General features: G+C 40.6%; 4 protein-coding genes, 1 long non-coding RNA gene and 3 pseudogenes across 9 annotated transcripts; 3 read left to right on the top strand and 5 right to left on the bottom strand.

Moving 5' to 3' along the window:
• Nucleotides 1-32,346: 32,346 nt before the first annotated feature.
• LOC117310431 (U3 small nucleolar RNA-associated protein 25 homolog pseudogene) lies at nt 32,347-34,860 on the bottom strand (annotated as a pseudogene).
• Nucleotides 34,861-58,335: 23,475 nt separating this feature from the next.
• LOC117310432 (U3 small nucleolar RNA-associated protein 25 homolog pseudogene) lies at nt 58,336-62,738 on the bottom strand (annotated as a pseudogene).
• Nucleotides 62,739-81,736: 18,998 nt separating this feature from the next.
• LOC141277571 (CXXC-type zinc finger protein 1-like) lies at nt 81,737-84,176 on the top strand. Its single transcript, XM_073798894.1, has 5 exons — nt 81,737-82,708; nt 82,835-82,998; nt 83,379-83,586; nt 83,688-83,798; nt 84,123-84,176. The coding sequence occupies exons 1-5, from the start codon at nt 82,517-82,519 to the stop codon at nt 84,174-84,176; spliced, it is 729 nt and encodes a 242-aa protein (XP_073654995.1). The 5' UTR covers nt 81,737-82,516.
• Nucleotides 84,177-90,925: 6,749 nt separating this feature from the next.
• Nucleotides 90,926-108,306, bottom strand: LOC109551271 (uncharacterized). Its single transcript, XR_002177985.3, has 3 exons — nt 108,230-108,306; nt 100,267-100,512; nt 90,926-97,247 (listed from the first exon to the last, which is right to left on the bottom strand). It is a non-coding gene; the product is annotated as an uncharacterized lncRNA (long non-coding RNA).
• Nucleotides 108,307-114,084: 5,778 nt separating this feature from the next.
• ZNF81 (zinc finger protein 81) lies at nt 114,085-179,569 on the top strand. Of its 4 annotated transcripts, none has more exons than XM_019943453.3 (5): nt 114,085-114,210; nt 119,797-120,042; nt 150,102-150,228; nt 157,390-157,485; nt 176,681-179,569. In XM_019943453.3, exons 2-5 carry the CDS (start codon nt 119,971-119,973, stop codon nt 178,387-178,389), a joined length of 2,004 nt encoding a protein of 667 aa, XP_019799012.1. In that variant the 5' UTR covers nt 114,085-114,210; nt 119,797-119,970; the 3' UTR covers nt 178,390-179,569. The 4 variants fall into 4 exon arrangements, with proteins under 4 accessions (XP_019799012.1, XP_073655036.1, XP_019799013.1 ...); XM_019943454.3 differs by lacking the exon at nt 114,085-114,210 and adding an exon at nt 153,814-153,877 and having other exon boundaries at nt 120,030-120,042; XM_073798935.1 differs by lacking the exon at nt 119,797-120,042 and having other exon boundaries at nt 114,129-114,210.
• Nucleotides 179,570-201,242: 21,673 nt separating this feature from the next.
• On the bottom strand, nt 201,243-229,825 carry ZNF182 (zinc finger protein 182). 2 transcript variants are annotated; one of them, XM_073799487.1, is made up of 5 exons: nt 229,215-229,825; nt 228,267-228,323; nt 208,608-208,734; nt 208,201-208,293; nt 201,243-204,156 (listed from the first exon to the last, which is right to left on the bottom strand). In XM_073799487.1, exons 2-5 carry the CDS (start codon nt 228,279-228,281, stop codon nt 202,529-202,531), a joined length of 1,863 nt encoding a protein of 620 aa, XP_073655588.1. In that variant the 5' UTR covers nt 228,282-228,323; nt 229,215-229,825; the 3' UTR covers nt 201,243-202,528. The 2 variants fall into 2 exon arrangements, with proteins under 2 accessions (XP_073655588.1, XP_019799014.1); XM_019943455.2 differs by having other exon boundaries at nt 201,243-204,159; nt 208,201-208,296; nt 229,215-229,824.
• A 4,862-nt stretch (nt 229,826-234,687) lies between these two features.
• On the top strand, nt 234,688-237,287 carry LOC101327661 (sperm acrosome-associated protein 5-like). The gene is made up of 4 exons (XM_033849307.1): nt 234,688-234,941; nt 235,599-235,757; nt 237,005-237,082; nt 237,187-237,287. The coding sequence occupies exons 1-4, from the start codon at nt 234,764-234,766 to the stop codon at nt 237,285-237,287; spliced, it is 516 nt and encodes a 171-aa protein (XP_033705198.1). The 5' UTR covers nt 234,688-234,763.
• A 1,986-nt stretch (nt 237,288-239,273) lies between these two features.
• LOC109551260 (uncharacterized) lies at nt 239,274-242,765 on the bottom strand (annotated as a pseudogene).
• Nucleotides 242,766-282,559: the final 39,794 nt, after the last annotated feature.

Raw genomic sequence — 282,559 nt, 5'->3', positions numbered from 1 at the left:
AATTATCTTTCTTCATGGATATTCTTTTTTTTTTTTTTTTTTTTTTGCGGTATGCAGGTCTCTCACTGTTGTGGCCTCTCCCGTTGTGGAGCACAGGCTCCGGATGCGCAGGCTCAGCGGCCATGGCTCATGGGCCCAGCCACTCCATGGCATGTGGGGTCTTCCCGGACCGGGACATGAACCCGTGTCCCCTGCATCGGCAGGCGGACTCTCAACCACTGCACCACCAGGGAAGCCCTAAACATGATTTTTGTATGCACTGGGAAACCAAAAATTCAGGTGACTCGCTTTATTGCGATATTCATTTTATTGTGGTGGTCTGGAACTGAACTCAAGATATATCGAAGATATGACTTTAGACCTAACCACTGATTTACCAGAAATATAGGGAACAGAGGAACATGTAAAATAACACCCTGGAGTGCAATTGGAAATTCATTCCAAATACATTCATTTGGAACTTCTTCAAGACTATCTCTTTTAATCAACAAATACATGCAAGAAGGGATAAAAGAGGTAAATGAAGAGCATATAGATGAAGAAATTTAAGAAATATATCAACCAATTATAATCTATGAGCCATATGTACTTTCTGATTCAAACAATTCATTAAAATATATATGAGACAACTGGGAAAATTTGAACACTGGATACTTGCCATTAATCTGGAATTGTCAGATTTTTAGATGTGGTAATGATATTACAATAATTATTTTCAAAGGCATTCTTATTTGGGAAAGTAACATTAAAAATATTTAAGAAGAAATAATAGTATGTCTGCAATTTTCTTCAAAATAATCCGGAGTGAATAAGGCAGGGGTATAGAAGAAGGTTCACACCTTGTATTTGGCTGTTATGTCTCAAGTCATAGCAGTCCTCTCACTTCTTTAATGAAATCGATTTGGTGGAGAATTATTATTTGCCCTGTACAACGGTTCACAACCTGGATTCAGCTGACTATTTTCATCGTAATGCGTTTTAAATTTTCTCCCATTCTTTGTAGTATTTCTTGTAAACATGAGCTAGATCTAGATGCTGGATTAGATTTAGCTTGAATTTTTTTTTTTGTCTTGCTTCATAGGGGTGTTGTGTACTTTCTTTTTCTATTTATTTTTTTATACAGCAGGTTCTTATTAGTTATCCATTTTATACTTATTGATGTATATATGTCAATCCCAATCTCCCAATTCATCACACCCCCCCCGCCACTTCCCCCCTTGGTGTCTATACATTTGTTCGCTACATCTGTGTCTCTATTTCTGCCCAGCAAACTGGTTCATCTGTACCATTTTTCTAGGTTCCACATATATGCATTAATATATGATATTTATCTTTCTCTTTCTGACTTATTTCCCTCTGTATGATATGCTCTAGATTCATCCACATCTCTACAAATGACCCAATTTCATTCTTTTTTTATGGCTGAGTAATATACCGTTGTATATACGTACCACATCTTTTTTTTTTTTTCCACATCTTCTTTATCCATTTGTCTATCAATGGGCATTTAGGTTGCTTCCATGACCTGGCTATTGTAAATAGTGCTGCAATGAACATCGGGGTGCATGTATCTTTTTGAATTATGCTTTTCTCTGGGTATGCCCAGTAGTGGGATTGCTGGGTCATATGGTAATTTTATTTTTAGTTTTTTAAGGAACCTCCATACTCTTCCCCATAGTGACTGTATCAATATACATTCCCACCAACAGTGCAAGAGGGTTCCCTTTTCTCCACACCCTCTCCAGCATTTGTTGTTTGTAGATTTTCTGATGATGCCCATTCTAACTGGTGTGGGGTGATACCTCATTGTAGTTTTGATTTGCATTTCTCTAATAATTAGTGATGTTGAGCAGCTTTTCATGTGCTTCTTGGCCATCTGTATGTCTTCTTTGGAGAAATGTCTATTTAGGTCTTCTGCCCATTTTTGGATTGGGTTGTTTGTTTCTTTAATATTGAGCTGCATGAGCTGTTTATATATTTTGGAGATTCATCCTTTCTCCATTGATTCATTTGCAAATATTTTCTCCCATTCTGAGGGTTGTCTTTTTGTCTTGTTTATGGTTTCCTTTGCTGTGTAAAAGCTTTTAAGTTTCATTAAGTCATATCTGTTTATTTTTGTTTTTATTTCCATTACTCTAGGAGGTGGATCAAAAAAGATCTTGCTGTGATTTATGTCAAAGAGTGTTCTTCTTCCTACGTTTTCCTCTAAGAGTTTTATAGTGTCCAGTCTTACATTTAGGTCTCTAATCTATTTTGACTTTATTTTTGTGTATGGTGTTAGAGAGTGTTCTAATTTTATTCTTTTACATGCAGCTGTCCAGTTTTCCCACCACCATTTATTGAAGAGACTGTCTTTTCTCCATTGTATATCCTTGCCTCCTTTGTCATAGATTAGTTGACCATAGGTGTGTGGGTTTATCTCTAAGCTCTCTATCCTTTTCCATTGATCTATATTTCTGTTTTTGTGCCAGTACCATATTATCTTGATTACTGTAACTTTGTAGCATAATATGAAGTCAGGGAGTCTGATTCCTCCAGCTCCATTTTTTCCTGTCAAGACTGCTTTGGCTATTCGGGGTCTTTTGTGTCTCCATACAAATTTTAAGATTTTTTGTTCTAGTTCTGTAAAACTGCCATTGGTAATTTTATAGGGATTGCATTGGACCTGTAGATTGCTTTGAGTAGTATAGTCATTTTCACAATATTGATTCTTCCAATCCAAGAACATGGTATATCTCTCCATCTGTTGGTATCATCTTTAATTTCTTTCATCAGTGTCTTATAGTTTTCTGCATACAGGTCTTTTGTCTCTCTAGGTAGGTTTATTCCTAGGTATTTAATTTTTTTTGTTGCAATGGTAAATGGGAGTGTTTCCTTAATTTCTCTTTCAGATTTTTCATCATAGTGTATAGGAATGCAAGAGATTTCTGTGCATTGATTTTGTATCCTGCAACTTTACCAAATTCATTGTTTAGCTCTAGTAGTCTTCTGGTAGCATCTTTAGGATTCTTTATGTATAGTATCATGTCATCTGCAAACAGTGACAGTTTTACTTCTTCTTTTCCAATTTATATTCCTGTTATTTCTTTTTCTCTCTGATCACCATGGCTAAGACTTCCAAAACTGTTTTGAATAATAGTAGTGAGAGTGGACATCCTTGTCTTGTTCCTGATCTTAGAGGAAATGCTTTCAGTTTTTCACCATTGAGAGTGATGTTTGCTGTGGGTTTGTCATGTATGGACTTTATTATGTTGAGGTAGGTTCCCTCTATGCCCATTTTCTGGAGGGTTTTTATCATAAATGGGTGTTGAATTTTGTCAAAAGCTTTTTCTGCATCTATTGAGATGATCATATGGATTTTCTCCTTCAATTTTTAATATGGTGTATCCTATTGATTGATTTGTGTATACTGAAGAATCCTTGCATCCCTGGGATAAATCCCACTTGATCATGGTGTATGATCCTTTTAATGTGTTGTTGGATTCTGATTGCTAGTATTTTCTTGAGGACTTTTGCATCTATATTAATCAGTGATATTGGTCTATAATTTTCTTTTTTTGTAGTGTCTTTGTCTGTTTTTGGTATCAGCGTGATTGTGGCCTCATAGAATGAGTTTGGGAGTCTTCCTTCCTCTGCAATTATTTGGAAGAGTTTGAGAAGGATGGGTGTTAGCTCTTCTCTAAATGTTTGGTAGAATTCGCCTGTGAAGCCATCTGGTCCTGGACTTTTGTTTGTTGGAAGATTTTTAATCCAGTTTCAATTTCATTACTTGTGATTGGTCTGTTCATATTTTCTATTTCTTCCGGGTTCAGTCTTGGAAGGTTATACCTTTCTAAGAATTTGTCCATTTCTTCGTGGTTGTCCATTTTATTGGCATATAGTCGTTTGTAGTAGTCTCTTAAGATGCTTTGTATTTCTGCAGTGTCAGTTGTAACTTCTCCTTTTTCATTTCTAATTTTATTGATTTATATCCTCTCCCTTTTTTTCTTGATGAGTCTGGCTAATGGTTTATCTATTTTTGTTTATCTTCTCAAAGAGCCAGATTTTACTTTTATTGATCTTTGCTATTGTTTTCTTTGTTTCTATTTCATTTATTTCTGCTCTGAACTTTATGATTTCTTTCCTTCTACTAACTTCGGGTTTTGTTTGTTCTTCTTTCTCTAGTTCTTTTAGGTGTAAGGTTAGATTGTTTGTTTGAGATTTTTCTTGTTTCTTGACGTAGGATTGTATTGCTATAAACTTCCCTCTTAGAACTGATTTTGCTGCATCCCATAGGTTTTGGACTGTTGTGTTTTCATTGGAATTTGTCTCTAGGTATTTTTTTATTTCCTCTTTGATTTCTTCAGTGATCTCTTGGTTATTTAGCAACGTATTGTTTAGCCTCCATGTGTTTGTGTTTTTTACGTTTTTTTCCCCTGTAATGGATTTCTAATCTCATAGCGTTGTGGTTAGAAAAGATGCTTGATACAATTTCAATTTTCTTAAATTTACCAAGGCTTGATTTGTGACCCAAGATGTGATCAATCCTGGAGAATGTTCCATGCGCACTTGAGAAGAAAGTGTAATCTGTTGTTTTTGGACGGAATGTCCTATAAATATCAATTTAATCTATCTGGTCTATTGTGTCATTTAAAACTTGTGTTTCCTTATTGATTTTCTCTTTGGATGATCTGTCCATTGGTGTAAGTGAGGTGTTAAATTCCCCCACTGTTATTGTGTTACTGTCGATTTCCTCTTTCATAGATGTTAGCAGTTGCCTTATATATTCAGGTGCTCCTATGTTGGGTGCATATATATTTATAATTGTTATATCTTCTTCTTGGATTGATCCCTTGATCATTATGTAGTGTCCTTCCTCGTCTCTTGTAACATTTTTTATTTTAAAGTCTATTTTATCTGATATGAGTATTGCTACTCCAACTTTCTTTTGATTTCCATTTGTATGGAATATCTTTTTCCATCCCCTCACTTTCAGTCTGTATGTGTCCCTAGGTCTGAAGTGGGTCTCTTGTTGACAGTATATACATGGGTCTTGTTTTTGTGTCCATTCAATGAGCCTGTGTCTTTTGGTTGGAGCATTTAATCCATTCATGTTTAAGGTAATTATCGATATGTATGTTCCTATTGCCATTTTCTTAATTGTTATGGGTTTGTTTTTGTAGGTCCTTTTCTTCTCTTGTGTTTCCCACTTAGAGAAGTTCCTTTAGCATTTGTTGTGGAGCTGGTTTGGTGGTGCTGAATTCTCTTAGCTTTTGCTTGTCTGTAAAGCTTTTGATTTCTCCATTGAATCTGAATGAGATCTTTGCCAGGTAGAGTAATCTTTGTTGTAGGTTCTTCCCTTTCATCACTTTAAGTATATCATGCCACTCCCTTCTGTCTTGTAGAGTTTCTGCTGAGAAATCAGCTGTTAACCTTATGGGAGTTCCCTTGTATGTTGTCATTTTTCCCTTGTTGGTTTCAATAATTTTTCTTTGTCTTTAATTTTTGTCAATTTGATTACTATGTGTCTCTGCATGTTTCTCCTTGGGTTTATCCTGCCTGGGACTCTCTGTGATTCCTGGACTTGGGTGGCTATTTCCTTTCCCATGTTAGGTAAGTTTTCGACTATAATCTCTTCAAATATATTCTCGGGTCCTTTCTCTCTCTCTTCTCCTTCTGAGACCCCTATAATGCGAATGCATTTAATATTGTCTCAGAGGTCTCTTAGGCTGTCTTCATTTCTTTTCATTCTTTTTTCTTTATTCTGTTCTGCAGCAGTGAATTCCACCATTCTGTCTTCCAGGTCACTTATCCATCCTTCTGCCTCAGTTATTCTGCTACTGATTCCTTCTAGTGTATTTTTCATTTCAGTTATTGTATTGTCCATCTCTGTTTGTTTGTTCTTTAATTCTTCTAGGTCTTTTTAAACATTTCTTGCATCTTCTCGATCTTTGCCACCATTCTTTTTCTGACGTCCTGGATCATCTTCACTATCATTATTCTGAATTTTTTTTCTGGAAGGTTGAGTATCTTCACTTCATTTAGTTGTTTTTCTGGGGTTTTATCTTGTTCCTTCATCTGGTACAAAGCCCTCTGCCTTTTCATCTTGTCTATCTTTCTGTGAATGTGGTTTTTGTTCCACAGGCTGCAGGATTGTAGTTTTTGCTTTTGCTGTGTGCTCTCTGGTGGATGAGGCTATCTACGTTGTGTACTTTGTATTGCCATATACTCCTGTTGACTGACAATGTCTGTCATCCTGCCTTTAATAATGCTAAGATTGGTGTGCAGATTCAGGTAGTATCAACTACGTTTTGAATTAATGCATAATTGTTTACAATATTCTGTAAGTCTTTTAAAGTGACTGTTGTCTATATTTGGGATGCCTTTTCTCTCCTTTCTTTATTAAATCATTTTGTGATGTGTTTGCTTTATGGAATATTTCAAAGCATCAGAATGAGCTTTTTTCTCTAAAATAGTTTTGTTATGGATATTCTCATACATACTTTAAAGTGAAGAAAAGAATAAAATGACTTCACCTTGTACTTACCACCCAGCTTCAACAAGTATCAACCTTTTGCCAGTATTTGAACTGAGGGTTTTTTTTTTATTTAACTTTTAATTCAGAATAATTTTAGATTTACAGAAAGGTTGTAAAGATAGTGTGAAGAGTTTCTGTATAACTCTCGCCCAATTTTCCCCATTATTAAGATTTTACATTTCCATGGTTTATTTGTCAAAAACAGATAAACCAACAGTGATACATTGCTGTTAAGTAAAACTCCAAACTTTTTTTTGGATTTCAGCAGTCTTTTCCATTAATGTTCTTTTTCTGATCTAAAATCCAATCTAGGCACCACGTTGCATTTAATTGTCATGTTTCTCCAATCTCTTCTAGTCTATGACAGTTTCTCACTCCCTCCTTGTTTTTCATGACCTTGACAGTCTTGAGGACTATTGGCCAGGTATTCTATAGAATGTCCCCCAATCTGGATATGTCTGATGTTTTTATCTTGATTAGATTTTAGTATGGATATAGAGAGTGATGACAATAGAACGTATTTTTGGCTTGGGGACTCTTTAGACCCTCATTGCCCTGCCTCTTTACATCTCAGGCGGAGACCTAAGTTCTGCTCTCTACAGATGAAGGGGGCCAAGAACTATTTGATTACAGCATCTCCTGGTTAGGGTAAGTTGAAGTAGACCAACATCAGAAATCTCTCCTGAGATTTTGAAAAACCATGACATTCTAGTTCTTTCTAATGCTTTGGGTGTTTCAGTAACAGTTTTAAAAAAATTTTGGGCTGCGTTGGGTCTTCATTGCTGCACGTGGGCTTTCTCTAGTTGCAGTGAGTGGGGGCTACTCTTTGTTGTGGTGCTCGGACTTCTCATTGCAATGGCTTCTCTAATTGTGCAACACAGCTCTAGGCGTGCGGGCTTCACTAGTTGCAGCACGTGGGCTCAGTAGCTGTGGCTCGTGGGCTCTGGAGTGCAGGCTCAGTAGCTGTGGTGCACGGGCTTAGTTGCTCCGCGCAGCATGTGGGATCTTCCCGGACCAGGGATCAAACGTGTCCCCTGCGTTAGCAGGCAGCTCCTTAACCACTGCGCCACCAGGGAAGTCCCCAATAACATTTTTCTGAGCAAACCAGGTCTCAATTTATAGTGCTCTATGAAATAGTTATTTACCTTTCTGCTCAGAAAGATAATTATTTATCTTATCTGGCTCAAAATCAGTCGTGCTTCTCAATACAAATACTTTTGGCTGTGTGCATGTCTTTGGCATGTTTTTCCAACAGAACTTAATATCATCCAATATATAATTTATTATTAGTTTAATCTCTGCCTTCCACCAGTAGATTGTAAATTCTCCATGTGTGCTGTGATTTGTGATTGTTCACTGATGAATCCTCAGTGCCTCAGTGTAGCAAGTTCTGAATTTAATAAATGAGCTAGTAGAGGTAAAGGCCTGAATGCAGGCAGTGGGGCCTGAAACACAGGTATTTTGCCAGCAGGAGGAGCTCCAGAACATCAGAATGGAATAGACCATTTCATTTGCTAGTAATTTATGGTGACCAGCAGAGTTCTACCCTAGTGTTTCTCCAATTCAACCATGCACCGGAAACCCCTGAGCATCTTGTTCAGGATAATGCTCATTTTTACATAGGAGGTCTGAGTTGGGGCTCAAGATTCTTCACTTATATAACAGGTTCCCAGGTCATGCTGCTAGTCCACACACCACACATGAATTAGCAACATTGTATAACCATCTCCTAGTTATGTTAAGGAATCATAACATTCCCAATAATTCCAAAACTTTATGGTTCTTTTTATAGAAATGTAGTGGTTAGGAGAGTTTAGCCTTTGGAGACAGACAGACCTGCATTCAAATCCTAATTCAGCCACTTTCCCATTGGGCATGTTAATAACCCTGTCTGTCTTAGGTTAATATTCATCTTTGTGCCCAAATTTCCTCAGCTATTAAATGGGAGGAATAATATGTACTTGGCAGAATTATGAGTTAAATGGACAAATGCAGGTAAAGTTCTCAGGACAATCTCCAGCACACAGTGAGTCCTCAGTAAATGGCACTTAACAATTAATATGAATATAGTAGAGCACTTTACATTTTAAAAGACTTTCCCATGTGTGGTCTGGTCCACTGCCATGAGATAGCTAATGATTTAGGTCGCATTACTGTTGGTTGATGATTGGTGATAATACAGGACTCCAGGTTCCACTGGATCAAGGGGGAATGAAGTTGACCTGGCCAGCTATATTCTCAAGCTGGAACTGTTAATCTCTTCCTCATGGGCAGCAAGGCCCAGAGTCCTCTTTTCTTTTTTTACTCCAGTTTTTTTTTTTATAAAGTTATTTATTTATTTTTGGCTGTGTTGGGTCTTCGTTGCTGCACGTGGACTCTCCCCAGTTGCGGCAAGTGGGCGTCCCACTGCAGCGGCCCCTCTCGTTTTGGAGCACTGGCTCTAGGCGCGCAGGCTTCAGTAGTTGTAGCACATGGGCTCAGTAGTTGTGCCTCACGGGCTCTAGAGCGGAGGCTCAGCAGTTGTGGCACACGGGCCTAGCCACTCCGCGGCATGTGGGATCTTCCAGGACCAGGGCTCAAACCCATGTCCCCTGCATTGGCAGGCGGATTCCCAACCACTGTGCCACCAGGGAAGTCCCACTCCAGTTTTATTGATATATAGTTGACATACAGCACTATACAAGTTTAAAGTGTACAGTATAATGATTTGGCTTACACACATCATGAAATAATTACCACAATAAGTTTTTAAATTTTTTTATTGAATATAGTTGATGTACATATATATATTCTTTTTCAGATTCTTTTCCATTATAGGTTATTATAAGATATTGAATATAGTTCCCTGTGCTATACAGTAGGTCCTTGTTGTTTATCTATTTTATATATAGTAGTGTGCATATGTTAATTCCAAACTCCTAATTTATCCCTCCCTCCCTTTCACCTTGGCAACCATAAGTTTGTTTTCTATGTCTGTGAGTCTATAAATACGTTCATTTGTATCATTTTTTTTAGATTCCACATATAAGTAATATCATATGATATTTGTCTTTCTCTTTCTGATTTACTTCACTTAGTATGATAATCTCTAGATCCATCCATGTCACTGCAAATGGCATTATTTCATTCTTTTTTTATGACTGAGTAGTATTCCATTGTATATATATATACCACATCTTCTTTATCCATTCATCTGTTGATGGACATTTAAGTTGTTTCCATGTCTTGGCTATTGTGAATACTGCTGCTATGAACATTGGGGTGCATGTATCTTTTTGTATTATAGTTTTGTCCGGGTATATGCCCAGGAGTGGGATTGCTGGATCATATGGCAACTCCATTTTTAGTTTCTTGAGGAACCTCCATACTGTTCTCCATAGTGGCTGTACCAATTTACATTCCCATCAACAGTGTAGGAGGGTTCCCTTTTCTCCACACCCTCTCTGGCATTTATTATTTGTAGACTTTTTAATTACAGCCATTCTGACTGGTGTGAAGTGATACCTCATTGTAGTTTTGATTTTCACTTCTCTAATAATTAAAGATTTTGTGCATTTTTTCATGTGCCGATTGGCCGTCTGTATGTCTTCTTTGGAGAAATGTCTATTTAGGTCTTCTGCCCAGTTTTTGATTTTGGGGTGTATTTTTTGTTGTTGTTATTGAGTTCTATGAGCTGTTTGTGTATTTTGGAATTTAATCCCTTGTCAGTCGCATTGTTTGCAAATATTTTCTCCCAGTCTGTAGGTTCTTTTCACTTTGTTTATGGTTTCATTTACTGTGCAAAAGCTCTTAAGTTTTATTAGGTCCCATTTGTTTACTTTTGCTTTTATTTCCATTACTCTAACAGATGGATCCAAAAACATGTTGCTGTGATTGATTACCACAATAAGCTTAGTGAATATCTATCATTTCATATAGATACAAAATAAAAGAAAAAGAAAAAAGTTTTTTCCTTGTGATAAGAATTCAGGATTTACTCTCTTACAACTTTTTTTTTTGGCCATGTCATGTGGCTTGTAGGATCTTAGTTCCCCAACCAGTGATTGAACCTGGGCTTTTGGCAGTGAAAGCACAGAGTCCTAACCACTGGACTGCCAGGGAATTCCCAACAATTTTCATATATAACATACAGCATTGTTAATTATCTTAATCATGTTGTACATTACATCCCTAGTATTTATCATACAACTGGAAATTTGTACCTTTTGACACATTCATCCAATTCCCTCTCCCCCTGCCTGCCATCCAGAGTCCTCTTTTCTGGTGCTGGGTGAGACATGACTACCCTGAATTCTTATACCCTGACAGCAGTGTGTAACTGTGTAAGGAGAGAGGAGGAGCTCAAAATTAGTGTATGTGGAAGCATCCAGGCTTGTGACTATGAAATGTAAGAAGCCTGTATTCTCTTGATTCCACTGTCTCATTAGCCTGCCTGTCTCCTGAAGAGACACAAGGGGAGAAAATAATGGCTCTGGGTTGATGACAAATTTTTCACAGGTGAGTAGGAATTTCATTCGTTTTCAAAAAGCAGACACCAGGTAGACATTTCTCCTTTGCCTGGCTAGGAGTTTCCTAAAACAGACTGCAGCAATAACTGCCTGGGTTCCTGATCATGTTTTGTCAGGTCTCTGGGCTGCTTGTGGGTAGGGGGGACTACACAGAAATGCTCCCATTCAACTCTTCGCCTGGGCTGACATGCCCTCCCCTGGGCATCACATTCTGCTGAGTGCTACGGTGGACACTACAGAATGAGATAAAATGTCTTTGCCTCAAGAGATCCATGTTCTCAGTGGGGAAATAATTTTTCAGTTACTGAGTGTTTTGCTCATGCCTACATTGTTCTTGGGACTCTGCTCAGTGTTGGAGAAAGAGAGGAATCAGTTTGGAGGAACTCTAGTATTAGAAATATAAGCTAAGGCATGTGTTAGAGGTGCTATTAGAGTCATGAGACTGGATATGGTTGCTTTGGGAGTGAGTGTGGACACTGAGCCTTAAGGGGAGAAGACCCATCTCAATTTCCTGTGAATGTGGTCTTCATACCACAGGGCTATCACCTCATTCGTCCTCATATGAACATTAAAGGATATAGTATCTCACTAAGACAGAATCTGTATGATTTTACTAAAATCAGCAGTCTTCAGGTATATGGCTATGGACTTCCCCTGGGGAGGAGTGGAATCTGTTGGACCTCATTCAGCGTGACTTATACAGAGATGTGATGCTGAGGAACTACAGCAATCTGGTGACAATATGCACAGATGGCATCATTCCTTCGCTTAGTCATTTATGAGGCAAGTATTTCTTAAGCATGTATTCTGTTCCAGGATGTGGGCTTGGGACTGGGAAAACACCAGTACATGAGACAAAAATGATCCTTGCCATCATGAGGCTTATTGTCTAATGACTTCCCAACGAAAATGAAGACCTGTACTTTTTTACTGACTTTTTATTTCCTCCATGGTTAAAATGCTTGGGATTCCTTAAATATGTATCTAAGCTTGGGCATGAGTTTCAGATCAGAGATCCTCAGTATATTAGAAGCACAGAATGGATATTTGAGTTTGGGATCCTTTTTAAAGACTTTTATTTGATTGATGAGAGATTTGGTATGCTCATTTGCTGCTCTCACATTCACACTTGCCTATCTTTATAATCCCTGAGGGTGAAAATGTTGGCAGCTGTTTCATGGAAGGTCTTATTTTCTATACAGTCATCCCACTTCATGTACTCTTTCCCATGAATAGGACATTAACCATGCAAACTCAGCACAGAAATCCCAGAGAAAGACCTATTTATCTTCTTTAATTTTAATATTTTAGCAAATTCCCTGGCGGTTCAGTGGTTAGGGCTCTGCACTTAATATGGGCTTTTAATTTCTCTCCACTGGAGATTTCTTTCTTTCTTTTTAATTTTAAAAATAAATTTATTTATTTATTTTTGGCTTCATTGGGTCTTCATTTCTGCACGTGAGCTTTCTCTAGTGTGGCGAGCAGGGTCTACTCTTTGTTGTGTTGTGCTGGTTTCTCATTGCGGTGGCTTGTCTTGTTGACAACCACAGGCTCTAGGCACTCGGGCTTCAGTAGTTGTGGCGCACAGGCTGACTTGCTCTGTGGCATGTGGGATCTTCCCGGACCAGGGATTGAACCCGTGTCCCCTGCATTGGCAGGCGGATTCCTAACCACTGCGCCACCAGGGAAGTCCCTCCACTGGGGATTTCTGATAATAACTTCTTTTTGTCAACATCAGTCTCAATTGTCATAGAATTATTGTTAGCAAATTAACTAAACGTCTACACCTTATCCCTGTAATTGCCAACACGTTCATATAGCCAAAGTTCTCAAAGTATGTCTTTGCTCATGATTGCATTCTTTTCCAATTAAGGGTCTGTATTTTGAATTTGGAAGAAAGCTGTATTGGCTGTACTGACTTTTTTGGACATTACATCCCCATGACTTATTTATTTTATAAGTAGAAGTTTATACCTTTTGACCCCCCATGTTGACTTTCTAAACCTTTATTCTGGTGTTTCTTTCTCCACATTTTAAATATTTGTCAAATTTGTTTCTGATTGGGAGTTTACTTAAACACCCAGGGTCAACTTTTCAGTGGGAGATGTTTGGGGGAACAGCCATGCAATGACCTGAACTGTCATGGTAAGAGTCACAAGGGATGATTCTTTGTCCTTTACATTAAGAGAATATTGAAAAGGCCCTGAATTAGAAAAGCCATGTGTGGAAGGCTAAATAATAGCACCCCCAAAGATATCAAGGTCCTAATCCCTGGAGCCTGTGAATGTTACCTTACATGGCAAAAAAGACTTTGCAGATGTGATTAAGCTAAGGATCTTGAGACAGAGAGACTATGCTGGACTATCCAGGTGGGCCCTAAATATAATCACAAGTGTCCTTATACAAGGGAAGCTGAGAGAGTTTTGACTACAGAAGAGAAGGCAATGTGATGAGAGAATCAGGTTTTGAAGATGGAGGAAAGACCCATACTCAAGGAATACAGGTGGCCACTACAAGCTGAAAAAGGTAAGGAAACAGATTCTTTCCTCAGAGCTTCCAGAAAGAACCAGCCCTGCCAACACCTTGACATTAGCCCAGTGAAACTGATTTCAGATTTTGACCTCCAGATCTGTGAGATTAAAAATTTGTGTTGTTTTAAGCCACTAAATTTGTAGTAACTTCTTAAAGAGGCAACAGGAAACTAATATGCAATCTAAGAACTGGGAAATTCATTTAGGCAAGTGGAATTCACACAGGAGAAAGCAGTATCTCAGGAAAGATACTATAAATATTATTAACTTAGCTCAAAACATGTTTTTCACTGGGAATTCATACATACATATTTCCATTAATTTGACTCAGATATTGAGTGTTTATAAAATAATTCAGCCTTAAACAATTATCAGAAAATCTCCATATGAAGATAATGAGCATGATAGAGCCTTATTGCAGAAGAGTTACCCTTTCAACCTGAAAAAGAAAAAAACTTAAGGCAGGAACCATATACACCCACAGGAAATCATTAAAAAATATAATGTCCACTGTATATATAACAGAAGGGGAGAATTCCAATGAAGGTAATGAATAGAAGAATTTCTTCAGTCATAGCTCATCTCTTCATTAACAGGAGAGTGTATTCTGGAGAGAAACCCAATTAATATAATATTTCTTTTGAAATTCCAACATGAGGACTAACCTTACTCAGCACAGGAGAATACATACCAGGGTAAAGATCTATGAATGCAATGACTTTGGGAAAGCCTTCAGGGATCTCCCTTCTCTTAGGAAGCATGTGAAAACTTACACTGGAGAGGGACTTCCCTGGTGTCGCAGTGGTTAAGAATCCACCTGCCAGTGCAGGGGACGCGGGTTTGATCCCTGGTCCAGAAAGATCCCATATGCCTTGGAGCAACTAAGCCCGTGTGCCACAACTACTGAGCCTGCACTCTAGAGCCTGCGAGTCACAACTACTGAGCCCACACACCACAACTACTGAAGCCCACACCTAGAGTCCATGCTCTGCAACAAGAGAAGCCACTGCAATGAGAAGCCCACACATTGCAATGAAGAGTGGCCCCCACTTGCCGCAACTAGAGAAAGCCCATGCACAGCAACAAAGACCCAACACAGCCAAAAATAAATAAATTTTTAATATTTATTAAAAAAAAACCCTTACACTGGAGAGAAATCCTTTGGATAAATTCTGTGTGGAAAGACCTTTGGTGTAAGTATATCCATTAAGGCATACATGAGAATTCACAGAAGAGCAAATGGTATGAGTGAAATCAATGTGGGAAAGCCTCCAGCACAAACTCTTACCTTAAACAGCAGAAGAGAATATATAATGAGGAGAAACTCTATGAAAGTTATCCTGAAAATGTCTCTAGTTGTTCTACTTCCCTTAGGAGTCACATGAAGATTGCACTGGAGAAAAATCTTATGAGTATAATCAATGTAGAAAAGACTTCGTCTGAGAGCTCAGGATAATACATACTGGGGAGAAACCTCTATGAATGCAAGTGATGGAAGAAATTTTCACATATTGAGGTATGTGGAAGTCGTTCTAGCTTATACATGATTTAACTTAAATTTATATTAATTATTACAGCCTGTTTTGTGGCCTGTCAAACATACATTGTATATCTGTTTTAACCATTAAAGAAAAGAATGCATTTAAAAATCAAAATGGAGTAACTGTGGTTCAGGAATCCAAAATGAAGCTAAGTGGCCACTGTGGATGTGGTTTCAGACACATTCCTGCATCACTGAGAACTTGAATTTTCTGAACTGTGTCAGACTCAAGGACACCACCAGCCGTCCTCAAAATAATATCCTGCTAGCAGCTGCCAGCTGCAACCTTATGGTTTCAAGGTCTCTTGTAACTATGCAACCATTTCAGACCCCAACAAATCCTTACTTAACAAGCACACTTAGTTCTTGCTAGCTCCAATCCTAATTCTTAACAAACAACTTATGAAATTTTGTGTTTTTTGCCATTATAACACCCCCTTCTCCCATTCTGTAGTCCTGTAGAACACAGTTCAGTGCTTCTTTTTTTTTTTTTTTTTTTTTTTTTTTTTTTTTAACATCTTTATTGGGGTATAATTGCTTTACAATGGTGTGTTAGTTTCTGCTTTATAACAAAGTGAATCAGTCATACATAAACATATGTTCCCATATGTCTTCCCTGTTGCGTCTCCCTCCCTCCCACCCTCCCCATCCCACCCCTCCAGGCTGTCACAAAGCACCGAGCCAATATCCCTGTGCCATGCGGCTGCTTCCCACTAGCTATCTACCTTACTGCGTTTGTTACTATGTATATGCCCATGACTCTCTCTTGCCCTGTCACAGCTCACCCTTCCCCCTCCCCATAACCTCAAGTCCGTTCTCTAAGAGGTCTGCGTCTTTATTCCTGCTTTACCCCTAGGTTCTTCATGACATTTTTTTCTTAAATTCCATATATATGTGTTAGCATACGGTATTTGTCTTTTTCTTTCTGACTTACTTCACTCTGTATGACAGACTCTAGGTCTATCCACCTCATTACAAATAGCTCAATTTCGTTTCTTTTTATGGCTGAGTAATATTCCATTGTATATATGTGCCACATCTTCTTTATCCATTCATCCGATGACAGGCACTTAGGTTGTTTCCATCTCCGGGCTATTGTAAATAGAGCTGCAATGAACATTTTGGTACATGACTCTTTTTGAATTTTGGTTTTCTCAGGGTATATGCCCAGTAGTGGGATTGCTGGGTCATATGGTAGTTCTATTTGTAGTTTTTTAAGGAACCTCCATACTGTTCTCCATAGTGGCTGAACCAATTCACATTCCCACCAGCAGTGCAAGAGTGTTCCCTTTTCTCCACACCCTCTCCAGCATTTATTGTTTCTAGATTTTTTGATGATGGCCATTCTGACTGGTGTGAGATGATATCTCATTGTAGTTTTGATTTGCATTTCTCTAATGATTAATGATGTTGAGCATTCTTTCATGTGTTTGTTGGCAGTCTGTATATCTTCTTTGGAGAAATGTCTATTTAGGTCTTCTGCCCATTTTTGGATTGGGTTGTTTGTTTTCTTGTTATTGAGCTGCATGAGCTGCTTGTAAATTTTGGAGATTAATCCTTTGTCGGTTGCTTCATTTGCAAAAATTTTCTCCCATTCTGAGGGTTGTCTTTTGGTCTTGTTTATGGTTTCCTTTGCTGTGCAAAAGCTTTGAAGTTTCATTAGGTCCCATTTGTTTATTTTTGTTTTTATTTCCATTACTCTAGGAGGTGGGTCAGAAAGGATCTTGCTTTGATTTATGTCATAGAGTGTTCTGCCTATGTTTTCCTCTAAGAGTTTGATAGTTTCTGGCCTTACATTTAGGTCTTTAATCCATTTTGAGCTTATTTTTGTGTATGGTGTTAGGGAGTGATCTAATCTCATACTTTTACATGTACCTGTCCAGTTTTCCCAGCACCACTTATTGAAGAGGCTGTCCTTTCTCCATTGTACATTACTGCCACCTTTATCAAAGATAAGGTGTCCATATGTGCATGGGTTTATCTCTGGGCTTTCTATCCTGTTCCATTGATCTATCTTTCTGTTTTTGTGCCAGTACCATACCGTCTTGATGACTGTAGCTTTGTAGTATAGTCTGAAGTCAGGGAGCCTGATTCCTCCAGTTCCTTCTTTCGTTCTCAAGATTGCTTTGGCTATTCGGGGTCTTTTGTGTTTCCATACAAATTGTGAAATTTTTTGTTCTAGTTCTGTGAAAAATGCCAGTGGTAGTTTGATAGGGATTGCATTGAATCTATAGATTGCTTTGGGTAGTAGAGTCATTTTCACAATGTTGATTCTTCCAATCCAAGAACATGGTATATCTCTCCATCGATTTATATCATCTTTAATTTCTTTCATCAGTGTCTTATAATTTTCTGCATACAGGTCTTTTGTCTCCTTAGGTAGGTTTATTCCTAGATATTTTATTCTTTTTGTTGCAATGGTAAATGGGAGTGTTTTCTTGATTTCACTTTCAGATTTTTCATCATTAGTATATAGGAATGCCAGAGATTTCTGTGCATTAATTTTGTATCCTGCCACTTTACCAAATTCATTGATTAGCTCTAGTAGTTTTCTGGTAGCATCTTTAGGGTTCTCTATGTATAGGATCATGTCATCTGCAAACAGTGACAGCTTTACTTCTTCTTTTCCAATTTGGATTCCTTTTATTTCCTTTTCTTCTCTGATTGCTGTGGCTAAAACTTCCAAAACAATGTTGAATAATAGTGGTGAGAGTGGGCAACCTTGTCTTGTTCCTGATCTTAGTGGAAATGCTTTCAGTTTTTCACCATTGAGGATGATGTTTGCTGTCTGTGTCTCCCAGGCTATTGTTCTCAGTTTGGCTCAAATGAAACTCTTTTCTATTCCTATTACAGATTGTTTATTGATTCTTTCCATCCACACAAGTTCTGTGGGAAAGCCTTTGGTGATTATTCTTCCTTTAGGAAACATGTGAGGACTCATGCTGGAGGGAAACTGTGGATGTTTTCACTTACTGTGCATAAAAGGAGTTAAAATGGGAGCAAGACTTTATAAATATTATGGATATGTAATTGCCTTTGTCAGTGTCTCATCTTCAGAGTGGACCACTAAAGTCATTAATTTTTGTTCTTTTGCAATGTAAACTTTTAAGACTATAAGTGTCCCTTTAACTAAGTCCTTCATTACATCACACAAGGCTTATATAGCATTTGCATTAAGGGTTCATTATAAATATCATCAAATCTCCACAATGGCAATTTAAGTGATCCGTGGATTATTTACCGGTATTTTATGTAATATTAGTATGTGGATATTTCAATAACATTTTTGTTTTGTAACATCAAATTTTGTACAAAGAACACTGCCTTTATTAAATTGATTCTTTGATATTTGTTGGGACTTGTTTTCTGTCATAGCTGAAAGTAGCAAATACTTCTAACTACTTATTATCCATTCTCCCCTTCTTCTGTGCTTAGGAAACCCTGATTTTTCTTAGCTTAGTAACATGTACTATAAAATATAATTTCTATCCCAGCCATTTCTTTGCAGCCTAAAATCCATAGTCCTGGCCAGTGGAAAGTTGGCATAATCACTGGGTGGTAAAAGAATCTAAAAAAAAAAAGTGGATATATGTATATGTATAACTGATTCACTTTGCTGTACACCTGAAACTAACACAACATTGTAAATGAACTATACTCCAATAAAAATTTTTTAAAAAAATCACTGGGTGGTGCTTCAAAGAAACTCCTGAAAAGGGAAGTGTGTCATCAGGCTTACTCTCTTCACAATTTTCTCTTTGCCTCTTCCCACTGTTCCTGTCAGGAAAGTAGGCACAATGCCTAGGGTTGGAGGAGCCCTTTTATAGCCACAAGGATTATCTTAGTCTGCTCAGGCTGTTATAACAAAATACCATAAACTGGGTGGCTTATAAACAACAGATATTTATTTCTCACAGTTCTGGAGGCTAAAAGTCTGAGATCAGGGTGCCAGCACATTGGGTTCTGGTGAGACCCCTCTTCTGGGTTGCAGACTGTCAACCTCTAGTTGTATCCCCACATGGTTGAGAGCGGACCAGAAGAAGCAAACTCTCTTGTGACACTTATAAGGCCACTAATCCCATTCATGAGTGCTCCACCCTATGACTTCATCTAATCCTAGTTACCTCCCAAAGGCCCCACTTCCTAATACCATCACATTGGGAGGTAGGGTTTCAATATACAACTTTTGGGAGGACACAAATATTTGGTCCATGACAAGGATTAAAACTACAGGCTAAGGATGGAGTTACAAAAAACACATCTTGGCTCCACAATGCCATCTTTGAGTGGTTGCATCAATCCTAGACTGCCTATTTCTGCACTTCTTGTGACATGATAAAAGTAAACTTGCTTTCGGTTTAAGTCACCATTTTGTGTGTAGGATGGTGTCTATCACAGCTGAATAAAACCCCGGAATAGGTTAAAAAAAGTATCCATGTGTAGTTGAAAAAATGTATATTCTATAATTTTATTACAAAACTTCTTATATATGTCTATTAGATTGTGCTTGTGTTAAACGCACTTAAATGTGTTTTCAAGTATGATATGTACTATTGAATTTTTTTTTTTGTGGTATGCGGGCCTCTCACTGTTGTGGCCTCTCCCGTTGTGGAGCACAGGCTCCGGACGTGCAGGCTCAGTGGCCATGGCTCACGGGCCCAGCCACTCCACGGCATGTGGGATCTTCCCAGACAGGGGCATGAACCCGTGTCCCCTGCATCGGCAGGCGGACTCTCAACTACTGCACCACCAGGGAAGCCCTGTACTATTGAATTTTTATTTCTACCTGTCACTTGCTGCTAGACATGTGTTGCAAATCTTCTTTTATGATTATGGATTGTTAAATTCTCCTTGTAATCTTGATATCTTTTTCTCTTTTCTTTTTCCTGAGGCCGTGTTACTAAGTACAAAGAAGTTTGAACATTTCATTTCTTTCTGGTTAATTGTTCCTTTTATTCTTATGTAGCAATCATCTTTTTGCACTAACAGTGAATTTTCATTCATTCATCTTGCCCTCATGGTGCTTACATTATAGTGCCGGGGGTGGGGTGGGGTGGGAGTAGTTGGATGATAAACCAGTAAATGCAGTGAAAGAGGATGCAGAGGGAGATAGAGAGTGGGGAGGTTGAGGTTAATATTCTGTAGAGGATGGGCAAGGAAAACCTCCCAGTTAAGGGATTTGAAAAGAGACCAAAGTGAATTGAGAAAGCAAAGTTTCTGAAGCTGGGCTGGGGTGTTCCAGCAATTGCAAGGAGGACAGTGAGCCTGAATTTGAGCAAATAAAGGCAAGGGTGGAAGGAAGTAAAATCAGAGATGTAGCGGGTCCTGACCATATAAGGCCTTATAAGTTGCCATAAGAACTTTGCCTTTTAACTCTCAGTGAGGTGGGGATCCATTAGACGGTTCTGAGCAGAGATATCAATGATATCACATATGGTTTTAAAGGATCATTATGGCTATTATGTTTAGAATCAACTATAGAGGGATGAAGGCAGAAGCAGGAAGACCAGTTAGAAGGCTTTTATGAAATCCAGGTGAGAGATAATAGTGGTTTGGACTAGGGTGGCAGCAGTTGTCAGATTCTGGATGTATTTTTAAGATAGAACTGACAATATTTTCTGATGGGTTGGATGTGGTATGTGAGAGGAAAAAAGAAGTAAAAAATGACACAAAAGTAGCAGCTAAGTATTTCTGACATGAGCAAATCAGAATATCATAGTTTCTAGTTCCTCAAGGGGAAAGGCTGTGAGAACAGTAGGCATGGGTGGCAGCGGTGAGGAGAAAGGAGTTTGGTTCTTAACATGTTAAATTAGACATGCCTAGATGGCATCTAAGTGGAGAATGTCTGTGTGCAGTTTTCCATGAGTCTGGATGTAGAGGTAAAGCTATAGATATAAATTTGAATGTCTTGGGCCTATAAGTGGTACTCAAAGCCATGAGACTAGATGTTATCACCTAGAGAGTGAGTATAGATAGGAAAGAGACGAGATCTGGGGACTGATCCCAGGGGTACTTCAACTTTTACAGCTTGGGGAGATGAGGAGTAACATGTAAAGGAGACTGGGAGAGTGGAGAAATAAGAAAATCATATCTAGGAAATTAGTGATTAACATGTTTCAAGAAGAGAGGGATCAACTTTATCAAATACTGATAGGGTCAGGTAAGATGAGGAATTAGTTTTGGACTGAAAATTGTGAAGGTCATTGGTGACTTTGTCTAAGTAGTGATAGGGGCAAAATCTTGATTGGAGTGGATTAGAGAGAAAGTGGAAGGACAGGAATTGGAGACAGTCAGGAAAGACAGCATTTCTTTTTGCCCTTAATGTCTGTTTTGTCTAGTATCAATATACTATATCAGCTTTTTTGTTATTGTTTATTTGGTACATCTCCATTCTTTTTTATTGTGGTAAAATATATATAACATAAAATGTGCCATTTTAACCATGTTTACTTTTTCCATTCTTTTACTTTCAATCTTTCTGGAAATTTAGGTTTTTATTGTGCCTTTTGTAAACAGGTGAAAAGTCAGGCTGGATTTAAAATTTTCTAGTCCTTTGTACTATTTTGATATAGGTAAAAATACTCACAGACATTTATGTAGTTATGGATGCTTAATAGTTCAAATAGCCTTTAGAAGAATAGACATGAACAACTTACAAGTCAGAGCAGGAAAAATGGAATGATAGAAAATTGAGAACAAAAAAACTTTGGTCTTAAAAAAGAGCTAGAAAGCAAGAAAAATAAACAAACAAAAATAGAAAAGGGACTTCCCTGGTGGTGCAGTGGTTAAGAATCCACCTGCCAAGGCAGGGGTCACTGGTTTTATCCCTGGTCCGGGAAGATCCCATATGCCATGGAGCAACTAAGCCCTTGCGCCACAACTACTGAGCCTGTGCTCTAGAGCCCACGAGCCACAACTACTGAGCCCTTGTGCCACAGCTACTGAAGCCCACGCGCCCTAGAGCACAAGCACCGCAGCTGCTGAGCCCACGCACTCTAAGGGCCCACATGCTGCAACTACTGAGCCCGTGTGCTGCAACTACTGGAACCCACATGCCTAGAGCCCATGCTCTGCAACAAGAGAAGGTGCCACAATGAGAAGCCCATGCACTGCAACGAAGAGTAGCCCCCGCTCGCCACAACTAGAGAAAGCCCACGTGCAGCAATGAAGACTGAACGCAACCAAAAATAAAATTTTAAAAACTATAGAAAAAATAAGACAAATAGAAAGCATGCAATAAGATGGTAGAAATAAATGCAAATATGTTAATAATCACAATAAATATAATAGAAGAAATTCGCCAGCTAAAAGATTAAATTTTGTCACTGGGATAAAAAATGCAAGTTACCATCTGTTTATGGGAGACATCTAAAACATAAGGACAGAAAAGGTGGAAAGTCAAAGGATGGTGTGGTTATATTAATAGCAGACAATACAGACTTTAAGGCAAAAAATACTAAAAATAAAGAGAATAACTGCATAATGATAAAAAGTTCAATTCACTAAGAAGTTTTAATTCTAAAATCATACGCATTAATATGTAATAGTCTCTTGTGGTTGCCAAGGGGAAGGTGGTGGGGAAGGGAAGTATTGGGAGTTTGGGATTAGCAGATGCAAGCTATTATATATAGGATGAATAAACAACAAGGTCCTACTGCATAACACAGGGAACTATATTCAATATCCTGTGATAAATCATAATAGAAAAAAATATGAAAAAGAATATATATATGTATAACCGAGTTACTTTGCTGTACAGCAGAAATTAACACATTGTAAATCAACTGTACTTCAATAAAATTTTTTAAAAATGAAAAAAATAGTCTCAAGACATACAAGACAGAAGTTGATAGTACTAGTAGGGAAAAAGAAAAGAAATCTAATGTATATCATACATTACTGCTCTCAACTATCACTTGTACTTGGCTAGGATGTCGGGGGACAACTCAGACGAGATGTCTCTACTGAGCACCTTCAGATATCACTCCTGCGCTGAGAGATATTTGACTCTACCACAGAATTTATGTGAATTCAGACATGTTAATCTAATCTCTCTAAGCTATAGTTTCCTTTTCTTTTTTTAACTTTTAATTTTATTTATTTGTTTATTTCAGTTTCCTTATCTTTTATTATTTATTTAAACATCTTTATTGCAGTATAATTGCTTGACAATGTTTTGTTAGTTTCTGCTTTATAACAAAGTGAATCAGCTATACATATACATATATCCCCATATCTCCTCCCTTTTGCGTCTCCCTCCCACCCTTCCTATCTCACCCCTTTAGGTAGTCACAAAGCACCGAGCTGATCTCCCTGTGCTATGCAGCTGCTTCCCACTCGCTATCTATTTTACATTTGGTAGTATATATTACTCCATGCCACTCTCTCACTTCGTCCCAGCTTACCCTTCCCCCTCCCTGTGTCCTCAAGTCCATTCTCTACATCTGCATCATTACATTATTCCTGTCCTGCCCCTAGGTTCTTCATAACCATTTATTTTTTTTAGATTCCATATATATGTGTTAGCATATGATATTTGTTTTCCTCTTTCTGACTTACTTCACTCTGTATGACAGACTCTAGGTCCATCCACCTCACTACAAATAACTCAATTTCGTTTCTTTTTATGGCTGAGTAAGATTCCATTGTATATATGTGCCACATCTTCTTTATCCATTCATCTGTCAATGGGCACTTAGATTGCTTCCATGTCCTGGCTATTGTAAACAGTGCTGCAATGAACACTGTGGTACAAGACTCTTTTTGAATTATGGTTTTCTCAGGGTATATGCCCAGTAGTGGGATTGCTGGGTCATATGGTAGTCCTATTTTTATAAACTTTTAATTTTATATTGGAGTACAGTTGATTAACAATGTTATGCTAGTTTCAGGTGTACAGAAAAGTGGTTCAGTTATAAGCTATAGTTTTCTCATTAGTAAAACGGCAATAAAAATCTTTATCCCTTGGGGATATAGTTGGGAATAAACTATATAGTGCATGTGTTGGAAAGTTTTTTCTGCCCATCACTTCCATCACTGGTTCTGCCTAGATGAAATGCCAAGGTTCAGCGGGATCTCCCTTCCCAAATCCCATTACCTTTCTAGGCTCTCAGCAGGTCACTGTTATTCTGTGAGGGGCTTATGAGTGCCCTGGGCCATGGAAAACAGAGCTGTCACATGAAGTTTTCATAATATGTGCAACAGGAATGACATATTTATCATAGCAGAATGTGGACACTACGTTCACTTGTGGCCAATTATGTAGGATGAGGTACTCCAAGTGTTTTCTCTCTTCCTCATTGCCACCCCAAGAGTTATGTCCCATAAGCTCTGGGAAAGACTGAACATAATTATGCCCTAATTGGGATCTGGAATGCTCATGCCTAGGTCCTCTGCCTCTTTGTCTTCTCCTAACATTTTCTATTCTCATCAGCTGAACATGTAACTGGACCTAGGATCTCTCCCTGTCCAACCTACCCATAATATATCACAGAAAAGCCCTGTTTTGTGGTGTGCAGAAATCCCTTCACTTTGACACCTTGTTGGGGGGACTTGTTCTGGAAAGCTCTCACTCTCCTTTCCTGAAGTTGGTAAAAAAATTTTTTTAAAACCCTGTCGAAACTTTTTTATTAGTTTATCTTTCTAGCTACCCTGTATTAGCCATGAGGACCATGGCCAGCTTCACAACCACATTCCTTTCCAAGTTGCATTTTCTTTCTCTTTCAGTGACTTTGGGCTTCCTGTTTTTCCTCCCGACCATCTATAATGCAAGAAATAAGTCAAGGATGGAGTTATAATGCATCTGGTAAGTCTTAGAATTCATTCGTAATAGGGCAAAACAGGAAACAGTCCAAATATCCATCAGCTGGTGAATGGATAAACAAATTGTGATACATCCATACAGTGGCTAATTACTCAGCAATAAAAAGAAGCAAAAGTGCTGACATACAATACAAATGAGTTTCAAAAGTGTTATGCTGAGTGAAAGAAGCCAGACGCAAAAGACCATACTGTGTGACCCCATATATCTAAACTCCATATCACTCTATAACTCCATATGCATGCCTCTGTACTGTATGTTTACCTGAAACTCCAGAACAGGCAAATCTAGTCCATGGTGACATAAAGAAGGTCAGTGGTTACCTCAGGTTGGAGGCGGTGTATAGACCAGAAGTATCATGAGGGAGACTTCTGGGGACTATTCTATATTCTGATTTGAATGAGTTGTCAAAACTCATCAAATTGTACACTTAATATGTGAGCACATTATATACCTTACTGTGTATATTATCCCTCAATAAAAGAAAAGTTTTTTAAAAAACAACAAAACTTAGAACACAGGATTTACCTCAGAATAATACTAACCCACATCTTTTCCAAGAGGCATAGGTCTGTTTTTCCCAAGCATATTGATGCTTTGACAGATTCTAATTTTCTAACGTTTGCACCCATGGGATCTTCCTCTGTGGTCCTCTCCCTGCCTGAAGTCTCACCTGAAGGCGTTGGGGACTGAGTGATAGCTGCCTGAGTAGAGGGGATGGATCCATTTTGTTTTTTTTGTTTTTTGTATATATATATATTTTTTTTTGCGATACGCGGGCCTCTCACTGCTGTGGCCTCTCTTGTTGCGGAGCACAGGCTCCGGACGCGTAGGCTCAGCGGCCATGGCTCACGGGCCCAGCTGCTTCGCCGCACGTGGGATCCCCGCGGACCGGGGCACGAACCCGCGTCCCCTGCATCGGCAGGCGGACCCTCAACCACTGCGCCGCCACTAGGGAAGCCCTCCATTTTGTTTGATGCTGTCTTCCTCACACCTCAACAATGCCTGGACCAGGGTTAGTGCCATAAATATGTGCTGAATGAATGACACTGGAAAGCCTCCTACAGTAACTGAGAGGACATTTCATCTCGTGAACTTTTTGAGGTGCATGGTTCCCCACAACTTACTTGGTTTGTGTGCAAGAAAAATCCTCACTCAAGGAGAGAGGGCTGCAGTAAGGTGGAACAGTGGGAGCTGTTTGTCAGTCTCTTCCCATGATCTCCATTTCCGTTGGTTCCCAGCAGATCTTTTCCCAAGAGTCAGTATCCAGCAGATTTTACATAGACGTGCATACAAGTAACTATCTTGCTGGTACAAACAGATCCAAAATAAACATTCCCACAGTATTTCTGATTATTTTCTTTATTGGGGTATAATTTACATACAATAAAATGCTACCATCTTAGGGTATGTAGGGTGTTGAGTTTTCACAAATATATAGACCCATGTAACCTCAACCCGTACCAAGATATTTCTATCACTCCAGAAAGTTTCATCATGATCTCTACCCAGTCAATCCTCCCCACCCATTAGTAACCATTATTCTGACTTCTATCACAATAGATTAGTTTTGCTTTTCTAAAACTTCAAGTAAATGGAATCATACAGATTGTACTCTTTTCTTTGTGGCTTCTTTTACACAGCATATTGCTTTTGAGATTCCTCCATGCTGTTGCATGTATCAGTTTTTTTGTTCCTTTTTATTGCTGAATAGTATTTCATTGTATGGATGTACCAGGGTTGTTAACCTAGTCACCTGTTGTTGGATAGTTTGGAGCTATTATGAATAATGTTGCTATGCACATCCATGAAGGGCAATGAGTTGGTTTCTGAAATGAAAGTCATAACATCCTTCAGGAAAGCTCAGTGTTTGGCTGCTCCATAGTTTCGGTTTTAGAAACTATGCGGGTCAGTAACTGGCAGTCTGGGAAGATGGATGATTGGAAACCTGCTGGGAGTGTGGAACTGGTGTGCCTGTGTTGGGCATTATTCAGGGTTCCTGTGGTCATCACTGTGGATTAGTGATATGAAGAGCCTGGCCATGCCAGTGATTGGGGGACTTTGAAGTGTCCACTGGCAGTCCCTGTAGTTCAGCCATGGGTGGCTTCTGCTGGTCAGTGAATGATTGGCAGCCAGAGGAATCAGGGGCATGGTCCCAGGGATTTGGGACCTCACATGACCAGAGATCAACTTTCCTGAGTTCGTCAATCACTGGAGGACCTGGTGCACACCTGGTTTTCAGTGTCTAAGAAGTGGGTGGGGAGGGTGAGTTTGAGTTTTCATCTCTGTCAGAAGAGGGAGGACCAGGTAGGTTGCCCTGGACGTGCACTGAAACATGCAGAAGCTCAGTTTATGCACACAAGATGTTGTCTCCCCTCAGCCTGAGCACTTTGAAGACAATGGAAAATAGGAATATTGTTTATTGGGAGCCAACCCTGCATGGGGTTCAGAATCGCAGAGTGACAGGGACTTCCCTGGTGGTCCAGTGGTTAAGACTCCACGCTCCCAATGTAGGGGGCATGGGTTTGATCCCTGGTTGGGGAAGATCCCACATGCCGCGTGGCACGGCCAAAAAAAAAAAAAAAAAAAAAAAGAATCGCAGAGTGACTGAGTATGGGCACTTTGGAGTCAGCTGAACTTGGCTTAAGTATTTCCTGGTCCTTCTACTTGCTAGCAGTGTGACCTTGGGCAACCGACTTCACCTCACTGTGCTTCCGCTGCTTCTACTGTCAAATGGTCCAAATGATGATCATTGTCAGGTAGCTGACAAGGTTGCAGTGAAAATTAAATGAGGTACCTGATATTGATCACCAGGGCCTCAGGGCAGAGGCAAATTCCAGACTTGGTGTCCCTGAGACAGGTCACCATCTTCCTGCTGCATGAGCACTACGTGGCTGGTGTCCCACATCCAGAGCCCTTCCTGTTTCAGTGGAAAATGTGGTGCAGCCGATGGAAGAAAGGTGAGATGGGAGGGTCAGCCCCACAGCCTAGAGGAGGGGGAGGCAGCTCCCTGCAGGGTGTCTGCGAGCGAGGTCTGGGTCGGGGTGACCACCGGCCCCAGTCAGGGAGACGCTACCCCCTGATGCCCCGCACAGGCCCTTCAGTCCTCACTGGCTCTGTGCACATGCTCAGTTGATCCCCACCAGAGCTGCTTTCCCCCAGCACAATACTGTTAAATAAGCTATAGACCTAATTCAAATTTCACCATTTTTCCCACTAGTGTTCTTTTTGTTTCAAGATCTTCTCCAAACTTTGACTGTTCCTCCGTCTATCCTTGTCTTTAATGACCTTGACACTTTTGAAAAGTACAGTTCAGGTATTTTGTAGAATGTCTCTCAACTTAGGTTTGTCTGTTATTTTCTCATGATTAGATTGTGGTTTTGCATTTTAGCAAGAATGCCACAGAAATGTCCTCAGTGCACTTCTTGAGGAGGTACGTGATGTCGATGTTAAACTTGATTATTTGGTTAAGGTAATATCTGCTGGTTTCTCCATTGTAAAGTTTCTATTTTTCGCATTGTACTTAATAAATACCTTGGGGAAGATACTTTGAGACTATGCGAATATTCTGTTGCTATTCAATCTTTTGCCCACTAATTTTAGCATTTATCAGTGGATCTTGCCTACAACAATTATTACCGTGGTGTTTGCCCAATAGTGGTTTTGTATTTCCTTCATTCCTTCTACATTTATTAATTGGGATTATTCTCTAAGAAAGAGCTGTCCCTCCCCTCTCACTTATTTATTGTTTTTTTATTCACTTTTTAATTTATATCAGTATGGACTCATGGATATTTATTTTATTCTCTGGGTTATCCTCCAATACAGTAGCCCCTCCTTATCTGCAGTTTAGTTTTCCACAGTTTCAGTTACCCATGGTCAAATGTGGTCCAAAAATATTAAATGGAAAATTCCAGATACCAACAATTTATAAGTTTTAAAATTGTGTGCCATTCTGAGTGGTGTGATTAAATCTCCCGCCATCCCGCTTCGTCCTGCCTGGGGCTGTGAATCATCCCTTCATCCAGTGTATCCCACCCGTTTGTTGCAATATAGCAGTGATTGTGTTCAAGTAACCATTATTTTACTTAATAATGGCCCCAAAGTGCAGGAGTAGTGATGCTGGCAGTTTGGCTATTCTCTACTGTGCCTAACTTATAAATTAAACTTTATCATAGGTATGTATGTGTATAGGGAAAAATAGTATGTATAAGGTTCGGTACAATATGTGGTTTCAGGCATCCATTGGGGATCTTGGAACATATCCCCCATGGATAAGGGGGGAGCTACTGAACTAGCATTATTTATTGTGTTGCTCACATTGTCCCAGCTGTGGCTATTGGGAGCTCCTTCTGGTTGGCTCCTGTGTCCTTTTTTTTATTGTTTAAATAAACTTTAAAAAACTACAATAGCTTTCGATTTATAGAAAAGTCTCAAAGATAGTTTTCCCTATCGTTAACATCCTACATTGCTATGGTATGTTTGTCACAACTAAGGAACCAACATTGGTACATTACTGTTAACTAAACTACACACTTTATTTGCATTTCTTTGGTTTTTAAACTAATGTTTTTTTTTTTTCTGTTGCAGGATCTCATCCAGGACACCACATTACATTTATTCATCATGTCTCTTTGGCTTCCCCTAGACTGTGAGTTTCTCAAACTTTCCTTGTTTGTGATGACCTTGACAGTTTCTAGGAGTACTGGTCAAGTGATTGATACAACATTCTTCAGTTGGTCTTATCTGACATTTTTCTCATTACCAGACTAGGGTTTGAGATTTTGGGAAGAATACCACAGAAGTGAAGTACCATTCTCATCACTTCATATCAGGGGTACATGCTATCAACCTGACTTATCCCCAATAATGTTAACCTTGATCACTCCCTTGGCAGAGGTTTGCCAGCTTTCTCCACTATAAAGTTACTCCCCACCCCCTTTCTATACTCCAGTCTTAGGAAGCAAGTCACTAAGCACACCCAGGGATGGGGAGAGGATGTTAACCACTACCTCCTGGACGGGGAAATATCTACACACATTATTTGAAATTCTCCAAGTTATCTGTCTCATCTCTCCCATTTATTAGTTTATTCAATCATGTATTTATATCAGTATGGACTTATGGATATTCATTTTTATTTCATGGGTTATAATCCAATACTATTGTTTATGTTTTGTTGCTCAGATCTCTAGCTTTGGCCATTAGGAGCTCCTCTGGGTTGGCTTCTGTATCTTTTTGACATGCCCTGCCTTTTTTGAGTACGTTCTTACTTTTTGGCACCACAAGATGTTTCAGGTTCATCTTGTAGTTTCCCTGCTCCAGCCCTGGACTCAAGCACTTCTCCAAGAAGCCCTAACTCCTTTTATTGGAGAATGGTATTGAGAAACAGGATCTGGGCACTAAATGTGCTCACTGACTAGGCAGAACACTCCAGTGTTACCTAGTATATTCTTAGAGCCCAATCAAGAGACAGAAATCACACAGGAGTTTGAAGAGAGCATGTTTAATATAAGTAATTAACTATAACAGGGAATTGGAGGAATGGGAGATTGGCTACTAAGAGGTAAAGAGCACTCCAAAGAATAGCAAATATAGGGAGTAGCCTTTATCCCTAGTGCTGAGATAAAGCACCTGAGAAAGAGACCACTCCCCATCTCTCCACCCCGGCTTAGAATTTGATCTAATTGGAAAGGGCACGACCAAGACCCATTGGATGGCAGAGAAGTTTGCTGAGCTGGTTGGCAGGGCTTGATGGAAGTCTGCCCTCTGGGATGATGGGGGAAGACGTTTATGGGATGTGCCACATGCTTATGGCCGCTGGGTGCTACTGTCCACCTAGGGATGCACTGCAGAAGCCATGGGTGCTGCAGGAACTTGGTGAGAGCAGCACACCAGAGCTAGGAAGAGAAGTCTCTTCCTCCTCCAGTGTCTTTCTATGCCCTCTACTGATAACTGAAATACTTAGGCTAATTTCTTTCCTTTCCCATCCTCTTCAGTGCCGTTATACTATTCATTTTTAATATAGGTATGTTCATTTGTTAGTGTATATGTCATTTAGGGTTCACCCCACATTGTAGTTAATTTTAATTTTTTTGGAGAATGTGAAACAGTATGGTTTCATGAATCAAAGCTACACAAAAAGGTATATTCAGAGAAGCGTCACTTATCTCCTTGTCCCTACTATCCTGTCCCTTTCCCACCTATCCCATGTAGGTAAGTGAGCTCTTTAGTTTCAAGTGTATCCTCCTGTATTTCTTTTGCAAGGACATGTATGTCTTCTTATATCCCCTTCTTTCTAGACACTCTTTAAAGCTTCACTTTTTTCATTTAACAGTATGAAATCATTCCATATCCATTCATAGTCTTCCTTTTGTTGGAGATCTTTAAGGTGGATTTCTAGATGTAGGATTGCTGACTCAAGAGGTAAGAACAAATGTAGTCTAGTTAGATATTACCCAATTCCTCGCCAGAAGGATTGAAGCAGTTTGTGTTCCCAACAGAAATATACTAGAGTGCTTTTTTCCCCACAGCCTCACCAACATAACATATTGTCACACTTTTAATTTTTACCAGTCTGATAGATGAGACATGGCATCTTGGTGTTATTTTAATGTGCATTTTGCTAATTGTAAGTAAGTTTGAGCTTTAAAAATATATTTGGTGGCCATCGTACATCTGTTTTTCTTTTTGTGAATTACCTGTTCATGTCTTCCCATTTTTTAAATTTGTTTTGTATTAAAGTATAGTTGATTCACAATGTTGTGTTAATTTCTGCTGTTCAGCAGTGATTCAGTTATACATATACATATTCTTTTTTAAATATTTTTTCCCTTGTTTATCCATTCCATATATAATAGCTTGCATATGCTAACCCCAGCGTCCCACTCCATCCCTCCCCCACCCACCATCCCCCTTGGAAACCACAAGTCTGTTTTCTACGTCTGTGAGTCTGTTTCTGTTTCGTAGATGCATTTGTGTCAGGTTTTAGATTTCATATATAAGTGATATCATATGGTGTTTGTCTTTCTCTTTCTGACTTACTGCACTTAGTATGATAATCTCTAGTTGCATCCCTGTTGCTGAAAATGGCATTATCTCATTCTTTTTGATGGCTGAGTAGTATTCCATTGTATATATGTACCACATCTTCTTTATCCATTCATCTGTCAATGGACATTTAGGTTGCTCCCACATTTTTAAAATGAGGTTTTTAGGCCCATGTTTCTCAATTTTTAAGAGTTCTTTATATCAGGGATCAGCATACTAGAACCCATAGGCCAAATCTGGCCCACCACCAGTTTTTATAAATAAAGTTTTATTGAAACAGCCACACTCATTTGTTTACATATTGTCTATGCTGCTTTCACACTACCCCTGCAGAGCTGGTAGTGTAGATTGAGTCAATTCTTTCGTTCTTTTTTTTTAAGAATTTACCAAGTGTAATAAATTAGAGGTGAAGTCACAACAAAAGAATTTATGGCGTCCAAAAAAATTCACAAGTAGAAGTTTCCTTCTATCAACTTCTCAGAGTCCCATGAGCTCTCCCCTGACCTCTGAAAGATGGGTTTTACCAAAATCTGGTTTACACTGAACTTTTCAGGTATATATGATCTGAAAAGAAAGAAGTATCTGATAAGAACCTGCCTGGTGCTCCTTCCTTGTTGCAGCCCTTCTTTGTGTAAGTGATCAGAATCAGGTCCAAGTGACACAGAACCAAGCATGACATATCACACCAAACACCATTTCCTGTCCAACCAATTCTCATCTCTCTCCAGTAATGAAGAGGTGGACGTTCTTCTTGGACTGCAGCATCTGTGCAGCCCGCTCGACCCCGACCACAGCAGCCAACCTCTGGGCATCGTACTTGGAGTAGAGGACAGTGCAGGTCCAGGCAGCTTCCTCTCCTCTGGTGGTGGCTTGCAGCATGTTACAGACTTCACTGTAGAAGTGGGGATATGTTGGCAGTTCATAGAAAATCAGGTTCCTGATGCCTTTTATTGTGTATCTTTTGTAGAAATGGAAGCGCTCTGTGAGGAGCAGGAACTGCTTCTCTCCTTGAAGGAAGAAGTGTCTGGCCCTGGAGACACCAGACTTCTGGGCACACTCGCAGATATGAGTGAAGTTCAGTTCCTCCTTCTTGAAGTAATTTCGGAGACGCACAAAGTCCAAGTAGGAGGGGACATAGATAAGCGTGTGAGACATGACTGCATCACGATACTGAGGCAAAATCTTGTTGACGAAAAAGTTAAACCTGGCATCAATCACTGAAGCTAGGTTTTCAGCTTCCATCCTCTGGAAGACACGTGGGAGCTGCACCAGGACATGACTGATGCAGCCTGTCATCGGGACGTTCCTCACAGCCACCTGGCCTTGCCCATGGACGCAGTATTTGATGAACACAGAGTTGATCTGGGCATCCTGCAGGGCCCCAGACAGCAGCGTCTGACGATAGTACTTGGACCAATTATTGAGGCTCCACATGCGCACTCGAGAAAAGTCCACCCCATGTGAGTCCAAGGGCAGTAGGTCCATGTGGTTCATCAAATGCAAGACATGCTCCCAGTTCTGCATCAGGTAAATGTCAGCTTGATCAATGATGAGAAGCTCAATAGAAGACAGAAAGTCAAAATCTCTCTTCTTCTCTCCTTCTCCACCAATGATGGTCCTCAAGCCCAGAGGGGAGGCAATGAGGATGTCTGACGAATAGAAGGGGGCATAAAGTCGGATGCTTCTCTGCAGTATTGCCACTCCAGTCCTGAACTGGTCATCGATGTTGCCGACAAATACAGCTTCATAATCCTCAGGCCTCTTCAGGTTGGGTGGTCTCTCCTTGGGATCTGAGCCATACTCTCCATTAAACCTTTTTGTTGCCTACAATTATTTTCTTCTTGCTGTCGCCCTCAAGAAGACTGATGAAGAGCTGTACCACCCGCAAAGCAGCTTCCCGGAATGGCACCACTATCAGCACCTTGGGCCTCGTTAGCCCTTGGTCCCTGAAGTCATCATCATCACCCACCCCAAGTTTCTGGCTTCGGCACCTGCTGTTGTTGGTAAGCACCTGGGCATTGGCTTTGAGGACGTGATTTATCACATGCAGGCAGTACACGTGGCGGATCTCTTCCCCATTCTTCAGGGCAGTCCTTTCTGGGTAGAACAGGTCCTGGTAAGAATTCATAATTAAGAAGAGCTCTTTCTGGAGGGGTGTGAAGGGGCTACTTGAATTTGGGGGACCAGAGAGGAACTGGCTGTTGGTCTTGATCCAGGTGGATTCCAGAGGCTTCTGGAGATGAAGTGACTTTAAGTCAATGTCCTTTGGGGGTTTAAAGGTTTCCGGTTTCCAACTGTTGAAACCTGGATGAAAAGACAAGCTGGCCCAGGATGGGCCATTTTAGCTGGTGGGTAGTTTTGGGATTTGTGGCAACAGCCTGGATTTCTTTTTCTTTCAGTTCTTTGTTTACATGTTGTGCAAATGGATCTTGTAATGCTTTCAGAGAACAGTTGCCTTCTCTTTCCTCTTCGAGAAAGTTGGTTTCTAGGCTGAAGAGTGACTCATGTTTTGCATCTGTAAACTCCTCTGGGGATTCCTCTGATGTGCCAGGTGGCCCGTGCCCATCTTTTCCCTTAGGGTCAGCAGGTAAGGCCGCATTCTTCTGCATGTCTGTAGACGCTACTGCCGTCTCTTCCTCCACACTGATGTCACTATCGCCATCTTCAAGATTCATTTCTGTCTCATCTATAACACTGTCTTCTTCTTCCTCTTCCTCCTCCTCATCTTCCTTGGAAACATCCTTTAATGTGGCAAGTAGTCTGTTGTAACCAGAAACTTGTTCTGGTTCACTCTCTGCTTCACTTTCAGAACTTGAAGTATCTAAACTCTCTGACAGTTGACAAGTCTGTGGTTTTGCTTCCTTTCTGGAAACCCTTGGAAGGTGGAAAACAGAAGTTCAATGTTTTGAAATAAAAGATTTGGTAAAGCTGTCTTCTCTTGTAACTTAGAAAGAAGATCAGTGGACGAAAGCAGTTCAGGAGCTTGTAGTTCTAAAGAAGTCATGATCCACACCATTGTAAAGAAATCATACCCCAATAAAGATGTTAAAAAAAAAAAGTCATGATCAAGTGGGGTTTATTCCAGAGACACAAGGATAGTTCAACATCAGCCCGAGAGGCTTGTCTGCTCACCTGCCGGGGTGGACGGGGCTGGGAGCTCAATTCTTTTCATTCTTGTTTCTTTATTCTGCTCTGTGGTAGTTATTTCCACTATTTTATCTTCCAGGTCACTTATCCGTTCTTCTGCCTCAGTTATTCTGCTATTGATTCCTTCTAGAGAATTTTGTATTTCATTTATTGTGTTGTTCATCATTGTTTCTTTGCGCTTTAATTCTTCTAGGTCCTTGTTAAACGTTTCTTGCATTTTCTCCATTCTATTTCCAAGATTTTGGATCATCTTTACTATCATTACTCTGAATTCTTTTTCAGGTAGACTGCCTATTTCCTCATCATTTGTTTGGTCTGGTGGGTTTTTACCTTGCTCCTTCATCTGCTGTGTGTTTCTCTGTCTTCTCATTTTGCTTAACTTACTGTGTTTGGTGTCTCCTTTTTGCAGGCTGCAGGTTCATAGTTCTTGTTGTTTTTGATGTCTGCCCCCAGTGGCTAAGGTTGGTTCAGTGGGTTGTGCGGGCTTCCTGGTGGGGGGGACTGGTGCCTGTGTTCTTGTGGATGAGGCTGGATCTTGTCTTTCTGGTGGGCAGAACCATGTCCGGTGGTGTTTTGCGGTGTCTGGGACCTTATTATGATTTTAGGCAGCCTCTCTGCTAATGGGTGGGGTTGTGTTCCTGCCTTGCTAGTTGTAGGGTGTCCAGCACTGTAGCTTGCTGGTTGTTGAATGGAGCTGGCTCTTAGCTTTGAGATGGAGATCTCTGGGAGAGCTTTCACTGTTTGATATTACGTGGAGCTGGGAGGTCTCTGGTGGTCCAATGTCCTGATCTCGGCTTTCCCACCTCAGAGGCACAGGCCTGACACTTGGCTGGAGCACCAAGACCCTGTCAGACACACGGCTCAGAATTAAAGGGAGAAAGAAAGAAAGAAAGAAAGAAAGAGAGAGAGAGAGAGGGAGGGAGGCAGGGAAGGAGGGTGGGAGGGAGGAAGAGAGAGAGAGAGAGCGAGAGAGAAAGAAGGAAAGAAAGAAAGAAAGAGAGAAAGGAAGGAAGGAAGGAGAAAAGAAAGAAAAAATAAAGTTATTAAAATAAAAAAATATTAAAAATTTTTAAAAAAAGAAAGAAAGAAAGAAGAGAGTAGCCGAACCAAAAAAACAAATCCACCAGTGATATCAAGCCCTAAAACTATACTAAAAAAAAAAACCAAAAGCAAAAAAAAAAACGGACAGACAGGACCCTAGGACAAATGGTTAAAGGAAAGCTATACAAACAAAATCACACAAAGGATACACATACACACTCACAAAAGGAGAAAAAGGAAAAAAAATATATATAAAGGAAGAGTAACGAAATCAATAAAGATATCTACCAATGATAATAAACTCTAAATACTAAACTAAGATAAACATAAAACCAGAAACAAATTAGATGCAGAAAGCAAACTCCAAGTCTACAGTTGTTCCCAAAGTCCACTGCCTCAATTTTGGCATGATTCGTTGTCTATTCAGGTATTCCAGAGATGCAAGTTGATTGTGAAGATTTAATCCACTGCTCCTGAGGCTGCTGGGAGAAATTTCCCTTTCTCTTATTTTTTGCACGGCTCCTGGGGTTCGGCTTTGGATTTGGCCCCACGTCTGCGTGTAGGTTGCCTGAGGGTGTCTGTTCTTCGCTCAGACAGGATGGGGTTAAAGTAGCAGCTGATTAGGGGGCTCTGGCTCACTCGGGCCGGGGGAGGGAGGGGTACAGAATGCGGGGCAAACCTGTGGTGGCAGAGGCCGGCGTGACATTGCAACAGCCTGAGGTGCGCTGTGTGTTCTCCCGGGGAAGTTGTCCCTGGATCATGGGACCCTGGCAGTGGCGGGCTGCACAGGCTCCCGGAGAGGAGGTGTGGATAGTGACCTGTGCTCGCACACAGGCTTCTTGGTGGCTGCAGCAGCAGCCTTAGCGTCTCATGCCCATCTCTCATGTCCGCACTGATAGCTGCGGCTCACGCTCGTCTCTGGAGCTCGTTTAGGCGGTGCTCTGAATCCCCTCTCCTTGCGCACCCCCAAACAATGGTCCTCCAATACTTCTAGGTAGGTCTCTGGACCTGCTGTGGCACTGTGGGGCCAGCTCAGACTCTGATCTGGCCTTACTCCTGCATGTACTTGTCTCCAAAGTCCACAGTTGCCCCCAAAGTCCACAGCCTCGATTGTGGAACACTCGTTTTCTCTTCAGATATTTCACAGATTCAGGTTTTACCAAGCCAATTGCAGGGGTTTAATCCGCTGCTCCTGTGGCTGCACGGAGAGATTTCCCTTTCTCTTCTTTGGTCGCACAGCCCCTGGAGTTCACCTTTGGTTTTGGCCCTTCCTCTGCCTGTCAGCCACCCTCAGGCATCTGTTCCTGCCCAGCCAGAGGGGTGAAAGCAGAGGCTGATTAGGGCTCACTTGCTCACTCAGGCCGGGGAGAGGGAGGGATACAGCTGTCACAGTTGGGGTGTGGGGGGAGTGCCTGCAGTGGCAGAGGCCAGCAGGAAGTTGCTACAGCCTGAGGCATGCCATGCATTCTCCCAGGGAAGTTGGCCCCAGATAATGGGACCCTTGGCAGTGGTGGGCAGCACAGGCTCCCAGGAAGGTGTGAGCAGTGACCTGCACTTGCTCCCGGGACCCTCGGCAGCAGCAGCGGCAGCCGTCGCGCCCGCCTCTGGGATCCTAGGTAGCAGCTGCGGCTCGCATGGGTGATGCCCTGCCGTCTGTGAGTGCATGTAGGTAGAAGCTCCTATGGTGGGATTGCCCCTCTCCTTGAGCACCCTGCAACAATGGTCTCTTGCCTCTCAGGAAGGCCTAGGCTTTTCCCCAGACTCCCTCAGTTGTGGTGCACTAGCCCCCTTCAGGCTGTGTTCACGCAGCCAACCCCAGTCCTCTCCCTGGGGTCTGACCTCCGAAGCCTGAGCCTCAGTGCCCAGCCCCCACCTGCCCTGAACAGACAAGCATCTCAGGCTGGGGAGTGGTGGTTGGCACCAATCCTCTGTGCGGGATTCTCTCTGCTTTGCCCTCCGCACCCCGTTGCTGCGCTCTCTTGCATAGCTCCGAAGCTTCCGCCCCGCCACCCCCCATCTCTGCCAGTGAATGGGCTTCCTAGTGTGTGGAAACTTTTCCTCCTTCACGGCTCCCTCCAGAGGGGCAAGTCCTGTCCCTACTCTTTTGTCTCTGTTTTTTTCTTTTTCTTTTGCCCTACCCAGCTACGTGGAGATGTTCTTGCCTTTTTGTAAGTCTGAGGTCTTCTGCCAGCGTTCAGTAGGTGTTCATTAGCAGTTGTTCCATGTGTAGATGTATTTAGATGTATTTGTGGGGAGGAAGGTGATCTCCATGTCCTACTCCCCTGCCATCTTGAAGGTCCCTCCTGGAAGTTTTATATTTTTTAATTACAGATTCAATTTCACTTCTAGTGATCAGTCTGTTCAAACTGTGTTTCTGCTTGACTCTGTCTTGGCAGGCTGTATGTTTCTAGAAATTTGTCCATTTCTTCTAGGTTGTCCAATTTGTTGGCATATAACTGTTCACAGTATTCTCTTATGATTTTTTTTTTTTTTTCAGTACGGGATTCTCTCACTGTTGTGGCCTCTCCCGTTGTGGAGCACAGGCTCCGGACGCGCAGGCTCAGCGGCCATGGCTCACGGGCCCAGCTGCTCCATGGCATGTGGGATCTTCCCGGACCGGGGCACGAACCTGTGTCCCCTGCATCGGCAGGCAGACTCTCAACCGCTGCGCCACCAGGAAGCCCTCTCTTATGATTTTTTAATCTCTGTGATATCATTATTATCTCTCTTCTTTCATTTCTTATTTTGTTTATTTGGGTCCTCTCTCTTTTCTTCTTTGTGAGCCTGGCTAAAAGTTTATCAGTTTCATTATCCTTTTGAAAACCCAGCTCTTGGTTTCATTTACCTTTTTGGTTTTTTTATCTCTATTTTTTTTACTTCCTCTCTGATCTTTATTATTTCCTTCCTACTTCTGACTTTGGGCTTTGTTTGTTCTTCTTTTTCTAATTCTTTCATGTGGTAAGCTAGGTTGTTTAGTTGAGATTTTTCTTATTTCTCGAGAATGGTCTGTACTGCTATGAACTGATTTTGCTGCATCCCACAGATTTTGGAAAATTGTGTTTCATTTTCATTTGTCTTGAGGTATTTTCTGATTTCCTCTTTGATTTCATTGTTGACTTTTTTTTAATAGCATGTTGTTTAGTCTCCACGTGTTTGTTCTTTCCCCCTTTTTCTTTCTGTAGTTATTTTCTAGCTTTGTGCCTTTGTGGTCAGAAAAGATACCTGAAATAATTTCTATCCTCGTAAATTTGTTGAGGCTTGTTTTGTGACTTAGTATGTGATCTATCCTGGAGAGCGTTCCATTTGCACCTGAAAAGAATGTGTATTCTGCTTTCTTTGCACGTAGTGCCCTGTAGATATCAATTAAGTCCAACTGGTCTATTGTGTCATTTAGGACCTCTATTGCTTTATTGATTTTCTGTCTCAGTGATCTGCCCGTTGATGTCAGTGGGGCGTTAAAGTCTCCTACTCTTATTGTACTATTGTCAATTTCTTCCTTTATGTCTGTCAGTATTTGCTTTACATATTTAGGTGCTCCTGTATTGGGCACATATATGTTAACGAGTGTAGTATCCTCTTCTTCTATTGATCCCTTTATCATTATATAATGCCCTTCTTTGTCTTTCATTATAGCCTTTGTTTTAAAGTGTATTTTGATACGAGTATTGCTAGCCCTGCTTTCTTGTCATTTCCATTTGCACAAAATAACTTTTTCCATCCCCTCACTTTCATTCTGTGTGTGTTTTCTCACCCTGAAGTCTCTTGTAGGCAGCATGTTGAAGGGTCTTGTTTCTTTATCCAGTCAGCCACCCTGTTTTGTTTGGAGTATTTAGTCCATTGAGATTTAAAGTAATTATTGATAGGTATGTATTTATTACCATTTAATTCCTTGTTTTCTCATTTTTTTGTAGTTTTTTGTTCATTTCTTTTTCTTTTTGTGGTTTGGTGATTTTCTTTTGTAGTATGCCTGAGTTCCTTTCTTTTTGTTTTTTTGTGTATCTATTGTTGATTTTTGATTTGTGGTTACCGTGGGATTCATATATGTTGACCCATAATTGTATCTACTTGCTATAAACTGATAATCATTTAAGGTCACACACATTCTAAAAGATGTACTTTTTTACTTCCCTCCCCCACATTTTGTGATTTTGATGTTCTATTTTACATGTTCATGCTTATCCTTTTGCTGTTAATTGTAGTTACAATTGCTTTTACAAATTTTTTTGATGTTTTTTAATCTATGTACTGGCTTATTTAAGTGATCATCAATCCTTTTATATATCTGCCTTTCCAATAGATTCTTGCTTCTTTTCTTTTTAGAGAAAACCCTTCAATATTTCTTTTAGGGAGGTTAATATTGCTGAATTCCTTTAGCTTTTGCTTGTCTGAGAAATTCTTTATCTTTCTTTCTATTCTAAATGGTAATCTTGCTGGTAGGGTATCCTAAGTTGCAGGTTTTTCCCTTCAGGACTTTGAATATATCATGCCACTCCCTCTGGCCTGCAAAGTTTCTGAAGAGAAATCAGCTGAGAGCCTTATGGGGGTTCCCTTGTAACTGACTCCATGTTTCTTTGCCGCCTTTAGAGTCCTCTCTTTATCTTTAACTTTTTCCATTTTAATTATGATATATCTTGGTGTGAGTCTGTATGGGTTCATCTTGCTTGGGACCCTCTGTGCTTCCTGTACCTGGATATCTGTTTCTTTCTTTAGGTTTCAGAAGTTTTCAACCATAATTTCTTCAAATACATTTCAATTCCCTTTCCTCTCTTTTCTCCTTCTGGAAGCCCTATAATGCGGATGTTGGCATGTTTTATATTATCCCGTAGATCTCGTATGTTGCTTTCGTTTTCTTTTTCATTGTCTTTCTGTCTGCTGTTCTAATTGGGTGATTTCCATTTTTCTATCTTCCAGATCAGTTATGTGTTCTTCTGTATCACCTAGTCTGCTGTTAATTCCTCCTAGTGTATTTGTCATTTCAGTTATTTTATTCTTCAGTTCTGCCTGTTTCTTTTAATATTTTCTTGTTCCTTGTTAAAATTCTCACTGTGTTCATATATCTGTTTCCTTAATTCGGTTAGCATTTTATTGCTAATGCTTTGAACTCTTTAATAATAATAAATAATTTCTGTTTCATTAGTTGTTTTTTCAGGGGTTTTCTCTTGTTCTTTCATCTGAAAAAATTCCTCTGCCTTCTCATTTGCTTAACTTCCTCTGTCTCTATGAAATTAGGTGAAATAGTTACCTATACCAATCTTGAAGGAGGGTCCTTGTGTGGGAGCATCACAATACTGTCTTCATGTGCCAGTGGCTTTGATGGGAGAGCTGGATCTGAAGTGAGCATGAATCACATCTTCCCCCAGAGTGTGCTGGTAGCTATCACATTGGTAGAAGGTGGGGCTGGAAATGGAGGGGCTAGAGCCAGGGCCAGATGTGGTCTAGGGCTTCTCCTCTGCTCAGTGGCCAACACCACCCTGTTGGGGGTGGGGGTGGGGGTAGGGGTGGGGGTGGGTCCTAAGTTGCTGGAGCACTAAGTCCTAAGAGTCTGGTCTGAGCTGGCTCCATTCCCTCTAAGTGTGTGCTCTCCCGTCTCCCAGCACGGGCACCCTTGTCCCAAAGGGGAGCAGTACTGGAGCAAGAGGAGCTGGAGCAGGTGCTTGGTGTGGGTCAGGGCACAGGCCTGTAGCAGTGCCAGCACCAGTCACTGTTCTGGACCATTCCTGCAGCTGCCAGCAATGGCTGCCTTCACCTTGTTTAGATGCCATGCTGGGTCTGAGCCAGCTCGGTCCCTCACAACTGTGCACTCCCCTCTGCCATGGTAGCCCTCACCCTAATGCAGAGCTGCACCATGGAGCAAGTGGGGCCAGAGCAGAGGCTTAGCTCAGGCTGGGTCACATGCTGGGTTGGTCATGGGAAACCAGCCAGAGTCCTGGGTAGTTTCAATTATGCTTCCCCACCCTTGTTCCGGGGAGTAAGCAAGCATGTGCATGCTCTTCATGGTGGTGTGTAGGTTTCTTACAGCCCTCCTATTAGTCTCACTGGTTTTCAACCAGCTCCAGTTTCTTGTCTTCCCCGTGTCAGACCCCAAGGCTGGGTGCTCAATATGTGGCTTGAACTTCTCACTCCCCAGGGAGGACCTCTGAGCCTGTGCAGTCCCCTTCATCTTCTGTGCCCTCTCTCAGGGGTGCATGTCTTGACTGATTGCTTCTCTTCCCTTCCTAGCTGATTCTGTGTGGATCATTTTTACAGCCATTTTGCCAGTCTCCAGTTTGTTTTCAGTGAGAATTGTTCCACACGTTGATGTATTTTTCATGTGTTTGTGGGTATAGGTGAGCTCTGCATCCTCTTCCTCTGCCATCTTGATCTCCCCTTCTCTCTTCCCTCCTCCTTTTTTCAATCTCCTCTTCTCCTGAACTTTGAAAAACTTTAAGAATGACAGAAACAGGTTTCAAAAAACTGTTCTGAAAGCTGCAGGCATGAGATTGCACCTCTGATCCTGAGAAGAAGGCATGGAAAAACTGGAACAGTCCTCTCAACAGTTCGAACCACAAATTTTCAGCAGTTACAGATAAGAAAAATTGCAGCCTGGGACAGACCACAGTCATATGCCCTTCTTGCCCTATATAAATTAATCCTGCCTCAGGCTTGGGAAGTTTATCGTTCTTAAGTTTCTAACTGATGCACATCCGTTGAGTAAAATCTTTAAGTACTCTTAGAGTCACAGTTTTTCTCTCGACAGGTTCATTCTGTAATAATAAAGGGGTTTAATTCATCAAAAGGACATAACAATCCTGAATGTTTAGGGACCTAATAACAGAGCTTCAAAAAAAATGTCAAGAAAATCCTGATAGAACTGCAAGGAGAAATAAATCAATCCACAATTACAGTCCAATATTTCAACACCCTTCTCTCAATAATCACTAGAATAAGTAAACAGAAGAGAAGAAGTAAGGATATAGAAGACTTGGATAACACTATCAACCAACTTGCCCTCATTGACATTTATAGAGCATATCGGCAGACTACACTTCCTTTACAGAGCACATGTAACCCATTTACCCAAGATAGACCATATTCAGGGTCATGGAACCAATCAAATACATTTAAAAGTATTCATATCATACAAAGTATGGCCTGGGACCAGAAATGAATTAAATTAGACATCAAAACCAGAAAGATCCCTGGAAAATCCCCAAATGTTTTGAAACTAAATTACATACTTCTAAATAATCTGTAGATGAAAGAAGAAATAAAACTTGAAATTATAAGATATTTTGACCTAAATGAAAATGAAAGCACAGCATATAAAAATAGGGGGATTCAGCTAAAGAAATATTTAGAGGTACATTTATAGCACTAAGCATTTATATTAGAAATTAAGAATGCTCTTAAAGCAGTAATCTCAGCTTCCTTCTTAAGAAACAAAAGCTGTACGAGCAAATTAAATCTAAAGTAATTAGAAGAAGGGAAATAATAAAGATCAGAGCAGAAATCAATGAAATAGAAACAGAAAAATCAATAGAGGAAATCAATGAAACCAGAAGCTAGTTCTTTGAGAAGATCAATAAAATTGTGAAACCTCTAACCAGAATGATCAGGAAAAAAAGAGAGAAGACACTAGTCACTAAGATTAAGAATGACAGAGGTGAAATCACTGCAGGTCCTAAAGATGTAAAAAAGGATAAAAGGGAGCACTATTAGCAAAGATGGAGGAGTAAGGATCCCTGGAATTTCACCCTTCCATAAAAGCAATGAAAAAACTGGCAAAATATTGTCAAAATCAACTTTTTCACAACTCTGGAAATCAACCAAAGTTTTTCAGTTACCTGGGAAGCATTTAATCAAGAACATATACTGAATCTCAGTACGAACAGCAAGTTCTGTGGCATTTTAACTTTCCCTACTCCCACCCCCAACTCCCCAGTTCAGTGGCAGACTTGAAAAGACCACATTCCCGGTACCGGTAGGCAGAACGGAGTTATTGCTCTTTCTAAGAGCTGCTATAAACATGGGAGGACAAATATCTCTTTAAGACCCTGCTTTCAATTCTTTTGATATATATCCAGAAGTGGAATTGCTGGATCATATGGGAGTTCTACTGTTAATTTTTTTGAGAAACTGTTATTTTTTTTTCATTAGTGACTGTACATTTTACATTCCCACTAACAGTGCACAAGGGTTCCAATTATTCCACATCCTTGCCAACACTAGTTATTTTCTGTTTTTTGATAGTAGCTCTGCTAATGAGTGTGAAGCGGTATTACATGTAGTTTGGATTTGTATTTCTCTAACAATTAGTGATGTTGAGTGTATTTTCATGTGCCTGTTGTCCATCTGTGTGTCTTCCTTGGAAAATGTCTATTCAGGTCCTCTGCCCACTTTTTTTTTTGGCCGCACTGTGCAGCTTACGGGATCTTAGTTTCCTGACCAGGGATTGAACCCATGACCCCTTCATTGGAAGCACAAAGTCTTAACCACTGGACCTGCCACGGAAGGTCCCATGCCCACTTTTTAATTGGGGTTGTTTTGTTGTTGAGTTTTAGGAGTTCTGTATATATTCTGGATATTAATCCCTTATCAGATATACAGTTTGCAATTATTTTCACCCATTTTGTGTGTTGCCTTTTTCACTCTATTGATAGTGTCTTTTTAAAAATTAATTAATTTGTTTTTGGCTGCATTGGTCTTCGTTGCTGTGCGTGGGCTTCTCTAGTTGTGGCAAGCCAGGGCTACTCTTTGTTGCGGTGCACAGGCTTCTCATTGTGGTGGCTTCTCTTGTTGCGGAGCCTGGGCTCTAGGCGCGGGCTTCAGTAATTGTGGCACGTGGGCTCGGTAGCTGTGGATTGCAGGCTCTAGAGCGCAGGCTCAGTAGTTGTGGCACACGGGCTTTGTTGCTCCACGGCATGTGGGATCTTCCTGGACCAGGGCTTGAACCCATGTCCCCTGCATTGGGAGGTGGATGCTTAACCACTGCACCACCAAGGAAGCCCTGATAGTGTCTTCTGATGCACAAAAATTTTTAATTTTCATGAAGTTCAATTTGTCAAATTTTTTGGTTGTTGTTGTTGCCTATGCTTTTGGTGTCATACCCAAGAAACGATTGCTGAATCTAAGGTTGTGAAGTGTTTGCCCTATGTTCTTAGAGTTTTAGATCTTACATTTAGGTCATGGATCCATTTTGAGTTATTTTTTTAATATGGTGTTAGGTACGGATCCAACTTCATTCTTTCCCATGTGGATATTCAGTTTTCCCAGCACCATTTGTTGAAATGGCTGTTTTTCCCCCACTGATAGCCTTGATAGTATTGATCGCCTTGATAGTCTTGATAGCCTTCTCAAAAATCATTTGATCATATATACAAGGGTTTATTTCTGGATTCTCTGTTCTATTCCATTGGCTTATATGTTTGTCTTTATGCCAGTACCATATTGTTTTGATTACTGTACCTTTGTAGTAAGACTGAAATCAGGAATTGTGAGTCGTCCAATTTTGTTCTTCTTTTTCAAGATTGTTTTGGCTATTCAAGGTCCCTTGAGATTCTATATGAATTTTAGGATTTTTTTTGTGTGAAAAAAAATTGGGATTTTGATAAGGATTGCATTGAATCTAGATCAGTATTGACATCTTACCTATGTTTTCTAATCTATGAACATGGGTTATTTTTCCATTTATTTCTGTCTTTTTTTCTTTCAGAAATGTTTTGTAGTTTTCATTGTACAAGTCTTTTAACTTCCTTGGTTAAGTTAATTCCTAAATATTTTTATTCCTTTTGATATTATACATGCAATTGGTTTTTAAATTTCCTTTTTGGATTGTTCATTGTTAGTGCATACAAATGCAACTGATTTTTGTGTGCTGACCTTATGTCTTGCTACTTTGCTGAATTTGTATATTAGTTCTAACAGGGGTTTTTTTTGGTGTCTCTATCGAATGTAGGGTTTTCTACATATAAGAGCATATTATCTGTGAACAGAGATCATTTTACTTCTTCTTTTCCAATTTATATGCCTTTTATTTCTTTTTCTTGCCTAATTGCTCTGGTCAGGACTTCCACGATTATGTTGAATAGCAGTAGCAAAGGTGGGCATCCTTGCCTTCTGTCTTCTTATATTTTCAGTCTTTTACCACTGAGTATGGTATTTTCTGTGTTTTCATACATCAATCTACTATGTTGAGGTATTTCTTTCAATTCCTAGTTTGTTGATTTTTTTTTTTACCAAGAGTTTAGAAATGCCTTTTCAATTTTCAAAAGTTAAGGCTTTTGTTTCTAACGCGACTTCTCTGTGCCCCGTGTGATGCTTATTCATTGGAAAGTGTTCAGACTTCCTTTAAGACTAAGGCCAGGGTGAGTTTTTATTAATATTGCATCTGTAGCTCGAAACTAGTATGTGTTCTCTGGTTGATAACTGTCTTAACCAAAACGTGTGTATTCTTTGTGTGTGTGCTTGCTCTTTTAATCTTTGAGAGTAATGATTTGCGTGTGTGTGCAAATGCACGCAAAGATTTAAAAACATTTGTATATTTATATATTTTAGCAGGCGTTACTGGGTTCAGATAGGAGTAGTTTTCAGAATAAAGACTGTCAAATTCTTCTAGGTGAGTGAGTCAGGGCAGACAGCGCACAGCGTGGCACGTGCAAGTGGGGGAGGGGGCAGGGCTTGGCATGGCTCAGCATGTGAGAGGTAAGGCAGAGCAGAGTATGTACAGGAAGTGGGGAGGGGTATATGAGGCTGAGAGTCTGGGAGGCGGGCAGGGCCTGGCAGCGCATGGGACCCACAGGGCTGGGAGCCTTAAGGCAAGACAGAGTGTGTCCAAGAAGGCAGAGTCAGGCATGTGGAGCCTGGAGAGACTAGGCAGACTGGGCGGGACAGAAAGGTGGGCGGAGCATGTCTGAGGGGCTGGGCCGGCTGGGCAGAGGAGGCTTGTCTGGGACCATGGTGTAGGGCAAGCAGGGTAGCAGGTGTGTCCTGGAGGGTGGACAAGGCAGGCTGAGCCCTCTAAGTGTAAGGAGGTGGAGTCTAGCTTTTCTGGGTGGATATGCAGGGCCTTATGAATTCGACTGGGCAAGATGCAGCCAGATGGACTAGCCAAGTGTGTCTGGATAAGGTGGGCAAGCAGGGCCAGGTGGTGCCAGTCATTCCCAGGCAGGCAAGACCTAGTGCATCCAGGCAGGTGCTGTGGGCCCCAGCCACAGTGGCCAGAGGGTGAGGCCAGGAGTGTTGGGGCAGGGTGAGCCCATCCCCACCCACTTAGTGCTGACCCAGAGCCCTCCTTCCATCAGCACAGGAGCGCTACTTATAAACCCTGGTCTCTGGTGAATCTAGGACACAGGGTGGTTGGGGGAATGGAGCTGCTGCGAGGGTCTGCCCGTCAGTTCTTAACTGTGATACTCTCAGAGACTTTGCCATAGTCCCCCTGACAACTGCTCACTTCGATCACACCTGCCTCAACTACAGAAGTCTGAGCTGTCCCAGAAGTACCAGGTGGGGGCAATGCCATCGGCAGGAAAGGAGGCCATACACCAGCTGTTGTCTGAAAAGCACCTGCCTCAGTACTGAAGCTTATACCAGGACTTTTATATACGAGATTCTTGACAATCAAAGCCTGATGAGTGTATGGCAGGGCCCCTGCGTGGAAGGGTAAGGACATTGAAGGCAGGGAGGCTCAGCAATGAAGAGAGAGGCGGCACGGAGTGTCCAGAGATCATTTAAGAAACAAATTGGGGAGACCTGTCAGCATTTTTCTCGCCTACAGCCCTGGATGAATGACACTGAGGACTTCCCATTCCTAGATTCTGCACTGCAGAAGCAGGCAATGGATACGAAGAAAAGGAAGAATTTGAAGAAAAAAGTGGAGTGGAAGGTGACAGAAATGGTGGAATGGGGGGCATGGAGGCAGAGGTTGGGGGCAGAATGCAAGGTAGTAGTACAGGGTTAGGGGGCTGACACTGATTCCCCTGCCCCTGCTTTGACCACTCTTGTCTCACAGAAGGAGAAGCAGCAGAAGCTCATGGAAAAGTCAGAAGACCCAGAGCAGTCAGGTGCCGAGCACCCAGCCTCACTGCGGCAGTGCCTGGGGCCTGACTGTGTGCACCCCACCCGGCCAGGCTCCAAGTACTGCTCGGACGACTGTGGCATGAAGCTGGCAGCTGCGTGAGTGCACCTGGAGGTTAAGCAACAGGGAATAAAGTAGGGCATGATCTATGCCAGCTGTAAGTCCATCTACCCCGCTACCTATGTATCCTCCACCATTCGTCCGCTCACCCACCTATCCATCCACCCTTACATCCACGGACCCGCTGAACCACCCATCCACATTCCATCCACCAACCCACTCATTCACCCTCAACAGTCACTTACCCACCCAGCTGTCTAGCCATGCACCCAACCATCCACCATCCAAGCACGCATTCACCAACATTCACTCATCTACCATTCATTATCCTAAACATCCACCATTCGGTCACTCATCCATTTCTTCTTATTTTGATGCCCCACATACGCATTCCATTCTTGCTGTCTCCCCTTCCAGCCGCATCTATGCGATCCTGCCCAAGCGCATCCAGCAGTGGCAGAAGAGCCCTTGCATTGCTGAGGAGCATGGCAAGAAAATGCTCGAGCGCATCCACCGTGAGCAGCAGGACACCCACACCCGCCTGAAGGACTTAGAGTGCCATTTCCATGAACTTGAGGCCATCATTCAGCGTGGCAAGCAGCAGGCTGTGTGCAAAGATGAAGAGGTGAGTGGGAATGGGTGGGGTGGAGCAGAAAGGTGCCTGATATCTTGCCCTGCTGTCCCCACCCTGCACTGCTTTACTGGCCCTTCTACTGTCCTATGCAGAGTGACAAGCATGGCAGGAACAGCGTCAACCTGCAGATCTTCTGTGTCTCCTGCGGGCAACCCATCAATACGCAGGTTGCCCTGCGCCACATGGAGCGCTGCTTCGCCAAGGTTGGAGCATTGGCTGGGGGAAGATGGGGCAAGGGTGTTTTTGGCTGGGTGGGGTCCATGAGGAGGGGGGCAGGTTTGGTGCCCGGGTATTTGTTGTAGAAGACAATACAACACACATCCACGGCTCTACCCATTTGTGCTTTTCTTCCACCCCCAGTAAAGGGGCCAAGATTTGGGCATCAGCCACTGGTGAGGGGGGGACATCGGCTGAGCAGACAGGAGCGTAGGGTCCACAGGGAGCAAATGTGTTGTTTGGGGCTTTTTCATGGGAGGTTACGCAGTGTGTGTCTATAGTTCCTCCCATTTGTACTCTTTTTTCCCCAGTATGAGCGCAAATCGCCCTTCACGTCCATGTACCCCACTCGCATTGAGGGGTGAGTGTGAGTGCTGCTCAGGGTCAAAGGCACGATGTGGACAAGGTCAGGAGCAGGGTGGGCAAGATCAAGGGCAGGATGTGGGTAGGCTCAGAGACAGAGGTGGGCAGATTAGCGGCAGGGTATAGGTGGGGTTGGGGACAAAGTGTGGGCAGGGTTCAGGGTGGGACCAGCCTCCTCCTGACCCTTAGCACCTCACTTTCACCTCTCCCCAGAACTGCAAGGCTCTTCTGTGATGTTTACGACCCACGGAGTAAGAGCTACTGTAAGCGACTCCAGGTGTTATGCCCTGAGCACTCGAAGGACCCCAAGGTGAGACTTTTCTTTCTCTACCTCATCGCCCTCCATTCCTCCCCTTCTCCCTACCTGACCACCTTCCTCTCGTCCTCCAGTGCTTGATTGCCTCCTATTCCTTCTTCCTTCTGCCTGACTGCCTTCATGCCTCCTGACCAATCCCTATGTATCCCCTCCTCCTTTCCTGACCTCCCCTACACCCCCCTCCTCACTGCCCAATCACTTTCTAGTTTTACTTTTCTCCCTGCCTGTTTATTTATTCATAATCTCCTTGCCTGACCCCGCACCCCAACATTTCTCTCTCCCTCTGCCTGACCAGCCTCCGTTCCTCTGCTCCTCACTGCATAACCATTCCCCATTCTTCCCTTCTCCTTGCTTGCTCATCTCCCTTCTTTTCCTAGCCCCTGCCTGACCACCCCACAATCCCCCCTCCCTCCCTGCATGGTTACCCTCAATTCCTCTCTTCTCACTTGCTGACTTCCTTCCATTCTTATTCTCCCTGCCTCACTTCCCCAATCGCCTTCTCACTGCTTGTCATGTCCTAAATCCCTTCTTCTTCCCTGTTTGATCAGCCCCCATCCCTTTCACCCTCCCAGCCTTATTCCTCACCTCCCCCATGCTTTACCAACCCTCATTCATCTACTTCTCCCTGTCAGACCCCCCCTCCATCCTTCCTCTCCGTCCTGTTTGATCTCTTTCTGTTCTTCCGTCCTTCCTGCCTGATCACCTCCATTCCTACATCCCTGCTTAACTTCTTCCTCCATTCTCCATGATTGATCATCCCCCTTTGGCCCCCTCTTCTTTACCTAATCACTGAATTCCTCTCTTCCCCCCGCTAGGTCACCACTCCCCATTCCTCTCCTTCCTTCCTGCCTGCCCTCTATTCCCCTCTTCCTTGCATCCTGCCTGCCTGATCACCCTCCATATGCCACCCTTCACGTACCTCATCATCTTTCATTCTTCCCCACAGGTACCGGATGAAGAAGTGTGCGGTTGCCCACTAGTGAAAAACGTCTTTGAGCCCACCGGTAATTTCTGTTGCCTCCCCAAACGCTTGTGCAATCACCACTACTGCTGGGAGAAGCTGAGACGTGCCGAGGTGGACCTAGAGCGCGTGCGCATGGTACGTTACAAGGCTGAGTGGGGCCGAGGGGCGGGATGGAATCCTAGAAGCCCCTTCTCATGCTTGCCCCCCACAGTTGCTCAAGCTGGAAGAGCTGGTTGAGCAGGAGCACAAGGTGCGCACAGCCATGAAGAATCGGGCAGGGCTGCTGGCCCTGATGCTTCATCAGACAACCCAGCATGACCCGCTCACCACTGACCTACGCTCCAGAGTAGACAGCTGAGCTCTGCTCAGCTGAGGTCCTGTACTCAACACCCTGTGCAAGGGAGACACTCTACGAATTCCTCACACACCTGTTCCTCTAACATCCTTCTCAGGGCATCTCAGAGTTTCTCTGCGCTTCTCTGTTCCCCATTTAGTCTCCTGTCTCGGTCTACGCCTCCTTGAGGTGGGGTGGTCCTCAAAATCCCCCTCTTTCTGTCCGTTCCTGTATCCTCCGTCTCTTTCTTTCCTGAATCTGGGCCAGGAGATCTGCCCTGCCCTCATCTCCCACCATCCAGAGTTTTGTTTAAAAACTTTAGAACAAGAGATTTTAATATCCTCTGGTGGCCCCTAAGCCGCTCTCTCTGGCCACAAACCCAATTCCGAACCTCCAGTGGTGGTGGGTGACAGTGCAGCTTTACTTGGGGGGTGGGCTACAGTGCACGTTTGGGGGTGCCTGTGATGCCCACTGTGCTCGGTGCATCCTCTTCTGTCAACGGAGATGTGATCTTATGAAGGGAATGCCAGTGACTCTTGTTCTCCTAAGTCCCCCATCCCAGTCCATCAAATATGTAGTTGGCACCTGATCAGTGTCCCTTGACCAACTTCTGTATAATTGTTAATATTCCCCAGGCCAGAGGTGCTGGGGAAACGTTGCAATGGAGGGAATAGGTGAGTGTGGGATAGTCCTCCTTGGTGATTCCACTTTGGGACACTGAGGAGAGTTCAGGGTGTCATAGCAATTATGTCCCTGCCCCCACTCACCTTGTTCCACCCTTTACCATACCACGAGGTCCCGGCCTTTTCTGTCAGCCTTGGCCCCTGCCAGTCCAGTCCTGGTCTATCTGTCTCCCCCACAAACCTGCCCATCCTGTCCTGTCCTCCTCCTCCCACTACCCTGCCCTGGGTCTGCCCTTTCCAGCTGGCTCTGCCCATTTCAAGCCTATAGGGTTGCCGGAAGAGGACTGGGACCTCTGCCACATCTGCCTTTGCCAGCCCCAGCCAGGCCTCCTGTGCCAGTAGAGGTGTGTCAAGCAGTGCTGCCTGTGGGTACTGGTATGTCTCAAATGATGGACTTGAACTACTCTTCCTATTCTTTTTATATTCACGGGCCCCTTAGGGATATTTTCATTAATTTTCACTGTTACATTTTTACCCGGGGACTCACATATTTCACCTAAATGTTTAAGTATGTTGCTCTAGACTTATATCTCATATTCCACGATAACTAGTATATTAGTTCTCTAATGCACTACGTATCTGGTGCAATATCTCCTTTTTTATTACTAGTATTGTATTTTTTTTCTTTTAAACTTCGTCAGATTTTCCAGGAGCTGAGCCATATAGTCAATTATTAGAAAGGCTTACCTTTTTGTTTTATTTATACTCCCTAAATTTATATTTATGTACTTAAGCTTTTACTATATACTTAAGCTTTATGTACTTAAGCTTTTATTAACTGCCACCTTGATTTTTTTGTTTTGTGTTTCATTTTTCTATGTGTTTGCTTCATTTTGTTCTTTTTCTACCTTCTTGAGTCAAATTCCTAACGGTTATTTTTTGGTTTCCCAGTCTTTTCTTTAATAGTAAAGGATTTGAGACTCTACACTTTTTTCTAAATGTAGCTGTGTCTCATAAACTCTGGTGTGAAAGGTGCAACTTCAGAATTGATTTCTCACTTTGATCCTAGCTATTGAGGAACGTTTCTTAGTTTCTAACTGGTTAAAGTAGTTTGGTTATCTTTTCTTTCTTTCTTTGTAATTATGGTTTTACTGTGATCAGAGAATGTAGCCTGTTGAATCTGAACTTGTAAACATTACTCAAGATTTTCTCTGTGGGCCAGATTACTCAATTGAATTTTGTAAAACTTTCATGGATATAAGAGAAGAAACTATATTCTCGGTTAGGTACAGATTACTCATTAGGACTTTTCAATCTAGTATGAGGATTAACATTTCTTTACTCTGATTTTTTGTCTTTTTGTCTACTCCATCTGTTATATTATCAAAAGATAGAATAAATGTTATATTTTAAAACAAATTTCTCCTTATAGTTCTGTTTTTGGCAGGTGGGTGGGGGGATCCTAAAGTATATATCTTTGGCCATTTTTCACAATGCCACTATGTGTTTTCTTTGTTTTGCTTGTTGAGTCCTTTTGACCTTGAATTTACTTTGGTAAGTACATCATCACTGCTGCTTTTATTTTGCTGCCACTAATCTGGTGTGTCTTTGGCTAAACCTTTATTTTGCATTTGTCTCTTTGTTTAAGATATACTTCTTTTAACTGCATATAAGAGTATTTTTTGCTCTAATCCCACATTTGTGTCTTGAGATTCAGTCCATTTAAATTTGTATAATGATGATAACCTTATTTTTTTGTATTATATTATCCTTATTATCAGTTTTACTACTTCCTAAATATAACTTTCATTCTCTTCTTCTTCCTAACACCTTTATGACATTTCTGTTCAGTTTTGTCCCCCCCCCTTACCTCATTAGTTTGGTAATTTTTATGTTTACTAATTGTCCAGTTATATATTTGGTCCTCTCTAACAGGCATGATTTATGTTTTTTCTATTATTTGATCAGAATATAATTAACCTTTCTTGGTAGAGAAAGATACTCTATCCTCCATATTTGCCTCAGCAAGGTGAACAGTATTATTTCCGGATTTTTCTAGAAACATTTAAACTGCTTTTATGAAGACTATATTTTTCTTAGGTTAAGTCAATTCTGCTTCAAGAAAACTTACTTAACATTTTTATTCAAAGTCCCCAGTCCCTTTATTTGTCATAATTTAACTATAGCTATATGAATGTGTACTTGAGGGTGTGTATTTTACCACAACAGTCATTGCTAACCATTGTCTTGCTCTGTTATTTTGAGATCTATCTTCTGATTTAGTATTCATTTATTTAGAATGCTTCCTTTAGTGTTTTCCTCAAATAGAGTTAATTGGTAGAATAGTGTTCATATTATTTAATGTCTGAAGCTGTTTATTTCTCCATGGTCTATGGGAAGCAGCTTCTAAAATGGCTCCCAATGATCCTTGCCTCCTGGTATTCACGGCCTTGTGTAATTCCCTCCATTTGAGTAACTTGCTTCTAATCAATAGCATACCTTTAACACTGAGGAGATGCCACCTTCATGATTAGATTACAAGAGATTGTAGCTTCTGTCTTGCTAACAGGCTGTCCCCCTTGTTGGATTTAGTGAACCAACTTGCCATGTTGGGGAGGCCCGTATAGCAGGGAACTGAGGGTGGCCTTTCACCAACAGTCGGTATGAAACTGAGGCTCTCAGTCCAACAGCCCACATGAACTGAATCCTGTAAACAACCATATAAGTGTACTTGGAAGCGGATCCTTCCCCAGTTGAGCCATCAGATGAGGCCCCAAGCCTAGCTGAGACCTTGAATGCAGCCTCATGAGAGACCCTAAAACAGAGGACCAAGCTAAGCTGTGCCCAGATTCCAGACTCATATAAACTATGAGATAATAAATGTGTGCTTTTTTAGGCCACTAAGTTTATGGGGATGTAGAGCCAGGCAATTAGGGACTGGAGGGTCAGTGGCTTTGTGAGGGACTTCTGGAATGAAAGCCATAACATCTTTCAGGAATGGTCAGCGTTTAGCTGCTCCATAAGTCAGTTTTGGAAACTATACGGGTCAGTAACTGGCAGTCTGGAAAGACGGATGATTGGAAGCCTGCTGGGGGTGTGGCACTGGTGTGCCCGTGTTGGGCATTATTCAAGGTTCCTGTGGTCATCATGGATTAATGATATGAGGAGCATGGGCCATGCCAGTGACCGGGGGACTTTGAAGTATCCTCTGGCAGTCCCTGTAGTCCAACCATAGGTGGCTTCTGCTGGTCAGTAAATGATGGGCAGCCAGAGGAATCAGGGGCATGGTCCCAGGGATTTGGGACCTCACGTGACCAGAGATCAACTTTCCTGAGTTCGTCAATCACTGGAGGACCTGGTGCACACCTGGTTTTCAGTGTCTAAGAAGTGGGTGGGGAGGGTGAGTTTGAGTTTTCATCTCTGTCAGAAGAGGGAGGACCAGGTAGGTTGCCCTGGATGTGCACTGAAACATGCAGAAGCTCAGTTTATGCACACAAGATGTTGTCTCCCCTCAGCCTGAGCACTTTGAAGACAATGGAAAATAGGAATATTGTTTATTGGGAGCCAACCCTGCATGGGGTTCAGAATCGCAGAGTGACAGGGACTTCCCTGGTGGTCCAGTGGTTAAGACTCCGCGCTCCCAATGTAGGGGGCATGGGTTTGATCCCTGGTTGGGGAAGATCCCACATGCCGCGTGGCACGGCCAAAAAAAAAAAAAAAAAGAATCGCAGAGTGACTGAGTATGGGCACTTTGGAGTCAGCTGAACTTGGCTTAAGTATTTCCTGGTCCTTCTACTTGCTAGCAGTGTGACCTTGGGCAACCGACTTCACCTCACTGTGCTTCCGCTGCTTCTACTGTCAAATGGTCCAAATGATGATCATTGTCAGGTAGCTGACAAGGTTGCAGTGAAAATTAAATGAGGTACCTGATATTGATCACCAGGGCCTCAGGGCAGAGGCAAGTTCCAGACTTGGTGTCCCTGAGACAGGTCACCATCTTCCTGCTGCATGAGCACCACGTGGCTGGTGTCCCACATCCAGAGCCCTTCCTGTTTCAGTGGAAAATGTGGTGCAGCCGATGGAAGAAAGGTGAGATGGGAGGGTCAGCCCCACAGCCTAGAGGAGGGGGAGGCAGCTCCCTGCAGGGTGTCTGCGAGCGAGGTCTGGGTCGGGGTGACCACCGGCCCCAGTCAGGGAGACGCTACCCCCTGATGCCCCGCACAGGCCCTTCAGTCCTCACTGGCTCTGTGCACATGCTCAGTTGATCCCCACCAGAGCTGCTTTCCCCCAGCACAATACTGTTAAATAAGCTATAGACCTAATTCAAATTTCACCATTTTTCCCACTAGTGTTCTTGTTTCAAGATCTTCTCCAAACTTTGACTGTTCCTCCGTCTATCCTTGTCTTTAATGACCTTGACACTTTTGAAAAGTACAGTTCAGGTATTTTGTAGAATGTCTCTCAACTTAGGTTTGTCTGTTATTTTCTCATGATTAGATTGTGGTTTTGCATTTTAGCAAGAATGCCACAGAAATGTCCTCAGTGCACTTCTTGAGGAGGTACGTGATGTCGATGTTAAACTTGATCATTTGGTTAAGGTAATATCTGCTGGTTTCTCCATTGTAAAGTTTCTATTTTTCGCATTGTACTTAATAAATACCTTGGGGAAGATACTTTGAGACTATGCGAATATTCTGTTGCTATTCAATCTTTTGCCCACTAATTTTAGCATTTATCAGTGGATCTTGCCTACAACAATTATTACTGTGGTGTTTGCCCAATAGTGGTTTTGTATTTCCTTCATTCCTTCTACATTTATTAATTGGGATTATTCTCTAAGAAAGAGCTGTCCCTCCCCTCTCACTTATTTATTGTCTTTTTATTCACTTTTTAATTTATATCAGTATGGACTCATGGATATTTATTTTATTCTCTGGGTTATCCTCTAATACAGTGGCCCCTCCGTATCCGCAGTTTAGTTTTCCACAGTTTCAGTTACCCATGGTCAAATGTGGTCCAAAAATATTAAATGGAAAATTCCAGATACCAACAATTTATAAGTTTTAAAATTGTGTGCCATTCTGAGTGGTGTGATTAAATCTCCCGCCATCCCGCTTCGTCCTGCCTGGGGCTGTGAATCATCCCTTCATCCAGTGTATCCCACCCGTTTGTTGCAATATAGCAGTGATTGTGTTCAAGTAACCATTATTTTACTTAATAATGGCCCCAAAGTGCAGGAGTAGTGATGCTGGCAGTTTGGCTATTCTCTACTGTGCCTAACTTATAAATTAAACTTTATCATAGGTATGTATGTGTATAGGGAAAAATAGTATGTATGAGGTTCGGTACAATATGTGGTTTCAGGCATCCATTGGGGATCTTGGAACATATCCCCCATGGATAAGGGGGGAGCTACTGAACTAGCATTATTTATTGTGTTGCTCACATTGTCCCAGCTGTGGCCATTGGGAGCGCCTTCACGTTGGCTCCTGTGTCCTTTTTTTTTATTGTTTAAATAAACTTTATAAAATCTACAATAGCTTTCGATTTATAGAAAAGTTTCAAAGATAGTTTTCCCTATCGTTAACATCCTACATTGCTATGGTATGTTTGTCACAACTAAGGAACCAACATTGGTACATTACTGTTAACTAAACTACACACTTTATTTGCATTTCTTTGGTTTTAAACTAATGTTTTTTTTTTCTGTTGCAGGATCTCATCCAGGACAGCACATTACATTTATTCATCATGTCTCTTTGGCTTCCCCTAGACTGTGAGTTTCTCAAACTTTCCTTGTTTGTGATGACCTTGACAGTTTCTAGGAGTACTGGTCAAGTGATTGATACAACATTCTTCAGTTGGTCTTATCTGACATTTTTCTCATTACCAGACTAGGGTTTGAGATTTTGGGAAGAATACCACAGAAGTGAAGTACCATTCTCATCACTTCATATCAGGGGTACATGCTATCAACCTGACTTATCCCCAATAATGTTAACCTTGATCACTCCCTTGGCAGAGGTTTGCCAGCTTTCTCCACTATAAAGTTACTCCCCACCCCCTTTCTATACTCCAGTCCTAGGAAGCAAGTCACTAAGCACACCCAGGGATGGGGAGAGGATGTTAACCACTACCTCCTGGACGGGGAAATATCTACACACATTATTTGAAATTCTTCAAGTTATCTGTCTCATCTCTCCCATTTATTAGTTTATTCAATCATGTATTTATATCAGTATGGACTTATGGATATTCATTTTTATTTCATGGGTTATAATCCAATACTATTGTTTATGTTTTGTTGCTCAGATCTCTAGCTTTGGCCATTAGGAGCTCCTCTGGGTTGGCTTCTGTATCTTTTTGACATGCCCTGCCTTTTTTGAGTACGTTCTTACTTTTTGGCACCACAAGATGTTTCAGGTTCATTTTGTAGTTTCCCTGCTCCAGCCCTGGACTCAAGCACTTCTCCAAGAAGCCCTAACTCCTTTTATTGGAGAATGGTATTGAGAAACAGGATCTGGGCACTAAATGTGCTCACTGACTAGGCAGAACACTCCAGTGTTACCTAGTATATTCTTAGAGCCCAATCAAGAGACAAATCACACAGGAGTTTGAAGAGAGCATGTTTAATATAAGTAATTAACTATAACAGGGAATTGGAGGAATGGGAGATTGGCTACTAAGAGGTAAAGAGCACTCCAAAGAATAGCAAATATAGGGAGTAGCCTTTATCCCTAGTGCTGAGATAAAGCACCTGAGAAAGAGGCCACTCCCCATCTCTCCACCCCGGCTTAGAATTTGATCTAATTGGAAAGGGCACGACCAAGACCCATTGGATGGCAGAGAAGTTTGCTGAGCTGGTTGGCAGGGCTTGATGGAAGTCTGCCCTCTGGGATGACGGGGGAAGACGTTTATGGGATGTGCCACATGCTTATGGCCGCTGGGTGCTACTGTCCACCTAGGGATGCACTGCAGAAGCCATGGGTGCTGCAGGAACTTGGTGAGAGCAGCACACCAGAGCTAGGAAGAGAAGTCTCTTCCTCCTCCAGTGTCTTTCTATGCCCTCTACTGATAACTGAAATACTTAGGCTAATTTCTTTCCTTTCCCATCCTCTTCAGTGCCGTTATACCATTCATTTTTAATATAGGTATGTTCATTTGTTAGCGTATATGTCATTTAGGGTTCACCCCACATTGTAGTTAATTTTAATTTTTTTGGAGGATGTGAAACAGTATGGTTTCATGAATCAAAGCTACACAAAAAGGTATATTCAGAGAAGCGTCACTTATCTCCTTGTCCCTACTATCCTGTCCCTTTCCCACCTATCCCATGTAGGTAAGTGAGCTCTTTAGTTTCAAGTGTATCCTCCTGTATTTCTTTTGCAAGGACATGTATGTCTTCTTATATCCCCTTCTTTCTAGACACTCTTTAAAGCTTCACTTTTTTCATTTAACAGTATGAAATCATTCCATATCCATTCATAGTCTTCCTTTTGTTGGAGATCTTTAAGGTGGATTTCTAGATGTAGGATTGCTGCCTCAAGAGGTAAGAACAAATGTAGTCTAGTTAGATATTACCCAATTCCTCGCCAGAAGGATTGAAGCAGTTTGTGTTCCCAACAGAAATATACTAGAGTGTTTTTTTCCCCACAGCCTCACCAACATAACATATTGTCACACTTTTAATTTTTACCAGTCTGATAGATGAGACATGGCATCTTGGTGTTATTTTAATGTGCATTTTGCTAATTGTAAGTAAGTTTGAGCTTTAAAAATATATTTGGTGGCCATCGTACATCTGTTTTTCTTTTTGTGAATTACCTGTTCATGTCTTCCCATTTTTTAAATTTGTTTTGTATTAAAGTATAGTTGATTCACAATGTTGTGTTAATTTCTGCTGTTCAGCAGTGATTCAGTTATACATATACATATTCTTTTTTAAATATTTTTTCCCTTGTTTATCCATTCCATATATAATAGCTTGCATATGCTAACCCCAGCGTCCCACTCCATCCCTCCCCCACCCTCCATCCCCCTTGGAAACCACAAGTCTGTTTTCTACGTCTGTGAGTCTGTTTCTGTTTCGTAGATGCATTTGTGTCAGGTTTTAGATTTCATATATAAGTGATATCATATGGTGTTTGTCTTTCTCTTTCTGACTTACTGCACTTAGTATGATAATCTCTAGTTGCATCCCTGTTGCTGAAAATGGCATTATCTCATTCTTTTTGATGGCTGAGTAGTATTCCATTGTATATATGTACCACATCTTCTTTATCCATTCATCTGTCAATGGACATTTAGGTTGCTCCCACATTTTTAAAATGAGGTTTTTAGGCCCATGTTTCTCAATTTTTAAGAGTTCTTTATATCAGGGATCAGCAAACTAGAACCCATAGGCCAAATCTGGCCCACCACCAGTTTTTATAAATAAAGTTTTATTGAAACACAGCCACACTCATTTGTTTACATATTGTCTATGCTGCTTTCACACTACCCCTGCAGAGTTGGTAGTGTAGATTGAGTCAATTCTTTTCGTTCTTTTTTTTTTAAGAATTTACCAAGTGTAATAAATTAGAGGTGAAGTCACAACAAAAGAATTTATGGCGTCCAAAAAAATTCACAAGTAGAAGTTTCCTTCTATCAACTTCTCAGAGTCCCATGAGCTCTCCCCTGACCTCTGAAAGATGGGTTTTACCAAAATCTGGTTTACACTGAACTTTTCAGGTATATATGATCTGAAAAGAAAGAAGTATCTGATAAGAACCTGCCTGGTGCTCCTTCCTTGTTGCAGCCCTTCTTTGTGTAAGTGATCAGAATCAGGTCCAAGTGACACAGAACCAAGCATGACATATCACACCAAACACCATTTCCTGTCCAACCAATTCTCATCTCTCTCCAGTAATGAAGAGGTGGACGTTCTTCTTGGACTGCAGCATCTGTGCAGCCCGCTCGACCCCGACCACAGCAGCCAACCTCTGGGCATCGTACTTGGAGTAGAGGACAGTGCAGGTCCAGGCAGCTTCCTCTCCTCTGGTGGTGGCTTGCAGCATGTTACAGACTTCACTGTAGAAGTGGGGATATGTTGGCAGTTCATAGAAAATCAGGTTCCTGATGCCTTTTATTGTGTATCTTTTGTAGAAATGGAAGCGCTCTGTGAGGAGCAGGAACTGCTTCTCTCCTTGAAGGAAGAAGTGTCTGGCCCTGGAGACACCAGACTTCTGGGCACACTCGCAGATATGAGTGAAGTTCAGTTCCTCCTTCTTGAAGTAATTTCGGAGACGCACAAAGTCCAAGTAGGAGGGGACATAGATAAGCGTGTGAGACATGACTGCATCACGATACTGAGGCAAAATCTTGTTGACGAAAAAGTTAAACCTGGCATCAATCACTGAAGCTAGGTTTTCAGCTTCCATCCTCTGGAAGACACGTGGGAGCTGCACCAGGACATGACTGATGCAGCCTGTCATCGGGACGTTCCTCACAGCCACCTGGCCTTGCCCATGGACGCAGTATTTGATGAACACAGAGTTGATCTGGGCATCCTGCAGGGCCCCAGACAGCAGCGTCTGACGATAGTACTTGGACCAATTATTGAGGCTCCACATGCGCACTCGAGAAAAGTCCACCCCATGTGAGTCCAAGGGCAGTAGGTCCATGTGGTTCATCAAATGCAAGACATGCTCCCAGTTCTGCATCAGGTAAATGTCAGCTTGATCAATGATGAGAAGCTCAATAGAAGACAGAAAGTCAAAATCTCTCTTCTTCTCTCCTTCTCCACCAATGATGGTCCTCAAGCCCAGAGGGGAGGCAATGAGGATGTCTGACGAATAGAAGGGGGCATAAAGTCGGATGCTTCTCTGCAGTATTGCCACTCCAGTCCTGAACTGGTCATCGATGTTGCCGACAAATACAGCTTCATAATCCTCAGGCCTCTTCAGGTTGGGTGGCCTCTCCTCGGGATCTGAGCCATACTCTCCATTAAACCTCTTTTTGTTGCCTACAATTATTTTCTTCTTGCTGTCGCCCTCAAGAAGACTGATGAAGAGCTGTACCACCCGCAAAGCAGCTTCGCGGAATGGCACCACTATCAGCACCTTGGGCCTTGTTAGCCCTTGGTCCCTGAAGTCATCATCATCACCCACCCCAAGTTTCTGGCTTCGGCACCTGCTGTTGTTGGTACGCACCTGGGTATTGGCTTTGAGGACGTGTCCAGTCCTTTCTGGGTAGAACAGGTCCCGGTAAGAATTCATAATTAAGAAGAGCTCTTTCTGGAGGGGTGTGAAGGGCCTACTTGAATTTGGGGGGCCAGAGAGGAACTGGCTGTTGGTCTTGATCCAGGTGGATTCCAGAGGCTTCTGGAGATGAAGTGACTTTAAGTCAATGTCCTTTGGGGGTTTAAAGGTTTCCGGTTTCCAACTGTTGAAACCTGGATGAAAAGACAAGCTGGCCCAGGATGGGCCATTTTAGCTGGTGGGTAGTTTTGGGATTTGTGGCAACAGCCTGGATTTCTTTTTCTTTCAGTTCTTTGTTTACATGTTGTGCAAATGGATCTTGTAATGCTTTCAGAGAACAGTTGCCTTCTCTTTCCTCTTCGAGAAAGTTGGTTTCTAGGCTGAAGAGTGACTCATGTTTTGCATCTGTAAACTCCTCTGGGGATTCCTCTGATGTGCCAGGTGGCCCGTGCCCATCTTTTCCCTTAGGGTCAGCAGGTAAGGCCGCATTCTTCTGCATGTCTGTAGACGCTACTGCCGTCTCTTCCTCCACACTGATGTCACTATCGCCATCTTCAAGATTCATTTCTGTCTCATCTATAACACTGTCTTCTTCTTCCTCTTCCTCCTCCTCATCTTCCTTGGAAACATCCTTTAATGTGGCAAGTAGTCTGTTGTAACCAGAAACTTGTTCTGGTTCACTCTCTGCTTCACTTTCAGAACTTGAAGTATCTAAACTCTCTGACAGTTGACAAGTCTGTGGTTTTGCTTCCTTTCTGGAAACCCTTGGAAGGTGGAAAACAGAAGTTCAATGTTTTGAAATAAAAGATTTGGTAAAGCTGTCTTCTCTTGTAACTTAGAAAGAAGATCAGTGGACGAAAGCAGTTCAGGAGCTTGTAGTTCTAAAGAAGTCATGATCCACACCATTGTAAAGAAATCATACCCCAATAAAGATGTTAAAAAAAAAAAGTCATGATCAAGTGGGGTTTATTCCAGAGACACAAGGATAGTTCAACATCAGCCCGAGAGGCTTGTCTGCTCACCTGCCGGGGTGGACGGGGCTGGGAGCTCAATTCTTTTCATTCTTGTTTCTTTATTCTGCTCTGTGGTAGTTATTTCCACTATTTTATCTTCCAGGTCACTTATCCGTTCTTCTGCCTCAGTTATTCTGCTATTGATTCCTTCTAGAGAATTTTGTATTTCATTTATTGTGTTGTTCATCATTGTTTCTTTGCGCTTTAATTCTTCTAGGTCCTTGTTAAACGTTTCTTGCATTTTCTCCATTCTATTTCCAAGATTTTGGATCATCTTTACTATCATTACTCTGAATTCTTTTTCAGGTAGACTGCCTATTTCCTCATCATTTGTTTGGTCTGGTGGGTTTTTACCTTGCTCCTTCATCTGCTGTGTGTTTCTCTGTCTTCTCATTTTGCTTAACTTACTGTGTTTGGTGTCTCCTTTTTGCAGGCTGCAGGTTCATAGTTCTTGTTGTTTTTGATGTCTGCCCCCAGTGGCTAAGGTTGGTTCAGTGGGTTGTGCGGGCTTCCTGGTGGGGGGGACTGGTGCCTGTGTTCTTGTGGATGAGGCTGGATCTTGTCTTTCTGGTGGGCAGAACCGTGTCCGGTGGTGTTTTGCGGTGTCTGGGACCTTATTATGATTTTAGGCAGCCTCTCTGCTAATGGGTGGGGTTGTGTTCCTGCCTTGCTAGTTGTAGGGTGTCCAGCACTGTAGCTTGCTGGTTGTTGAATGGAGCTGGCTCTTAGCTTTGAGATGGAGATCTCTGGGAGAGCTTTCACTGTTTGATATTACGTGGAGCTGGGAGGTCTCTGGTGGTCCAATGTCCTGATCTCGGCTTTCCCACCTCAGAGGCACAGGCCTGACACTTGGCTGGAGCACCAAGACCCTGTCAGACACACGGCTCAGAATTAAAGGGAGAAAGAAAGAAAGAAAGAAAGAAAGAGAGAGAGAGAGAGAGAGAGGGAGGGAGGCAGGGAAGGAGGGTGGGAGGGAGGAAGAGAGAGAGAGAGAGCGAGAGAGAAAGAAGGAAAGAAAGAAAGAAAGAGAGAAAGGAAGGAAGGAAGGAGAAAAGAAAGAAAAAATAAAGTTATTAAAATAAAAAAATATTAAAAATTTTTAAAAAAAGAAAGAAAGAAAGAAGAGAGCAGCCGAACCAAAAAAACAAATCCACCAGTGATATCAAGCCCTAAAACTATACTAAAAAAAAAACCAAAAGCAAAAAAAAAAACGGACAGACAGGACCCTAGGACAAATGGTTAAAGGAAAGCTATACAAACAAAATCACACAAAGGATACACATACACACTCACAAAAGGAGAAAAAGGAAAAAAAATATATATAAAGGAAGAGTAACGAAATCAATAAAGATATCTACCAATGATAATAAACTCTAAATACTAAACTAAGATAAACATAAAACCAGAAACAAATTAGATGCAGAAAGCAAACTCCAAGTCTACAGTTGTTCCCAAAGTCCACTGCCTCAATTTTGGCATGATTCGTTGTCTATTCAGGTATTCCAGAGATGCAAGTTGATTGTGAAGATTTAATCCACTGCTCCTGAGGCTGCTGGGAGAAATTTCCCTTTCTCTTATTTTTTGCACGGCTCCTGGGGTTCGGCTTTGGATTTGGCCCCACGTCTGCGTGTAGGTTGCCTGAGGGTGTCTGTTCTTCGCTCAGACAGGATGGGGTTAAAGTAGCAGCTGATTAGGGGGCTCTGGCTCACTCGGGCCGGGGGGAGGGAGGGGTACAGAATGCGGGGCAAACCTGTGGTGGCAGAGGCCGGGGTGACATTGCAACAGCCTGAGGTGCGCTGTGTGTTCTCCCGGGGAAGTTGTCCCTGGATCATGGGACCCTGGCAGTGGCGGGCTGCACAGGCTCCCGGAGAGGAGGTGTGGATAGTGACCTGTGCTCGCACACAGGCTTCTTGGTGGCTGCAGCAGCAGCCTTAGCGTCTCATGCCCATCTCTCATGTCCGCACTGATAGCTGCGGCTCACGCTCGTCTCTGGAGCTCGTTTAGGCGGTGCTCTGAATCCCCTCTCCTTGCGCACCCCCAAACAATGGTCCTCCAATACTTCTAGGTAGGTCTCTGGACCTGCTGTGGCACTGTGGGGCCAGCTCAGACTCTGATCTGGCCTTACTCCTGCATGTACTTGTCTCCAAAGTCCACAGTTGCCCCCAAAGTCCACAGCCTCGATTGTGGGAACACTCGTTTTCTCTTCAGATATTTCACAGATTCAGGTTTTACCAAGCCAATTGCAGGGGTTTAATCCGCTGCTCCTGTGGCTGCACGGAGAGATTTCCCTTTCTCTTCTTTGGTCGCACAGCCCCTGGAGTTCACCTTTGGTTTTGGCCCTTCCTCTGCCTGTCAGCCACCCTCAGGCATCTGTTCCTGCCCAGCCAAGAGGGGTGAAAGCAGAGGCTGATTAGGGCTCACTTGCTCACTCAGGCCGGGGAGAGGGAGGGATACAGCTGTCACAGTTGGGGTGTGGGGGGAGTGCCTGCAGTGGCAGAGGCCAGCAGGAAGTTGCTACAGCCTGAGGCATGCCATGCATTCTCCCAGGGAAGTTGGCCCCAGATAATGGGACCCTTGGCAGTGGTGGGCAGCACAGGCTCCCAGGAAGGTGTGAGCAGTGACCTGCACTTGCTCCCGGGACCCTCGGCAGCAGCAGCGGCAGCCGTCGCGCCCGCCTCTGGGATCCTAGGTAGCAGCTGCGGCTCGCATGGGTGATGCCCTGCCGTCTGTGAGTGCATGTAGGTAGAAGCTCCTATGGTGGGATTGCCCCTCTCCTTGAGCACCCTGCAACAATGGTCTCTTGCCTCTCAGGAAGGCCTAGGCTTTTCCCCAGACTCCCTCAGTTGTGGTGCACTAGCCCCCTTCAGGCTGTGTTCACGCAGCCAACCCCAGTCCTCTCCCTGGGGTCTGACCTCCGAAGCCTGAGCCTCAGTGCCCAGCCCCCACCTGCCCTGAACAGACAAGCATCTCAGGCTGGGGAGTGGTGGTTGGCACCAATCCTCTGTGCGGGATTCTCTCTGCTTTGCCCTCCGCACCCCGTTGCTGCGCTCTCTTGCATAGCTCCGAAGCTTCCGCCCCGCCACCCCCCATCTCTGCCAGTGAATGGGCTTCCTAGTGTGTGGAAACTTTTCCTCCTTCACGGCTCCCTCCCAGAGGGGCAAGTCCTGTCCCTACTCTTTTGTCTCTGTTTTTTTCTTTTTTCTTTTGCCCTACCCAGCTACGTGGAGATGTTCTTGCCTTTTTGTAAGTCTGAGGTCTTCTGCCAGCGTTCAGTAGGTGTTCATTAGCAGTTGTTCCATGTGTAGATGTATTTTAGATGTATTTGTGGGGAGGAAGGTGATCTCCATGTCCTACTCCCCTGCCATCTTGAAGGTCCTCCTGGAAGTTTTATATTTTTTAATTACAGATTCAATTTCACTTCTAGTGATCAGTCTGTTCAAACTGTGTTTCTGCTTGACTCTGTCTTGGCAGGCTGTATGTTTCTAGAAATTTGTCCATTTCTTCTAGGTTGTCCAATTTGTTGGCATATAACTGTTCACAGTATTCTCTTATGATTTTTTTTTTTTTTTCAGTACGTGATTCTCTCACTGTTGTGGCCTCTCCCGTTGTGGAGCACAGGCTCCGGACGCGCAGGCTCAGCGGCCATGGCTCACGGGCCCAGCTGCTCCATGGCATGTGGGATCTTCCCGGACCGGGGCACGAACCTGTGTCCCCTGCATCGGCAGGCAGACTCTCAACCGCTGCGCCACCAGGAAGCCCTCTCTTATGATTTTTTTAATCTCTGTGATATCATTATTATCTCTCTTCTTTCATTTCTTATTTTGTTTATTTGGGTCCTCTCTCTTTTCTTCTTTGTGAGCCTGGCTAAAAGTTTATCAGTTTCATTATCCTTTTGAAAACCCAGCTCTTGGTTTCATTTACCTTTTTGGTTTTTTTATCTCTATTTTTTTTACTTCCTCTCTGATCTTTATTATTTCCTTCCTACTTCTGACTTTGGGCTTTGTTTGTTCTTCTTTTTCTAATTCTTTCATGTGGTAAGCTAGGTTGTTTAGTTGAGATTTTTCTTATTTCTCGAGAATGGTCTGTACTGCTATGAACTGATTTTGCTGCATCCCACAGATTTTGGAAAATTGTGTTTTCATTTTCATTTGTCTTGAGGTATTTTCTGATTTCCTCTTTGATTTCATTGTTGACTTTTTTTTTAATAGCATGTTGTTTAGTCTCCACGTGTTTGTTCTTTCCCCCTTTTTCTTTCTGTAGTTATTTTCTAGCTTTGTGCCTTTGTGGTCAGAAAAGATACCTGAAATAATTTCTATCCTCGTAAATTTGTTGAGGCTTGTTTTGTGACTTAGTATGTGATCTATCCTGGAGAGCGTTCCATTTGCACCTGAAAAGAATGTGTATTCTGCTTTCTTTGCACGTAGTGCCCTGTAGATATCAATTAAGTCCAACTGGTCTATTGTGTCATTTAGGACCTCTATTGCTTTATTGATTTTCTGTCTCAGTGATCTGCCCGTTGATGTCAGTGGGGCGTTAAAGTCTCCTACTCTTATTGTACTATTGTCAATTTCTTCCTTTATGTCTGTCAGTATTTGCTTTACATATTTAGGTGCTCCTGTATTGGGCACATATATGTTAACGAGTGTAGTATCCTCTTCTTCTATTGATCCCTTTATCATTATATAATGCCCTTCTTTGTCTTTCATTATAGCCTTTGTTTTAAAGTGTATTTTGATACGAGTATTGCTAGCCCTGCTTTCTTGTCATTTCCATTTGCACAAAATAACTTTTTCCATCCCCTCACTTTCATTCTGTGTGTGTTTTCTCACCCTGAAGTCTCTTGTAGGCAGCATGTTGAAGGGTCTTGTTTCTTTATCCAGTCAGCCACCCTGTTTTGTTTGGAGTATTTAGTCCATTGAGATTTAAAGTAATTATTGATAGGTATGTATTTATTACCATTTAATTCCTTGTTTTCTCATTTTTTTGTAGTTTTTTGTTCATTTCTTTTTCTTTTTGTGGTTTGGTGATTTTCTTTTGTAGTATGCCTGAGTTCCTTTCTTTTTGTTTTTTTGTGTATCTATTGTTGATTTTTGATTTGTGGTTACCGTGGGATTCATATATGTTGACCCATAATTGTATCTACTTGCTATAAACTGATAATCATTTAAGGTCACACACATTCTAAAAGATGTACTTTTTTACTTCCCTCCCCCACATTTTGTGATTTTGATGTTCTATTTTACATGTTCATGCTTATCCTTTTGCTGTTAATTGTAGTTACAATTGCTTTTACAAATTTTTTTGATGTTTTTTAATCTATGTACTGGCTTATTTAAGTGATCATCAATCCTTTTATATATCTGCCTTTCCAATAGATTCTTGCTTCTTTTCTTTTTAGAGAAAACCCTTCAATATTTCTTTTAGGGAGGTTAATATTGCTGAATTCCTTTAGCTTTTGCTTGTCTGAGAAATTCTTTATCTTTCTTTCTATTCTAAATGGTAATCTTGCTGGGTAGGGTATCCTAAGTTGCAGGTTTTTCCCTTTCAGGACTTTGAATATATCATGCCACTCCCTCTGGCCTGCAAAGTTTCTGAAGAGAAATCAGCTGAGAGCCTTATGGGGGTTCCCTTGTAACTGACTCCATGTTTCTTTGCCGCCTTTAGAGTCCTCTCTTTATCTTTAACTTTTTCCATTTTAATTATGATATATCTTGGTGTGAGTCTGTATGGGTTCATCTTGCTTGGGACCCTCTGTGCTTCCTGTACCTGGATATCTGTTTCTTTCTTTAGGTTTCAGAAGTTTTCAACCATAATTTCTTCAAATACATTTCAATTCCCTTTCCTCTCTTTTCTCCTTCTGGAAGCCCTATAATGCGGATGTTGGCATGTTTTATATTATCCCGTAGATCTCGTATGTTGCTTTCGTTTTCTTTTTCATTTGTCTTTCTGTCTGCTGTTCTAATTGGGTGATTTCCATTTTTCTATCTTCCAGATCAGTTATGTGTTCTTCTGTATCACCTAGTCTGCTGTTAATTCCTCCTAGTGTATTTGTCATTTCAGTTATTTTATTCTTCAGTTCTGCCTGTTTCTTTTTAATATTTTCTTGTTCCTTGTTAAAATTCTCACTGTGTTCATATATCTGTTTCCTTAATTCGGTTAGCATTTTATTGCTAATGCTTTGAACTCTTTAATAATAATAAATAATTTCTGTTTCATTAGTTGTTTTTTCAGGGGTTTTCTCTTGTTCTTTCATCTGAAAAAATTCCTCTGCCTTCTCATTTTGCTTAACTTCCTCTGTCTCTATGAAATTAGGTGAAATAGTTACCTATACCAATCTTGAAGGAGGGTCCTTGTGTGGGAGCATCACAATACTGTCTTCATGTGCCCAGTGGCTTTGATGGGAGAGCTGGATCTGAAGTGAGCATGAATCACATCTTCCCCCAGAGTGTGCTGGTAGCTATCACATTGGTAGAAGGTGGGGCTGGAAATGGAGGGGCTAGAGCCAGGGCCAGATGTGGTCTAGGGCTTCTCCTCTGCTCAGTGGCCAACACCACCCTGTTGGGGGTGGGGGTGGGGGTAGGGGTGGGGGTGGGTCCTAAGTTGCTGGAGCATAAGTCCTAAGAGTCTGGTCTGAGCTGGCTCCATTCCCTCTAAGTGTGTGCTCTCCCGTCTCCCAGCACGGGCACCCTTGTCCCAAAGGGGAGCAGTACTGGAGCAAGAGGAGCTGGAGCAGGTGCTTGGTGTGGGTCAGGGCACAGGCTGTAGCAGTGCCAGCACCAGTCACTGTTCTGGACCATTCCTGCAACTGCCAGCAATGGCTGCCTTCACCTTGTTTAGATGCCATGCTGGGTCTGAGCCAGCTCGGTCCCTCACAACTGTGCACTCCCCTCTGCCATGGTAGCCCTCACCCTAATGCAGAGCTGCACCATGGAGCAAGTGGGGCCAGAGCAGAGGCTTAGCTCAGGCTGGGTCACATGCTGGGTTGGTCATGGGAAACCAGCCAGAGTCCTGGGTAGTTTCAATATGCTTCCCCACCCTTGTTCCGGGGAGTAAGCAAGCATGTGCATGCTCTTCATGAGTGGTGTGTAGGTTTCTTACAGCCCTCCTATTAGTCTCACTGGTTTTCAAACCAGCTCCAGTTTCTTGTCTTCCCCGTGTCAGACCCCAAGGCTGGGTGCTCAATATGTGGCTTGAACTTCTCACTCCCCAGGGAGGACCTCTGAGCCTGTGCAGTCCCCTTCATCTTCTGTGCCCTCTCTCAGGGGTGCATGTCTTGACCTGATTGCTTCTCTTCCCTTCCTAGCTGATTCTGTGTGGATCATTTTTACAGCCATTTTGCCAGTCTCCAGTTTGTTTTCAGTGAGAATTGTTCCACACGTTGATGTATTTTTCATGTGTTTGTGGGTATAGGTGAGCTCTGCATCCTCTTCCTCTGCCATCTTGATCTCCCCTTCTCTCTTCCCTCCTCCTTTTTTCAATCTCCTCTTCTCCTGAACTTTGAAAAACTTTAAGAATGACAGAAACAGGTTTCAAAAAAACTGTTCTGAAAGCTGCAGGCATGAGATTGCACCTCTGATCCTGAGAAGAAGGCATGGAAAACTGGAACAGTCTCTCAACAGTTCGAACCACAAATTTTCAGCAGTTACAGATAAGAAAAATTGCAGCCTGGGACAGACCACAGTCATATGCCCTTCTTGCCCTATATAAATTAATCCTGCCTCAGCTTGGGAAGTTTATCGTTCTTAAGTTTCTAACTGATGCACATCCGTTGAGTAAAATCTTTAAGTACTCTTAGAGTCACAGTTTTTCTCTCGACAGGTTCATTCTGTAATAATAAAGGGGTTAATTCATCAAAAGGACATAACAATCCTGAATGTTTAGGGACCTAATAACAGAGCTTCAAAAAATGTCAAGAAAATCCTGATAGAACTGCAAGGAGAAATAAATCAATCCACAATTACAGTCCAATATTTCAACACCCTTCTCTCAATAATCACTAGAATAAGTAAACAGAAGAGAAGAAGTAAGGATATAGAAGACTTGGATAACACTATCAACCAACTTGCCCTCATTGACATTTATAGAGCATATCGGCAGACTACACTTCCTTTACAAGAGCACATGTAACCCATTTACCAAGATAGACCATATTCAGGGTCATGGAACCAATCAAATACATTTAAAAGTATTCATATCATACAAAGTATGGCCTGGGACCAGAACTGAATTAAATTAGACATCAAAACCAGAAAGATCCCTGGAAAATCCCCAAATGTTTTGAAACTAAATTACATACTTCTAAATAATCTGTAGATGAAAGAAGAAATAAAACTTGAAATTATAAGATATTTTGACCTAAATGAAAATGAAAGCACAGCATATAAAAATAGGGGGATTCAGCTAAAGAAATATTTAGAGGTACATTTATAGCACTAAGCATTTATATTAGAAATTAAGAATGCTCTTAAAGCAGTAATCTCAGCTTCCTTCTTAAGAAACAAAAGCTGTACGAGCAAATTAAATCTAAAGTAATTAGAAGAAGGGAAATAATAAAGATCAGAGCAGAAATCAATGAAATAGAAACCAGAAAATCAATAGAGGAAATCAATGAAACCAGAAGCTAGTTCTTTGAGAAGATCAATAAAATTGTGAAACCTCTAACCAGAATGATCAGGAAAAAAAGAGAGAAGACACTAGTCACTAAGATTAAGAATGACAGAGGTGAAATCACTGCAGGTCCTAAAGATGTAAAAAAGGATAAAAGGGAGCACTATTAGCAAAGATGGAGGAGTAAGGATCCCTGGAATTTCACCCTTCCATAAAAGCAATGAAAAAACTGGCAAAATATTGTCAAAATCAACTTTTTCACAACTCTGGAAATCAACCAAAGTTTTTCAGTTACCTGGGAAGCATTTAATCAAGAACATATACTGAATCTCAGTACGAACAGCAAGTTCTGTGGCATTTTAACTTTCCCTACTCCCACCCCCAACTCCCCAGTTCAGTGGCAGACTTGAAAAGACCACATTCCCGGTACCGGTAGGCAGAACGGAGTTATTGCTCTTTCTAAGAGCTGCTATAAACATGGGAGGACAAATATCTCTTTAAGACCCTGCTTTCAATTCTTTTGAATATATATCCAGAAGTGGAATTGCTGGATCATATGGGAGTTCTACTGTTAATTTTTTGAGAAACTGTTATTTTTTTTCATTAGTGACTGTACATTTTACATTCCCACTAACAGTGCACAAGGGTTCCAATTATTCCACATCCTTGCCAACACTAGTTATTTTCTGTTTTTTGATAGTAGCTCTGCTAATGAGTGTGAAGCGGTATTACATGTAGTTTGGATTTGTATTTCTCTAACAATTAGTGATGTTGAGTGTATTTTCATGTGCCTGTTGTCCATCTGTGTGTCTTCCTTGGAAAATGTCTATTCAGGTCCTCTGCCCACTTTTTTTTTTTGGCCGCACTGTGCAGCTTACGGGATCTTAGTTTCCTGACCAGGGATTGAACCCATGACCCCTTCATTGGAAGCACAAAGTCTTAACCACTGGACTGCCACGGAAGTCCCATGCCCACTTTTTAATTGGGTTGTTTTGTTGTTGAGTTTTAGGAGTTCTGTATATATTCTGGATATTAATCCCTTATCAGATATACAGTTTGCAATTATTTTCACCCATTTTGTGTGTTGCCTTTTTCACTCTATTGATAGTGTCTTTTTAAAAATTAATTAATTTGTTTTTGGCTGCATTGGGTCTTCGTTGCTGTGCGTGGGCTTTCTCTAGTTGTGGCAAGCCAGGGCTACTCTTTGTTGCGGTGCACAGGCTTCTCATTGTGGTGGCTTCTCTTGTTGCGGAGCCTGGGCTCTAGGCGCGGGCTTCAGTAATTGTGGCACGTGGGCTCGGTAGCTGTGGATTGCAGGCTCTAGAGCGCAGGCTCAGTAGTTGTGGCACACGGGCTTTGTTGCTCCACGGCATGTGGGATCTTCCTGGACCAGGGCTTGAACCCATGTCCCCTGCATTGGGAGGTGGATGCTTAACCACTGCACCACCAAGGAAGCCCTGATAGTGTCTTCTGATGCACAAAAATTTTTAATTTTCATGAAGTTCAATTTGTCAAATTTTTTTGGTTGTTGTTGTTGCCTATGCTTTTGGTGTCATACCCAAGAAACGATTGCTGAATCTAAGGTTGTGAAGTGTTTGCCCTATGTTCTTAGAGTTTTAGATCTTACATTTAGGTCATGGATCCATTTTGAGTTATTTTTTTAATATGGTGTTAGGTACGGATCCAACTTCATTCTTTCCCATGTGGATATTCAGTTTTCCCAGCACCATTTGTTGAAATGGCTGTTTTTCCCCCACTGATAGCCTTGATAGTATTGATCGCCTTGATAGTCTTGATAGCCTTCTCAAAAATCATTTGATCATATATACAAGGGTTTATTTCTGGATTCTCTGTTCTATTCCATTGGCTTATATGTTTGTCTTTATGCCAGTACCATATTGTTTTGATTACTGTACCTTTGTAGTAAGACTGAAATCAGGAATTGTGAGTCGTCCAATTTTGTTCTTCTTTTTCAAGATTGTTTTGGCTATTCAAGGTCCCTTGAGATTCTATATGAATTTTAGGATTTTTTTTGTGTGAAAAAAAATTGGGATTTTGATAAGGATTGCATTGAATCTAGATCAGTATTGACATCTTACCTATGTTTTCTAATCTATGAACATGGGTTATTTTTCCATTTATTTCTGTCTTTATTTTCTTTCAGAAATGTTTTGTAGTTTTCATTGTACAAGTCTTTTAACTTCCTTGGTTAAGTTAATTCCTAAATATTTTTATTCCTTTTGATATTATACATGCAATTGGTTTTTAAATTTCCTTTTTGGATTGTTCATTGTTAGTGCATACAAATGCAACTGATTTTTGTGTGCTGACCTTATGTCTTGCTACTTTGCTGAATTTGTATATTAGTTCTAACAGGGGTTTTTTTTGGTGTCTCTATCGAATGTAGGGTTTTCTACATATAAGAGCATATTATCTGTGAACAGAGATCATTTTACTTCTTCTTTTCCAATTTATATGCCTTTTATTTCTTTTTCTTGCCTAATTGCTCTGGTCAGGACTTCCACGATTATGTTGAATAGCAGTAGCAAAGGTGGGCATCCTTGCCTTGTGTCTGACCTTAGAGGAAGTTTTCAGTCTTTTACCACTGAGTATGGTATTTTCTGTGGGTTTTTCATACATCAATCTTACTATGTTGAGGTAGTTTCTTTCAATTCCTAGTTTGTTGATTTTTTTTTTATCATGAAAGAGTGTTGAATTTTGTCAAATGCTTTTTCTCCATCAATTGAAATGACCATTTGGCTTTTCGACCTTTCATTTTGTTCAGTTGGTGTATTACATTGTTCAGTTTTCATGTTGAGCCAACCATGCATTCCAGAAATAAATCCCACTTGATCATGTTGTATAATCCTAATATGCTGTTAATTTGGTTTGTTGACTATTTTTGCATCAATGTTCATAAGGGATTTTGGTCTGTGATGGATTTTTTTTTTCCTGTAGTGTCTGTCTGGCTTTGGGATCAGCATAAGGCTGGCTGATTATGAATGAATTAGGGAACATTGTCTACTCTTCAATTTTTTATTGAAAAGCTTGAGAAGGAATGATGTTAGTTTTTCTTTAAATGTTTGGTAGAATTCATTGGGAAAGCTATTAGGCCCAGAGATTTCCTTTCTTGGGAGATTTTTGATTACCGATTCAATCTTTTTACTAATTATTGGTCTCTTCAGATTTTCTATTTCTTCATGGTTTAGTCTTGGTAGGCTTTGTTTTTCTAGGAATTTGTCCGTTTCATTTAGGTTATCCAATTTGTTGGCATACAATTGCTCAGAGTACTCTCTTTTAATTCTTTTTATTTCTGTAGAATCAGTAGTAATGTACTCACTTTCATTTTTGATTTTAATAATTTGAATCCTCTGTTTCTTTCTTAGTCCATCTAGCTAAATGTTTATTCATTTTGTTGATCTTTTCAAGAATCAGCTTTGGGTTTTGTTGCTTTTCTATCACTTTTCTATTCTCTATTTCATTTTATCTCTAATCTTTATTATTTCTTTCCTTCTGCTAGCTTTGGATTTAATTTTTTCCTCTTTTACAGGTTCCTTAAGTTGTAAAGTTAGATGTTGACTTGAGATCTTTCTTGTTTTTTAATGTGTTTATAGCTATAAATTATCCCTTAGCATTGCTTTCACAGTGTCACATAAGCTTTTCTTTTTCTTAATTTTACTTATTTTTGGGCTGTGTTGGGTCTTCGTTGCTGTGCACAGGCTTTCTCTAGTTGTGGCAAGCAAGGGCTACTCTTTGTTGCAGTGCACAGGCTTCTCATTTTGGTGGCTTCTCTTGTTGCAGGGCAGGGGCTCCAGGCACCAGGCTTCAGTAGTTGCAGCACGCGGGCTCAGTAGTTGTGGTATACGGGCTCTAGGGTGCATGGGCTTCAGTAGTTGCGGTGCGTGGGCTCAGTATTTGTGACTCATGGGCTCTAGAGCGCAGACTCAGTAGTTGTGGTGCATGGGATTAGTTGGTCCATGGCATGTGGGATGGTCCTGGACCAGGGATTGAACCCATGTCCCCTGCATTGGCAGGCAGATTCTTAACCACTGCACCACTAGGGAAGTCCTCCATAAGCTTTTGTATGTTATGTTTTCTTTTTCATTTGTTGCTAAGTATTTCCTAATTTCCCTTGTGATTTCTTTATTGATCCATTGGATGCTTAAAAGTGTGTTGTTTAGCTTCCACAGATTTCTGAAATTTCCCGTTTTCTTTCTGTTATTGATCTCTAATTTCATCCCATTGCTTTTATTTTTTTAATATTTTATTTTATTCTTATATTTTATACAGCAGGTTCTTATTAGTTATCTATTTTATACCTATTAGTGTATATATGTCAATCCCAATCTCCCAATTCATCCCACCACCGCCCGCACCCCACTTTCCTCCCTTGGTGTCCATACGTTTGTTCTCTACATCTGTGTCTATTTCTGCCTTGCAAACCGGTTCACCAGTACCATTTTTCTAGATTCCACATATATACATTAATATACGATATTTGTTTTTCTCTTTCTGCCTTACTTCACTCTGTATGACAGTCTCTAGATCCATCCACGTCTCTACAAATTACCCAATTTCATTCCTTTTTATGGCTGAGTAATATTCCATTGTATATATGTGCCACATCTTCTTTACCCATTTGATTGTCGATGGGCATTTAGGTTGCTTCCATGCCCTGGCTATTGTAAATAGTGCTGCAATGAACATTTGGGTGCATGTGTCTTTTTGAATTATGGTTTTCTCTGGCTATATGCTCAGTAGTGGGATTGCTGGGCCATATGGTAATTCTATGTTTTGTTTTTTAAGGAACCTCCATACTGTTCTCCACAGTGGCTGTATCAATTTACATTCCCACCAACAGTGCAAGAGGGTTCCGTTTTCTCCACACCCTCTCCAGCATTTGTTGCTTGTAGATTTTCTGATGATGCCCATTCCCATTGTTTTTAGAAAAGATACTCTGTATGATATCTAACTTTTAGAAAATATTGAGATTTAATCTGTGGCCTAACATGTGGTCTATCCTGGAATATGTCCCATGTACACTTGTGAAGGATGTGTATTCTGCTGTAGTGGGTAGAGTGTTCTGTATATGTCTGTTAGATCGAGTTTGTTTACTCTGTTGTTCATGTCCTCTGTTTCCTTAGTTATCTCTTGTCTGGTTGTTGTATTCATTATTGCGAGTAGAGTATTGAAGTCTCCAAGTATTATTGTAAAACTATCTATTTCTCCATTCAATTCTGTCAATTTTTGCTTCATATATTTTGATGTTCTGTTATTAGGCATGTAAATGTTTATAATTGTTATATATTCTCACTGTTTTGAACTTTTTATTAATATATAATGTCCTTCCTTGTCTCTTGTCAAGAGTTTTTGACTAAAAATTTATTAGTCTGATATTCGTATAGCCACCCCTGCTCTCTTTTGTTTATTATGCATGGAATAACCTTTTACATACTTTCACTTTCAGCCTATTAGTGTTCGGGGATCTAAAATGAATTTCTTGTAGACCCCATACAGTTGGATCACTTTTTTGAAAAAAATCCTTTCTGCCAATCTCTATCGTTTGATTGGAGAGTTTAATCCATTTACATTAAAATAATTACTGATAAGGAGGGACTTACTTCCATTTTGGCATTTGTTTTCTGTATGTCTTTTAGCTTTCTGTCCCTCCTTCCCTGCAACACTGTCTTCCTTTGTGTTTAGTTGTTGGGTTTTTTTTTTTTTTTGATAATGAAATTTTAAAATTCCTTTCTTATTTCCTTTGGTGTATATTTTATAGCAATTTTCTTTGTGGTTACCATGGGGGTTTCATTTAACATCCTAAAGTTATTACACTCTAATTTGAATTTACACCAGCTTAATTTCAGTAACATATACAAATTTCTCCTTTAATAGCCCCATCCCCACCTCTTTCAGTTGTTGATTTCACAAAATTACTTCTTTATACATTGTGTGTTCAAAAACTTAAGCTAATAATTTTTAAAGAATGCATTAGCCTGTCAAATTATGAAGATAACAAAATGTGGAGTTACAAACCAAAGTTATAATAATAGTAGCTTCTAGATTAATAATTGCTTTTTTTTAATGTAGTAGTCTCTTAAATCATGTAGAAAACAAACAATGTGGTTATGCAGCATTGTTACAATAATTCTGCCTTTTATAATTGCCCATGTATTTACCTTTACTGAGATCTTTATTTTTTCATATGGCATCAAGTTACTCTCTATTGTCCTTTCATTTCAACCTTCAGGACTCCCTTTATCATTTCTTTTTTTTTTAACATCTTTATTGGAGTATAATTGCTTTACAATGGTGTGTTAGTTTCTGCTTTATAAGAAAGTGAATCAGTTATACATATACATATGTTCCCATATCTCTTCCCTCTTGTGTCTCCCTCCCTCCCACCCTCCCTATCCCACCCCTTTAGATGGTCACAAAGCACCGAGCTGATCTCCCTGTGCTATGCGGCTGCTTCCCACTAGCTATCTATTTTACGTTTGGTAGTATATATATGTCCATGCCACTCTCTCACTTTGTGAAGACTATTTCTTAAAATAAACCTTAAAACTTTGGTTTTTATAATATCCAATATATGAATCACCAACAACTGTTGTAGGAACACTGTGCTGGGAGTCTTTCACTCTCCAGCATTGCCTTAACTGTCTAGTAGAGGAGAGAAACCTGCAACCCACACAGTGACACAAAGCAGAATGACAGAGGTGTTGTGAGAAAACTGAAAAAGGAGGAGCAAGGGGTTTGGGGAAGGCTTCCCAGTGGGGCAGGCACCTGAGCTTAACGCTGAAAGATAAGCAGAAAGTTGACAGGCAAAAGCAGACAAATACAAAACAGACAAGTACAGGCAACTCTCCCCCATCCTTTATAATTCCAAGGTTAAAATAAGAGGAACACCACTCACTATTATAACTATTTCCACAAGTGCATTCAGAAGAGAAGCAGGTCACTTGGTTGGAAAGGAAGTAGAGGGAACTTCCCAGATGGTGATGCCAAAGCTGAGTCTTGAAGGGTGAGCAGGACTAAGCAAAAGAGAAGGACAAGCCTGAGCAAAGGCCTGGAATGTGGAAGCCCATGCTGCATTGACAAGAGAGTGACTATCCAGGATGTCCTGAGTGTTTGACACCTGGAGGGCCTGGGAAGAGGATTTGTCTATCACAGGAAAGTGGGGCCCTGTCATAGAGAACTTTGATGGGCACACCACAGAGTGGAGAACTGATTCTGAATACCCTGGGAATCCAGGGAAGATTCCCAAGGAGAATGGTGACATAATTTTTTCATCTGTGGCCCTTTGGGAAGACAACCCTGGAGGCAAAATGGATTAGCCAGCCACATGTCAGAGGTGGGAGTTCATTATAATGTAAAATACAGGAAACCTGAACTAGGGCTTTGGAACTGGGAATGAAAGAAATCAGCAGTAAAGAGACAGGAGATATTGGAGAGGTAGGTCTGAAGTCAGAGGTGAAGAGCAAAACGCTGTCCGAGATTCTTTGAATGAGCCACAGTGATGAAAAATAACTCAAAGGGAAGTTAAAAGTTTAGCTGGGACAAAACAAGTAGTGCTTATAAACATTCACAGCCATAGAGAGGTAGTAATGCTTTCTTTAGAGCTCGCAGACTACTTCTTAGTTCAGCTCGAATTTCTCACCTCTTGCCCCAATCCCTAAACTGGATTTGATAAAAACTGTGAAGATTTAGCAGGGGATACTGTCTTTAGAGGCTAGGCTCGAACCAGGACAATAGCTTCTTAACAGCAACATCTTAACATTTTTGAACTTTGCTTTTCTACATGATGATTAGTTAGATGCAACTCTAGTGTAAATTACAGCATTTATTTGCTCTTATCTTCAAGGAATAATATGCAGCCAGATAAATTGCAGTAATTTGCCACTTTGCAACAACACCAGGCAAGGCACCTGATCATCAGTAGCTACTGGACACTCTTGTGTGTCATGTGTAAGCTGGGCACTGCGCAACCAGTAGTGAGCAAGACCAACATTGTCCCTGCCTTCATTTCTAGTTGAGGAAGATGGGTGTGACAAAACAGGTGTGAGGGGTTCAGACAATGCCTCCATTTACTTCTTAATTTCAAGATTAAAATAAAAGAAACATTCTTGCTATATAATTATGTCCACAAATTCATTCAGAAGAGAGGCTGGTCATCCAGATGGAAAGGAAGCAGAGAGAGCTTCCCAGACGGTGATGCCAAAGCTGAGTCCTGAAAGGTGAGCAGTGTGATTGTAATCTTTCACAATGATAATGTTTTTTTCTATTTTACTTTTGTTTTACTTTTACTAATATATTTTTCTTTATTTTCATTACACATCATTTTAATCATGTATTATATAAGATTGGATTTAATTATATAAGATTGGATTTAATCATGTATTATATAAGATTTTTACATGTTCATGGTGAATCAAATCATTATAGAATGACCCTTTGAACCCCAATTAATACTTTTTGTCTTAGTATTTTTAGTCTGATATTAATATAATTGACCTTGCTTTATTTTGATTAGCATGTACCTGGCAAATTTCCTTCCATCCTTTTATTTCAAACGTTTCTGTATCCTTATGATTTGCCAGGTTTGCCATAAACAGCATATGGCTAGACTTGTTAATTTTCATCCAAAATGACAATCTCTGACTTTAACTGGAGAGTTTACCCCATTGACAATTTTTTATTACTGATTATGTAATAAAGTATAAATTTCAAATATGAACTTATTACTACCTTCTTACATTTTTCTTTCTATTTTCCTGCCTTTCCATAAATCTTTTTCTACTTTCTCGACTTCTAAAAGCTGATTTACTTGTTTTTCTTTGTTTTTCTCATTGCCTACCTCATGACTGAAATAGCAGATAGTAAAATGGTACTAATATGAAATTATTCAAAATAATCGGAAATGGTAAAGGGATCAATTTTCCTGCCACATACAATAATGCGGTGAAGATCACCCTGATGTGTGAAACAGGGAGGCACTGGTGTCAAAAGAAACAAGTGTATCCTTCATGGCGCACAGAACAGCGTGTACTCAACTATTGTTTCACTGTAACCATTTGTTTCAAACTTTGGGCTGTACAGCAGCTCGGATATTAAGGGTCTGGAGCAAGTGCAAACACAGTACTCTCGGGAAGGGGTGGCGCTAAGGTCGATACCGGACCGGAAGTCGCTTTGCTGCCGTTTTTACCTCAGCTGCCTTGAAGCTCTCCTCCGTGTAGCGCCTTCCGGGCGCTGAGGTATCTTGTGAGGGCTTTGAAGACGGAGGGGTGGGTGAGGGTGTCATCGAAGGGGATTTGGGGGTTGATAATGGGTGTCTTTGGAGGCAGTAAGGGGACTTGTTCGAATTTGAGTTGAGCGCTCAGATCATTATTTTCTGTCTTCTTATATTGTCAGCTGAGACCACAGTTGGGTATGTATTGTTTTCGTTAAGCTCTAAGTATTTTCTAATTTCCGTGATTATTATTTTTTTTACCAAGAGTTTAGAAATGCCTTTTCAATTTTCAAAAGTTAAGGCTTTTGTTTCTAACGCGACTTCTCTGTGCCCCGTGTGATGCTTATTCATTGGAAAGTGTTCAGACTTCCTTTAAGACTAAGGCCAGGGTGAGTTTTTATTAATATTGCATCTGTAGCTCGAAACTAGTATGTGTTCTCTGGTTGATAACTGTCTTAACCAAAACGTGTGTATTCTTTGTGTGTGTGCTTGCTCTTTTAATCTTTGAGAGTAATGATTTGCGTGTGTGTGCAAATGCACGCAAAGATTTAAAAACATTTGTATATTTATATATTTTAGCAGGCGTTACTGGGTTCAGGTAGGAGTAGTTTTCAGAATAAAGACTGTCAAATTCTTCTAGGTGAGTGAGTCAGGGCAGACAGCGCACAGCGTGGCACGTGCAAGTGGGGGAGGGGGCAGGGCTTGGCATGGCTCAGCATGTGAGAGGTAAGGCAGAGCAGAGTATGTACAGGAAGTGGGGAGGGGTATATGAGGCTGAGAGTCTGGGAGGCGGGCAGGGCCTGGCAGCGCATGGGACCCACAGGGCTGGGAGCCTTAAGGCAAGACAGAGTGTGTCCAAGAAGGCAGAGTCAGGCATGTGGAGCCTGGAGAGACTAGGCAGACTGGGCGGGACAGAAAGGTGGGCGGAGCATGTCTGAGGGACTGGGCCGGCTGGGCAGAGGAGGCTTGTCTGGGACCATGGTGTAGGGCAAGCAGGGTAGCAGGTGTGTCCTGGAGGGTGGACAAGGCAGGCTGAGCCCTCTAAGTGTAAGGAGGTGGAGTCTAGCTTTTCTGGGTGGATATGCAGGGCCTTATGAATTCGACTGGGCAAGATGCAGCCAGATGGACTAGCCAAGTGTGTCTGGATAAGGTGGGCAAGCAGGGCCAGGTGGTGCCAGTCATTCCCAGGCAGGCAAGACCTAGTGCATCCAGGCAGGTGCTGTGGGCCCCAGCCACAGTGGCCAGAGGGTGAGGCCAGGAGTGTTGGGGCAGGGTGAGCCCATCCCCACCCACTTAGTGCTGACCCAGAGCCCTCCTTCCATCAGCACAGGAGCGCTACTTATAATCCCTGGTCTCTGGTGAATCTAGGACACAGGGTGGTTGGGGGAATGGAGCTGCTGCGAGGGTCTGCCCGTCAGTTCTTAACTGTGATACTCTCAGAGACTTTGCCATAGTCCCCCTGACAACTGCTCACTCGATCACACCTGCCTCAACTACAGAAGTCTGAGCTGTCCCAGAAGTACCAGGTGGGGGCAATGCCATCGGCAGGAAAGGAGGCCATACACCAGCTGTTGTCTGAAAAGCACCTGCCTCAGTACTGAAGCTTATACCAGGACTTTTATATACGAGATTCTTGACAATCAAAGCCTGATGAGTGTATGGCAGGGCCCCTGCGTGGAAGGGTAAGGACATTGAAGGCAGGGAGGCTCAGCAATGAAGAGAGAGGCGGCACGGAGTGTCCAGAGATCATTTAAGAAACAAATTGGGGAGACCTGTCAGCATTTTTCTCGCCTACAGCCCTGGATGAATGACACTGAGGACTTCCCATTCCTAGATTCTGCACTGCAGAAGCAGGCAATGGATACGAAGAAAAGGAAGAATTTGAAGAAAAAAGTGGAGTGGAAGGTGACAGAAATGGTGGAATGGGGGGCATGGAGGCAGAGGTTGGGGGCAGAATGCAAGGTAGTAGTACAGGGTTAGGGGGCTGACACTGATTCCCCTGCCCCTGCTTTGACCACTCTTGTCTCACAGAAAGAGAAGCAGCAGAAGCTCATGGAAAAGTCAGAAGACCCAGAGCAGTCAGGTGCCGAGCACCCAGCCTCACTGCGGCAGTGCCTGGGGCCTGACTGTGTGCACCCCACCCGGCCAGGCTCCAAGTACTGCTCGGACGACTGTGGCATGAAGCTGGCAGCTGAGTGAGTGCACCTGGAGGTTAAGCAACAGGGAATAAAGTAGGGCATGATCTATGCCAGCTGTAAGTCCATCTACCCCGCTACCTATGTATCCTCCACCATTCGTCCGCTCATCCACCTATCCATCCACCCTTACATCCACCGACCCGCTGAACCACCCATCCACATTCCATCCACCAACCCACTCATTCACCCTCAACAGTCACTTACCCACCCAGCTGTCTAGCCATGCACCCAACCATCCACCATCCAAGCACGCATTCACCAACATTCACTCATCTACCATTCATTATCCTAAACATCCACCATTCGGTCACTCATCCATTTCTTCTTATTTTGATGCCCCCACATACGCATTCCATTCTTGCTGTCTCCCCTTCCAGCCGCATCTATGCGATCCTGCCCAAGCGCATCCAGCAGTGGCAGAAGAGCCCTTGCATTGCTGAGGAGCATGGCAAGAAAATGCTCGAGCGCATCCACCGTGAGCAGCAGGACACCCACACCCGCCTGAAGGACTTAGAGTGCCATTTCCATGAACTTGAGGCCATCATTCAGCGTGGCAAGCAGCAGGCTGTGTGCAAAGACGAAGAGGTGAGTGGGAATGGGTGGGGTGGAGCAGAAAGGTGCCTGATATCTTGCCCTGCCGTCCCCACCCTGCACTGCTTTACTGGCCCTTCTACTGTCCTATGCAGAGTGACAAGCATGGCAGGAACAGCGTCAACCTGCAGATCTTCTGTGTCTCCTGCGGGCAACCCATCAATACGCAGGTTGCCCTGCGCCACATGGAGCGCTGCTTCGCCAAGGTTGGAGCATTGGCTGGGGGAAGATGGGGCAAGGGTGTTTTTGGCTGGGTGGGGTCCATGAGGAGGGGGGCAGGTTTGGTGCCCGGGTATTTGTTGTAGAAGACAATACAACACACATCCACGGCTCTACCCATTTGTGCTTTTCTTCCACCCCCAGTAAAGGGGCCAAGATTTGGGCATCAGCCACTGGTGAGGGGGGGACATCGGCTGAGCAGACAGGAGCGTAGGGTCCACAGGGAGCAAATGTGTTGTTTGGGGCTTTTTCATGGGAGGTTACGCAGTGTGTGTCTATAGTTCCTCCCATTTGTACTCTTTTTTCCCCAGTATGAGCGCAAATCGCCCTTCACGTCCATGTACCCCACTCGCATTGAGGGGTGAGTGTGAGTGCTGCTCAGGGTCAAAGGCACGATGTGGACAAGGTCAGGAGCAGGGTGGGCAAGATCAAGGGCAGGATGTGGGTAGGCTCAGAGACAGAGGTGGGCAGATTAGCGGCAGGGTATAGGTGGGGTTGGGGACAAAGTGTGGGCAGGGTTCAGGGTGGGACCAGCCTCCTCCTGACCCTTAGCACCTCACTTTCACCTCTCCCCAGAGCCACAAGGCTCTTCTGTGATGTTTACAACCCACGGAGTAAGAGGTACTGTAAGCGACTCCAGGTGTTATGCCCTGAGCACTCGAAGGACCCCAAGGTGAGACTTTTCTTTCTCTACCTCATCGCCCTCCATTCCTCCCCTTCTCCCTACCTGACCACCTTCCTCTCGTCCTCCAGTGCTTGATTGCCTCCTATTCCTTCTTCCTTCTGCCTGACTGCCTTCATGCCTCCTGACCAATCCCTATGTATCCCCTCCTCCTTTCCTGACCTCCCCTACACCCCCCCCTCACTGCCCAATCACTTTCTAGTTTTACTTTTCTCCCTGCCTGTTTATTTATTCATAATCTCCTTGCCTGACCCCGCACCCCAACATTTCTCTCTCCCTCTGCCTGACCAGCCTCCGTTCCTCTGCTCCTCACTGCATAACCATTCCCCATTCTTCCCTTCTCCTTGCTTGCTCATCTCCCTTCTTTTCCTAGCCCCTGCCTGACCACCCCACAATCCCCCCTCCCTCCCTGCATGGTTACCCTCAATTCCTCTCTTCTCACTTGCTGACTTCCTTCCATTCTTATTCTCCCTGCCTCACTTCCCCAATCGCCTTCTCACTGCTTGTCATGTCCTAAATCCCTTCTTCTTCCCTGTTTGATCAGCCCCCATCCCTTTCACCCTCCCAGCCTTATTCCTCACCTCCCCCATGCTTTACCAACCCTCATTCATCTACTTCTCCCTGTCAGACCCCCCCTCCATCCTTCCTCTCCGTCCTGTTTGATCTCTTTCTGTTCTTCCGTCCTTCCTGCCTGATCACCTCCATTCTTACATCCCTGCTTAACTTCTTCCTCCATTCTCCATGATTGATCATCCCCCTTTGGCCCCCTCTTCTTTACCTAATCACTGAATTCCTCTCTTCCCCCCGCTAGGTCACCACTCCCCATTCCTCTCCTTCCTGCCTACCTGCCCTCTATTCCCCTCTTCCTTGCATCCTGCCTGCCTGATCACCCTCCATTTGCCACCCTTCACGTACCTCAGCATCTTTCATTCTTCCCCACAGGTACCGGATGAAGAAGTGTGCGGTTGCCCACTAGTGAAAAACGTCTTTGAGCCCACCGGTAATTTCTGTTGCCTCCCCAAACGCTTGTGCAATCACCACTACTGCTGGGAGAAGCTGAGACGTGCCGAGGTGGACCTAGAGCGCGTGTGCATGGTACGTTACGTGGTACGTTACATGGTACATTACATGGTACGCCCCTTAGGGGCTGAGAGGCGGGATGGAATCCTAGAAGGCCCTTCTCATGCTTGCCCCCCACAGTTGCTCAAGCTGGAAGAGCTGGTTGAGCAGGAGCACAAGGTGCGCACAGCCATGAAGAATCGGGCAGGGCTGCTGGCCCTGATGCTTCATCAGACAACCCAGCATGACCCGCTCACCACTGACCTACGCTCCAGAGTAGACAGCTGAGCTCTGCTCAGCTGAGGTCCTGTACTCAACACCCTGTGCAAGGGTGACACTCTACGAATTCCTCACACACCTCTTCCTCTAATATATTTTTCAGGGCATCTCAGAGTTTCTCTGTGCTTCTCTGTTCCCCAATTAGTCTCCTGTCTCGGTCTACGCCTCCTTGAGGTGGGGTGGTCCTCAAAATCCCCCTCTTTCTGTCTGTTCCTGTATCCCCCGTCTCTTTCTTTCCTGAATCTGGGTGGGGCCAGGAGACTGCCCTGCCCTCATCTCCCACCATCCAGAGTTTTGTTTAAAAACTTTAGAACAAGAGATTTTAATATTCTTTGGTGGCCGCTAAGCCGTTCTCTCTGGCCACAAACCCAATTCCGAACCTCCAGTGGTGGTGGGTGACAGTGCAGCTTTACTTGGGGGGTGGGCTACAGTGCACATTTGGGGGTGCCTGTGATGCCCGGTGTGCTCAGTGCAGGTCCTGGTGCACACCTGGTTTCCAGTGTCTAAGAAGTGGGTGGGGAGGGTGAGTTTGAGTTTTCATCTCTGTCAGAAGAGGGAGGGACAGGTAGGTTGCCCTGGATGTGCAGTGAAATATGCAATCAGTTTATGCACACAAGATGTTGCCTCTCCTCAGCCTGAGCACTTTGAAGACAATGGGAAATAGGAATATTGTTTATTGAGAGTCAACCCCATATGGGGTTTAGAATCACAGAGTGGCTAAGTGTGGGCACTTTGGAGTCAGCTGACCTCGGCTTAAGTATTTCCTGGTCATTCTACTTGCTAGCAGTGTGACCTTGGGACAACCAACTTAGCCTCACTGTGCTTCAGCTGCTTCTATTGTAAAATGGTCCTAAGGATAGTCATTGTCAGGTAGCTGGCAAGGTTGCAGTGAAAATTAAATGAGGTACCTGATATTGATCACCAGGGCCTCAGGACAGGGGCAGGTGTGTCACAGGAGGAGCAAATTCCAGACTTGGTGTCCCTGAGACAGGTCACCATCCTCCTGATGTGTGAGCACCATGGGGCTGGTGTCCCACATCCAGAGCCCTTCCTGTTTCAGTGGAAAATGTGATGCAGCCGATGGAGGAAAGGTGGGATGAGCGGGTCAGCCCCACAGACTAGAGGAGGGGGAGGCAGCTCCCTGCAGGGTGTCTGCGAGCGAGGTGTGGGTGGGGGTGACCACCGGCCCCAGCCAGGGAGACGCTACCCCCTGACGCCCAGCACAGGCCCTTCAGTCCTCACTGGCTCTGTGCATACACTCAGCTGATCTCTACCAGAGCCTGCTTTCCCCTGATCCTTGGGGATTTGCTGATTTCTCCTCTATCCTGATCTAGGGCAGAAAAATCCCTTTTCTTTGGAACTTAGAGAATGGCAGGGTAGTAGGGTGACCACGCTCTCTAGGGCCCTTCTGCTTCTTCCTCCTCCTCTCAAAGATGAGTAAAGTGGCCTGAGAAGGTACATGACTTGCCCAGGCCTCTGGGATTATGAGTGACAGCAGTGGACTGGAACCTGGTCTCCTGACTGTGCCTTCCACCCTCAGCACACAATAGCCAAGACCAAGTTTCCCACTAAAAGTTCCCCTCAAGGGATTTCCCTGGTGGTCCAATGGTTAACACTCTGAGCTTCCATTGCAGGGGGCACAGGTTCAATCCCTTGTCAGGAAACTAAGATCCTGCATGCCGAGTGGTAAGACTAAAAAAAAAATGTTCCCCTTGAGAGTCCGTAAACAGAGGCAGACGATGAGGGAACCAGACCTTGCCCCACAGTTCCCTCCTTCCTGTGGATGTTGTCACCTCTGGGGACAGGCTCATTTTCACAGGGGCTCAGGGTCATGTGGTCAGTAAGACAGTATATATGACAAAACTCATTTTAGTTTTGTTTATTATACAGTTATATTTGTAACTATTACAAATATAACTATTTGTATAATAAAACTAAATATAAAGCAAGTTATACACTACAAATAAGTAGAAAGAATAAAATTTAAATGACCTCTGTTATCTCCTAACTAAATTCTATTAACATTTTTATTTATTTATTTATTTTTTTTGCGGTACGCGGGCCTCTCACTGTTGTGGCCTCTCCCGTTGCAGAGCACAGGCTCCGGACGCGCAGGCTCAGCAGCCATGGCCCATGGGCCCAGCTGCTCCGCAGCATGCGGGATCTTCCGGGACCGGGGCACGAACCCGTGTCCCCTGCATCGGCAGGCAGACTCTCAACCACTGTGCCACCAGGGAAGCCCCATATTTTGATTTTTTTGCTTTCAGATATTTTTTCTGGCTCTGAGCTTTGGTGTTTATGTTCATGAGTGTTTAGTATATTCATACATGCACATTTAATTTAAATGAAAACTAGAATTGTTTGGTTACCTTCTCTCTTTGCTCTGTATTCTAACTTAAGTATTTTTCCACGTCAGCAAATATTTTTGTATACAATTTTAATAGCTGCATAATATTGAGTCTTTGAATATATCATAATTTTTATAACCAATATACTGTTAGTTAACATTTATGAAGGATAGTTTTGGTTTTGACTATTAACATCACAGTAGTGAAATTCCTGCATTTAAATCTTCATGCACATACATGATTGTTTTCTAGAAATTGAAATCTTGGATCAGGGTGCAAGGACAGATATTAAACGACTTAGGAGGCGATAGTTGTACACTTGGTCCCAATGAGAAACCTGCCTTTTCCAAGTGTCACACAATCATATCAGTCACAGATACACAGCTTGTGGCCACAGAAATGTGGTGCCCCCTGGGTCTCCCACAGGGTGTGGCCCCCAGCTGAAGTGTGGGTGTTTCCGGGCTGGTGAATCTGATCTCTGCAACGTACCTGCACATCATCCTCTCTGCAGCTTTGACTTCACAGACCCAAGCCCCTTCCCAGGAACAGCAGGAAATAACCAAGTTTTTAATTTAATAGATTAATTCATGTATTTGTTTGTTGTACCCATTGCTTTTCCAGTGTTTTTAGGGGGCATTAAAGAATCCCTGTAGTAAAATGTCCAGGTATGACTCTATAAATTTAGGTCAGAGAAGATATAGACAGAACGAACAAAGTCAGCACTAGAATCTATTTGGACTATAGGCATTTGGGCCTGATGGTCCTGCAGAGTAATTAAATTTGAGCTAGAAGTTTTTTTCTTATCTTCCTATCAGATATAGCTGGAAAGGAAACGCAGTCGTTTGTAAGATTTACATTGGCCACAGGGAGAAAATGTGACAATTCTTCCAGGGTAAAGGTTTCCTGATAATTGAATTTCAAAAACAAATTTGATCTCATTATGGAGTATGGGTGAGGTAACCTTATACTTTATCATCCAAATCAGGACACTTTAGAATGGGAAGGGGCATCATTAATAATTATGCCGGAACAACAGGTGTAAACTGGACAGAGGATCAGCCTAATGAAAAAGACGAGTGTCGTCAACAGTAATCTTGTCATAAGTGTATGATGATAGGGTTTGCCACAGCCATCTTCTAGAACAATGGTTCTCACAGTATGTTTCTTGGACCACCACCAGCAGCATCATTTGAGAGACTGGTAGAAATGCAAATTCTCGGGTCCTACACCAGACTTTTGGTTATGAGGTTTAGTAGTCTGTGTGTTGACAAGCCCTCTAGGTGATTCTGATGCATGCTCAAGTTTGAGAACCGCTGGTTGAGAACCATCTAAAAGAAGCCGAGGGCGTAGGGCCCAAGCAGAACACAGTGGATAGGGTTCTTCATGTGCACACCTCACTGATGATTTCATTTCATACAGGTGCAAACCATCCTACATTTTAACTTTCCTCTGGGGCTTTTGACACTACTTGGGCCTTAGGTAGGTCAAAGTTAAAAGAATATATTTATATCAAAACACCATATTGGGGGCTTCCCTGGTGGCACAGTGGTTGAGAGTCCGCCTGCCGATGCAGGGGACACGGGCTCGTGCCCCGGTCCGGGAAGATCCCATGTGCCGCAGAGCGGCTGGGCCGTGAGCCATGGCCGCTGAGCCTGCGCGTCCGGAGCCTGTGCTCCGCAACAGGAGAGGCCACAACAGTGAGAGGCCCGCGTACCGCAAAAAAAAAAAAAAACCAACCTTACCATATTGTATACCTTAAGTATATATAATTTTTAATTTGTCAACCATTCCTCAATGAAACTGGAAAATTTTTTAAATATTTAAAAACATTGGTAATAGAATATGCCATTTTCAGTCTGGGCTTAAAGTTCTGTGCAAAGACTCTGTGGTCAGTTCCTCTTTTAATGTTGTTTTTAAAAATCTCTACTTAAAATATGTTATCCTGAAATATAAAATACAATTGCAATAGGGACTATAATTCTTTCAAGATACAAAAGTTAGTTAATATATCTTCCCTGCATATATAATCCCTCCATGGTGATCCATTAGATCAAGGAAAAAATTCTTACTTTTTCTATGATGGAGTCCAGCATTTGTCCTCAGATTTTAAATTTATTTTGCTTCCCTGAATGTCACATAGACCCTTCTTCTTCTACATAGAGCTATTTGACATCAAATAGTTTTTCTTTTTCACTTCCATACCTTTGCACTTTGTATCACATGCCTTATCATCCAATTTAAGCTTCTCCAACACTGGCGGGTAAACTTACTCCCTCATGGAGAACTTACCTTTCCTACCTACCTGTATTTGTTTTTCACATTTCAGGGTTGCTACAGGACAAGGGGTGTGTGTATAATATATTTCTCCCTTCCCAGTTCCTGGCATAACATTTGCTACTCGGTACTCAACGGCCCAGGAAAGGTGTTTCTGGCAGTTCTCAAAATAGCAGGAGGACTTAAGAGGGTTGTTTAGCCCTCATTTTTATCAATATTTTTTAAATTGAAGTATAGTTGATTTACAATGTTGTGTTACTTTCTGCTGTACAGCAAAGTGATTCAGTTATACATATATATACATTCTTTAAAAAAAATATTCTTTTCCATTATGGTTTATCATAGGATATTGAATATAGGTCTCTGTGCTATACAGTAGGACCTTGTTGTTTATCCATTCTATATATAAAAGCTTACATCTGCTAACCCCAACCTCCCACTCCATCCCTCCCCAGCCCCCTCCCCCTTGGCAACTACCAGCCTGTTCCCTATGTCCATGATTCTGTTTCTGTTTCACAGATAGGTTCATTTGTGTCATATTTTAGATTCCACATATAAGTGACACCATATGGTATTTGTCTTTTTCTTTCAGACTCACTTCACTTAGTATGATAATCTCTAGTTGCATCCATTTTGCTGCAAATGACATTATTTCATTCTTTTTCATGGCTGAGTAGTGTTCCATTGCATATTTGTACCACATCTTCTTTATCCATTCATCTGTCAACGTAGTTCTCATTTTTAGTAAAGAATAACTTTTACTGCATGAACACAGTGAATTGCAGAAATTTCAATTATATTTCTTTCTCCTATAAAATATTATATAATATTAGGTATTTAGTAGTAGGCATACTATGTTATATACCAGGATAAAAACTCATTAAAAAATTATTAACTAGGAGATGTGGGTTATTCTGGGCTGGGGTGGGAAAAGTACCGGATGAACCTGAACATTTTGTTGTACCAGAAGGTCAGGATGTGCTCAAGGAATCATGGGACATGTCAATAGGACATAACATTCCAGCTGCAAGTGACTCCCACTGGCCAAATCTGAGAATATTTTAAAATTCAAATTAAATATAGTAATAAATTATTAGAGAAATGCAAATTAAAACTACAGTGAGGTACCATCTCACACTGGTCAGAATGGCCATCATTAAAAAGTCTACAAATAACAAATGCTGAAGAGGGTGTGGAGAAAAGGGAACCCTCCTACCCTGTTGGTGGGAATGTAACTTGGTACAGCCCCTATGGAGAACAATATGGAGGTTGTTCAAAAAACTAAAAATAGAGTTGCCATATGATCCAGCAATCCCACTCATGGGCATATACCCAGACAAAACTATAAAACCACCCCTCTAGGTGGTCACAAAGTACCAAGCTGATCTCCCTGCATACAGGTCTTTTGTCTCCTTAGGTAGATTTATTCCTAGATATTTTATTTTTTTGTTGCAGTGGTAAATGGGAGTGTTTTGTTAATTTCACTTTCAGATTTTTCATCATTAGTGTATAGGAATGCAAGAGATTTCTGTGCATTAATTTTGTATCCTGCTACTTTACCAAATTCATTGATTAACTGTAGTAGTTTTCTTGTAGCATCTATAGGATTCTCTATGTATAGTATCATGTCATCTGCAAACAGTGACAGCTTTACTTCTTCTTTTCCAATTTGGATTCCTTTTATTTCTTTTTCTTCTCTGATTGCTGTGGCTAAAACTTCCAAAACTATGTTGAATAATAGTGGTGAGAGTGGGCAACCTTGTCTTCTTTCTGATCTTAGTGGAAATGGTTTCAGTTTTTCACCATTGAGAACGATGTTGGCTGTGGGTTTGTCATATACGACCATTATTATGTTGAGGTAAGTTCCCTCTATGCCTACTTTCTGGAGGGTTTTATCATAAATGGGTGTTGAATTTTGTCTCACACCAGTCAGAATGGCCACCATAAAAAAATCTACAAACAATAAATGCTGGAGAGGGTGTGGAGAAAAGGGAACCCTCTTGCCCTGTTGGTGGGAATGTAAATTGAGACAGCCACTATGGAGAACAGTATGGAGGGTCCTTAAAAAACTACAAATAGAACTACCATACGACCCAGCAATCCCACTACTGGGCATATACCCTGAGAAAACCATAATTCAAACAGGGTCATGTACCACAATGTTCATTGCAGCTCTATTTACAATAGCCAGGACATGGAAGCAACCTAAGTGTCCATCGACAGATGAATGGATAAAGAAGATGTGGCACATATATACAATGGAATATTACTCAGCCATAAAAAGAAATGAAATTGAGTTATTTGTAGTGAGGTGGATAGACCTAGAGTCTGTCATACAGAGTGAAGTAAGTCAGAAAGAGAAAAACAAATGCCACATGCTAACACATATATATGGAATCTAAAAAACAAACAAAAAAATGGTCATGAGGAACCTAGAGGCAAGACGGGAATAAAGACGCAGACCTACTAGAGAATGGACTTGAGGATATGGGGAGGGGGAAGGGTAAGCTGGGACAAAGAGAAAGTGGCATGGACATATATACACTACGAAATGTAAAATAGATAGCTAGTGGGAAGCAGCCACATCACACTTGCATTGGAAGAATCAACATTGTGTGGTGATATGTCTGGATAGAATTTTGAAAGCAGAATGCTGTTCTCCTCCAGCCAGCACCATGGTAAAAATTCTTTTAGGATTTTCCCTGATTTTCCCAGTTAACAGGTGAGTTTCCTGGAGGAAAAGCCTATAAAAGCTTGGAACACCCCATGCCTATAGGCATCAGGGACTTCACACTAGAACAGTGACCCACACATAAACTTTAAAAATTTGTTAAGTATTTCTAGCTGAATCTTCTTACTAGCTTAAATGGCATATGGTAGTATCTGTACCAGGTAAGCAAATGATGGCCTTTTTTCTCCCTGTAGGCACCTATTTTTCTCCAGATATTGGGTTACAGTCATACTTCATTTTAGTGCACTTTACTATACTTCGGAGATCTTGCATTTTTTGTTTGTTTGTTTTTAACGAATTGAAGATTTGTGGCAAACCTGCATTGTCAAATTTTGGTTAGCATATTTTAGTAATAAAGTATTTTTAAATTAAAAAAAAAGAATCAACATTGTGAAAATGACTCTACTACCCAAAGCAGTCTACAGATTCCATGCAATTCCTATCAAACTACCACTGGCATTTTTCACAGAACTAGAACAAAAAATTTCACAATTTGTATGGAAACACAAAAGACCCCGAATAGCCAAAGCAATCCTGAGAACGAAAAACGGAGCTGGAGGAATCAGGCTCCCTGATTTCAGACTATACTACAAAGCTACAGTAATCAAGACAGTATGGTACTGTCACAAAAACAGAAAGATAGGTCAATGGAACAGGATAGAAAGCCCAGAGATAAACCCATGCACATATAGGGTCACTTAATCTTTGATAAAGGAGGCAAGAATATACAGTGGAAAAAAGACAGCCTCTTCAATAAGTGGTGCTGGGAAAACTGGACAGCTACATGTAAAAGAATGAAATTAGAATACTCCCTAACACCATACACAAAAATAAACTCAAAATGGATTAAAGACTTAAATGTAAGGCCAGACACTATAAATTTCTTAGAGGAAAACATAGGCAGAACACTCTATGACATAAATCACAGCGAGATCCTCTTTGACCCACCTCCTAGAGAAATGGAAATAAAAACAAAAATAAACAAATGGGACCTAATGAAACTTCAAAGCTTTTGCACAGCAAAGGAAACCATAAACAAGATGAAAAGACAACCCTCGGAGTGGGAGAAAATATTTGCAAATGAAGCAACTGACAAAGGCTTAATCTCCAAAATTTACAAGCAGCTCATGCAGCTCAATATCAAAAAAACAAACAACCCAGTCCAAAAATGGGCAGAAGACCTAAATAGACATTTCTCCAAAGAAGATATACAGATTGCCAAAAAACACATGAAAGAATGCTCAACATCATCATTAGAGAAATGCAAATCAAAACTACAATGAGATATCATCTCACACTGGTCAGAATGGCCATCATCAAAAAATCTACAAACAGGGCTTCCCTGGTGGCACAGTGGTTGAGAGTCCGCCTGCTGATGCAGGGGACACGGGTTCGTGCCCCGGTCCGGGAAGATCCCACATGCCGTAGAGTGGCTGGGCCCGTGAGCCATGGCTGCTGAGCCTGCGCGTCCGGAGCCTGTGTTCCGCAACAGGAGAGGCCACAACAGTGAGAGGCCTGCATACCGCAAAATAAAATAAAATCTACAAACAATAAATGCTGGAGAGGGTGTGGAGAAAAGGGAACCCTCTTGCACTGTTGGTGGGAATGTAAGTTGATACAGCCACTATGGAGAACAGTATGGAGCTCCTTAAAAAACTAAAAATAGAACTACCATATGACCCAGCAATCCCACTACTGGGCATATACCCTGAGAAAACCATAATTCAAAAGGAGTCATGTACCAAAATGTTCATTGCAGCTCTATTTACAATAGTCAGGACATGGAAGCAACCTAAGTGTCCATCAACAGATGAATGGATAAAGAAGATGTGGCACATATATACAATGGAATATTACTCAGCCATAAAAAGGAATGAAACAGTTATTTGTAGTGAGGTGGATGGACCTAGAGACTGTCATTCAGAGTGAAGTAAGTCAGAAAGAGAAAAACAAATACCATATGCTCACACATATATATGGAATCTAAAGGAAAAAAATTGGTCATGAAGAACCTAGGGGCAAGATGGGAATAAAGATGCAGACCTACTAGAGAATGGACTTGAGGATATGGGGAGGGGGAAGGGTAAGCTGGGACAAAGTGAGAGAGTGGCATGGACATATATACACTGCCAAACGTAAAATAGATAGCTAGTGGGAAGCAGCCGTATAGCACAGGGAGATCAGCTTGGTGCTTTGTGACCACCTAGAGGGGTAGGATAGGGAGGGTGGGAGGGAGGGAGACTCAAGAGGGAAGAGATATGGGGACATATGTATATGTATAACTGATACACTTTGTTATAAAGCAACAACTAACACACCATGGTAAAGTAATTATACTCCAATAAAGATGTTTAAAAAATCTTTTTATTGGAGTATAGCTGATTTACAATGTTATGTTAGTTTCAGGTGTACAGCAAAGTGAATCAGTTATACATATGCCCACTCTTTTTTTAGATTGTTTTCCCATATAGGTCATTACAGCGTATTGAGTAGAGTTCCCTGTGCAGTCGGCTCTTATTAGTTATCTATTTTATATATAGTAGCGTGTATATGTCAATCCCAATCTCCCAATTTATCCCTCTCCCCTTCCCCCCTGGTAACCATAAGTTTGTTTTCTACATCTATGACTCTATTTCTGTTTTGTAAATAAGTTCATTTGTACCATTTTTTTAGATTCCACATATAAGTGATATCATATGGTATTTGTCTTTCTCTGTCTGACTTACTTCACTCATTATGACAATCTCTAGGTTCATCCACGTTGCTGCAAATGGCATTATTTTGTTCTTTTTTATGGCTGAGTAATATTCCATTGTATATATGTACCACATCTTTATCCATTCCTCTGTTGATGGACATTAAGTCTGCTTCCATGTCCTGGCTATTGTAAATAGTGCTGCGATGAACATTGGGGTGCATGTATGAATTCTTTGGATTAGTGTTAGCATGGTACATGTTTTGCCATCCATTTACTTTTAACCTATTTTTGTCTTTATATTTAAAGTGGATTTCTTGCACAGAACATATAGTTGCGTCTTGCTTTTTTATCCAATTGAAAAATCTCTATTTGCCATTTACATATAATATGATTATAGATGTGGTTGTGTTGAAATGTATCATATGGCTATTTGTTTTCTATTTGTTCTATCTGTTCTCTTTTCCCTTTTTCCTTTATTTCTGTCTTATTTTGAATTAAGTATTTTTTATTATTCCATTTTATATTCCTCGTTGGGTTTAAGAGCTTTAATACTTTCTCGTTTTATTTTAGTTGTTGCTTTAGAATTTATAGTATTAATATCATTAACTTATTACAGTCTACCTTCAAGTGATATTATAGCACTTTATGTATAATTCAAGAACTTTTACAACATACTTCAATGTACCCTCCTAAGTTTTGTGCTATTGTTGTTATATATTTCAATTTGCATATATTATAAATGGCATGATTCATTGTTATTTTAATTTTAAACAGTTGATTATCTTTTAAAGAGATCCAAATAATAAGAAAAGTATTTATATTTACCCATGTAGTTACCATTTCTGGTGCTCTTCATTCCTTTGTGTAGATGTAGATTTCCATCTGGTATCATTTGCCTTCTGCTTGAAGGACTTCCTTTAACATTTTTTGTAGTGCAGGTCAGCTGATGATGAATTCTTTAAACTTTTGTATGTCTGAAAATGTCTTTATTTTGTCTTCATTAAAAAAATAATTTTGCAGGTAGAGAATTCTAGGTTGCTGGTTTGTTGTTGTTAATTTCAGTAAAGTTCTTGCTCCACTGTTTCCTTGCTCCACTGTTTCCTGGCTTATTACTGACAAGAAAACTGCTTTCGTCCTTATCTTTGTTCCTGTGCATTTTCTTTTTTTCTCTAGGATTTTCTCTTCACCAGTGGTTTTGAGCAACTTGATTATGACGTGCCTTAAGTAGTTTTCTCATGTTGTTGTGCTTAGGATTTGTTGATTGTTGTATCTTTGGGTATATATTTTTTATCTTATGTGGAAATATTTCAGCCAATATTTTTTCCAGACACCCATCTCTCTCCTCTCTTCAGGAAGCCCCACCTCCTAATACATTTATGAAATGACAAAATTTTGGAAATGGAGACCAGGTTAGTAGTTGCCAGGGGTTAGGGAAAGGTATAGGAGGGGGAGGTAGGTGTGGTTGTAAACTGCAACACCAAGGATCCCTGTGATAGAAGTGTTCTCTACCTTCATTCAAACCTCTAACTGTGATAAAATTGTATGAAACTAAACACACACACACAAATGAATACAAGTAAAACTGGGAAAATCAGAATAAGATCAGTGTACTGTATCAGTGTCAATATCCTGATTGTGATCATAGTTTTGCAAGATCTTACCACTGGGGGAAACTGGGTGCTATGAACTAAATGTCTGTGTCCCCCACAGATTTCATAGGTTGAAATCCTTACCCCCAAGGTGACAGTAGTGGGATGTGGGGCCTTTGGGAGGTAATTATGTCATGAGAGTGGAGCCCTCATGAATGGGTTTAGTGCCCTTATAAGAAGAGACATGAGAACTAGCTCTCACTCTCTGATCTTCACCATGTGAGGATACAGTGAGAGGATGGCCACCTGCAAACCAAGAAGTGGGCTCTCACCAGACATCAGATCTGCTGGCACTTTGATCTTGGACTTCCCAGCCTCCAGAACTGTGAGAAGTAAATTTCTGTTGTTTAAGCCACCCAGTCTATGGTATTCTATTATAGCAGCCTGAATGGACTAAGGTACTTGGTAAAGGATACACAGGACCTCTCAGTATTATTTGTCATAATTGCATGTGAGTTCACAATTATTTTAATTAAAATTCCAATTTAAAAAGGCATGTATGGGACAATTAAAGGACATTTCTATAATAAGTAGGTAACAAATGATATTAAGAAAATATTGTTAATGTTTTAAGTATGTTAATGGTATTGCAGTTAAACAGAGATACATACTAAAGGAAGTAAGGACAAAACATATCATTTCAGTGATTTGCTTTAAAATAATCCTTCAGTAGTAGATAAAACAAGATTAGTCATATGTTCATAACTGTTGATAGTTGTTGTACATGGGCGATGGGTACAAGGGGTTTATTATACTATTTTTTGCATTTCTGAATAGCTTGAATATTATGCAGTACACGTGGATAAGTTCTGTAATGCCAAAAATTAAAAGATAATTTCTAAGAAAAAGGGAGGAAATGACCACAGGAAAAAACTGGACTGAAAATGTTGTATATGACTAATGCCACTTATAATTTTGACCTATCTGTTCCTCAAGCAGTGTCAAAAGGCTGACCAAGAAAAATTATTACACAGTATTACTGAAGTGCATTTAGCCCACGCATTGATACATATAATTTAGTCTTTTCTGTTTGTATGATGTCAGACCATCAGAAAGGTGTGCCCTCAGACAGTTTTGGTTTCTTGTTATAATACATTTGCTGAGATCTGCTTTGACTGTAGGGCTTTGGCTTCCTCTGGAAAAAAATGCTCTAGAATAGGGGTAGGCAGCTACACTCATTTGTTTACATATGGACTATGGCTGTTTTCATGCTACAAAAGCCGAGCTAAGTAGTTGTAACAGAGACTATGAGCCACAAAGCCTAAAATATTTACTACTGGGCCCTACAGAAAATATTTGCCAAGGGCTGCTTTAGAAGACAGCCAAAGAAAACACACAGTACTACATGCAAGATGGGGTTGCTATAACAGGGAACTATATTCAATATCCTGTGATAAACCATATATATATATATATATAACTGAATCACTTTTCTGTACAGCAGAAATTAACACAACATTGTAAATCAACTATACTTCAATATAAAAAAGTAAAGGACTTCCCTGGAGGCACAGTGGTTAAGAATCCGCCTGCCAGTGTAGGGGACATGGGTTTGAGCCCTGGTCCAGAAAGATCCCACATGCCGTGGAGCAACTAAGCCTGTGCTCAACAACTACTGAGCCTGTGCTTTAGAGCCCACGAGCTACAGCTACTGAGCCCGTGCACTGCAACTACTGAGCCCACGTGCTGCAACTACTGAAGCCCGCGTGCCTAGAGCCCATGCTTCTCATCAAGAGAAGCCACTGCAATGAGAAGCCAGTGCACCGCAACTAAGAGTAGCCCCTGCTCGAGAAAGCCCACACGCAGCAATGAAGACCAAATGCAGCCAAAAATAAACTTTAAATTTTTTTTAAAAAGTAAAAAAAAAGATGGGGTTGCTGTAAGTGACATCGTTTCTCTATTATTAGGCTGACTATATGTCCAAGTTGTCACAGCATAATTATGAACAGAGTCCCCTCTATCAATTTATATGAATATCTATCAAAAACCTTTTGAAAACCCCATACCAGGAAGTTTCTACCACAGAGGAACTGTCATGCTGTCCTTGTGGACAATTTAATCACCTAACTGCTTGTGTTTCTTTTATTCTGTATCTGCCACAAAGAACACAAATTTGCAGTTGGATTTTAATAGCCATGTTACTAAAATTCATTCAGCATTGTGTGAATAGCTACAGTCTAATTGTGCTCTGTTGTTGACTTTGTCCACTCTGTCTATATTTTCCCTGATCCTAACTTTATAGATTCATATGTGTTCATTTTACCATACTGATTATAAACCTCATAAATCCAATGGTAAATGGAAGCAGCAACTAAACAAATAAAGGAACAAACAACAATGCACCAGAGACTGAGTATTTTCTAGTTCTTTTTTGGGAAGGAGAAGAGATCTATGGTCAGAGCTGGGGAAATGAGGGGTTACAGGTGAGAGGGTACCTTCCAGAGTCTGGAATCAGCTGGGAGCTGCCTCCCCCTCACCTAGGCTGTAGGGGTGACCCTCCCATCCCACCCTTCCTCCATCAGCTGCATCAGTTTCCACTGAAACACGCAGGGCTTTGAATGTGGGACACCAGTGATTTGGTGCTCACGCAGCAGAAGGATGGTGATCTGTCTCGGGGCAGCGAGTCCAGAATCTGCTGCTTCTGTGAACCACATGCCCCTGCCCTGAGGCCCTGGTGACAGGTTAGGGCCAACTCCTCACTGAATTCCTGCCCCTGGAGACCCCTCCCTCCTCACCTCACACATGCTGCCATGTCCCTCTGCAGCCAGGGCTGGGGACCACTGGGGAGAGCTCCAGTTGGCTGGCATCTTCTTGCTGGGCCTCAGCCCCCAGGCTCTCTTGCTGACAGCTCTGCTCTTCCTGGGAGCCCGAGGCCAGGTGGGCACCCATGGACTCAACCAGAGCTGCTGAGGCCGGAAGGAAGATTCTGCAGCCTTCACTATGGGGTCTTACCCAGGGGCTCCGCAGAGACTTCAAGAAAACTGGAAAGACAGTGTCCACATGGTCAGTTACTCAACATTCATCCCACGAACACTTCCTGCAGGCACCAAGGAGTGGCTAGCTGTGTTGAATACAGCTATTCTGTATTCAAAATACAGATACAGCTATTCTGTATCTGAAAATACAATTTTCTCTGAAGAGAAAAATTCAGAAAAAAACGAACTCTAGTTTATAGTCATGGTGGAATATAGGAAAGATGATAAAATTTGGATTAAAATTACTGAAGGTTTGAATCCCAGGTCTCCCACATGTTAGCTGGGAGTATATGAAGAAGTTACTTTCAGATACAGGTTCCAAAACAAGACAGATATGCGTATCTTAAGAGACAGTAAAAACTACATGAGATGATACTTGTAATGGTAAGCATTGAATAAATATTAGCAATTACTGTTATTGAAAGGCACACATCAGGTACCTCATTTAATTTTCACAACTCTGACAATCAGTTCCGACTATTATTATTCTACCCATTTTACAGATAAGAAAATAGAGGCGTAGAGATTTTTTAAGTCATGTGTACTAAGATCACAAAACTAAGTGGAAAGACAGGATTCAACCCAGATCTGTTAGTTCCAAAATTCACACTCTCAGCCACTCAGTAATATTGCATCAAATGCCCAATCCCTGACCTGCTCTGGCCTGTTGATAATTGGTCACTACGGGTCCCAGATCCCTGAGACCACATCACTGTCATCTCTGGCTGGTAGTAGAAGCCATCAATGACTCACTGAACCACATCAAATGCAGGGTGCTACTGAAAAACTAACCAAACATTGACATGGCACAGACTCTTAACATTAATTCAAACAGATTGCAAATTACTTTTCCAAGAGGGTAATTAGCCTGGCTTTCAAAGGCCCCTCAAATAATCCCCAGCAGAGGATCCCAGTAACATACCCCCACCAGGAATCCAATCATTGATCTGTCTAGACAGCTAATAACTGATCCTTACAGTACCTGAAATGGACTAAAGGAGAGGCCAGATGCTGACCTTCCAGGCCCCAATTAACTGACTTCACATGGCCACAATTCCTGATACCCATAGGACACCAAATCACTGATCCCAAGTATTTTCAAAATAAGACTGCCCCAAAGTCTCCAGTTGCCAAAGCTCCAAGGCTCTCAGTCAACTCACTGACTATGTCAGCCTTTCAATCATTATCTTGCAGAGATCTTAATCACTGACTTCTACAATCAATGATTCCTACAGAGATGTAATCACTTTCCCCCAAAATGCCCAAGTATTATTTGCTAAGGGCTCCTTCAAATGCACATTCACTGCTGACAAATTAGTAACTCCAGCAGGACTTCCCATCACTGATACCATTAGGCCTGAAATCAGTGGTTCCTAACTCTGCCTGCACATCAGAATCAAACTAGGATCTTCTAAAATCTTCTAAAAATGCTTATGCAAAGTTCCACTCCTGAATGAATGTAACTTAGTATCTGTGGGCCCAGGCATCTGTATTTGTAAAAACTGCATAAGCGATTCTGATGCACTGTGAGGAGTGGGAACCACTGTGTTAAATCTGATCCTCCCCCACATGCATCCTCCTAGCATCAGACTTCTCACTTACAACAATGGAAGCCAGAGTCATTTAACATCTACAGACCATGGAGAGAAGAGGACTTCAGTGTAAGGAGATTATATCCCTCCTAAAGATCCTATTTCTCAGCCAGAACAAAAGAAGGACAGTTTTAGACATGAAATAATTTGAAGAGTGTTCCATCAATTTACCATAGTGAAGGAAAACATTCAAGGAAGTATTCTAAATAAAAGAAAATTGAATCAGAAGTGAGATCTCAAAAGAACAAAACAATGCATATGCAAACACACACGTTCACCTGGTCATCGTGAGATCTTTGAAAACAACAGGACTTGTATGTATGTAAGTGCGTGTACAATCATAACAGAGGAAGAAAATGTGACTGGGAATTTGAAATTTAAAATGCTAAGTACCTTTTAAAGCAGAAACCTAAAGAAAATATAAACGACCTGTAATAAAAAATTTTAATTATCTTTGAAAGGTCCAGAAGTATAACTGTCTTGCTGAAGAAAATTGAAAGGAGAGGGCATGTCTCTATAGGTATAAATGGGGAAAATATAAACTTAATTATGTTTGATAGAAATGGGAAGATATACCTTTAAAGATTTTATAAAAGTTAAAATTCCCTGACTTAAAAGGTGAGTGGGTTGGGGAGAGAGGGGGTGAATGGTCATGCCTGCATTAAGTCATCAAAAGTAAGAACAGGAAAAAGAAAGCAGAAAATAATATAAATAGTAAACATAAAATAAGAAACAAGGCATAGAATTAGGTATACTATGGTTATGTGAAATTGAATCAGTTGATTCATTCTGTAGAGAGATAAGATTGGAATAAAAAAGCAAGCACAATGAGACATAGTTATAAGAAGCATAACTAAAACACAGCAGCAATTTGCAAAATAAAGGGCTGGGCAAAGATATGCCAAGCAAAGTCCAGAAAAAGGACAGCCAGTTTGGTGATATAATTATAAAAGGGAATTTCAAGGTCAGAAGCATCCAATTGGTATAAACAGGTTATATATAAAGGCAGAGCTAGTAGACTAAGGAACTTAGGAAGAGTGAACTTAGGAACTCTAATTCAAAAAATTAAACCCAACCCCAAATAGCCCAAAACAATCTTGAAAAAGAAGAACAAAGTTGGAGGTCTTACACTTACTGATTTCAAAACTTATTACAAAGCTACAGTAATCAAAACAGTGTGGTACTGGCATGAAGACAGATATATAGACCAATGGAATAGGGAACCCAGAAATAAATGGGTCATATATGGTCAAATGATTTTTGACAAAGGTGCCAAAAGCATTCAATGTGGGAAAGGTTAGTCTCCTCAATAAATGGTGCTGGGAAAAAAACTGGATATCCATGTGCAAAAGTATTACCTTACACCATATACAAAAATTAATTCAAAATATATCAAAGACCTAAATATAGGACCCAAAACTATTAGAAGAAAACACAGGGGAAAAGCTTCATGACATTTGTATTTGGCAAAGATTTCCTGGATATGACACCAAAACATAGGAAACAAAAGCAAAAATAGGCAAATTGGACTACATCAAAATTAAAAACTTCTGTGCATTGAAGGACACAATCAATAGAGTGAAAAGGCAACCTAGGGAATGGAAGAAAATATGTGCAAATCATATATCTGATAAGGGGCTAATATCCAGAATATATAAAGAACTCCTATAACTCAACAACAACAAACCCAGATAACCCAATTAAAAAATTGGCAAAGGATTTGAACAGACATTTCTCCAAAGATGATACATGAATGGTCAACAAGCATATGAAAAGATGGTCAACATCAATCATTAGGAAAATACAAGTCAAAAAAAGTGAGATAACACCTCATACCCACTAGGATGTCTACTATTAAAAAAAAAGAAAATAACTAGTGTTGGCGAGGATATGGAGAAATTGGAACTCTTGTGCACTGCTGATGGGAATATAAAATGGTGCAGCCACTATGGAAAATAGTACAGCTTTCCTCAAAAAAAGAAAAATAGCAATCTCACTTCTGGGTATATATCCAAAAGAATTGAAAGTAGGATCTCAATGACAAATTTGCACACTCCTGTTCATAGCAGCACTATTCACAATAGTCAAGAGGTGAAAGCAACACAAGTGTCCATCAGGAGATGAATGGATAAAAAAAATGTGGTATATTCATGCAATAGTATATTATTCAGCATTAAAGAGGAAATTCTGACACATGCTACAACATGGATGAAACTTGAAGACATTATGCTAAATGATGTAAGCCAGTCACAAAAAGATAAGTCCTGGATGATACCACTTACATAAGGTATCTAGAATAGTCAAATTCATAGAAACAGAAAGTAGAATGGTGGTTGCCAGAGGCTGAAGGAGGGGGAAATGGGGAGATGTCGTTTAATGGGTATACAGTTTCCATTTTGTAAGGTGAAAAAGTTCTAGAGATTGTTTGCAAAACAATGTGAATATACTTAACACTATTGAACTATACACTTAGAAACGGTTAAGATGGAAAATTTTATAGTACATGTTTATTTTTGCCACAACAAAGGTAATTAAAAATAGATAAAGAAATAAAAATCAAACTCAAAATGCACCCACAACACTGAAGTTATACACTTTGTACCAGATGTTATTTCACACAGCAAAAGCTATATTTATAAGAAAATGTACAGTCCTACATGATTCGTTATTAAAATGAGAGAAAACCTCAAAAAAGCTAAGTACTCAATCTGAGTAATTAGAAAAAGAAATTAGAAAAAACTCAAAATATGCTAATAAATCCCCTAATAAAACCTAAATGCGATATATATTTGTATATTATATGTCCATTGAGAGTATAAATAAAGTGAAGAGCTCATCCTTTGAAATGACCAGTTACATGAATAAATTTCCAGCAAATCTGATAAACGAAATAGAAAAAAAATACAATATTAGGAAGGAGGAGATATTACTACTAGAGGAGATATTCCACTAAACATTATTTCTAGGAGAATATTATGTGCAAATCCATAGCAACATTTAAATATGGAGGTGAAACAGGTGCTTCTCCAGCAAAAAAAAATTAATGCAAAAAAAGAAAGAGCAAAAGAATCTCTAAGTGACCAGTGTATAGAAGTCAGAAAGTTTGTAATGTGTATAATTTTTAAAAAAACACCAGCTTTGGGATTTCCCTAGTGGCGCAGTGGTTAAGAACCCACTGTCAATGCAGGGGGCACAGGTTCGAGCCCTGGTCTGGGAAGATCCCACATGCCGTGGAGCAACTAAGCCTGTGGGCCACAACTACTGAGCCTGTGCTCTAGAGCTCGCGAGCCACAACTACTGAGTCTGCATGCCACAACTACTGAAGCCTGTGAGCCTAGAGCCCATGCTCCACAACAAGAGAAGCCACCGCAATGAGAAGCCCGCGCACCGCAATGAAGAGTAGCCCCTGCTCGCTGCAGCTAGAGAAAGCCTGCGCACAGCAACGAAGACCCAACGCAGCCAAAACAAAAACAAAAACAAAAACACCAAAAACCCAGCTTTCTGTACTATTTTTTGCAATGTCCTGTGAATCTATAATTATCTCAAAATAAAAAGTTAAATACAGTATGGTGACAAACAGTTACTAGACGTATCATGGTGATAAATTTGTAAGAAATATAAATGTTGAACCACTATGCTGTGTACCTGAAACTATTATAATATAGTATGTCAACTCTACGTCAATTAAAAAAGGAAAGTTAAGTACAAAAAAAAAGGTACCAGGATGAAACTGACTTAATATGGAGTGCAATCTAACTTTTAAAAAACAGTATTTCTACAGTTTTTAAACAGTTCTAGACCAAGGGATGGCAAACTACAGGCTGCAGGTCAAATCTAGTCCTTGGCCGGTTTTGTAAATAAAATTTTATTGGAAAACAACCATGTCCGTTCGTTTACATATTGTCTGTGGCTGCATTTGCTACAGCAGCAGAGTTGAGTAGTTGCAAGAGAGACTGCAGTACTGGCAAAGCCTCAAATATTTACTATTTGGCTCTTTACAGAAAAAGTTTGCTAATCCCTGTTTCAAATAATAATAGAAAGTTGGAAATCTTCCAAATTTATTTTATGAAGCACTGTTACCTTACCTAAAAAATATAGTCCTAATACAAACAGTTATCTGGAGATTATTTCATCTTATAGATGCAAACATCTTTAATAAAATATTAGCAATTTGAGTCCAGTAAGGCTCAAAAGAAAAATTTACCCCATGAACAAATTGGGTTTTCTGATAAGACAAAGATGGTTAATGCTAGTCCATTTATCAATTTACCTATTACATCAACAAATTAAGAAGAAAAACTATACAACCGTATCAATGGATATAAAAAGGGCATTTGACACAATTCAGCAGTAATTCTTAAAATTTTGTAGGAAACTACAAAAATTCGGCAAAGATCATAGTCTCAAAACCACCAGGAAGTATAAAACTAAAAGGTAAAATGCTGAAGACAGTTTCCATTAAAACCAGTAACAACATGGGGTTGTTCCTATGCCAACAGTGTTTGAAAGCTCTAGCTGATGCAATTAAATATGAAGATGAAATAAACTGCTTCAATATCAAGAAAGGAGAGAAAATCATTTTTATTTGCAGGTTATATCATTGTATACTCAGAAAACTAGCACAGGGAATTTTGACAAGGTGATGGGGTACAAGATTGAAACAGATGGAGAGGAAAAAAATATCCTATTTCCAATAATGACAACACAAAATACCTAAAAGTGAATGTAACAAGAACGGTGCTGGACTCAAAATAGAAAAACTAATAGTTATTATTCTAGAATATAGTATAAAACTTAAGCACATGGAGAGGCAGACCATATTCCTGGGCAGGAATATGGTAAAATAAAAATATCACTGGTTCAATATTAACCGTATTGACAAGTGCCAAGCAGAATTCCAATTCTTTTCCAGCTTGGTAAAACAATTTCAAACTCTGTATGCACGTATAAATAGCCAAGAAAATTATGTAAAGGAATACTGAGGGGATGCTTGGACTAGCAGATATTAACATTTACAATAAAACTAATGCAATCAAAACAGAGATAAATAGGCCAGTAAAATAAAAGAAAATGTCCATACTTTGATCTTAATATGTACAGGAATAGATATGACACCAGCGATGTTCAATTGAGGGAGTACAGAAAAGTTCACTATGTAAAAGCCAGGGGAAAGAGGAGGAACGAACAAAGGCTATGGAAATGCAGAGAAAGAATCAAAGTGCCCAAATAACCAGAAAAGATCTCAACCACTAATAGGTGGAAAAGGTAAAACAGAACTAGATATAATTATTCAGCCCTCAGAACAATAAAAAATGCAAAAGAACATCATCCAGTGCTGGAGAGGATTTGGGGAAATGGGGGTATTTATATATTGCTGATGGGAATATTTCATACACATTTCCGTATACATAGATATATGTATTATACATTGTATATATCGATATAATATATACACAATGTATTATAATATATATATAACACTTTTGAGAGGCATTTGGCAATGTCTATTTTAAAAATACACACACTTGTACCTAATAATAAGGTTCAAATACAGCAAAAGCCGACACAAGCAAAGAGAAACGCACAAATCACCATTACACTGCCCTCTACAGAGCAGGTAGGTGAAAAAAAAATCAGAGAGGGTATACCAGTTTTGAACAACACAATGAACAATCGGAGAACACATATTCTTTGAAAGCAATAGATGGCACATTTACGGGACTTGGCATAAAGCAAGTCTCCACAGGTTTCTAGGAACGTTCATGACACAAATCACATTATCTAACCTCTGAGAAATTAGGTTAGAAATCAATAACAAAAGGATTAACTGTTTATTGCAGAACAGAAACGCGCTTCAAAGTGACACGTGTGAAATGAAAAAAAATCATAACTGAATTTTAAAATACTTGGAAATGAACAATAATGATAATACGATACAACAAATCTTGTGGGTCTTAGATGGAAATGTATAGCCTTAAGGCTTAAATTAGAAAGAGAAAGGCTGACTAACAATTAGCTGGGCATCCGATGTAAAAGAGCCCACCACTGAATCCACAGTAGCCCCATCACCCACCCAGATTCCGCCCCCCACCATCACTCAGCTCAGAGTAGCCAATCCCCTTCAAAATCACCTCTGCGTGTCGCTAACTCGTAAACAGCTGAGAACCGGTTCCCTTCCAAGTGCCGACCTCTAACACCCGGGTGTTTAGTGGAGGGGCGGGGGGTGTCTCATGCGCATGCTCAAAAGCACTTGCGAAGCTCCGTTCCCCAATCAACAGGGCACTTTCACGCAGAGTCCGTGAGAGTTCCCTTACCCTCTGCGGCTTTGCTGGGCTCGGAATATGGCCGCATCCAAATGTTGCTAATTCAGGGGGCCGCCATCATGGAAGGGTGTCCGTGCCGTACAGTGGAAGAAGCTGTTGCCTCCTGCCTCACGCAGCAGAACAGTGGGGCTGCCTTGGGAGGAGGTGGACTACCCTTCTTTGGGTAGACTTCCTGGTGCATGGGGGTCTTTGCATTTAGCCTCTGAGGGGCTCCTAGGGACATGGCACGGGTGAGAGGGGAGCCATTACTAATGAAAAGGGTAAGAATAAGAACCCAGAGTGTGTCTGGGAGATACCACTGGAGTTGAGGGGAGAAATGTCAGGATGGTACCCTCCCCTGGCCGATACTATGGAGTGTTGTAGAAGGGAGAGTAGGAGCGATACTGTACCCCTCCCCCCCCAGATACCACGAGGGGAGAGGAGTCGGGGTGGGAGCGTCGGGGTAATCTCAATCAACCCTCACACTAGTCACTCCAACTGAAATAATTGGTATCAACAAAAATTAGCTTATTTATTTTTGGGCCGCACCTCCTGGCTGGTAGGATCTCAGTTCCCCAACCAGGGATTGAACCCGGGTCACCACAGTGAAAGCCCAGAATCTTAACCAGCAGGCCACCAGGGACACCCCCCCCAATTAGTTTTAAATTGATATGACTAATGGTTGTTTTCTCTGTCTAATGTAATGTGTCAGTAAAAACATCTTCCAGAATTATTCATACTTCCTTGTAAAATAACATCTAAGTAATAATTATGCAAGTGCAGCCTTACAACAAATTTCCAATCCTGTCCCACAAGGAGTTTGTTGCCCCTTAGGGCGTCAAATATGGAAATTATGGAGAAGCCATTGCCCCTATGGGAGATGTCGTGGGGGCAGAGGTGAGAAGAATCCACCATATCCCCTCAATGGATGAACTGCTACACATTCTTCAAAACCCATCTCACATGTGTCCTGTGGGAAGCCCTCTCTGACGGTGGTAGAGGCTCAATGCCAGCTGAAGGTCCTTCTGAAACGCAGGTCCTATTTGAAAGGACCTGGCCCTGAGCTCTGGTGTTCTCTATGCCTTTGTGCCCTCAGATCGGTCACGTCCTTTTTGGGCCCCAGTTCAACATTCTGGACAGAAGAGGGCTGGACTCTGTGATTACCCAATAATAGTGTGAAATTTTTCCATTAAAAAGCTGGGTGTAAAATAAATAAGCTATCATTGCCTTCTATCTACTGACACATGTAAATGGTTGTGGCTGTTTGTCCAGAGGTCCCTGCTCAGTAAATATTGTTAACTATTTTTTACCTACTAAAGGAAGGCATGCAAGACAAGACTGATCAGAAGACTGTGGATATTACTCCTTGCATCTACCGTAGGGCAAAGAGGTACTCATCATTACATCCTTAGCTGCAGATATGAAAATATTCTGACCTTGCGTTCTTCCTCGTTTTCAACTACATGCCCATATAAATGTGAGGATTCGAGACTGGCCTGCTCCAGGATGCAGGGCAGTCGGTGGTAGAGTTTAAAAGGAGACTCTGATCTTCCTAGTTAAAGTGCAGTCCTCCAGCATTTCCAATTCACATCACTCTGCCCTATCCACCCCTCTTTAGCAGTTATCACCTTTCAACAATGTTTATTGCCTCTCTTCCCCACTAGGATGTCAGATCCAGGAAGCTAGGGACTTGGGGGCTGTTTTGTTTTACCAAACAACAAGTACCAAGAGCAGTGACTGGTGATCAATAAATATTTGGTGAATGAACGAATATGGTCTTACATACTTAGAAGTTCTCCATCTCTAGTATTTTCTGCATTACTCTAGAAAACAATTTTATAATTAGTCATGTCATCCAGAGATGCCTGTAGAGTCTTTAGGAGGGAGTAATTAATCTTTTAAGAAAATGAATCCAGTGCATGTGTTTTGCTGCTCTCTACATGTATGGTAAGATACTAAAAATAAGGCAGTTGATTACTCCACATACGTGAGAAGCAGAAATCACTGCAGTATCAGCACGAACAAAGAAATGTGCAAACAGTAAATGAATAAGATAATTTCTGATAAAAAGGAAGGCTATGAAGAAAACGAAAGCATGGCGAGGAGCTAGAGAGTTGTGGGGGTAGATCGGGGAAGAAAAACATCCGAAGAAAGGACATTTGAGCAGGTGCACGAGTGGTGTGATGGAGTGAGCCCTGGGGCCAGAGCACTTTTGGCAGGGGCCACAGAAAGTATCAATGCCATGGAGCTTCTGCCTCCCTGCTCATCCCACAACTGGGTGGCATCTCTGGGCTGGAGCCAGAGATTTTCTTACCCCATTCAAGAAAGGGACATCACTTTTCTCCATGCAGACTTCCTCTTTTTACATTTAAGTGTTTATCTAACAGTTTAATTTTCCCAATTAACTTAAATATTAGTTAGTTTCAATAATATAATTAGCACTTATGCACCTACCACCCAAAAGAAAAGGTATGGCCTTAATAACCTCCATCTATCCATGTGTTCCCCCAATTGATGGCCCTGCCTGCCCTCAGCTGAGGTAAGTATCATCCTAAATCCCAAGTTCATCAATTTTTGATTTCCTTTTTATATAATTTTATCACAACTATACAAAATCCTAAATAGTTCATGTTCTTTATATTAGTAGCTTTTAATTTTATAAACGTGTGTTATGTTTTATATACTATTTTGGGAATCACAGGGTTTGTTTTTTCCCTTAAACTCATCCTTATTGTTGGGTACTGTTCTAGTTCATTCATTTTGACTCCATCCATTTTTGTTTCCAGGTCTTGCTATTGTGAACAGGATGCTATGCATATCCTAGGTTTCATGTGCAAGTGTTTCTCGTGGATATATTCCTAAGAGTGGACTGGATAGATTGTGAGGTATGTACATATTCGCTGTAGGAGGAAATGCTAACTATTTTCTAAAGTAGTTACACTGGTCTATATTCCTTCAACAGGGCAAAAAGATCCTGTAGCTGTACATCCTCTGCAACACTGTACTGTCAGACTTAAATATTTGCAAATTGAATGGGTGTAAAATGTCATCTCATCATGTCATGATTTGTATTTCCCTGATCGCTGATGACTTTGAACATCTCTTCATATGTTTTTTTTTTGAGCCAGCAATAAAATGAAGACTATATTATTAAACTTACATAACAAAAGTTCCAGTCCCCAACTCTAACTACTTGAATATGTTGGCTCCTTTTGGTCATTTTTTATTCTTCAAAGGAAAACAGCCATGAAGTTGATACAATGCAGAAAAGAAAACTTTACATGCTGAAAGGAAAGTAATAGCACTCTTATTTGCACTTGACTCAATCAATTATGCAACCTCAGGAACACAATAAATGCACTTGACTGTTTATACATCATTAATATTGCAAAATCAACTATATTATCATAAATTTTCTTTACTTATCTCAGAATATAATCTCCAAAGACTGTAGTCTCCATGAAACAATTGTCCATCTGGAATTACTTTGTCCCCCTAAATGAGGCTAGTTACTTTTTTCCTATTAGGAAGCCATCCAAAGTTTGATTCCTTTCAGAGTCATATCTCAAATGTCTATTTCTGAATTTATTTTGTTGCAAGCTTACAGTTAGCAGTTGACAAAACCTTTAACTTTTTTTATACCCACAACAATTTGACAAAATATTTTTTACGTTTCATATGTTTATTGGCTCTTTTTTTTTTCCTTCTCTGAAATAGTCTAATAGACTTAGTTTTTTAAAAACGTAACCATAGTGCTATTACGACACTCACATGAACAATGATTCCTGGAGCTCTATTAGACATGTATGCATGCCAAACATGCTTCCACTTATTCCATTTCTTCTTTCATTTATTCATTCAACAAACACTCAGACCAGGGCTATAGGGGCAGAAAGAGAATCTGGGATAATCAGAGAGTCCAACCCTCTAAGAAAGTAAAAATTAGCTCAGGGTATAAAAGTCTGCTCTGCCACTCATAAGGCTGGGAGAACAGACACAGATTAAGTCAGATGCGAAATTAACAGAAAATATTATTTCTCCCAAGGATGTCCTACAGCTGTAATGCCATAAATAACTCCTACTTTGAGTGACTACTGCTTTTTTACTCACTGAGAAACTGTTCTCTACAATCATAGGCTATCAGAAACTACTGTTTGAAGTGATATCAGTACAGATAAAACAGCTCCCTCTTGCTGAAGATTATAAGTCACTTAGACACCGCAGCTAAGATTTCTAACCCCAGTGCAGAGAGAAGGGGTATCTAGATACAAAATTCTGTATCTATCTTAACTTTATGGTTTCCAAGGAAACAGGATTCTGGGTTCACTTCATAGTCCACATACAGCCCTGCTTTGCTTTGAGTTTACCAGAACACTGCTTCATTCACATTTCACCTGAACTTCACCATTCCTCAGAATTCCATAATAACTCTATTTTTTCCTTGTTTAGTGAGCCACCCCATGGTTCCTCTGGCGTGTGGTCTCCCTCACTGACTGATAGATTTGTCTGACTACAGATTAATCCCAGATGGTCTTAGGCTAATTGGGATAGGACACCCTTACATTCCAGATTGTTAAACTGAGGCCCAGAGGGGATGTGACCGGACTGAGAGCATCCAGCAAGTTCACACCTGAGCCCCTCAAAACACCTTCTTCACTTGAGGATTCAAAAAGGCCTTCAGAGGGTTACAGAGCCTTCTACCTCTTTCAGGAAGATTCCCTGGAGGAGATAGCTGAACTTGGTTTTGAAAGATAAGTAGGCATTCCCAGGTGAAGGGTAGCATGACTTCTTCCCCTTCTGCCCCAGTAACATCTCCCAGAGGGCACAGGCATCTCCAGAATTTCCATATTGGGGGTGATAAGGGGCAACAAATTGGTTGAAGGGCAGAATCAATCTTGTCTTAAAGCTACACTTGCAAAGTAAGGGCACTATTACTATATAGATTTTATTTTATAAGAAAATAAAAATAAATTTTCCTAAAGATACTTTTATTGACATATTGCATTAGATTAAGGGAAAAATCAAAAACCTTTATTGGTAAGAACTTCTACTTTAGCTCGGGTAGCTGGAGTGGGAGATAATGTAGATTATGGGAGCATCCAAACCCCACAGCCAACCCCAACAAGCCCAGCAGAGGGGAATCTAACACTGACTCCTCCCCCTTTTCCCCAGGGCTATATCCTAGGAGGACTTGCAGGTCCCTGATTTCTTCCCTTTCTCCCCTCGTGGTATGTTCCAGGAGAGGCCCGCAAGCAGTCCTACTTCTTCTCATCCTGTGGTATCTGCCAGGAGATAACAGCCACTGGCACCTCTGCGTCTTTCCAGAGGCCTCTCAGCTTCTCTGAACATTATTACACAGATCCCAGGATGCCCGCCCAGAGAAACGTCCCCACCCTCTCTCCCCACCATCTGTGAGACAGCGCCAGTGCTCAGCAATGTGAGTTTAGAGGCTTCCTCATCCTCTGTACGGAATGGACACTCCTCCAACATGGCGTACTCCATGAGGAAGCGCAACCTGGGCGCGGCCATGTTCCCCGCCTGACAATGCTGCCTGGGGGCACTGAAGGCAACTAAACACAGACTCCGTAACATCTCCATGTTGGCTCTGGCTGACTGCGGCTTCGAATGTGATTTTGCGCATGTGCAGAACCACGCCCCTTCGTGTAAAGCCCCAAACCCCGAGAAGGGGCGGTGCTAGGGGTGGTGACCGGAAACTGCTGCGGTTTTCGGCCGCGGTTTAATAGTTGTTGTCAAGAGGATCCCAGTGCTCTTTGCCGGAGGGATGTGGAGGTGATGGGGACCCGGGGAGGGTGAGTGTTGAGGAATTCTGTGTGGTCAGTGATGGAATCGGTTGTCTGAATGTAGTTGGATGATTCGCTTGTTATTTTTCAGGCTTTCCTCTTTTCTCATATCAACGTTAAGGTCTTAAAATTCACTCTGAGACCCACAAGGTTTGGTGCATTATAAGTGTTTTCTAAGAGTTGATTATTATTTTTTTTGCTCATGAATTATTTAAAAGTGCGCTTTCATTTTACAGAAGTTTATCTTTTTACTAGACTTCTAACCTTAGTTTTCTGTGGTTAGAAAAATGTCTACATGAAGCTCATTCCTTGAAATATGAGGGGAGTCATGGCCTAGTCCTTGGTGAATTGTTTTATAAATGTTCCATGTATAATTCGAAAATAATATTTAATTGTTTAGTCGTCAATTGTGTTGTACAAAATTTGTACTTTTTTTCCCCTGCTAGTTCTATTACAGAGAAAGGAGAGATTAAGTCTTCACTGTGATGATGATTTGTTCATTTCTCCTTCCTGCTGTCCATGATACATTTTGAGTTAAGTTTTGTATAAAGTGTGAGACTTAGATCAAGGTGCATTTATTTGGCTGTCCAATTACTCAAGCACCGTTTGTTAAAAAGACGGTAGTTCCTCCACGGACTCGTTCTGTACCTGTGTCAAAAATAAATTTGCCATACTTTTGTGTGGCTATTTCTAGGTTCTCTATTATGTTCCATTTATTTATGTGTCTATCTATGTGTCTTTTATCATGAATGTGTGTTGAATTTTGTCAATACTGTGTGAATTTATATGGTTTTTCTTCTTTGGCTTGCTAATATGGGGGAATGCCCTTATTGATTTTTGAATATTGAATCAGCTTTACATTCCTGGAATAAGCCTCACTTGGTTGTGGTGTATAATTCTTTTTTTATAGTGCAGGAATTGATTGGTTAATGCTTTTGTTTTTGAGGATTTTTGTGTCTAAGTTCGTGAGAGATGTTGGTCTATAGTTTTCTTTTTTTGTACTTTCTTTTTCTGGTTTTAGTATTAGGGTAATACTGATCTCAATAAATGAGTTAGAAAGTGTTCTCTTCTATTTTCTGGAAGAGATTGTGTAGAATTATGTTATTTTTCTTTAAATATTTGATAGAATTCTCCAGTGAAACCATCTGGGCCTGGAAATTTCCTTTTGGAAGCTTTTGATTATGGCTTCAATTTCTGTAGTAGTCAAATGACTATTCGGGTTATCTATTTAATATCTTTTCAGAGTATCTTCATATTTAATAGTGGGTAAGTTGTGGGAGTCTCTGTTTTGTGAGGAATTGGACTATTTCATCCAAGTTGTTGAATTTATGTGCATAAAGTGGTGTGTGGTATTCCCTTACTTTTCTTTTAATGGCTGCAGGATCTATAGTTATGTCTCCTGTTTCATTTCTGATATTGGTAATTTGTGTCTTATCTCTTTTTATCTTTGTCAGTCTTGCTAGAGGATTACCAATTTTATCGGTCTTTTCAAAGAACCAGCTTTTGTTTTCATTGATTTTTCTCTATTGTTTTTGTTTTCAATTTTATTGATTTCTGCTCTTATATCTATTACTTCTTTCTTTCTATTTGCTTTGGGTTTTCTTTGCTCTTCTTTTTCTAGTATCTTATGGTGGGAGCTTACCTTACTGATTTAATACCTTAATTCTTTTCTAATATAAACATTTAGCATTATAAATTTCCCTCTCCATGCTGCTTTATCTGCATCCCGCAAATTTTGATATGTTGTATTTTGATTTTCATTCATTACTTTTTAATTTCCCTTGAGACTTCCCCTTTGATCCATGGATTATATAGAAATGTGTTGTTTACTTTCCAAATGTTTGGAGACTTTCCTGTTACCTTTCTGTTATTGATTTCTAGTTTGATGCTGTTATAATCAGGGAACATATGCTGTACGATTTCAATTTATTAAGGTTTGTTTTATGACCCTGGAGAATGTAGCACAGGTGCTTGAAGAGAATGTGTATTCTGTTAGTGTTTGGCTGCAGTAGAATGGGTATGTTCAGTTAGGACACCCTTTTCTTGGTCCTTTGATTAAGGGGAGCAGGCTTTTCTTAGAGCTTTTTTTGTCTGTAGCTATTGATGGTTCTGAGTTATAAGCTTTTCTAGTGCCCTGTTTGTGATATATGGGAGGGAAAATGAAACCCAGGGAACTCACCGCTGTGTTGTTCCTTAGGCCCTGAGGTCTGTGGACTGTCTGCCTTTCCTTTTTACCTTTCAGAGTCTTTCTGTTTGTATTTGCTGTTATGTCATTTTTTCCCTGGTCTCTTCTACATTCATTATTCTCTTCTACCTGTATTTTCCTGTATTAACTTTGTTAATTTACATTTTGCTAGGGAAGCATCTGCTTCACATCAATATTAAAATATGTTGCTATACAGTTATGCATAATATCCCGCAATAACTACTTTGAAACACTGCCTGATCTGGGAAAGATTCTCATTCTGTCTCTCTCTCCCTCTCCCTCTCCCTCTCCCTCTCCCTCTCCCTCTCCCTCTCCCTCGCTCTCGCTCTCTCTCTTTCTCTCTGTGTGTGTGTGTGTGTGTGTGTGTGTGTGTATATGTTTTTAAACTCTTCTTTATCTCATTTGCTAGGGGGTTATCTGTGACATCCGTCATTTTAAAGGACCAGCTCTTTGTTTTCTTTAAACTCCCATTGTTATATTTATTTGACTTATTTAAGGTTTTTATTAGTTACTATTTTCCTTTCGGGGGGTTGCTTCATTTTGGTTTTTTTCTACTTCTGACGTTCTCGATTGAATACTTAGCTCTTCTTTGTTTTTATTTATTTATTGTATAAAACATTTACTTTGTTGGTCTTTGGGGGCAGTTTGATACATCACCAGTGTATTACAGCTGAGCCATTAATCTTGTAGCTTCCTCACCATTAACTGGTTCATTTTTATGACACTGCTGAGGAGTCTGCTGTTTCTGCAGAGGTTCAAGAGAAAGGCCTTTTAAGAAATGTGCAGGTTCCTTTTGTATATCTCCAGAAGCTGTTTCCACTCTATTAACTTTTTCATCATTCACAGTGTTTATCTTCTTAAGATTAGTGGTAACTGGTTTTTGCTGTATTTTTTTTTTTTTTTTTTTTTTGCGGTACGCGGGCCTCTCCCTGCTGTGGCCTCTCCCGTTGCGGAGCACAGGCTCTGGACGCGCAGGCTCAGCGGCCATGGCTCACGGGCCCAGCCACTCCGCGGCATGTGGGATCCTCCCGGACCGGGGCCCGAGCCCGTGTCCCCTGCATCGGCAGGCGGACTCTCAGCCACTGCGCCACCAGGGAAGCCTGTTTCTTTTCTTTTAAAACAGATTTATTTATTTAGATATATAAAACAGACTTATTTATATATATTCAATACCTTAAGATTCACCCATTTAAAGTATACAATTCAGTGGTTTTTAGTACATTCACAGAGTTGTTCAGTCATCACCACAATCTAATTTTAGAATATTTTCAACACACCAGAAAGAAACCTTGCACACATTAGCAGATATTCACCATTCATGCCACCCCCTACCCCCAGCCCTAGGCAACTTCTAATCAGTTTTCTGTCTCTGTATATTTGCCTATTCTGGACATTTCATATAAATGGAATCATAAAATATGTGGTCTTTGTGACTGGCTTCTTTCACGTACGATAATGATTTCAAGGTTCATTCATGTTATAGCGTGTATTGGTACTTCTTTTTTATTGCCAAATAATATTCCATTGTATGGACACACCAAATTTTGTTTATCTGTTCATCAGTTGATGGACATTTAAGTGCTTTCTGCTTTTGGGCTATTATGAATAATACTGCTGTGAATATTTGTATACAAGTTTTGGAGTGGACATGGGTTTTCATTTCTCTTGGTAGATACCTAGGAGTGGAACTGCTGGGTCATATGACAACTCTATGGGTAGCATTTTGAGGAACTGCCAACCTGTTTTTCAGAGTGGCTGCACCATTTTACAATTCTACCAGTAATGTATGAGCTCAGTTTCATTCACATCTCACAAACACTTGTTACTATCTTTTTTTTTTGCCATCTTTGTGTATATGAAGTAGTCTCCTAATGAATAGAACATTTTTGATTTTTAAAAATATTTATTTATTTTTTGGCTGCGTCGGGTCTTAGTTGCGGCATGCAGGACCTTTTGTTGTGGCGTGCAGGCTCTTCGTTGCAGTGCGCGGGCTCCAGAGTGTGTGGGCTCTGTAGTTGCAGCAGTCAGGTTCTCTAGTTGTGTCGCACGAGCTTAGTTGCCCCGTGGCATGTGGGATCTTAGTTCCCTGACCAGGGATCAAACTGGCGTCCCCTGCATAGCAAGACAGATTCTTAACCACTTGACCACCAGGGAAGTCCCAGAACATTTTTGGTTTTGATTACATTTCCCTAAGGACTAATGACGTTGAACATCTTATACTATAATCAGAGAATGTAGTCTGTCAATTCCCAACATTCAGACATCTACAAGATTTTTTGTGTGGCCAGGTTATTTGATAGAATTTTGTAAAAGTTCCATGGGTATAAGAAAAGAAAGCATATTCTCTTTCTTTGGCACAACATCATCTTTATGTGTTTAAAATTTAATTTGTTCATACCTTTAATTTTATTTTACTCCTTATTTCTTTTACTCTGTTGTTTCCTCTTCATCTCATTTCTTACTTTTGTTGTCCTAATTAAGTTCCTCTTCATTTTATGTGATATTTACCCTTTCCCAACAAGAATGACTAAATCTGTAGTGCCTGTATTAGTTGATCGTAATGAAATTGTACCTCAATTTGGACACAGAGACACCCTCCCCTCCCTAGTTCCCTCAACAGGAGAAACATTTTTCACCTCTGGATGTTTTTGAGGTAATTAAAAATTTTAGTCCCAGGCTACTAGTATTTTCCTTATTGCATATCTCTTCTGTTTTAAGAAACTTTACTTAACATTTTTTTTTAATTTTTATTCCAAATTACGGTCATGTTTTCAACATTTGTTAAATAGAACCATGTTTATTTTGAGCCTCCCACATAAAAGGTACCATGTGATGTACCACTGAGAATGTGAACTTGAAAGCCAGGTAGACTGAGTTTGATTTAACATCACAAACCTCTGTTTCTGTATGCATAAAATGAGATAATAATAACTACAGCAACACATGGATGACGTGATTGTTGTGCAAATTAAATGAGGTACCTCCTTCTGTATATTACATGAGTCCTTGTAATAACAGTACTTGCTAATATGAATTAAATGTTTACCTGGGCCAGTCTGGTGCTGAGTGCCTTAAAAACATCATCTCATTTAATTTTCACAACCCCTTGAAATAAATAGTTTTGATTTGTTTTGGGAAAAAAGTCTGAAGAAACATTTTCATATTCATATAGCTAAAGGTTGGCAGAGCTAGAAATGAAGCTTTTATTAATTTTAGTCTAAATCTCATGGTCTTGCTCATATTCCATTGTAATGAATAACTTGAATCGGTGTTGATGTGGCTTTGTCTACTCCACAGTATCCAGTGTTGTGAGCTATACTTCGGTGCCCTCAGGAAGCGCTTGTGGGGTGAATGGTGAATGCCTGACCAAGTGGACACTGTCTTTCCAGGTTTCTTGGAGTCTCTGTGGAGCCCCTGGGCCAGACCCCATAGTGAAGGCTGCAGGATCTTCCTTCAGGCCCCAGCAGCTCTGGTTGAGTCCACAGGTGCCCACCTGACCTCGGGTTCCTGGGAAGAGTGGAGTTGTCAGCAAGAGAGCCCGGGTGCTTAGGCCCAGGGGGAAGATGCCAGCCAACCGGTGCGCTCCTGGGCCATCCCTGGCCCTGACTACAGGGGGGTGTGACAACTCCTGTGAGGTAAGGAAGAAGAAGAGGTGCCCAGGGACTGGAATTCATCCAGAATGAAAGATAATATCTCATTATTTGAATTTGTATGACTTTTTTTTTAACCAGGCAACATAATCAGGGGGTTTTTATTGGATTTATTTCCCTTATGTGAATTTCCTTTTCCTGTCCATTGCTGAGTTATTTATTTTAGCTTATGGATGTTTACAGTTTTTTTTGAATATTAAGGTTAATAACCCTTTATCTTTCTTATATATTTTTGTGAATATTTTTTGCCACTTTGTAATTTGAAATTAGTTTCTAGCTTTATTTATAAGTGGCAAAAGGTGCCAAGTAGTTTTTGAAGTCTTCTTAAAACAGTGGCTCTTCCCTGCTTTGTTTCTCCCAGATTCCAACTCCCTAGAAGCAAGCATTCTTAATCTTTTTAATGGATTTATTTTTTTTTCGTTTTGGGCATTATCTATTGACTTTCCACTATGGAAGGTAGAGGTTCAGCTTTTCCTTGCACCTCCACTCATATACACATTTGCCTCTAGCTATCACTGTTTTTATTAGATCTACTGTCAGGGTTTATTATTGTGACTGTTTATAGTTAAGTCATGTAGTGTCCATGCTGTGATTACTATTTCTGTACAACTTTTCCTTTTGCCTGGAATTAACTATTTTTTTTTCTGGTTTAGTCATTTCTTTGCTTTACTATATACATATCAATAATTCAACTCCAAATTCTTTCCAGTTGTTTAAATCTCCACTCTGTATATTCAAACATATTAGGTAATGATCATAGTGACAATAATTATAAACACTCATATAATGTTTACTATATGCCCAGCACTGTTACACACACACTACATATACTAACTCATCTTCCTAACAACCTGGAGAAGTAGGTACCATTGTTATTCCCACTTTATAGAAGGGGGAACTGGGGCATAAAGAAAAACTATCTGGCCCAAGTTAACACAGCTAGTAATGAAGGGGGGGCTATCTCAGCTCTGGGTATCATGTCTTCTCTTTGAAGAAATCTCTCCTGGACCTTACTGATTCACTGAAGGCTGGTTTGGTTGCTCTCTCAGCTTCACACACAGCTATGACCTTGGTGTGTTCTGTTCGCCATCCCTCAGGAAATCCTTTTTACCTCTGTCTTGTGTCAGATTTCCTTTCCTGGGAATCCTGTCCTTCCTTCCTGTTTCCTGGATCCTGTGTCTTCCTCTTTCTTGGTTTACCCCCTAATTTTTTGGAGCACATCCTCCAATATGTCCCTGAGAATGGATGCATGACAGGTGAACTTTATGAAGCTTTGCATGTCTGAAAATGTCATGCAAAAATGTATTTATATAATATATATAATTGTATAAATAAACTTATAGAAGTAAAAAAAAGTAATAAATACCATGGAAATATATTTATTTGACCCTGACACTAAATTTATCTTTTTGGCTGGGTATAGAATTCTAGGTTGGAAATCATTTTTGTGTAGAATTTTACAAGTCTGTTTCCAGTCTAGTCATTTTCTACCCATACACACGTTTTCTCTGCTTTTCAAAAAACTATTCTTGTTCAGTTGTTAATCCTCCATATTTTAAATTCTTTGTCCTACTGATTTCCATTTCTTTTTCTTTTGCTCACCTTTCTAGTTCTTTTTTAAACTTCACCTCCCAGGTTTTCTTCTATGTCTCTCATTAATGCTGTTCTATATTGTTGGAGGATGGAAGCAATGAAAAGTGCCCACCAAACTGGGAAGGTATCTTGAGACTGAAAAATGAGGCAGGCAGCTCCATATAATCAATGGATCAGTTTATTGTTATAGGGTAACTTACTCACAGGGTGGGATCAAGGGGGCGATGATCCAGAAGTATTTGCAGCTGCATTCCGCACAGCTGAGGGACGATTGGGACAATTTCATAGTTAACCTAGGGTATGGGGGTACGTGCTTGGAAACAGGAAGTGCATTCCTAAGTCAAGATTTATGAATGGGTAACTGGTCTTATGAGCACTGGGAATATGTCAGTGAAGGTCTTCATTATTGTTTATATATTTATTTTATTTTTATTTATTTTTGACTGTGTTGGGTCTTTGTTGCTGCACATGGGTTTTCTCTAGTTGCGGCAAGCGGGGGCTACTCTTCGTTGTAGTGCATGGGCTTCTCTTGTTGCGGAGTGTGGGCTCTAGGCGTGCAGGCTTCAGTAGTTGTGGCACGCGGGCTCAGTAGTTGTGGCTCATGGGCTCTAGAGCACGGGCTCAGTAGTTGTGGCTCATGGGCTCTAGAGCACAGGCTCAGTAGTTGTGGCACACGGGCTTAGTTGCTCCGTGGCATGTGGGATCTTCCTGGACCAGGACTTGAACCCCTGTCCCCTGCAATAGCAGGCGGATTCCCAACCACTGCGCCACCAGGGAAGCCCTTCATTATTGTTTAAAGACTACCAGAGCGTAGAGGCCACCAGACCTAACGATCGTGAAACAATATCTATTAACTACAAAGCCCTTGGTGACAGAGAAGAGGCTTACCACACAGTACAGCTCTAGGCAGGGTCATTGGAAGGACAGGAGGAACTGCAGAGGCCCAAGATGGCATCTGTTATGATGACAACCATACATAAGTTTTTATTTTAAATAGCTCTGTTTCTTTTCAGGATATTCCCTTATAATAGCATACTATTTTTGTTTTATGGATGTAGCATCTTATCACTCTAAGGACATTAGTAATAGTTTTTTAATCTAATTTTTAAAAAGTAATAGACACATGGCTCAAAAATAAAAAATTAAAAAGTATATAAAAATTTAAAATATACAAAGCTATATAGTCTAAATTCTCTTACCCATCTTTCTCCTATCTGTTCATCTCTCTTTAATACATATAACCAAGTTAGTTAGTTTTCTCTGCATGAGTTTCTTTATGCAGATAAAAGCAGCTGAGAACATATTCTTATTTTCTCCTTTTAAGTTCATGAAAGGTGTCCCACAAAACAAATTGTTATCAATTTTTAGTAACTTTAGGTCTTTTGGTGAGATAGAATATGAATTATAAACAATGCTGCCATGAACATTTTTGTTCATGTCTTGTCATGTACATGTGTCCACCCCTCTCTTGACTATATGCATAGGGGTGGAGTTAGTGGGTCGTAGATTCAGCCTATCTTTAAAAAATGTTTTTATTGTGAAATATAACATATATCCAGAAAAGTGTGCAAAACAGACATGTACAGCTCAGTGATTTTTCACTATATAGGTCTAGAAAATACCCATAGTCAGCATTCCAGAATCCCCCTACTTCCAAAGATAACTACTCTCCTGACTTTTATGATAATTACTTCCATTGAGAAGAAAATCACAAGACACAGAGTGGAAAAAGAAACAGACAACAGAGGAGTTATATCCAGGATGTATAAAGAACAACAAAACAATAAGAAAAAGCAGACTACCCATTAGTCAGAGGCCTTATTTGAATAGGTGTGTAACAAAGGAAGAAATCCAAATGACTAATAACACCTGAGATGGTACTCAATCTCTTTAGTCATCAGGGAAATGCAGAAGTTAAACCACAATGTAATACCACTACACTCCCACCAGAATGGCTAAAATTAAGAAGTCTAACAATGACAAGTGTTAGCAAGGATAGGGGGTCATATCAGTAGTTCATATACTCATTTCAGCACATATAGCTGCTGCTATGTTAGCTCATATCAGCAATTCATATGCTGCTGGTGGGAGGGTAAATTGGCACAATCTCTTTGGAAAACATTTTAGCCTTCTTTATCAAAGCATACGTAGACCATATGAGGAAACACTTCTAGGAAAATACCCAAGAGAAATCCTTGGCTAATGTACCGGGACACACATTTAAATGTTCCCTGTAGCATTACTTGTAACAGCAAGAAACTGGAAATAACTTAAATGTCCATCAATAGTAGAATGGATACAAAAATTGAACATAATATTGAGTGAAAGAATCCAGACACAAAATAATTTGTATTGTTTTAATTTATGTAAATTAAAGCAGAACAAAACCATATTGTACAGGGATGTATGGTTAGGTGGTGAAACTCAAAAGCAAGTGCTTACTATCAGAGGCAAGATAGTGGTTTCCATGATTGATGGGGAGGCTGGGTGGAAGGAGGGAAAGAGGCATGAGGAAGGCTTCTGGGCAAAGAGGTGGCAATGTTCTGTTGCCAGACCAGAGTGGGAATTATGTAGGTATTTGCCTTGAATAATTAGTTAAGCCAAATATTTATGTTTCATGTATTTTTTGAATGAGTATTATATTTTATAAAAATCTTTTGAAAAGGAAAAGAATATCTACCCTCCAATTTTGACCGCAGTCTCCCATAAACCCTTTCCAAAGACAGCTACAAAAACATACATACATACACACACAGACACACACACACTCTGCTATAGCCATTTTTAAACTTCTAACACTTTTCTCATTTAACAGTAAATCTTGGTGATCATTAAATGTCAGTAGATGTAATGAGTTGCCTCATTCTTTTTAAAGGCTGAATCTTATTCAATTATATGGATATATCACAATATAACCAGCCCCCCGTTAATAGACATTTAAGATGCTTCCAGTCTTTTGCTATTACAGACAATGCTGCAGTGAAAATCCTTATTTCGTCCTTATACATATTTCAGTTGACACAAGAGGGAATATGTTTAAAGAGAAATTTCTGCAAATGGAATTCTCAGGACAAATGATATATATGCATTTTTATTTTTGATTGATATAGCAAAATGACCTTCTTTGTGAGTTGTATCATTTGTATAAGAATGCCCGTTTTCACCATACCCAAGACAGAAGAGTGTCTTGTCATATTTTTCTTTTTGGCCCATATAATAAGTTAAAACAAGGTATATTAGTACAGATCTAATTTGCATTTCTCATGTTATGACTAAGGTCGAATATATGTAATTGTGTTTAAAGATCCATTTATATTATTTTTCCTGAGCTGATTTTAAATTTCCTTTGCCCATTTTTCTATTAGGTTTTTGCTATTTACGTATTAATGACAGTAGCTCTTTGTCTGGGTCTGTCTCTGGGTCCCAAATATTTTCCCTCAACTTCTCAGTTGTCTTTTAAAGGAAAATATTGACTTTTTCTCCGTGCATTTCACATAATTGTGCTTATCAATCTTTTATGTCCTCCAAGCTTTGTGTCATAAGTAGAAGGCCTTCCCCATTGCTCAGCTATATTTAAAAAAAAAATCCTGCATTTTCTTTTTAGTATTGGTACTTTCATGTTTTTAGTTTTGCTTTTTACTTCTGTGACTATCTGGATTTTTGGTTGTTGTTGTAAAGCCTTAGCTAGGGATCAATCTTCATTTTCTTCAAGATGCCTACACATTTGTCCCATTACCAGTTATTGAATAACCTATATTTTCCCCACTAATATGCAGCACTACATTAGGATATATATATATATATATATATATTTGTATTTATATTCTAATACATAACTCTGGGTATATTTAGGCACCTTATTCTCTTCTGTTGATCTAATAGTCATAGTCTTTATGATTCTAATTCCTCTGTATTTATAGTTTATTCTAATACATCGGAGGGCTAAGTCTCTGATTACTCTTCTTTTTCAGAAATTTACTGTTTTCTTGACTATTTTATTTTCCGTACACAATTTATAATCAGCTTACCAAATTTAAAAATAATCCTCTTGTCATTGTCAGTGAGTTTGCATTAAACTTGTATTTTAAGATACGACCATTCGTCTGTTTATAATTCAGATTTACTACTGAAGTACAGAGTATGTCTGTGTTTTTTTCAAGTAATCTTTGCATTTTCCATTAGTGTGATAAAGTTTTCTTCTTCAAGTATATTTTTGACATCAGTGCTTGTTTCTGTTATCTAAATGAAAAAATACAATGCAAATGTATATGAACTTATATCATTACAAAATGGAACTAAAATGACAATTATACACACAGATAGTTGGAGAGTGAGTGAAAGGAAAAACAAAGAATCCTATGGTTCTCTTATTCTTGTTCAGGAGAACGATATAGATATTGATGGACCTTGTTAGAGAAACAAGCGTATACTTATGGTTCCCTTTTCTCCACATCCTCTCCAGTATTTATTGTTTGTGATCTTTTTAATGATGGCCATTCTGACTGGTGTGAGGTGATACCTCATTGTAGTTTTTATTTGCATTCCTCTAATAATTAGCAATGTTGAGCATCTTTTCATGTGCCTATTGGCCATCTGTATGTCTTCTTTGGAGAAATGTCTGTTTAGGTCTTCTGCCCATTTTTTTGATTGGGTTTTTTTGTTGTTGTTATTGAGTTGTATGAGCTGTTTGTATATTTTAGAAATTAAGCCCCTGTCGGTCACATCATTTATAAATATTTAAGGGAGACAGATTTCTAATCTCAGTCATTCATGAGACAGAATGGGGAGTTGGAGGGTCTGTGTCTGGCCTTGTCTGCAGATACAGGCAAAAGGAGAAAGGTCTGCATTTGTTCTTGTCACAGGTAAACAAGGGAGTCGTTTGCAAGTCGTATGGGGGTCATGGGAAAGAGTGGACAGCCAGACTTAGATAAGTCATGTGGGAAGAATGGTTGTTTGTGGTAGGTCATTTCTCAAAAAGGAATACAAGTAGGTAGGAGGGATTTCTTAATTGTCACTGTTTTCAGGGCTCAGGTGAAGTTCGACATTGTCAGGGGTTCTCAGTTCTGTTTGAAAACTTGCGTCCTAGATGTCCATGCCCCCGGCCACATGGCATTCTTCTGCCCCACAGAATGGCTGAGTGATGACCAAGAGAAGTGGTTCAGGGAGACATTTGGAGGTGTTGGCAGGTGTTTTGCGTGTGAGATGCAGGAGCTGGGACCCTACCTGCTGTTTCTGACAGACTTCTTAGCAAGATTAAGGGAAATGGTGATAGCATCCTGGTCGTAGGTATTGGAAGACCTGACAGTTAAATTTAAGGCTTTTGCAACAGTTTGGGAGAGATGTGCCAGGGCATTTTCCTTTGTGAGGAAGGCTCCAGGGGGTGGTTCTGAAAGGCAAAGATCATTAATGCCTGTCCCTTTCCTGTACCTCCTGAGGTCTGAGGTGTTTCCTCTTCAGGTTCTGTGTTGTTCCTCATCCTCTACTGACACAAAATCATTATGGCCCATTCTAGTAGCTATAAATTCACCTCCCCCTGCCCAATTATCTTCTACTAGTTCCCAGACCTTTCATCTGAATGGGTCAGGTACAAGAAAGACAAGGGCATTTTTATAAACTCACAGAGATCTGTTATGTTGTGCACTTTGGCCCATAGTAAGCAATGTACTGAACCAAGTAGTAATTAGCCTTGTGATCTAGGACAGTGTCCATCCAACCAGAGAATCCAGGTAGCTGAACCAGAATTAAATTTCAGTCTCTCAGGCTCCCTCCCTGCTGGCTGGGCTGCCACACAGAGGGTTACCAGCCAGGCTGGTCTGGGGTCGCTAGGTGAAGGAAAGATTATACCCAGGAATGTTCAACGGAGGATCCCAGATTGTCAAAATATGTCCATATAACCCCTGATCACTAATTACCCAGGGAGCAGCTGAAAGGAACTGATTACTTTCTGGGGAGAGCCATATTCATTGACCCAACTGCTTTACTAGGGTGTATGGACCAGAAGGAGGCAAGGGTGATAGAGTCTGAAATCCTTTTGAGTCCATTTCTGAGGAGGCCATTCCAACACTCGACAATACCAGATGCTGGTGGATGGTTGGGGAGTGTGGAAGTCCATCAGATACCTTGACTATCAGCCTATCATTACATGGCTTTTGCAGTAAAAGGTGTACCGTTTTCAGGCTGCAGATAAATAGTCCAGGATGCCGAAAACTTGACACAGAATAATTCTAAGGGCCACAGCGGTGTGGCTGGAGTCAGCTGAGCAGACTGCAACACTTCAACCTGAAAAAATGTCAACAATGGTGCAACAGTGGTGACATCCCTGAGAGCAGGCTCTTGAGGTGTGATGCTGTATGCCAGGAGCAGGCGGGCCCACAATTCATGCAGTGTGTCCTTCCTCATCCCAATGGGTCATCTTTTAGAAGGAGTCATGTTTTGGCAGGCAATGGTAGCTTCTGCGTCAGAAAGCTATAGTCTTGCAATTTGCGCCCAGTCTGTGATGATGGTTGTGTTGCCATGTCCGTGTGATGATGGATGCAGAAAAGCAATAGCAGTAATATAGGCCCTGAAGGCTCCATCAGCAGTGTGATTCCAGTCAGTATCATCAGAGACTGGACCCTTACCATGGGCACCTACGTGGGTGACCCAGACCGTTCAATTAGTAGCCTTGTTTTGTTTCCATGGCCCACGATACCAAAGAAGGCTGCCCAGTCTCCCAGCCTGTAGTCTTCCAAGTGGGAGACTGAACAGCTGGACATTGGCAATAGCTTAAGAGTCAATAGATATCAAAGGGAATATTGGCCAGAGTTACAAGCATAGGCTTGAGTTCTGCCTGCTGAGGGGAGTGCTCACATCCATCCTCAGTTCTACTAAGGTTGAACAGCCACAGAGCCTGGTAGAAACCATTAGATTCCAGCTTAGACCACTCATTAGTGGATCAGGTCTAGGCATTTGAGGGATCTTCTATGAATCGAGTGCCCCATGAAGCCCAGCAGCCTTGCTCCACGGTTGGCAGAGTGGGAAACAGATTTTCCCCCAAAGGGAAAATCTGTCCCATTTTCATGTGAAGCCAGGCCAGCTGTGCTCTTGAATATATTCTTTCCTTTTGACAAATGAGGCTTTTGGGCCCTTCCCATCTTGTTAGTCATCGAGTCTGAATTGACCTACCCCCAAAGGGGAGTATCAAGCTGAAGGGTTTGCAAGGCCTCCATGAGTCAGGTGTTCAGTTTCGACAAGGGCCCAGTAGTAAGCTAATAGCTGCTTTTCATAAGGGGTATAGCTAGTAGGTGTGTAAGGAAGACGACAAAGCCTGTACCCTAGGGGGCTTTTCCAAACGGAGGCTGCCCCCCGTTGCTAGCAGCCCCAGTAGGCAACACCATCAGTTACACGGACTGGTAGTTCAACAGGGTCATTTAGGCTTTGGGGACCCTGAAGGCAGAGAGCAGAGAATGTGCCACAGCGAGCCGGACAGCATCCTACACTGACCGTTGGTTTGGGCCGCACTCAAAAGACATTGTGGTTTAGCCAACATAAAGGATCAAATAGAATGTCCAGGGGAGGCACATATTGTCTCCCATTCCCAAAGAGCCCAGTGTGATGTTGGGCTTCCTTTTTGGCATAGGGTTCAAAGAGATAGAAGTTTTTCTTTGCAAGAGGGATAGAGCATCGTCCATCCACCCAGAGGTCCCAGACACTTTAGTCGAATTTTGTCAGGGTTTACCAGCGACCTCTGATGGCAAAGGCGTAATAATACTATGGGCGGAGCCATTGAAATTAAGGCTTCCGACTGGCTAACCAAGAAGACTTCATCTATATAGTGAAAAGTTTGGACAGCAGAGGGTAGAGGCAGTCTCGCCAAAGCCTGACCCACTCACTGGTGTGAAACGCCGAGGTACTCTCATTACTTCTGGGAGAGCACTGCCAACGTATATGGAAGGCCTTGCCATGTGAATGCAGATTGGTCGTGGTCCTTGGTGTCAAGAACTGTGTAGGGGCTGAGATTTTACCCTACTAGTAAGCTAAGAAGTTGGCTTGCCACAGTTTCAAGTATGTTGACAGAGGCCATGAGACTCCTGAGTCAGTGATGGGAGACTTTATTTGTCACAGAAAAATCAGTAGCCAGAGTCAGCATGGTTGCATGTTAGGGAAAAAAAATTAAATCTCATAGCAACCCAGGAAATATAAATACGCAAATATAAAATAGAAAGAAAATTGTTTTGTTATTGAATAAGCATCAAAGCAGACCACAGTGTGCATCACAAGCAATTAGCTAAAGAGATTGCAAAGACAGAAAGAAATCTCACCCTTTTCTGGGACAGAGCAGGTAGAGTCCATTACCTGCTTGTTTTCAAAATAAATGATAACTTATCAAGTCCTCATGCAAGAGGACTTGACAGGACAATTCAGTCTACATTCTTTCATAGTTCATCCTAAGTTCACCTGGTAATGGGAGTGGCCATCTGTGCTAGTTAATTGCCTTTATCTAAAGGCAAAATCAAACTGCTCCTGTCTCTATGACAAGCAGGTAGTTCCAGCTTAGAGCCAGGTGCCTAGGCTAAGCTCCCAGGGTGACAGGGAGATAGGGTGCTATCTTTCTTCCTTGTTATTTACATGTCAATGAGGTGTCTCCCAGACCCTTAAGAAAAACATTCCTGGGTTATAATGCTGACAAAAGGCTTATTTAACCTTTTAAAAGATTTACATACATATAAAAGGGGCAGAGGGAGGATTTACAAATACCAGGTTTCTCAAGGAAATACTCTAAGAAAAGGGAAGCGGTGGGGGGGGAGTCTCCTCTTTTGGCAACAGGGAAAATTCCATTTTTTTTATCCTTACAACTTTCCTTTTATAATAACACCACACTTTTCTAATTATCTCACTGCATTTTCTACCTTTCTGTGGGCAGTTTGCTGCCACCTAAATATCTAGTAAGTCCACACAATAGCTAAGCACAGCAATTAGGAAAATAACCATAGGGTGAATTTTAAAAGTCAGTGCAATATATGTGTTGGGGAAAAAAACCTTTAAATATGTCTTACCAGTAGTTAAAGCACATTCTTGATTAGCAATGTGCAAAAGCTCTCTGTTCCTCATACATTACTTTTACAAACTGTTGTATTATCTTTATTCCTTGCTCTTTCAAATGATTAATTATTTAAGTATTATTTTGTAGTTCCTTATGAAGTCTTACCCAGTCCAAGGCCAAGGAGTAGCTCTCTGGGGGCCTGATAATTAATTTTTGTTTGTTTGTTTTTTGATGTGGACCATTTTTAAAGTCTTTATTGAATTTGTTACAATATTGCTTCTGTTTTATGTTTTGGTTTTTTGGCTGGGAGGCATGTGGGATCTTAGCTCCCTGACCAGGTATCCAACCTGCACCCCCTGCATTGGAAGGTGAAGTATTAATCACTGGACCACCAGGGAAGTCCCTAATTAAGATTTTTTTGTGGCTGCTTCCCACTAGCTATCGGTTTTACGTTTGGTAGTGTATATATGTCCATGACACTCTCTCACTTCGTCACAGCTTACCCTTCCCACTCCCTGTGTCCTCAAGTCCATTCTCTACATCTGCGTCTTTGTTCCTGTCCTGCCCCTAGGTTCTCCAGAACCATTTGTTTTTAGATTCCATATATACCATGTAGCATACGGTATTTGTTTTTCTCTTTCTGACTTACTTCACTCTGTATGACAGACTCTAGGTCTATCCACCTCACTACAAATAACTCAATTTTGTTTCTTTTTATGGCGGAGTAATACTCCACTGTATATATGTGCCACATCTTCTTTATCCATTCATCTGTCTATGGACGCTTAGGTTGCTTCCATGTCCTGGCTATTGTAAATAGTGCTGCAATGAACATTGGGGTACATGTGTCCTTTTGAATTATGGTTTTCTCAGGGTATATGCCCAGTAGTGGGGTTGCTGGGTCATATGGTAGTTCTATTTTTAGTTTTCTAAGGAACCTCCATGCTGTTCTCCATAGTGGCTGTATCAATTTACATTCCCACCAACAGTGCAAGAGGGTTCCCTTTTCTCCAGCATTTATTGTTTGTAGATTTTTTGATGATGGCCATTCTGACTGGTGTGAGGTGATACCTCATTGTAATTTTGATTTGTATTTCTCTAATGATTAGTGATGTTGAGCGTTCTTTCATGTGTTTTTTGGCAATCTGTATATCATCTTTGGAGAAATGTCTATTTAGGTCTTCTGCCCAGTTTTGGATTGGGTTGTTTGTTCTTTTGATGTTGAGCTGCATGAGCTCCAACATTTTGGAGATTAGTCTTTGTCAGTTGCTTCATTTGCAAATAATTTCTCCCACTCTGAGGGTTGTATTTTCCGTCTTGTTTATGGTTTCCTTTGCTGTGCAAAAGCTTTGAAGTTTCATTAGGTCTCATTTGTTTATTTTTGTTTTTATTTCCATTTCTCTAGGAGGTAGGTCAAAAAGGATCTTGCTGTGATATATGTCATAGAGTGTTCTGCCTATGTTTTCCTCTAAGAGTTTTATAGTGTCTGGCCTTACATTTAGGTCTTTAATCCATTTTGAGTTTATTCTTGTGTATGGTGTTATGGGGTGTTGTAATTTCAGCTCGGTGCTTTGTGACCACCTAGAGGTGTGGGATAGGGAGGGTGGGAGGGAGGGAGACACAAGAGGGAAGGGATATGGGGATATATGTATATGTATAGCTGATTCACTTTGTTATAAAGCAGAAACTAACACACCATTGTAAAGCAATTATACTCCAATAAAGACGTTAAAAAAATAAAAAGAAAGAAAAGATTTTTTTTTCTTATAAGCCCACTGAATTTCTCCCGAGTTCCTGTTGTTCAGTAATTAACATCACACGGACATAATGTAGCCCTGCAGTAATGGTTCCATCTCCCCAAATAGTATTTCCCAGATGCAAAACACAGAGACAGCCATGGTCATTTCTAGTATATTATTATGAGGCACTCTTTGAAGGGTACAGATTGAACTTCCAATGCTTAATGTAGTTTTAATTATTTTAAGTCTTGAGGAACAACCCCGCCTATGGGCCGTTGCTTGCATTGGTCCAAATCAATAACAGGCATGCAAATCTCCCTGAATAATAGGCATCTACTTTTGTTTATCCATACTGGGACTGGAGAGAACTTGCATCCTAAAATTAATACAGTGACATAAGACCTATCTTCTGCAGTCGCTATCTATAAATGCCAGGTTTCTGTTTGTCTATTAATTAGATGCTGTTTTAAACCATTCTTCTGTCCCTTCTGGTATAGTCATAGTGCAATACCTGTTTGTTCCCTTGAATATGCTGTAATTCTGAACTAGTGATGCTATCCTAGAGTTATTTGATAGCTAACTGCTCCTGGACTGTACAGATGAGTGGCTCTGAGACCTATGTGGTGATTTTTTTGCCCCATCATTAAATTATTCCTAACAGTCCAATTCCAGAATTTTCTCAGTTTCCATTTGACTTGAGTTTCCATGGCTTTTAAACATCTTGCATGATGTGATTCCATGCAGTTTGCCATTGTATTATGTGTTTTTGTAGTTATCCCAAAGCACCAAGTTTATTATTCAAAATCTCATTACCAAAAGAGTTAGCTATACCTGTGCCTGTTCCTGTTTCTTCCAGGATTGTATTCCGATAAGCCTTCTTTTGCCCTTGTGTGGTCCCAAACAGGCCCCTTAAACAGATTCCATAGTGGGAGGGCTCAGGGATACAAGTCTAGTTGTGAAGACTGATTTTAGCCTCAGATATATTAAGAGAAACTATCCACCTATAATCCTAGGAGCTATTAAAATAGACTCAGGGCATTACCATGTTCCAAACGTAGTAGGGAGATCTCGTTTATATATATCTTACAGGGTCTGTTGATAGGATTCTTACCAGTTTTTATGATGTAATTTACCATCACTATCTTTACAGCTATCAGTAGTCTTATTGAACCAAACCCTTACCATAGTAAAGGCAAGAGAACAGTTCCCTAGTAGGATTACTCCTACAGTTCTCTTGATTGTAGTATAGTTAAGAGAGTTCTTTCTTCTATAACGATCCTTCCAGTCAAACTAGTTAAAACATTTTTGTGTCAAATTTAGGGCTGGAGTATCTTGATGCATATTAGTTACTTTACTTTGGTATTATAAAAAATTACTAATGAATATGGTTCCACCTTTACTCTGCCAGTAATTGACTTGTTTGACTTAAAAGTCCAGATCATGTCTATTCTGAGAATACAATATGGAGTTGATTAGAAATATGTAATTGTGGAGACCATTACTTGGAGTATAGAAAAAAAAGCAGTGTAATATGTGTTTTCTAGTAAAATCTGATTCTTAGGTAGTTGAAATAACTCTGCTGTGACTAGGACAGCAAGGCAGTTATGAGAATGGTAATGTTTGCTTGTAGGGGAGGAAAAAATAATTTTCTTTCTACCCTTCTAAGTTCTTGGCTGAGACCCCTTTAATAAAAGATAAATTAATAAGAGAAAACAAGTTTATTAACTTACATACCTCTTGTATATATGGGAGATACCCAGGGAACAATGAGTCACTCAAAACGGTGGCTTAGAATTCCGGCTTATGTAGCATCTTCAGCAAAGAACAATAAATTTATGGGGAAACGACAGGACAAAGGAAAGCAGTTTTAGGTTTCCAAGGGCAGCATACTGTGGGAACATAAATATATGGGAGAAGGCTAATGGTAGATAAAGGCTAGTTAATAAAGTTTGTTATGTAGGTGCCATCTCCAGGCTGATAGGGTCTAAAGTTGCCTCCTGTGATTAACTTTTGTCCTTCCTGGGAGAGAGGAGCGGAGAGACACCTTAGAAAATTTATATCTTTTTAAAAAAAATTTTTATTGGAGTATAGTTGGTTTACAATGTTGTGTTAGTTTCTGCTGTACAGCAAAGTGAATCAGTTATACATATACATATATCCACTCTTTTTTAGATACTTTTCTCATACAGGTCATTACAGAATATTGAGTAGAGTTCCCTGTGCTATTCATTGATCCTTATTGGTTATCTATTTTATATATAGTAGTGTGTATATGTCAGTCCCAATCTCCCATGAAAATTTATATCTTACTTTTAGGCAAATGGGAGGGCAGGGAGCTTTTCTTGTACCTGCTTCTTCTCAACTGCATTCAGCTCAAAATAATCCTTATGCCAAAGTGACATATTCTGCTACTCTTCAACCTCATTTCAGTTGAGCTCAATACCAGTATCAGTCACTCTAGAAAACTTAAGTTTCAAGTCCTTTGTGGGAGAGACAGTCCAGTCCTCCTGAGGTACTGGCTTCATAGGGAAAGCATGAATCCAACTGTATTTTTTCTTTTACTTGGAAAGATCCCTCCCAGTGTGGTGACAGCCTGTCTTTTCCTGGGACTCTTTTATGTAGATGAAATCTCCCTTTTGATAGAGGTGGCAGACTTCCCAGGGGGTCTTTCCAGGTTCTTATGACTTTATGTCTCAGGGTTTCTGGGGAAGAGAGAAACCCTTTTAAGAATTGAATATGATTATGGGAAGATTCAGTTAAATTAGGCACAGGACATGGTCTCAGACCAAAATTCATAGGCCTGCTAAACATAAGTTCAAAGAGAGTGATTTCATGCTTGCTGGCAAGGGTTGCTCTAATTTTTAACAAGCTAGTGGTAAAGCTGTAGGCCTTTTTAACCCTAATTGGTTGCTGAATCTTGGCCAATGAGTTTCTTTAGAGTTTGATTCATTTGCTGTACATGTCCACAGGAATAAGAATGATAGGCTATATGATAGCTTGTAGAAATCTGTAAACATTTTTGTAATTCCTGAACAGCAGTGGAAATAAATTGACTTTTTCTGTCTGATTCAACGTGCTCTGGTATCCCCAAAGTGGAAATTACGTTTATTAAGGGAACCTATACCATTGCCTGAGCACTGGCTTTTTGAAGAGAGGAAAACTTCAGGCCATTCTGACATCATACACACCATAAGTAGACAAAACCTCCTATGTTCTGCACGCATTACTTCTATGAAATCCAACTGCCAGCAGTTCCTGTTGGATGGGAAGTTGGTTGGGGAAAACTTCTGGTGATTACCTTGGGAGTGGCCTGCAAAGAATTCTGCTGACAGATAGCACATCTCTTTAATATGTTTTGAATAAGTTCATCTCTTTGGTAGGTGTAGTGAGAGTCTTTAAAATGCCTTTATCAATGGTGAAAAACTGAAACCATTTCCACTAAGATCAGGAACAAGACAAGGTTGCCCACTCTCACCACTGTTCACCATAGTTTTGGACGTTTTAGCCACAGCAATCAGAGAAAACAAAAGAAATAAAAGGAATCTAAATTGGAAAAGAAGAAGTAAAGCTGTCACTGTTTGCAGATGACATGATACTATACATAGAGAATCCTAAACATGCTACCAGAAAACTGCTAGAGCTAATCAGTGAATTTGGTAAAGTAGCACTTCCGGGGGCTGGAATGGGGGAAGGGCTCTCCCACCTCCATGGCCTCCTTGCCTCCCCAGGGAGAGGGGAAAGGAGTCAGCCAGCTGTCAGTGCTAGAAGCTTCAGGATCACGCGCTCGGACAGCGGACTTTCTCTAAGAGCCCGTGCACCAATCCCCAACCAGGAGAAGACGCTCAACCTCCCATATGTCCTGTCCACCTGGGTTTCAGAGGATCTTGCCTTCTGACCCGGAGGCAAAGGGATTGAAGCCATCGCCTTCCTCCCTTACTAGAAACACAAGAAGAAGCTGAGAGTGAAACACAAGAAGAAGCTGAGAGTTACGTGGCCGGATCAACCCAGGCTCCCAGTGCAGTGTTAGGACTGAGGGCCCCAAGGGGGGAAAGTGGGAGACTCGCCCCTTCCAGATCATTCGCACCTGCTCCCTCCACCCTGCTGTGGGTCGGGCTCTCTGCCAGGGTGGCCTACCCCTTGCGTAGCTTTTGTGATTTGATGTTCTGTTTATTTACTAAGTGGGCAGGTTACAGGTGTGGTGCAGGAGTCCTGAGGTTTTGCTGCTGTATACTTTTTTTCTTTTTAAGATTTTGGTTTGTCAGGCTTGCTATGTTCATTTCACACAGCGAGGGTTTTCTCGTGCCCGAGACGGCCACGGCCAGCAGGAGTGAGCTTTATTGTGTGAAGAGTTCAGGGAGATCTGTGTCTTTATGCCTGTCTTACCCCTAAGTACTTCATGACCTTTTTTTTTTTCTTAGATTCCATATATATGTGTTAGCATACGGCATTTGTTTTTCTCTTTCTGACTTACTTCACTCTGTATGACAGACTCTAGGTCCATCCACCTCACTACAAATAACTCAATTTCGTTTCTTTTTATGGCTGAGTAATATTCCATTGTATATATGTACCACATCTTCTTTATCCATTCGTCTCTCGATAGGCATTTAGGTTGCTTCCATGACCTACCTATTGTAAATAGTGCTGCAATGAACATTGGGGTACATGTGTCTTTTTGAATTATGGTTTTCTCAGGGTATATGCCCAATAGTGGGATTGCTGGGTCGTATGGTAGTTCTATTTGTAGTTTTTTAAGGAACCTCCATACTGTTCTCCATAGTGGCTGTATCAATTTACATTCCCACCAACAGTGCAAGAGTGGGGGAAGGGTAAGCTGTGACAAAGTGAGAGAGTGGCATGGACATATATACACTACCAAACATAAAATAGATAGTGGGAAGCAGCCGCATAGCACAGGGAGATCAGATCAGCTCAATGGTTTGTGACCACCTAGAGGGGTGGGATAGGGAGGGTGGGAAGGAGGGAGACGCAAGAGGGAAGAGATATGGGAACATATGTATATGTATAACTGATTCACTTTGTTATAAAGCGGAAACTAACACACCATTGTAAAGCAATTATACTCCAATAAAGATGTTAAAAAAAAAAAGAGTTCAGGGAGGGAGGTGCCAGCCTGGGGTATCAGTTCCCAAAACAAGGGTGATGGTACCGTTCTGAACACTTCACTCACTCGCCTTTTACTTGGGCCGCCCGACTTCCTGTTCTCACTAGAAAGAGAAGTAATTTTCCAAACGAGGAGCAGGCCAAACACCGAAGGAGCTGGGCTTGCCAGCCGCTTCCCACCCTGCAAGAGCTAGCGTGGTTGGTTTGGGGTTTGGTTTTCACGATTTCTGAGTTAAAACTGCAGGCCGCTTCTGCCTCCCAAATCCCGCACGAGGGCACAGGTGCGTGGCGAGCATCCCAAGTGGCTGTAGCCATGTTTTAGCTGCTTGGAGACAGACAGTGGTGTTGAGGATGACACGGCCTGTCAGAAAATACCGGTTGAGGCAGACTTCTTGTATGCATATTCTACAGCACCTGGTTACTATTCCTGGCGAAATTCAAAGGACAGACCCTGGTTCATCCAGTCACTTTGTGCAATGCTGAATCAGTACGCTCACAAGCTTGAGCTTATGCATACTCTCATTTGGGTTAACCGAAAGGTAGCGATAGAATTCGGGTCCTTTTCCACTGATTCTGCTTTTCACGCAAAGAAACAGATTCCTTGTATTGTGTCTATGCTCACAAAAGAACTGTTATTTTTAATCACTAAAGAAATGGATGATTTTTTTAAATTTGTATGCCAAGTGAGGAAACGGTGTAACTGATACTGTATTTTCCTCTCTCATTTAAATCTAATCGAATCCCCCAGGTGATACTTGGAAACATGTCACTTTCATAGAAATAAAACTACTATGAAGCTACTTCAGACACAATCAGGTAGTTGAAATTGAATTTAAGAATAAATAAAAATGGATAGTGGTACAGTCATTATGAGAGGATTGTAAATTAACAGCTCTCATAATTAGTAAGTTTTAGTGCTTATGCTATGCTACAGATTTTCAAGGAATTATGGAAGAAGTTAAACATTGCAGTAATGTATTTCATTGATATGGATATGTTGTTGTATCAGAGAATGTGTTATGGTTTTTGTCAAACTATAGAAATGATGATGTGGAATAATGTATCCTAGAAATTGGTGGTCCGTGTGCGTGGTCAAAGGCTTGAAGACCTTGATCTTAGAATTAGTATTTGGAGATAAGACAATGGTATTTTTACATCACTTCTCTGAGCACATGGTTTTTTGATGCATGTCTTTGTTGTTAAAAGAAAAAATCATGTTTAGTATTGAAAAAGGAACTAAATGTTTTAATTGAAAATGTGTGAGAAAACTAAGTTGACGCTCTCAAGGTTAAATGCAACATTAATAGAGGGAGACAGAGTTAGGACTATAAGGTGCTGAAACGCAACTCTTCCCACTAGCTGCTGGGCCTCGCATTCCCACAGAATATCTGAAGGGCTCTTATGTCAAAACCTCAAACTTTGATCACACTGATAGCAGCATGAATTGAAGAAACTCTGTAGGAACATACTAAAATACAGCTTGCAGAATACACAGTGAGGTGTAAGGAAGAAACAGTAAATCAAGCATCTGGGCACTCCGTAATTAGAAGAATAGTTGGAGGTTGAACAGGGACACAGCGCAGCCTATGTGATGAAGGCAGAGCCATAGACTGCGGCTTCAGGAAAAGGAATGCTGGCTAATTATCTTCATAGGTACTGGTGTGCGTGGAGGATGCTCCCAAGGCAAGAAGCTCCAAGAAAGTGAACCAAATCAAACTTCTGAAATGGAAATTTTCCAAAGATGGTGAGAGTCATAATAAAAATCATAGCACTCTTTTTTTTTTAATTTTTCAATGATGGCTTTTAACTGGATGTTAAATCAAATTCTTATCTGCCTTTTTGTAGATAGCACATTATATAAAATACACTTAGCACCACTACCAATGTAACGGATACACTGAATAACAGTTCACTTCTCACTTTACACTGAGGGGGAGAAGGGCTGCGGTTGTCAGCCTGTCAGAAATTAAGTATGTAAATTAATGCTTAAGTGTATGAATTTGAATATGATTTACAAGAGGCTTGGAGTGTTGTTGGGGGGAAATACTGAGGTTTCTCTCTCCCCTTCAAGGTTAACACGTGCTCAGTGACCTTTACAGACTGCATGCGGGCATGGGTGTGCCCATGTGTGCACTTGGCCACCGAGCTTTGGCCGGGAGCTGAAATACTCATGAAGAGCAAATCCTGGACTCCTTCTGGAACGCCCCTTTCTGCCATCCATGAATGTCAGCCCATAAAAGCAATTTCATTAGCATTTCCTCATTTTCCAATATAAGCAGTGAGTGTGGCCTGACAATATGGGCCCTCATCCATCCTTTGCAGAGTATGGGAAAAATCATAGCACTCTTTGTAGTAAAATTTTTCAGCATGTTAAGTTGTATTCTGTTGACATTTACAATCAAAGGAGAACGATACTGTTATGATCATATACTGTTCTCTGAAATGAATGGACCATGGCACCCAGGACTTTATCAGTCATCCAGTCTTCCCTCCTTTGGTGCCAGGGAAACTGAAGGCCAGAGAGGAGAAGCAGCACAGCCCCCAGCCAGGGAGGCCTGGCTCTGAGCCTTCTAGCTCAGGAGGTGTTGAGCTGTCCCTGCATCGCTGTATCCTGCTGGTTTTCAGTCTGACATTTCCTGTGAGCTTTCTTTTTTTTTTTTCTTTAAAGCAAGATTTATTACTAGAGATATTTCATAATATAAAAGAGCCAATTTAACAAAACAATATAAAAATTTTATATCTGTACACAGCTAATAACATAGCCTCAAGATAATAAAACATAAACGGAGAAAAAAAAGAGAAATAATCAAATCCATACTCAGTGGAAAATTTAACATACCTCTTTCAGTTACTGAAAGAAAAAACAGGCAAAAATTCAGTAGATATAAAAGACCTGAACAACATAATTAATGAACTTGAGCCAACAAAAATATATAGAGCACTGTAACCAACAACTTCCGGGTACATATTCTTTTCAAGAGCACAAGGAATGATTATAGAAATAAACCACATGCTGTGCAATAAAGTTTTTAATATGTCATTTTAAATTATCATTCAGCTAAAAATATTTTTAAATTTCCTTTTTTTGTCCCATGAATTATTTAGAATCCTGTGAGCTTTCTTTTGCTAAAAGAAACGAACTCACATTTATAAATGAGAGCTATTTGTTTTGACTATGTCCGTAACTTTTTCTAAGTGAAGCATGTAGTGGTATCTTAAGGTGTGTTCCTGTGTGGCAGTTTTATAAAAAATTTGTTATTATGAATTTTTATTCCCAAATATAAATTTTAACTTAAAAATATAAAACTAAAACACTTCAGTGGTGATCTATTACTAAAAGAATTCATACTATTTCATGATCAGACTCCAGCCTACTTCCTTGGATTTTTTTTTTCTCATAATTGCCTCCTTGACATATTATATAATCTCTCCTTTTCACAAAGCTGTTCGCTCTTTCCTTAATTACTGTGTATTTTCCTGTCTCCACACCAATTTCTTCGTCTTTTCTGGAAAACATTTTCCCTCACTTATCTCTATCACACTTATTTTTTCCAGGATTCAGTTTAAACTGTACCAGCTCTATGGAACCTAAACCTACATCCCCAGTAGAATCAACTGTTTTCTCTTTGGGGCCCACATTGTACCCTGAATATATTTATAATATGCACTTTTTTGTGTGTTTTTTTGAAATGAGTTATATTTGAACGACATTGAATTACCCAGATCTTAAATGGTATAGTTTAATGAATTTTGACAAATATGTATACCCATCACTCAAATTAAAATATAGACCATGTCCATCACCCTTGAAGGTTCCCCCTTAATCAGTCAATATCCTCCCCCTGAGGCAATCATTGTTAATATTTTTAATCCCTATAGATTAGCCCTGCTGGTCCTTGATTGTCATATAAATAGAATCATACGGTTTATGTTTGGCTCTGTGTTTGGCTTCTATTTGTAAATTTTTGAGAGTCATCCAGGTTGTTTGTTCTACCAGTAGCTCTTTCTTTTTTATTGCTGAATATTCAATTATATGAATATGCTATAATTTGTTTATGCATTTACCTGCTGATGAACATTTGGAATGTTTCTAGTATTTTTATCATGATAAATCCTGCTATAAATATTCTTGTGGAATTTTTCTGAGGATATATTGTTGTCATTTCTCTTTAGTATCTACCAAGGAATGGAATTGCCAGATTACAGGCTGGTGTATATTTAACTTTATTAGAAACTGCCAAACCAGGGACTTCCCTGGTGGGGCAGTGGTTAAGAATCCGCCTGCCAATGCAGGGGACACAGGTTCGATCTCTGATCTGGGAAGATCCCACATGCCGCGGAGCAACTAAGCTCGCACGCTACAACTACTGAGCCTGCATGCCCTAGGGCCCACGTGCTGCAACTACTGAGCCCGCACGCTTTAGGGCCCACATGCCACAACCACTGAGCCCGCGTGCCTAGAGCCCATGCTCCGCAACAAGAGAAGCCACCACAATGAGAAGCCCGGGCACCACAACGAAGAGTAGCCCCTGCTCAACACAACTAGAGAAGGCCCGTGCACAGCAGCGAAGACCCAACACAGCCAAAAAAAAAAAAAAAAAGAAACTGCCAAACAAGTTTCCAAAGTGATAGTTCAGTTTTACATTTCTACCAGCAATTTTTCAGTTTTTTTTAATTTTAGCTTTGAAAGTGAGTGTATAGTGCTATCTCAGTGTAGTTTAAATTGCATTTCCCTTATAACTAATGATGTTGGACATCTTTTAATATGCTTTATTGGTATGTCTTTTTCATGTGTGTCTGTTCAAATATTTTGCCCATTTAAAAAAATTGGGTTACAGGCCTCCCTGGTGGCACAGTGGTTGAGAGTCCACCTGCCAATGCAGGAGACACGGGTTTGTGCCCTGGTCTGGGAGGATCCCACATGCTGCAGAGCGGCTGGGCCCGTGAGCCATGGCGGCTGAGCCTGCGTGTCCGGAGCCTGTGGTCCGCAATGGGAGAGGCCACGGCAGTGAGAGGCCTGCGTACCGCGAAAAAAAAAAAAAATTGGGTTACATGTCTTTTTCTTTTTGCTTTGTAGGAGTTCTTTATACATTCTTAATATGGGTGTTTTGTATACATATTGCAAATATTTTCTCCCAGTCTGTGTCTTGGCTTTTTGTTTTCTTAATGACATCTTTTTTAAATTTTTATTTTATTGAAGTATAGTTGATTTACAATGTTGTGTTCAACATTTCTGCTGTACAGCAAAGTGATTCAGTTATACATATATATATTCTTTTTCACATTCTTTTCCATTATGGCTTATCACAGGATATTGAATATAATTCCCTGTGCTCTACAGTAGGACCTTGTTGTGTATCCATTCTGTATGTAATAGTTTGCATCTGCTAACCCCAAACTCCCAATCCATCCCTCCCCCACTGCCCCTCCCCGTTGGCAACCACAAGTCTGTTCTCTATGTCTATGAGTTAATGACATCTTTTGATGAGCAGAAGTTTTAATTTTGATAAGGTCCCATTTATCAAAATTTTCTTTTGTGGTTGTTGCTTTTTGTACTATGTCAAGAAATCCTTGCTTGTCCCAGCATTGCAAAGATGTTCTCTTATGTCTTCTTCTGGGGCATTGTTAGTTTTAGTTTTTATGTTTAGGTCGATAATACAGCTTGAATTAATTTTTTGTTGACTTTTTCTGTCATTTGTTTTCTATTTCATTAATTTTTTTGATCTTTGCTAGTTCTTTTACCTTCTTTGGGTTCATTTGGTCTTTTACTTTCTAGCTCCTTGAGGTTAAATTTTAGGTCATTGATTTTAGACTCTTTTCTAATATAAGCATTTAAAGCTATAAATTTCCTTCGAAATTTATCTTTATTTGCTTCATGCAAATTTTGATTTTTTTTAGTAAGCAGCCTTCTAAGTTGGCTGTCAGTGATCCCCACTTCTCGGTATTCATACCCTTGTGTAATCCACTCCCCTTTGTATGTGGGCTGGACCTAGTGACTTGCTTCTAAGAAACCGAATAAGGTAAAAGTGTTGGGATGTCAATTATGTGATTAGGTTATAAAAGACTGTAACTTCCATCTTGCTGGCACTCTCTCTCTCTGGTTCTTCTTGCTTGCTGGCTTTGATGAAACAAGCTGCCATGTTGTGAACTTCCCTATGGAGAGATCCACGTGGCAAAGGACTGAGGGCAGCCACTGGCCAACAGTCAATAAGGAACTGAGTCACTCAGTACAACAGACCTCGAGAAACTGAATGTTATCAACAACCACTTGCCTGAGCTTGGAAGTGGGTCATTCCAAGTCAGTGTTCAAGATGAACGTAGCCCTGGCCAACATCTTGACTGCAGCCTTGTGAGAGGACCTATTTAAGCCACACCTGGGCCCCTGACCCACTGTGAGATAATGGATATTGTTGTAACTCACTAAGTTTTAGGGTAATTTGCTATGCATCAAATAGAAAGCTAACACAGATTTTGGTACTGGGAGTAGGGTGTTGTCATAACACACCTAAAAATGTGGGAATATCTTTCAAACTTGGATGTGGGTGGAGGCTGGAAGGATTTTAAGGAGCATATTAGAGAAATCCTAAATTGCCTGAATAGACTATTAGTTGAAATTTGGACTATAGGATGCCGATGAAGGCTCAAAAGGAAGTGAAGAACATGTTTTGGAAACTGGAGGAGCTTATGTGATAGAAACTTAGCAACACTGTCATCTGCAGTTATGTGGAAAGTAGAGAATTGTGCTTCATGAACTTGGTGAGCTATCTAATATTTCCAAGAAAAGTGTTGAACGCATCAAGTTTCTTGCTGCTTTTAGCAAAATATGAAAGGAGATAAATTGAGAGAAAGACTGTCAAACACAAAGGATCCAGGACTTGATGGTTTTGAAAATTATTAGCCTCTTCAGATAGCACAAGATTCTAAAGTTAAGAAATAGCTCTGCGAAATTGAGCTATTTGTAATGAGGTGGATAGACCTAGAGTCTGTCATACAGAGTGAAGTAAGTCAGAAAGAAAAAGACAAATACCGTATGCTAACACATATATATGGAATTTAAGAAAAAAAATGTCATGAAGAACCTAGGGGTAAGACAGGAATAAAGACGCAGACCTACTGGAGAACGGACTTGAGGATATGGGGAGGGGGAAGGGTGAGCTGTGACAGGGTGAGAAAGAGTCATGGACATATACACATTAACAAACGTAAGGTAGATAGCTAGTGGGAAGCAGCCGCATGGCACAGGGATATCGCCTCGGTGCTTTGTGACCGCCTGGAGGGGTAGGATGGGGAGGGTGGGAGGGAGGGAGATGCAAGAGGGAAGAGATATGGGAACATATGTATATGTATAACTGATTCACTTTGTTATAAAGCAGAAAGTAACACACCATTGTAAAGCAATTATACCCCAATAAAGATGTTTAAAAAAAAAAGAAATAGCTCTGAAACACTATCAGGAAAATATGATCTAGAAATAAAGCAAAAGATGTGACTATACAACCTTTTCTTAAGACCTCAGATCAGAGGACCAGAGCATTCAGCCACACAAAACTCCCCTTGATGTGAATTGGTTCAGCCACTATGGAGAACAGTATGGAGGTTCCTTAAAAAACTACAAATAGAACTACCATATGACCCAGCAATCCCACTACTGGGCATATACCCTGAGAAAACCAAAATTCAAAAAGAGTCATGCACCAAAATGTTCATTGCAGCTCTATTTACAATAGCCCGGAGATGGAAACAACCTAAGTGCCCGTCATCGGATGAATGGATAAAGAAGATGTGGCACATATATACAATGGAATATTACTCAGCCATAAAAAGAAACGAAATTGAGCTATTTGTAATGAGGTGGATAGACCTAGAGTCTGTCATGCAGAGTGAAGTAAGTCAGAAAGAAAAAGACAAATACCGTATGCTAACACATATATATGGAATTTAAGAAAAAAATGTCATGAAGAACCTAGGGGTAAAGCAGGAATAAAGACGCAGACCTCTTAGAGAACGGACTTGAGGTTATGGGGAGGGGGAAGGGTGAGCTGTGACAGGGCGAGAGAGAGTCATGGGCATATACACAGTAACAAACGCAGTAAGGTAGATAGCTAGTGGGAAGCAGCCGCATGGCACAGGGATATTGGCTCGGTGCTTTGTGACAGCCTGGAGGGGTGGGATGGGGAGGGTGGGAGGGAGGGAGACGCAACAGGGAAGACATATGGGAACATATGTTTATGTATGACTGATTCACTTTGTTATAAAGCAGAAACTAACACACTATTGTAAAGCAATTATACCCCAATAAAGATGTAAAAAAAAAAAAAAAAAACTCCCCTTGAAGAGATTAAGAGTGCCTCATAGATCTCAATCAAGCAAGAGGGCCTCTAGGAAGCTTAAGAGTGTGTCTCTCAGCCCTCTCAGCAGGAGTCCAAGATAAAGAATGGCTTATCTCAAACAGATCTGTAGGTGCACTTTTCGTCTAAGGGAGTGAACCCAGTGAGATTCACAGACAACTCATAAAATTTTAGAGCAAATTATATGAACAGAAACACTACCACCTTAGACTTAAAGGGATAGAGACAATACAAAAATGGAAAGATGTCAGACCTTCAAAATTCTACCGGTAGGAAGCAGACTGAGAAAACTCTTCTGCTACCTTTCCTGAAATGCTACCTTTCAACCTTTCATGAAATAGGAAAGATGGCTCAGAGGGTGGGACCAGAAACACAGAGGGTAGAACCAAAAGCCATGAAGAACTTATCAAGGCACTCCTAGATTTGCCCAGCCAGATAAAACTTATTTTCTTCATCATTTAAAAACTTTGTAGTTTGTATTCTGTATTTTGACCTCTGTTTCTTCTGTTGAGCACTGAGTGGTCATTTTAATCACTGTTTCCCTGTATGTAATATGTCTTTTTCTGTTTGTTTTCTGGCTGCTTTCTTTTCTTCTTTGGTTTTCATTAGTTTGACTACACTGTGCATAGGTGTGGTTTTCTGTGGATTTATCCTGCTTGAATCTGTAAATTTATGTCTTTTACCATATTTGGGAAGTTTCTGCCCCTTATTTTTTTATATAAATTTATTTATTATTTATTTTTGTCTGCATTGGGTCTTCGTTGCTGTGTGCGGGCTTTCTCTAGTTGCGGTGAGCAGGGGCTACTCTTCGTTGTGGTGCATGGGCTCCTCATTGCAGTGGATTCTCTTGTTGCAGAGCACGGGCTCTAGGTGCACGGGCTTTAGTAGTTGTGGCACGCGGGCTCAGTAGTTGTGGCTTGCGGGCTCTAGAGTGCAGGCTCAGTAGTTGTGGCGCATGGGCTTAGTTGTTCCACAGCATGTGGGATCTTGCCAGATCAGGGCTCAAACCCGTGTCCCCTGCATTGGCAGGCAGATTCTTAACCACTGTGCCACCAGGGAAGTCCATGCCTTTTTTTTTTTTTTTTTTTGTGGTACGCAGGCCTCTCACTGTTGTGGCCTCTCCCATTGTGGAGCACAGGCTCCAGACGCGCAGGCTCAGCTGCCATGGCTCACGGGCCCAGCCGCTCTGCGGCATGTGGGATCTTCCCGGACCGGGGCACGAACCCGTGTCCCCTGCATCGGCCGGCGGACTCTCAACCACTGCACCACCAGGGAAGCCCCACTTGGTTATTTTTTTAAATTGAGGTATAATTGACATATAAAATTATATTAGTTTCAGGTATATAACATGATCATTCAATATTGTATATATTGTGAAATGATCACCACAATAAGTCTAGCTAACATCCATTACCATACATAATTACAAATATTTTTCTTGTGATGAGAACTTTTAAGATTTACTTTCTTAGCAACTTTCAAATATGCAATACAGTATTATTAACTATAGTTATCATGCTGTATATTACATCCCCATGACTTATTTATTTTATAACTGGAAGTTTGTACCTTTTGACCCCTTCACGCATTTCACCCACCACCCACTCCTGCCTCTGGCAACCACCAACTCTTCTCTGTATCTGTGAGCTCTGTTTTCTGTTTTTTGTTTTTCTTAGACTCCACATATAAGTGAGATCATATGGAATTTTCTTTCTCTGTCTGATTTATTTCACTTAGCATAATGCCTTCAAGGTCCATCCATGTTGTTGCAATGGCAATATTTCCTTCTTTTTTATAGCTGAATAATATTCCATTGTGTGTATGTGTGTGTGTGTGTATGTGTGTGTGTGTGTATGTGTGTGTGTGTATATACACACATACCACATTTTCTTTATCCATTTTTCCACTTATGGTTGCTTAGGTTGATTCTATATCTTGACTATTGTAAATAATGCTGTAGTGAATGTGGGAGTGCAGATATCTTTTTGATTTAATGTATTCATCTTCTTTAGATAGATACCCAGAAGTGGAAGTGCTGGGTCATACCTAGTTCTGTTTTTAATTTTTCGAGGAACCTCTATCTTGTTTTCCATAGTGGCTGCACTAATTTACATTTCCACCAACAGTGCACAAAGGTTCCCTTTTTCCTGTGTTCTCACTAACACTTGTCATTTCTTGTCTTTTTGATGATAGCCACTCTAACAGGTATGAGGTGATATCACATTGTGGGTTTGATTTGCATTTCCCTGATGATTAGTGATATTGAGCACCTTTTCATGTACATGTTGGCCATCTGTATATCTCTTTGGAGAAATGTCTGTTCAGATCCTCTGCCCGTTTTTTAATCAGATTTTTTTGGGTTTTTTGCTGTTGAGTTGTATGCGTTCTTTATATATTTTGCATATTAACCCCTTATCAGATATATGATTTGCAAATATTTTTTCCCATTCAGTAGGCTGCTGTGTCATTTTGTTGAAGGTTTCATTTGCTGTGCATAATATTTTTACTTTGGTATATTCCCACTTGTTTATTTTTGTTTTTTCTTGCCTTTGCTTTTGGTGTCAAATCCAAAAATTTATCTCCAAGACTTATGTCAAGGAGCTTACCACCTATGTTTTCATCTAGGAGTTGTATGATTTCTGATCTCATGTTCTAGTCTTTAATCCATTTTGAGTTATTTTTTGCATGTAGTATAAGATAGTGCTCCAGTTTCATTCCTTTGCATGTGGCTGTCCAGTTTTCCCAACACCATATATTGAAGAGACTGTCCTTTCCCCATTTTATGTTCTTGGCTCCTTTGTCATAAGTTAATTGACTGTATATGTGTGGGTTGATTTCTGGGCTTTCTGTTCTATTCTGTTGATCTGTATATTTGTTTTTATACCACAATCGAGTTACTTAATACATTCATCACCTCACAGAGTTGCTTAGTTTGAGTGTGTGTGTGTGTGTGTGTGTGTGTGTGTGTGTGTGTGTGTGTGTGGTGAGAACACTAAAGTTAATTTTTGTATATGGTGTGAGATGTGGGTCAAGGTTTGTTTTTTTCCTCCAAAACTCATATCCATTTGTTCCAGCACAATTTTTAAAAAAGACTTTTCCTTTCCCCCTTTGGCACCTTTGTCCCTTTCCCCTTTGGCACCTTTGTCAAAAACCAGTTGTCCATATGTGTGCAGATCTGTTTCTGGATTCTCTATTCTGTTCCATTGATATATGTGTCTGTTCTTAGATCAATACCACACTGTCTGATTATTGTAGCTTTAAAGTAAGTCTTAACATTGCATAGTATAAATCCTCCATGCTAATCCTTGCTTTGTGTATTCTAGTTGCTTTGCATAGCCATATAAACTTTTAACATCTCCCTGTCAATTTTTACCAAAAAGTTGACAAATAATTGGCTGAACAAGTAGAAGACAAATGAGTAAAGTGATATAAAATTTCAGCAGCACTCAATCAAGTTGATTTATATATTATAACTGCACCCACCAATGACTGAATATGCATTCCTTTCCAGGGACACATGAAACGTTCTTCCGGATAGAACATATGTTGAAATCATACAGAGTATGTTTTCTGACCACTATGGAATTAAATTAAAATTGGCCAAAAAAAAAAAGGCATCAAGAGAAAATGGTTATGTTTTTGAAGACTAAATGAAAGCAGCAGTAGAGGGAGCTATGTAAAGTGAAAAAAAATGTACATTCTTCCTTCTAAAAGTTATAAAACACAAATTCCCATTAAAATGAGCAACAAAATAGGATCAAGTTCAAATCCTGTACAGAAATATTATTTTTAAAAATGAAAGACTGAGGCGCTTCCCTGGTGGAGCAGTGGTTGAGAGTCCGCCTGCCGATGCAAGGGACACGGGTTTGTGCCCCGGTCCGGGAAGATCCCACATGCTGCGGAACGGCTGGGCCCGTGAGCCATGGCTGCTGAGCCTGCGCGTCCGGAGCCTGTGCTCCGCAACGGGAGAGGCCACAGTAGTGAGAGGCCCGCATACCAAAAAAAAAAAAAAAAGAAAAAGAAAGACTGAGTGTTGTATACAATGAATAGCAGAAATTTCCAATTAGATATTTGTATTCTGTACATTATGTATAAGTAGGTATTTAATAGGCATACCCTATGGGATATTATGGTAAAAGTTACTAAAAACAATTTTCTATCTCTTCCCTATCCCGCCATGCTGACCATGTCACCCTGAATGGGATTGTGTTGTTACAGGTGTCAGTGTCCTTTGAGGACGTGACTGTGGACTTCAGCAGGGAGGAGTGGCAGCAGCTGGATTCTACTCAAAGGCGCCTGTACCAGGACGTGATGCTGGAGAACTATAGCCACCTTCTCTCACTGGGTAAGCAGAGCCACTCTGTGAACCTACAAGGACCTTGTTATGGGTAAAATTGTGGCCCCCCCAAAGAAAATATGTTGAAGCCCTAACCCCCACTACTTCTGAATGTGACCTTATTTAGAAATAGGGTCTATCCAGAAGTAATCAAGCAAAAACAGGGTCATTAGATGGGCCCTAATCCAATATGACTGGCATCCTTATAAAAAAGGGACATCTAGACACAGAGACACAGAAACACAGAGGGAAGGCAATGTGAAGACATACAAGGAAAAGATGACCATGTGACTGGAGTGATGCATCTATAGGACAAGAAATGCCTGAGGCCACGAGAAGCCAGGAGTGAGGCATGGAACAGTTCCCTCCCTAGCACCTTCAAAAAGAGCATGGCCCTGCTTACACCTTGATGTTAGACTTCTGGCCTCCAGAACTTCAAGACAATAAATTTCTGTTGTTCTGAGCCACCCAGTTTGTGGTACTTTGTTACAACAGCCCTAGGAAACTAGCACAGCTTTCTGTACTGGGAAGTGGGGTGCTGCCGTAACAAATACCTACAAAATCCATGGAGGTGGCTTTGGAATTGGGCAATGGGTAGAGCCTGGAAAGATTTTCAGGTGCTTGATAGAAAATGTCTAGATTGCCTCAGAGAAACTGTTGGTAGAAATAGGAGTGTTAAAGGTGTTTTTGGTGAGGTCTCAGATGGAAGTGAGGAACATATAATTGGAAACTAGTGGAAAGGTGATTCTTATTATAAAGTGGCAGAGAATTTGGCTGAATTGTGGGTAGAAAACAGAAGTCGTGAGTGATGAATTTGGATATTTAGCTGAGGAGATTTCTAAGCAAAGTGTTAAAGGCAGGGCTTGGTTTCTGCTTCATACTTACAGTAAAATGCTAGAGGAAAGAGAAATTGAAGAAGGAATTGTTAGTAAAAAGGAACTAGAATATGAAGATTTGGAAAATTCTCAGCCTATCCATACTGCAAAATATAAGAAGGTGTACTCTGGAAAGAGCACCAAGGGTGTGGCTGGACAACCAGTTGCTAAAAAGATTAGGTATATGATTTGTGGATCCAGTCAACCATCTCAGAAGAAACGCTGCCAGCTTGGGCTGAAGAGGCCGGAGGCAGGGAAAAAGGAAGGAAGGCTGGGGTTCTGGGATTCTACAGACAGGAAACCAGTAAAGCTATTTGGCTATGAACACGCTTCAAGAAAAGGGATGAATGACCCCCAAAATGGTTCAGAAGCCAGCAGGGCTGTCACTGCCATCACAGGCCCAGAGGGCACAGACTGGGGAGATGCAGGGTGACTGGCTGTCACCTCTTTGTTTCCAGAAGGTGAGCCACCTAATTAGTTCCAGAGCTAAGAGGGCAGGGCCACCACCCAGGTGTGAGGTCGCCACATCTGATCTGAGGTCACACCTCTTAACATGCTCTCTTGAACTCTCTCTTCAACTGTCCCTTATGGTACTTGTTGACTATCAATTTTGAGCCAGTATTTAGCCTTAGACGGAGTTTACCGCCCACTTTAGGCACATTCTCAAGGAACACGACTCTGGGAGGACCCAGTCTCAGTGCTCCAAGGGCGGCTCCTGGCCTCATACCATCCACAGGCTGGGCCTCCATCATAAGGACTTGGGCCCCTTACGAGCAGCACTGGGAGGCAGGTGTTGCCCCTCCTTTTGTTTATGGAAAAGCCAGACACAAAAACTTACTCTTCAAGACCTTAGAAGGGATATCTCAACATGCCCCACACCACTGGACCCCTAGAAATTTCACTGCGATAGAAGGCCCCTAAATTTTTGTCAGATTTATTTCCCACCTTCTGCCACACAAATGTCTTATCCATAAGTCTAGAGTAGTTGCCCTCCTTGCTCACTAGGTCTAATGAGCATAGTATCATCCATGTAATGGACCGATGTGATGTCCTGTGGAAGGGAAAGTTGATCAAGATCCCTGCAGACTAAATTATGACATAGGACTGGAGAGTTGATCTGCCTCTGAGGTAGGACAGTGAAGGTGTATAGCTGGCCTTGCTAACGGAGAGAAAACTGCTTCTGCTGGTCTTGACTAACAGGTATTGTTTTTTAAAAAAGCATTTGCCAGATAAATAGCTACATACCCGGTATCAAGGAGTGCGTTCATTTGCTCAAGCAACAAAACCATATCTGGTACAGCAGCTGCTGTTGGAGTCACTAGCAGGTTGAGTTTATGATAATCCACTGTCTTCTGCACAGGCCAAATAGGCACGGTGAATAGGGATGTAGTGCAACCACCACCCTGCATCCTTCAGGTCCTTGATGGTGGCAGTAATCTCTGCAGTCCTTCAAGAATGCGGTACTGCTTTTGGTTTACCATTTTCTGAGGTAGAGGCAGTTCTAGTGGCTTCCACTTGGCATTTCCCACCATAAAACGCCTCACTCCATAGGTCAGGAAACCAATATGGGGATACTGCCTGTTGCTGAGTATGTGTATTCCAGTTATGCATTCCTGGACCAGAGAAATAACCGCAAGATGGCTTTGGGGATCCACTGAGCCCACTGTGTGTGATGGACCTGAGCGAAAACTCCATTGATCACTTCACTTTTATAAGCCCCTACGCTGTCTGGTGGGCCACAGTGATGTTTTGGGTCTTTTGGAATTAGTGTCAGTTCAGTGCTAGGGTCCAGTGATATCTGGTAAGCCTCATTGTTTTTTTCCCCAACGCACAGGTACCCTGTAAAGGGCTATAGGTCCCTTTAGGGAAGGTTGGGAGAAAGGTTAGTAGTATAAATTTTTGGCAGTGTCATGGGTTCCTTCCTTCAGGGACCCAGCCTCCCCTTCATTCAAAAGTGTTCATTCCGGGTATATAAACTGGCTCAAGTCTGAGAATTGATTGAGGAGCCAGGACTCTGTGTTTTGATGTTTCAAGTTAGACTTCTGTTCACTTGACCTAGGACTCTTCTCCTTATACAGATCAAGTAAGAATTTAGTAGATTGCCCACCTGTTTCTTTTCTAGGGATGTCAGGATCAACTAGCCAACCCATAGATCTCTGTGAATTGGACTTTTTGTTTGTTTGTTTTTTTGGCAGCACAGAAAGTTTGTTTTATTTCTAATGTATATTAAAGACATGTATGCATTTTTTCCTATTTGACAGTAGTATGGTATATGAGAAAGAAGTTTAAATCTTCACCCGGCCACTTGTTGAGTGAATAACTAAGCCTCTTACTAGCTATGTGATTTTGGAATTTTACCTCTCTGAGCCTCAGTTTCCTTATCTAAAGGGACTAAGAGGAGAGTTATTTTCAAGATGAAATGAATGAATTTATCTAAAGTGCCTAGGGCAGTGTCTGGTACATAATGAATACTCAGTATTCTTTCATTTCCCCTTTCCTTGCTCTTAATTTGTTGATATGTCTGTCTGTGAGCAGATGAGCCACTCTGTAACAGGTGTTATATTTAATGCTATTCCCCTATTCTCATATAGTGTTAGAAGGATAGAGAGGTATAGACATATAACACATAAATATATGAGTATGTAGCATAGTTTCATAAATATCTGAAAACTGTTCTTTGCTAAATGTTCATATACTGTTTTTGTCCTGCTTTTCTTAGACTGTCCTAACTCTGCTGCCTTGAAAGAAGGTTATCTCTTAAATAATGGAACACTAAGATAAAGGTTTGTTTTGAAAGATGTCTGAAGTCTAATGAGTAGGAGAATGAATTAAAACAGTATTATAAAAATGTCTACTCTTATGTGTGAATCGGACTTTTCTGATTACTGCTTTGACCCTGTGGTAACCGCATCCACCTTGCATTTGACAACTCAATGCCTCTGTTTGGCCCCTGCCACCCCAGGATCCAATTACTCCCATTGCATTTAGGTTTCCCAGTTCACTGGCAGAAGTTCCCACTGAAATTTCTGACCTACAGCAAGGAGCTTGCAGCAAAGAGCAATCACAGATTACCCGGGGCCCCTTCACAAATTTATTAGTCACAGTCATCATGACAGGTGTGTCTCTGGACCCTCCCAGTGTGAGTGAGCAGACCTTCCACGATAAATCCACTCTAACATTCCAATCTCCCTAAGCCTTTGGATGCCTTCCTCTGTAGTACACCAAAGTAGTCCTGGCATTTCAGCTACATTTAGTGTGGGCCATGTTTTGGTCCATGTTTCAACCAACCAGCCAAACACACTGTTTCAGCCCTTCCTAACCCCTCAAGTGGCAACATTACATTCAGAATCTGCTTAGTGTACACATATCAATAATTTTGGCCTGATCCAACTTTATGTTCTTTCCATTATCCCACACTCTTAATATCCATTTCCACACATATTCCCCAGATTTCTGTCCGTATAGATTGGACAAATCATGCAGTTCTTTTGGAGTATCTCACACCTCCTCATGGGTCACACTCTGTACCTCACCCTTGGGCCTTGATGAGACTTAAGTCTAGTTATAGGTCTGGAAGCAAAGAAGGGTGGTAGACATAGGTCCTGAGGGGAACCAGCAGTACCTTACAAGGCAAGTCCCTCAGGGGAGCCCACTGCAGGCTCCTCTGGCAGAGGAGGGTTAAACTTCTCAGTTGAGGGTAAAAGGGCTGCTTCTACTGGCAAAGACTCATCTGAATTTAGAAGTTCAGTGTCCTCATATGTCTCCATTCCAGTTTTCAGGATCCCGTTCCTTCCTCATCAGTGCTCTCCTTTAACAGCAGACACTCTGTGAAGTTGGGAATTCAATTTGTGTTGTAATTTAGCCACTCACAGGATGAGACTCTGGGTTTGGTTTTCAGCCATCTCAGCTCTGCAGCTATAGGAGCTAAGAGTTACTTTCAGGACAGACAGAGAAATTTTCAGGTCACTTATGCGATGCATGATCTGGAAAATCAAATCCCTGAGCTCATCCTTTTCTTTCCCCACTTCATCCAGCGCAATTAGGAGTAACCAGGCAATCTTATTATACTTGGAAGTTTGACAAAAATTTCCAAGGTATCAAATACAAGGTTATCCAGAACCTCACTTCTTACAAGCATTTGATTAGGAGTATCCAGTGTTGACATTTTGCATATCTCTATTGCCATGTTACACCAGGGACTATTAGTGCCCTCCTTACTACTGAAATAGAGTCATTAGTGCTTTTGAATCTAATCAGAATAAGGAATCAATTCTAGAAATCCCATAACTAATTCAGAAAACTCATCCTTGAGATTCTGTTCCTCTAGAGCCACTCTCTATTATGGTTCTGCAGAGAAATAGAACCAATAGGATACAGGTATATACATATAGAGAGTATACACATACGTGCACGCGCACGTGTGTACATAAATACAGAGTAGGGGGGAGAGATATATTTTAAGGAACCAGCTCACCCAGTTGTGGGGACTGGCAAGTCTGAAGGGCAGGCCAGCAGGCTGGAAATTCAGGTGAGTTGATGTCGAACTTTTGAGTCTGAAATCCACAGGGCAGGCCACAGACTGCAAACTAGGCAGATTTCTTATGTCGCAGTCCTGAAGCAGAATTCCTTTTTCCACTACCCCGTTTTTTGTTCCCTTTGCTCTCAGCAAGCACCTCAGCTGGTTGTGGTTTTTTACCAAGTGGGATGACCCAAAACTTTATTCCTGAAGGGTCTGGCCCATCAGTAGTGCTGCCTGAGTTGAATTGTTGTAGTTTTCCATTGACTTTAATCACAGGGCATGATAGTATGCCTTATGGGGTCTCCTGTATTCTAGACATACTCTTCTTTACCTCCATCATGATATAGCAGTCCAATTTCCCCTTGGTGGTCAAGATCAACCACCACAGCCAGCACAGTAACTCCCTTCTTTGCCTGTCGATTCAGAGACATGAAAAGACCAAGATGTCCAGGTGGCAGACTTAACTTCCAGTTCAAGGGAATCGTTGTGTCTCTCGGTGGAAGTGTTCCTCCCTTTGGAACTAAAACGTGTAGAACAGCAGAGCATAAGGTTGCCGGTACAGGAAGCAAAATTTTTGCTAATGGGTCACTAGTGGTAATAGTAAGTGGTGCCACTCCTGGCCCGGGGCTGAGTGGGTGGGGCTACCACCCTCGTGGGCTTGGAGGACAGAGTGTTGTACCAATGAGAATTATTGTGAAGCCTTAAAATCTAATGGAATTTGCCCTGCTAGGTTTCAGACTTGCTTGAGACCTCCCATCCCTTTTTAAATTCTAATTTCTCCCTTTTGGAATGGGAGTATCATCTATCCTCTGCCTGTCCCACCACTGTATTTTGGAAGCAGATAACTCATCTGTTTCCACAGGTTTGCATGGAGAGGAATGTTGTCCCAGAATGACTCATACTCAAGTCTCACCTGTAAGATTTGGATGATTTAGATGATGTGATTTGAGACTTTGAGTTGATGTTTAGATGAGATTTTAGGCGTAAGAGTTGATGCTGGGATGATTAAGACTTTGGGGGATACTGGGATGGGGTTAGTGTATTTTGCACATGGGAAGGACATGAATTTTGGGGCATCAGAGGGCCGGCTCTTACGGGTTGAATTGTGTCCCCTCAAAAAAATATGTTAAAATCTTAACCCCCAGTACCTCAGAATGTGCCCTTATTTGCAAGTAGTAATCTTTACAGAGGGGATCAAGTTAAGATGAGGTCATTGGTCTGGGCCCTAATTGAGTGGTATCCTTACAAAAAAGGGAAATTTGGGCACTGAAATAGGCACACATAGAGGGAAGACAATGAGAAGAGACGCACAGGGAGAAGACAGCCATGGGACTGGAGTAAAATGCGTTTACAAGCCAAGGAATGCTAAAGATTTTTGGCAAGCACAAGTGCTAGAAGATGCAAGGAAGGATTCTCCCCTATATCTGCCAGAGAGAACATGACCCTGCTAACACCTTGATTTGAGATTTCTAGCCTCCAGAAATATGAGACAATACCTTCCTATTGTTTTAAGCCACCCAGTTTTCAGTACTTTGTTAGAGCAGCCCTAGGGGAACTAACACAGAACCTCAGAGAGGCTGCTTCCATCCTCAGCTGCTGAGTGCTCTGGGGCATCTGAAGTGTGTGATGGTGTCATCCTTGATTGGTCTGAGATTCTTCAGTCCCTTTGCACCTTTGCGCTTATTACTCTTTTCCCAATGAAATGTGGTCACTTTTCCAAAGAACAAATGGAAAGCAATTAGCTGGACCCCATTTTCTATCATTTCCTGTTAACAGGGTGTGAAATTCCCAAGCCAGAGGTCATCTTCAAGTTGGAGCAAGGAGAGGAGCCTTGGACGTTGGAGGAGGAAACCCCACATCAGAGCTGCTCAGGTGAGCGAGTGTGATCCGGGCAGAAGGGAGACATGGAAATACTTGAGGCTGATACTTGTAAAAGGCTATGATTGCTACCCTTTTTTTTTTAACATCTTTATTGGAGTATAATTGCTTTACAATGGTGTGTTAGTTTCTGCTCTACAACAAAGTGAATCAGTTATACATAACACATGTTCCCATATCTCTTCCCTCTTGCGTCTCCCTCCCTCCCACCCTCCCTTCCCACCCCTCTAGGTGGTCACAAAGCACCAAACTGATCTCCCTGTGCTATGTGGGTGCTTCCCACTGAAGGTTCCAAACTTTAGAGACTTCTTGAAAATAGATAACATTGGCCTCTCTGGTACCAAATTGCTCTCTCCCTTTATTTCCCTTACTGTTATCAACTGTCTTCTTGGCTTGGCTTTCCTCCAGGAGAATTGCTGCAATATGTATAGTCTCGATCATATGACAGGCTTCCTCAGTATGGATCTGGTTTTCTTGGATATTCTCTCCTTCCATCACATTTTTATGCTTTAGTACCGAAACCCCACTCCCAGGGTCTTAGATCCTTATCATATACATTCAGGTTTTAATGGATTTACCATCTTTGAAGATCAGTTGGTTGCCTCACTCCTGTCCTCCCTGGTGCCCTTTCACCTTCTTCCCCATCTCATTTTCATCTTCTCACTCTAAGATACCAATAAACTGTCATCTACAACCAGCCTCACCTTCTTTTCTCTTTGTAGGTATTGCCTTTAGATTCCTCACTTCTCTCTACCTTCCCTATCTCACGCCTCTCTCCCATCTTCTGACTTTATGATCACTGTCACCTAGCATTTTTTCTTTTAAAATCAGCTTTATTAAGGTATAATTTACATACCATAAAATGTATCCATTTTAAGAGTACAGTTTCCTAAGTTTTGACAAAGGTACACACTGATATAACCACCACCCCAGTCATGACATATTACATTCCATCACACAGAATGCACCTTCATGCCCCTTGAAGTTAATACTCAACACCACTTCGGCCCCAGGCAACCATTGGCATGCTTTTTGTTATTATAGATTAGATTTGTCTTTATTAGGGTTTCATATAAATGGAATCATACTGTATATACCCTTTGGCGTCTGACTTTATTTGTTCAGCATAATGATTTTGCAATTCATTCATGTTATTGAGTGTATCACTAATTTGTTCCTTTTAAATAGTGAATACTATTCCGTGGTATGACTATACTGTAATTTGTTTATCTCTATACCTGTTGATGACAGGTGGTCATTGTTTGGTTATTATGAATAAAGCTGCAGTGAACATTCTGATATGTCTTTGTGTGAACATATGTTTACATTTCTCTTGCGTAACTCACCTAGGAGTGGAGTTGCTGGTATAATATAATCAGTGTTTGCTTATGTTTCTTATAATTGCCAAACTGTCTTCCAAAGCGGCTGTATTATTTTACATTCCTAACAGCAATACATGAGAATTTCTGTTGTTCCAAATCCTCACCAACACTTGCTATCGTCAGTCTCTTTAATCTTTGCTATTGTAGTGGATGTATGAGTTTAAGTTGCATTCCTCTGATGAGTAATGATAAGTATCTTTTCATGTGCTTATTGACCATTTGTACATTTTTGTGAGTTGTCTATTCAAATATCTTTCCCATTTTTTATTGGGTTGTTTGTCTTCTTTTTATTGAGTTTTAAGAGTTGTTTATATTTGCTCTATACAACTCCTAAGCCAGATATATGTATTACTGATATTTTGTTCCAATCTGTGCCTTGCAATTTTTTAAAATATTTTTTTAACTTTTATTTTATATTGGAGTATAGCCGATTAACAATGCTGTGATAGTTTCAGGTGCACAGCAAAGTGACTCAGCCATACATATACATGTATCCATTCTCCCCCAGCCTCCCCTCCCATCTAGGCTGCCACATAACATTGAGCAGAGTTCCCTGTGCTATACAGTAGGTCCCTGTTGGTTATCCTTTTTAAATATAGCAGCGTATACATGTCAATCCCAAACTCCCTAACTATCCCTTCCCTCCACCCTGCCCCCCACTGGTAACCATAAGTTCATTCTCTAAGTCTGTGAGTCCGTTTGTGCCTTGCAATTTTATTTTCTTACTGTTGCCTATCAAAAGGCAAATATTTTAATTTTGATGGAGTCTAATTTATCATCTTTTTCAAACTTTTAGTATTTTTTGTGATCTGTTTAAGAAATCTTTGCCTACTACAAGGTCACAAAAATTTTCTCATATTTTCTTCTATAAGTTTTATTATTTTAGCTTTTTCAGTTTAGGTCTATGATCCATTTTGTGTGTTTAATGTAAGGATTGATGTTTATTTTTTTCAATACGACATTCAGTTGTTCTAGAACCATTTGCTGAAGAGACTTTTTTCCCACTGAATTTCCTAGGCACATTTATTAAGATCAATTGATTTCATATATGTGAACCTATTTCTGGATTCTCTATTCTGTTCAATTGATCTATATGTCTTTCTGTTTTAAAATGAAGGTTTTATTATTATTTATGTATGGTGAGGTCAACAGATCCAGAGACAACTGCCATTGAAAATAGTTTGTAACTCACAGTTCTCAAGAGGAGGAGGCATGCCACACCACGTAGGGTCACACCAGGGAGCACCAGGGTCAATCACGAGGTAGAATTTGTGAGGAGGAAGCATGGGCAAGAGACTTTATTGTGATTTTCATGGAAATAATGGGTGAGCCAGAGTAATCAGGCTGGGGAGGTTTAGAATTAGCTAGTTTGAGTAATTTCAGCTGGCTCTGGGGTGTAGGGAGTTGCCTGGTACCCAGCCCTGAGGTGATTTGGGCATGGGGCTAGTGGCTCAACCTGTGAGATCGTGATGAAGGAGATAATTGGTGGATATGGGCTCTGGATTGGTTGTTTTGCATATGAAAGGTACGTTAAAGGGAAGTCATTTACTGCCTCTAGGAAATAACTAGGCCTGGGAGGGGCAGTCTCTCCAGGATCAGCAAGGCATCGGATGCCAGAGCATCAAGAATACAGAAAATAAGAAAATATAGTTAATACACTGTCCTTTTGCCAGACCCATACTTAATTACTGTAGCTTTTATAATGAGTCTTGAAGTCAGGTAGGGTAAGTTCTCCAGCTTGGCTATTTAAAAAAATTACTTTAGCTCTTCTAGGTCATTTGCATTTCCATATAAATTTTATAATCAGTTTGTAATTTTTTTGAAAAAGCTTGCTGGGATTTTGGTATTAATTCTGTAGATCAATTTTAGGAGAACTGACATCTTAATAATATTGAGCCTTTGAATCCATGAATATGGCAACTTCCTACATCTATTTAGACCTTTGATTTCTTTCAGCAATGTTTTATAGCTTTCTGTTTAGAAGTTTTATGTATCCTCCATTAAATTTATCCCTAAGTATTTAATGTTTTTTGATACTATTATAAATGGCATTGTGTTTTTTTTATTTTCAGGTGGTTCATTGCTAGTATAAATTGCTAGTGATTTATTTTTGTATGTTGACTTTGTATCCTGAGGCATTTCTAAATCCACCTATTAGTTTTCTTGTAGGTTCCTTGGGGTTTTTCATGTAAGTAATCATCATCACTTTAAGGGCACTTTTACTTCTTCCTTTCCAATCTCATGATTTTTATTTCTTTTCCTTTCCTTATTTCAGTCTAAGACCTTTAGTTTGATGTTGAATAGAAGTGTTGAGCATGGGCATGCTTGCCTTGTTCTGATATTTGGGGCAGAAAGTTCATACCATGAAGTATGATGTTAGCTGTAGGTTTTTTGAAGCTGCCCTTTATCAGGTTATGTAAGTTCTTTCTAATCCTAGCTTATTGAAGAGGTTTTCTCTTATCATGGTTACATATTGTATTTTGTCAAGTGCTTTTTCTTCATCTTATTAGAGTGATCATATGATCACTTTTATTTTGTTAATATGTGAATTTATTTATTGATTTTCAAATGTTAAATTGACCTTGCATTTTTGAGATAAATACTAGTTGATTTTGATTTATTAACCTTATTATATCAATGCATTGTTGGATTCTATTTACTGATTTTTTAAAAAATATTGGCATTTTTCATGAGTGATATTGGTTTGTAGTTTTCTCTTCTTTTGCAATATCTTTGTCAGGTTTCAGTATTAGGGTTATGCTGGCCACAAAAAAAATGAGTTGTGAAGTTTTCCCTTCTCTATTATCTGAAATAGTTTGTGTAAGATTGTTACTTTTTTTACTGTTTCATGGAATTCACCAGTGAAACCATCGGGCTTGGAATTTTCTTGACGAGAAAGCTTTAATAACAAATTCAATTTCTTTAATAGACATAAGGCTATTCAGATTTTCTGTTTCATCTTTTGTCAGACATAGTAAGTTGTATTTTTTAAGGAATTTGTCTATTTCCTTTATGTTGTCTAATTTAATTCTGTTGTGGTCTGAGAAAAGAATATATTTAGCTGTTGATGGGTGTTGTGTACTAATACTGTATATATATATATATATATATATATATAATCTATATATAGATTTAAAGTTGGTTGTGTGTTGTTGAGATCTGTTGCTTTATGGAATTATATTCTACTTTTTCAATCAATTATTTGTAATTATAGGGGATTAAAACTGACAACGAGATTTTAAAGTTTATATGGATATACAAAGGACCTAGAATAGCCAACACAGTCTTGAGAAAGAAGAAAAAGTATGAAAGATTTACACTACCTAATGTTCAGATTTACTATAAAGCTACAGTAATTCAGACAGTGTAGTATTGGTGTAAGGACAAACAGATATATAAATGGAACAAAAGAGAGTCCAAAAATAGACCCACATGTATATGGACAACTGAGTTTTGAGAAAGGTGCAAATACAATTCAGTGGGAGAAAGGAACATCTTTTGAACAAATTGCACTTGAACAAATGGATATTAGTATCAAATGGAAAAAACCTTGACCCAAACCTCACACTATATACAAAAATTAACACGAGCCATAGTAGGACTGAATTGTTTCCATTGGACCAACCCATCTAACAGATCAAAAGTGTTAATTCTATCCATCTCTTTTTTTTTTTCGGTACGTGGGCCTCTCACTGTTGTGGCCTCTCCCATTGCGGAGCACAGGCTCCGGACGCACAGGCTCAGCAGCCATGGCTCACAGGCCTAGCCGCTCCGCGGCATGTGGGATCTTCCCGGACCGGGGCACGAACCCGTGTCTCCTGCATCGGCAGGCGGACTCTCAACCACTGTGCCACCAGGGAAGCCCCCAAACTGTTAATTCTGGAAAATATATTTTAAAAACTACTGAAGACACTGGAGAGTGACCAAAAGAACATTTTTCTAGGTCATCATATATTGAGTAATTTTGGATTGTATCTTGAACATTATCAGTGTTATGTTGTAGTAACACTATATTCTGTTACACTGTTCTGCGTTTTTTCACAGTAGGCAATTAACCAGGTTATACTCAAATCGGAGATGCTGTCTCACCTAAGGTGGATAGCAACTCAGATCTCTGTTCAGACTTCCTCTAACTTCTGACTTCTCTCCAAAATCTGCTTGCTTTTATTCACTCTACCAATACCTGTTTTGTTTTGTTTCTCTAGAGCTTACAGTTACTGTCTGTAGAAGAATTTTTGTTTAGGAGGTTACTTCTCCATACTAGAAGTGGAACTCTTACAGTTGATCCTTGTACATTTACCGTGTATTCTGAGACCTTGCTAATAAATTCACTCATTAATTCTAGTGAGTCTTTTTGTAAATTCCTTAAAATTTTCTGTATCCATTGTCATGTCTTTTTATCATTTCCTTTTTAGTCTGCATGCCCTTTATTTTTATTTTATCTTGTTCCCAATCTGAAGGCAAAGTCTTTCAGTCTTTCAGCATTAAGAATATTAGCTGTGGTTTTCCTTAATTAATTTGTGGCAATTTATTTTTATTCCTAGTTTGAAGAGTTTTTAACATGAATGGATATGAGATTTTCAAAATGCTTTTTCTGCATTTATTGATATGAACATTTTATTCTGGTAATGTGATGAATTTCACTGATTTTCAGATGTTAAACTGACCTTGCATTCCCAGGATAAACCTTACTTGATCATGATGTATTATCTTTCATGTATTTCTTGATTCAATTTGCTAGTATTTGGTAAGGGTTTTTATCTCTTATGTTTCTGAGAGATATTAATCTTTAGTTTGGGGGGATTTTTTTCATCTTTGATTTCAGTATCATGTTAATGCTAACCTCATAAAATGAGTTGAAATTCCATGCCTGCTCTGTCTTCTGGAAGAGTTTGTGTAAAATTGCTATATTTGCTAGGATTTTTCAAAGTTCACTCCTCTGTTCAGTGATTTTGTATAAGATTGCTATAAATTTTATAATTTTTCCTTAAATATATGATAAAATTTACCAGTGAACTCATCTGGGTCTGAAGTTTTCTTTGTGGGATTATCTTTAATTTCAAATTCAGTTTCTTTAATAGATATAGGAATGTTCACATTTTCTATTTCTTCTTGTTTTGATAATTTTTCTTTCAAGGAGTTTGTGCATTTTATCTAAGTTGTCAATATTTGACATTCAGTTGTTTCATAATATTCCTGTATTATCATTTTAATGTCTGTTGTATCTTCAGTAATGTGCCCTCTTTCTCTGAAATTGATAAAATTTCAGTTCAACAGGATTACAAAAATATAAATTTGTATGCACTTAATAACATAGCCTCAAAATATATACAGAAAATATGGATTATACTAAAAGGAAAGATAAATACACAATCATAGTTGGAGATTTTGATATGCCTATCTCAGTAATCGATTTTTATCTGTTTACAGACAAAAGAGTCTGTAAAGATGTAGAGGATTTGAACACAATAAACCAGTATGACCTAACTGACATACATAGGTCACTCCATCCCACAACTGTAGATTACACGTTCTTTTCAAGTGCATGTGGCACACTGACCAAAATAGACCCTATTTTGGGACATAAAGCTAATTGCAACAAATTTCAAAGGATTGAAATCATACATTATATGTTCTCTAGCTACTGTTGAAATAAATCAAAACTCTGAACAGAGAGACAATTAGAACATCCAAATGTTTAGAGAGTAAGCAGCATATATACACATAGCTCATAAGTCAAAGAAAAAACCACAGTGGAATTAGAAAATATTTTGAGCAGAATGATAATGAAGATATGACACATCAGGGCTTCCCTGGTGGTGCAGTGGTTGAGAGTCCGCCTGCCGATGCAGGGGACACGGGTTCGTGCCCCGGTCCGGGAAGATCCCACATGCCACGGAGCGGCTGGGCCCGTGAGCCATGGCCGCTGAGCCTGTGCGTCCAGAGCCTGTGCTCCGCAATGGGAGAGGCCACAACAGTGAGAGGCCCGCGTACCGCAAAAAAAAAAAAAAAAAAAAGATATGACACATCAGAACTTGTGGGATGAAGCTGAAGTACCACCCAGATAGGAATTTATTGCTTTATATCAAGATGGTAGAGTAGGAAAATCCTGAGCTCATCTCCTCCCACAAACACACTTAAATTACAGCTACACAGAGAACAACTAACTATCTCCGAGAATGACATGAAGACTAGCAGAACAGATTTTCTACAACTAAGGATATAAAGAAAAGGCCACATTGAGATATGTAGTAGGGGCAGAGACACAGTCTATTCAGAACCCACACACCCAGTATGATGACCCACAAGCAAGAAGGTATCATAACTGCAGAGGTCCCCCTTGAAAAGTGAGGGGTCCAAGCCCCACGTTGCACTCTCCAGCCCAGGATACCTGCACTAGGAAGACAAGTCCCCCAACATCTGGTTTTGAAAACCAGTGGGGCTTACATCTGGGAAAGCTGGACGGCTGTCAGAAACTAAGACTCCACTCTTGAAGGGCTCACATACAGACTTACTCTCTCTGAGTCCCATTGCAGAGGTAGCAGCTTGAAAGTGCCTGGGTTATACGAGAATGAGATTCACTGACTAATTTTAGAGCATGTGCCAGAGGGGCAGGGATCTAGTGGAACTTTCTCTAGGGACAGAAGTGCTAGTGCATTTTTTTTTGCTCTCCTTCCACCTAGCTGGCCTGGTGCTGGCAGGTACCATTTCTGTCACTCTCCCACTCTCCATTAGCCTCACTAACACCATGCACCCAATGTTCCTCTAAGGACCCACCCCACTCCACCCAGTGGGCAGCCTCAGCTGGCACCAGTGCCCCCCCCAAAGTGGGTCCTGCTCCAGGGGGCCATTCCACCCTCCAGCATGCTCACAGCAATCATGGCCCAACCACAACAGGTGAGTACATGCAGCCCACACAGGATACCCCTGGAGCACCTGGTTCTGGTGACCAGGGGGGATTGTATCACTAGATATTAAGAAGATATTATGATGAACTTTATGCTAACAAATTTGATAACTGAGACGAAATGGACACAATCCTAGAAAAACACAAGTTATAAGAAATGTCACAAACAGAAAGAGAAAAATTTTAGTAGTCTTTTTATCTATTAAAGAAGTTTAACCTAGAATTTAAAACCTCTCTCCATTGGTAAATTCTTCCTGTCGTTTAAAGAAATAATACCAGTATCGTACAAGTTCCTTTGGAGAACAACAAAACCAAAAAATAATATTTTCCACCTCATTTGATAGTAAATTGAACTATATTAGAATAAAAAATTACTCTTCTTGCAAAGGTATCATCATGGTCAGAATGGTGGTCACCTCTGGAGGTCAGTAATTGACTGGGAAGGACCACAAGGAAACTTCCTGGGATAATTAAAATATTTTATATTTTCATCTAGGTGGTGGTTACATGGGGTATAATATGAAAAAACTCATGAGTTCTACATTTAACATCTGCATTTTACTGTATAGAAATTATACCTCAATAAATGAAGAATTTCTTATGCAGATCACCTTATGAGCCTGTGAGATTACTCCTTGGAGATATTTATATAGGAATGGTATTGCTTGATCATTGGAGTATACATGCTGTACACAAGTGTGCCCATTTCACCACATCTATGCCAGTACTTGGCATTACCCAGATTTCTTATTTTGTGGCCAATCTAATGGATGTAAAGTGGTATTGTGGGATTTTTTCCCCTTTTTAATATCTGTTATCCATTTGGGTTTCCTCTCCTGTGAATTTCTTGTTCCTATTATTTTATCTTGTCTAACCATATAGTTTTTTTCTATTCTTGACTTGTACCTAATTTGCTCACTTCCTTTTCCATTGAGCCTTTTCCCCCCACTGAGATGCCACTGGCTATGGATGTTGTTTACTGGCTTCTGGATATTTGTTCCCGTAGTAATTAATTCAAAAGATTCTGAACACTTAAGCTTTTTATTTGTATTCTTAGGAGTTCCATATTGGCACCACTAGTTGCTATATTATAACTGGGCTTTAGTACCACACTTACCTACATATTAGACAATTCCCACAGAATATTCTACTTTATTCATCCTTACTTAGTATGTGAGGAATTGGCATTATCATTGCCCAAATCAGGAATCTTCAACATTCCAAACTTTGTCAGATTCTGCTGTTTCTTGTTTCTTCCCTCTTAGCTATCTTCTCCTACTCATTACTCTGCAATTCCTTTTTTTTCTTTTTAAAAGAATACTATTTAGATATCCTCTCATCTTAACTCCTAGTATCATCACCTAGAGCAAGTCTGTATTTTCTTATGCTTGGATTTGCAGATTCCATTCTTGTTTCTAGTTCATCTTAAATACCACTGATAGATTTCATTACCTGAGACACTGCATTTCTCTTTACCATTAGCTTTATGAAGTAAAGCTATTAATATTAAATATTAACTTTTTTGCAGTCCAAATGATTTTATTTTTTAAAATTTATTGAAGTATAGTTGATTACAACATTGTGTTAATTTATGCTATGTAACACAGTGATTGTTATACATATATACTTTTTCATATTCTTGTCTATTATAGTTTATCACAGGATATTGAATATAGTTCCCTGTGTCAATTACTCCATGTTATATAATACATGACCAATAGCTCTTCTCTCAGTGCCACCTACAACATGGCCATTTATTTCCAATAAAAGTTGTATCTGTGCAGTTTCCTTAATTCATGCTTTCCTCAGATTTTCACCTTGTCTTTAATGCCTACCAAATATAAAGTTCGTCTCTGCATCTAGTCTCTTTATTATTTTGTGCTTTGCCTATCTAGGCAATAGACACTTTCGTTTTGTTTCATCTCAGGTTATCGTCTATTACATAAAACTCCCCTTACCTACTCCAAAGTAATTGCTCTTTTCCGTTTCTGTTCCCCCAACACTCAGATGCTTCTGCCCCTAGTAATTTTGAAAGTCCCTGAAAATAAGAGCCTGTATCTTATTTTCATTATCCAAATACTAAGCACAAAGAAAATACCAATATTAACTAATCAAATTTGTGGGGGACAAGAATATGAGTATTTTGCTCTATTTCAGAAGGGTTTTTAAAAGTTCTACTGAGAGGAATTCAATGGAACATAGACTGCAATTGGAAAGTAAAGACAATGGAATCAAATATTTAAAAGTTTACTGTCTATGCATTGTGTTTCTATTTTTAAAACATTATTTATTTTGGCTGCTATTAGTCTATTAAAATGATTAGCAAAATGAATAGCACATAGGGTGTCTGCTTCTGAGGTTCAGAAAAAAGTCTCACTAGCAATATGATCAGATTAATTTTCAAAATAAAAGACTCAAACTATTTGATGAAGCATACATACATTTTTAAATGGCACAAAAGAAGATGCTAAGCAGGAATGGAGGAAGAGGATATGAACATATCATTTTATTTGGGAATAAACTGGACTTTTGTGAGGCATTTTTTTGAGTGGCAAAGAGAATGCCAGCTTGCATGTACAGTTCTTTCTAGACTGATGACTCTCCATTTATGTACTGTTCATTGAATATATGGGCTCAGGAAAGGTGTAGAGAAGCTTTTTATTGCAGGAGCAAATTTTTTACAATGAATATTGGTGTTGGTGATCTAAATATTGTCCAATACAGCAGGGGGTTAGAAGTTAAGTTCTATTTATGTTAGACATTTTATATAAATTTAAGTGTTAAGTAAAGTGAGAAGTGAAGCCACTGCTAAAACCAAGCCTAGGAATCCAGGACTTAATAACTTACAAATAAAGTAAAGCCAAATGTGTGAGAATAAAATGCAACTTAAGAATAAGAGGAGGGGGCTTCCCTAGTGGCGCAGTGGTTGAGAGTCCGCCTGCCGATGCAGGGGACATGGGTTTGTGCCCCGCTCCGGGAAGATCCCACATGCCATGGAGCGGCTGGGCCCGTGAGCCATGGCTGCTGAGCATGCACGTCCGGAACCTGTGCTCTGCAAAGGGAGAGGCCACAAAAGTGAGAGGCCCACATACCACCAAAAAAAAAAGAAAAAAAAAGAATAAGAGTGGGAAGAGGCCTTCAAGATCGTGGAGGAGTAAGACGTGGAGATCACCTTCCTCCCCACAAATACATCAGAAGTACATCTACATGTGGAACAACTCCTACAGAACACCTACTGAACGCTGCCAGAAGACCTCAGACTTCCCAAAAGATATATATTATTTTCCTTTTTCCCTTGCAAAAATTCCCTTGCAAGTGTGTATGTGTATGCTTCTTTGTGTGATTTTGGCTGTATAGCTTTGCTTTTCCATTTGTCCTAGGGTTCTGTCTGGTTTTTTTTTTTTTACACTATAGTTTTTAGCACTTGTTATCATTGGTGGATTTGTTTTTTGGTTTGGTTGCTCTCTTCTTTCTTTTTTTTATTACTTTTTAATTTCTTTTAATTTTTAATAGTTCTTAAAATTTTTTATTTTAATTTAATTTTATTTTTTTCTTTCTTTCTTTCTTTTTTCCTCCCTTTTCTTCTGAGCCATTTGGCTGACAGGGTCTCGGTGCTCCGGCAGGGTGTCAGTCCTGTGCCTCTGAGGTGGGAGAGCCGAGTTCAGGACGTTGGTCCACCAGAGACCTCCCAGCTCCATGTAATATCAAATGGCGTAAGCTCTCCCAGAGATCTCCATCTCAATACCAAGACCCAGCTCCACTCAACGACCAGCAAGCTACAGTGCTGGACACCCTATGCCAAACAACTAGCAACACAGGAACACAACCCCACCCATTAGCAGAGAGGCTGCCTAAAATCATAATGTCACAGACACCCGAAAACACACCACCAGACAGGGTCCTGCCCACCAGAAAGACAAGATCCAGCCTCATTCACCAGAACATAAGCACCAGTCCCCTCCACCAGGAAGCCTACACAACCCACTGAACCAACCTTAGCCACTGGGGGCAGACACCAAAAACAACGAACCTGCAGCCTGTGGAAAGGAGACACCAAACACAGTAAGTTAAGCAAATTGAAAAGACAGAGAAACACACAGCAGACGAAGGAGCAAGGTAAAAACCCACCAGACCAAACAAATGAACAGGAAATAGGCAGTCTACCTGAAAAAGAATTCAGAGTAATGATTGTAACAGTGATTCCAAAATCTTGGAAATAGAATGGAGAAAACACAAAAAACGTTTAACAAGGACCTAGAAGAATTAAAGAGGAAACGGACAATGATGAACAACACAATAAATGAAATTAAAATTTCTCTAGAAGGAATCAATAGCAGAATAACTGAGTCAGAAGAACGGATAAGTGACCTGGAAGATAAAATAGTTGAAATAACTACCACAGAGCAGAATAAAGAAAAAAGAATGAAAAGAATTGAGGACAGTTTTCAGAGACCTCTGGGACAACATTAAACACACCAACATTCGAATTATAGGGGGACCAGAAGAAGAGAAAAAGAAAGGGACGGAGAAAATATTTGAAGAGATTATAGTTGAAAAATTCCCTAATACAGGAAAGGAAATAGTCAATCAATTCCAGGAAGCACAGAGAGTCCCATACAGGATAAATCCAAGGAGAAACACACCAAGACACATATTAATCAAACTACCAAAAATTAAATACAAAGAAAAAATATTAAAAGCAGCAAGGGAAAAACAACAAATAACATACAAAGGAATCCCCATAAGGTTAACAGCTGATCTTTCAGCAGAAACTCTGCAAGCCAGAAGGGAGTGTCAGAACATGTTAAAGTGATGAAAGGGAAAAACCTACAACCAAGATTACCCAGCAAGGATCTCATTCAGATTGGATGGAGAAATTAAAACCTTTACAGACAAGCAAAAGCTAAGAGAATTCAGCACCACCAAACCAGCTTTACAAAAAATGCTAAAGGAACTTCTCTAGGCAGGAAACACAAGAGAAGGAAAAGACCTACAATAACAAACCCAAAACAATTAAGAAAATGGTAATAGGAACATACCTATCAATAACTACCTTAAATGTAAATGGATTAAGTGCTCCAACCAAAAGATATACACTGGCTGAATGGATACAAAAACAAGACCCGTATATACGCTGTCTACAAGAGACCCACTTCAGACCTAGGGACACATGTAGACTGAAAGTGAGGGGATGGAAAAAGATATTCCATGCAAATGGAAATCAAAAGAAAGCTGGAATAGCAATTCTCATATCAGACAAAATAAACTTTAAAATAAAGACTGTTACTAGAGAGAAAGAAGGACACTACATAATAGTCAAGGGATCAAACCAAGAAGAAGATAGAACAATTGTAAATATTTATGCACCCAACATAGGAGCACCTCAGTACAGAAGGCAAATGCTAACAGCCATAAAAGGAGAAATCGACAGTAACACAATCACAGTAGGGGACTTTAACACCCCACTTTCACCAATGGACAGATCATCCAAAATGAAAATAAGTAAGGAAACACAAGCTTTACATGATACATTAAACAAGATGGAGTTAATTGATATTTATAGGACATTCCATCAAAAAACAACAGAATACACTTTCTTCTCAAGTGCTCATGGAACATTCTCCAGGATAGATCGTCTCTTGAGTCACAAACCAAGCCTTGGTAAATTTCAGAAAATTGATATCGTAACAAGTATCTTTTCTGACCACAACACTATGAGATTAGATATCAATTACAGGGAAAAATTCTGCAAAAACTACAAACACATGGAGGCTAAACAATACACTATTAAACAACCACGAGATCACTGAAGAAGTCAAAGAGGAAATCAAAAAAAATACCTAGAAAACAAATGACAATGAAAACACAACAACCCAAAACCTATGGGATGCAGCAAAAGCAGTTCTAAGAGGGAAGTTTATAGCAATACAATCCTACCTCAAGAAACAAAAAACATCTCAAATAAACAACCTAACCTTTCACCTAAAGCAATTAGAGAAAGAAGAACAAAAGAACCCCAAAGTTACCAGAAGAAAAGAAATCATAAGGATCAGATCAGAAATAAATGAAAAAGAAAAGAAGGAAACGATACCAAAGATCAATAAAACTAAAAGCTGGTTCTTTGAGAAGATAAACAAAATTGATAAACTGTTAGCCAGACTCATCAAGGAAGAAAGGGAGAAGACGCAAATCAATAGTCTTGAAAAAGGAGAAGTAACAACTGACACTGCAGAAATACAAAGGATCATGAGAGATTACTACAAGCAACTATATGCCAATAAAATGGACAACCTGGGAAAATGGACAAATTATTAGAAAAGCACAACCTTCTGAGACTGAAGCAGGAAGAAATAGAAAATGTAAACAGACCAATCACAAGCACTGAAATTGAGACTGTGATTAAAAATCTTCCAACAAACAAAAGCCCAGGACCAGATGGCTTCACAGGCCAATTCTATCAAACATGTAGAGAAGAGCTAACACCTTACCTTCTCAAACTCTTCCAAAATATAGCAGAGGGAGGAACACTCCCAAACTCATTCTGCGAGGCCACCATCACCCTGATACCAAAACCAGACAAATACGTCACAAAGAAAGAAAACTACAGGCCAATATCACTGATGAACATACATGCAAATATCCTCAACAAAATACTAGCAAACAGAATCCAACAGCACATTAAAAGGATCATACACCATGATCAAGTTGGGTTTGTCCCAGGAATGCAAGGATTCTTCAATATATGCAAATCAATCTATATGATAAAACATATGAACAAATTGAAGGAGAAAAACCATATGACCATCTCAATAGATGCAGTAAAAGCTTCTGACAAAATTCAACACCCATTAATGATAAAAACTCTCCAGAAAGTAGACATAGAGGGAACTTACCTCAACATGATAAAGGCCGTATATGACAAATCCACAGCCAACATCGTTCTCAATGGTGAAAACTGAAACCATCTCCACTAAAATCAGGAACAAGACAAGGTTGCCCACTCTCCCCACTGTTATTCAACATAGTTTTGGAAGTTTTAGCCACAGCAATCATAGAAGAAAAAGAAAGAAAAGGAATCCAAACTGGAAAAGAAGAAGTAAAGCTGTCACTGTTTGTAGATGATATGATACTATACATAGAGCATCCTAAAGACTCTACCAGAAAACTACTACAGCTAATCAATGAATTCAGTAAAGTAGCAGGATACAAAATTAATGCACAAAAATCTCTTGCATTCCTATACACTAATGATGAAAAATCTAAAAGAGAAATTAAGGAAACACTCCCATTTACCATTGCAACAAAAAGAATAAAATACTTAGGAATAAATCTACCTAAAGAGACAAAAGACCTGCATGCAGAAAACTATAAGACACTGATGAAAGAAATTAAAGATGATACAAACAGATGGAGAGATATACCATGTTCTCAGATTGGAAGAGTCAACATTGTGAAAATGACTATACTACCCAAAGCAATCAATGCAATCCGTATCAAACTACCACTGGCATTTTTCACAGAACTAGAACAAAAAAATTCACAATGTGTATGACAACACCAAAGACCCCAAATAGCCAAAGCAGTCTTGAGAAAGAAAAACAGAGCTGGAGAAATCAGGCCCCCTGACTTCAGACTATACTAAAAAAGCTACAGTAATCAAGACAGTATGGTACTGGCACAAAAACAGAACGATAGATCAATGGAACAGGATAGAAAGCCCAGAGATAAACCCACACAGATATATGGTCACCTTATCTTTGATAAAGTAGGCAAGAATATACAATGGAGAGAAGACAGCCTCTTCAATAAGTGGTGCTGGGAAAACGGGACAACTACATGTAAAAGAATGAAATTAGAACACTCCCTAACGCCATACACAAAAATAAACTCAAAATGGATTAAAGACCTAAATGTAAGGCCAGACACTATAAAACACTTAGAGGAAAACATAGGCAGAACACTATGACATAAATCACCGCAAGATCTTTTTTGACCCACCTCCTAGAGAAATTGAAATAAAAACAAAAATAAACAACAGAGACCTAATGAAACTTAAAAGCTTTTGCACAGCAAAGAAAACCATAAACAAGACGAAAAGACAACCCTCAGAATGGAGAAAATATTTGCAAATGAAGCCACTGACAAATGATTAATCTCCAAAATTTACAATCAGCTCATGCAGCTCAATATCAAAAAACAAACAAACCCAATCCAAAAATGGGCAGAAGACCTAAATAGACATTTCTCCAAAGAAGATATACAGATTGCCAACAAACACATGAAAGAATGCTCAACATCATTAATCATTAGAGAAATGCAAATCAAAACTACAATGAGATATCATATCACACCGGTCAGAATGGCCATCATCAAAAAATCTAGAAACAATAAATGCTGGAGAGGGTGTGGAGAAAAGGGAACCCTCTTGCACTGTTGGTGGGAATGTAAATTGATACAGCCACTATGGAGAACAGTATGGAAGTTCCTTAAAAATCTAAAAATAGAACTACCATACAACCCAGCAGTCCCACTACTGGGCATATACCTGAGAAAACCATAATTCAAAAAGAGTCATGTACCACAATGTTCATTGCAGCTGTACTTACAATAGCCAGGACATGGAAGCAACCTGAGTGTCCATCAACAGGTGAATGGTTAAAGAAGATGTGGCAGATATATACAATGGAATATTACTCCACCGTAAAAAGAAACGAAATTGAGTTATTTGTAGTGAGGTGGATGGACCTAGAGTGTGTCATACAGAGTGAAGCAAGTCAGAAAGAGGAAAACAAATACTGTATGCTAACACATATATATGGAATCAAAAAAAAGTGGTTCTGACGAACCTAGGGACAGGACAGGAATAAAGACGCAGACATAGAAAATGGACTTGAGAGAATGGAGTTGAGGATACGGGGAGGGGGAAGGGTAAGCTGAAATGAAGTGAGAGAGTGGCATGGACTTATATATACTACCAAATGTAAAATAGCTGGTGGGAAGTAGCTGCATAGCACAGGGAGGTCAGCTCCATGCTTTGTGACCACCTAGAGGGGTGGGATAGGGAGGGTGGGAGGGAGATGCACAAGGGAGGAGATATGGGGATATATGTATATGTATAGCTCATTCACTTTGTTATAAAGCAGAAACAAACACACCCTTGTAAAGCAATTATACTCCAATAAAGATGTTAAAAATAAAGAAAAAGAATAAGAGGATGAGATTTTATATGGGAGATGTGTTCAGAGTACAGTATCAAAATGACTAACAGGGGAAAACTGGATTTGATGATTCAGAGCATTCTCCGTATCTAAAAACTCTTGCTGGTAAGATAGTGTGTAATTCTTCATTTTACAATTATTATTGAGATTCGCATATGTCTCATGGACTATACTGCTAATGGAACAATCTGTGATTCCCACTCTGGGCAAGAATAGTATAATAATTGTGTTAAAGGTAATTCACAGTAGTAAAGAGAGCATTAGATACAGTGACTTAAATACAGAATTTTATTTCTCTCTTATATAAAGTCTCTAATATCACAGGCCATTGGAAAACCTAGTTGCTCCTGCTTATTTATGAATCCAGGTTCCTTCCACTACTCAACTCCACTGTCTCTTGGATTCTTTGTGGCATCTGCATGTTTGAATCCATGTTGCTGTCACGTCCAGGTTTTAGTAAGCAAGAGGGTAGAAGAAGGTATAGAGAAAACATGCCTACTGTTTCAATGCTCTGGTTTGAAGGTAGCACCCGTTTTTTTCTCTCACATTCTGTTTAGAACATTGTCACATGGCCACACCAATTTTCAAACGAGGTTGAGAAATGTTATATGACTGGGCAGCCATATGGCTGGCTACTACTCTGTTATTGCAAAAGAATGATGAAACAGATTCTAGTGGGCAGCTTTCAGTCTACCACAGTTGGTTTGTCATCTCTCTGATTTTGTACTTCTTGTTAAATATATATAATTTTTGTTCCAAGAAAACAATAACACCTGGATGGAGAGTTGGAGTATAGACATCCATTTATTGTTTGTATAGGTCAAGATGGCTGTGATCACAATATTTTTCCTATAGGCATGAATAAATTAATTTTTTCAGTTTTATTGAGATATAATTGACATACAGCATTGTATAAATTTAAAGTGTACAGCATAATGACTGGACATATATATATTGTGAAATGATTGCCACAGTAAGTTTAGTTAACATCCATATCATATAGATACAAAAAAGAGAAAGAAAAAATTTTTCCTTGTGATGAGAACTTTTAGGATCTACTCTCTTAGCAAATTAAACTGTTTTTTATCACCTTAATTTGATATTGTTGCTAATAAGCAAGAATCAGTGAGATAAGTGAGGATTTAGAATTGAAAGCTAATGAGGACTTAGACTCTGAGTCACCCCTTCAAGCCAAGCTAATGAGGACTTAGACTCTGAGTCACCCCTTCAAGCCTAGGCTCTCCACAGAAATTTCCCCTTTAAACCCTTGTCTGTTTAATCTTCTCTTCACCCTACTTGATATCCCCTACCAAAATAGAGCTAGATTGCTTAGCTGAACTCCAATCTCCAATACTGAATATATATATATATATATAAAATCATTCTGAACTTCACTTTCCTTATCTACAATGGTGAATAATAATAGAAAATACCTCATAGGGCTTTTGAAAGGATTAAATGAGTTCATATATATATATTTCTTAGAACAATGCCTGGAACATCATGTCAAATAAGAGCTTGGCACATAATAAGTGCTATATATGTATTTTCTGTCATTATCATCATCATCATCATCAAATTTACTGGTTTCCCTGTGTTCAATTTGGATTAATTTATGTGTACCTTTTAATCTTCTGCCATCTATTCTTTGTGTCAATTTTACTTTTTCATTCTGTTTTTAGATGAAAAGTTTGGGATTAAGACCTCACAAAAAAGAATTTCTGGAAAAGTTTCATTTCATAGTGAAATGGAGGGTGAAGATACAAGAGATGATTCATTGTATTCCATTTTAGAAGAACTGTGGCACGGTGCTGAACAGATAAAAAGCTATCAGGAAAACCAGAACAAACCTCTGAGTCATGCTGCTTTCATCAATAAGAAAATATTGAATACAGAATGGGATTATGGATATAAAGACAGTGGAAAATTTGTTCATCCAGGCCCAAATCGTATTCCTTCACAGAAAAGATCCCATAAACGTGACTCATTTGGAAAGAGTTTAAAGTATAATTTAGATGTACCTATTCATAATAAAAACAATGCAACAAAGAACTTTGATAAAATTATTGGACACGGTGAAGTTTTCACCCAGAGCTCTTCTTATACTAACCATGAAAATACACATACAGGAGTGAAATTCTGTGACAGCAATCCATGTGGAAAAGTCTTCAGCTTCAAACAAGCACTCAGTCACAATCTGAAATTTCCTGTTGGGGAAAAAGCAAATATGTGTACTGAACTTGGGAAGATCTTCACCCAGAGGTCACACCTCTTTGCACCTCAGAGAATTCATACTATGGAAAAACCTCATGAACTTAGCAAATGTGTGAATGTTTTTACACAGAAGCCACTACTCAGTATATATTTGAGAGTTCATAGAGATGAAAAACTGTATATATGTTCTGAGTGTGGGAAGGCGTTCATCCAAAATTCAGAATTAATTATGCATGAGAAAATTCATACTAGAGAAAAACCCTATAAATGTAGTGAATGTGGAAAATCATTTTTCCAAGTGTCATCTCTACTTAGGCATCAGACAACCCATACTGGAGAAAAACTTTATGAATGCAGTGAATGTGGGAAAGGCTTCTCCCTCAACTCAGCCCTCAATGTACATCAGAAAATTCATACTGGAGAGAGACACCACAAGTGCAGTGAGTGTGGGAAAGCCTTTACCCAAAAATCAACGCTCAGAATGCATCAGAGAATTCATACAGGAGAGAGATCCTACATATGTACTGAATGTGGGCAGGCCTTCATCCAAAAGGCACACTTGATTGCACATCAAAGAATTCATACTGGAGAGAAGCCTTATGAATGCAGTGACTGTGGGAAATCTTTCCCTTCTAAGTCACAACTCCAGATGCATAAGCGAATTCACACAGGAGAGAAACCCTATATATGCACTAACTGTGGGAAGGCCTTTACCAACAGGTCAAATCTCAATACTCACCAGAAATCTCATACTGGAGAGAAGTCTTATATATGTGCAGAATGTGGAAAAGCCTTCACAGACAGGTCAAATTTCAATAAACACCAGACAATTCATACTGGAGAGAAACCCTATGTCTGTGCTGATTGTGGGAGGGCCTTCATCCAGAAGTCAGAGTTAATTACACATCAGAGAATCCATACTACAGAGAAGCCTTACAAATGTTCTGACTGTGAGAAATCCTTCTCCAAGAAACCACATCTCAAAGTACATCAGCGAATTCACACAGGAGAGAAACCATATATATGTGCAGAATGTGGGAAAGCCTTCACTGACAGGTCAAATTTCAATAAACACCAGACAATTCATACTGGAGAGAAACCCTATAAATGTAGTGACTGTGGAAAGGGCTTCACTCAGAAATCAGTTCTGAGTATGCATCGCAATATTCATACATGAAAGTAAACCTGTTTCTTGAAAATGAGAAAACCTTATCACAGAAATCAGGTCTAAGTGTGTATTATAAAATTCAACCAAGACCGATCATATATGAATACATTGTATAATAAAAAGAATTCATCAGGCTGTTTCACCTGAGAGGAGAAAAATTATTTGGAAGAGACCCTCTAAGAATGCACTGAATGAAGGGGAACTTCCATATTTTCACAGCCTCACAAAATATAATAGAATTCATACCAGGGAAAATGCTGTCAGTTTGAGGCATTAGGAAAAGCCTTCCTGTACAAAGTATTATATAAGGCAAGTTATTATCAAATTCTTTATAGATGGAGTATGCAAAATCATATAAATGACTGTAATGTTTACTGTGTTATATTAAGCAATTTAAAGTGGCAACAAAACAAAAGGTAGGACAACAAAATGATATATTTAATGTGTAGACCTGCTCTCAGTTCTGTAGAGTATTTGCAGCAGAACACATTGCACAATGGGAGGAATAATTGAATTGAAAATTTTTTTTGGATTTAATGTAATTGTGTCTATCAAATATGTTTCCTATTGAATATTTTGCTCATGTGAATCCACAGTTTTAAAGTCATTATGGTTTTATATATACACACATCTGCTGATACAATTTTACACGAATACATACATATAATCCTATCATTCATACTGGTTTCCATGACATCGTATTTTTATCTTCCTTCATTGTGGTACAATGCAAAATAGCCACAGATCTCTCCCATCCTTTTATGCACCCCCCTTTGTAATATTACTCTGTTGTTTTTCTTATTAAGAGGTGGAGCTCTCTCTCTACTCCTTGACTCTGAGCTTGGCCATGTGACTTGTTTTGGCCAATGTACATTAACAAAGAGATTCAAGAAGATGCTGGGGAAGTGTGTAAAGCCTGCCTCGAGTCTTACCCTCTCTTGCTGCTCTTTGGAATTCCAAGACCTTCATGTGAAGAAACTCAGATTACTGAGGGATGAGAAGCCACATGGAACAGAGATGAACCAGGCCAGCTGAAGCCCCTTAGACCAAATGCCAGACATGGGAGTGAGGCTTTCATCAACCTCCAGCCCCAGCCACGCCAGCCCACACCAGAAGAGCCACACCAGTTATCCCAGCCAACCTGGAGAATTATGAGATAAATAAAATGATTATTGTTTTAAGCTACTAAGTTTGGGGTAGTCTGTTGCACAGCAAATGCTAAGTAATACCTAAAAGTGTACGTCTACTGGGGGTATTGTTTCAAAATATAAGACGTGACATTAGCTTTGGGCCTGGGCAGCAGGCAGAGACTGGAAAAACAATGAGGAAAACTGTTAAGAAAGGCTGGAAAAGATGACAGTCTGTGTTGTTTAGTAAGGGAAAGAAATAGCAAAACAGTCACCATCCTCTGTGGAAAGATAGAGAATGTACCAAATGAACTTGTGGATCTGGCTAAAGAGATTTCCAACAGAATGTTGGAATTATCAGTTTGCTTCTTTTAGCTGCATGTAATAAGATACAGAAAGAAAAGTATGAACTAAGCAAATAACTGTTCCATTTGTGAGCAGAATTCAGAAGAAATAACAGAAAAGCCAGGACTTGGCTGGGTTGAAAATAACTGCTTCACATCTCCAGTCTCTCCAGCCACCAAAATATTCTCAAGGTGAAAAAATGGCCCAAGGGTAGAGATCAAATCGTAGATGTGGTTCTAAGACCCTTTGTTTAAATGTGTGAAATATTTAAGTTGGAGTTTGGGAGACTCTCTCAGCTAAGTCAAACAGCTTCTTAAAACTTCACATTTTCCCAGTAGCCTGACACACTGCTCAAAGTAGGGAGGGTAAAAAGAATTGTTGATGTCGCATTTGGGACATGGAGTAAATACAAACCAGATTCATAGAAACTTGTAACATTTTTAATAGAGTTTTACTAGCAAAACTACCTCCAGGTTGGACTTAAAGGGACTGAAACAGTCCAAAATGAAAAGTGGCCTCTGGACTCCCCTCTCTAACTTCTGTGAACAGGAAGCAAGCTGAGAAAGTTACTCAGCTGCAAACATGGGCCATTTCTTATGGGAAAAGAAGGCTGTCTCAGAAGACCCAAGAACGATGTACTAAAATGGACTGGGAAGCCATTCCCAGGTAGAACCGTGACCTAAGCAAGAAACATTATTTGCCCCTGGGGCAGGGAAACCTGACAATTTTTGCTCTCTGGGATTTCAGAATTATTATGGAACAGTGACATATGTGCCTCTTGTTCCTCCCCTTTTTGAATGGGAGTATCTGTTGCAGTTATCTTGTCCCTATCTCATTATTGTATTTATATTTATGTGTGTGTGTGTGTTGGGTTGGGGGGGTGGTCATATAACTTGTCATTTAACTCACAGGTCTCTGGATCAAGAAACTGAGAAACTGCACCCAAGGAGCCTCAGCCATATCTGAACCTGAGGCAGAAGACTTAAAGTCTTAGATTTGAGCCTGATGCTATAATTTGGGATAAACGTTTAGAGGTCTTGGAATGGAGGTGAACATATTTTGCATGGTATGATAATGTAAATAATTTATGACCAGAAGAGAGACTGTTAGACAGAAAATGCTACAAATTTCTATCCTTATATGTATGCCTGTTTTCAGTCATTATTTTGCTTTGTGTTTCAGTTGGGATAATTTCTATTAACCTATCTTCAAGTTCACTGATTTTTAACCCCTACCCTGGCTCTGTTAGATCCACTGATGAACCCATTGAAGGCATTCTTCATCTCAGTTATGTTTTCTTTTCATTTCTAGTATTTCCATTCTCTCTGCTGAAATTCCCCATCTGTTCATACCTGTTGTTTACATTTTCCACTACCCTCTTTAGCATATTAATTAATCATTGTTATTTTAAATTCCCTGTTTGACAGTTCCAACAACTGGATCAACTGAGTCTGGATCTGTTGATTGCTTTGTCTCTTGACAGTGGATTGTTTTCTCTTGCTGTTTTGCATGTAATTTTTGGCTGAATATCCAATGTTGTATGTAGGAGAGTAGAAACTAAGGTAAATATTTATTCCTGGGAGTAGATAATGGCTGCTTTCCTTATAGGTCATTAGCATAGGGGAATTGAGTCCATCTAGTCAGGATTTAGGCTGGGTTTAGGTTTTGTTGCTCTCTTTACCTACAGTGTGTCAATGACTTCAAATTTCTCTAGTGTTACCTTGTGCTTAGAGTAGGCACTGGTTTTCCAGATAATTTTTCTCAATATTCCTGAACCACCCTTGCCTTTAGGTGTTTCCTATGTGCCTGCATCTCAGAGAGACTCCCTCTCTATGCTCTTGCTTCTCCCTTAGTAGTAGACTTCTATTATTACCTGGGTCTTGGTGACCTGATGAGTGGGGGGACAGGAGTTGTCCTGGGCCAGCCTCAGTCTTAGGCAGGCCCTGTATCCCTAGGTCTTGGAGGGTGAGGCTTTTTCAGTGATCCTACCCTCCCCATTAGTATAAAGCCTTAAATGGTCTGGGCCTAGGATGGTTTCCTGCCCTTCCTCTGTGAGTGGAAGGTTTTTTTCCCTTTTCCTTTCCTCTAGCCACAGTGGATCTTCACCTATGTCCTGTGGGCAACAAGGTTTGCTGCACTTCCCCCAGTGGCTTAAGGCTTTTGTTTTGTAGGGGAATAGGGTCCCATTGGGGCTTTGTGCCATTTCTGTATCAGCAGCTGTCCCCTTGCAGGCCTACACCACTGAGAGAGGCTTTCTCCAATCCCACCCTATCCCCAGTGTTTCTTGTGAGCACCCAGTGGAGGTCTGTGGAGAAGAACCTGCAAATGGGGGCTAACTACCCCTAGGTCTGCAGCTCTCAGAGGTCCTATATTCTCACACTATCCCACACTCAGCCTTTAGAAATTTATTTAAAATTCTTGCTGAATTCTTACTGCTGGTGTGGTAGACCCATCTTCCTTCCTGCTCTGCCATAGGTGACCAGTGATAACTTCCTGTCTCCTTTGAGGCATTTGCCTTATATATCAAGCTAGTTGGTTGCTCTATGATGAGTTCAAGAAAAGTTATGATTTTGTAGATTACCTGAATTTTTTCTAATTATAAGAATGGGAGCTCTTTTCAGGTGTCTACATTCTAGCCAGAATCCAGAAGTCTGGATGGTCTCCTTTAGTCACTACCATCAGAATATATGCCACCTTTCAATATGACTTTGCCACTTCACCCAAGAGGTAGAGTCCATTTCTCCAGCCCTTGAAACTGGATTTGGCCACTTCTTTGGCCAGTAGGACATTAGCAAATATGACACAAGCAGAGGCTTGAGAAGTACTTGCACACTGAGGTTTGCCCACTCTTGCTCCTCTTTGAAATCCTGAGCCCAAGTGTGAAAAAGCCTGGATTATGCTATTAGAGGATGAGAGACTTTATGGAGCAGTGATGGAGCAGAGATGAGCCATCCCAGTTGAGGTGCCCTAGACCAACCATATTTCATCTGCCAGATGTGTGAATGAAGCCATTCTATCCATCTAGCCATGGTCAAGCCTACTGTGGTCGGCAGCCTCTGAGATGACCTTGAATTATCGCCACCTCCTGGTATCTACACCCTTGTGTAATTCTGTTCCCTTGAGTTTGGGCTGGATTAGTGACTTGGTTCTAGTGAATAGAATGAGGCAGAGGTAATGGGATGTCACGTCCAAGATTAGGTTACAGAAAGATGGGGGCTTCCAATTTGGATGCTGTCACTCTCAGAGGGTTTACTCTAGGGGAAGCATGAGGCAGCCCTATGGAGAGACCCACATGAGTGAGTTTTGGAGCATATTTTTCCAGTCTAGCCTTCTCATAAGACCAGAGCCTCAGCTTACAGCTTGACTGCAACCTTATGAGAGACCTTCAGCCAAAGGCACCCTTCTGAGCCTCACCTGAATTCCTGACCCACAGAAACCGTGAGATAATAGATGTTGTTTTAAGCTGCTAAATTTTAGGGTAATTTGTTAGATAGTAATAGATTACAATAGTAATACACTGGCCTAGACTAGAAAAGCTCTGCCATCCACTCCACCCATCCCAGACGACTCACAGAATCGTGGATTAAAATGTTGATTGTTTTAAGCCACTAAGTTTTGGGTGGCTTATTACCGAGAAAAAGCTAACTAATACATTTATTATTTACTGAATTTCCTCCTCCACTATTTATCCCCAACAGATAACCAGTACTAATTAACCACTATGAACACTTTCATGTTTTAATCTGTGCTCATAATTGTATATAGATATACATATGTTACATGCTTATAATCAGACAGAAGCTGTATAAGGATTGTTTTCTTCCTTGATTTTCAAATATGGGATCATGTCACACAACTATCTCTGCTTGCTTTATTACTCAACAATAACGCATTTGAATGATTGCATGATAGTTCGTGGGGTGGATATGCAATAATTTATTCAACCATTTATATATTAAGATTTATTTATACACCCCCTTTTCAACTTAGGAGCAATGCTGTTCAAAATATTGAGGCAATTTGCATAGTGGTTGGGTAGATAGGCTCAGGAACCAGTCAGCTAGGGTTTCAATCCTGGTTCTACCAGTTACTAGCTATGTGACCTTGGACAGGTTAGTTAACCTCTCTGTCCTGATTTCTTCAGCTGTAAAGGATGGATGTTCACAGTAGTACCTATCTCATAGATTTGACATGAGATGTGTATAAACTTCCTAGGGCTGCTGTAATAAAGTACCACAAACTGAGTGGCTTAAAACAACAGAAATGTATTGTGAGGGCAGAAGTCTGAAATTAAGGTGTCAGCAGGGCCACACTCCCTCTGAAGGCACTAGAGAAGGAATTGTTTTGTGCCTCTCACCTAGTTTTTGGTAGTCTCAGTCATTCCTTGGCTTGTGGATACATCACTCCAGTCATACAGCCATTTTCTTCCCGTGTGTCTTCACATCGTGTTCCTTCTGCTAGTCTGTCTCTGTGTCTAATTTTCCCTTTTTTTTTTAATAAGAATACCAGTCATATTGGATTAGGCCCACCCTACTGGCCTCATTTTAACTTGATTACTTCTGTAAAGACTCTGTTTTCAAGTAAGGTCACATTCTGAGGTACTGGAGGTTAGGACTTCAACATATCTTTGGGGGGTACACAATTACTCATAACAAGAAGTTGATGCACTTATCTGTGTAAAGCACTTAGAACTATGTGTGGGGAGAAATTCTTGATGAATACTAGATACACCCCACTTCCTGAGCCTGCCAAGTCCCCCCTACCATTCTCTATGCTTGGGCAGGATTTGAGAGCTTGTGTGTGGTATCTTAGTCTCATCCAACTACCTAAAGAAAATGTTTAGAGTGACAGGGAAAGCAGGCCGAGGACCAAGGCTTGTGCTATCAGCATTTGAGGACCAGGCCAAGAAAGATTCATCTACAGAGCATAATGGGAAGGAACAGCTGGAGTGGTGAAAACATACCAGGTGAGCAAGGGGTTCACAGAGAACAGAGTGTTTCCAAGGAGTGTTTCAGTGGAGGAACTGTCCACCCTAGAGGTCAATTCACATGAGGAAAGAAAACCGGTGCTTGGATTTTGTGACAAGGAGGTCATTATTAACTTTGGTGAGTGTTATTTTAGAAGTGAATTTAACTAAGGAAAACAATTGAGCAAATTTGAAGGAGTTTCTGAACTCAGGTGGTGTTACTTCACCACAAAACTTTTCCAGTAGAAAAAAAAAATTAGGTTATTGGGCTGTATTGTTCTACTGTTGTCTGGGTTATGCTGAGAAATGTGTTTTCAAGAATCCTGTGTGACTCCAGGTTAGAGTCGGCCAAAAGTAGAAATTGCATGAGATTCGGGAGGTCAAAGTGAAGGAACAACCATTACTCCAAAAGTTTGAGATTAGATACAGGGAAGGACAGATGCAGAGATACCCGGAAGGTCTTAATTTTTCCTCACTCTCTTCCACTCTGTATTCAGCCCTTTCTATCTCCCAGCCCTGCTTACCTACAGTGGCCCCAGGCCTGCCACCAGATGCCTAGCTGCAACCCACAAAGGCAACAGTTCTTCATATATTTCTCCATCAGCTCTCCTTTCATAGTCTCACTTAAGCAGCTGGATGTGCCTGGCTTCTCAGATTTTCTTGCAAGCACTGACTTATCCACCCATGCCAGTGTTTCAAAAGGGCTGGTTTAGTGACTTCTCTAATCTTCCAGCTTCCCCTTCCATACCTTTACTTCCCCAGCTACTCCCACAATTGTGCATGATCTAATTCATATAAAAATTCCTTATTCCATAATACTCATAATGAATCCACTTCCCTGATTGAACCCTGATTGTTAAAGTTACACTTTCTTTTCCTGAGAACTTGGTAAGCATTGCTCTTCTAAAATTGAGTGGTACCATTGAGAAGTCTTAGATTAACCTGATATTTTTCTTGTATGTTTCTGCCACGTGATTCTTTTTTTATGCTGGAAGTTAAGGATCTTTAGAAGCATATGCCTTAGTCTTGATTTTTGTGAGCTAATTTTAACTGGGTTATAGTTAGCTGTTCCAATCATGATTCAAGCCTTTTATTTCAGGGAAGTTTTATTTTGTTTAACTTTTTTATCTGGTCCATCTCTTCTCTTCTTCAGGGACATCAAGTATGCATATGTAATATGTCTTTGTCATCTTCTCCGTCCATTTCTTACCACTCTACATTCGTTTCATACATTCGTTTCATTATTCTTTTTGGTTGTTTGTGATTGGCTCTAGCTTCCTGTTCAGAGATAATTCTCCATGAATTCTTAATGTCTAGACATCAAGCCAGTGTGCTCAGGTTTATTTACATTCCAGAACAGTAAAGATAGAGAATGTCTCCCTCCCTGGAGACATTCCCAGAGATTTACTTACATTCTAGGACAATAAAGGTAATGTCTCTCTTCCTAAGACGAGGATGGGCAATAAATCAATATAACAATATTGTGTTTTCCCCACATTTTAATTATGTCAATTTTCAATCATGTAGAAGTACTGAAAGAACAGTACAATGAACACACATACAACTTTCATCTAGATTCAACAATGTATATGTAAATTTTTTCCTGAATAATTGATGGTAAGTTATAGACATTATAACATTACACTCAAATAGTTGAGCATCCATATCCTAAAAATAAGGACATTCTCCCCCATAACTAGATCATCATTATCAATCTAATTCTCATATGATATCTAATATGATATATCCAGTCCATTTTCAAATTTCTCTCATTGTCTCCAAAATATATTTTACAACTTTATTGAGGTATAATAACATATAGTAAATGGAACTTGTTTAAAGTGTACAATTTGATGAGTTTTGACATATGTATGTACCTTTAAAACCATCACTACAATAAAAATAACATATCCATTACCCATAAAAGTTTCCTTATGCCCGTTTGTCATCCAACCCGCCCTCCCCACACCCTTCCCCCCATCCACAGGCAACCACTGATCTGTTTTTTCTCACTATAAATTAGTTTGAATTTTCTACAATTTTATATAAATGGAATTGTACTGTAGGCATTCTTGTTTTGTTTTGCTTCTTTCATTCAGCATAATTATTTTGTGATTCGTTTTTGTTGTTACATGTATCTATAGTAATTACTTTTTACTGCTAAATGGTATTTCATTGTATAGATGTACCAAATTTGTTTATCCATTCATGTGTTGATAGAAATCTGTGTTGTTTCTAGTTTTTGGCTATTACAAATAAAACTGATATGAACATTTGAATACAAGTCTTTGTGTGGATGTAGCTTTCATTTCTCTTGTGTGAATACCTAGGATTGAATAGTTTGGTCATACACTGAGTGTATATTTAGCTATTTAAGAAATTTGCAAACTGTTTTCCAAAGTGCTGTACCATTTTACATTTCCACCAGCAGCATATAAGTGTTCCATTTGCTTCACATCTTTGCCCTCACTAGGAATGATTATTCCTTTTAATTTTAGCCATTTTTGTGGGAGTCATGTGGTGTCTCACTGTGGTTTTAACTTACACTTTCCTAATAACTAATGCTATAGATCATCTTGTGCTTATTTACAATCTATATATCATCTTGGTTGATATATCTTTTCAAATACTTTGTCCAGTTGTAAGAGTTCTTTATATATCCTAGATATAAGTCCTTTGTTGGATATATATTTTGCAAACATTTTCTCCCAAGTTTGCCTTTTCATTTGAATAACAGAAGAGCAAAAGTTTTTAATTTTAATAAGTCCAGTTCATTTATACGTTCCTTATAGTTCATGCTTTTTGAGTCATGGTTAAGAAATTTTTGCAAAACTCAGGGTCACTAAGACTTTATCCTATGCTTTCTTCTAGACATTTTATAATATTGGTTCTTACATTTAGTCCTGCTATCCATTTTGATTTAATTTTGTATATGGTCTTAGGAAACGGTTTAGGTTCACTTTGTTTTGCATATGGCTGTCCAATTGTTCAAGAACCATTTGTTTAAAAAAAATTATCCTCCCTCGATTGACTTGCCTTGTCATTTCTGTAAAAAAGTCAGTTGATTGGTTGTATTTCTGGAAGTACTTCAGTTCTGTTTTTCCATTTGTCTATCTTACTGCCAGTACCACTGTTGGCATTGTTGTAACTTCTGTATTACTCTAGCATTAGTGATTACTGTAGATTCATAATAAGTCAAAGTCAGATAGTGTTAAGTTCTCCAACTTTACTTTTCTTTTCCACAATTGTTTTGGCTATTCTAGGTCTTTTAAATTTCCATATGAATTTTAGAATCAGCTTGTTGGTTACTATAAAAGGCCTGCTTGGGTTTTGATTGGGATTGAATTGAATCTATAGATCTATTTGGAAATAATTGACATTATAATAATATTGAGTTTTCAGATCCATGAACAGGGTATATATTTCCATTTATTTAGGTCTTCTTTCATTTCTCTCAGAAGTGTTTTGTAGTTTTTAGTATGCAAGTTTTATACATTTTGTCAAATTTATCCCTAAGTATTTCATATGCCTATATTATTTTAAATGGTATTAATTATTTTAAAATTTCCAATAGTTATTTGCTAGGATAGAGAAATACAATTGACTTTCACATGTTGATCTTGTATCCCATAACCTTGCTAAGCTCACTTATTAGTTCTAGTAGTTACTGTTGATCCTCTTAAGCTTTTCTACATAGGCAATCATGTCATCTGTGAGAAATGGTAGTTTTGCTTCTTCCTTTCCATTATAGGTGCCTTTTATTTATTTTCTTGTCTTATTGTACTGGCTACAGTACAATGTTGAATAGAAGTGATCAGAGTGGATATCTTTGCCTTTTTCTTGATCTTAGGAAGAAAATATTTAGTCTTTCACCTTTGAGTATATTAGCTGTGGGTTTTTCATATATGCTCTTTATCAGGTTGAGGAAGTTACCTCTATTACTAATTTGTTGATAGTTTTTATCAAGAAGAGATGTTGGATTTTGTCAAATGTTTTTTCTCCAGCTATTGAGACAATCATATAGCTTTTCTTTTTTAATTTGTTAATCTGTCAAATTACATTGATTATATTGATTTTTGATAGTTAAATAAATCTAGCATTTCTGGAATTAAACCCCTCTTAGTCATGATGTATTATCATTTTTATATATCACTGGACTCAATTTGCTAAAGTTTTTGTTAGGAATTTTTGCATGTATTCTTATTTAGGATGTTGGTTTTTAGTTTTCTTATATTTTCTTTGTCTGCTTTTGGTATCAGGATAATGCTGACTTCATAGAATGAGTTGGGAAGTGGTCCCTCCCCTGGAAGATTTGGTGTAGAAATGGTGTTATGTCTTCCTTTAATGTTTGGTAGAATTTGCCAGTGAAGCCATCTGGCACTGGTATTCTTTTATAAAAGATGTGGTGTATATTTCATGGAATATTATTCATGAAAAAGAAGAAAATCCTGCCATTTGTGACAACATGGATGGACCTTAAGAGCATTATGCTAAGAGAGGAAGTCAGACAGAGAAAGACAAGTACTGTACGATATCACTTATATGTGGAATCTTAGAAAACCAAACTCATAGAAACAGAGAACAAAATGGTGTTTACAAGGAACTGGGAGGGGTGAGGCAATGGGGAGATGTTAAAGGGTACAAACTTGCAGTTAGAAGATGAATAAGTTCTGGGGAGCTAATGAATGGCATTGTGACTATAGTTAACAATACTGTATTATATACTTGAAAGTTGCTAAGAGACTGGATCTTTAATGTTCTCACCACAAAAAGAAATGATAATTATGTGACATCATAGGGGTATTAGCTAATGCTATGGTGGTAATCATGCTCCAGTATATAAGTGTATCAAATCAACAGGTTGTACACCTTAAACTTACACAACATTAAATGTCAATTATGTCTCATTTTTTAAAAAAGTTTTAAACTAAAAATTCAATTTAACGGTTATAAGGCTATTCAGGTTATCATTTTCTTCACTGAGCTTTAGTAGTTTGTATTTTTCAAAGAATTTGTCTATTTCACATAAGTTGTCTAATTTAGGAGCAAAATGTCGTTCATCATATTCCTTTTTTATCCTTTTAATAAAATCTGGAGGATCTGAAGTGATGTTCCCTTCTCCCATTCTTGATATTAGTAATTTGTGTCTCATTTTTCTTCTGGGCAGTTTGGCTAGAGATTTATCAATTTTATTGATTTTTCTCAAATATCCAGCTTTTGGTGTGATTGATTTTTCTCTATTGTTTTTCTGTCTTCAATTTTATTTATGTTCCCTTGTTTATTATTTCCTTTCTCTGCTTACTTTGAGTTAAATTTGCTCTTCTTTTTCTAGTTTCTTATGGTTGAAGCTGAGTCACTAATTTGAGACGTTTCTTCTTTTGTAGTATAAAGCTTTAGTGATATAAATAACCCTTTAAGCACTCATTTAGTAGCATCTAATATATACTGATATGTTGTCTTTACATATTCATTCAGTTCAAAATACTTCCTAACTTACCTTGGGATGTCTTCTTTGTCCCGTGTGTTATTTAGATGTGTGTTACAGTATCCAGATATTTTAGAATTTTCCACTTTCTGTTATGATTTATAATTTGATTCCATTGTGATCAGAGAATATACTTTGTATGACTTGAATACTTATAAATTAATTGAGACTTCTGTTACGGTACAGAATATGGTCTATCTTGGTAAAAGTTTTATGCACACTTGTAAAGAATGTATTTTTCTCTTGTTATGTGGCATGATCTATAAATATGAATTAAGATCTTTGATAGTATGATTCAAGTCTTCTGTAGCCTTACTGATTTTATGTCCATTCTATCAGTTATTGAGGGAGAGGTATTGAAATCTCCAACTAACATTGTGCTTCTTTCTATTTCTCCTTTCAGTTATACAGTTGATGCTTTATCTATTTTGAAGCTCTGTTATTAGGTATACAGCATTTAGGACTGTTATGTCCATTTGTTGAGTACACCCTTTTTTCATTATGAAATGACTCTATCATGGTAAAATTCTTATATTAATAGCCACTTCTTTTTTTCTTTTGATCCGTTTTAGCAAGTATGTATTTTCCCATCACACACACTTATATATAGTCTCCAGCCCTTCCAGAGGCTGAACTGATACCACATGGCTCAAAACCCTTACCATAAATCCCATTGTTGGCATAGACTACCCAGCATGGCTCCAGGCTCCCAGGTAACAGACACTCTTATCAGGCAGGACACTCCAAGGGCTTAGAGGTTACCTCCTAGGAGCTGGGTCAAGGGGCCAAGCCTTTCTTTGGGCAAGGTTTATCCTTTACTGAACACCAACCTTTTTTCTGTTCCAGGATCCAATGCAGTTTATCACATTGCTTTGAGTTGTCATGTTTCCTCAGTCTCCTCCAACCTGTGACAGCTTCTTTGGTCTTTATCTTTCATGATCTTGACACTTTTGAAGATTAGTCTTGTAGACATGATAAGTAGTCTTGTAGAAATGTTCCTCAATTTGCATTTGTCTGATGTTTTATCATGAACATATTGAGGTTATGGATTTGTGGGATGGATATCACAGAGATTATGTGCCCTTCTTATTGCATTATTTCAGGGGACAGATTATATGAACGTGACTTATTACTAAGTGATATTACTAAGTGACATTAACCTTGGTCACTTTGTTATGGTGGTGTCTCCCAAGTTTCTCTGTTGTAAAGTTACTGTTTTTCCTCTTTCTATACTCTTCACTGACTCAAAAGTCCTCATACTGAAGGAAAGGGTGATTAAGCTCTACCTTCTGGATGGAGGGGCATCAAAGAGTTTGTAGTCATATGTTAAAACTACCACAAGGGAAATATTTTGAGGTTGTGCAAATATCCTGTTTCTCCTTAAAGTTTCATCCATTAATTTTAGCGTTCATCAATGGCTCTTGTTTTGTTCTAACAGTGATTTTCTTTCCCTCATTGCTTCTACATTTATTAACTGGCATTCCTCTATAAGGAATATTTGTCTTTTCTATTCTTTGTATTATAATCCAGTACTACATTATGTATTATGTGGCACAAATTGTTATAGGTTTGGCCATTGTTAGGTCTTTCAGCTTGCCTCCTGAGTCCCTTTAACATGCCCCCATCATTTTATCGTGGAGGAGGATACTTCCTTATTTACTGGAACTATAAGAAAGTCCAGGTTCATCTTGTAATTTCCCTGATCCAGACCTAGAATCAGCTATTAATTTCTCCAAGGAGATCTGGTTTCTTTTGTTGGAAAGTGGCATTTAGAAACCAAGCTCTCGGCATTATGTATGTTTATTGCTACTGGTGTGTCACTGTTAGGAGTGTCAAAGAGCTAGGAAATACATGTATGTATCCTACCCATGTATACACATATTTATTTTTATTTCTTTAGCTATTTATCTGTATATATTTTAAAAGAAACATGAGTTCATGCTGATATTCCTGACTTGAACCCAGTACTACGGGGTTCCTTTAGCCTTCTCCCAGCCCTTGCTTATTTGCACTTTTTTATCTTGACAGGAAAGAAAAACAGTTAACTCCATTTCTGTGGGCCAATTTTGGGGTTCCCTATTCTCTATTCAGTTCCACTGATATGTTTCTGGATTTTTGTCATTACCACACTGTCTTGATAACTGTAGCTCTACAGTGAGTCTTGAAATTGGGTAGTGCAAATCCTCCAATTTTGTTTTTTCATAATTTTTTTGGCTATTCTTGCTCCTCTATTTTACCATAACAATTTTAGAATTAGCTTGTCAAGGGTGGTGGGGTATAGCTCAGGGGTAGAGCATTTGACTGCAGAATTAGCTAAAAAATAACTTTAAAATGCTTGTTGGGAATTTAATTGGAATTACATTGCATCTATAGGTCAAATTGGGGAAGAATTGGCATTTTAATTATATTGGGTCTTACAATCCATGAGCATGGCCTATCTTTCCATTTATTTACATGATATTTTATTTCTTTCATTGATGTTTTCAGTATACAGATCCTGTACATATTTTGTTAGATATATACCTAATTAGTTTGTCTTTGTGGTCATATTATGTGTGTTATATTTTTGGTTTTTGTGTTTTTTTTAACATGTGTTATATTTTTAAATTTCAAATTCCAATTGTTCATAGCTGGTATGTAGGATATAATTGACTCATATATTTGACAGTGTATCCTGAAATCTTGCTAAACTTGCTAGTTCTAGGAGCTTTTTTCTAGACTTTAAATTTTTATCTACATAGACAATAATGTTGTCTGAAAATAGAGTTTTCTTTCTTTCTCTCCAATCTGAATGTCTTTTATTTCCTTTTCTTATCTAATATAGCACTGTCTAGGACTTCCAGCAGAATATTGAATAGGAGTGATCAGAGAAGACATACTTGCCTTGTTTCTAATCTTAGAACGAGAGCATGCAATTTCTCACCATTCAGTATGATGTAAATTGTAGGGTTTTTGTAGATTCCATTTATTAGGTTAAGGAATTTCCGTTCTGTTCTTAATTTGTTTTGAGTTTTTATCATAAGTGGGTATTTATCAAATGCTTTCTCTGCATCTACTGAGATGATTATATGGCTTGTCTTATTTAGTCCATTAATATGGTGAATGAAAATGATTTTCAAATGTTGAAACAGCCTTGCACTCCTGGCATGAACCCCTCATTGTTGTGATATGTGAAATACATATGTGTTTGTATGTACGTATATACATATACATATGTGTATATGCATCTCTTATAAATTGTATATTTTTATAAATCTTTTACAAATTGTATATTTTTATATCTTTATAAATATAAATATATAAAATATATTTATATATTTATACATATAACTAATATTTTAATTAAGATTTTTGTGTCATGTTCATGAAGGATATTGGTCTTCAGTTTTTTCTGTCATATCATTTTCTGGTTTTAGTATTTGGGTAATGCTGCCTAATAAAATGAGTTGGGAAGTGTTCCCTCCTCTTTTTTTCTGAAAGAAGTTATGTTTTCTGAAATGTTGGCAAGGGTATGGAGAAATTGGAACTTTCATGAATTGCTTTTGGGAATATAATATGGTACCACCTCTGTGGAAAATAGTTTGGCAGTTCCTCAATAAGTTAAACGTAGAATTACCAAATGACCCATCAATTCCACTTCTAGGTATATACCCAAAATAGTTGAAAACAAGTGTTCAAACAAAAACTTGTACATGAACATTCACAGAAGCACTATTCACAATAGCCAAAAGGTGGAAACAACCCAAGTGTCCATCAGCTGATGAATGGATAAACAAAACATGGTATATCCATAAAATGGAATATTATTCAGCCATAAAAAGGAATGAAGCATAGATTCATGCCACAACATGGATAATCTTTGAAAACATTACACTAAGCGAAAGAAGACAGACACAAAAGGCCACATATTGTATGATTCCATTTAAAGGAACTATCCATAACAGGCATATCTGTAGAAACAGAAAGTGGTAGTGGTTGCCAGGGGTTGTGGGAGAGTGGGCTGAGGGGTGATTCTTAATGGGTAGGACCTTTTTTTTTTAAGAAGTTTAATTTTTAATTTATTTTTAATTTATTTTTGGCTGCATTGGGTCTTTGTTGCTGCATGCGGGCTTTCTCTAGTTGTGGCGAGTGTGGGCTACCCTTCATTGTGGTGGGCGGGCTTCCCATTGTGGTGGCTTCTCTTGTTGCAGAGCATAGGATCTAGGCGCGGGCTTCAGTAGTTGTGGCTCGCCGGCTCTAGAGCGCAGGCTCAGTAGTTGTGGCGCACGGGCTTAGTTACTCCGCGGCATGTGGGATCTTCCCAGACCAAGGTTCAAACCCATGTCCCCTGCATTGGCAGGCGGATTCTTAACCACTGACCCACCGGAGAAGCCCCAGGAGGTTTCTTTTTGAGGTGACAAAAATATTGTGGATGGGCTTCCCTGGTGGCGCAGTGGTTGAGAGTCTGCCTGCCGATGCAGGGGACGTGGGTTCGAGCCCTGGTCCGGGAAGATCCCACATGCCGCAGAGCGGCTGGGCCCGTGAGCCATGCCCGCTGAGCCTGCGAGTCCAGAACCAGTGCTCTGCAACGGGAGAGGCCACAACAATAAGAGGCCCGCGTACCGCAAAAACAAAAAAAATATTGTGGAACTAGATAGTGGTGATGGTTGCTCAACATTGTGAATATACTAAATGCCAAAAAATTTCTGAGAGAGAGGAAGGGAAGGAGGAAGGAGAAAGGAGGAATGAGGGAGGAAGGAAGGAAGTGGGGGGAGGGAAGGAGGAAAGGAGGGAGGGAGGGAGGGAGGGAGGGATGGAAGAAGAAAAAGAAAATGTGTGTAGCTTGAGTTAATATACATTCATATACAGTCCTCCCTGGGTAACCATGGGGATTGCTTACAGGACTCCTGCAGGTACCAAAATCTGAGGATGCTTAGGTCCCTTACAGTTGGCCCTCTGTATCTGCCGATGCAGAACCCACAGATATGGAGGGCTCACTGTATTTCCAAGCCTCCAAGTTAGCTAAGAGGGCCTAGAAGAAATAATAACCCAATGAGTACCAATGAACATACACAGCAACCAGATCTAGGTTTCTAAATATCATTTTCTAATAAAAGGAACCAGAGCTCCTTGAACTAGTTGAACTGGGGCAGGGAAAATACAAAATGAGGTGGAGCAACTTGTAGTTCCAGGAAGTAAGGAAGTACTCAAAAAAAAGATGCGGGCATACCAAAAGGGCACCATAGCCAACCTGAGTCTGCTTGCAATGGCCAAAGGTGGAACAATTTGAGACAGAAGATAAATAACCATATTATTAGATTATAACCCATAGAATAAAATAAATATGAGTACAAGTTGATATAAATAAATAGATGGGGGAAAGGGACAACTCTTACTTACAGAATAATTCTAATTAATAAAGGCAAAAGGAATGAGGGGAGTATAAAAGCACTGTTTTTTTTAGAACACCACAGTAAAAAATGTTGCAGACAAGATCCATCCACGGGTGCTAAAATTAGTAGGTGAAAATTTGATAGGAAACAATGTATTTGCATAGTCTCAACATATTTTTCCCAAGATATTTGTTAATTACAAAGGGAAAATAGTAAAATTAGAGTGGAGAAACCTGGCAGACACCACTGGGTTAACCAATCAAGGTTAACATCACCATGGTGGCACAAGAATGGGAATGTAGTTAATGCCACTGAACTGTACGCTTAAAAATGGGCTAATATTGGCTGTACAGCAGAAACTGACACAGCAGTGTAAAGCAACTATACTCCAATAAAAAAATAAAATAAAAAATAAAAGCAGGCAGACTGGCAAAAAAAATTGGGTTAATATTGGGAATTTCCTCGCGGTCCAGTGGTTAGGACTCTGTGCTTTCACTGCTGAGGGTGCGGGTTCAATCCCCAGTCCAGGAACTAAGATCCCTCAAGCGCACAGCACGGCCAAAAAAATGGGGGATTAACATGGTAAATTTTATGTTACATGTATTTTGCCACAATTTTTTAAAAAGTAATCTTACATCTATGACTGAGGAAGAAGGGGGCACTGACAGCCCCAAGTTATGATATGTCCTATGAAATACTTGGGACAAACTTATACTAAGAAATGATTTATTGTTTATCTGAGATCCAGATTTGTCTATTTTTATTTGCTAACTCTGGAAACCCTACCCAAGAGGCCACACTTTCCATTTGAACCAGAACTTGCTCTGAATGAACAAAGCTTGCAATAGCATTCTAAGAAACTCAAAACCCCAAAGAACTCTGGCATGTCCTTTTTCACTTGTATTACTTCCCTGTGTGAGCCAGCTCTTTACACTGAGAATGATATAAAAGGAAAGAAAGATCAGGCAACATAGAATTCCTCTTCCTTTCAGTCCTTCCTTGCTCATCAGTAAGCCTAAGGTAGAGAATGTGCATGTATCAAGAAGGGAAATAAAAACAGTTGAGTTCATTTTGTGCAGTGTTTCCACTGTTTTCATAAGAGCTAAATAGATATACAAGCTATGAAATCTGAAAAAAAAGGTTTAACATCACCAGGAAATAACATAGACATTATGTGCCCCCTGATATATAGCCCTGGGAAGGGTATATCACTTCTGTAGTACTCAAAAATGTGTAACTTCGACCTAATAATAAGAAAACACAAGACAAACTCAGATTGAGGAACATTCTACAAAATAACTGATTAGTACTCTTTAAAGTGTCAAGGTCATGAAAGACAAGAAAAGACTAAGGGACTTCCACAGATTGGAGGAGGCTAAAAAGACATGAAAACTAAATGCCATGTGGTATCTTGGATTGGATTCTGGAACTAAAAAAGGACATTAGTGGAAAAACTGGTAAAATCTGATGAATAAAGTCTGTAGGTCAGTTAATCATATTGTTCTAATGTTAGTTTTTAGTTTTCATAATTATATCATGGTTATGTTAACATGAGAAGAAAGTGGACAAAGGGAATATAAGAACTTTGTGCTATTTTTTTCAACTTTTCTGTGTCTAAACTTATTTCAGCATAAATGGCTAAATAAAAGTTGAATGATCATGATCAAAAACATCTTAGATGTAGAATTTAGAACTGTTTGTCATATAGTAAGTATATGCTTTATAAGAAACTGTTGAACTGTTTTCCAAGGTAGTTATACCATTTCACACTTCCACCAGGAATTTATGGGAGCTCCAGTTGCTCCACATCTTCACCAGCACTAGGTAGACCAATATGTATTGTAGTAGTCAGCTTCTAAATGGCCCCAATGATAGCCACTTTCTGTTCACTCCCTTGTGTAATCCCTTCCCCCTGAGTGAGGCTAGATGTATTGATTCACTTCTAACAAGAATACAGCAAAAGTGATGGGATATCACTTCCAATATGAAAAGACTGTGGCTTCTATGTTGGGCACTCTCTCTATCTTGGATAACTTACACTGGCAAAAAAAAAAAATTCCGTATTTTGAGCAGCCCTATTGTGAGGCCCACGTGGTGTGGCAGACTGAGGTCCATAGTCCATCAGCCCACAAGGAACTGAGGCCCTCAGTCCAGCAGCCATGTGAATTAGCTTAAAAGTGGATCCTTCAGATGACTGTATCCCAAGGTGACATCCTGACTGCACCCTCTTGAGAGATCTTGAGTCAGAAGCACCCAGCTGTGCCAATCCCAGATTCATGGCCCACAGAAACTGTGATATAATAACTATTTGCTGTTTTAAGCCACTAAATTGTGAATAATTTGTTACTCAGCTATAGATAACTCAAACATATTTAAACCACATCGAGTTATTATCCTTTACCTATGACAATGGCAAAAAAAAAAAAAAAGGTTGATGAGTGGGAACACAGTCACTCTCATACCGTGATGTTATAAGTGCAAAATAAAAATAGTACAGATCTGAGGAGGGGCACTATAGGGGTAGGGGATTAAGAGGTACAAACTATTAGGTATAAAATAAGCTACAAGGATGTATTGTACAACACAGGGAATATAGCCAATATTTAATAATAACTATAAATGGAGCATAACCTTTAAAAATGTGAATCACTATATTTAAAATTTTTTTAAAGATAGCATTGTTTGCAAAATATTTTCTCCCAGTCCATAGGTTGTCTTTTCATTTTGTTTATGGTTTCCTTTGATGTGCAAAATCTTATAAGTTTGATTAGGTCCCATTTGTTTATTTTTGTTTTGATTTCTTTTGCCTTGGGAGACTGACCTAAGAAAATATTGCTACGATTTATGTCAGAGAATGTTTTGCCTATTTTCTCTTCTAGGAGTTTTATGGTATCATGTCTTATATTTAAGTCTTTAAGCCATTTTGAGTTTATTTCTGTATATGGCGTGAGGGAGCGTTCTGACTTCACTGATTTATATGCAGCTGCCCGGCTTTCCCAACACTACTTGCTGAAGAGACTGTCTTTTCTCCACTGTATATTCTTGTCTCCTTTGTCGAAGATTGACTGTAGGTGTGTGGGTTTATTTCTGGGTTCTCTATTATGTTCCATTGATCTATATGTCCTAGCCACAGCAATGAGGCTGTCTTACATATACACAACTTACCAAAAAGCATATTATATAGGTGCAGCCCCAGTTCTTTTGACTTAGATCTACTCAATAGTCTCTATTACTAAAATTGTCAATGCTTGGCATGGGACCACTCTTGTCAAATGCTGCAAAACAATACCATTTGACAACCCCATAGGGGTTATCTTGACCAAAGACAGATCAGTTGGTGGCCCCTGACAGAACTGTATTGGATTTGTAACATAAATGCCTGACTATTAACTGCAAATTGCACAGCATCTGTTATCTTGGTAAATTAATGCCTACCTTCAAAAGAGCCCCTAAGATCACCCAGAGTTTCTTTTGCTTCAATAAGTTTCCTTTTCAGAGAAAGAAGTCTTTAGATAATTTGATTCCAGAAGGAGAGAGACTAGACCTTGATTTGAGTCCAAAGACTTTACTCCAGAGGAATTTTGGACTGCCTTTTTCTGTCACCAAGTCTCTTCTTTCCACACTTTGTAAAGGCCAGAAAAGTGGGTGAAATTCTATATACTATTGTTCAGAGAACAGCAGGAAAACTAGACAAGGTCACTAAGGCTATAGAACTCCTTGCAGGAGAGGTTCATGAAATCAGACAAGCAGTGGTTGAACATACAGCCACTCTAGATATAATATTGGCCTCTCAAGGTGGAAGAATGTTGTACCTATATTCCAATAGGTTCTCTGGGACCTTTAACATTACTAAAAATATCAGAGAAACAAACAAGCAAATCAATGTATCTGATATTTTTGCTAGTCCACCAATATCTGCTTCTGCATACTCTTCAGATTAGGAATGGGATCTGCTCTTTTCCTTTACTTGGGTAAACTTGGCTCTTGACTTAGGAGTGTACTACACAATCTTAGTATAATCATTCCCCTAGTGTTCGTGTTACAGTGTTTAAATGTGGGACCTCCAGAGTCCTAAATGCTACTGTGCAGCCACTGTCCTTTCTGATGATGCAACACTAAGGTGCTTTTGAAGGAATGTGAAGAATGGACATTTGTCCAACTACAGATTACGTTCTCCAAACCGTCTTTAGATCAATGTAACCGAGACAATGGCGAAGATGTGAATTTTCCAGAATAATATTCTATAGTTGAACTCACCTGCCCTTGGCCAAAAGGGGTAGTGAAGAGTAAAAACTTCTCTGGGACAGAAAGAGTGAAAATCAGCTCAGAGTGAGAAAGAAAAAGGCAGCACTGCATAACAGGTACAGATAAAGACAATTGCAAGTTAACAGGAAATACTATTTCTCCTAAATTCATACAGCAGCTGTAAAATGCCACAAAGACACATTTTTTCTCTAACTACTACTTTCTTATCAATGATGACCCCCAGATCCACTTTGCTATTCACATCTATTGCTGGAGATTTCCACCCCTTCCCCTCTGGGTCCCTGCCTCACTCACCTCTGCTTACACACATGGCCATCACATCAGACTGCCATCTGGGCCCCAGGAAGCAGGAGTCCAAGATCAACCTGAAATGGCAGATCTGATCGCCCATCCCCATCCCACTTAAGGGTGACCTTTGATGGGCCTGAAACCCCAGGAATATTCTCTATCAGCAGGAGGATGAAATGTTTCTTTTGTTTTTCAATTTTATTGAAGTATAATTGATGTACAATGTCATGTTAATTTCTGCTATACAGCAAAGTGATTCAGTTATACATATATACATTATTTTTCATATTCTTTTCCATTATGGTGTATCACAGGATATTGAATATAGTTCCCTGTGCTATACAGTAAGACCTTGCTGTTTATCCATTCTCAATGTAATAGTTTGCGTCTACTAAGCTTGATTCCACCACAGAGATGGCCTCAGTGAAAAACCACAATAGGGTGAGGGCCACAAATATGGTCATCCATACAGTGGGACCTCTCCTTCTGGAGCAAAAGTGCTATTACATGGACTTTGGCTGTATCCATTAAGATCATGGCTTTCAATCTGTCTCTCACCTTGGAAAATGTCACCAGCAGAGGTGTGATTTGGGGGGCAAGTTATTCAACCTCTCTGTGGATTTATGCTTTATATCTCTTGTAAAAAGAATACATACACATGCATGAACGAAGTAATTTAAGTCGTTTTAAGATATAGAAAGGCATTGGCAGGCTTTAGTACAGGATATTTTCACAGATGTCACTGTGCATACTAAATAAGAAATGTGTTCCAGTCTCAATTATTGTAGATCTACATAATGCAGTCCCAGCTGACCTTAGAATCACTTTATTTGGCAACCTCAAGAAAGCAATGCTTGTGTGCCTTTGGAACTGGCTGGATATCTGTTTTGTCTGACTGATAATTCAATTTACTCACTCTAAAAAAATGAAACTCCACATTGAGCATATCTATACTAAATGTTATGAAATCCTGCATCTAGAATCTGACTTCATTAGAATAGTAATAGAAAATATGCTTTTTAAAAAGTTTTATTTTTTGAAAAGGTAGTACATCCACATAGTACAATTTTCAAAAGTTCTGAAAGGATATACAGTTGTCTCCCTCCCATTCCTTCCCTCCAGCCACCCACTTCCCCTTCCCTTTCCCAGAGGTAATCAGGGTTCCCAGCTTCTCGTATATCTTTCCAGAGATAGTTTATGCATATACACTCAATTATGTATTCACCATTCGTTCTCCTTTTTACTTACAAATGGTAGCATATTATCCTCAGTATCCTGCACCTTGCTTTTCTAATAATGTATATTGGAGGTCATCCCACATCACTACACAAATGTTGTCCAAGTTCTCTTTAACCATTTTTCTTTTTTGTCTACCTAAAAGGTTGCTGTGCGAACATTCCATGATTTCAGGAGCCATGTGGAAAGCTTCCAATCTTTTGTTTTCACAAACAGTGCATCACTGAATACCTCTGTGTGTTCATCATTTTGTACATGCATGAGTATATACATTCCTAGAAGTGGAATTGCCGGCTCAAAAGCCATGTACATTTATGGTTTTGATTGCCTTGGAATCATTCCTCATTGAATAAGAGTTTTTCCTGTACTTGTTTGCTGGAAGTTCATGTAAGGGAAGAAATGGGGCCACATTCTAGGCAGATCAGAGTTTTTCTAACTGGAATTACTTTTGCATTTGGTAGGTTTTTCAGACTTGACTTTCCAGAGTCAGTAAATAGGGGCAGCTGTTGGGTTCTTCACAAGAACACTCCCTTCTCTTTCCCCAGCCCCTGCCAACTGCTCCTCTCATGAGTATAGACTACTTTCTGCAAATATGGCTTGTCTGAGCAATTCCTTGTTGAGGCCCCTGCCTGTCTCTCCTGAGACTCCAAATGGGTCTAGGAAACGTCCCACCTGCCCATGCTCTCTGTTACCATTGTTATGTATCTATTTGGTCTTGCACTCAGCCTAAAACTTGGCTAACAGTCCTTACCAGTGCTATCTCACATCTGCAGCCTTGACCACTCCTCTCTAGCCTTTGAAATCTCCTTGCACTGGTGCTTGATTTCCTCTGCCTCTGGCAGCCCTCTCATCAGGGTTTCAGCGATCTCCTAATTTTGTCAGATACAGAGATTACACGTCCACTTCTTTTTCTCCTAGTAGTTTTGGGCGAAGACTGAGATGGAAAGAAAAAAAGGCTGACTTTACTCCCCATATTTAAACCAGAAGTCAGAACATACTTTTAAAACGTTTACTTAAACTGACAAAACTTTCCTTCAGTGAAGATAACTGCATTGTTGACTCTCTAATGTGCAATGAGCTTAGACTTCCGGGTATGGCCTTTCCCATGGGCTTTCTTTCCTGTATGTGTTCTCTGATGTACAATAAGATTTGACTTTTGAGTAAAGGCTTTCCCACATTCTGTACACTTATAGGGTTTCTCTCCAGTATGAGTTCTCTGATGTACAGTGAATGTTGATTTTTCTCTGAAGGCTTTGCCACACTCTGTGCACGCATAGGGTTTCTCTCCTGTGTGTGTTCGCTGATGTATTATGAGCTGTGACTTCTGGCTGAAAGCTTTCCAACATACAGGACATTCATAGGGCTTCTCTCCTGTATGGATTCTCTGATGTATAATGAGCTTCGACTTTTCTCTGAAGGCTTTGCCACATTCATTACATTTATAGGGTTTTTCTTCTGTATGCGTTCTTTGATGTATAATGAGATATGATTTCTGGGAAAATGCTTTTTCACATTCATTGCATTCATAGGGCTTCTCTCCTGTATGACCTCTCTGGTGTAGCATGAGATAGGATTTCTGAGAGAATGCTTTCTCACATTCATTACATTCAAAGGGTTTCTCTCCTGAATGAGTTCTTTGATGTACACCAAGGTTTGACTTTTGGGTGAAGGTTTTCCCACACACATCACATTCATAGGGTTTCTCTCCCGTATGAGTTCGCTGATGCACAATGAGGGTTGACTTCTCGTTGAAAGACTTCCCACATTCCATACATTTATGAGGTTTCTCTCCCGTATGAGTTCTTTGATGTATAATGAGAGTTGACTTATCACTGAAAGTTTTCTTACACTCATTACATTCATGGGGTTTCTTTCCTGTATGAGTACTATGATGTATAATTAGATCAAGCTTCTGTATGAAAGATTCCCCACATTTGGTGCATTCGTAAGTTTTTTCTCCTGTGTGGGTTTTCTGATGGACAATGAGGTTTGACTTCTGAGTGAAGGCTTTTCCACATTCATTACATTCATAAGGTTTCTCTCCCGTATGAGTCCTGTAATGTATAATGACAGTTGACTTTTCCCTGAAGGCTTTTCCACATTCTGGACACTCAAAGGGCCTCTCTCCTGTATGAGTTCTCAGGTGTATAATGAGCTGAGATTTTTGGCTAAAGGCTTTTCCACATTCTGTACATCCAAAGGGTTTCTCTCCTGTATGAGTCCTCCAATGTACAATGAGGTGTGACTTCTTGCTGAAGGTTTTCCTACATGCAGTACATTCAAAGGGTTTCTCTCCATTTTTAATTCTCTGATGTAGACTAAGACCTTTCTTTTGCCTGAGGGTCTTCCCACACTCTTTATATCCATAGGGTTTTACTCCAGGAGTTGTTTTCTCATACTCAGTATGGAAGAATAATTTTGCACATTCATTATCATGCTTCTTTCCTGCAGAGCTTCTACTAAATAAGTCTAAATTATCTACCATATTATATCCAAATGACTCAAATTTATGGGGCCTTTGTATTGAAGCAACAAGGTTTGTATTCAGATGAAGTATGTTTCCGAATTCATTATAGTCAAGGCCACTCTTGGTGGTAATTGTTTTCCTGTCAGGGAATCCAACTTGCATCAGATATTTATCTTGGTCATCCTGATGCTGTCTCTCAAACTGTTCATCAACCTGGCAGGCTTCTTCTAGAAAGAAGTACAATACACCATCTTTATACTTTGACATTATGGAATGGACCTTCTTTAGAAATGCCCTACCATATGAAAGCTGATACTGATATCTCATTTTATGAGTTCCTGGAGAATCACAGCCATCAAATCCTGTTCTTTTACTAAACTCCCACCTGCTAGCCTTTTTGTTACCCAAAACAATCTTACCCTAACATCTCAGTCTTTCTTACCTCTACTTTTACATCACTCTGGAGATATTATCACCCTTTATTTATCATATGAACTCTTAACTGTTCCTGACTTACATTATTTCCACCTAGACAGAAATACAACACTGTGACTTGTGGACTCAAATCTTACAACAATCCTGAAGCCCACATTCTCAGTAAATGAGAGAAATATCTAGAATAATTAGCCTTACAAAAACAAAGAAACCTAAATATCCTTGCCCAATTTGGATTCACCTTTGTATTCATCCAAGTTTGCATTCACAGTTCTTCAACACCACCTTCTGCTTCTGTCTACACTAATTCCACTAAAAACTCCGTCTATTATTAACTCCAAACCCTTCCTCATGTTCCGTCACTCACATAGCCCCGTCCTCCATATTTTGCTATATTCAGAATCTAGATAACTTTCAAGAAGCAGTTCAGTCTTTTCAAAAAAGCTTAATCTGATCTTCCTCAATAACTTTAACTTTCATTAACTTCTAAAGTAGTCAGTTATCTGTACCACTCATTTAGACAGTTAAAATTGCAAGGCCTTGCCTTTAATATACCATACTTCATCAATTATAAGATGCATATTATTCCACATTTTAAAACCTCTGAATCCAGATTCACCTTACAATCAATGACATGTCATAAATTGCTGGAAAATTTTATTTCTCAGTGGTGTGTCTTAAAACCAATGGTATCCTGGACAGTAAATACTTTTTGCACATACACTGAATTTTTATTTTTTGTAGTTTAATTTTCTTCTCACCTTTTCCTAAAATTTTATATGAAAAATTTCAAACATACAGAAAAGTTGAAAGAAGAGTACAATAACTACTCATATTACCACTTAGATTTAATAACAACATTTGAGAGTAATACTGAATTTTAAAAGGGATCATGCAGCTGTGGCTTCTCTTCCTATGACTTCCTTTCTTTCCATAGTAAAGCACTAGTTCTTAACTGAGAGTGAATATCATAATCATAAGAAAAGCTTTTACAAAATACATTCGATGGGACCCAAGCTCCACCAAGGATCTACTGAATCTGGACCTCCTTAGGTGGTTAAGAAGCAACATAGCACATGTGGCTAGGGTCATAAGTTCTCTAGGCCAGGATCAAATCCTGGATCAGACTTTTACATGTTCTGTGACCTTAGGCATATTAGCTAATCTATTTGCATCTTACTTTCACACCTGGAAAACAGGAATTATAACAGTGCCCACCGAAATGTAATGTTTATGGACAGCACTTCAAATGTTTACTAGAATAACAACTACCACTATTACAATACAGCTACTACTATTATGATTGAGTCACTACATTTACTATAAAAAGAAGTAAGGACTATCTCAGTATATTTAACATGTTCTTGAATTAACTGAATAAAGAAGGTGTATAAAAATAAGCACAGTAGGCTAACATTTTTCTAAGGAGGAAACAAATATATAAGTATATATTTAAAATAATATAGGCTCATACTATAAAAAACAATGGAAGGATAAATCTTTAAATTTTAACAAATGGTTACCTATGGGGGAAGGAAGAGAGAGAGTAGGATGGAGAGGGAAAGAGGCTGGACTTCTTTGAATATACCTTGTTTTCTAGGTTTGATTTTATTTTCTAGGTTTGATTTTGGAACCAAGTTAATATTTTGCAAATATTTTATATACTCATAAAGCAAAATTGAAAATAAAAGGATTCCCTAATAGTAATAAATATCCCCTCATCTGTATTTCCTAACAACCATGCTAAAAAGTCTTGATTCTCAATGGCACCAACATGATTACCTCAATTGATTCAACCCACTATACACATTCAGCAATCTCAGAATAATATTAACAATATTACCATCAGATGTAAGATTAATAAATTAAAAACCTTTAAGTCCAGAATTTGATTTGGAAATATACATTTGAATACATGTCTTTCTCTTAAAAATCTTTGTTTACGTAGTTCCTAGCTATGTCAATGAAAAGGCCAGAGAAACAATTCCCTAACATCCAAACTGTGGTCACAAAACATTATTTACCACTAAAAAGAACCAAGGCTCCTTGGAGAAATGGCTGATTCCAGGGCAGAGAAAGGAACTGTATAATATGAGCCTGGAACATCTTGTAACAACAGAAAGCAAGGAAGCTACCAAAGCCTAGGGACCCAACTTGAAGGGGTTTCCACTGGCCAGAGATAGAGCAGTTTGATTTATAAAAAGGATAAGGCAATGGATCAAAACATAAAAGTGTTTAAATCCATAAGTCCATAAATGATACTCCAAAAAGACATACTAGGCTTTGAATGATGCTACAAAACCAACTCATTTTGAAAACTGATAAAGAAATGGAAAAAATACATGTAACTCATATATAACCAAATACAGTTGACCCTTGAACAATGCAGGGGTTAGGGGCACTGACCTTCTGCACAGTTGAAAATCCAATTGTAACTTATAGTTGGCCCTCCATATAGGTAGTTTCTCCTCCTAGTCTGCGGTCCCACATCCGTGGATTTAACCAACTGCAGATCATCTAGCACTGTACCATTACCATTGAAAAACGCATATAAGTGGACTTGCACAGTTCAAACCTGTGTTGTTCAAGGGTCAACTGTAATAGATGGAGGGCAATCCCTCTTTATTGAAGTATTCCAGCTAATCAATAAAGAAGGAAAGTTCTTTACAGAAAAATGCCAACTTACAAATGTAGAAGGAATGATAGAAAATGCACCATTTTTCTAACCATCTTAGTAATAATTGATTCAGGCAAGAATCATCAGTGAATGTTAAAACCACCGGGTAAAAATTTTGGAGGAACAGGATATTCACACAGTTTGGCAGTTCCACAAAATTTTAACACAAACAGCTATCACATGGTCTAACAACTCCACTCCTATGTATGTTCTCAAAAGAAATGAAAATGTACATTTCAAAACTTCTACATGAATGTTCATAGCAGCATTATCTATAATACCCAAAAAGTGGAAATAACCTAAATGTCCATCAACAGATGAATGGATAAACAAAATGTGGAATATCCATACAATGAAATATCATTCCACCATAAAAAATGATGACACATGCTACAATATGGACAAACCTTGAAAACATGCCAAATGAAAGAAACCAGACATAAAATTCCACATTTTGTATGGTTCCATTTATAAGAAATGTCCAGAATAGGCAAAACTATAGAGATAGAAAGTAGATTAGTGCTTGCCAGGGGATGGGGGTTGGGGAATGGAGAGTGACTGATAAGGGATAGGAGTTTCTTTGGAGGGTGATGATAATGTTCTAGAATTAGATAGTGGTGATGGTTAGACAGTATATTCTGTGAATATAATAAACATCCTGAGTTTTTGAGTTTCACTTCAAAAGAGTGAATTTTATTGTATGTTAATTATATCTTAATAAAGCTGTTGTTAAAGAGAGAATCAAGATGCTTTAGGAGAACAAATCTCATAGGAATGTCTAAACTGGATGGAATCAGGTAACCCAATCTGGGATTAGAGCATTAGTGCCTAGGCCTGTGACTCATTTGGGCCTGGCTTCAGATGAGTAGTGGGAGGTAAGAACGATAGAACTGGCAGGGCGTGGGGCCAGCGGACTGTCATTTACAAGACAACTTTATACAGGGAAATGGAGCTGTGCAGAAACTTATTGGTGAGCACCAACCTAAGGAGAGTGGTCTGGTGGGTGTAGGATAGGGGAGGGGGTGTCTTAGGTGTTCATGTCCCTGTCCTCCAACAACCATTCCTGAGATATTCCTGAAAGTCCTTTCACAGGTCCTCACCCCTGACTGACAAGCTGGGACCTCCTGTCCCCATAGCCTGAGTCAATCCCACTTACCTGGAAAGCTCCAAATTGGGATTTTTCCTTCTGGCAGGCATGGCTCTTCTACCTCCAATTTAAGGATGAGATCTGGTTTGGTAACCTGCTGCCCTGCTAATGAGAAATGATAGCAATACCTCCTTGGTCTTCAGAGCCTCTGAGAAAAAGGAAGGTGGAGTTTGGGGCAGTACAAGCGATATATCACTTGACACAATGGTCGTCAAACCAATTCAGCTGAGTTTTGAGTTCATAAACACCTTGTCAGGAAAGCAAAGGGGGAAAAGGAACTCTGATCCATGGAATTTAATGACAAACTCTTCAATCAGTTCAGAGGCCTTGGAAGTTTCCAAACTTGAGAAAGGAAAGGCGTTCTATTGGACAGAATAATCATAAACAGCAAAATTACCTGAGAAAGCCATTCTTACCCACAGAGACCAGGTTGCTGTAGGTCTCCAGCATCACATCTCTGTACAGGTTCCTCTGTGGAGGGTTCAGGTATTGCCACTCCTCCTGGGTGAAATCCACAGCCACATCCTCAAATGTCATGAGTCCCTATAATTGCACATTCTTTTATTCTAATATGCTTACCACTGGGTGATAAGGATGGAATGAATGTAGGGGAACTTCTGACTGGGTTTCCAGTTCATGATGATAATTTAATACAGGATGCCTATCAAGTTAGTGACCTACTCTGTGGGAAAAAAAAAATCACAAGTCATGGTAGAGAAACTATTATATTAAATAACAGAATATTTAAGACAATGTGGCATTAGCACAAGGATAGATGGATAGACATATAGTCCAGTAGAACTAAAAAGATAATCCAAATATGTACGGACACCTGAGTTATGATAAAGTTGAAACTGCAAAACAGTAGTGACAGGATGATATTTTCAAGTAAATGTGGATGGGTTACCAGATGTCTATATGGGGACAAAAATGACATTTAACCCCCTAACTCTCACTATATACAAAAATCTGCTACAGGTAATTTGTAAATCTAATGTGAAAGGTAACACGATGAAGTGTCTGGAAAATAATATAGGAAAATGTTTTCATAAGCTTGGTGTAGGGAAAACATTCAAAAACAAGACATGAAAAGCACTACTCATAAAGGAAAAGACATACATGTTACAAGATTAAAAATACAGCAGTAAAGGCAACCTATAGATGGGGAGATTATCGGCAGCTTTCATAAGTGATAAAGCGTTCTGATCTGGAACATATAAAATAACCCCTACAAATCAAAAGACACATACAAACAATGCAGAAAAATAGACAAGAGATGTGAATACATACTTCACTAAAAGGAAAAAATAAACATATGGACATATGTTCTATGAACATAAGAAAATATACCCAACCCTGTTAGCACTCAGGTAAATGAAAATTTAAGCCACATTGAGACACCACTTGGCACCCACCAGAAACATTATAATTATATGACTAAAATGCCATAAGATGTGGCTTCCCTGGTGGTGCAGTGGTTGAGAGTCCGCCTGCCGATGCAGGGGACACGGGTTCGTGCCCTGGTCCGGGAAGATCCCACATGCCGCGGAGCGGCTGGGCCCATGAGCCATGGCCGCTGAGCCTGCGCGTCTGGAGCCTGTGCTCCGCAACGGGAGAGGCCACAACAGTGAGAGGCCCGCGCACTGCAAAAATAAATAAATAAATAGATAAATAAAATGCCATAAGATTGTGTTGAAATGGGAACTCGCACACGCTGTTAGTAGGAATGTTAAAAACTGGTATAACTGCTTGGGAAAACAGTTTGGCATTATTTACTAAAGTTAATGATTTGCAAACACTATGACCCAGAAATTCTACTCTTAGGTGCACACTTTAGAGAAAATCATGCACGTGTGCTCTAGAAAACAAGTAGGATGTTCACAGAAGCACTATTTCTAATACTAAGTTGTGGGAAAAATCCAAATGTCCCTCAAAAATACAGTAGGTAAATTGTGGCACAATCTTTCAAAGGAATACTATGTGGTAATGAAAAGCAATGAACTACAGCTGCATATCCAACATAGATGAATGTCACAATTGTACTAATGAGCAAAAGAATCCAGCCACAAAAGAGCACATACTGCATAATTCTATTTATATACAGTAAGAGAACAGGCAAGCCTAATCCATGATGTCAGAAGTTAGGAGAGTGATTACATTTGAGGCTGATATTGATTGAAAGAGGGCATGAAGGGGAATTTAGGTCGTGATTTATGTTATAATCTTCACGTTGACCTGGGGGTGGCTCCACAGTGTGTCCACTTTGTGATAATTCATCAAGCTGTACACTTATAAACTGTACTTCATGTATGTTATAATTAAAGGTGCTTTATATCTTTATACTTAAAATTATTTTTGACAAATGCAAAGGCACTTTAATGGAAAATGGGAGTTCCCAGTTCAACAAATGGTGTTGGAACAACTGGATATCCATATGCCAAAAAATAAAAATAAAAAAAGAACTTCAATCCATATCTCCAACATATATAAAAATTAACTCAAAATGGATCACAGACCTACATGTAAAATCTAAACCTATAAAATTTTTAGAAGAAAATATAAGAGAAAATCTTTTTAACCTTAGGTTTACCAAGTATTTCTTTGATGTGACACCAAAATTCAAAAGACACTGTTAAAAGAATAAAAAGCCATGGAACAGGAGAAAATATTTACAAATCATATACCCGACAAAGAAGCTGTATTGAGAATACATAAGAACTAGAACTCTCAAAACTGAAAAAAAAAAAAAGCAAAAGAGACATACTTTACCAAAGATATATAAATGGGAAATAAGCACATACAAAGATGCTCAACATCATTAGCCATGAGGAAACTACAAATCAAAACCACAATGAGCTACCACTACATACGTATCAGAATGGGAAAAGAAACTGACAATGCCAAGTGCTGGTGATGTGGAACAACTGGAAGTCTCATTTATCATAGATAGGGATGCAAATGGAACAGCCACTTTGGAACAGTTTTCTAGTTTCTTATGAAGTTAAGCATATACTCCCATAGGACCTGCAATCCCACTCACAGGTATATTTACCCAAGTGGAAAGAAAACTTATGTAAACCCAAAAACCTGTACATGAACATTTATATAGCAGGTATATTTGTAATCACCAAAATATGGAAACAACCCAAATGTTTTTCAACCAGTGAGTGAAAAACAAACTGTAATCTATACAATGTAATACTACTCAACAAGAAAACTGAAAGAACTAATGATACATGCAACAACATGGGTGAACCTCAAATGTATTACCCTAAGTGAAAGAAGCCAGACTCAACAAGCTACATACTGTATTATTCCATTTATATAACATGGGAAAGGCAAAACTATAGAGACCAAAAATATATCAGTGATTACAAGGGGCCAGGGTGCGGCCAGGGGTTGACTACAAAGGGGAAATACAGTTGACCCTTGACAACACAGATTGACAATCTGACAACACAGATTTGAACTACATGGGTCCACTTATATGCAGATTTCTTTCAGTAAATATATTGGAAAAATTTTTGGAGATTTGCAACAATTTGAAAAAACTCACAGATGAATTGCATAGCCTAGAAATATTGAAAATATTAAGAAAAATTTAGGAATGTCATGAAAGCATAAAATATATGTAGATACTATTCTATCCTTACATAGGCATATGGTGATATTTATATAAAATTAATAATGTGTTAGTTTTCCTACTATTTTATAACTTTGCTTTCAAAGAATTTTATTACCATACAGTATGCCCTTGTCTCTCATAATTGGAGAAACTGCTTATCAGCCTATCATCACAGGTAAGTGGGTTTTTAAAAAATATAACAATGTTTCCAATACTGTATTATGAATATGACTGTAATACTGTATGCCATAAAATTATATAACCATTCATTAGTATATAGGCTAAGCTACCATGAAGCAATCATATCGACTACACTATGCTACCATAAAGCAATCATATTGCTGCTTCGTTATCAATGTATAAATCGTTATAACTGTAAATAAATATGAATTTTTCATATTATCTTTTCATTGTTGATATCGTGTTAATAATCTGTATAACATCTACAGTATTTTGTATCATATAAGACAATATTAATGTAGGTACTGACAGACGTGATTCATCTTGTAAACAGACGACACAAACTTAAGTATCGACAAATACAGTGCAGTACTGAACATGTATTTTCTCTTCCTTATGATTTTCTTAATGACATTTCCTTATCTCTAGCTTACTTTATTGTAAGAATACAGTATTTAATACATATAACATACAAAATATGTGTTAATAGACTGTTTATGTTATTGGTAAAGCTTTTGGTCAACACTAGGCTATTAGCAGTTAAATTTTGACGGAGTCCAAAGTTATACGTAAATTTTCAACTGTGCAGGGAGCTGGAACCACTAACCCCCGAGTTTCCAAGGGTCAACTGTATTGGGAGGCGATAGAACTGTTCTACATCTTCATTGTGGCAGTGTCAAAACTTGCAGAGTTTGCCAAAAGATGCAGAACTGTACACTGAAGGCCTATTTTACTGTATACAGATTATACCTTAATTTTTTATTAAAAAAATTAAGGTTCCTCCAGGTAATTTGGAATAACTTCACCTGTTAAAGGTGAAGTAGTTAAATCCAAATCTCTTCACATATCCTCCAAACAACTATACAGATCAATATGAAGAACAAATAAAACTACACATAACCTATACCTTCAGTATAACTTATAATAGAAAATAGAGAGTACTATACACATTTCTAATTACCTATGATTGAAAAACAAATACCAAATTCCAGCTCAGCTGGCTTTCAAATTACTGCCACAAACCTTTCTGGAGTGTGAGAAGGGTATGAAGAAAACAGTCAAGAGAACAGAGAGGGGAGCAGAGAACCTAAGAATGAGCTGAAATCAAAGCTTAGAAAGAGAAAATCTACCATAAGTATAAAAACACTGAAAAGTGGGCTAGATCAGTCACAGCACCAGCTATAAGAACGGTATATGGGACCCAAGGTGGCAGTCACAAAAAAGCATCACCTCCAAGGGAGCAGATGATAAAAAGGAATGAGGAAGAACCATGTGGAGATTGGGTTGTAAAGGGGAAAAGCTAGAGGGGGAAACTGAAGGTCATGTGAGACAAAAAATGACCTAAACAAACTAAAACAAGTCAGAGCACACACAAGGGGCCCCTCCACAGTGCCAAAAGAAAGTCTCCATTAAGGGAACTGCAGTTTGCCTCACTGACAAAAGAGGGGGCTCTTGAGCCAAGAATCGTGCAAGTCACCACAACCTCCAACAGTCCTTAAAAAGATGAAAACAGTGTGCATCCATTCAAAGCTTGAGAACAACAGAAAATGAGAAAATATTTCAGGTGATAAGAAATTCACCCCACAATGGCATTAGCAAAATGACAGAGTAGGCAGCTCCCAGCCCTTAGCTTCTCTCCCACTACCACCCCAAAAATGAAAATTAAAAAGCAAAAAAGTGTCAGACCCAACTTTGTCAAAACTCTGGAAAACAAAGGTTTGCAGTAACCACATGGAATCAAGAAAAAGGCAACTTAAAAGACATCAGGAGGGCTTCCCTGGTGGCGCAGTGGTTGAGAGTCCGCCTGCCGATGCAGGGGACGCAGGTTCATGCCCCAGTCCAGGAGGATCCCACATGCCGCGGAGCAGCTGGGCCTGTGAGCCATGGCCGCTGAGCCTGTGCTCCGCAACGGGAGAGGCCACAGCAGTGAGAGGCCCGCGTACCGCCAAAAATAAATAAATAAATAAAAGACATCAGGAAGACTTCATGGCATCTTTACTTGCCCGTCTCCTAAGAGACAACAGTCTTGAAGCAGCAGCAGCCAATGTTCCCCATGTGGGACCCCCAACCCCTAATTCTAAAGGAAGCAGAGCAGACCTTATTCACAAATTAGTGTGTGTCTGTTCTAACCTGTCTGGGGCTACCAGAAAGACTGATGCAAGGTGCTCCTCTCTGTTTCACCTAACTCTGAACTCAGGCCAGAAAGCAGTAGGCATTGCTCTTAAAGGCTGCAAGGCAAACTAACAATCCAAAGATGCCTGGGGCAAAAGATTACAGTCCAGACAGACAACAGACTGCCTAAGGCCTGAGAGGAAATACTGGGGGGGGATCCTTTGGGAAATTAGGACATTCAAAAGCACCCATGTACAGGGGAATGTAGAAAGCCACACATATGCCCAGGATAAGACTCATGCTCACAAGAGACCTTAGAAGACTCTAACTGCTCTAATTCTTCCTGAGCATAGAAAAATGAAAAGCTTCCAAATTTGTACGAGAACTGAGTATAAATTTGACACATAAACTCATTTAAGGTTGTACAAAATAGGAAAATGCAGACTAATCTCACTTATGAACAACAGTGCAAAAAATCCTAAATAAAATACAGTTAACCCTTGAACAACATGGGGGTTAATCTACGTATAACTTATAGTCAGCCCTCCATATCAGTGGTTTTCCACATCTGTGGATTCACCAAACCTGGACTGTGTAGTACTGAAGTATTTACTATTGAAAAACATCCACATATAAGTGGACCCAAACAGTTCAAACCCATGTTGTCCAAGGGTCAACTGTATAAGCAAAAGGAATAGATCCACATGACCAATTAAAATTTATTCCAGGCATACAATGATAGTTCAATATTAGAAGATTCATTAACATAAATCACCATTAAACAGACCTAAAGAGAAAACTTACATGATTAATCTAATTAATATAAGAAATGCTGATACAAAAATATTGAAACAGAATTCAATACCCAATCCCAATTTAAAAAAAAAACAGTAAAGATTAGAATAAATGGTAATTTCCTTAAAATAACCAGATAGGAAGGAAGGGAGGGAGGGAGGGAGGGAGAGAGAGAGAGAGGGAGGGAGGGAGGGAGGGAGGGAGGGAGGGAAGGAGGGAGGGAGGGAGGGAGGAAGGTAGGAAGGAAGGAAGGAAGGAAGGAAGGAAGTTTTACGTAGGGGCCTTGAGTCACCATGAATAGCATAACGATGTAAGTTTAGGTGGGGGCTGGCCACACCAGAAAGATCAACCACATGATTTAGGGTGGGGGCTTTGGGTCACTCCCAGAGGGGCTGGAGACAGACAGCAGCCACATGGACAATCATGCCTATAAAATGAAGCCCTAATTAAAAACTCTGGGGGACTTCCCTGGTGGTCCAATGGCTAAGGCTCCACGCTCCCAATACAGGGGACCCAGGTTCGATCCCTGGTCTTGGAACTAGATCCCACATGCCGCAACTAAAGATCCTGCAGGCTGCAACTAAAAGATCCTGCATGCGGCAGTGAAGATCCCGAGTGCCACAACTAAGACCTGGTGCAGCCAAAATAAATAAATAAATGTTTACAAACAAACAAACAAAAAACTCTGAACACCAAGGATCACAAGAACTTCCCTGGTTGACAGAACTCCATGTGTACTATCACACATCAATGCCAACCACACAAAGTCATGCACCCTGACTCCATGGGGAGAGAAAAATGGAAGCTCCATGTTTGGTACTTTCTGGGGCTCTGCCCTATGTACTTCTTCCCTTGGCAGGTTCCAATCTGTATCCTTCCCCTGTAAAAAGCCATAACCATGAGTATAACAGTTTTCAGTGAGTTCTGTGAGTCCCTCCAGTGAATTGTCAAACCCAAGGGTGACCTTGGGGACCCCCAAACTTGTAATTGGTGTCAGAAGTGAGGGTGGTCTCTTATTGGGACAGTTCCCTCTAACTTCAGAGTTGTCCAACTCTTCATAGATAGAATGACAGAAAGTCACAAACATGTAGTTATCCCTAAGTTATTTTATAAATTTCATGTGATCCCAATTTAAAAAACAAGCTTTTTAATGGTACTAAACAAGGTAGTACTAAAGATCATATCAAAAAATAAATGTGCAACAATAGCTAGAAAAGTCTGGAAAAGAAAAACTGTGAGGAAGGGAGTAGCCCTACCAAATACCAGAACATACTCTGATACAGGCATTCTCTTAAAGCACAGGGTGAAAGACACACTTTTTAATAAGTGGTGCTGGGTCAACTGGAAAGCAATTTGGGAAAGGCTAAATTGGATCCATACCTCATTACATACACAAGTATAAACACCAAATGGATCGGGGGCTAAATGTAAAAAACGGAAACCAAACAAAGTACTAGAAGAAAGCATGGGTGAATGTCCATATAACCTGAATGGAGGGAAAGACTTTCTAACTATGAATAAAAATTCAGATGTAATAAAAGATTAATAAATACAACCACAAAAATATAAAAACACTTTGGTAAGTCCAAAGACAAATGACAAACCAGTGGGGGAAATCTGTTGCAACATATATCACAAATAAAGATTGTTGTAACATATATCACAGATAAAGATTAATATCCTTAATATATAAAGAACTCTTAAAAATCAAAGGGAAAAGAAGAACAAATATGTGATAGAAAATTAGACAAAAAATATAAGACAATTAACAAGAGATATAAAAATGGCTCTTATAGATATTTTATTTATTTTTTGGCTGCACTATGAGCTTGCAGGATCTTAGTTCGCCAACTAGGAACTGAACCTGGGGCCATGGCAGTGAAAGCGCCGAGTCCTAACCACTGGATCGCCAGGAAACTCCTGTAAATGGCTCTTAAATATATGAAATTACATTCAACTTTACTCATAATAATAGTAATGCTAATTAAAACTATACAGACATACCTTTTCTTACCTAGCAGATTAGAAAAACTTAAAAGCCAGACAATATACTCTGTTGGTACAGCCATAGAGAAATAGGTACTATCACACATTGTTGGTGGGAATGTTAAACAGTACAACCCTTATGGAAGAGAATTTAGCAATATCTAATAAATTGTGTTTACCCTTTGACCTATCAATGCCACTTGTAGGAATTTACATAGAAGATATACTTGCACAAAAAGGAAACAACATATGCACAATATATTTCATTTCAGCATTATTATTATTTTTTTTTTTTGCGGTACGCGGGCCTCTCACTGTTGTGGCCCTCTCCCATTGCAGAGCACAGGCTCCAGACGCACAGGCTCAGCGGCCATAGCTCACGGGCCCAGCCACTCCGCGGCATGTGGGATCTTCCCGGACCGGGGCATGAACCCGTGTTCCCTGCATCGGCAGGCGGACTCTCAACCACTGTGCCACCAGGGAAGCCCCAGCATTATTCTTAATTACAAAATACTGAAACAACCAAAATTCACATGTATATAGGAGAATGGTTGAACAAACTGGTACATCCACTAATAGAATACTATACAGCTATAAAAATGAACGAGTCACATAAACAGAACAATCCAAAGTTCGTATGAAATCACAAAAGACCCTGAATAGACAAAGCAATCTTGAGAAAGGACAACAAAGCTGGCAGCATCACACACCCTAATTTCAAACTATATTACAAAGCTATAGTAATCAAAATAGTATGGTACTTGCATAAAAACAGAACATAGATCAATGGAACAGAATAGAAGGCCCAGAAATAATCCCATGCATAAATGGTCAATTAATTTATGACAAAGGAGCCAAGACTATACAATGGGGAAAAGACAGCCTCTTCAATAAATTCTAAAATAAACTGTGTTGGAAAAACTGGACAGCCACATGCAAAAGAATGAAACTGGAGCACTATCTTATACTATGTGCAAAAATTAACTCAAAATGGATTAAAGACTTGAACATAAGACCCCAAACCATAAAATTCCTAGAATAAAACATAGGTAGTAAGCTCCTTGACACTGGTCTCGGTAATGATTTTTTTTTTGGATTTGACACCAAAAGCAAGGCAACAAAAGCAAAACTCAACAAATAGGACTACATTGAAAAAAAAGAGCTTCAGTACACCAAAGGAATCCATCAACAAAATGAAAAGGCAACCTACCAGACAGGAGAAAACATCTGAAAATCATATAATTGATAAGGGGTTAATATCCAAAATATATAAAGAACTCACATAACTCAGTATCAAAAAAACGAACAACCCAATTAAAAAATAAGCAGAGGGGGTTTCCCTGGTGGCGCAGTGGTTGAGAGTCCGCCTGCCGATGCAGGGGACATGGGTTCGTGCCCCGGTCTGGGAAGATCCCACATGCCGCAGAGCGGCTGGGCCTGTGAGCCATGGCCGCTGAGCCTGCACGTCTGGAGCCTGTGCTCCACAAAGGGAGAGGCCACAACAGTGAGATGCCCGCGTACCGCAAAAAAAAAAAAAAAAAAAGCAGAGGACCTGAATAGACATTTTTCCAAAGAATACATACAGATGGCCAACAGGAACATTAGAAGATGCGCTAATCATCAGAGAAATGCAAATCAAAACTACAATGACCTATCATCTCACACCTGTCAGAATGGCCATTATCAAAGAGACAAGCAATAGCAAGTGTCAGCAAGGATGTGGAGAAAAGGGAATCCTTGTGCACTGTTAGTGAGAATGTAAATTGGTGCAGCCATTAGGGAAAACAGTATACAGGTCCTTCAGAAAATTAAAAATAGGGCTTCCCTGCTGGCGCAGTGGTTGAGAGTCTGCCTGCCGATGCAGGGGACACGGGTTCGTGCCCCGGCCCGGAAGGATACCACATGCCACGGCGCGGCTAGGCCCGTGAGCCATGGCCACTAAGCCTGTGTGTCCGGAGGCTGTGCTGCACAATGGGAGAGGCCACAACAGTGAGAGGCCCGCGTACCGCAAAAAAAAAACAATTAAAAATAAAATACCATATGATCCAGCAATTCCACTTCTGGGTATTTATTCAAAAGGAAACAAAAACACTGACTGGAAAAGATATTTGCACCTTCATGTTCACTGCAGCATTATTTCCAATAGCCAAGACAAGGGCTCAACCTAAGTGTCCATGGCTGGATCAATGGATTAAGAAAATGTGATAAGGAGGCTAGGAAGATGGCGGAAGAGTAAGATGCGGAGATCACCTTCCTCCCCACAGATACACCAGAAATACATCTACACGTGGAACAACTCCTACAGTACACCTACTCAAGGCTGGCAGAAGACCTCAGACCTCCCAAAAGGCAAGAAACTCCCCACGTACCTGGGTAGGGCAAAAGAAAAAAGAATAAACAGAGACAAAAGAATAGGGACGGGGCCCACACCAGTGGGAGGGAGCTATGAAGGAGGAAAGGTTTCCACACACTAGGAAGGCCCTTCACAGGCAGACTGCGGGTGGCGGAGGGGGGAGCTTCGGAGTCACGGAGGAGATCACAGCCACAGGGGTGCGGAGGGCAAAGCAGAGAGATTCCCGCACAGAGGAGCGGTGCCAACTGGCACTCACCAACCCGAGAGCCATCTCTGCTCACCCGCCGGGGCGGGCGGGGGCTGGGAGCTGAGGCTTCGGCTTCGGAGATCGGATCCCAGGGAGAGGACCGGGGTTGGCGACGCGAACACAGCCTGAAGGGGTTAGTGCACCCCTTCAGTGCACTAACCGGAAGGGAGTCCAGGAAAAGGTCTGGACCTGCCGAAGAGGCAAGAAACATTTTCTTCCCTCTTTGTTTCCTGGTGCGCGAGAAGAGGAGATTCAGAGCGCCGTTTAAAGGACCTCCAGAGACGGGCGCGAGCCACGGCTATCAGCACAGACCCCAGAGACGGGCATGAGACGCTAAGGCCACTGCTGCCACCACCAAGAAGCCTGTGTGCGAGCACAGGTCACTATCCCCACCTCCCCTAACGGGAGCCTGTGCAGCCCGCCACTGCCAGGGTCCCGTGATCCAGGGACAACGTCCCCGGGAGAATGCATGGTGCGCCTCAGGCCGGTGCAACGTCAGACCGGCCTCTGCCGTCACAGGATTGCCCTGCACCCATGCCCCTCCCTCCCCCCCGGTCTGAGTGAGCCAGAGCCCCTGAATCAGCGGCACCTTTAACCCCGTCCTGTCTGAGAGAAGAATAGACGCCCTCCGGCGACCTATATGCAGAGGCAGTGCCAAATCCAAAGCAGAGCCCCGGGAGCTGAGCGAACAAAGAAGAGAAAGGGAAATTTCTCCCAGCAGCCTCAGGAGCAGTGGATTAAATCTCCACAATCAACTTGATGTACCCTGCATCTGGGGAATACCTGAATAGACAACGAATCATCCCAAATTGAGGAGGTGGACTCTGAGAGGAAGATTTATGATTTTTTCCCCTTTTCCTCTTTTTCTGTGTATGTGTATGCTTCTGTATGAGATTTTGTCTGTATAGCTTTGCTTCCACCATTTGTCCTAGGGTTCTGTCCATCCATTTTTTGTTTTTTTTTTACTTAAAAATTTTTTTTCTTAATAATTATCTTTTATTTTAATTACTTTATTTTATTTTATTTTATCCTCTTTCTTTCTCTTTCTTCCTTCCTTCCTTCCTTTCTTTCTTTCTTTTCTTTCTTTCTTTCTACTTTTTCTCCCTTTTATTCTGAGCCGTGTGGATGAATGGCTCTTGATGCTGCAACCAAGAGTCAGTGCTCTGCCTCTGAGGTGGGAGAGCCAACTTCAGGACACTGGTCCACAAGAGACCTCCCAGATCCATGTAATATCAAACAGTGCAAATCTCCCAGAGATCTCCATCTCAACACCAACACCCAGCTTCACTCAACGACCAGCAAGCTACAGTGCTGACACCCTATGCCAAACAACTAGCAACACAGGAACACAACCCCACCCATTAGCAGGGAGGCTGCCTAAAATCATAATAAGGCCACAGACACCCCAAAACACACCACCAGATGTGGAACTACCCACCAGAAAGACAAGATCCCGCCTCACCCACCAGAACACAGGCACTAGTCCCCTCCGCCAGGAAGCCTACACAACCCACTGAACCAACTTTAGCCACTGGGGACAGACACAGAAAACAAAGGGAACTACGAACCTGCAGCCTGCAAAAATGAGACCCCAAACACAGTAAGATAAGCAAAATGAGAAGACAGAAAAACACACAGCAGATGAAGGAGCAAGATAAAAACCCACCAGACCTAACAAATGAAGAGGAAATAGACAGTCTACCTGAAAAAGAATTCAGAATAACAATAGTGAAGATGATCCAAAATCTTGGAAATAGAATAGAGAAAATACAAGAAACATTTAACAAGGTCCTAGAAGAACTAAAGAGGAAACAAGCAACGATAAACAAAACAATAAATGAAATTAAAAATACTCTAGGGCTTCCCTGGTGGCGCAGTGGTTGAGAGTCCGCCTGCTGATGCAGGGGACACGGGTTTGTGCCCCGGTCTGGGAAGATCCCACATGCAGCAGAGCGGCTGGGCCCATGAGCCATGGATGCTGAGCCTTCACGTCTGGAGCCTGTGCTCTGCAACAGGAGAGGCCACAACAGTGAGAGGCCCGCATACCGCAAAAAAAAAAAAAAAAAAAAAACAAAACCAACTCTAGATGGGATCAATAGCAGAATACCTGAGGCAGAAGAATGGATAAGTAACCTGGAAGATAAAATAGTGGAAATAACTACTGCAGAGCAGAATAAAGAATAAAGAATGAAAAGAACTGAGGAAAATCTCAGAGACCTCTGGGACAACACTGAACGCACCAACATTCGAATTATACGGGTCCCAGAAGAAGAAGAGAAAAAGAAAGGGACTGAGAAAATATTTGCAGAGATTATAGTTGAAAACTTCCCTAATACGGGAAAGGAAACAGTTAACCAAGTCCAGGAAGCACAGAGAGTCCCATACAGGATAAATCCAAGGAGAAACACACCAAGACACGTATTAATCAAACTGTCAAAAATTAAATACAGGGCTTCCCTGGTGGCGCAGTGGTTGAGAGTCTGCCTGCCGATGCAGGGGACAAGGGTTCGTGCCCCGGCCCAGGAAGATCCCACATGCCGCGGAGTGGCTGAGCCCGTGAGCCACGGCCGCTGAGCCTGCATGTCCGGAGCCTGTGCTCCACAACGGGAGAGGCCACAACAGCGAGAGGCCCGCGTACCGCAAAAAAAAAAAAAAAAATTAAATACAAAGAAAACATATTAAAAGAAGCAAGGGAAAAACAACAAATAACACACAAGGGAATCCCCATAAGGTTAACAGCTGATCTTTCAGCAGAAACTCTGCAAGCCAGAAGGGACTGGCAGGACATATTTAAAGTGATGAGGGAGAAAAACCTACAACCAAGATTACTCTACCCAGCAAGGATCTCATTCAGATTTGATGGAGAAATTAAAAACTTTACAGAGCAGCAAAAGCTGAGAGAGTTCAGCACCACCAAACCAGCTTTACAACAAATGCTAAAGGAACTTCCCTAGGCAGGAAACATAACAGAAGGAAAAGACCTACAATAACAAACCCAGAACAATTAAGAAAATGGGAATAGGAACATACATACTGATAATTACTTTAAATTTAAATGGATTAAATGCTCCCACCAAAAGACACAGACTGGCTGATGGATACAAAAGCAAGACCCATATATATGCTGTCTACAAGAGACCCACTTCAGACCTAGAGACACATACAGACTGAAAGTAAGGGGATGGAAAAAGATATTCCATGCAAATGGAAACCAAAAGAAAGCTGGAGTAGCAATTCTCATATCAGACAAAATAGACTTTAAAATAAGGACTATTAAAAGAGACAAAGAAGGACACTACATAATGATCAAGGGATCGATCCAAGAAGAAGATATAACAATTGTAAATATTTATGCACCCAGCATAGAACACCTCAATACATAAGTCAAATACTAACAGCCATAAAAGGGGAAATCAACAGTAACACATTCATCGTAGGGGACTTCAACACCCCACTTTCACCAATGGACAGATCATCCAAAATGAAAATAAATAAGGAAACACAAGCTTTACATGATACATTAAACAAGATGGACTTAATTGATATTTATAGGACATTCCATCCAAAAACAACAGAATACACATTTTCCTCAAGTGCTCATGGAACATTCTCCAGGATAGATCATATCTTGGGTCACAAATCAAGCCTTGGTAAACTTAAGAAAATTGAAATTGTATCAAGTATCTTTTCCAACCACAACGTTATGAGACTAGATATCAATTACAGGAAAAGATCTGTAAAAAATACAAACATATGGAGGCTAAACAATACACTACTTCATAACAGAGTGATCACTGAAGAAATCAAAGAGGAAATCAAAAAATACCTAGAAACAAATGACAGAGGAGACACGACGACCCAAACCTATGGGATGCAGCAAAAGCAGTTCTAAGAGGGAAGTTTATAGCAATACAATCCTACCTTAAGAAACAGGAAACATCTCGAATAAACAACCTAACCTTGCACCTAAAGCACTTAAAGAAAGAAGAACAAAAAAACCCCAAAGTTAGCAGAAGGAAAGAAATCATAAAGGTCAGATCAGAAATAAATGAAAAAGAAATGAAGGAAACGATAGCAAAGATCAATAAAACTAAAAGCTGGTTCTTTGAGAAGAGAAACAAAATTGATAAACCGTTAGCCAGACTCATCAAGAAAAAAAGGGAGAAGACTCAAATCAATAGAAGTAGAAATGAAAAAGAAAAAGTAACAACTGACACTGCAGAAATACAAAACATCATGAGAGATTACTACAAGCAACTCTATGCCAATAAAATGGACAACCCGGACGAAATGGCCAAATTCTTAGAAATGCACAACCTGCCAAGACTGAATCAGGAAGAAATAGAAAATATGAAGAGACCAGTCACAAGCACTGAAATTGAAACTGTGATTAAAAATCTTCCAACAAACAAAAGCCCAGGACCAGATGGCTTCACGGGCGAATTCTATCAAACATTTAGAGAAAAGCTAACACCTATCCTTCTCAAGCTCTTCCAAAATATAGCAGAGGGAGGAACACTCCCAAACTCATTCTACGAGGCCACCATCACCCTGATACCAAAACCAGACGAAGATGTCGCAAAGAAAGAAAACTACAGGCCAATAACACTGATGAACATAGATGCAAATATCCTCAACAAAATACTAGCAAACAGAATCCAACAGCACATTAAGAGGATCATACACCATGATCAAGTGGGGTTTATTCCAGGAATGCCAGGATTCTTCAATATATGCAAATCAATCAATGTGATACACCATATTAACAAATTGAAGGAGAAAAACCATATGATCATCTCAACAGATGCATACAAAGCTTTCGACAAAATTCAACACCCATTTATGATAAAAACACTGCAGAAAGTAGGCATAGAGGGAACTTTCCTCAACATAATAAAGGCCATATATGACAAACTCACAGCCAACATCATCCTCAATGGTGGAAAACTGAAAGCATTTCCACAAAGATCAGGAACAAGACAAGGTTGCCCACTCTCACCACTCTTACTCGACATAGTTTTGGAAGTTTTAGCCACAGCAATCAGAGAAGAAAAAGAAATAAAAGGAATCCAAATCAGAAAAGAAGAAGTAAAGCTGTCACTGTTTGCAGATGACATGATACTATATATAGAGAATCCTAAAGATGCTACCAGAAAACTACTAGAGCTAATTAATGAATCTGGTAAAGTAGCAGGATACAAAATTAATGCACAGAAATCCCTGGCATTCCTATACACTAATGATGAAAAATCTGAAACTGAAATTAAGAAAACACTCCCATTTACCATTGCAAGAAAAAGAATAAAATATCTAGGAATAAACCTACCTAAGGAGACAAAAGACCTGTATGCAGAAAATTATAAGACACTGACGAAAGAAATTAAAGATGATACAAATAGATGGAGAGATACACCATGTTCTTGGATTGGAAGAATCAACATTATGAAAATGACTCTACTACCCAAAGCAATCTACAGATTCAATGCAATCCCTATCAAACTACCACTGGCATTTTTCACAGAACTAGAACGAAAAATTTCACAATTTGTATGGAAACACAAAAGACCCCGAATAGCCAAAGCAATCTTGAGAACGATAAATGGAGCTGGAGGAATCAGGCTCCCTGACTTCAGACTATACTAGAAAGCTACAGTAATCAAGACAGTATGGTCCTCGCACAAAAACAGAAATATAGATCAACGGAACAGGATAGAAAGCCCAGAGATAAACCCACGCACATATGGTCACCTTATCTTTGATAAAGGAGGCAAGAATATACAGTGGAGAAAAGACAGCCTCTTCAATAAGTGGTGCTGGGAAAACTGGACAGGTACCTGTAAAAGTATGAGGTTAGAACACTCCCTAACAGTGTACACAAAAATAAGCTCAAAATGGATTAAAGACCTAAATGTAAGGCCAGAAACTATCAAAGTCTTAGAAGAAAACAAAGGCAGAACACTTATGACATAAATCACAGCAAGATCCTTTTTGACCCACCTCTTAGAGAAATGGAAATAAAACAAAAATAAACAAATGGGACCTAATGAAACTTCAAAGCTTTTGCACAGCAAAGGAAACCATAAACAAGACCAAAAGACAACCCTCAGAATGGGAGAAAATATTTGCAAATGAAGCAACTGACAAAGGATTAATCTCCAAAATTTACAAGCAGCTCATGCAGCTCAATATCAAAAAAACAAACAACAGAATCCAAAATTGGGCAGAAGACCTAAATAGACATTTCTCCAAAGAAGATATACAGATTGCCAGCAAACACATGAAAGAATGCTCAACATCATTAATCATCAGAGAAATGCAAATCAAAACTACAATGAGTTATCATCTCACACCTGTCAGAATGGCCATTATCAAAGAGACAAGCAATAGCAAGTGTCAGCAAGGATGTGGAGAAAAGGGAATCCTTGTGCACTGTTAGTGATAATGTAAATTGGTGCAGCCATTAGGGAAAACAGTATAGAGGTTCTTGAAAAAATTAAAAATAGGGCTTCCCTGGTGTGCAGTGGTTGAGAGTCCACCTGCTGATGCAGGGGACACGGGTTCCTGCCCCGGTCCGGGAAGATCCCACATGCCACGGAGCGGCTGGGCCCGTGAGCCACGGCCGCTGAGCCTGCGCATCCAGAGCCTGTGCTCCGCAACGGGAGAGACCACAACAGTGAGCGGCCCGCGCACCGCAACGAAGAGTAGCCCCCGCTCGCCACAACTAGAGAAAGCCCGCCCACAGCAACGAAGACCCAACCAAAAATAAATTAATTAATTAATTTTTAAAAACCTCAATAGTGATAAAACAAACAATCCAATTTAAAAATGGGCAGAAGACCTGATTGGACACTTTGCCAAAGAGGATATGTAAAAAGTAAATAAGTATTTATAAAGATATTCAACATCATTGGCCATTAGGGCAATGCAAATTAAAGCCATTATGAGATAACACTACACACTAGAATGAGTAAAATTAAAAACGCAGTTGACCCTTGAACAACATGGGTTTGAGCTGCATGGGTCCACTTATATGTGGATTTTTTTCAGTAAATGCATACTACAGTACTACACGATCTGCAAGTTAGTTGGAAACACACATACAGAGGGCCGACTGTAGGTGGATTTTCAACTACTGGGGGAGTCAGTGCCCCTAACCCCAGCGTTATTCAAGTGTCAACGGTACTGACAATACCAAGTGCTGGCAAAAATGTGAAGCAATTGGAATTCTTAAACATTACTGGTGGAAATGAAAAATAATTCAACCATCCTAGAAAACAATTTGGCAGATTCCTAAAAAGTTAAGCCATATACTTACCACATGACCCAGCAATCCAATATTTACTCTAGAGAAATGAAAACATATGTTCACACAAAAACCTGTATATGAATGTTTAAAGTAGCTCTACTCACAACTGCCAAAAACTGAAAACAATTCAAATGTCTTTCAAAAGGAAAATGGATAAATAAGCTGTGGTACATCTACATCATGGAATGCCACTCAGCACTAAAAAGCAAAGAACTATGGACACACACAACTTGGCTGAATCTCCAGGGAATCATACTGAGTGAAAATAAATCCAATCTCAAAGGTTACAGACTATGTGCTTTGATTTATATCACATTCTTGAAATGACAAAATTCTAGAAATGGAGAACAGATCAGTAATTGCTAGAAGTCTAGGCATAGGGTGAGGGGGGGAAAGGGATTGATGTGGCTATAAAAGGGTAACATAAGGGATCCTTGTGGTGATGGAACTGTGTCTTAACCATATCAATGTGAATATCCTGGTTGTGACATTGTGCTATAATTTTGCAAGATGCTACCATTGATGCAAACTGGGTAAAGATCTCTCTGTATTATTTTTACAACTGCATGTCAATCAATTGTTGCAAAAGAAAGTTTAATTTGAAAAAAGGAAAGTTATATACTGTATGATACCATTTATATGACATTCCTGAAGAGATAAAACTCTAGTGACACAGAACAGGTCTGTGGTTGCCTGAGGTTACAGGGAGGGGAGGATATGACTGAAAGGGGTTGCATGAGGCAGCTCTTTGGCGGGATGAAACTATTCTCTATCCCATAGATTAGTTATAACAATCTACACAGGTGTTAACATTTATCGACCTGAACAACAAAATCAATTTTACAGTACACTAATTTTAAAAATAAAAAAAATTTAAGTGAAAGAATAAAGATGGTGGGCTGTGGGTGCCTACAGGACTTTGTCCCTGGCCAAATGAGAATCAAAAGTCCAGCTGAGAAAATTACTTCAGCAAAATCATTTGGAAGACAAACAAATTCCCTAAGATATTTCATTCCCAAATTACATCTAGATATTATGTCTCCAGCTCACTGAAGAATGCTATAAGGAATATCTGCAGGAAACCAGAGACTGCATTTATCATTAGGCTGTGATTGACGACAATTCCACCATTCACACGAAGATTCAGCAAAGAAATGCCTTGAAAGGCAATTGCAGGAAACCTTTACTTCCCTGAGGGCTTGATGTGTTCTCTCCTTGATGAGTAAAGTGAGCCAGACTACCTCTGGCTGCCAGAGGCTCAAAGAGAAATTTGCAACTCAACTAATATTGTACTGCGTAACTGTCTGTTGCCCTAAGTCATTTGTCTACATTCTAACCTGGCCTTGCTGCTGTCTCATTTTCCCTGATTCTAATGCTTATTTATAAATAATTTTCTTTTATGTCTGAGATTCCTACATCACTCATCACATTCATGGTAAAAAAAAAAAGAAGGAACACACAATATCCTTACCTGGGCTTTGGCCATTTCCTGCTCTTCTTGGGAAAAGACAGATGTGTGAAGCCTGAGCTAAAAGAGTGGAGAAGTGGAGAGCATATGAGAGACCCCATCAGGCTTCCAGTGCCCAGAATTATCGGCCTAGAAATCCCCTCACATGAAGCTGCTCTGTGGAAGTCTGGGCGACCATGTGGTTTTAACAACCACTTGTGTATTCTTGAGTATTTTCCTCATGTGAACATCTAACACAAAAGGTTTTCTTCTATACATACTTGTGTACTGACTCAGAAATTGTATTTCTAGGTATTTTCCTTAATGAAATAATGTATCATAATTTCTCTTTAAGTACCTTCATCTCAGCATTGACTTTAACAATGCCAAACTTAAACGATCCTCTATGACCCATGATATGGGATTAATAAGGAAATACAAGGGATTAAATTCTATGTAGCTACTGAAAATAATGTTGTATGGTACTGTACACTTATTATCTGTGTATTTTCTGTACATATATCTAAATTACAAGTTTTTTAAATGTTACAGAATAAATCTTTAAGCTGAATCGCAGTAACTTCTAAATGAAAACAAAGGCAGGTTATCAAACTTAAGGAACCCATTTTAAAACCATACGTTAAATGTTTAAAAATGCATATCCCTTATACACACTAAAAAGTGTCTAAAGAATGAACATTTAAACAGAGGGGGCTAAAATTAGTTCTTTTTTATTTTCTTTTCTATTTTCTAATCAATCTATAATGCAAATGTGTTACTTACGTGTTAAATGCCAAAAAACCCCACTGAACTTTAACACTATTATTCCCAGGCGTTTTAAGCCCCATCCCCACCCCCACCCCGCCTGACCCCACAACACCAGACCCTGCCCACGCCTCCCAAGCCCCAGGCTCTGCGCGAGGCCCCTAATCAGGTGAGTTCTCTCTGGTGCCTCTTCTTGCTTCTCCTCACCTCACTGGGGACGTCTTGCCCAGGAGCCAAAAGGAAGCCTTCGGGTGCAGATTCACTTCAGCTGGAGCATTCACACAAGGCCCCTACCTCGGGGCTCGGGCAAGGGGAGAGGAACAGAGGGAGAGGCGGGGGCGCCTAAGGAGGAGCTTGAGGGGTGCGTATGAACCCTTAGCGCAGGTCACTGTGCTGGAAAATGTGTAAAAGTCAACGTTTAATATGCCCCATTCAACCCCGACTAGCCCCATAACTTTGTCTACCATTGAGCCCACAAACCCTCATTCGCTGACCTCTCGGTCCACCCCACAACCTCCCACATCAGTGACCCCCCCAACACCCGCTTCATTCGTCCCCCAGAACTCCCCATCACTCAGCCCATCACCCCTACTACTCGCCCCCTCAACCTCTCTCTCGACACAGATTTTGTGCTCGCTGCAGAGGAGACCGTTACGAAAACTGGCCCCAAGAAGCACTTCCGCTTTGGGACCAACTCCGGCTCCGCAGCCCAGAGGGCTGTAGCGGCCGGTGTGCGCACGCTCAGTGGGGGCTTTGAGCCCGCGTACACCAATAGTCAACATGGGGACCCCTCCCGCCTGCCGGACGCGAATGCGACGGGGCTGCAGCGCAGGCGCAGAGGGGAGATGGCCGCTCCGGTGACGTCACTGCTCTGAAACGATGGCCGCGCCCACTGCGTCTCTTCCCTTCGAGGGCGGCAGTGTAGAACAGGTGCTTACTTTGATTTGCGGAGGCCGTCATTCCTAAGACTCCAAAGATCGGTTTCCTTATGGAGGGAGGGAAAGGGCCCAATTAAGGAGAATGCTAGCAGGCAGGAATTTCATGTCTTGAACCTGGAGGGCAGTATCGGGTTTGCAGGTGTAATTGAATAGGAAGTCGGGATGCGTGGCGGAATTGCTCAGCATGCACAAAGGCTAGGAGGTAGGGAGAGGTCACTGGCTCCATCCAGTGGCTAAGGCTGGGAGTTTACAGCCTAGCGTTTGAAGGACGGTGTGCAGACAAACAAGAAGCTGAAGAATAAATAAATGGCCACCTAGTACACACACACACCGGGATGAAGGGGATGTGTTAAGTAGTGACTGACAATGTTGTTGTCTCAGGATGGGCAGGGACGATCTCCTTTTGTCGGGGGTGACAGTTACGCTGGTCAAAAGGAGCCGGCCGCACAAATATTTGAAGCAAAGAGCTTTGTGGTGGAGGGCGCAGCTGTTAAAAAGGCCCTGAAGTAGGACCTGGTTTGGCACGTTGGAGGAACAGAAACAGTGTCGGTGTGTTGGGCATATAGAAGGTGTGGGCAAGGGAGAAGTGAGTGGGTGCCAGATGCTGTAGGGCCTCCTCTGCCAGGGACAGAGCTCATGTCTCATTCTGACATAATGGGATGCCATTAAGGGGGATCAGATTTTTAAAACACCAGTCTGAAGCAATCCAGCATTATATATTAACTTTAAAAATACACGTAGATTAGACTCTTGTTTATTGCCTGTCTTGTACCACTAGGACATGAGCTCCGCAGAAATTTGCTTAAGCACCTCCCATATGCCAGGTAGTGTTCTACATATTGGGAATACTGCAGGAGAGAAAACAGAACCAACCAAACAAACAAACGTGATGGAGACAGCCTGGTTGCAAACTCCCACCTACCAGCTGTGTAATCTATGGCAGGACTCAACTCCTCTGTGCTGAATTTCCTCATCTATAAAATGGGGGATAATGACAGCACCTACCTCGTTAGGACTGTGGTGACAAATGAGCTGATAATTGTAAATGGCTTAGAACAATGCCTGGAACACAGCAAGTGCTGTGTAACTGATGATGATGATTAAAATAAAATTAGACGTGTGTATGTATAAAACTTTTTTTAATAAGAAGAAAAAAATAAAAAGATGACCTGCAGGCTGCTTTGTGGATGACAGATTGCAGAGGGCAAGGGCGAAAACAGGGAGAACAATAAGGAGGCTCCTGCCAACAGGCCCAGCAAGTGATAATGGAGGCTCAGACCTAGCTCAGTATCTCCTGTGTGCCAGGCACTGTGTGAAGCACATGACATGACCTGCCTCAGATAGTCCCCACTTTCTGTGAACAATCCTGTGGTCCCACCCGTCTTGTTAGGTGAGGAAACTGAGTCCCAGAGAGACTAAGTAACTTGCCCAAAGTCACACAGGTTCCCAAGATCAGATCCTTAACTTCTACCCAATAATACTCTTCTTTTGTTTATTCAGTATCCCACAGAACTTCCAGAAAATATCTGAGGGTGTTCATTCCAGAACCATTAAAACCAGGCAAGGAATTTTTTTTGGGGGGGGGCAGGAATATAGATGGAGCTTCCTAGCAGACAAAGCAAAGAGAGAAAGCAGGGAAGTAACTCAGGTCTCTTGCTCTCTTAAGGATCTGTACCTCCTGGGTACAAAACTTGTCAACTCTCTTAATGAATTAGGATGTGGAAAATAGGAGGGGCTGGACCTTTAGGGCCCCTGTCAGTCTGGCCTCTTCCATCCTGTAAACATAACTTCTCCACCACCTTGTACACACATATATATACACACACCCCTGTGTGGAGGGGGAAATCCTATAGGGTTGGTGGGTGTTGGGGTACAGTGATTTCCAGCTCCAAAAATATTCTGAGCCAGTGATACAGCCCTGCAGAAACTGTCCCAGGGTTCACAGTGCATATCCACAAGCTATGTGAAACCAGATTTTCTGCTGTGGAGCTAGGATGCCCACTCTCTGTCCTGGGCATCCTCTACCATCAGTCCCTACAGGTACAAACTCATTCAGTGGCCTAAGCAGCAGGTAGCTAGGTGAAGGGGTGTGGAAAGCTGACAGGTAGCTGGTCCCACCACAGAATCTGCACGATGTGACACTCCAACCCAAAGGCCACCCCCACCTCGCTGGTGAGTCATTAAAACTGCTCTTAAGATACATTTTCTCAAAACTGTGGAAGTGTTGCCAATGGTGAGCAATCATTTTGGACCATGAGGTAGCAGGTGAGTTTGGCAGAGCTACAGCATACGAGCAGCCAGCTCTCTGGTGAGCTTGGAGCTGCCACTCTAGCCCTCCAAGAGAGGAATCCCCTTCCATCCTCTTGAAGCTATTGGTATTTAGGGTGGTACTGGTATGTGCAGCCAAACTGAATCCTGAACAATACATCAGACTTTTCTGTCTTGGCAGATGTGTCACTAAACAGAGACATGTGGGACCAGTGAGGGCAGGGGGCGGTGAATAATGGTGAATGAAGGACAAATTGGGAATGAATGGGGGCAAGGAGAGACAAAGGGGGATGGCAGGGAGGTGAATGAGCAGTAGAGTGGAGTGAATGTGGGTAGTGTGGGACAGAGTGAGGAAATAACTACGCATTCAATTTTTTTTTTTTTTTTTTTTTTTTTTTTTTTGCGGTACGCGGGCCTCTCACTGTTGTGGCCTCTCCCGTTGTGAAGCACAGGCTCCGGACGCGCAGGCTCAGCGGCCATGGCTCACGGGCCCAGCCGCTCCGTGGCATGTGGGATCTTCCCGGACCGGGGCACGAACCCATGTCCCCTGCATCGGCAGGCGGACTCTCAACCACTGCACCACCAGGGAAGCCCTACGCATTCAATTTTGAATCAATTTAAGCTTATGGATGAGACTGAGTAAGTGATGGGGAAATGAGGCACCGTCTAAGTGGCAAAAAGTGAAAGATGGAGTGGACTGTGAGTGAATGGGGCAATGAAAGGTGGTGAATGTGAATGGGGTTGATAAAGCATGAGAGTGCAAGTTGATATGAGTACTAAGGATTGAAGTGTAAATGAATGATGGTTTATGGAGCACAATATGAGTAAGGAGAGGTGAATTTAGGGAGAAAGTAGCAGTTAATGGAAGTCATGTGAGGCACAGAGGGAAGAATGGGGGACACAAGGGGCAGAATAAGAGGAAACAGAAATGAATACAAGGTAGAATGTGAATAAGTGAATCGAGTCGAGTTTGTTTGAGTGGGGATACTACGAGGGAGGAGAGCGACCAGAGGTGAATAAGAGGCAGACTGGGATTAGATGGGGTAGGTATGCGGGGCAGCGTTCCAGTAATGTGCAGAGATCCCAGTGGGAATCAGCCCAGGTGAATGAGCAAAAGCATGTGCGTGAATGGAGGTAATGTTGGGCACAGTGAGAGGGGATGGAAGTAAAGAGCAGAAGAAGGTGAGTAATTGGGTATTGTGAGGCAAGGGGAGAGGGGATGAAGGTCACATAGCCCAAGGTGAGTAAAGTGGGGGAAATGGAGCCCAATGTGAGCAAAAAGTGGTAAATCCGAGGCAGAGTGTGACTGAACGAGGGTACCGCGAGGCAGAGTGGGAGCAACTCAAAATGAATCGGGAGCAGAACAAGAGTGATGAGTGGAAACAGGGGTTACATCGGGAGTGACTTTAAATGAATGAGATAATGGGAGGCAGTGAAGATTGAGAAAGAATGGAGGTGACCAAGTGTAGAGTGAGTATGTGTGGATAACTTGGGCTAGTGTTTGGGAGTAATACAGTCTCAGGAAATGCAGGTAATATGGGAGAAGCGCTTGAGAGAATAGAAGTGAAGAAGGGGCAGAAATAGAGTGAATGAGGGAGGGAATGAGGCCCAGAGTCAATGAACAAAGGTGAAGGATGGGCCACGTGAGAGCGGATGGGAGTCATTTGATGCGGTGTCAGGCAGTGAAGGTGGAAGTAGGAAATGAGAGTCTGAGTGGGAGTGAATGGAGGTGAAGAAGGAATAGGATGTGAGAGAGCTTGGGTAAGAGTAAGTAGAGGGTTAGGGAATTGCAGTAACACGAGGCCCAGTGTGAATGAATATAGGTGGATAAGAGGCAGTGTAAGTGGACGAGGGAATAAAACGTAGAATGAGAACGGGGGTGAAAAAGCAGTAGAGTGAACATGTATATGTAATATGTAATGTGGGGCAGAGTCTGATTAAATGGGTGTAACATGGGGCAGATTCCAGTAAATGAGGGTGGAACGAGCACACTAAGTGAAGAGAGGTGAAGGAGGTGAATAGAGGTAATGTGGAACAAAGGGGAGAGCACAGTGGTCATATTTTATAAAGCATGAGGAATCCGAGGTGGTAGTAGGCATGGTGTAGTGACCAGAGCTGACTACTCAGCAGAGTGGGGGAAATGGAGGTGATGAGGGGCAGAATGAGTGGAAATGGAGGTAACCAAGTGGTAGAGCATGATTAATGGGAGTAGAGTGGGACAGTGTTAAGGAATGTAGGGGAATGTGGGCTGAGTGTGAGGTCTAGTACCTGGGACCTGTCTGTCCTTTTTGTGTCCCAAGCCCCTCTCTCCCTGCATCCCTTTCTGATATCTCTGGGTTTCTCCCTGTCCTTGTCTCCTTCCACCTCTGTGTATACATTAGTATCTTTCTTTTTCTTTGTTTCTGTCTTTAACAGAGCTAGCACAGGGGAAGATGGTGAGATGCCCAACCCTCTGGCTTCTCTGTTCCAGAATCTGTCACTTAGATCTTCACAGAGCCCAAAATTCCAGCATACCCTTAGTTCTGAGCACTGAAGGGTGAGTCTGAAGCAATGGGTCAGTTAGGAGGGCTTATGCATGTCATAATGCAGGCCTGGGACACTATGGTGGTGACCCTGGCCATGCTGATGCCTGCCACTGTGGATGCCAAGATCTTCCAACGCTGCGACCTGGCAATGAAGCTGGAGGAGGTGGGCCTCAATGGCTTCAAGGGCTACACCATTGGAGGCTGTGAGACTCGTCACCCCATGCCACGAGCCGCCCACCACACTCAGACCCAAGCCCTCCCCCATTGCCATTTGTTACCTCCCAGGCTAGGGAATGATCCTCTCAGTCACCCTCTGACTATGATGAGTACTTTAACTAACTCTAGTTTCATCATCATTGCCTTCACAACCATTTACCCTCATCTCTACTAACACCACCATCACTACCATCAATGTCATCACTGCTGTTATCACTATGGATACCATCACCACCACCATTACTGGTATCTCACCAGAATCACCAACATCAACCCCAAACCAAGAATTCACCCCCAACAACTAAGATGAAAACCATCCCTGGGGGCTTCCCTGGTGGTGCAGTGGTTGAGAGTCCACCTACCGATGCAGGGGATGCGGGTTCATGCCCCGGTCTGGGAGGATCCCACATGCCGCGGAGCGGCTGGGCCCGTGAGCCATGGCCGCTGAGCCTGCGCGTCCGGAGCCTGTGCTCTGCAACGGGAGAGGCCACAACAGTGAGAGGCCCGCGTACTGCAAAAAAACCCAAAAAACAAAAAAGCAAACAAACAAACACAAACCCATCCCTGCCCCATTCCCTCATCCTACCCTCTCCCCTATTCCCAAGACCCATGCCCATCTGCTACCTCCCCCCTCCCTGCCCCAGTGCTGTGCATGGCACACTATGAAAGTGGCTTTGACACCTCCTTCGTGGACCACAATCCTGACGGCAGCAGTGCATATGGCATTTTCCAGCTGAACTCCACCTGGTGGTGTGACAGTGGTGTTACACCTACCCAGAACCTCTGTCACATGGAGTGTCATGGTGAGGCAGCATTGAGGACACCTTGAAGCCCTGCCTGGCCTCACTCCCCAACACGCAGAGGGCACGACTGTCTAAGCCATAGCCTTGAGTAACAAGCAGAAAAATGATAGGGAAAGGAGCAGACTTGCCTGGGCTGTTACAGACACCAGCCTGTATCCTTACCCAGACTGCACTGAGATGTTGTCTAGGTAAGGAGGACTCAGAGCTCCCAAACCTCACCTAGAATGGAGACTGCCATTTTCTAGGACTCAGGAAACAATACACTTAGCTCCAAGTGGAATGGAGGGGGAAACTGTCCTGATTTGGGGTTGGGGCTGTCCAGGCCCTGAAGGAAGAAGCAGATATCTGTCTGTAGGAACAGAAACAAGGTACCTCTGTGCAGAAAGGAGAGAATTTTCCAGACGAGAGTGTGGTATTGTTGAGGACAAAATTGAGTAGCAGTAGAAGTTGTTCAGGGTTGGCCAAAATGGTGTTTGAGGTTGTCCAAGATAGGCCAAAATGGAGACTGTGGTTATTTGGGACCAGCCCAAGTGGAGGTTGAAGTTGTCCAAGTCCTGCCACAGTGACAGAAGAGATCACCCAGGACTTGCCAGCTTGAAGGCTGAGGTTATCCAGGACTAGTCAACATAGTGGTTGAGATCATTAACTAGTCAGAATGGCAGTTAAGGTCATCCTCGTCTAGCCACCATAGCAGTTGATGTCATCTAGGACCAGGCACCATGGTAGCTGACATCGAACAGGACTAGCCAACATAGAGACTGAGGTCACTTGTAACTAGTAAAAATGGGTGTTGATGTTATCCAGGACCTGACAACATAGTGTTTGAAGAGTCCCCAGGACTGACCAACCTTGCAGTGAAGTGGCTTTCCAGCCAGCCAACAGCCATTGCATTTGAGATCATTCATAACCACACAAAATGACAGTTGAAGTCATCTGGAACTGGCCAACATGGAGTCTGAGGTTGTCCAGGACCAGCCAATATGGTGGTTGAGGTTATTCATAACCAACAAACATGACAGTCAAGATCACTCAGGATCAGTCAATGAGTTAAGGTTGTACAGAACCAGTCAACATGGCAGTTGATGTAATTCATAGCCAGCTAATAAGTGAATCAAGGTCATCTAAAATCAGGCAATATAGTGGTTGAAGTTATTCAGGCCCCAAGAAACCCAGAACCCCTTGTCCCTTCATACACTGTCACCCTGTCCCCAATACACCAGATTACTATATCCCTCTCTTCCTCCTAGAACTGTTCAACCGCCATATTCTGGATGACATCATGTGTGCCAAGCAGATAGTGTCCTCACAAAACAGTATGAATACCTGGGAAGTCTCATGGGGATGTCTTGGACTCTGGGCAGCCGGGATAGTGGCACTACCACCCCATCAGCCTGTCCACTTCATCCTCCCTCTCTCCCTTCATTTCCCAGGGATTCTTGGAGCCAGCACTATTCTGGCCATGATTTATCTGAATGGCTCAAGGGGTGTCATATGTATGCAAAACCTTACACAACAGAAATTAATTCATGACTCAGCTTCCCAGAGACAGAGATTTCATTTTCCTTTCTGTCCTTTCTTTTGTGGATTTAATAAAGGATGATATCTATAAACAATTCAAGAGACCCCTGATGTCTGACTCTCTTCATTTTTCCAATGCCTGAAGATACCCCTATTCAATCACTCCCTCCATATATTCAAAGCTGTAATCAGGGGACACAAGCTCACTCAGGGTGGGGGTGGAGGATAATGTAGTGATTAAGAGCATAGGTTCTCCTGGGTTCAGAAACAATCTCTACAACTTACTGTCCCCAAGTTGCCTTGGGTAAGGCACTTAATTTCTTTGTGCCTCAGTTTCCTCATCTGCAAAATGAGGATGATAGTGGTAGTAACTATCTCATGGGTTGTTGAGAGAATTAAATGAATTAATGTTTGTAAAGCACATAAAGTGTTTAGTACACAAGACAATTCTAGGTCTGGAAATAGAAGGGTGAGGTGGGGAGGTATGAAAATTGGCTTCCCTTAAAAAGTATCACTCTCAGTTGAAGTAACTACAGGGTCTTTAATTAAGGTAGATACAGTCTCTTCAGGGGAAAATGGAATTGGTTTCAGCTTACAGAGAAAGCTCAGTGGGAATTAGGATTTTAAAGTATTCACATTCTCCCACATCCTCCCACATTATTACCATTCTAACTCTCAGCCCCCAACTCCTTCTTTCATGATCTGTAACCAAAGTTTCAAATGACAAACTGGAAATTTAGGCCAGGAATTCAATGGATGCACAAGGTAATAATTATCTTTACAGAATCCCCAGGTTTCGGTCTATGTCTTGAGCAGAGAATTTCGGAATTTGAACTTGCCATTCTTTCTCTTTGTGCTGACCAGCCCCATTGGAAGCAGCCACCCCCGTGAGGAAGCAGTCCCTCACGTCCTCTGTACTCTTTGGTTGGGGTGGATATTCAACTACCCAAAGCCTTGTTTTCAGTGTTGACTTCATCCAGATAAGCACAGATGATCATTAAAGCAGTTATCTGCCACTGCATGCCAAGGAATGCCAGAACCCCCTTCCTTAATGCCACGTGGATTTCCCCTGCCTTCAGTCCCAACCAGCCTAGATAACCAAATCTTGCATTTCCCTGGGGTCCGTTAAAGGTATCATCACTCTGGATACCAATTTCTGAATGAGATAGTTATTTATCAAAAGCAGCATAAATAAACTCTGGTGAATTTAAGTAAAAAGCAGATCTCCTAAAAGCCTATCAGGTAGCTCATAGTACTTCTGGGAAGACTGCATGATCTAGCTCAGACAGGGGGAAGGTCCACACAAAGAAGAAGCCAAAATCTTGAACGTAGAATAGGTTGGGGCAAGAATATTGGCATTATCAACTGTTGCTACTTCTGAAAACTGGATTTGATGCCCTAGTGTTTCCTTTACATTTTTCTGATTATGCATCCTTTCTAATAATTTACAACATTTATAGTATATTTATCATTGTTATTCCTTTAGTGGTTATCTTTAAACCTCTAATTTTATATCATTTGATAAACTCTTTTTTCGGTAGATAGCACTTATTCCCCATTATGGAAGATGTGAAAGCAGCTGTTCTTCATAATAGACTGTATTAGGTTTTTTTCTATGAGAGTTTGATATTAAATCTGGAATATTTCCCTTAATATCATTGCCATGGGACTATGTTTATCGAAATCAATTAAATTGGGTTTCTCTTGATACCTGTGCCCAGATTTACCATGAGGTTTGGCTTTCATATATTCAAGGCTTCAAAGGACTGCAGTCTTGAACAACCTCTCTGATGTAAAATAGTCATTCACTATACACCCATGATAACAACTACAGAGGCCAAGTATTTTGCACCAGGATCTTGGCTCTTGCTATTCTTTATGCCTGGAATGTTCTTACTCCCAGTATGGCTGGCTCCTTATTTTTAGAAAGACCTTCCCTGACCACCTTAGCTAAGGCATGATCCTTTCACCTCACCTTTTTCTTTTCCTTTCACTTTTTTATGAAGGATTTTCCATTTTCAGTTCTTTTGCAAAGTTTCTCTTTTCTCTGAGTTCTTTAATCCATGATGAACTTTAACTTCTGGAAGGTTTTTCTTATATTCAGGAAAGCCATAGGGTTTCTCGCCTATGTGGGTTCTTCGATGTAGAGTGAGTTTTGACTTCTCTCTGAAGGCTCTACTACACTTATCACATTTATAGGGTTTCTCTCGTGTGTGAGTTCTTTGATGTATAACGAGATATGATTTCAGGGAGAAAGATTTCTCACATACATTACACTCATAGTGTTTCTCCCCTGTGTGAACTCTCAAATGAATAATGAGATATGACTACTGGAAGAAAACTTTATCACATTCATTGCATTCATAGGATTTCTCAAATTTTTCTCCTGTATGAGCTCTCCAATGTAACACAAGATAGTACTTCAGGGAGAAGACTTTCCCACATACAGTACATCCATAGTTTTTTTCTACTGTATGAATTCTTTGATGAGCACTGAGATTCAGCTTAAGGGTGAAGGCTCCTCCACAGTCTGAACACACATCAGGTTTCTCTCCTGTATGAGTTCTTTGATGTCTACGCGATTTTGATTTCTCTCTGAAGGATTTGCCACATTCATTAACATTCATAGGGTTTCTCTCCTGTGTGTGTTCTCTGATATGTACCTGTTTTTTGTTTGTTTTGTTGTTTTTTATTTTGTGGTACGCGGGCCTCTCACTGTTGCGGCCTCTCCTGTTGCGGAGCACAGGCTCCGGACAGGCAGGCTCAGCGGCCATGGCTCACGGGCCCAGCCGCTCCATGGCATGTGGGATCTTCCCAGACCGGGGCACGAACCCGTGTCCCCTGCATCGGCAGGCGGACTCTCAACCACTGCGCCACCAGGGAAGCCCTGATATGTACCTTTTGATTGAAGGTTCTCACACATTCATTACATTCACAGGATTTCTCTTCTGTGTGAGTTCTCTGATATATAATGAGCTTTGTCTTTTCTTGGAAGGCTTTGCCATATTCGTTGCATGTATATGGTTTATCACCTGTGTGCGTTCTCTGATGTATATGCAGTGCTGATTTCTCTCTGAAGGATTTGCCACATTCATTACATTCAAAGAGTTTCTCTCTTTTGTGCATTGTACTTCTGATATACACTGAAGCGTGCCTTCTTGTTGAAGGCTTTTCTGTATTCTGTACATCTGTAGGGTTTTTCTCCTACATGAGTGATCTGATGAGCAATAAGGAGTGAATTCTTGCTGAAAGTTTTTCTACACTCAGGAAATTAACAGATTTTCTCTCCAGCTTGAGTTATATTATGCTGAACAAAGAATGGGTTATGCTTATGACCTTTCCCACCCACATTATGGTCATGGGATTTCATTCCATTATTTTTCTCAAGCCTGCCATGAATTAATAATTTTCCACATCCATTACATTCATAACATTCTGAGCTGCAAAGCCTCTATTATGACCGAGTAAACCCTAATTATCTTGAAAACTTTTCTGAGTCATATATATAAGGAGTGTGTAATGAAGAAACCACCCCTGTGCTCTGAGCAAGTGGGTTTACAAATCCATTATATTCGTGACCTCTATCCTTAGTCAAATTTTTCTCATTAATGGATATAGCTTGCCTCAGGTGTCTGTTTTGGTTTTTCTGGTACCTCTCCAGCTGGTCAACTTGCCAGACTTCTAGAAAGAAGAATAATAAACCATACCGTGTGAATACACCTTTTGTCAGAAGCAGACCTTTGTAGGGTTGACTTTTATTTTCTTTTGACTAGATACCAGTCAGAAAGAAATTCGAAGTACATGTCTCTCCTATATGCTGAGCTTAAGGGGGAAAAAGCTCAAATTGCTCTAATAGATATTGGAACAGGAGAGTAACAATAAATATAAGTGACTTTGATTGTTTAAGAAAAGGAGAGAAAGTGAAAATAGGTTTAGGTAGCCACTGAGTAGGAAAAAAGGATTTTTTGAAATGGTATCAGATCTAGGATTTGGAGGGAGGGGACTCAAAATAGGATGGAAAGAGCCTTTCAGGAAGGCTGAAAATAACTGAGGTGACCAAGGGAAGAAGCAGAAGGACAAGGCCAATTATAGTCAAGTTCCTCTCCATCTCATTCCAAGATTACCATGAGACAGTAACTCACAAAACTAACAATTTGGAGTTAGAAAAGAAAAGTTCATATGCTTTAGGAAGATATTTCTGAGCTTTAAGAGATGTCTGGCACTCACTGACACACTGGAGTCTTACCCTCATCATCTCCCACCTATTCATTTCTTATTTACCTGTACAACTCGAACTTAAGATTTCTCTCTCTATGATCCAAAGTCCTCTCTTCTCCAAAGAGGTAATCATATCTACTTCAGTAACAGGATACCCTGTAATGGGAAATGATACAAGACTTGGGCACATCTGTGTGGGCTTCAGGACCTCAAAGTAATTAGTAAGGTACATTTTAATAAGCATAAGTTTCACATGAGAGGTGAAAATACAAACACCTTGTTCAGTCTAAGAGCAATTAAGAATCTTTAGTTCCTCAGAAATAGACTCACAGACATAGAAAACAAACTTATGGTTCAAAGGGGAAAGAGGGGGGAGGAGGGATAAATTAGGTGTATGGGATTAATAGATACAAACTACCATACATAAAAAAGATAAGCAACAAGGATTTACTGTATAACACAGGGAACTATATTCAATATCTTATAATAACCTATAATGGAAAAGAATCTCAAAAAATATATGTATATATATAACTGAATCACCTTGCTATACACCTGAAACAAATACAATATTGTAAATCAACTATACTTCTATAAAAAAAATTTTTAAAGAATCTTATGGTTACCAAAGGGGAAAGGGAGTGGGGGAGGGATAAATTAGGAGTTTGGGATTAGCAGATACAAATTACTATATGTAAAATAGATAAACAACAAGGACGTACTGTATAGCACAGAGAACTATATTCAATATACTGTAATAAACCATAATGGAGGGACTTCCCTCGTGGTCCAATGTTTAAGACTCCACGCTTCCACTGCAGGGGACGCAGGTTCAATCCCTGGTCAGGGAACTAAGATCCCATATGCCGCGTGGCACAGCCAAAAAAATGAAAAAAAAAAAAAAACACGATGGAAAAGAAGATGAAAAAGAATATATATATATATGTATATATAACTTAATCACTTTGCTGTACACCAGAAACTAACACAACATTGTAAATCAACTATACATCAATAAATAAAAATAAGAATCTTTAGTTCCTGGCACTTGAGGTCAAAGTATTACTACACTTCAGAGATGGAAAGTTGTTCTATTGGGTACACTATGAATTACTCAGGGAATCTGTACTCACACACAGAGACCAAATGGCTATAGTTCTCCAGCATCATATCTTTGTACAGGGTTCTCTGAGTAGGGTCCAGATGATTCCAGTCCTCCTGGGTGAAGTCCACAGACACATCTTTGAATGACACCAATCCCTGTAATTACATACTTCTATTCAATCAGTTTGATAAAAATTAAAATAATATATTATTTAAATTATTTATTTATTTATTTATTTATGTATGCTGCACGAGGTCTTTCTTTTTTTTTCCGGAGTTCAAATTTTTCCTATTGTCTTATTATTTTTCAACTTATTTGTTCATGGCAGGATCCTAAATAGCTTCAAGCATTGAAGTTGGGCTATATGTTTCTTTTTTTTTTTTTTTTTACATCTTTATTGGAGTATAATTGCTTTACAATAGTGTGTTAGTTTCTACTTTAAAACAAAGTGAATCAGTTATACATATACATATGTTCCCATAACTCTTCCCTCTTGCGTCTCCCTCCCTCCCACCCCTCTAGGTGGTCACAAAGCACCCAGCTGATCTCCCTGTGCTATGCGGCTGCTTCCCACTAGCTATCTATTTTACGTTTGGTAGTGTATATATGTCCATGCCACTCTCTCACTTTGTCACAGCTTACCCTTCCCCCTCCCCATATCCTCAAGTCCATTCCCTAGTAGGTCTGTGTCTTTATTCCTGTCTTACCCCTAGGTTCTTCATGACATTGTTTTTTCTTAGATTCCATATATATGTGTTAGCATATGGTATTTGTCTTTCTCTTTCTGACTTACTTCACTCTGTATGACAGACTCTTGGTCCATCCACCTCCCTACAAATAATTCAATTTCGTTTCTTTTTATGGCTGAGTAATATTCCATTGTATATATGTGCCACATCTTCTTTATCCATTCATCCGATGATGGACACTTAGGTTGTTTCCATCTCCTGGCTATTGTAAATAGAGCAGCAATGAACATTTTGGTACATGAGTCCTTCTGAATTATGGTTTTCTCAGGGTATATGCCCAGTAGTGGGATTGCTGGGTCATATGGTAGTTCTATTTGTAGTTTTTTAAGGAACCTACATACTGTTCTCCATAGTGGCTGTATCAGTTCACATTCCCACAAGCAGTGCAAGAGTGTTCCCATTTCTCCACACCCTCTCCAGTATTTATTGTTTCTAGATTTTTTGATGATGGCCATTCTGACTGGTGTGAGATGATATCTCATTGTAGTTTTTTTTTTTGCCATCATCATGCCATCTTATTTAAAGTTCATTAATTTTTTAGATAGATGATACATGCAGAAGTTTCAAAATTTGAAAGTTAAAACATACATACAATAAAAAGCCTCCGTCTCACCCCTTCTCCTAGCCACCCAGGCTTCCTCTCGCCAGGCAGGCACTATACCCTCTAGCTGCCCAGATAAGGTAGGAAATAGGACAATTTACAAAGTTCTCAAGGATCAAGTTTTATCACAAAAGAAAGGCACTTTTTTTTTTTGAGGGAGGAGAATTTTAAGCTCTTAAAGAAATTTGTCAAAAGGATGCCTACACAGCAAATGCTCTTGAGTAAAATCATGGAAAATAAACTCAGTAATATCTATGGACAACGTAGAGGAGTTCCTCATTTCTGAGCTCTTCATCTGTTTCAGAATTTAAAGAAATACTTTGTTGAATTCCCCAAATTCTGTCCCATTAAAAAAATCAAGAAGGACAGACTTTGACCTGGGTATTTTGAGGGAAAAATTTACCCCAAACCTCATTTATTTCTGCCCTTAAGGAACCTTAGCTCCTGAGTTATGTTTAATTTTGAAAAGGACTACAACCTGATTTGATTCTAAGATAATTCGTCCTCCAGATGAAGCGCTGTGTAACTGAATGGGGAAATCTTTTGGCTAAAATTGTTTAGTGTTATCTATTTACATATGACAGTGCAACTGACAAGAGTTTGGTTTGACATAATTACTATTTAGCTGTTCTCCTAGGCAGTAATTGGTCAACAGGTTCAACTGCTTTTAGAGGCCACTCCTGGAACGTGAAAGTGGTGCCATGTGATCAGCATAAAAAGGGTCCTTCTCTTCTGTTGGCCAAATAGGTACCTTGGATTTGGAGCTAGTACCAAATAGTCCAGATACAAGTTAAACTCAGAAGGGGTTGTGTGCCACTGAAAAGATGCTATAGTTGTCAGAAAGTGAATCCTGTCAGCTCTGATTCTCAGACTAGTAGGGAATTAAATGTGGTAAAGGGTATTAAAAACCTTGGGTCAAAGCACATTATGTATTCTGGCCATAAATCATTGCCTGTAGAATGAAGGACTGACACCAGATCAGTAATTGCCAGAAAAATTAAAATTTTCATTAAATGAAACAAAAAGCAACATTTGAACAGTTAAACCTCAAACCAGCCTGCTTTCCAGGGGCATAAGAGGTGGAGTGACCCAGGCCTGGACCTCGTTGAGCAGAACTGGCATAGAATTCCAAGGAAATGAGAGGAGGTGAAATGGGTCTATATCTCATTTTTGTTTTTAATGGTCTTTGGGTCCATCTATTTAATGGAGGTACAGATTTCTCCAAAAATCAGACCTGTAAATTGCAGTAAGTTAAAGAGCTCCCAGGACAGGGCTTCCTTGGGACCCTTCTCTGGCTTAAGACTTGTCTTAGGGAGTGTACTAGAAGCAAAACAAGAGCCCTTGTCCCGAAGCTGCAGCAGCAGAGCCGGGCCTTGACAGAGATCTGTAAGTCACAGTTCCTCCCATCACAGTCCTGTGAAAACAAAGCCCCAGCCACCAAGTACAGTCTAAGGGCCAGGCCTCCCACTGAGGTCTGTGGGAGCCCCTCCCCTGCCCCTCCTCCCTTGCCATGTGTGAACCCAAGGCAGCTTTATCAGAAGTACACAAAAACCACGTGCTTCCTTGCTAGTCTCCTCTTTTTCTTAGCTCCCTAACAGTTCCTTCCCAGATATGGGGCAGAAAAAAAGGGGTTGGATTCTCCACCAGAAAGCTCTGTTTCTGGGTTTAATTGATCTCTAGTTCACGGTGGCAATGGCTCTTTGGCCCACCCTGGCCTCTTCTCATCTTTCAACAAAATCGTTCATAACCTGTAAACAAACAAACAGCTGTCCAAGGGGATCCAGATACTAAAAAAGCCCTGAGGTGAATCTTTTTTTTTAAGTTTTTCTATTTTTTAATTAATTTATTTATTTTTTACATCTTTATTGGAGTATAATTGCTTTACAATGGTGTGTTAGTTTCTGCTTTATAACAAAGTGAATCAGTTATACATATACATATGTTCCCATATCTCTTACCTCTTGTGTCTCCCTCCCACCCACCCTCCCTATCCCACCCCTCCAGGTCGTCACAAAGCACCAAGCTGATCTCCCTGTGCTATGTGGCTGCTTCCCACTAGCTATCTACCTTACGTTTGTTAGTGTATATATGTCCATGCCACTCTCTCGCTTTGTCGCAGCTTACCCTTCCCCCTCCCCATATCCTCAAGTCCATTCTCTAGTAGGTCTGTGTCTTTATTCCTGTCTTACCCTTAGGTTCTTCATGACATTTTTTTCCCTTAAATTCCATATATATGTGTTAGCATACCGTATTTGTCTTTCTCTTTCTGACTTACTTCACTCTGTATGACAGACTCTAGGTCTATCCACCTCATTACAAATAGCTCAGATTCGTTTCTTTTTATGGCTGAGTAATATTCCATTGCATATATGTGCCACATCTTCTTTATCCATTCATCCGATGATGGACACTTAGGTTGTTTCCATCTCCTGGCTATTGTAAATAGAGCTGCAATGAACATTTTGGTACATGACTCTTTCTGAATTATGGTTTTCTCAGGGTATATGCCCAGTAGTGGAATTCCTGGGTCGTATGGTAGTTCTATTTGTAGTATTTTAAGGAACCTCCATACTGTTCTCCATAGTGGCTGTGCCAGTTCACATTCCCACCAGCAGTGCAAGAGTGTTCCCTTTTTTCCACACCCTCTCCAGCATTTATTGTTTCTAGATTTTTTGATGATGGCCATTCTGACTGGTGTGAGATGATATGTCATTGTAGTTTTGATTTGCATTTCGCTAATGATTAATGATGTTGAGCATTCTTTCATGTGTTTGTTGGCACTCTGTATATCTTCTTTGGAGAAATGTCTATTTAGGTCTTCTGCCCATTTTTGGATTGGGTTGTTTGGTTTTTTGTTATTGAGCTGCATGAGCTGCTTGTAAATTTTGGAGATTAATCCTTTGTCAGTTGCTTCATTTGCAAATATTTTCTCCCATTCTGAGGGTTATCTTTTGGTCTTGTTTATGGTTTCCTTTGCTGTGCAAAAGCTTTGAAGTTTCATTAGGTCCCTTTTGTTTTTATTTCCATTTCTCTAAGAGGTGGGTCAAAAAGGATCTTGCTGTGATTTATGTCATAGAGTGTTCTGCCTATGTTTTCCTCTAAGAGTTTGATAGTTTCTGGCCTTACATTTAGGTCTTTAATCCATTTTGAGCTTATTTTTGTGTATGGTGTTAGGGAGTGATCTAATCTCACACTTTTACATGTACCTGTCGAGTTTTCCCAGCACCACGTATTGAAGAGGCTGTCCTTTCTCCACTGTACATTCCTGCCTCCTTTATCAAAGATAAGGTGACCATATGTGCATGGGTTTATCTCTGGGCTTTCTATCCTGTTCCATTGATCTATATTTCTGTTACTGTCTTGATTACTGTAGCTTTGTAGTATAGTCTGAAGTCAGGGAGCCTCATTACTCCAGCTCCATTTTTCGTTCTCAATACTCCTTTGGATATTCGGGGTCTTTTATGTTTCCATACAAATTGTGAAATTTTTTGTTCTAGTTCTGTGAAAAATGCCAGTGATAGTTTGATAGGGATTGCATTGAATCTGTAGATTGCTTTGGGTAGTAGAGTCATTTTCACAATGTTGATTCCTCCAATCCAAGAACATGGTGTATCTCTCCATCTATTTGTGTCATCTTTAATTTCTTTCATCAGTGTCTTATAATTTTCTGCATATAGGTCTTTTGTCTCCTTAGGTAGGTTAATTCCTAGATATTTTCTTCGTTTTCTTGCAGTGATAAATGGGAGTCTTTTCTTTATTTCACTTTCAGATTTTTCATCATTAGTGTATAGGAATACCAGAGATTTCTGTGCATTAATTTTGCATCCTGCTACTTTACCAAATTCATTGATTAGCTCTAGTCATTTTCTGGTAGCATCTTTAGGATTCTCTATATAGTATCATGTCATCTGCAAACAGTGACAGCTTTACTTCTTCTTTTCCGATTTGGATTCCTTTTATTTCCTTTTCTTCTCTGATTGCTGTGGCTAAAACTTCCAAAACTATGTTGAATAAGAGTGGTGAGAGTGTGCAACCTTGTGGTGTTCCTGATCTTAGTGGAAATGTTTTCAGATTTTCACCATTGAGAACGATGTTGGCTGTGGGTTTGTCATATATGGCCTTTATTATATTGAGGAAAGTTCCTTCTATGCCTACTTTCTGGAGGTTTTTATTATAAATGGGTGTTGAATTTTGTCAAAAGCTTTCTCTGCATCTGTTGAGATGATCATATGGTTTTTCTCCTTCAATTTGTTAATATGGTGTATCACATTGATTGATTTGCGTATATTGAAGAATCCTTGCATTCCAGGAATAAACCCCACTTGATCATGGTGTATGATCCTCTTAATGTGCTGTCGGATTCTGTTTGCTAGTATTTTGTTGAGGATTTTTGCATCTAGGTTCATCAGTGTTGTTGGCCTGTAGTTTTCTTTCTTTGCGACATCCTTGTCTGGTTTGGTATCAGGGTGATGGTGGCCTTGTAGAATGAGTTTGGGAGTGTTCCTCCCTCTGCTATATTTTGGAAGAGTTTGAGAAGGATAGGTCTTAGCTCTTCTCTAAATGTTTGATAGAATTGGCCCGTGAAGCCATCTGGTCCTGGGCTTTTGTTTGTTGGAAGAATTTTAATCACAGTTTCAATTTCAGTGCTTGTGATTGGTCTGTTAATATTTTCTATTTCTTCCTGATTCAGTCTTGGCAGGTTGTGCATTTCTAAGAATTTGTCCATTTCTTCCAGGTTGTTCATTTTATTGGCATAGAGTTGCTTGTAGTAATCTCTCATGATCTTTTGTATTTCTGCAGTGTCAGTTGTTACTTCTCCTTTTTCATTACTAATTCTATTGATTTGAGTCTTCTCCCGTTTTTTCTTGATGAGTCTGGCTAACGGTTTATCAATTTTGTTTATTTTCTCAAAGAACCAGCTTTTAGTTTATTGATCTTTGCTCTCATTTCCTTCATTTCTTTTTCATTTATTTCTGATCTGATTTTTATGATTTCTTTCCTTCTGCTAACTTTGCGTTTTTTTGTTCTTCTTTCTCTAATTGCTTTAGGTGCAAGGTTAGGTTGTTTATTCGAGATGTTTCCTGTTTCTTAAGGTAGGATTGTATTGCTATAAACTTCCCTCTTAGAACTGCTTTTGCTGCATCCCATAGGTTTTGGGTCGTCGTGTCTCCATTGGCATTTGTTTCTAGGTATTTTTGATTTCCTCTTTGATTTCTTCAGTGATCACTTCGTTACTAAGTAGTGTATTGTTTAGCCTCCATATGTTTGTATTTTTTACATATCTTTTCCTGTAATTGATATCTAGTCTCATAGCATTGTGGTCGGAAAAGATACTTGATACAATTTCAATTTACTTAAATTTAACAAGGCTTGATTTGTGACCCAAGATATGATCTATCCTGGAGAATGTTCCATGAGCACTTGAGAAAAATGTGTATTCTGTTGTTTCTGGATGGAATGTCCTATAAATATCAATTAAGTCCATCTTGTTTAATGTATAATTTAAAGCTTGTGTTTCCTTATTTATTTTGATTTTGGATGATCTGTCCATTGGTGAAAGTGGGGTGTTAAAGTCCCCTACTATGAATGTGTTACTGTCGATTTCCCCTTTTATGGCTGTTAGTATTTGCCTTATGTATTGAGGTGCTCCTATGATGGGTGCATAAATATTTACAATTGTTATATCTTCTTCTTGGATCGGTCCCTTGATCATTATGTAGTGTCCTTCTTTGTCTCTTCTAAAAGTCTTTATTTTAAAGTCTATTTTGTCGGATATGAGAATTGCTACTCCAGCTTCCTTTTCATTTCCATTTGCATGGAATATCTTTATCCGTCCCCTCACTTTCAGTCTGTATGTGTCTCTAGGTCTGAAGTGGGTCTCTTGTAGACAGCATATATATGAGTCTTGTTTTTGTATCCATTCAGCCAGTCTGTGTCTTTTGGTGGGAGCATTTAATCCATTTACATTTAAGGTAATTATCGAGATGTACGTTCCTATTCCCATTTTCTTAATTGTTTTGGGTTTGTTATTGTAGGTCTTTTCCTTCTCTTGTGTTTCTTGCCTAGAGAAGATCCTTTAGGCTTTGTTGTAAAGCTGGTTTGGTGGTGCTGAACTCTCTCAGCTTTTGCTACTCTGTAAAGGTTTTAATTTCTCCATCAAATCTGAATGAGATCCTTGCTGGGTAGAGTAATCTTGGTTGTAGGTTTTTCTCCTTCATCACTTTAAATATGTCCTGCCAGTCCCTTCTGGCTTGCAGAGTTTCTGCTGAAAGATCAGCTGTTAACCTTATGGGGATTCCTTTGTGTGTTATTTGTTGTTTTTCCCTTGCTTCTTTTAATATGTTTTCTTTGTATTTAATTTTTCACAGTTTGATTAATATGTGTCTTTGCATGTTTCTCCTTGGATCTATCCTGTATGGGACTCTCTGTGCTTCCTGGACTTGATTAACTATTTCCTTTCCCATATTAGGGAAGTTTTCAACTATAATCTCTTCAAATATTTTCTCAGCCCCTTTCTTTTTCTCTTCTTCTTCTGGAACCCCTATAATTCGATTGTTGGTGTGTTTAATGTTGTCCCAGAGGTCTCTGAGACTGTCCTCAGTTCTTTTCATTCTTTTTTCTTTATTCTGCTCTGCAGTAATTATTTCCACTGTTTTATCTTCCAGGTCACTTATCCGTTCTTCTGCATCAGTTATTCTGCTATTGGTCCCCTTCTAGAGTATTTTTAATTTCATTTATTGTGTTGTTCATTGTTGTTTGTTTCATCTTTAGTTCTTCTAGGTCCTTGTTAAACATTCCTTGCACTTTCTCTATATTTCCAAGATTTTGGATCATCTTTACTATCATTATTCTGAATTCTTTTTCAGGTAGACTGCCTATTTCCTCTTCATTTGTTAGGTCTGGTGGGTTTTTATCTTGCTCCTTCATCTGCTGTGTGTTTTTCTGTCTTCTCATTTTGCTTATCTTACTGTGTTTGGGGTCTCATTTTTGCAGGCTGCAGGTTCGTAGTTCCCTTTGTTTTTGGTGTCTGTCCCCAGTGGCTAAAGTTGGTTCAGTGGGTTGTGTAGGCTTCCTGGTGGAGGGGACTAGTGCCTGTGTTCTGGTGGATTAGGCGGGATCTTGTCTTTCTGGTGGGAAGGTCCATGTCTGATGGTGTGTTTTGGGGTGTCTGTGGACTTATGATTTTAGGCAACCTCTCTGCTAATGGGTGGGGTTGTGTTCCTGTCTTGCTAGTTGTTTGGCATAGGGTGTCCAGCACTGTAGATTGCTGGTCATTGAGTGAATCTGGTTGTTGGTGTTGAGCTGGAGATCTCTGGGAGATTTTCGCCATTTGATATTACGTGGATCTAGGAGGTCTCTTGTGGACCAGTGTCCTGAAGTTGGCTCTCCCAACTCAGAGGCACAGCTCTGACTCCTGGCTGCAGCACCAAGAGCCTTTCATCCACATGGCTCAGAATAAAAGAGAAAAAGTAGAAAGAAAGAAAGAAAGAGGATAAAAGAAAATATAATAAGGTAAGATAAAATAAAATAAAGTTATTAAAATAAAAAATAATTATTAAGAAAAAAATTTTTTAAGTGTAAAACAACAACAACAACAAAAAATGGACGGATAGAACCCTAGGACAAATGGTGAAAGCAAAGCTATACAGACAAAATCTCACACAGAAGCATACACATACACACTCACAAAAAGAGGAGAAGGGGAAAAATAATAAATCTTGCTCTCAAAATCCACCTCCTCAATTTGGGATGATTTGTGGTCTATTCATGTATTCCACAGATGCAGGGTACATCAAGTTGATTGTGGAGATTTAATCCGCTGCTCCTGAGGCTGCTGGGAGAGGTTTCCCTTTCTCTTCTTTGTTCGCACAGCTCCCGGGGTTCAGCTTTGGATTTGGCCCTGCCTCTGCGTGTAGGTCGCTGGAGGGCGTCTGTTCTTCGCTCAGACAGGACGGGGTTAAAGTAGCCGCTGATTCGGGGACTCTGGCTCACTCAGGCCGGGGGGAGGGAGGGGCACGGGGTTCGGGGCGAGCCTGTGGCAGCAGAGGCTGGCGTGACATTGCGTCAGCCTGAGGCGCGCCGTGCATTCTCCCAGGGAAGTTGTCCCTGGATCCCGGGACCCTGGCAGTGGTGGGCTGCACAGGCCCCCCCGGAAGGGTGATATGGATAGTGACCTGTGCTGGCACACAGGCTTCTTGGTGGCGGCAGCAGCAGCCTTAGCATCTCATGCCCATCTCTGGGGTCCGCGCTGTTAGCTGTGGCTTGCGCCCGTCTCTGGAGCTCCTTTAAGCAGCGCTCTTAATCCCCTCTCCTCGCGCACCAGGAAACAGAGGTGAGAAAAAGTCTCTTGCCTCTTTGGCAGGTCCAGACTTTTCCCGGGACTCCCTCCTGGCTAGCCGTGGTGCACTAACCCCCTGCAGGCTGTGTTCACGCCGCCAACCCCAATCTTCTCCCTGTACTCCCACCGAAGCCCGAGTCTCAGCTCCCAGCCCCGCCCTCCCCGGTGGGTGAGCAGACAAGCCTCCCGGGCTGGTGAGTGCCAGTCGGCACCAATCCTCTCTGCGGGAATCTCTCCGCTTTGCCCTCTGCACCCCTGTTTTTGTGCTCTCCTCCGTAGCTCCAAAGCTCCCCCCCTCCGCCACCTGCAGTCTCCACCCGCGAAGGGGCTTCTAGTGTGTGGAAACCTTTCTTCCTTCACAGCTCCCTCCCACTGGTGCAGGTCCCATCCCTAATCTTTGGTCTCTGTTTATTCTTTTTTCTTTTGCCCTACCCAGGTACGTGGGGAGTTTCTTGCCTTTTGGGAGGTCTGAGGTCTTCTGCCAGCGTTCAGTAGGTGTTCTGTAGGAGTTGTTCCACGTGTAGATGTATTTCTGATGTATCTGTGGGGAGGAAGGTGATCTCCGCGTCTTACTCTTCCACCATCTTCCCCTTCTCTGCAACAGGTCTTAGTTGCAGCATGCCGGATCTTCATTGCAGCATGTGGACTTCTTAGTTGCGGCATGCTGACTTCTTAGTTGCAGCATGAGGACTTCTTAGTTGTGGCATGAGGGCTCTTAATTAAGGCGTATAGGATCTAGTTCCCCGACCAGGGATTGAACCCGGGCCCCCTGCTTTGGGAGCGTGGAGTTTTACCCACTGGATCACCAAGGAAGTTCTAAAATTAAAATAATATTTTTTAAGAAGGGAATATTCTTAAGAGAAAAGCTACTGTTTAATCATTTCAAAGATGCCTTCTCTGAGATATTTGCAATACCTGTATCTAACAAAGGACTTTTATACTATAGAAACTATAAAGAACTCCTACAAATCAGTAAGATAAATATATTTTTTAATAAATTTATTTATTTTCTTTATTTAGTTTTGGCTGCATTGGGTCTTCGTTGTTCCACGCGGGCTTTCTCTAGTTGCAGCGAGTGGGGGCTACTCTTCTTTGCGGTGCACGGGTTTCTCATTGCGGTGGCTTCTCTTGTTGCAGAGCATGGGCTCTTGGCGTGCGGGCTTCAGTAGTTGTGGCACACGGGCTCAGTAGTTGTGGCTCGAGGGCTCTAGAGGGAAGGCTCAGTAGTTGTGGCGCAAGGGCTTAGTTTCTCCACAGCATGTGGAATTTTCCTGGACCAGGACTCAAACACGTGTCCCCTGCATTAGCAGGCCGATTCTTAACCACTGTGCCACCAGGGAAGCCCCCAGTAAGATAAATATAAACAATCCAATAGAAAAAGATTTGAACAGACACTTCACAAAAGATGATATATAAATAGCCAATTAACATATTTAAAGGTGCTCAAAATCATCAGTTATCAGGGAAATTACAAATTTAAACCACAATGAGATACCACTATATACCAACAGAATGGCTAAAATTAAGACCAAAAACCCAAATGTTGGTGAGGATGTGAAACAACTGGAACTCTCGTATATGGTGAGAGTAGAATGGTACAGCCTCTTTGGAAAACATTGTAACTCAATCTACTATTGCTGAGCATACCCCTAACCTAGGACCCAGCAATCCCACTCCTAGGTAAATATCCAACAGAAATGAGCACATATGTTCACCAAGATATAAACAAGAATATTCATAGAAATATTATTTGTAATAGCCAAAATGGAAACATCCAGCAGCAGTAGAATGGATAAACAATTGTAATATATTTATATAATAGAATCACAGTAATGGAAAGAAAACAAACTACTGATATATAAAATAACAAGAATGAGTCTCAAAAACATCATGATAAGTGAAAAAAAGCCAAACCCAAAGAATAATAACATATGATTCCATTTATATGACATTCAAGAACAAGCAAAAATGATCTATGATGGTGAAAATCAGATAGTGGTTACCCATGAGTCAGGGGATAGCAATTGAAAGGGGCATGAAGGAGGCTTCTGGGTGGCTTGTCATTTACTGTTTCTTGAGTCAGGTACTGGTTACACAGGTGTTTCCAATTTGTAGAAATTCATGAAAATATATACATTATATACTTTTCTCTGTATGCTATGCTTCAATAAAATGTCCATCCCAAAAGACTTTTACCTAAGTTATATTTCCATAAAAGGTTTTTAAAATAGTAAGACAAAGATTTAAAAACCCACAGGAGGGCTTCCCTGGTGGCGCAGTGGTTGAGAGTCCACCTGCTGATGCAGGGGACACGGGTTCGTGCCCCGGTCCGGGAAGATCCCACATGCCGCGGAGCAGCTGGGCCCGTGAGCCATGGCCGCTGAGCCTGCCTGTCCAGAGCCTGTGCTCCACAATGGGAGAGGCCACAACAGTGAGAGGCCCGTGTACCGCAAAAAAAAAAAAAAAAAAAACCCACAGGAGAAAGGACAATGTATATAAAAGAACAACTCACAAAATAAATATAAAAAGGAAAAAATATGAAAAGATACTCAACCTTAACTGATAATTAAATAAACACAAACAAAAGAAATGAGATATTTTCAACTGTCCAATGGCAAGGATTAAAAACATGATAAAAGGATTAGGAAGGGTATTTTTATTCATTATTAGTGGAAGTATAAACTTGCACTAACTTTTCAAAAGGCAATTTGGCAATGTATATGAAAACTCAAAATGTACCCAGCTTTTGAACCAGAAATTTTAGAAATGCTCACCACAGTATATAAAGATAGATGACAAGAAAGGTCACTGCCATGGTGTGACAGAAATTACACAGAAGTCCTCAAAAATGGGGCTGATTAATAAGTCATGTCATACGCATACAAGAGGAAAATATGCAGCTGTTAAAAATCTCTTTTCAGCTCCTGAGTCTTCCAAATTTTTGTTTAAACACAAATTACTTTGATAGTAAGAATTTTTTAAATTGCAACAGTGATACCTGGCACACAGGGTGTTGCAAGGTTTAAATATAATGTCTTAAGTGTAAGAATTTGTCACAATGTCTAGCATGAGATATCAATAAGTATTGTTTGCCTTCCCTGCCAGGTAAAGATGCAAGGTAAATAGTTTCGTATTTAAGAACTCAGGCTCTGCTCTCAGAGAGAACTGAATTCAGATATTGGCATTCCCATTTATTAGATGTCATGATTAATTAATTTATCTAACCTTTGATAACTTCACCTATAAATAAAAGTAATCGTAATACCTAACAAATTGGATTATTGGGGGAATTAAATGAGCTTAATCATAAAAGTTACTCTTCTTACTGCCTGGCACATAACAAGCTTTCAGTAAATATTAACTGCTAATATTTGTATGTCAAAGTAAAAGGGTAGCTACAGGCATGGTTTGACTTTTTTTTATTGGAGTAAGTAGACTTTTGGATCCATGTAGTGAATTCAAACATGAGCAAACAAAATAGATGTCCCTTAGAGAACAGATTTGTGCTTGCTAAGGGGGGATGGGGGACGAGGAAGGGATGGATTGGGAGTCTGGAGTTAACAGATGCAAACTATTATACATAGAATGGATAAACAACAAGGTCCTACTGTATAGCACAGGGAACTACAGTATATTCAATATCCTTTGATAAACCAGAATGGAAAAGATATGAAAAATAATGTATATATATGTATAACTGAATCACTGTGTTGTACAGCAGAAATTAGCACAACATTGTAAATCAACTATACTTCAATAAAAATATAATCGCTATGTCCTAAAAGTGAAATATCTTCTATCAACAAGTATTCATTGAGTAGGGACTATCTCAGCTATGCCGGTGACCAGCTGTGCAACCCCACTGCCACTTGCTTATGCACTCTGGGACTCAGTTTCCTCATCTGTAAGATGTGAATACTAATAGTATTCACTTCTTAGGGTGATTGTGAGGATTAAGGGGGTCATGCATATAAAGTGCTTAGTACAGTGCCTGGTGCAATGTAGACTCTTTATATGTTAGCCCCTGTTACTGCCACTAATATTATCATTCTGATCATCATCTGTATTATCATTATCATTACTATTACTACCATTATCAAGATTATTACATAAAGTAAAAACAGGGAGTTGCAAGACAGTTTGTATATCATGAGCAAAATTTAGCAAAAGGAAGACGTATGTTAACTATATATGTATGTAAATATAAAGAACAAGGGAGAGAGAGAGAGGTATATAGATGGAAATTAAGCAAATATTCCATAGAACTGGTTATTTAGGATGAGTGAGATCATGAGATATTTTCTCCTTTCAGGTTGTACATTCCTAAAAGAATTTGAAGTTATGGTGCCACTTCTATATCATGAGATACATATGAGAGGGGAAAAAGTGACAAAACAATAAAGATTTTTTTGAAAGGGCAGAAGGGAAAGAACTGAATATAGTCAGGGGCATCATGAATTCCAAGCTTGAAAAGGAGAAGGGCAGACCTATGGGCTGCTCAGGCTGTGCTGAAGTCCTAGATGAGAAAAAAATGTATTGGAAAATAATTTGAAAGGCATGGGGCTTACTGATTCTTCCTGATCATCACAGTTTTCTCCCTGAATTGAGCCAGAACATAAGAGAGCCCCTTGTGCTGTCATGGCTTTTGTTTCCTGAAGAAGTGCATCCCTTTAGTTCTGCCTCAGCAGGACACCTTTGGCTGACATGAAGACATATGTTATGCCACACACAGAGCAATCCTATCCCTGTATTTATCACAGAATCGCTGATGAGGACATGGCTAACCCATCAGAGAAATGTCTTGAAACATCAACGTCAGGAAATCTTTGCTGCTGAGAAGTGGCTCACTTTCTCTATATGGGTGAGATAAATAAAGCAAATGATTGTGTTTCCTTCCCTTTATGTCATGGCTTCCAGAAAGCTCAGAAAAATAACTATAGCTCAACATAATTATGAAGGATCCTATGATCTACATATACACATTTCAATTTTGCTTTAGTTTTGCTCTACTTCCCTAGTCCTAACTTTTTATGTGTTTATACAGATACATTTTATGGTATAAGTAATAATATACTAAAGATATAAGGCTCATTATGTGTGTGCCAGGCATTATTCTAAACACTTAATATTAATTCAATTGATCTTCACAACAATGATAAAGGTGTAGGTATTATTATTACCATCATCATCATCATCATCCCCATTTTACAGACAGGGAAACTAAGGCACAGAGAGGTTAGAGACTTGCCTAAGCTCACAAAGCTATTAAGGACATTTTGGCTCCAGCGTCTGTGCTCTTAACTACTACTGCTTCCTTGCTTCTAAGTGTCCTAACCTAGGTCGCAGGAAGAGGAACAAATAACAACTTACCTGGAACTTAGTTATGTCTGACTTGTGGAGCGAGGGCAGTGGCCTAAAAAGGCAGATCTATTGAGAGGCGGGGAGAAGAAAAGAGAAGAGTCGGGGATGGCATGGAAAACCCATATCGAAAGTTCACCAAATCATCAGGCTAGAAATCCATAAATGCCAGCTGGTAAAGTGGCCGTGCTGTAGCCAGGAAAAATGGGAAAGAACATTTGTTTTTCCCACAGATCCCCATCATTCAACAGCACCACCCTATCACAGACCTCATAAACCTCCCAACACTCACTCTCACCCAATACTGACTCCAGAGACCCACGCCCCATCACACACCCTTCAGAACCCACCCATCACTCCAAATATTCCCATCATTCACCCTACAGATTCCCCCATCACAGACCCCACAAATGCACCATCGCACACACACCCATCAGTTACCTTACAGACCCTATCATTCATCCCACAGCCCCCCGTCACAGACACCACAACCCCAGTCACTGACTCCATAGACCCCATCACTCAGCTTACGGACCTCTCATCATGTACCCCTGGAGACTCTTATTAGTCATCTCAGACCACCCCTCCAAATAATCACCCAGTAAATTCACATCTTTACAAAGCCCACACTCACCCGTTTCACTCTGCCCGCAGACCACCAGCCCTGTCTCACTTCCATTCTGAGTGAACCCTCTATCGTCCTTCATCCCCTGCTCTGATGTTAAGAACCGAATTCTTATTCTGGCGAGGTCCGCCTGGTGTTTCCAGAATCAGTCACAACTTCCTCCAACAACTGCTTTCTTGGCCCTTGACCCCCACCATCGGTACAGTCTGTCACTCTTCCTGCTCATGCGCAGTTGCTCTTCCTAATGCCACTGATGATAGTAGCCCGTAGCATTGTTGCTAGTAGTGTTCTGTAATGGCCTTGACTGTATGTGGCTGGCCAGAAAAATGGTCGCACCAATAAACCTTCAGGGGAGCAGACATCTTTACAAAGGTTACCACTCTGTACAGCAGAGAAATGTGCCTCTTAAAGTTTAGAAGAGATGGGATTTGGGGAAGAATTTGAAAACTTGCGATAAGAGTGGAGCCCTAAAGCTAGTGATGGGCGAGTTATACTCAAGTTTTTGGGGGTTGATGAGAACTCGTATGTACAAATGTACAGCTGAGGACCACAGACCCCCATGGGGAGATACCACTGCAGAAATGTGGGAGGGAGGCCAGGAATAATAGATCTCCCTGGGAACTATTACTGGGAAGAAGAGAGGCAAAGCCGGGAATGATACATTCCTCTAGAGATCGGTACCACTGGGGTGATGGGGAGAAAGTATGGGGTGGTAGTCCTCTCCAGAAGATAACATTAGGGAGATGGAGGAAAGCATAGATACTATTGGGCTAGGAGAGGTGAAGGCCCGGGTTGGTACACTCCTCTGTGAGAGGTACCACTGGGGCAGATGGTGGGTGGGGGTACAGGGTACAATTCTGTACTCAGGGAAAGAGATGTGTGAAGAAAGTGGTACTGGTAAACATAAGTGCAGAGAGAGTTGGAGACAGAAGCCCAGGGAGAATTGGGGCAAGGTGGGGTCCTAATCGGAGACTAGGTGAGAATCCAGACCTGATGGTGACCCAGCAGGCCCACTTTACATCCTCCTCCTGGGAATCTACCCCAGAAAGATGAGGGGTGACCAAGATACCAGGGTCAGAGCTCTGGTATCAGGCGAGGGGCTCTGGGCCTCTGTGAGGCCTAGAGGAACAAACAGGGGACAAACCAGTGCTCAGGTTCTGAACCTTAAACACTCTACCATATTAATCATACTCTACCACTTAGGCATGTGAAAGGCAAAATGCATGTGATACTGAAGGAGATTATTGCAATAGGGATAAAGGCAAGGAAGGGGACCTGGGGTTTTATAGAGGCAGGTAAAAAAGGAGTCATAGTTGAGTCATGAGGAAGGATGAGGACAGGTCTTATCTTGGAATATGCAGAAGCATTGGGGACTGCTATGAACTGAATTGTGTCCCTCCTAAAATTCATATGTTAAAGCCCTAACCCCCAATGTGATATTATTTGGAAATGGGCCTTTGGGAGGTAATTAGGGTTCGATGGCATCATGAACCATCATGATGGCTCACCAGGGTGGGGCTTAGGTCGAATGGGATTTGCGCCCTTATAAGCAAACTACATAAAGAAGAGGCTGTGTGAGGACATAGTGAGAAGGTGGCTCTCTGTAAGCCAGGAAGAGAGCTCTCCCCAGGAAGCAAATCAACCACCCCTTGATCTTGGACTTCCCAGCCTCCAGAACTGTGAGAAATAAATTTCTGTTGTTTAAGCCACCCAGTCTATGGTATTTTGTTATGGCAGCCTGAATCGACTAATACAGGGACCTTTGTAGTTCCCTTTCCTGGAACACAAAAGGGTAGGGGGATTTCTTCACTATCACTGCTTTCCAGAAGCACAGGCCTCCCTCAGATATAAAGTGCAACACTGTCAGTCACCTCCATTCCAGCTCACTCTGCCCCTCATGGCTTCCATTCCTCCTTCCTCTACCAATCATTCAAATCTACTCCCTCCCACTGTGCCCCAGATTTCCTCCATTCAATCACACTGTTTATTCACTTCCATTCACTCTGCTTCATGGCCACCATTCACACACACTGTACCTCATATTAATATCTTTTTTTTCAAACAAAAGTTCTCACATATTTATTACTGAACCAAAGAGAACATAGAAACAAAGAGAAAAATCACTTTTCTAATAAAACACGTCCAAATGTCCAGAGAGCAGTGATGTTTTCAGCTTGATATAAGATGCTAGTGACCTTGATATAGCATAAATATGTGTGCCATCTCATGTGTGCCAAGAACCCAGCTTGGTTCTTCTCCACTGTCTCCTCTTGAAGTTGTAGCTGATTTTATTACCAGTTTAATCCGAATCCATTGAGGAATGGGACTATTCTGCTTCTGTTTCTTGGCCGGGAATCACTTGATCCTGAAAGTCTGTGAGAAGAAAGACATGGTGAGGAACAGAATCAATTGCACACACACCACAATGGTTGAGAAAGGGAGAGAGAGTTAACACCATTTTTATTGTGGTAAAATACACATAACATGAAATTTACTATTTTAATCATTTTAAAGTATACAATTCAGTGTCATTTAGTACATTCACAATGCTGTGCAACCATTACCACTATCTAGTTCCAGACCATCTTCATCGCCCCAAAGAAAACCCCGTATCCATTAAGCACTCATTTCCCATTCCCCTCTGCCCCCAGCCCATGGTTACCACTAAGCTACTTTCTGTCTCTATGGATTTGCCTATTCTGGATATTTCATATAAATAGAATCATACACTATGTGGCCTTTTGTTTCTGGCTTACTTCACTTAGCATAATGTCTTCAAGATTCATCCATGTGATGGCATGGTATCAGTATTCATTCCTTTTCATGGATAAATTGTAGAGCTATACAACATTTGGTTTATCTACTCATCAGTTGATAGATATTTGGGTTGTTTCCACCTTTTAGCTGTTGTGAATAGTGCTGCTATGAACATATGTATACAAATTTTTGTTTGAACTCCTGTTTTCAGTTTTATTGGGCATATACCTAGGGGTTGAATCGTTGGATCATATGGTATTTCTATGTTTAACTTTTTGAGGAACAACCAAACTGTTTTCCGCTGTGGCTGCACTATTTTACATTCCACATCAGCATTGTAGGTGTCCAATTTCTCCACATCCTCCTATTTCTCCACATGATCCTATTATAAATAGAATTATGCTTCTTAATTTTCTTTTCAGATTGTTCATTGCCACTGTATAGAAATAAAAGTGATTCTTATATGTTGATTTTGTATTTTGCCACTTTGCTGAATTTAGTTATGAGCTCTAATGGTTTTTTGTGAATTCTTTAGGAATACACACACACACATATATATAAAGTCATAACATCTGGGAATAGAAATAGGTCTACTTCCTTTCCAATTTGGGTGCCTTTTATTTCTTTTTCTTGACTGAAATTGCTCTGGCTAGACCTTCACATACAATGTTTAGTAAAAGTGGCAAAAGTGGGCCTCCTTGTCTTGTTCCTGATCTTAGGGAAATGCTTTCAGTCTCACTATTGAGTACGACAGTAGCTGTGGGTATTCTATAAATGCCCTTTATCAGGTTGAGGGAGTTCCCTTCTATTCCTAGTTTGTTGAGTGTTTTTATCATGAAAGGATATTGGATTTTGTCAAATGTTTTTTCTACATCAGTGAGATGGTATCATGTGATCCAAGATATTTTCTAATTTCTACTGTGATTTGTTCTTGATCCATGGGTTATTTACATGGGTTTTTTTTCAAACTGGATGTGTTTTATTGTACATAAATCATGCCTCAATAAAGTCATTTATAAACCTTTTGTTGTGGCCCAGTTTCAGTCGTATCTTGTCCAGGGAGCCTTCCCTGGTCAATCCTGCGTGGATATTTCCTCTTACCTCTTGCTCTTCTGATGAGCATCCCCCTGAACCCTCCACTACAGTCCAACTCGTGCTGCTCAGGGCCAGCACAGGAGGCATTCGTATGTATCTGGGGACACGAGAGGAACTAAATGAATGGTGTTTAGAAAAGTGACAGAGACATCTGCCAGGAAGTAGTGTCATTCCCTCTGACCCTCAGTTTCCCCATCTGTAATAGGGAATGTAATGGGGTGAGGGGACCACAGGATCCCTCTCTCCCTTTTATCTCTTATCATTTCTTTCACTCTGCCTCTCATCTCTGCCACCTCTATATCAAGCTTGCGCTCTCTGTCTCTGTTTCTCTCCCTGGGTCTGCTCTTTTTCCTGCCTCTGGTCCTCACTCTCTGTCTCTGTCTTAATCTACTTCTCATCTTTGCCTCCTTCCTCTTTTTTCGGTCTCTGCTCCGACCCTCACTGAGAACTCCAGTTCCTCCACAGGTACCCATACCAACAGACATCTCGGTTCCCTTGTCATATTTCTAACAAGTCAGACCTGATAGAGAGAGTTATAAGCTGGTCTGTCAGTTGTTCTGGGCCAGGGTGAGGGGGTGGGTGATGGAAAGGAAGGTGGAAAGGGAAGAGGAGAGTTTATAAAGTCACCATTTAAAGACACACACGGCCCTACTGGACTCTGTCACCAGCTCTGAGTCACCAGGAAAACACTGTGGCAGAAGCCCTCTTGTCCACATGGCCTGGGTCCTGTGCATCCAGCCCGGAACCCTCCCACAGGGCAGAGCCTAATGGTGTGGTTAAGCATATGTTACTGATTGCTAGACCAACCTGGGCTAGAGTTCCTCCTTGGCTACTCAGTAGGTGGTGTCCCTATGCAAGTTACATCACTTTTCTGTGACTTGATTTCCTCATCTCTAAAGTGGGGGTAAAAATAACATATGATTCACAGGATTGTTGCAAAGATTATGAGACATATAGAAAGAACTTAGCACAGAGCCTAGCACCATCTGATACATAGAAGCTCTTATTTTTTATGAGAAGCCTCTACTTTGCACCAACTCTGTATTTAGACCTAGGGGTCCTAAGATGGAGGAGACAGACACACAAGCAAAGAATTATAGTGCAGCTTAATCAGTATGCTACTAGGGCGGAGTGTGCTGGGAACCCAGGAGAGAATGTGTGTGTGTGTGCGCGTGTGTGTATGTTTATTCTGCCAGGAAGGATAAGACCAGAATTTACAGAACTGGTGTCATCTGTCTTGCACTGTGAGGAACAGGGGCAGATGACAGGGAAGAGTAATAGCAAGTACAAAGGCCAAGTGGTGGGAAGTGAAGGGCACAGATGGGGACAGCAAGTAGCTCAGTGTGACTGTGGCTCAAGTGATCCGCAGGGACTCCGTGGTAGATGCAGCGAGAATGGGGGGCCAGGGCTCTCCACATCGCATGCCACCCAGCTCCATTCGTTCATTTTATTCCACATTTGCTAAGCATCTAGTTCGTGTCAGACAACATCTTAGGTGCCTGGGTGACAGAGACAAATAAGACATGCTCCCCTTTCTTAGACAGCATGCCCTGCCCTAGGGTAAGAAACCTGGGCTCCTTCTCATTCTGTTACTAAAAGCCGTGATGGGGGAGCAATCTCCTGTCCTGTCTGGAATTCAGTTTCCTCATCTGCACAGTGGGCACAGCCCCTGCTTGTTTGTCCATTTTAAGCAAACACTTTTGGAGCGGTAGTTCTGGACTCCGTGCTGGCTGCGGGGGATGGGAGAGGACGCAGGGCCCAGCTGGGCTGCCCTCAAGGAGCCAAGGCTCACCTTTAGGAGAACGGAGAGGAGTCGAATGAAATCATGTCCATGATCTAGGGCCTTTGGCAGCACACAGTTGGGTAATAAGCGTGACTTATTTTCAAACATCTGAGGATTTTCTAGTTATCTGTTATAGACATGTAGTTTAATTCCATTGTGGTCAGAGAATATACACTGTATAACTTCATCCTTTGAAATTTGTTGAGACTTTCTTTATGGACCAACATGGGTTCTTTTTGTTTAAAATAAATTTATTATTTATTTATTTATTTATGGCTGCGTTCGGTCTTTGTTGCTGCACACAGGCTTTCTCTGGTTGCGGCGAGCAGGGGCTACTCTTCGTTGCGGTGCGCAGGCTTCTCATTGCGGTGGTTTCTCTTGCTGCGGAGCATGGGCTGTAGGTGTACAGGCTTCAGTAGTTGTGGCTCGCGGGCTCTAGGGCACAGGCTCAGTAGTTGTGGCACACGGGCTTAGTTGCTCCATGGCATGTGGGATCTTCCCGGACCAGGGCTTGAACCTGTGTCCCCTGCACTGGCAGGCAGATTCTTAACCACTGCGCCACCAGGGAAGTCCCCAACATGGGTTCTATTTGGATAAATGTTCCTTGTGCACCTGAAAAGACTAAATTCTTCAGTTGTTGGGTGTAGTAATTATATGAAGTTGTGCCAATTATATGAAGTTGGTTAATTGTGATGTTCAACTCTTCTATAACATGTCTGATTTTTTTCCTGTTTATTCTATTACTGAGAGAGGTGTGTTAAAATCTCTATGTTGTGGATTTGTCTATTTCATCTTGTAATTCTATCAGCTTTCACTTTATATATTTTGAACCTATGTTATTAGGTGATGTAGTAGGCAGAATAATGGACCCCCAAAGATATCCTGTCCTAATCCCCAGAAACTAAATATGATGAGTTGCCATGCACGTGAATGCTTTGTTACATGACAAAAGGGACTTTACAGATGTAATTAAGATTATTAATCAGTTGATCTTAATTTAGAGAGATTATCTCAGATTACCCATATGGGCCCAGCGTAATTACATGAGCCCTTAAAAGCAGATACCGGGGGCGGGGGTGGAAGAGGAAGGCAGAAGGGAAAGTCAGAGATTCAAAGCACAGAAAGAAGCTGCCATGCTATTGTTAGCTTAAAGATGGAGGGGACCATGTGAAAAAGAAGTGAATTATGACAACAAACTGAATGACTTTGGAAGTAGATTCTTCCCTAGAGCCTCCAGAAAGGTACACAGCACTGCCAACACCATAATTTCAACCTTATGAAACCCTAAGAAGAGAACCCAGCTTAACCGCACTTTGCCTGGACTTCTGCCCCCATGGAAACTGTGAAGTAATAAATGGGTGTTGCTTTAAGCAGCTAAGTTTGTGGTAATTTGTTACAGCAGCAACAAAAATTAATAATGCAGGTAGATTAAAATTTTAGAATTGTTCTATCTTCTCTTGAATTGACCCTTTTATCATTATGAAATTTTCCGCTGTATCTTTAGCATTACTTCTACCTTACAGCCTACTTTCTTTGCTATTATTATAGCTACAACAGCTTTCTATTAGTGTTTGCATTGCATATATTTTTTCATTTTTTTATGTTCAGCCTTTCTGTGCTTCTTCACTCCTTTCTATGTTTCTTGCTTCCATTTGGGATCAGATTAAATAACATTAATATTTAGTATTTCTAGTAGTATAAGTCTACTGGTGATGAATTCTCTTAGCTTTGTAGTAAGCTTTGTAATAAATATTTGTATTTATTTCACTTGCCTTTTTGGACTACTGGTATAGAATTGGGTATAGAATTCTCAGTTGGCAGATTTTTGTTTCCTTTCAGTACTTCAATGATATCATTCCATTTTCTTCTGGTTACCAGAATTTCTCTTGAAAAAAACAGCCATTCATCTTACTGTTTTTCCTTTGTCCTTTTTTCTAAGGACAGCTTCTAAGGTTTTCTTTATAACTTTGGGGTTCATCAATTTGAGTATGATGTGTTTAGATGTAGTTTTATTTGTGTTTAGTACTTAGGGTTTGGTGTGCTTCCTGAAACTGTGGGCTGATGACTTCCATTAGTGTTGGAAAATACTCAATATTTCTACAAATATTACTTCTGTCCCCATTCTCTCTATCCTCTTGTCAAGCACAAGGCAAGGCAAGGCCAAGCCCTGACATATTCAGCCTGTAAAGAAACAATGAGCCCCTTCTAGATTCAGACTGTTTATTACTCACTTAGACAGCAAACAAAAGGATCAACCAAAGATTACAGCTCCCTAAGACCCTGTGCAGGGCAGCACCAAAACAAAGGGGCCTGATGACTGCAACAGGAAGGATAGGACACTCTGTTACTGAGAAATCTATAGCCATGCTGCAGCTAAGAAGTTTTATAGCCTGCAGCTCTACCTTAAGGGAGTGAGGCAGAAAACTTCATACCTCATTAGAACCTGCGGCAAGAGAGAAGTGACCTCCCAGAGGAGATAGGGAAGCAAGTGGGAAATGACCCTATAGGAGCTCCTCACAAGCCTCTCATGCTCTCATTTTCTAGGAACAATACAGTCATTCTTCCAAGACATAGATTCAGCTCTAGTTCCAACCCTGTCTATGTGGCCTATGTGGATACATACAAGGTCACCGGGGCACTGTGGAGGAGCTGTTCCACCACAGCTCTCTTTCATTTATGTCTTTTATACTGTTATACTTTATTCTTTTTTCTCTTTTGCTACTTTTGTATATTTTCTATTGTCCTGTCTTCTAGTTCATTATTCCTGTTTTCTACTGTGTTCAATCTAAAGTTAAGGCCTTCCAATGAGTTCTTAATCACTGATATTAGAATTTTGGGTTCTAGCATGTCCATTTGATCCTTTCCTTAGTGATTGTAGTTCTCTGTTAAATTTTTCCATCTTTACATCTATTTGTCCATCTTTCCCTCCATATTCTTGAACATATTAATCATAGTTTTCTTCTGGCTGCAGATAGAATCTGGTGAAATCACATCGATCCCATTGAGACTTGATTTTAGGCTTTGTTGAGGCTGGTCTATTCCACTTATACCTCACTCATAGGGTGTAACCCTTACTACTAAATTGTAGCTCTTAGTCCAAGGGCATGGCTCTTCTGGGTCTCAACTGAAAGCCTAGAGTGCATGCCAGGGCCACTCTACCTTGGTGGGGCCTGAACTCCATCTTTTGCTTCTCTAGTACCAAATAGCTACCAAAATCTCCACTCATCTCTTCACTCTCCAAGCTACAGTTTTCTACTGGGTTTCTTGGAATCTTGCCCTGCACACGTAGAGCTTAGAGTCAGACAAAGAGGTATTTGTACACAGATATTTTGGCTCTCTCTCTGCAGTTCCTTCCTCTCTGAGATTTTTTGCTTCTTAATCCCAACTGTTTTGGCAAGCTAGTCACTTTCTGAATGGTCTCTATTCCCTCTTATTGTCTTGCACTGCCATTTGGAAAATACCAAAGTAAAAGTAGAACTCCCTGTGCTTCCCTTCTCTCAAGAATTGTAGCTCCTCAAGTCCTACATGCATTGGTGGGTTTCCAGTACCTTCAGACAAGTTTTGTATGTATTTATCCAGCATTTATAGTTGTTTTAGCAAGAGAGTTAGTCCAATACAAGCTACTACATTATGGCCAAAATTAAAAGATGCCCCACACTTTAACCTCTACTTTTAGATCTTGGTTTTCATATCTCTAAATTCTATTGAATGAGAAAAATTTTACAGTGATCAGCCTGACAAACAAAGCCTAACACAGTCAAGATTCACCCATGCATCTAAACTTGCATTACACAAGTTCCCCAAAAATGTCATGTTTTATTCTATTAAGGATACACATTTTTATTCACACTGTAACATCTGTAAAATCAGGTTGTTTTACTATTAATGGCAAGAAATGGTTCCATTAGCAGAGGGATTTTTCTTCCTTAGAGGTACATAAAATAATGTTGCATCTTACAATTGATGGTAGCTTAAATTAGATGAAATAAAGTAGCTTCTGTTCCACTGTGTTCTAATTAGTTCTCCAATACAAATAATGACTTATTCATATCTAATCACAACCCTTTGCTTATATACATATGCTCCCTCACTTTATTCTTCATCTTTTTTTCCCTGTTTGTAACTTCCTGACATTATTTGGGTAGTAGCTACTAAGCAAAACTTTCAAAAGTTACTATTAACTTAATTAAGGTTTCTATTAACTTTTCCACCATTAAGGTCCTTCTGATTTTACCTTGAACCAGGGCTACTGTTATGTTTTCCATATCAGTATATCACTGGTAGAGATCTTGAATCCTGGGACTTTCCTAAATGTTCTACCATCAAGGCTCCTCTGGTCTGAACTTTAACTTCAGCCTTTTTAAATTATTCCACTGTTGGTGATCATTTGGTTGAAATTCAGCCTAGATGTATGTTAACTCTTCCACAATCATTGCCCCTGTGATCTTGAAATCAAACCCAAGTCCTATCAATTATTGTATTACCAATGCCTTTCTGGACCATCAGTGGACCCTGGCTTGTCCTTGTCCTCTGATAACAATTCCACCATTAAAACTCCTCTGATATGAGATTTCAGTTATATATTGCTGTGTAACAAATGACCACAAAACTTAGTGACTTAAAACAACAATGTATTATTTTTAAGGATTCTGAGGATTGACTGGGTGATTCCTCTGCTCTTCTCACATGGGCTCACATATGCAGCAGCAGTCAGCCGGAAGGTCCAGGAAGACCTCTCTCTCATGTCTGGGGCCTCACCTGGGATGGCTGTAATGGCTAGAATGGCTGGGCCTCTCTTCTCCACTTGGATTTCCATCCTGGGGTTCTTTACATAATGGAGGAAGAGTTCTACGAGAGTGAAGTCAGAAACTGCGAATCTGAAACTCTTGAGATTTGGGCTATAACAAGCATGACATCACTTCTGCAACATTCTACTAGTCAAAGTAAGTAACAAGGTCAGCCCAATGTAAGAATGGGAGAAGCAGCAAAGGATTGTGGCCATTTTAAACTTACCACATGTGACAAAGAAACAATGCCCCTGCTAACTTTTCCAATATCAATGCCCATCTGATCTAGATCTTAAATCAAATTAGCTATCAATTCTTCCACCATCAATGCTTCTCTGTTTTTTAGATTCATGAATCTGTTAACTCTTCCACCATCAATATAACTAAGGTCTAAACTGTATCTTTGGTATTGTTGATATTCCCCCTAAAACAACCCCTCTAAAGTATGCAAAGAGTCCAGTTTTCTCTTAACACTTCTACTAGCAATGCTCCTCTTGCCTGAGCATCAAACATAGATCTCATGCAACCATTTCACAATCAATGACTCTCTGCTATGGATCATAAAACTGTGACTTTGTTAATTCTTTTGTAATCAAAGTATGGGTCTCAAATTATGAGTCCACTTTTCCATCATCAGTAAAGATCAAGTGTATTCTTGAATCTGAATATTGAATCTGTTCTGACTTCTGTTAATTCTCTCTGAGACTTTGGGATTCCAGGGGCAGAAAGATTGTAAGTGATAGACAAAGACTGGCCTTGGAAGATCTCAGAGGGGCCAATGGGAGGCTGGAGGATATTAACACTGTGAGTTACAGGCAGAGGTGAACTGTACCCATTTGAGGGGCCAATGGAAAGCTTGGCCAGTGACAATACTAGGCTGAAAGTGACAGGCAAGGATAGACACTGGGAAGACAATGGAAGCCCTGAGGGACAGTTTATGCTTGGGCTATAAGTGACAAGCAGGAGTTGACTCTGCCCCACTGAAGGGCCAATGGGAGGCTCAGAAGGCAGTGAGAATGTGACACTAGCACTCTGAATGTGACACTAGCACTCCCAGCCTGGGATGGGCTCTGTCACATTGAAAAGCCAATGGGAGGCCTGGAAAGTGGTAACGCTGGTGATGACAGACTGGGGGGGTTGGTCCTGCCAAAATGAAAGCATCAACAGGAGTTCTGGAGGGTGCTGACCCTGGGGCTTCAAGTGACAAGTGAGGGTTGGCTTTATTAGCATTGAAGAATCAATAGTAGACCTGAAGGATGGCAGTGCTGGGGTTTGATGGTCAGGTGAGGTGGGCCCTGCCAGCACTGAAGGACCAATGGAAATTCTGGAGGAGGTGGACACAAGGGCTGTGACTGACAGGCAGAAGCAGGCTTTATCCTATTGAAGGCCAAATGGGAGGTTGGGGGGGAGGTGACACTGGGTCTAAGTACCAATAAGAGACATGGAGGGTGGTAATGCTGGGCCTGTGAGTGACAGGCCAGGTCAGGTTCTGCTGGCATTGAAGACTCAATGGAAATTGTAATGCTAGGGCTATGAGTGACAGACTGATGGCATACCCTGACACCATTAAAGGACCAATGGAGACCTAGCCCTGAGACAATTTAGGCAAGGGAAATAGTGGCTCGGTGTGTGACAGTTAGATAAAGGGGGTGGTTGGCTTGCATATGAGAGGTGCGTCCATGTAAGTTGTTTGCTATTTTTAGGAACTAGCTAGCCCTGGGGGGAGGGGGAGCAGTCTCTCCCCAGCCAGCAGGAATTTTAGGATGTCAAAACATCATAAGAGGAGGAGGGGGAAGATGGCGGAAGAGTAAGACGCGGAGATCACCTTCCTCACCACAGATACATCAGAAATATATCTACACGTGGAACAACTCCTACAGAACACCTACTGAACGCTGGCAGAAGACCTCAGACCTCCCAAAAGGCAAGAAACTCCCCACATACCTGGGTAGGGAAAAAGAAAAAACAGACAAAAGGATAGGGACGGGACCTGCACCAGTGGGAGGGAGCTGTGAAGGAGGAAAGGTTTCCACACACTAGGAAGCCCCTTTGCAGGCGGAGACTGCGGGTGGCAGAGGGGGGAAGCTTCGGAGCCGCGGAGAAGAGCACAGCCACCGGGGTGCGGAGGGCAAAGTGGAGAGATTCCCGCACAGAGGATCGGTGCAGACCAGCACTCACTAGCCCAAGAGGCTTGTCTGCTCACCCGCCAGGGTGGGTGGGGCTGGGAGCCGAGGCACCGGGAGAGGACTGGCGGCGTGAACAGCCTGAAGGGGTTAGTGTGCCACGGCTAGCCATGAGGGAGTCCGGGAAGAAGTCTGGACCTGCCGAAGAGGCAAGAGACTTTTTCTTCCTTCTTTGTTTCCTGGTGCGCGAGGAGAGGGGATTAAGAGCGCTGCTTAGAGGAGCTCCAGAGACGGGCGCGAGCTGCGGCTAACAGCGCGGACCCCAGAGACGGGCATGAGACGCTAAGGCTGCTGCTGCCGCCAACAAGAAGCCTGTGTGTGAGCACAGGTCACTATCCACACCTCCCTTCCGGGGAGCCTGTGCAGCCTGCCACTGCCAGGGTCCCGGGATCCAGGAACAACTTCTCTGGGAGAACACACGGCGAGCCTCAGGCTGGTGCAACGTCACGATGGCTTCTGCAGCCGCAGGCTCGCCCCGCACTCCGTACCCCTCCCTCCCCCCCCCCCCCCCCCCCCCGGCCTGAGTGAGCCAGAGCCCCTGAAGCAGCTGCTCCTTTAACCCCGTCCTGTCTGAGCAAAGAACACACGCCCTCCAGCGACCTACTCGCAGAGGCAGGGCCAAATCCAAAGCTGAGCCCCAGGAGCTGGGCGAACAAAGAAAAGAAAGGGAAATCTCTCCCAGCAGCCTCAGAAGCAGTGGATTAAAGCTCCACAATCAACTTGATGTACGCTGTATCTATGGAATACCTGAATAGACAACGAATCATCCCAAATAGAGGAGGTGGACTTCGAGAGCAAGATTTATAATTTTTCCCCTTTTCCTCTTTCTGTGAGTGTGTATGTGTGTGCTTCTGTGTGAGATATTGTCTGTATAGCTTTGCTTTCACCATTTGTCCCAGGGTTCTATCCGTCCATTTTTTGTTTTTGTTGTTTGCTTTTTTTTTTACTTAAAAAATTTTTTTCTTAATAATTATTTTTTATTTTAATAATTTTATTTTATCTTTATTTTATTTTCTTTTACCCTCTTTCTTTCTTTCTTTCTACTTTTTCTCCCTTTTATTCTGAGCCATGTGGATGAAAGGCTCTTGGTGCTACAGCCAGGAGTCAGTGCTGTGCCTCTGCAGTGAGAGAGCCAACTTCAGGACACTGGTCCACAAGAGACCTCCCAGCTCCACGTAATATCAAATGACGAAAATCTCCCAGAGATCTCCAGCTCAACACCAACACCCAGCTTCACTCAACGACCAGCAAGCTACAGTGCTGGACACACTGTGCCGAACAACTAGCAAGACAGGAACACAACGCCACCCATTAGCAGAGAGGCTGCCTAAAATCAAAATAAGTCTACAGACACCCCAAAACACACCACCAGACGTGGACCTTTCCACCAGAAAGACAAGATCCTGCCTCATCCACCAGAACACAGGCACTAGTCCCCTCCACCAGGAAGCCTACATAACCCACTGAACCAACTTTAGCTACTGGGGACAGACACGAAAAACAAAGGGAACTACGAACCTGCAGCCTGCAAAAAGGAGACCCCAAACACAGTAATATAAGCAAAATGAGAAGACAGAAAAACACACAGCAGATGAAGAAGCAAGATAAAAACCCACCAGACCTAACAAATGAAGAGGAAATAGGCAGTCTACCTGAAAAAGAATTCAGAATGATAGTAAAGATGATCTAAAATCTTGGAAACAGAATAGAGAAAGTGCAAGGAACGTTTAACAAGGACCTAGAAGAACTAAAGATGAAACAAGCAACAATGAACAACACAATAAATGGAATTAAAAATACTCTAGAAGGGATCAATAGCAGAATAACTGAGGCAGAAGAACGGATAAGTGACCTGGAATATAAAATAGTGGAAATAACTACTGCAGAGCAGAATAAAGAAAAAAGAATGGGGCTTCCCTGGTGGCACAGTGGTTGAGAGTCTGCCTTCTGATGCAGGTGACACGGGTTCCTGCCCTGTTCCGGGAAGATCCCACATGCCACAGAGCAGCTAGGCCCATGAGCCATGACCACTGAGCCTGCGCGTCCAGAGCCTGTGCTCCGCAATGGGAGAGGCCACAACAGTGAGAGGCCCGCATACCATAAAAAAAAAAAAGAAGAATGAATGAAAAGAACTGAGGAAAGTCTCACAGACCTCTGGGAAAACATTAAACGTACCAACATTCGAATTATAGAGGTTCCAGAAGAAGAAGAGAAAAAGAAAGGGACTGAAAAATATTTGAAGAGATTATAGTTGAAAACTTCCCTAATATGGGAAAGGAAATAGTTAATCAAGTCCAGGAAGCACAGAGAGTCCCATACAGGATAAACACAAGGAGAAACTTGCCAAGACACATATTAATCAAACTGTCAAAAATTAAATACAAAGAAAACATATTAAAAGAAGCAAGGAAAAAACAACAAATAACACACAAAGGAATCCCCATAAGGTTAACAGCTGATCTTTCAGCAGAAACTCTGCAAGCCAGAAGGGACTGGCAGGACATATTTAAAGTGATGAAGGAGAAAAACCTACAACCAAGATTACTCTACCCAGCAAGGATCTCATTCAGATTTGATGGAGAAATTAAAAACTTTACAGAGCAGCAAAAGCTGAGAGAGTTCAGCACCACCAAACCAGCTTTACAACAAATGCTAAAGGATCTTCTCTAGGCAAGAAACACAAGAGAAGGAAAAGACCTACAATAACAAACCCAAAACAATTAAGAAAATGGGAATAGGAACATACATCTCGATAATTACCTTAAATGTAAATGGATTAAATGCTCCACCAAAAGACACAGACTGGCTGAATGGGTACAAAAACAAGACCCGTATATATATATGCTGCCTACAAGAGACCCACTTTAGACCTAGAGACACATACAGACTGAAAGTGAGGGGACGGATAAAGATATTCCATGCAAATGGAAATCAAAAGAAAGCTGGAGTAGCAATTCTCATATCAGACAAAATAGAGTTTAAAATAAAGACTTTTAGAAGAGACAAAGAAGGACACTACATAATGATCAAGGGATCGATCCAAGAAGAAGATATAACAATTGTAAATATTTATGCACCCAACATAGGAGCACCTCAATACATAAGTCAAACACTTACAGCCATAAAAGGGGAAATCGACAGTAACATATTCATAGTAGGGGACTTTAACACCCCACTTTCACCAATGGACAGATCATCCAAAATCAAAATAAATAAGGAAACACAAGCTTTAAATTATACATTAAACAAGATGGACTTAATTGATATTTATAGGACATTCCATCCAAAAACAACAGAATACACATTTTCCTCAAGTGCTCATGGAACATTCTCCAGGGTAGATCATATCTTGGGTCACAAATCAAGCTTTGGTAAATTTAAGAAAATTGAAATTGTATCAAGTATCTTTTCCGACCACAACTCTATGAGACTAGATATCAATCACAGGAAAAGATCTGTAAAAAATACAAACACGTGGAGGCTAAACAATACACTACTTAGTAACGAAGTGATCACTGAAGAAATCAAAGAGGAAATCAAAAAATGCATAGAAACAAATGATAATGGAGACACGACGACCCAAAACCTATGGGATGCAGCAAAAGCAGTTCTAAGAGGGAAGTTTATAGCAATACAATCCTACCTTAAGAAACAGGAAACATCTCGAATAAACAACCTAACCTTGCACCTAAAGCAATTAGAGAAAGAAGAACAAAAATACCCCCAAAGTTAGCAGAAGGAAAGAAATCATAAGGATCAGATCAGAAATAAATGAAAAAGAAATGAAGGAAACGATAGCAAAAATCAATAAAACTAAAAGCTGGTTTTTTGAGAAGATAAACAAAATTAATAAACCATTAGCCAGACTCATCAAGAAAAAACGGGAGAAGATTCAAATAAATAGATTTAGAAATGAAAAAGGAGAAGTAACAACTGACACTGCAGAAATACAAAAGATCATGAGAGATTACTACAAGCAACTCTATGCCAATAAAATGGACAACCTGGAAGAAATGGACAAATTCTTAGAAATGCACAACCTGCCAAGACTGGATCAGGACGAAATAGAAAATATTAACAGAGCAATCACAAGCACTGAAATTGAAACTGTGATTAAAAATCTTCCAACAAACAAAAGCCCAGGACCAGATGGCTTCACGGGCCAATTCTATCAAACATTTAGGGAAGAGCTAAGACCTATCCTTCTCAAACTCTTCCAAAATATAGCAGAGGGAGGAACACTCCCAAACTCATTCTACAAGGCCACCATCACCCTGATACCAGAACCAGACAAGGATGTCACAAAGAAAGAAAACTACAGGCCAATATCACTGATGAACCTAGATGCAAAAATCCTCAACAAAATACTAGCAAACAGAATCCGACAGCACATTAAGAGGATCATACACCATGATCAAGTGGGGTTTATTCCCGGAATGCAAGGATTCTTCAATATCTGCAAATCAATCAATGTGATACACCATATTAGCAAATTGAAGGAGAAAAACCATATGATCATCTCAACAGATGCAGAGAAAGCTTTCGACAAAATTCAACACCCATTTATGATAAAAAACCCTCCAGAAAGTAGGCATAGAGGGAAGTTTCCTCAACATAATAAAGGCCATATATGACAAACCCACAGCCAACATCGTCCTCAATGGTGAAAACCTGAAAGCATTTCCACTAAGATCAGGAACACAACAAAGTTGCCCACTCTCACTGCTCTTATTCAACATAGTTTTGGAAGTTTTAGCCACAGCAATCAGAGAAGAAAAGGAAATAAAAGGAATCCAAATCGGAAAAGAAGAAGTAAAGCTGTCACTGTTTGCAGATGACATGATACTATACATAGAGAATCCTAAAGATGCTACCAGAAAATGACTAGAGCTAATCAATGAATTTGGTAAAGTAGCAGGATACAAAATTAATGCACAGAAATCTCTGGCATTCCTATACACTAATGATGAAAAATCTGAAAGTGAAATCAAGAAAACACTCCCATTTACCACTGCAACAAAAAGAATAAAATATCTAGGAATTAACCTACCTAAGGAGACAAAAGACCTGTATGCAGAAAATTATAAGACACTGATGAAAGAAATTAAAGATGATATAAATAGATGGAAAGATGTACCATGTTCTTGGATTGGAAGAATCAACATTGTGAAAATGACTCTACTACCCAAAGCAATCTACAGATTCAATGCAATCCCTATCAAACTACCAATGGCATTTTTCATAGAACTAGAACAAAAAATTTCACAATTTGTATGGAAACACAAAAGACCCCGAATAGCCAAAGCAATCTTCAGAATGAAAAATGGAGCTGGAGAAAACAGGCTCCCTGTCTTCAGACTATACTACAAAGCTACAGTAATCAAGACAGTATGGTACTGGCACAAAAACAGAAATATGGATCAATGGAACAGGTAGAAGGCCCAGAGATAAACCCATGCACATATGGTCACATTATATTTGCTAAAGGAGGCAGGAATGTACAGTGGAGAAAGGACAGCCTCTTCAATAAGTGGTGCTGGGAAAACTGGACAGGTACATGTAGAAGTATGAGATTAGAACACTCCCTAACACCATACACAAAAATAAGCTCAAAATGGATTAAAGACCTAAATTTAAGGCCAGAAACTATCAAACTCTTAGAGGAAAACATAGGCAGAACACTCTATGACATAAATCACAGCAAGATCCTTTTTGACGCACCTCCTGGAGAAATGGAAATAAAAACAAAAATAAACAAATGGGACCTAATGAAACTTCAAAGCTTTTACACAGCAAAGGAAACCATAAACAAGACCAAAAGACAACCCTCAGAATGGGAGAATATATTTGCAAATGAAGCAACTAACAAAGGATTAATCTCCAAAATTTACAAGCAGCTCATGCAGCTCAATAGCAAAAAACAACAACCCAATCCAAAAATGGGCAGAAGACCTAAATAGCCATTTCTCCAAAGAAGATATACAGAGTGCCAACAAACACATGAAAGAATGCTCAACATCACTAATCATTAGAGAAATGCAAATCAAAACTACAATGAGATATCATCTCACACCAGTCAGAATGGCCATCATCAAAAAATCTAGAAACAATAAATGCTGGAGAGGGTGTGAAGAAAAGGGAACACTCTTGCACTGCTGGTGGGAATGTGAATTGGTACAGCCACTATGGAGAACCGTATGGAGGTTCCTTAAAAAACTACAAATAGAACTACCATAGGACCCAGCAATCCCACTACTGGGCATATACCCTGAGAAAACCGTAATTCAGAAAGAGTCATGTAGCAAAATGTTCATTGCAGCTCTATTTACAATATCCAGGAGTTGGAAACAACCTAAGTGTCCATCATCGGATGAATAGATAAAGAAGATGTGGCACATATATACAATGGAATATTACTCAGCCATAAAAAGAAATGAAATTGAGTTATTTGTAGGGAGGTGGATGGACCTAGAGTCTGTCATACAGAATGAAGTAAGTGAGAAAGAGAAAGACAAATACCGTATGCTAACACATATATATGGAATCTAAGGGAAAAAATGTCATGAAGAACATAAGGGTAAGACAGGAATAAAGACACAGACCTACTAGAGAATGGACTTGAGGATATGGGGAGGGGGAAGGGTAAGCTGTGACAAAGTGAGAGAGTGGCATAGACATATATACACTACCAAGCGTAAAATAGGTAGCTAGTGGGAAGCAGCCGCATAGCACAGGGAGATCAGCTGGGTGCTTTGTGACCACCTAGAGGGGTGGATTAGGGAGGGTAGGAGGGAGGGAGATGCAAGAGGGAAGAGATATGGGAACATATGTATATGTGTAAGTGATTCACTTTGTTATAAAGCAGAAACTAACAACAAAAACATCATAAGACACAGAAAATAAAAAATATAATTAGTACAGTTTGGGGGGAGGAGAGGGCTTATAAAATTAGACAAAACCATAATTATAAAGCATTAGTGGCTTGGTGAAAAAAAAAGAAATGACCAATGGAAAGCCTAGACAGCAGTGACTCCTAGGTTGTGAGTGATGGGCAGGGACAAGCCTTGCCAATATGAAGCTCTAATGTGACGCAGTGACCCCTGGGCTAGGAGAAGTGGTACCAGCACTGAAGCCAATATGAGGGCTGCAGGTGGTAATGTTCAGACCAAGAGTGACAGGTAGGGTAGGCTCTGCCACATTGAAGAGCCACCATCTAAATCCCTTTGCTTTCAACATGAATCTGGACTTCTACAAACTATTCTACCATCACCTGTTTCGTATTCCTAACCATAAACCTGAGAGTGTCTTATCTATTTCACCACTAATGGATCTGACATCCCAATTGTACTTCAGTTAACACTTTCACCATCAACACCTTTCTGGTCTAACCTTAAACCCAGGTCTCTTAAATATTGTGCCATTAATAGCTTTCTGGTCTCATGTCAGTTCCAGCCCTATTCCATCATAAAAGCTCTTTTGGTGTAAATCTTGAATCCAGACTTCTATTAACAACACCACCATCAATACCCCTCTGCTTCTAACCTTGTATCTGGCCCTATGTTAACTATCCCAACATCAACTTCATTTTGGTCTGGATACCAAATCCCAAGCATCAAACAACTCTTCTGTCATCACTGTCCCCCTAAACTGACCTCCAGTTTGGGTCTCTGTTAACTCAATTACCATCAATTTCCTTCTTTTTTAGAATTTTTCCTTGGTTCTATTATCTTGTCCTTGATCAATTCCCCTCTGTATTGTAATGAGAATTAATGCCTCATTAAGTCTTCCAGTATCTCTGATATTCTAGACTGACCTCAAAGTCAGCCTCTCTAAACTACTCCACTTAGAACTTGAAACTATCCTAATTAACCCTTTAATAATTAGTGCAATACAAAACAATAAATACCCGTGGATCTAGGCTTCAAATCCTGGGCCTCCATTAATTCCCTCATCAATGACTCTCCACTTTGAAATTGAGAAAGACCTCTGTCAACTTCTCCACTGTGAATATCCATCTGCTGTGACTTGAAGCCAGGTCACTTTAAACTACCACCATTAATACCCCTTGAACTTCTGGGGACTTCCCTGGTGGTGCAGTGGTTAAGAATCCGCCTGCCAATGCAGGGGACATGGGTTTGAGCCCTGGTCCAGGAAGATCCCACATGCCATGGAGCAACTAAGCCCGTGTGCCACAACTACTGAGCCTGCAGTCTAGAGCCTGCAAGCCACAACTATTGAGCCCGTGTGCCACAACTACTGAAGCCCGCCACATCTAGAGCCTGTGCTCCGCAACGAGAAGCCACTGCAGTGAGAAGCCCGCGCACCGCAACAAAGAGCAGCCCCCACTCACTGCAACTAGAGAAAGCCTGCACAGCAATGAAGACCCAGTGCAGCCAAAAATTAATTAATTTTAAAAAATATCCCTTGAACTTCTGTTAACTATGCCTCCATCAGTGTCCCTCAGCTGTAACTTCAAACCCAGAGCCTCTGTTACCTCTTCCAACATGAATGCCCCTCTGGACAGACCTCAAACTCAAGTATTTTTTAACTATTGTCCAATCAATGTCTCTGTGGACTAATCTTAATCCCAGGCCCCTGTTAACTCCTCCACCACAAATTACCTTCTGGTCTAGATCTCAAATTCCAGGCCTCTGATTTATCTACCTCTATCAGTTTTCTTCTGGTCTGACTTCAAACTTTGGTCTGTGAATTCTTTCAACATCAGTGCCCATTTGGTATAGATCTAAAATCATGAACCTCTATTACAAATTCTATTATCAATGCTCTTCTCAACTCAGGGCCTAGAATTAACACCTTTACCTTCAAATTCTCTCTGGACTGATACTGAACCTGGATACCTGTTATCTGTTCCACCATCAATGCTCTTCCTCTGACCCACGTGTAACTCATGCGTCTGTTAACTATTCTTCCATTAATGCCCTTCTAGTCTAACCTTGAATCTGGGTCATTGTTGAATACTTTAATATCCAGCTTTTCAGGTCTGAACTTGAACTCAAGCCTCTCAGTTTTATCGCCAGTTTTATTGAGGTATAATTGAGAAACAGAAAGTATATATATTTAAGGACTGCACGTGATGAGACATATATCTATATCTATATCTATATGTGTGTGTGTGTGTGTGTGTGTGTGTGTGTGTGAATGAGCACCACAATTAAGTTAATTAACGCATCCATCACCTCACATAGTTACTTTTTTTTTTTTGGTGTGGTAAGAACAGTTAAGATCCACTTTCTTAGCAAATTTCAAGTATACAATGTAGTATTATTAACTATAGTTACTATGCTGTAAATTAGATCCCCAGAACATATTCATCTTATAACTGAAAGTTGAACCCTTTGACCTACATCTCCCCATTTCCCCTACCCCAGTCCCTGGCAACCACCATTCTACTCTCTGTTTCTATAAGTTCGATTATTTTATATTCCACATATAAGTGATACCATACAGTATTTGTCTTTCTCTGTCTGGTTTATTTCCCTAAGCATAATGTCCTTCAGGTTCATCCATGTTGTTGCAAGTGGCAGGATTTCCTTCTTTTTATTGCTATATAATATTCCTGTGTGTGTGTGCATTTTCTTTATCCATTCATCTGTCAACAGGCACTTAGGTTGTTTCTATACCTTGGCTATTGTGAATAATGCTGCAATGAACATGGGAGTACAGATACTTCTTCGAGACCCTGATTTCATTGCCTTTGGGTATATACCCAGAAGTGAGAATACTGGATCAATTTTTGAGGAATCTCCATTCTTTTCCCCATAGTGGCTATACCAATTCCCATTCCCACAAACAATGTATAAATGTTTCATTTTCTCCACACTCTCACCAACACTTGTTATCTCTTGTCATTTTGATATCAAGCCTCTTTTTAGTATTGTACCATCTATGCTGCTCTGAAATGACCTTTAGCTTGGGCATCTTCAAATTATTCCACCAGTGACTCTCTATTCTAGACCTTGAAACTGTGCTTCCATTCACTTTTATACAATCAGTGTCCCTTGATTCTGAACTAGAACCTATGTCTCTGTTAACTATGCCAACATCAAACCAACAGCCTGATCCTAAACTTGGGCCCCTGTTCATTCTTCCTCTATCAATGACCCTGCGATGTTTAATTTTATATATCAATTTGACTGGGCCATGACTGGTTAAACACTATTCTGGGAGTGTCTGAGAGTGTTTCTGGATGAGATTAACATTTGAATTGTAGACAAGTAAAGTAGATTGCCCTCCCTAAAGTGGGTGCGCCCTATCCAATCTACTGAAGGCCTGAATAGAAGAAAAGACTCCGTAAGGGAGAATTCACTCTCTCAGGCTGTCTTTGAGCTGGACATCAGTCTTTTGCACTGGGACTGGAACTTAGACCGTTGGCTCTCCTGGGTTTCCAGCTTTCTGACTGCAGATCTTGGGCCTTGTCAGCCTGCATAACTGTGTGAGCCAATTACTTTATAATAACTCTTTTTATGTATGCATGCACACACGCGCGCGCGCACACACACACACACACACACACACACACACACACAAAATCAGTTCTGTTTCTCTGAAGAACCCAGATTAATACAACACCTTTGTTCTGCTTTGGCACCTGGGCCCCTGTTAACTATTTAATCATTAATGCCTCCTTGGTTTGACCTAAAATTCAGGCTTCTGTTAAGTATCCCATCATTACTAGCACTCCGCTATAACCTAAACCTGGGCCTCTGTTAATAGTTCCACCATCGATGACTTCAATCCCAGCATTCTTCAACTATTCCACCATCATTGCTACTCTGATCCAGGCCTCTGTTATTCATCCACTGACAATTTTCCTTTGTGAACTCAAACACTTGTCTCTGTTAACTCTTCCACCATCTGTTGTTGACTTGAACTTGGACTTATTTTTACTCTTCCACCACCATTATCCCTCTGCTCTGACTTCCTATCCTGGTCATGATTTTGCTACCAAAGCCCTCTAGTCTAGATTTTGAACCCTTCTGCTAACAGTTCTATCAGCAATGATCCCCTAATCTAGATATCAAATCCTAGGTCTCTATTAATACTTCCCCCACTGTGCCCCTCTGCTTTGACTGCAAATTGAGGCCACTCTTAACTCTTCCACTATCAATGACTCTTTGGTCTAAATCTCAAAGCCTAGGTCTCTGAGCTCTCTTCCACCATCACTGCCTCTCTGCTTTTATTGTCAGTTCAGGCACTTGTTAATCGTTCTAACGTTAATGCCACCCTGGACAGACTGAAAAGTTGGATATTTATTAAATTTTCCACCATTTATGCTGCTATGGTCCAATCTCAGTTCTGGGCCCCTTCAAGTGACTACAGAAGAGTTAGGATACTAGGAGAAGTGACTCATTGGAAGGCATGAAATACATTAATATAACAACCTGCCACACTTGTTAACAATTCCCATATCACTAACCTTCTGATTCAGGTCTCTGTTAACTTTTCCAATATTAATGGCCTATGATTCTTAAATCTGTGACTTTGTGAATTCTTCTACCATCAATACTCCTCTGGTCTGGATCTTGTTCCTGGACATATGGAACAAATTTCACCATAAAGTTCTATTTGGTTTGACCTCAAATCAAGGCTTGTATTATATTTCAACCATTGGTGTGTTACCAAATCAAACTTGAGTCTGCTTGCCTACTGTGCAGCACTACTGAC

The sequence above is a fragment of the Tursiops truncatus genome, chromosome X, assembly GCF_011762595.2.
Source record: "Tursiops truncatus isolate mTurTru1 chromosome X, mTurTru1.mat.Y, whole genome shotgun sequence".
NCBI classification, from domain to species: domain Eukaryota; kingdom Metazoa; phylum Chordata; class Mammalia; order Artiodactyla; family Delphinidae; genus Tursiops; species Tursiops truncatus.
This window is presented reverse-complemented; position numbering and strand designations above follow the sequence as displayed.

What these genes read in the sequence shown, in the direction of transcription:
- LOC141277571 (XM_073798894.1), top strand. Translation starts at nt 82,517, where the DNA reads ATGAAGAGAGAGGCGGCACGGAGTGTCCAGAGATCATTTAAGAAACAA. An exon ending in AGAAAAAAGTGGAGTGGAAG is followed by an intron (nt 82,709 to 82,834) that starts GTGACAGAAATG and finishes CTTGTCTCACAG; the next exon opens with AAAGAGAAGCAGCAGAAGCT. An exon ending in GGCATGAAGCTGGCAGCTGA is followed by an intron (nt 82,999 to 83,378) that starts GTGAGTGCACCT and finishes CTCCCCTTCCAG; the next exon opens with CCGCATCTATGCGATCCTGC.
- ZNF81 (XM_019943453.3), top strand. Translation starts at nt 119,971, where the DNA reads ATGCCAGCCAACCGGTGCGCTCCTGGGCCATCCCTGGCCCTGACTACA. An exon ending in GGTGTGACAACTCCTGTGAG is followed by an intron (nt 120,043 to 150,101) that starts GTAAGGAAGAAG and finishes GTGTTGTTACAG; the next exon opens with GTGTCAGTGTCCTTTGAGGA. An exon ending in CCCACATCAGAGCTGCTCAG is followed by an intron (nt 157,486 to 176,680) that starts GTGAGCGAGTGT and finishes TTCTGTTTTTAG; the next exon opens with ATGAAAAGTTTGGGATTAAG.
- ZNF182 (XM_019943455.2), bottom strand. An exon ending in CAGCAACCTGGTCTCTGTGG is followed by an intron (nt 208,297 to 208,607) that starts GTAAGAATGGCT and finishes ATTTCTCATTAG; the next exon opens with CAGGGCAGCAGGTTACCAAA. An exon ending in CCCAATTTGGAGCTTTCCAG is followed by an intron (nt 204,160 to 208,200) that starts GTAAGTGGGATT and finishes ACTTCTTTCTAG; the next exon opens with AAGAAGCCTGCCAGGTTGAT.
- LOC101327661 (XM_033849307.1), top strand. Translation starts at nt 234,764, where the DNA reads ATGGGTCAGTTAGGAGGGCTTATGCATGTCATAATGCAGGCCTGGGAC. An exon ending in GGGCTACACCATTGGAGGCT is followed by an intron (nt 234,942 to 235,598) that starts GTGAGACTCGTC and finishes TCCCTGCCCCAG; the next exon opens with TGCTGTGCATGGCACACTAT. An exon ending in ACAAAACAGTATGAATACCT is followed by an intron (nt 237,083 to 237,186) that starts GGGAAGTCTCAT and finishes CTTCATTTCCCA; the next exon opens with GGGATTCTTGGAGCCAGCAC.